Genomic DNA, 288358 nt, shown 5'->3' on the forward strand with positions numbered 1-288358 from the left:
CTCTCCTTCCTCTTCCCCTTCCCTCTCCTCCCTCCCTCCTACTACCCCATCCTCCTCCCCCCTCGCACACCTACCGTGGGTTTTCGTCATCGTTGAATGCGCCCGGCCACCTGGACCTGTCAGCCAATGGGAGGAGCCGCCGAGATACCAATTAATATTTTTATTTATTCGATTTTTTTTATGGAAACGATCGAATGCGTACTTCAGCTGCATTTTAATTGAAGCGTTGTTTTCTTCTCACCGCCTTAGAGTGTGGGCTGTGAAGGTGTTAGTTGAAAGAGTGTGTTTAGATGATAAAAAGTGCGTTTGTTTGCACATGGTGTTAGCTATGTGTATGGGAAGCATTTGTGTACGTGATTATACGTGTTTGTGAGTAAGTGTACTTGTTTTGGTATATACGTATGCATGTTTGTATAGATATGTGTGCGTGCAATATTGACGTTCATGTTTTGTATGAATGTGTGAATTTTATGTGTGCGTGTTTGTGTTGTTTAAGTATACATGTTTTTTGGGGGTGTGTATTTACATGTTCGTGTGTGTAAACACGTGTCCTTGCTGAGCATGTGTGAGTGTATTGTAAAGGAAGATATTTATGTATTCATGTGTGTTCCTTGAAGATGTATGTTTCTGTGTGCACTTATGTACGTTAATGTGTGTACAGGTATGCGTTGATTAGTGTGTGTGTGTGTGTGTGTGTGTGTGTGTGTGTGTGTGTGTGTGTGAAAAACCTAAGGCATAAAAAGTCTATGTCACTAACACACTCTCCTAATGGGTAATAATGGCACCGATAGACTATTTAAAACAGGTGTGGCAGCTCTTACACACACACACACACACACACGTCCTTATTATCTCTACCCCATGTTTGATGATCATTAAAAAACAACTAAATACAAAAACATTTAATAATTTTACTCTTTACTGATATCGTTTGGGTTGGGTTGGGTTGGGTTGGGTTGGGCTGGGTTGGGTTGGGTTGGGTTGGGTTGGGTTAGATTAGGTTCCCCCATTCAGTTAACCATATTAACATTGCTCAAATATACACATAATCAACCTTAATGACTTGTGCATAGACCCATTAAACTTGATGGTACTTATGGCGTTGTAGCTCCAAAATGAACTGACCTGTTGATGTGGGATCCTGGAAAACGGTAGAAAAAGTGGACAAATGTCGTTATTCCACTTAGGTGTTAATGCATTTGCTGGTATTATTATTATTATTATTATTATTATTATTATTATTATTATTATTATTATTTATATTATTATTTGTGGTATTACTGGTATTATTATTATTATTATTATTATTATTATTATTATTATTATTATTACATTATAATTATTTTTTATTATTATTATTATTTTTATTATTATTATTATTACTATTAGCTTTTTATAATTATTATTATTATTATTATTGTTATTATTATTATTATTATTATTATTATTATTATTATTATTAGTTTTTATAATTATTATTATTATTATTAATATTATTTTTTTAATTATTATTATTGATACTATTATTATTTTTGTTATTATTATTATTATTTTTTTTTTATTAGTTTTTATTATAATTATCATCATTATTATTATTAGTATATTATTATTATTATCATTATTATTATTATTATTATTATTATTATTATTATTATCATTATTATTATTATTATTATTATTATTAATATTATTATTATTGAGTTTTATTATTATTATTATTATTATTATTATTATTATTATTATTATTATTTGAGGTATTACCGGTATTATTATTATTACAGCTTCTCGTCTGTGTAAACAATAGGTATTTTGGGCAGAGGAAACCTTTACAAAACCCTCACCTGAAACTTGTGTGTTATCTCTTGTAAACTTCACTGTTGTTCCTTCACAAGATAGAAACAAACTTTTTATAACAGCCTTTTATTTAACCTGAGAACAATCTGTAACTTTTGGCCGAACGAAAATATTTTGTTGTGTGTTCATTATTAGTGATGTAAAGAGAAGGTAATTTTTTATTTTTTATTTTCTTAACTATGAATGTAAGTTGAGGTAATGACCGAGGGTGTGTTTGTGTATTGGTCTTTCTTTGTTTGTCTATGTACTTATATGTGTTTGTGGGGGTGTTTACTTGTTTGTCTTTGTCGCTAGATTATGTTAGATTAGGTTATGTTAGGTTAGCAAGTAAATTTAATTAGAGTTGGTTGTTGAGTTGGTAAGTTAATTATGTTAGATTAGGTTATGTTATGTAAGCCAAGTCAATATTGCTAGATTTCGTTAGGTTGGGTCAGGCTAGACATTCTCAAAGTCCTTAATGTTTCAGTATCTATACTTTCTCTTCTAACTAATTTTATCACTGAAAAAATACTCCATATCTTTCATAAATTTATTCTTAAAACAATATTATCATGTGTGAAATTTTCCCTCGTAAGTTAAGATACACGAACAGCAATTACACATAAGGCTCTTACTTAAATAAAAAAAGACTCTTAATAAAATAAAAAAGACTCTTACTAAAATAAAAAACACTTACTTAAATAAAAAAGGACTTACTAAAATTAAAAAAGACTTACTTAGATAAAAAAGACTCTTACTAAAATAAAAAGGACTCTTATTTATATAAAAAGGACTCTTACTTAAATAAAAACATGTACTCGGCATCAGGTAAGAGAACACATTAACACAGAGAGTCTTAGTGAATTAAAATACTATATCTTTTCATTGGTGTTTTGGTTGTACTAGATTGTTGAAGGGTTAAAGAACAAAAAATATATGTATATATACGGTTGAGTGGCTAAGTCGTCGCTACACACACACACACACACACACACACACACACACTTGTCACTGCCTCAGGATCTGAATCAAGGAAACAAACTTCATTCAAATTAAAATCTAGAATAAGATCCATTTATTTGTTCGACACAATTGAATTTATTTCCACCATAAATTAACATTACTTTTATCATCAAACACTGAAGATTTTAATTACCAAGTTAATTAATATGTCAGGGAAAGATTGAACTGACATAGAAATTAGAATTAAAACTACACTTCAGGTGATGTGTTATAGGAGTGATACAAGGCAGTAGTTGAAGGCCTGAAACACAAGGGGAAGATATACCTTGTAAGATAACACCTGGAGTTAACTTTGGTCAGTATATACCTATGCATAAATCTCAAATTTGCTTAACATCACGAGGAGTTGTTTTTTACCTGTGTGTGTGTGTGTGTGTGCGCGTGTACGTGTGTGTGTGTGTGTGTGTGTGTGGTACAAAACTGGATTAATAGTACAGCAAATTCTACCTTAACGTTTCTGCGTGCTAACCTAACCGAACAGAACCTTATCTAACCTAACCTAACAAACTACCCTACCCTACCTTTACCTTACCCTACCCTACCCTACCTTACCTTACCCTACCCTACCCTACCCTACCCTACCCTACCTTACCCTACCCTACCCTACCCTACCCTACCCTACCCTACCTTACCCTACCCTACCCTACCTATACCCTACCTACCTTACCCTAACTGCTACCCTACCCTAACCCCCCACCCTACCCTCCTATACCCCTGCCCTACCCTATACTCCTACCTTACCCTTACCCTACCCTACCTACCCTACCCTACCCCTACCCGAATTCACAAAAGTCACTACCGTAAATATTCCTCATGTGAGAAGATGAAAAGAGTTGTACCTAACTTGAGCTGACCCACAAAAATTACTTACAAAAATTAGCTTCAACTTTACCCGAACTGAGTCTTACCTTAATTAGATACCTGTACCTCCCTATAGCACCTGTCCGGAGAGAACATTACATAGTACAGTCATTTTTTGTAAGATATCCTGTTTTTTGTAATTTTGTCTCTGTACGAATATTGGCCCCGTGTGTATGGGTTCCCCTCTGAGCTGAATAAAATCGTCCAGGTATTTAAATCATGAGCTAGAATTTATGTCTATCATGGTTTAGGATTTGTCAATATCATGGTTTAGGATTTGGATATTTATATCATGGTTTAGAGTTGACGTCTATATCATGGGTTAGAATTTATGCCTATTTATATCATGGGTTAGAATTTATGTCTATTAATGTCATGATTTAGAATTTATGTATATATTAAGATTTAGAATTTACAAATATAACAAAAAAAATGTTCAACAAAATCTGGTCTAATATTAAAAAGAAAATGCTAAGGTGGTGAAGTTCTCTCGTTTATAAGTTCACCGTAAAATGAAAACAGCATTAAGTTAACAGTAGCTTATAGAGTCAATGGTAATGGGGTTATTGGAAATGTGTCTCAAGGTGGTAACAATGGTATGGCTTAGTCCTGCCTTATATTTTGGAATGTTTGTTTGTTGTTAGGTGCTAAACGAACACTTGCTTGGTGCTTCTTAACCTTAGTAGTTGAAGTAGTTATTGTTGTAGAATTATAAATGATTTGTGTGCTTCATTATAAACGTGGTAGTTGAAGCACTTATTATTGTTGTAAAATACTAAGTGAATCGTGTTTGTTGCTTCATAACCCTGACAGTTGAAGCATTTGTCCTGTTATAAAATACGATATGAATCGTCCTCGGTGCTTCATAATCTAAGGAGTTGAAGCACCTGACTCTATTGCAAGATACTGAAAGACTTGTGTTGCTTCTTACTGTTTAAATATCTTCATTACTTAGCGTTAACGAGAAGCACTTTTTTTTATCACGCGTCAACATCTGCAGTTAAAGCGGTAAGCCAGAACTCTCAATGGCTCGTGCGTTTAATATTTTCTTTACCTGGAGATAAGAGAACGAGGCTGAGTGTGACAGAGCAACAATGAAAGTTCAATGAAACTTTGGTCTCGGACTTGGCGCTGTAACTTAAATGGTTCTGTTAGATACGTTCTCCCAACTCCCGAAGACAAATCTTTAAGATACGAGCTTTTGAGATATTATTATTATTATTATTATTATTATTATTATTATTATTATTATTATTATTATTATTATTATTATTATTATTATTATTATTATTATTACTATTATTATTACTATTATTATTACTATTATTATTATTATTATTATTACTATTATTTTTATTATTATTTTTATTATTATTATTATTATTATTATTATTGTTATTATTATTATTATTTTTATTATGCGTCACAGCGCTTCAACAACTAAGGTCTGGCGAGTAATGTAGGTTAGTCATCAACGATAAATACTGTGCTGGCAATTAAGAGTGTGGGCGTGACTCTTTAATATAGTTTCGCTACTGACCACCAGGTATGGGCGGCGGTGTTTACTTGAGCAGATACGAGCCTAGCATTATTTTGGTTAGGTTAGGTTAGTGTTAGAGTGATTAATGTTCAGGTGATCTGATATTATGAACAAATTAGGAATAAATTGTTTGAAATAAAGAATTAACGCAGCGGTATAAAACTGTAAATATTGTAAATTGATGAAAATTAAACCAAATGCACTAAAAAATAAACCACATCGTGAATTATTAATAATATGGATAAACTCTTAAAACTACAAATGAATAGATATAAAAGAATTAAACTTAGTTACGTTCAAGTTGATAAAGAGAAAACTATTAAATAAATAAAACATGACTAAAAAAACACAGGTGATTAAACTAACTTAAGTATTGAAAAGAATAAATAGATGAAATGACTTAAAAAAAAGCTGGAATATTTTATACTTTGGAAAATATAACTTTTCAATCCAGTGAACTTTTTTATCCTAGACAAATTCGTCAACAATAATCCAGTGAAGTCTTGACACTAAACTTTTGCCCTTTCTTCAAAACTTTTCAATATGGCATAAAAATATTCCCGGAAAAGTATTGTTTGTTTGTTGTCATAACGCTACACAAAATTACTACCTCGGCCTGACACATTGTTCTCAAACTTTCGTAGGTGTTGGGAAAGTATAATTAATTTGCTAGTGTTGATTATTGTAGAATGAGTAATTAATTGTTATGGTAATTGAAAGATTTAAGTATTATTCATTAGGGTTTTTTATAGGTGAAAGTATTATATATATTACGTAATGAAAAGTCACAAGAATGCTACAATTATCGAGCTTCAACTAAGAAAAAAATACAAGGATTTGTTTTTAATAAATACCTTGATGCCCAGGTGAGGACGGAGTAACAGGAGGCGAGGAATAATATCACGGTTAATTAATGCAAACCTCCCACCTGTATTATCCCGGCTAAAGTGTATTGGTAAGTCTATTCTTAAAAATTGGGAAGCGAGTGCATTATCAAGGGGAGGAGGGAAAGAGTCCAGCGCGGGATAGCTGGCAACTGTGGGTGGCGGGATAACCCAACTGATTCGCTCCACCAAACAGCTCAGCTTCAGTCGAGTGCGAGACCTCATAGCGAGTGGTCTGTGCCGCTCTTCACCAGTGCATCCCTGAGATAGCTCCTTCCCTCCCTTTATACGCTCGCGTTTGGTGATCATGACAGCTTTTCATTAGAAACTGAAAAGTGATTTTGTGAGTGAATGGAGTTGTATTAGTGTTTTTTTTTTCATTTACACACTTGGCCTATATTTTTTTTTTAGTTTGAAAAATATATAAGTTAAATTGAAGAGTAACGATGGCTTGTGTGTATCGAGGATGATGGATACAAGGACTATTGTTTATGTCGCGTTTGAGGAGTAAGGTAAGGATATTTTAAATGTGTTTTTCTCTGTTTTTAATAATCTAGTTAATGTTAGATATTAAACTTATTATATTATTAGTAAAAAAAAATACCTAGTGATTGTTATGGTTTCAGTTATTGTGGAAATTCAGAAATATATGTGCAGTGTATTTCAAATCAGGTTCGATATTGTCATGTTCATTGTCGCGCTGCGTATCAGTTCAATGGCCTTTAACTTCACTTAACACAGGGTACACGAGACTCGGGTAAAACCAGTATATCCGAGTCTTATTTAACAGGTATGGCCATTAAGGCATCACCAGGTATTATTACTCTTGATCTTTAATGCAAATAAACCCACAGCCTTATTACAAGTTGGTACACGATACAGTATATGAGTTACTGTACTTACCTGTAATTAGTGTTTAAGAATGAAGGTATGGGTTTAATTATCAATACGTCGAATAGAATTGTTTATTTTTGTTCCTTGGTAATTGAAGAGTGGTGTTGGAAGCTGTAGTGTGTGTTCGAGTCAGGATTCACCAAATTATTCTGTGTTAATATTTTGTCTTCAAATTAATGTTAGGGGGAACGTATCTATTCATAGTAGACTCTTGTGATTTCAATGTCTTTTTTTTTTTAAGTCATTCAAGTAGAATAGTTGTGATCCTACGTTTACATTTAAGAGGAAAATTTAACTTACGCTTTTTGTGAGTCTTTGTAAATCTTAGTTCATGTTGTTGACTTTAGCCAGATGCTTCGTGTGCTATAGTTTATGCTTGGAATTTTCTCTATACAAGCTGGCGTTGTGATGTTAAAGCGTATATGCTGTTATGCTGTTGTGTTGTGAAGATGTGTTTTGTGTTGTAGGTGTTGTGGAGGCGTTAATTGTGCCTTTGTGATCTCTAATGAATGTCTTGTGTGGGAAGCATTTGTTTGTTTGTTTGTTGTTTGTTTAACTTGCACGTTGTAAATAGACGACTGAGGTGTAGACAGAACGTAAACAAGAGCTTTAATGTATTCTTGTTATGATAATGAAAAAAAATAAAGAAAATACATTAACTATTACATTAGACCATTTTATTCACCGGTAAAGTCGATTATCCACCATTAAACAAAACAAATTGACCCAAACTACCGTAATTATCTCTTCGACTCGTTTCAATGTCTACCACTCCTGAACAGAAAGTAAACATATACAATCCTTTTATATCTGTATGTGGGGAGATAAAAATGCAACGCAGAATAATATTACGCGGGTACACAAGTTTCCCCAGGTTAATTGATTCCAAGGTATGATAAGCCGTCGTAATGGAATCTCTACTGTAATGATTTGGTTTTCGTATTTGTCGTTTGTGATGTTAATATTATCATTAAAAACAAAGGGTAAACTCGCTATTAATGTGGATGTTATTGAGTCTTGTGTTTGAGGTCTGAGTATAATGTGTTGTTGATAAATAGGATGATGAAATTTTTAATCTGGGTGTCAAAACTATTCGGCTCTACAGGGTAAAAGTATAATTAGTTTGATGGTATTACTTTTTAACAGTGATGACCTTTAGTTAAATATCATCGTTGAAAGTTGTTGTTCAGTGAAATCTCTATTTAACGGATTATATGGAGATGGAAAGTTCGTTATATCGAGGGTCCCTTAGATGTGAACCCCCTATCTCACGGATTATATCTAGATGGAAAGTTCGTTATATCGAGAATTCGTTATATTTGAAAACTCCATCTTACTGATTATATGGGGAGAGGAAAATCCGCCATATGGAGATTTCACTGTATTTTCCCGATATTAAACTTGCTATCGTGAATGTCGTAACCACATACTCTTACGATAACGACCTGGGTATCTAAGTCCCTGTGTATGTTTAACTAATAAGTAATGTAAGAATATTTTCAGCCAAGGATGAGGGTGATGAGTGGAGTCACCTTTTCCCCGTGTTTATATAGTTAGACAAGACATCTGAGAGAAAGAAGTTGTGTAGTGGGGCTTAAACACGAGAGAAACGTGTATATATACCTTGATATGTAACAGTATAGAGTGATGCTGAGGGGGGAGGGAGGGGCTGTATTTGTTTTTGTCAGCGTGGCTTGATTGTTTGTTTGGTGGGGGAGAGAGATAGAGTAGCGTAGAGTGGGGGAAGTAAAGCTGGCTCGCTCTCTCTCTCACATACGCTGGATAGCTTAAAACATGGGTTGGATGGATATATGAGCAATAGGGGTTGGGTGTAAATGGGACTGCTCAGTATGGGTCAATAGGCCCGGCCCGCTGCAGTTTCCCCCATTCTTATGTTCTTACGTTCCTCATACCAGCCTCTACAAAGACACAAGAACCACGTGCCACAAACCTACACCAATAAGAACCACTTGTCAAGAAGCCCGTACTTCATATCCACAAAAACCACTTATCTCGTACCCAAGAACCTCATACCCACTCCCTCAAGAACCTTATACCCGATACCCACACCCTTAAGAACCTCATACCCACTCCCTCATGAACCTTATACCTGATACCCACACCCTTAAGAACCTCATACCCACTCCCTCAAGAACCTGATACCTTATACCCGATACCCACACCCTTAAGAACCTCATACCCACTCCCTCATGAACCTTATACCCGATACCCACACCCTTAAGAACCTTATACCCACACCCTTAAGAACCTCATACCTCATACCCACAGCCGTCACTTGGCAGCTGAGTGTGTTTAGTGACATACCAGTGTACATCTCCCCTCCCTCTCCCCCTGCTTGTTAACATAAGCTGTCCTCTTACGCCATGAAGGAGACATTAATTTGCATTGCAGAATTTTATTATAAAAATAAAACTTTCATGAGAAGGGAAACTCTGCTTTGGAATGTATTTGCATAATGTGAGACTCGGAACTGTGCGAAAAAGAGGTTGGGTGAAGTGGTAGAAACAGCACAAAGATTTTCTCGGGCTGGTCTTTCTCTCTGGAGTGTCGCAGCGTTGATCAGGCGTTCGGAAGGCGATTCATATAGATTCGGCTAATTTATGTACGGTAGGTTGTCCTGAAGCCTTGAAGTAACTGTGGGCTGTCTGGTGTGTGATTTAGTACAGTATTGGGGGGGGATCACCTGGAGATTAGTTCCCTGCTTATTTCACCTTAAGATTAACTACCCTAATGTTGACCTTTGTACCCCACCCCCCCCTCCCCTCACCAGGTAGTGTTCGAGTGTTTAATTATCAGGTGAAATAAGCTGGGATGTGCTATGCTTCATGTTAGATAAGCTGAGGTGTGCTATTCTTCAGGTGATATAAGCTGAGGTGTGCTATTCTTCATGTTAGATAAGCTGGGATGTGCTATTCTTCAGGTTATATAAGCTGGGATGTGCTATTCTTCAGGTGATATAAGCTGGGATGTGCTATTCTTCAGGTGAAATAAACTGGGATGTGCTATTCTTCATGTGATCTGTATTGGGAGCTGTCTCATCACTGCTAATTCGTGTGGGTTGGTCTGAATCTCTCCTGAATTGACTAGTGTGTGTGTGTGTGTGTGTGTGTGTGTGTGTTAGTATCAGCACCCTACTCGTTGTCTGGCTGCCAGTTGACATATTATTATTTTTTAAAGTCAGACGCGAGTTCCATAAATATAAGATGTGAAACTAGTGACCCTTAATAACCCTGACAGTAAAAGCACCTAAATCTAAAACAACAACAACAACAATATACTACAATAACAACAAACAACAACAACGTTCCTATAATGCAGAATTTATACTCTTCGGAAAACATCGTATTTCCCGCCACCAGCAAAAGGTTATTTATAACCTAAGCTCTTTACTCTCTGATGTGTGTATTCATATATGTTTATTTACGATTAAATTTACACCCAGGGAAACATAACAAATAAATTCTCTCTTGCAGGGTTTTTTTTATATATATACACAACTTATTCTCAGCTCCATCGACACGAGATCGATAAAAGATTTTACGTTTGGTCGTTAAAGGTTAGCTGGAGTGCGTGTATTGTGTGTGTGTGTGTGTGCGTGTATTGTGTGTGTGTGTGTGTGCGTGTATTGTGTGTGTGTGTGTGTGTGTGTGTGTGTGTGTGTGTGTGTGTGTGTGTGTGTGTGTGTGTGTGTGTGCGCGTGTGTGTCACTTCTAAAACACTTTCTTCTGGCTGTAGACACACTTAATGCACACAGCTGAAGAGAAATAAAGGACCAGATATATATATTGACTTCTTAATGCAGAGTAAAGAAGAAAGTGAGGGAAGTTAAAATGTATTCTTTTTTTTTTGGGGGGGGATGTATATATACAGTATATGTACGTATGTATATGAGTGTATGTATGTATGTCTCTCGATAGCCTCTGTTAGTTGTTCCTCTCTCAGGGAAATTCCTCGACGCTGAAATACTAGAGAGAGATGTATTCAACATTACAACCCAGGAGTAATGGACGATAAATTCAACAACTCCAAAAAGGAATTGGCAATAACATACGTAACGCTATTGTATTTGTGTTATCATCGTGTGTTTAAACTCCTGACATCTCGTGGCGGATCTAATCACACTAAAATGTCTCAGAATTGGTCTAAACTACAAAACAAAAATTCAATAAACTAAGAAAAAACTTAGAATTGAGATTATTATTTGGTTTGTGTTACGTCTCTTGTAAATTATTCCATATATCCGTTGTGTGTATATTCGTATTCTAGTATATATATCCCGTGTCATCATATACAGTAATAACCATATATTGTACTTTATATATGCCTGGTATATAGTTCATGGTAAGTACTAATGCACGAGGACGCCATAAACTTCAGGAGCTGGGCTAAAAAAAAAAGTTGTATTTTTTTTATATACGAGGATAAAGTAAACAACTACATGAACATCCGTGATAGATAGATAGATAGATTGATAGATAGATAGATAGATAGATAGACAAAGGTAAACAGTAAGTAGATTCAACCAAGAATATCCCAAGAAGCAGTTAAACATGTGTCCCGAATTGCTTAGTGTAAATTAAGCATTAGCGCGTGGTCCAGTAAGGGGCTTCCATTAAGCTACGCGTATCAATAATTCACTGTATGATCGTGCTTAATCCAGGGCGTAAGGTGGTCGTCACGTTTTTCGCTGGGAGCCAACACACACACACACACACACACACACACACACACACACACACACACACACCGGAGTGCGCCGTAATGGTGACACAAGCTCACCTACGCCATATTTCATGGGGTTTAGTTCACTTCTTCGTGTGGGCTTTGCACTTTAAGCGTAGCTCTTAAGGGCCCCTGGAAGTGGGTGAGTCTTAGGGAGCGTCGCGAGTTTGTCTTCCGTGTTTTTATTTATTTATTTATTTTTTAATGTTTGGGTAATGGAGGTGTGTGTGTGTGTGTGTGTGTGTGTGTAAGTAAGTAAGTAAGTAAGTAAGTAAGTAAGTAGCTGAGGGAGAGGACTAAGAGTACCTGCTACATCACTAGAAATGTGACTCACTGACTGAAGGAAATTCTCACTGACTGACTCATTCGGTGACGGAGAAACAACTACGTTATTCATGCTTAAGTTGTACACTCACCAACCTAACCCAGATTCAGATTTACCCTCGTACGGTACCTTATTACTGTAATGTTCTAATGTCATAGTTCAAGGTCACAATTTTGAAGATGGCGCCTACCGAGTGGAGGTGGCAGGTCGCTCGCGTGCAGGTCTAAGTTTTATGTCTGTGATGTTTGTTAAGTGGAGTGTGAGCCATTACTCGCTGGTGTTGGCGGTACAGTACGGTACATCTAGATGGGTCGTAACTCGTAGCTAAACAAGGGCTTCGTCGCACCGAGTGTGTTAACGTAGTTGTCTTATCCCAGCCTGATGTTATCTAGCCTTGTCTAACCACTATATGATGCGGTCAATGTATTAATCTTATAGCTCGTTGTAACTTAGTCAAGCCTGGCTACTCTATGTGCTACAATATATTAATTTTGTTAAGTAAGAAAAATGTATTTGAAGCTTTTGTTTAAGTTCAGCGCCTCATTCCTGCTGAGAAAAATGAACAGATCAAAGCTGTCTGGGACTGAATGCGATTTTGGAACGGGGAATAAGAGTTATTGCCATGAGAGCTGAAGCGAGGTAAACTGCATACGAATTTGAGTCTTGGGGTCGGTGTGTGTGTGCGACTCGAGAAATTGGGGTGGAATTTTGTTTGCTCTTAAAGCAGCAAGTGGAACCATGTGTCACTCGACATTCCAGAAGAAACCGAAAAGCGTATTCTTACTATTGCGATTACTCTTTGACGTCACACGCGCAGTGGACGTACAGTATATAAAAACGGCGCACTAAATATTGGCGAGTTTTGATTGGGCGTAAGAGGAATGTGGTGTTTGCTGCGGGGTTAAAAGAATACCTGTTTGTGCTCATGTGTTGGGGCGTCGCATACGAACACAGGTAAGTGGCGAGAACACAACAGGTATATTTATGACCTTGTTAAGCTGGGTAAAATATGGCCTTCACTCTCTGCCTCAGTAAGCTTAGCGAAAGAAACTACATGACTTATTTTCTTAATGTATTTTCCTTTTCATTTGGCTTTAATGATACGTGAGTTCTGATGCCTTTTAATGTCCTCCTTCTCCTCACTCGACTTTTATGAATGCGATTCCTAATGCCTCTTTTGATCGGTAATGCCTCTCATGCCCTCACACCGGAGAGTCTTGCACGCTTATTAAGTACTGTATATATTAAGCTGATGCGTTTTTTATCCATGCCGAAGCTTCCACCATTTCCGAGTATCGTTGTAACAAATGTTGAGACTATCCCCTTTAAAGATCTTTTTGTATTGTGTTTATTTCAACCACAACTGACACTTGAAGAGGGACTCAACCCCCCTTCCCTCCCCCTCCCTCCACAGTAGACATAGGTAGACTGTAGACCTCCACCGTGGACTCCCCCTCCCCCTCCTCTTTCACTTAATCATTCACAGTAGTACTTCTGTTTGTTTTTATCACTGGGTATACAGAGACCATTTTGTGTATTGAATATGACAGTATACCGAATAGATTTTTACTAATGAATTACACATAGTGGTGTGTTACGGAGATTGATTGCTGCTATGTAATGTGTGTGTGGGTGTATGTATATGTGTGTATGTATGTTTATGTGTGTAGGTATGTACAGTATATGTGTGCATGTATGTCCGTTGTGTGTGTGTGTGTGTTTTATGCTTTTATCCGTTTGGAGGTGACCCGTGTAATTGCTTATATCCTGTGTGAGTATTGGAAGCTTGTGCGTACATCTTGACTGTGGTGTGTGTGTGTGTGTGTGTGTGTGTGTGTGTGAGAGAGAGAGAGAGCTCAGTCCATCAGGTGATATATTTTAGAAGTAAATAATAAACTAGTGTTGGGTCTTGGTCTCTCTCTCTCTCTCTCTCTCTCTCTCTCTCAAACGCCCCAAGGTCAATACACATAGCCCAGACTTTTCCTCAGCTATGATAGAACTATATCTTCAAGAACTTCAGGAGTGGTCTAAGGAGCTCAGTACTGACCCGCCTAATCAGTCCACCAGAACTTGCTCACCAATGCCGCATAAACAGAGAGTTAGTGCAGGCGGCCATAACAAACTCCTCGGGGACCTCCCAACTAGACGCTCGGTACACCAGAACGGATCCAACTGCTAGAATGAGTCTTTGAACTGGTGATACGAGTCTTCTAACTGCTGGGATGAGTCTGAACTGTTGGAATGAGTAAGAACTGCTGGAATAAGTCTAAGAATTGCTGGAATGAGTATTAACTGTTGGAATGAATATCTGAACTGTTGGAATGAGTCTTAAGAATTGTTTAGGTCTGGCTAAAGTATCTCGTATGGGGATTCGTACAGTAGTAAAGGAAATTTCGTTCATGGATTAGATATTGTCGCTTACTGTGGGGAGGGGCGGGGGTAAAGGTACTAATTATATACAATGACTAATAATGGGGCGCTAGTGAATAATGGATGTCATTCAAGAATACTCCATCTGATTTGTATTTAAAGTGAATACTATATAGGGTAAGAGGTCACCTACATTGTACCGGGAATCGATTCTGTGGAGTCCTTTGTGCTTTTCTCACCCCACCAGCCGTCCACTCCACTTCCCCACTAGGATCGACCAGCGACCAAAACGTACCCCTCCCTACATCACCCTCCCCCCGGTGTTGACCTGACCTGACCCCCCCATGGTTGTACCTCTTGGGTCCTTACTTCTCCCTCGGGTTATTTTACATATTTAATCGTCTTTCTCGTTCCAGTAAGGAATTATTTTCGTATGCAAATGAGGGGGCCAAACCGTCCGATATATTCCATGTATATATTATGATATTTATCTCGTGTGAGCACAGTGTTAAGTGCTCTCAGGCGTTCCCAATTGGTGCAAACACTAATAGCCCGGTTGATCATGCAGGCTGTTTACAAAATCCCTTGATGTTGGTGTTTGCAAGAGTCTCTGGGTGTTTATTTTTGTAGAGTTCTTTGATGTGTTTGTTTACAGTCCTTTGATACTTGTGTTTACAAAGTCCCTTAATGCTCGGGTTTACAGTGTTCTTTGATGCTTGTGTTTACAGAGTCCCTCGAGGAGATTACACAACACTATCATAGGAATGCACTACGTTATTGTCTCTGCATGATTTAATTCTCCGTCATGTCCGCTCTGACTTACCCTTGCAGGTGTTATTGTAAGGAACGCCACATTGACGGGCCGGATGCATTGTGTACGCCTCCACCTGCAAGTTTGAGGATGGTGTCACAGCGGACATGGCGGAGAATAGATTTGTGTGTAGAAAACAATGGAGTACATTCCTGTGTTCTACATGTGTAATTTCCTTAAGGGTCTTTGTCAACGTAAACATAAAGGGACTCTACCAATCCAAATATCAAGGGACTCTGTAAACACAAACACCAAGGGACTTTATTGACGAAACCATCAAGGGACTACGGCATCGGATATAATGAGAGAGAGAGAGAGAGAGAGAGAGAGAGAGAGAGAGAGTTGCCACGATACGATCACTTGGTTACATTTAAATCGTAGATAGATAAATATTCCTCCCCAGCGACCAACATCATCAGTCATGTCAGTTCGAGCGGGCATCGGGCTGAGTAAACGCAGACAGAAAGCTTATATTGGTACATGTGTAAAGAGCGTTGCAGTAGATCAAGACAGGAAGCACAAGGTTACGTGACGTGAATGGTGATGAGCGCGACCAAGAGGTGGCTGGAGGTTCCTTGGTGATGGTGACAGTGGTGGTGGTGATAGTAGTTGGTGGTGGTAATGACAGTGGTGGTGATGACAGTAGGGGCGGTAGTGGTGACAGTGGTGGTGGTGATGACAGTAGGGGTATTGGTGACAGTAGGGGTGGTGGTAATGGCAGTAGTGGTGGTGATGACAGTAGTGGTGACAGTAGGGGTGGTGATAATGACAGTGGTGGTGGTGATGACAGTAGGGGTGGTAGTGGTGACAGTAGTGGTGGCAGTAGTGACGATCGTTATAACCTAATTTATAATATTTTATTGATCCTAACTTATTTAATCTAATATGACTTGCCTAATCGAATCTAGTCTTGACTTGACCTAACCTGACCAAACCAAATCCAATCGGACTTAAACTAATTGAGTCTAGCCTAACTTGACTTAACCTAACCTAATGTAACCTAATCGTAATCAAACTTAACTAACTTAATCAAACCTAAACTAACTTAATTTTTTCTAAACTAATCCAATTTAACCTAATCGAACCTAACATGTTTAATTTGACCTACTGACCTAACCTAAGAAATTAATCTAACCTGACCTAATCCAACCTACCGAACATAACCTAACCTAACCCGGATAATCTAACGTAAAAGATTTTGTCCAGTTTATGCAAATCGTCGCCACTGAATATTATGTGTTTCTTTTTTATATAAAGCTGTTGATTATTCAGATTAATTGGACGGGGATGTTATTGGATGTGTGTGAGAGAGAGAGAGAGAGAGAGAGAGAGAGAGAGAGAGAGAGAGAGAGGTGTCTGTGATGATACTTTTTTTTTGTAGGGAAAGGAGGAATGAAGGAAGATTAGAGGTGGGAGAAGGAAGTTATAGTTCGGAAATTGAAGAAATTCAGGAGGAGGTAACAGAGGGCTGGCTGACCGCCTAGCTAAGCTAATAGTGTGTTAGGGTTGTGTCATGGGTTAGTTATTGTCTGCCGGTACAGGCACTAGACAGCCTACCCTGTCCCATATATGGGTGCTTTAAGGGCCTTATTTCATATTCCGCCGACCCTACTGGCGGATGCTGGTCTAGGGAGGTTGTCTATTGCCTGGCCGTGTAGATCAGCCATTGTTGACCTCACGTCCGCCAATGCCCCTTCCCCCACACACCCCACCCCCTCACTCCCCCCTCACACCCCCACACCCCCCACACCCCACCCCCCTCACCCCCAACCCCTCACCCCTTCACGAGAGCACCCGGTCAAAAGAAACAGCCGACCTGCGTCCCATAACAGTCTAATGGATCAGCGGCAGCACTTGACCAAACCCCCCGGGCTAGTATAGGAAGGGACTCGGGGCGGGCAGGAGTCTGGGCTGTGTCTGGTGCTGAATTCATGACAAAACTTCAGTCGTATATGTTGCTGTTGGATCCCCGCGTTGTAGAGACAAGAACCCCGGACGATGGACCCTGGGTGTGGGTGGGTGGGTGTAGGAAGAGAGGGTGGGTGTGGATAGGAAGAGAAGATGTGTGTGTGTTTGGATGGGCGGGTAGGGTGTATATGTGGGTGGGAGGGGAGTGTGTGTTTGGGTGGGAGACGCTGGGAGAAGGGAGGTGTAGGTGTAGAAATGGGAGAAGGTGTAGAGGGTCATGTGTATGGGAGGTTATAGTGTAATTTGTAGACGTTGAGAGGAGAGGGCGTATGTGGGTGGAAGGAGAGGGCGTGTGTGGGTGGGAGGAGAGGGCGTGTGTGGGTGTGTGGGTAGGAGAGGGCGTGTGGGGTGGGGAGAGGGCGTGTGGGTGGAGAAGGAGAGGGCGTGGGTGGAAGGAGAGGGTGTGGGTGGGAGAGGGCGTGTGGGTGAAGGAGAGGTGGTGTGGGGTGGAGGAGAGGGCGTGTGGGTGGAAGGAGAGGGGTGGGTGAACTTTTGGGTGTGTGTAGAAAGTGTGTGGATGTGATAGGTTGTTGTTGTGAAAGTGTGTGTGTGTGTGTGTGTGTGTGTGTGTGTGTGTGTGTGTGTGTGTGTAATTAGCTAATGGATGCATTGGAATAAATAGATGTAGTGTGTGATTGCATGTATACTTACGTGTATGCATACATGTGTGCGCGTGTGTCAGTGTATATACAGGTGTTTAAAAGAAAAATATGTATCTTTACACCATTTTAAGTTAGCAAAGTAAAGTAATTTCAGCGTGCAGGTGTGAGCGGTGCACAATTAAACCCCCTGAGTGTTTTTCTTATGTACCTGACGAAAAGTTGCAAGTTCTGAAGTGTTGTTCCTGCCGTGTGTGTGTGTGTGTAGAGGCATTTGTGGACGGACGGTGTTTGAATGTGTTTGTAGAGGAATGGTGTGTTTGGACGTGTTTGTGGAGAAGTATGTGTGTGTGTATGTTCACGCGTTGGCATCTGAAAGCACTTTAAAGATCGTAGAATCGTATGAATATTAATGAACTATTGTTAGGCGAGGATTGCTTTTCATATTTCCATAAGACCTTCTCTTGAAGAGCTTTCCACGGCGGGATTTTTTTTTTAACAGGTGGGTAGATGATGGTTGACCGCCAGTGTTGCCACATAAAGAACATACCTGTAGGGTCATTGTTACCACGCAGTGAAAATACCTGTAGAGTCAGTCTTTGTTGCCACGTACTTAATATAGCTTACCTGTATGATGAGGCCTCTGTTACCACATGCGCATTATATACCTGTAGGACAAGTCATTGTTACCAACTAGTCACTATACCTGTCGAGCCAGCCATCGTTGCCAGACGCTCATGATATCTCGACTCTCTTTTTTGGCTCCGATACCTAACATAAACACAAGAGTCGCTTCGTCATTTCCTTCTTGAGAATGGTCGTGATCTGCGTCTCTCCATCCCCTTATTTATAATTTTTTTATATATATGGTATAAACACTTCTGATACCCCCCCCCCCCTCCTGCCCCCTAGACCACACTAAGGAGACGTTCGGTCAGTCCTGCGTCTGGGGTTGCTGGTTCAGGTGGGGGTCGTAGTAGCCGTAAGGTAGCCCCTCGTCATGAGCTTCGGTGGCTGGCAGGTCTTCGCCAGGTGGCTCGTCTGAGGGAAGTACAGTAAGTGGTGTTTTCCCAGCCAGATACAGAGATTCCCAGAAGTGCGTCATATCCTGAAGTGTAGCAGATGTGGAATTATATGGAGTATCTGGCCAATAATCTTAGATGATGAATATATATATATATATATATATATATATATATATATATATATATATATATATATATATATATATATATATATATATATATATATACACTGAATGTTATACCCCTGCATGTAATGTTGCGGTCTTCACTAATATCAAACGTCGATATCATTCATTCGAGACCAAATCTGTTCCTCGTTCTTCAATAAAAGTTTAATTTTATATTATGTAAACGAGGAAGTCGAGGGCGGGATTCCAGCTGCGAGTCGTGAGGCTCGACACCACCTCTTCAGTAGCTTTAGTGAGGAGAACCTTTGTTGAGGGGGGACGTGGAGAGGTCCTCACCCCAGGCCGTCAGGAGTCGCGGCGGCGGTGAGTTGCGTTTCCCGCCCAGCCCATTGTCACAGAGTAAATGGCGCGTGAATTACTGTTTATTTTGGCCAGGCGACTCTACTGTGGGGGTCTACGCTTAATAAAGACCCGTAATAGTCCCGGACTAAAAGCGGGGGACGTTAATGGCAACTCAACACTTGTCAAAAAATGCCGCCTCTGTCCTCCCAACCCTAAATTCTGAGACGTTCCAGATTGTTGGTTTGTTGTAGTCTTGTGTGTTTTGGCCGAGTCCCCGCCACGGTCCACTCACCCTGGGAAAATAACTCCCCCTCCATTACGTCTCCCAGCTTCTTTTTCGGTGCTGAAAATCAACACCTGCTGAATTTTTGGGTAAACTCAAGAATTTTAGCCCACTCGAGAGTTCTCCGACCCGATGGGGGGAAATTGGAAAGGATGCTCTGGGCCCCTTGCTCCTGTTTGGCTCTGTCAACGTGTTTACCTCGGCTCTGGTTCAGTGGATTGGTTTCAGACTTTGTAGCAGCAACAACACTCATCATCATCACTCACCATCATCATCTGGGCAGTAGGCTAAGCACGGCTCTCGAGTTTTTCAGCAAACATAAGAATGGGTTAAAAGGTGATTGAAATAGTCCTCCCAAAAGCCTTTTTTCAACTGTTTCAAGTATTGTTTAGCGGCTAATATTAACTTTGTGTGTGTGTGTGTGTGTGTGTTTAAGGTTACCAAAAGACTTATAACGTCCAGAGACCCAACGTGGACTAATATATCAAGGTAAGTTTGACTGGCCAATCTCTAGACAATAAACAAAAGATAATTGGAGTTATTGTGTATTAAACGACGAGAATAAATAACACTCATATAGTCAGGATCATTTTACAGTAGTTAACTTACATACAGTAGTTAACTTACATACAGTAGTTATAGAACAGTGGACGAGCGAAGTCACTCTGTGTATGTATTAAAGACAAGTGGTATGAGAGCATTGTGGAGTGGGGAGTAGTTTTACACAGCCTATTATACCCAAGTGGCGTAGCCTTAAATGAGTCTTGTTACCTGTGTACATGTTTCCCTACCTCAGTAAAGGGAGTGGGATCCTTTTAACATACGAGTCTTTGTGAATCTATTGAACTTGAACATGCACAAAGAGGTTAGTTACTCTTGTTCGGGAAATTTGCATGTGCACAGGAGCTAACTCACAGTTGAGGAGGTCACGACGGGAGGAGGAGGGAAAAATGTGTAGGGCTCGGGAGGAGGCACGACGATGATGGGGATGGGAGGGACACTTAAAGAGGCGTGACGATAAAGGCGAGAGATAAGTGATGGCGGGAATAAGAGAGGGAGAGAGTAAAAAAAAAGAAGAGAAGATCGTGGAAAATCTTCTTCTGATAAGATTTTCACGACACTTGGAGAATACTGACAGAGATCCTTGTGTCCCACGCGGGCGCACACATACGCCTACCATTACACACAAACATACATATACGTGTATTAACCTGAGCCAGCTTTTATACACAAATTTGTATACATGCACGCTAGCCCTTACACACATTATATATATATATATATATATATATATATATATATATATATATATATATATATATATATATATATATATATATATATATATATATATATATATATATATATATATATAAATACGTTATCACGTTTTCATTGTGGATCTACATATATATATATATATATATATATATATATATATATATATATATATATATATATATATATATATATACGACGGGGAAGGTAATATCTGTGCGGTGTTGTAACAAAGAGATTATGAATTAGTGTAGAGCAGTTATAACCAGTTCGTGCCCCATTAAGTCTCCATTATCATTACATCTCGACATGTGACTCAAATTTGTATTTTAAACGTGACAGTGCACAGTGCGGCATGACTAGGGTAATGCCTTTGTTGTTGAGGTGGGCGCGGACTCTCAAAGGCCCCACGTGAAAATTTACCCCTAACACGAGATATGAGAACGTACCTAACTGGCTCACTTCACTTTATCGCTGACACAACACTGGAGTCTCAAAGGTTTCCCGTTAAAAAAACGTCCCCCTTCCAACTGGAGATGAGAGAACGCATCCCACTAACCCACTTAATCTACGGTTGAAAAGATACCAATTAAAATGGCGTCGATGTTGCACTGAGACTCTCTGAACAAGGAGAACATCACGGCACGAACCTTAACATCCGGGAGGTGAGATGTTTGAATAAGCTAAGTGTTCTGGTCTCTTCTCAGAGGTGTGTATGAGGCTTCGTTGTTCTTCCCAGCCCAGGGTCGGGAGGCTCTTGAATTTTTACGTTGATTTTTTCTCGTAACTTGAGACGTAAGAACACACTGAATATCTTACGGTAATGAGGAGCTAAAGCACAAAAATTACGTACAAAATGGTGTACTAATTACACTGAGACTATCTTAATTAGGAGACCAAATTACACTAAGACTCTACCTTTAACTACACACTGAGGCTCTAACCTTAACTAGATACGATCACTTAACTAAATTATATCGATAAGGTCTTGTTAACTTGATATTTTAACTTAGTAGCTATCAGTTAAGGGACAAAATTAACTCAGTAGCTATCAGTAAATGGACAAAATTAACTTAATAGCTATCAGTTAGTGGACAAAATTAATCAGCAGCTATCAGTTAAGAGACAAATTAATATACCATACATTTTTGTGAATCTACATATTAATTGCGTTAAAAATGGCCATAAATACGATACTGTAGTTAAGAATAGCCACAAATTAATTAGGGATGAACTAAACAGGCTATCTCAAGTGCTTGTTGTGGTCAGCCAAGGCACAGTTGCGGTAACCCACACACAACGGGACAAGGGAATCAATGACACTGGAAAATAGGAGAGACTGTTTTTGGTTGAGTCATCTATCCATCTGTCTCTGAATCTGTCTTTCTCTCTACCGTATATCTGAATCTATTTTACTTAATTTGTATGTCTATCTATCTGTCTATCTATCTATCTATCTATCTATCTATCTATCTATCTATCTATCTATCATACCAGGAACCAAACCTTCATGTAAGGGATGTACTCGTCTTGCCAACTCTCCCAGTAATTGTAGTTCTTCTTCGTCGTTTCTGAGTAAAAATCAAAATATCTTCGTGTGTATTGCTAGCTATTGTTCCCATCTAGAACCTGTCTCGAGAAGATAAATACTGTACTGTCTTTTTGTTCTCTGTTTTTTTGCCGCCGACTAATGTGGAGGTAGTGTCCCAAGTCTGCATGCTGAGGTCCGGTGGCCAAAGGGGTGGGCGGTGTGTCTCTATATCAGACCCCGTCACAGTGGCTAGGTTCGTGATCTTTATATTATCTGTGTATCTGTGGTTAATTTGTGTTTATTATGATGTACTTGGCTGTTTGTTTATGGTTGGGTTAGAGGAATGGATCTCTAGAGTTTAAAGATAAGGGAAATATCGAGAAGGTTAGAGGAATAGATCACGGAATTGAATTAATGTGGTGTAGTGTGTGCAAGTAGTGGTCTACATAGTCCTAAGCTGTTATTGGCGACTCCTGAGGGCACGGGGCGGGTGGCAGAGCTGACCAGGAAGCTACCGGGTGCTCCCTCTGGCTTTCTTTAACTGGTCTTTTTGTCTATAGTGTTCGTGGTATCTCGACCTTCTCTTTCCCCAGTCTGGTAAAGCTGCAATCAAGGAAATGGGATTTTGCTTGTCTAATGCCTCCGTTTACGAACTTTCATGTGATTTTCTGGTCTAGCGGTGCTTTCGTCTGTACCCGGACTCGTGGGGGCACAGGGTACGAGTGTCGTTGCGAGTCAGTTTGTCGTCGGCTGGGCGCAGTGTGAGGTTGGCGGTTTTCTGGAGGTAAACTTGATACGCGCGTTGTTGCATTGTCGACAAGACTGACGTAAACTAACTCCAGGATAACAACAATACCATCTGTGTAGAGTGAGACCAGTGCATCACTCTCTATTTACTCCCTGTTGTGGTAAGTCGACTCAATTACTTTACTGTATCTATCTATAAGGCCCTCTTGATCGCAGTACAAGGTTAAGTACAGTATATCGATTTTGTTCAGCTTACAAGTACAGACACTGATACAGGCATAGAGAATAACAAAATGCCATTTCATAATCAGTGTGAATTGTTGTCATCACATCAAGTTGTAGACAAATGAAGGTTCACTACACCCAGACACAGTGCTAGATGAGGCGTTACACTCAGGCTGCCGGAGGATCATTGAACATGGTATTTGGCCTCTATTAATACTCGTTAAGTTCAGGGCCACGTTCCTATTGATTACACACTCTTTAAAGGTCAAGTCTGCAGCAAATGTTTTCCTCTAACCGACCCTCACACCTTTCAAGCCTAATACTGAAGATGTTTTTAAGCCCAGACGTAACAAATGACGTTTTTAAGCCCAGACATAACACCTGACTTTTCAAACCCAGAAGACGTAAAACATCAATTTTTTGTATTGAGAAATTATCACTACAGATGTGATTGAAACGCCTGGCATTATACCATTGACTGCTGACGCCACGCGAGACCTTAGCGCCGAAGCAGCAGCCAAGACAGAAGGTGTAAACTGCTCTCTGGCGTCAGTGAGTTTGTTTTCAAGGTGGTAATTAAGGTTTAATTTACCGACACGTATTATCACCTGCACGGAATGGCAAATGGTTATGATGGGCCTCGTCGCTTCTAGGCTGTTGTGGACGGAGACTTTTTTTTTTTTTAATGCTGCCTTGGACGAAGAACTTTTTTTTTTAATTCTGTATTGTTTTATTTTTATCATTAAGTAGATAATAATATAGATGATGATAGCATAAATAGACATGATATTGATATGTTCTTTTCTTCATTGTAATTTTAGCAACTCTGATACATTAAAAATATTCTACTAATTATACAAACTTTTTTTTATGTACGGTTGATTCTAAAGTGACCTGTTAATTAACTCAACACTGACTATTATCGGTAATGATTTTGAGTACAGGTGAGAGAGGAATGTTTTTGTAGCGGGATGTTGATGATAAAGAGTAAACATTATGTAAACATCTGTAGTTCCACCTTAGGAAATCAAAGATGAATCAACGAGGAATTTAAAAGCTTCATGGAGACAATTACCACTGAGGAAATATTTGTGTGTATTTGATGGCAAGAGTAACCCAAGATGGCCGCCGTCACATTTTTTTTTCTTCAACTGATTCGAAACTTTTGACTCGGTATTATTGAAGCATTACATGAATCTCTGAGTTATTCCTTATCATGAGTGTATGCGGGGTGAAGTTTGTCGCTCTAGATGGACTTTTAAGGCCTCGTGGGGGAGATAATAGTCTCAGATTATCTTGATGTCACGCCTGAACCCCCCCGCTTGACGCCCAACCAGGGGGATCTATTCCTTACGTGTCGTGTTTATGAAAAATGAGTTGACATAAAATCCATATCTTGATTTTATACATCGAATTTCTTATTATTTGAATATACTACAGTAAGAATGAGTTAGGAGTTGTATTTTGAGATGTAATTCGATTTTTTTTATAGTGTTGATGAGATTAGTTATAAGTGTATCGTGTCAACATTCTGTAAACATTCTCCTGGAGGTATATCACGTAAACACAACACGGGGAAAAGAGTCAGTACTAAAACCCATAACTTTAGTGGATCTGAACAAGTGACTGGGATATGACACGACCTTCCTTCCCCAGTAGGTCTTGGTGGGTAGGAAGGGGGGACCATGGCGCCTCCACTTAGTCTAGTTGGATATATTTTATGGGATCTGTTTTACGGGGTAGGGTGCCCTTGTGATTGCTGTTTTATCTTGATTTATTCTCGAGCTCGGTGATGCTGGGATGATTGGGCTCCCGCTAGCTGGGTGTGCAGGAGGGAGGGAGTGGTAGTCTTAGTACTGACGGGGTGGTGATGGTAGTGGTGTTGGTTGTTGTGATGGTGGTTGGTTGTGATGGTAGTGGTGTTGGTTGTTGTGATGGTAGTGGTGTTGGTTGTTGTGATGGTAGTAGTGGTGTTGGTTGTTGTGATGGTGGTGTTTCGTGTGAGTCTAGTGGTGTCGTATGACTGGAGTGATGACGTGTGAGTGTAGTGGTGTCGTATGGTTGCAGTGATGACGTGTGAGTGTAGTGGTGACTTGTGGCTGAAGTGGTGAAAGGGGTACTGATGATGTGTGGCTGCAGTGGTGACTTGTGAGTGTAGTGGTGACGTGTGGCTGTAGTGGTGACGGAGGTACTGGTGACGGCGGTACTTGTGACGTGTAAAGTGTTAATGGTGACAAGGTAAGGTAATGATGGTGACATGTAAAGGAGGTAATGGTGAAGGAGTATACTGCTTCTCCCATTGTGTTAAAACTAATGACATCCATAAACACAACTCACCAAGTCCTTAAAAACTCAGAGACAGTTGGCACCCTCATTTACGGTGTTGCCACGTTGCGTAATGAATATCAATTATCTTCTCCCTTAAAAATAATCTCATTAAATTACTCATAAACCTTCATAATCTCTCAGTAGGTAAAACAGTTCAACATCGATCAAATTATCGTATGAAGGCCGACACACCTGACTTCCGTGACAAAAAAAGGAGAGAAAAAATGGATATTTTTCGGACAATATCCAGTCCAGTTGCCGAATGGCCAATTTTTCCGGAGTTACGCATCGATGACCAGGGTAATAGTCATTGTGGACTGGCATTTGGACCCCTTTTACGCGGACTTGCTCGACGGGACGGTAGAAACTCCGTCAGGCAGATCATAAGGTTGACTTAGACTGGGGTGGACGGCGGAGAGGGCTGGTGATGGCTCGGTCGGGTTAGTGGAGCTCGGAGGGCGGGTCCCAGGGTGGCCACAAGGGGGGTTACCCAGCGACAGTTGCGAGAGGAAACGGCCGTTCAGTCGCGGCTGTATCTTACGTTCATGATCGTGCGTGCTCGGTCCTGCTGCTCGTTGCTGACCCGTTCCTCCCTCGTTACTGTCCCCCGTCGGGTTATTCCACTTTATTGTTTGGCGCTTTATTCCTACTGGCCAGGTTCTCTCTCTCTCTCTCTCTCTCTCTCTCTCTCTCTCTCTCTCTTGAGATGCTGTACTCTGACTGGCCCTTGTGTGTGCATGTGTGTGTATTTAGAGAGAGAGAGAGAGAGTGTGTGTGTGTGTGTGTAGAGAGAGATGGATGGAACTTTCAAGTGAGACACGGAAACGCATTTAAAGGCTACAAGGATGAGGAAAATGGGAGAGGAAGATAAATGGGAAGAAGGGGAGAGGTGAAGGTGAGGGTCAATGAGAAGTAAAGGGGAAGTTGAGGTGGGTAAGGTGTAGAAGGGAGGGAATGGGAAGTGGGTGTGGGAGAGAGGAGGAGGAGATGGGAAAGGAGATGAGGGGAGAGGAAGCAGAGAACAAGAGATACTTTAGGTTTAGAAGATGTCCTCTCTCTCTCTCTCTCTCTCTCTCTCTCTCTCTCTCTCTCTCTCAAAGCTTTAATACTATCACACTATGTGGCTGTCCTGTTTCCCTACCCCTCCCCCTCCCACCCACCCGCCCGCCCGCCCGCCCGCCCACACTTTGATGCTGGTCGCTCAAACACGTCGTCCCCTGGCTGTCCAAAACCCAACACTATTTATTATATCCGTTGTTTCCTACTTTTTTTATAATATCTTTTTTGTTACATTTTTCTTATCTTCGCCTTACTTTTTTACTTTTATTTTATACTTTTATTTTTTTTTTTTTCTTATTTATTGTTTTTTATATGTTTATTGGAATTATTTAGTTGCTTCTGTAAACAAAAAATATTGATTCAGTTATGAGAGAGAGAGAGAGAGAGTGTGTGTGTGTGTGTGTGGAAAAAGGAGAGGGAAGAGGCCGATAATGGCAGTGTCATAGATTGATGGAGGGGGAAAGCACAGGGTGATGAGAGGCGAGAGAAAATTAAAGATAATGAAAAGGATAAATCAACGATAGGAAGAATAGGCAAGAGAATAAATGAGGGAAGTGTGAAAATAATGAATAATAACGAAGGGAAGAAAGATAATGGAATAAACGGAAGAGACAGGCATAATGTCGCTAGGGCCAGATAAATCAAGGAATTAATGAGATTATGGATAAATTAGGGGAGGTAAGAGAGAAATAGGATTAGATAAGAGGGAAAATTTGAGCTTAAAAAAACCCCATTGTGTACTTGTAACACACACACACACACACACACACACACACACACACACACACACACACACACACACACACACACACACACACACACACACACACACACAGTACATAAATAAATTCCAAATAACTAAACACAATTACTGTATAAATGAGAATAAGAAAATATTGAAATAAACACAAATAACAATAACATACTATCAATAATATTTAAACAATATAACACTGAAATAAACCTCGAGTTAATACACAAAGAGATGGGAGAAAAAAATAACACGAGAGATAATGTATGTCATAAATACTCATAAGGGTGATAAAAGAGAGGAACAGGGGAGACACAGATTGTTAAAGATGGCGACATAAGGGAGGAGTGAATTAGCGAAGGGGGTGTGTAGTAATATTAGCTAAATTGAGACAGGGAGAGAGAGAGTGATGACGAGAGAGGAGGGACTGACGGAGAATATATAGTTAGTGATGAACTATGAGAGAGAAGATGAAAGGGTGGTTTTATGAGTACACAGGGAGGGTATCTAAGGGTGGTTTATGAGTGCACAGGGAGATGGGGAGTGTATCTAAGGGTGGTTTATGAGTACAGGAGATGGGGAGGGTATCTAAGGGTGGTTTATGAGTGCACAGGGAGATAGGGAGGGTATCTAAGGGTGGTTTATGAGTGCACAGGGAGATGGGGAGTGTATCTAAGGGTGGTTTATGAGTACAGGGAGTTAGGGGGTGGTTTATGAGTGCACAGGGAGATGGAGAGAGTATCTAAGGGTGGTTTATGAGTACATGGAGTCAGGGAGGAGATAAAAGGGTGGTTTTTATGAGTACAGGGAGTTAGGGAGGGGATCTAAGGGTGTTTTATGAGTACACAGGGAGTTAGGGGGTTTGTAAGGGTGGTTTATGAGTACGGAGGGTTTGTAAGGGTGGTTTATGAGTACAGAGAGTTTGGGAGGGTATCTGAGAGGGTGTTTTATGAGTAAAGGGGTGGAAGGTTGAGGGAGACTGGGGTGGGAGGGTGGTGGGTGGGTGGGGGTCGGAGGGTGGGCGGGTGGTTGGCAGTACAGTGGTAAGAGCTATTTCCAAACGCTACCGCCCATGTGATTTCCGTTTTATTATGGCAGGGGGATGTAAGGGGAGGGGGTGGGGGTGTCTATTGACCATCCCTATACAACCTTTTGTGTTTGTCTGCTTCCCACCCGCTGCCACTCGTCAAAGAACGGAACTTCTCTTTTTTATATATTCGGTTAATCGAGATAAAGAAATTTTTAAATCGATTATCTACTTTACTAGAATTTGATCCGAGTTAATCTGGGTAGCTGCTGTTTGTGGGGTGGGGGGGTGGAGGGGGCTAGAGTAGGGGTCTGGGTTCAAGCTTTGTACCTGTATATTGTGTACTAGTCCTTACCCACTCACGAGTACTGTACCATGAATGCTTTACCCTTTATTTACTTATATATTGAAAGACAACCCATTACAACAGCTAATTTTTTTTAATATAAAACTATTTTTTCCCCCAGATCAAACAATTATTTTTCATTGTGTGTATAAGATTTGCTTGTTTAGTTGTCTTGATTGGCATTGATTATCTTATTAACGTAGATTATGCCTTGTTTATCTTTTGTTATCGTGTTGTGTGATGCTTGATATCTTGTAAGGGATTTGTGAATGTTAATTGGACTTGAGGTATCATCAATATATGCATTGTTGTTCGATGCTTTTCACGATGTTTTCAGCGATGGTGGCAGCGTCTCGTAAGGCGTTTAACTCTATATGATTGTCATTTGGTATTCAAGCTGTACTGAATGGCCCAATCAGATCTGTTAACCCTCCCCGTCCCTCCTTCCCCCTTGTTGGTATGTCCGCGCGTCAGGATTGGTTGGGTTATCGGTCAATGTTAATCTTATATTAGCAAACAATACCGCCAGCGACGATCCTTAAACCCATGCTATTCTGCAGCTTCACCCTGTGTCCCGATCTGTGCTTTGGGCCGCGGCTTATGTTTCATACATATCTCTTGGAATATAAACTACCTTAAACATTCATCGTTAAATTCGTGCACTGTCTTGATGGATGAAAGTAATTATGTAATACAAATATAAACTTCAGGACGTATTATGGATCTGTTATGTAGGAGGAGATATTTGAAGTCTTAAGTTGAGGGTGAAGGGTTGAGACGCGGGCCACCCCTGACAATATGGAATGATGAATATGAGTCGGTCAGCTCAAATGTCATCCTTGCTTGTTTAGCATGAGAAGGTCTCGTCATTTATATCGGGAGGAAGGTAGGGGAGAGTGGGGGTTATGTTGGGGAGGAGGATGAGGGCGACTATGTACCGTAGTTTAATGTGCTCGGCGACCTTAGGAACGAGTGTCACTGTGGTCGGATGTGTGTGCAACAGGCTCTCGAGTACCAGGTGATGGCAGACGTCGATATGATGCATAAGTATTTTTTTTTAAGTTTTTGTAGCTGCACCCAGGAATATTTTTAACGTGTAGTAAGTGTGGTGTGTGGTCGTTGTGTGGGTTGCAGGAAGACGTAATTTAAAGATTCAAGTAGAGAAGTTTGGGTTGAGGTGAGGCGGACGAGCATTGCCAGCCTCAGCATAAAGGGATGAACCCGTCTCACATTGCTATCATTAATCACCGACAAAAAAAAGAGGAAAGAAAAAGATCCTAGCCACCGATATCGTTGTCTGCGCCATCACTCAATATTATGCACCATCAGACTACCCATGTGCCACACTCGCTGTCTGGCTGGCTGCGTGACTCTTCGCCTCAATCCCTTCCTTTTGAAATTAATTATATGTTACCTGAAGGATGATCGAGAGACGCGACGTCACACCACCAACTACCATCATCCATCTTCGTCATCCCAACCTTATATTGTCACCTTCTTTTGTCCGAGACTTTCCGGACGTGGCAGTTAAAGGGTGTTGGAACCCGCTGTGGATGCCACCTCGACCCCCATACACGACGAGCGTGACTTGTTGGTGGGGGATCCGAATCTCTCGATCCTTCTTGCCTTTTATTCCCTTCGTCCTTGAGTTAGACTGGCGTTGAGGGGTTCCGCCGTCTATAGACTCGACTATTATTGTAGCCAGTTTGGAGCCTCGATTTCTAATGTCCCTTTTTCCCGTTTTCTATAGACTATGACTGAGGGAATTCTCGTCTCCAGAGTCTATTGACAGTAAAAGGTGTGGATAACGGCGGATTTATGAACGTTCTTGTGGACGATTAATCTTCAAATATATACGATAATTAGTGACATTGAGACCCGGATATGTGGTTGGTAAGATAGAGGATTACGGAATGATTGCCTAATGATCTCCTAACCTGCTGTAACCTCTCGCCCGGTTTAACTCATGCATTTCAACACCACACGATCACGATACAACGCTCCCCCAACAAACGAATGGTATTTGATCCTCGATAAAGGGGATTCAATCCGCTTAGTCTCCAAGCATCTATTAATGTCATGGCGTCTATAGTCGACTTTCATTTATGGGATCAGATGCCATTGAAAGTTTCTCTTAAGAGGTGTCAGTCCCCATGGAAATTTCAACTCTAAAAGTAGGTATCCCGAGAGGTGGTATTCCCTTGTGTGATTGGGTACCACCAGCCATACCGTACCATATCCGTATTTCCAATCATGATTCGCATGTTAGAGTCGATGAGATCCCTGCCCAATGCTGATTAGCTGTTCCTTGACCTCCGATCATATATGTTGTTGATTGGTTTCGCTATTTGTTGTGATTGAATTTTTTGCGAAATGGTTATTCAGATTCAGTTGTGTTATTTTTGGTGATTGGGTTTTAGTTAGAGGTGTTAATTTATTTGGTTTTAGGTGTGTGTGTGTGGTCATGGGACTGAACTATCTACTCAAGTTACTGTTGGCCATCCCATGACAATTCCCAACCCCACACCACACCCCCACCACACCACACCCCACACCCTCACCCACACTATGAACTGACTGGGGATTAAATCATGAGGTGGGCGGCACATGTTAGAGAGCGGGATGAGCGCCCATTAGCGATAGGGGCAACCCATTGTATGTTGATCACGGCGGGGTGGTGGGTGTCGGCGGCCTGTGTGGGTTACTACTGTACGCTGTCGGGTTGGGTAGTTAGAGAGGGGTTAAGGGGAAGGGGGGGAGATTATTATTATTGTTATCGTTGTCAACTTGTCATCATTATCGTTAGTATCAATTTATGTTATTATTGTTGGTGTTATTATTATTATTATATTATTTATTTATTTATTTTTTATTGTCATTATTGGTAATATTATCATCATCATCATTATATGTCATTTTTGTTATCGTCATTATTATCGTTATCATTGATATTACAGCACTTGGTTGTAGTGTGGTGGTGTTGTAAGGAGAGAACACTACGTCGTCGTGTTGTGTCGTGAGCGTACAGCACTGGAGGGTAGTAGTGAGTGGCAGCGTTCAGTACCATCAGGGATAATTGCTGCTATATTGCCTTGTGCTGTGCCCCGGCGGCCATTAATCACTGGTAATGATACGCTTGATGGTACGACTAATTGACTTGCCACGTTAGCCTGTTGCCTACACACACAGACATAGGCTCTTCCTTCATTATTATTATAACGTATATAGTCATTTTAAGTCAACAACAGCTACACAAAATTTATTCGTGAAAATTTTGGTATTTAATATAAATCAGAATAACTCAGAGGTTCTTGATGTGTGTGTGTGTGTGTCTGAGTGTGTGTGTGTGTGTGTTATACTATTCACTCGTTCTTGATTCCGCCTACCTTCCCCTCCCCTCCCCTCCCTCCCCCCTCCTCCGCCATTGGTATGAGAAATGGGTTGACAATATGACAAAAAACGCCGATAACATCAATAGCCACAGCAGCATCAATAACAGTAGCTGCAATAACATCAATAACAAATAACAATAACTACGGCGAAAAGAATCTTAACAACGAGCCGATCTAAAATTATTGTGACTGATCGTGTTTTTTTGTGTTGGGGGAATTAGTATTCTCAATTCATATGCAAAATGCGTTGATTCGACAGGTGGAAATGTGAGGTGTTGGATTGTGTCAATATTATGTATCGGGTCAGAGGAGTAGAGAGAGAGAGAGAGAGAGAGAGAGAGAGAGAGAGAGAGAGAGAGAGACTCGCCTATATATATTTCGATTATCCACCATGACCTTGTTGAGATGGTACGCATTAACGTTGGTTAGCCCCCTTGAAGAAAATAATAATCCCAAAATTGTCTTCCTTATATATACATACTAAAAAATAAAAAGACAAAAAGTACAGAAAGTAAAAAAAAAAAATCCCTCCCGATTCTTACGTCCAAAAAAATCTCCAAAATATCTCTCCCAACTTTTACGTACACAATCACAACACACAAACACATTTCCTCTTGCCTTACACATACTGAAACCATCCTCCAAATGATCGTCCCTATTCTTACGTAGAGGAAAGCGAAGCACCATAGTACATTCTGGTGCTTTTTAAAAATGTTCACCACAACACGCATAAGTCGTGAAGAAGGAGGCGATGCTTTTAGAAGATCATGGCATTACTTCCTTAGGTACTGAGTGAGCGACCCTTTCTTTGTGCGTTCCAACAACACGTCCAGCTGGCATTATGGGGGGATCCTGGGGTGGTGGTGGTGGTGGTTGGGAGTCTTGATGATTCGTACGTTGAATTATTATTTTTTTCTCGTAAGTAAAGGACGTAAGAGGGTAAGTCACTGAGCTATCTTTAAGGTCATAATCCGAAAGTAATATCCAAAATGGCGTTACAATTATACTTGAGACTCGCTAGTTTTTTGCTACTTCAGTTAGGACAAAATTAACTCGAGGAAATTTCTCTCTTTGAATCCGAGTAAATCCGAAAACGGGGCGTTGAAATATTTATCCTATTTGGAAAAGTTTAAACGCATTGGACATAACACTTATAATCCACAACGACGCAAATGATACCGGCGTTGAAATCCCCCCCCCTCCCCAGAGAGATTTGTCTCTCTCTCTCATGTTCCTTGTTCCTTCTCATTATCTCTCATTCATTAAGGGGGAGAAGGAGGAGAGAAAGAACATAGAATTAACCTATGAAACATTATAGAGAGTTCGTGGTAGCGATTGTGACTATAACTATTAAAGAGTGGCAGGTGCTTATAAATGAAGAAATTATACGGTCTAGGGGTAGGGGGTCGGGGTACTGACTGACACTTCTCTGGTCTTTGTGCCGTGGTTGTGATCAAAGAGCGGCAATATGTAACCACGGTGCCTAGACTTACTTACCTGTTTGAAAATTACCAGGTGGTGGGGGTATTACATACATACATACATACATTATCTCTCTCTCTCTCTCTCTCTCTGTAGGGTCGTGGTAGTAGTTGATGGTGGTGGCTGCTGCTGGTGGATGCTGGTAAAAAACGAGCTTGTTGTGGTTAGCAGTGGTGGTAGATGCTAGTTGTGGTTAGTAGTGGTGGTTTTGGTTAGTGATGATGGTAGGTGCTGTAGGTGGAGGTGGTGATAGGTGGCGTCATTGTTGTTGTGGTGGTGTCTGGGTAGCGTAAGAGCCCCTCATTAGCATGTCCATTCCTCGGCTGCAGCCTACTTTACACACTCACCCACTGCTCGGTCTGTTTGTCTGTCTGTCTCTCCGTGAAGTGTGCAAAGGGTCCCTGGAATCCACCTTTTAACACGAAAACTGGTTGGTGTTGTTAGTGAGGACGCGAGTGACTGGGTTTTTTTTTTTTTACATTTTAATTGGCAAGAGACTGGAATAGGTGAAATATATTGCTTTAAGATAAGACTGGCCAACACGGTCTTAGCTCGCAAAGACTCAAGACAGCTGTAGACACTTGTAGGTTTAATGATTGTCCCGAACACTTGTAGATTTAATAACTGGATCAAAGTGCTTATGAGATACTGTATACTGAGGCCATCCAAAACACGTGTATTTCTAAGTAATTCTATAGGCAAGTTGGGGACTATTGTAGTGTTGTAGACTATATGCCCGAGTATGGTGTTTATCTTCGTTGTTAAAAACTGTGCTCACCTGATGCTTACCTGAAGATGTGTGTTAATCTCTCTCTCTCTCTCTCTCTCTCTCATACATCCTAAGGCCTTATTATCTTCAAAATGCGCTCAAAGACAGCGTATGAGCGTACCCATGGGGATGCTGGTGATGGTGGCGAGTGCTGGGAGCGTCTTGTCAGGCGGGGCTGCGCAAGACGCTCTCTATAAGGCATATTACGCAGGTCCCGGGTACTGAGGCTGGCGTAGAGCGTCATCTGTGAGGCAAAGAGGATGTTGTTAAAGCTCGGGGTGATACAGGAAGATCGTGGGGTGAAGGACAGGTGTGTGGGAAGACCACGGGGTGAGGGACAGGTCTGTGGGAAGATCAAGGGTTGAGGAACAGGTGTGTGGGAAGACCATAGGGTAAGGGACAGGTATGTGGGAAGATCAAGGGTTGAGGAACAGGTGTGTGGGAAGACCATGGGGTAAGGGACAGGTATGTGGGAAGATCAAGGGTTGAGGAACAGGTGTGTGGGAAGACCATGGGGTAAGGGACAGGTATGTGGGAAGATCAAGGGTTGAGTGTGTGGGAAGACCATGGGGTAAGGGACAGGTATGTGGGAAGATCAAGGGTTGAGGAACAGGTGTGTGAGAAGACCATGGGGTAAGGGACAGGTATGTGGGAAGATCATGGAGGTGAGGGACAGGTGTGTGGGAGGAGGACCTGAGCTTCACGGTACAGTGGTGTCAACACAACAACTTACCGTATCATTCGTCAACGTGAGGCCATCCTAGGTAATGTTTACATCCGACTAACTAACCCACATTCCCTTCCCCCCCCTTTTCCTCCTCCTCGTACCATCTTCTGCATCCCTCTTTCTCTACTATCCTTTACCTCCCTCAATCTCCTACGCCCCTCCTCCTCCCACTACCGTCCTCCTCTTCACCCCCCCCCCTACTACTACTACCCCCCAGACCTTGTTCAAGCCCTCACGCCACCAACCACACGCTCGGTCCAGGATCCAGTGCCCCTCCCATCCCTTCCCCTCCCACCTCCCCTGCTCCTCTCCCACGACTCCTCCTCCTTCTCACTCATTCCTCGCCCCCTCCCTCCTTCCCTCAGGATATCCTAGTCACCACTGCCCACCGACGCTGAGGAGCCGCCTGAATGCTGAGTGGCGTAGCTAACTTGTATGCATTTTCCTTCTCCTTCTCACACAGACTCTCTCTCTCTCAAACCCATTTTCATAAAAAGCCAATAAGCAATATATCTACCCTAAGCCGCCCTGCACTAACCCGGTTCACTCTTGATTGGACTAGATCGTCTTGTTATCTATTATGAAGGTGCCTTGCGGAATTAAAAACCCTACATGGGAACGAAAAGCTTTGGGCCCGTCAGAAAATATAAAATCCATGACAGCGAATCCATTAAGTATCTGAGCGATTAATGTAGACGATCAACAACCCTTTACTTGCCTCCTCGACCCCTTTAGCGCGATGCGTTTTTGTTTTTCAGCGCCACCGAGAGTCGTATACATTTCCTCCATTTATAAATTTCCCTTTTTTATTTATTTCATATTTTCGTGGCTTTTATCCATATCTTTACTACCGATTGGGGAAATTGGGAAAGGAATTGCCCCTCGTCTCCCCAATTTTGGCTGGAAGTAAGGCCAAAGGAGGTGTGAAATAGGGAGGTCGTGATCCCATTGCCGTAGGGAGCAGGTTGTAAACGTGGGATCCGTCTCTCCATTCTCACTTGATAAACTCTGATCGACTCTCATCTTCCCTTGAAATTTCCAAACGTCGAATGAGAGGCACCAGAGTGTGTGTGTGATGGTGTGTGTGTGTGTGTGTGTGTGTGTGTGTGTGTGTGATGGTGTGTTTTTGCTGCTTGCCGTGCCCGACTGTTGTAAGTAGTGGTAGTTATGTTGGTTGTATTTTTTCCTGTTTGAAGTTGTGGTAGTACTGTGGTGGTTGTTAGATGTTTGTGAGTGTGGTTGTTGTTGTTTGTGATTGTGGTTGTTGTTGTTGGTAATTGTGGTTGTAAGTGTTATTGTGGTTATTATTTATATGAAACTCTGAAATTAAATTAAGTTTGTTATACATTTGATAAAGAATGAAGAGTACAGTAAAGTCTTCAGTTATAAGTAGCTATCCTATCTGTGTTAAATTAGTTGAGCCGCAGATCTATGCGGCATTCAGTGACTGTAGCCTCATAGTCAATATCTGCAGCAGTTGTCGGAGTTGGGGCAGAAGCTCTCGTTCCCCTGAGGCAGAGCAAAGCCGACCGAAGGAGAGAGAAAGACAGTCGACATCTCATCCAGGCTGTAACATAACTTCTGGGCTGCTGCTTCTGTTCCTGGCGTAGAAACATCTTGCACTTGGTCCCATCCCACCAGAGGTTGTGAACACTAGAGGAGTGAAGTAGTATTTTATAATTATTATTTTTATTTTTATAGCCTAACTATTACCATCCGTTTAAAGTAATTAAGAACGTTTTCGTGTTTATAGGAAGGATTTTGGTCAGTATTATCTTGGTCACTATATCTCTAATTGCCATCATACCACTGAGAGTCCATACAGTGACACAAACCTTAACCATAGAGACTTAATGACCGCCATTGACAACCTGCTTGTTAGTGTCAAGTTGGTCAGTAGAGGTCAAGATCAGACAGTCCACTAGGTCGGCTTTAAGCACTCTCAGATTAGACTTATGTGGGTAGTTGAAAAGTCAGTGTGTGTGTGTGTGTGTGTGTGTGTGTGTGTGTGTGTGTGTGTGTGTGTGTGTGTGTGTGTGTGTGTAAGACGAGGAAGGAATTGTATACTTTTTAATTCAGGAAGCCAGTTTGTGTTAAGAAAGACTCTTTTGTTTATATGAATGAAGATATTGTTCTTGTTTTTGTTTATGTCTCTTAGGAAAGTATTTCAAAAGATACAATGAATGAATACCTGACTAAATGTAAGATGAATGAATAATGTGGCTGAATTTTAAAAGAGTGGAATTGTCGACTGTCTTAATAATAATAATAATAATAATAATAATAATAATAATAATAAGAAGAAGAAGAAGAAGAAGACACAAATACTAGAAAAAATATTGAAAACACATTAAGTGAGAGAGAGAGAGAGAGAGAGAGAGAGAGAGAGAGAGAGAGAGCTGACTGGTAATTCATACATGTTCCGGACAAGTTGTGGATGCTCTCCTCTCCTCATCTCTCGCACACACACACACACACACACACACACACACACATGTAATTCAAGCGCAACACTCAGTTGGAATCTTTGCACTGGGATTCATATTTCATTTCCTCCTTGTGTACTGAAGACTAAACTACTATATATACTGTGGTGTATCAAATGGTCTGTGTGGCTTATGAGACCAGTTCTCTCTCCCTGTAAGATGTAGTTGATATAACGAAGACGTGTTGTATATTTACTCCATTTATTTATCTATCTATTTATTTATTTATTTGCTTATTTACTGTATTTATTTAATTTATTTGTTTATTTATTTATTTACTGTATTTTTTATTTTTTTTATTTTTTTTTATTTGTATAACGAACGGATCCTACTACAAATATTCCTATAACGAACGGTTTTACCTATAAAATTGAGAATGCTATAACGAACGAAACTCCTACAATGAACATTATTTAATTTTTTTTTACTAATTTATTGTTTTTTATTACAAGTATTAATGATATTCTTTATTTCAGGGGTTTAGATGCATATTTATGCACTTTTTTACAATTTTTACAATTTTATATTATATTTTTCAGTGTTAAGTGGTTGTATTTGGGGGGTTCTGGAACGGATTAATCCTATAACGAACGAATGCTATAACGAACAAGGTTCTAGAACCGATTAGATTCGTTATAACATACCCCACGTATTTGTTTGTTTGTATATAAGTAATTTTCATTCCACCACAAATACTTTTTTTGGCCCAAGATAACGAGAAATAATATAATAATAACTGGTATAAATTTAGCTTTGTTTAGTCAGCTCAAATGGCTTTCCTGATTTGACTGGTGGATATGTTTTACTCCGTTCATGAGGATGTATATTTAAGTACAGGTGAACCCAACCAAGGACCAGATCCCCTTCATCCACGTGTTGGTACTTGGTGAGTGGAGGAAGTGGTAAGGGCGGGGGTGGTAAGCGTGGAGACAGTGGAATTAGCGCTGCTCCTATGCACCGCTAAACCGCTAATATGGTTTTCCTCGAGGGTCGTAGCACTGAGATACCCCCTGCTGCCCCTGCCCTTGGTCATGTAAGGTACCCTTCCCCTGGTCATGTAAGGTACCCTTCCCCTGACCATGAAAGATACCTCTCTGGCCATGAAAGATACACCTCTGGCCATGAAAAATATCCCTTTCCTGGCCATACAAGATACCCCCTGGCCTTTCAAGATACTCTCTGGCCATGCAAAATACCCCTCCCGTGGCCATGCAAAATACCTCTCCCTGGCCATGCAAAATACCCCTCCCGTGGCCATGCAAACCCCAGAGCCTGCAGACGTCCACGAAGATAGGAACAGAAGAAAGAGAAGAAGAGGAAGATGACTACATCAGCAACTACTCGTGACGGCGGTCGACACTGGACGATCTTTTCGACCCTTGAGTATAAAATTCTTAAACGTTCGTACGATAAATTTCCCCTCGTAACTGGAACGGTTAGAATTCTCGTTACTGATTCGCTCAAGTTAAACCATTAAATTAACGTAATTAGCATCAGAATTGCACTTAAGGCGGCCATTGTACCTTAACTTGGGTACGTTCAGTGAGTACAAACTTCAGGACTCAAGATTAACTTATAAACAGGATCCTTCCCAGTGTAGTCTGCATGTTAATTTTGTTGTTTTGTTTTTGTGTGTGAACTTGTCAGGGGTTATTCTTACTTCTATAGGAGGCGTATTGATCAAGTGACGCTTTTGATAATGTGGACACTGGGAGCTGACTGACTGTCTGGGATCTAAATGAATTGCTACATGGCTGAGACATGGCTGGCTGGATGGTTGGTTGATTGGCTGGCTGGCTGGTTAGTTGGCTGGTTAGTTGGCGGGCTGGCTGGATGGTTGGTTGATTGGCTGGTTAGTTGGCTGGTTAGTTGGCTGGTTAGTTGGCTGGCTGGCTGGTTAGTTAGTTAGTTAGTTAGTTAGTTGGCTGGCTGGTTAGTTAGTTAGTTAGTTAGCTGGCTGGTTAGTTAGTTAGTTGCGTTTTTGGCTGGAATCTAGATAGCATCTCCTTGACTGGGTGACTGATGGGTCTCGCAGACAGGCAGCACGTAAGCATGGAGAGTGGCTAGCTGTCTGACTGGTTGGATGACAGGATATCAGGCAGTCAAGTTAGCTGACATGGGCAGACAGTCGATCAAGGAGGCAGACAGTCGATCAAGGAAGCAGACACGGGAAACAGGCAGGTAGGCAGGCAGGGGAAGTAGGGATGGCCAGCAGGTAGTCCGTCAGTAGGAGCTCTGGCACCGCGCCAGGTACTCCCCCTCCGTCAGGCGACGTAAGAAAAATCGAGGCCTCGTCTTCATATTTGTCACGTAGGCCGAGGCGACGACGGGGAGATGGTGCATCTCTTAGTAGCTCTCTCCATGTTGTTGGTGGTGGTGGTGGTAGCTGTAAATGGTGGTGGTTGTAGATGGTGGTGAATTTAGGTGATAGTGTAGAACTTTAGATGGTGGAAATAGTAGTGGTCGCTGTAGGAGTAGGGGTGGTAGTGGTTGTTGTAGGTTCTGATCGTGGTAGGTTGTGGTGCTTCGACTGTCAGTGCTAGTTAGCAAGTCCTTCCATCTTTTACAGCAGTCAACAGACACTTTTTAACTTGAGTAAACAAGAATTGGTCAGTAGCTGCCGTTAACAGCACACAATGTTCATAACAGGATTCATGTTTCAGTGACACAGTTCAAGGTCACTGGGAGGTCAAAGGTCAAAACTCTTCATCCACTGTAGATATTTAATTGAAACTAAACATCATTATGCATCATTATCGAAATATTTCCTCAACACCAAATTATAAGTCAAAATAATTACTGAACGTCGAGGAACAAAAATTTAACAAGAATATAACTCTTTCTGTCTCTGTAAAATATTGTATTGAAATTTTATATGAATATGTATCATCACTAGACAAAGTTTATACCGGTAAATTCATGGGTTTTGTCCGAGTTGTGTCCCTTTGACAAATTGGCTGTTGAGCGAGGGGAGATCCCTGTCAACACGCCCATATATGTATTGTATATTTATCTAGTTATTTGTACTTTACTCATGAAAAACTTTTGTGTGTGTATGAATGTCAAAGTGAGCAACTATTACCTTTACCTGGAATTTACCTGAAGTTGTTACCTGGGAGTCTTAATTGAATCGACGCTTCACATTATACACAACATTAACCTCTCACAATACTTACTAAACATCGTCATCTGATACGAATATTTTTTCCTGATTGCTTTTAAGTAAATTGAACTTGAATGTACCAGGGTTTTTTTTTTTTCCGAGAATTTAGCAGCATATGATTAATCTGTTGACGCTTGAATATCATTGGAAAAAGCAATTACCTGAAGTTGTCTGATGATAAACTTGTGCGTGTTTTTGTCGTGCGGGTCCCTGGCAAAACAATAGTCACGTCGGGGGGGTTATGAGAGATTAATAGTCACTGCAGTACGAAGCTTCCCCCTCTCTCACTCATCCTTTCCGGTGTTGTCAACAGAAATTGTTTTTGATTTATTGATTCATACATTTTATTAATTATGAAACGGGTACAGATACGGTGTGACTCAGTGCAGGTACAGAAATTTCAGAATGATAACTACACAAACACGATAAAGCATCACTGGAAATTAGTTTTCTGTATTTTTATTTAATTAATCTAGAAACAATACAGGTGCAGAAAACGTACGAATAAAACGCGTACAAAAACACGTACAGAATACATACACGTAAAGAAGAAGTACAGACACAGACCAAAAAGTACAGATACAGACAAAAAGGACAGAATAAGTACACGGACACGTAGAGAGACTTCAAAAGAGAGCAGATCAGAGACACTTCTCACTCCTCGTCCTATTACGCCACACTGTCTGGTATACATAAGATTTTCTTCAATAAGTGGTGGAGGGGAGAGACCAGAGGAGTGTCATTATTAGGGCTATTCACTGAGGCTCGTCCCCTGGATCTTTCTTTCTCTCGTTTCTTCTCTCTCTCTCTCTCGTGTTTCCCTGTCTGTCTTGAGTAAGTCGAGTTGTTTATCGGATCACCCTAATGTTACCTGAAGGGGTTAGGTTAGGTTTAGAATGATTAATCTTCAGGTGTAATAAGCTGGGTAGGGGTCAAGCCAAATTGCAGGTAATCCCCCTTTTTTTCCCATATCTTACCTGAGGTTTACTGTGAGTTTAGTCGGCCTGTTGGAGGGAGGAGGAGGAGGATCGACCTTGTCTTCATATAAGTTTCTAGATATTGGAAATATTGATCGTCTTTTTTTTTTAATATCTGGACTAAAAAAAAAAATATTTGCCTTGACATGAAATCAATATTATTATGGTTCTGAATATATTAGTAGTATGGACACCACGGTAAGGATCTTTGAGGGCTGTGGGCCACGATCACCACTAGGAGGGCAGGGGACGGGAGAGGAGGGGACGGGGAAGGGAGAGGAGGGGGACGGGGAAGATAGAGGAGGGGGAAGCGAGGGCAGGGGACGGGAGGGAAAGGGTTGGGGTGGGGGGGGGGAGAAACATCGTGCTTTCCACAGTCACATCAGCCTTGGTAATTCCCTTTGATTATCTCTTTCTATTTTCTTTTCCCTGGGATATTACAGAGTCGCTCACCCTGTTCTCACTAACGCTGGTTCACATCCACGAAGGAGGTTTCCCATCTTTGTGGTTCCTTAGGTCAGTGGTAGAGAGTATTCGCCGTTCACCTGTTTTGTCTTGTTTTGTTTCTCCTATCTTTATCTTCTTCTCTTATTACCTCTTTTTACTTGACTCCCGTTGTCTTGTTTATCTACTCTTTTCCTTCCTTCTCCTTTCTTCCTTCCTCCACTCCTTTCCGTCTTTTCCTTTTCCTTTCTTCCTCCTCTCCATCCCCTCTCCTCCCTACTCTCACCTCCTCTCCTTGCTACTCTCACTTCCTCTCCCTGCAGGTGAGAGGAACTCAAGAGGAGGGACAAGCGGCTGTGTGACCTCACGACTCTGTGTGTGAACAGTCCTTGTAAATGATGACGTGAGAGTCTTCCGTAAGGTCGATATTACAGAAAACTTATCACCTGAAGAATAGGCACTTCAGCTTATTAGACGTGATCAGGCACCCCAGCTTATTTCACTTGATAGACACCCCAGCTTATTTCCTATAATTGGGTACCACAGCTTGTTTCACATAATAAAACACCCTAACGCTAATTTCTCCTAATCTAATCCCACCAGGTAGTGTTGAAGTGTTTAATCACGTGAAGTAAGCTAGGATGTTGAATTTTCCGATGATGTCCCCCCCAAAAATAATTGAAAATAGTCAAAATTACACTAGAACTGAACTTTGCATCAGTTACGGGATATTATTAAGTTCTTACGATGACACTTCCTGGTAATCAAAGTCTTCCCAAAATGGCATCAGAATTAAACTGAGACTCGACCTTAAACCAGGTACGGTCATTCCCCCGGCTGAAAATGAAGGGATTTGGGGGGGGGGGGGGGCCTAATTACCAATGGTTTCAGCTCGTACCAGGAAAATACAACGTAGCTTACGAACGTTTAAGAATTGGGTCCTTGTACGTTTAATTTTGACCTTTTAACATCTGCTGCTAAGTTTGTACGAAGGAAAAATACAACGTAATGACGAATTTCCTACAATTTGGAAGCAAGTCACTTACGTCTCCTCTCCTCGTCTTCCTCCCCCTGCTCTCCTCTCCTTCCCCTGTCCTCTCCTCCCCCCCCTTAGCCTCGTATTTCCACAAGTGACATCTTGTCGCTCTCTGTCTGTCATGCTCAACAATGAGAGAAAAAAGAAAGTAAAAATTGAAATTGAAAGAATAAGGAACAGAAGAAATTATGATGGAAGGAGATTGAAAGAAGAAGCGAAGAAGAATAAAAATGTTGAAGAAAAAGAATAAAAACACATCCGGTATGTATGTATGGTTAGGTGAGGTTAGGTTAGGTTAGGTGAGGTGAGGTTAGGTTAGGTTAGGTTAGGTGAGGTTAGGTTAGGTTAGGTTAGGTTAATGTATGTTTGTTAAATACTTGTTCCGGTACACTATGCTTCAGTTGACCGGAATAAAGTGCACTGAAGCAGAAACGCTTTGGGTACTGGTCAACGCTGTCCTCCAAAAGGTCAATGGTTAGGTCAGCCGGTGGGAGTACCTGAGATAATCCGCCCGGATGTAGTTCCCAAGTTGGTAATATTTTCGGTTAATATTAGCTGTGTACTGTATGGGGTGCTGGCTGTGTGTGTGTGTGTGTGTGTGTGTGTGTGTGTGTGTGTGTGTGTGTGTGTGTGTGTGTTTGTTTGTTTTGAAGTCTAGCCTGTTTATTATTATTATTACTATTATTATTATCATAGTAAACTGTGCTCTATAAATACATGGCGTTCTCCACCTTGGTGACCAGAGAGAGAGAGAGAAAGAGAGAGAGAACGTCATTTACCAAAATATTATTTCTATGCCAGGTCACGTTCTTCATATCATTCCCCTTGTTTCATTCCATCTTTCTTTCTTTCTTTCTTCTTCTTTCTCGTTCTCTCTTGTCATTGCTCTTAACCTCGAGTCTGCACTTGGTAATTCAGCCTCCCAGAAAAATTGACAAGACGTAATCAGCCCTTCAGCCCCCCGCCCCTCATTACCACCCAACTCAACCTTCCCAGGCTACGATTTCACTTGCTGTCAATCAGTACTTGGGGATGGTCTCCCCACGGAAGGCCAGACTATCATAGGCGAGGGCGGGTCAGGAGTGTCAATACTGCCTTAGGTGACGGCGCGCCCCTTAGTCCTTAGGTGTGGGACACAAAAATACCCTTGACCTCTGGGGAAGGAGCCCTGGGGGAGCACTCGAGAAGCTCCCCAGCCCCAGTGAGTGTTGGCTTAGGCTAACACTGGATCAACACCCGCCCGCCCACCCTTCCATATTTTGGTCCGAATTATAGTCGACTTCGGGTAAAGTTGATCTGTGGGAGAGAATGACGGGTGGAGATTATTGATGAGGGGTGGGATGGTAGTTACGGCTCCCCCACCCCATAAAGGGAGGGAGGAGGAAGATTACTGGGGAGGAGATGTACCAGTGACGGTAGTTAGTCTCCCCATCTCATCAAGGAAGGAGGGAGAGGAAGAGGGGATGGGGGTGACTTATTTTTTTTTCCTTGTACTGGCTTTATTTAGTCCATCGTCCGTCACACTATGAAGTTGTAAGCGCAATATCCCGACAAGCATAGGAGGGAAAAATGACCCAACTTTATTCATAAATGACTTTGGAGGGATGTCGTGACCTGATTAATTCTCGGTGACCTCGACTAGATCTTCCAAAGGTCACGGGGTACATTCTGTGGTGTGTGCTGTAGGTATTTTGAGGCAACCATCATCACTATAATCACTTGAAGATGAGCCACCCTAATGCTAACCTAACCCACACAGATAGCGTTAGGATGGTTAATCTTTAGGTGAAATAAGCTGGGGTGTTTAAGCTTCATGTCACTTGTATCGTTGGTCAAAGTAAACGTTATAAGGGGATCTAAGTGTTGATTTGTTTTATATGTGATACCTCTTCAAGTGGGATCCTAGGGCCTTCCTTTTAGTTGGGATTCAATGCTTTATAGTGGGGTCTAAATAATCGAATTATATAGAATCCTCGTGTCAAATTATATAGAATCCTCGTGTCAAATTATATAGAATCCTCGTCAAATTATATAGAATCCTCGTGTCAAATTATATAGAATCCTCGTGTCAAATTATATAGAATCCTCGTGTCAAATTATATAGAATCCTCTTGTCAAATTATATAGAATCCTCGTGTCAAATTATATAGAATCCTCGTGTCAAATTATATAGAATCCTCGTGTCAAATTATATAGAATCCTCGTGTCAAATTATATAGAATCCTCGTGTCAAATTATATAGAATCCTCGTGTCAAATTATATAGAATCCTACGAATTTCCACAAACAATGCTCTTGGGTCCTCCTGTTGAATGATATAGAATAAACCATTAAAACAAATCAGTACAAAACAAAACACTGATCTGGGTTTATACTTCATCCAACAGTTTTGGGTTTGTAGCGTGTAATAATGCAGGGAGGCAAAGATGGTGAGGAACAAGGAAGGTGGGGGGACGTTCGCTTGTTTTATGTACCTTGTTACCTGAGAGAGAGAGAGAGAGAGAGAGAGTTACTTTCTTGTGTTTGTGTGTGTGTGTGTGTTCTTGATAGATACGCTCAGGTTCTACTCTCTGTTCTTGCTGGGTTCAATTGTCGTTTGTTATTGAGTGTTGGTAAAGCGTCTCAGGTTCTCTGTTCTTCTGGTTGCGGGTTTTTGGTTGGTCTCTGTTGCGGTTATTCGTGTTTTGGTTGCGGTTTTTGGTGGTCGTCTTTGTGGTTTTTGTTTGGTGGTTGTTGGTGCAGTAAATAGGTAGTAGTGGTGGTTAGGTTGTGACGTGGTACTACCTGGACTGTGACGTGTTAGTTGGGTTGTGACGTGGTAATGGTGGTTGTGACTTGGTAATAGTGGTTGTGACGTGGTAATGGTGGTTGTGACGTGGTAATAGTGGTTGTGACGTGGTATACTTGGGTTGTGACGTGGTAATAGTGGTTGTGACGTGGTATACTTGGGTTGTGACGTGGTATACTTGGGTTGTGACGTGGTAATAGTGGTTGTGACGTGGTATACTTGGGTTGTAACGTGGTAATGGTGGTTGTGTTTAGGTGGAGTGTTTATGGTAGTAGGTGCATTGGTCGTGGTTGTTGGGGGAAGTAGCACTGGTGACGAAAGAGATGCTAGTAGTAATAGTGGTTAAAAGGGAGGGATAGTGGTTGTTGTGGTTGTGGGTACCGACTGTAAATCCTGTTTCCTGGGGGAGTTGCGGTTATGACTTGCACACACACACACACGCACACACACACACACACACACACATACACACACACACACACACACACACCTGGAGGACACAGACAGTAACTGGAGTGTGCTTCGAGAGCCTCTTACAATAATCCTCCAGAGACCATGAGAGAGGGGAAACAACCACTGAAAGTATACATGAAAGTTGGCCTTGTGGGTTGTTATTCTTGTTTACTAAATTGTTATTGTTGTTGTTTGTGTTGTGTATTATTGTTATTATTATTGTTATTATTATTGTTATTATTATTATTTTATTATTATTTTCATTTTTTTTTTATTATTATTATTATTATTGTTATTATTATTATTTTCATTATTTTTATTATTATTATTATTATTGTTTTTATTATTATTATTATTATTGTTTTTATTATTATTATTATTATTAGTAGTAGTATAGTAGTAGTATTTTATTTTTATTGTTATATTTTTCATTTATCCGTTTTTTAACTGATCGATTCAGTAATTTACTTTTAGAAGCGTCACACACACACACACACACACACACACACACACACGCACACACACACAGGATCACCAGCGTCACAGAACACACACAACCACCGTCGACAAACACACACACAGGGACGGACGTTGATTTAGGCCTGAATTAGGATTAACAAAAAATTCTGAACCTTAATTTTGTTCCCCTAACTGGTACTAACCTAACCTAACTGCTACTGGACGAACGTGTTTAGTTATGGTAGATTCTCTTTAATTTTCCCCTTAACTGGTAATGGGGAATTTTTAGTTAATGTGGAGTCTGTGTTCTGTAATATCTTGCCCATAACCAAGCCTAACCTAACCTAACCTAACCAAGCCTAACCTAACCTAACCAAGCCTAACCTAACCTAACCTAACCTAACCTGAACTACTAATGAGGACAGTCTAGCTAGTAGAGTCTCATGAAGTTAATGTCCCTAAAATATAGATAAATAAACGTATTCAGTTAATGTTTTTAGAGGAATTTAGTCCTTAACTGATACCTTATGAACGTATCTGGGGCAGGTAAAAATCAACATATTTTTGTCAATTTTACATATTATATTAATTTTCCCTTTAACTTAAGTCTTACGAGGAAAATTTAACTTACGAGCCTTTGAGAAACTAGCATGGTCACCCCCTCTCGTTATATTGTTTAGATCTATCCTGTATAAAGTCTAACACAAATTGCTTCTTTTGTAATTTTTTTTTTATTTGTTTTGTGGTAAATCTTTATGCCATTATGTCCTGTCAGGAGAGAGAGAGAGAGAGAGAGAGAGAGAGAGAGAGAGAGAGAGAGAGAGAGAGAGAGAGATCCCCTAAACTGCGTGGCCTAGGAGTGAGGTTTGGCTCCCCTGTGTGTCACCCACTAAACTAGAATAGTGGTGGGGGAATTAAACTGGCTTAACATCAGCGAGGTGAAATGCTGCTCACTTGGGTACTGTACTGGCTGGTAGAGACGAGGATGCTACCTTTATATTTTAAGTCATGTCATGGTGAAATTAAAACTCGTTTGAAGGATGCTCAAGGGCCCTGCTGTCTCAGATTAATACCGCGAGGGAGTTAAACCATCTTCACGACAGCGTGGTTTAATGTTGATGAACTGGATTAAACTAGAACGGTGTCTTAGGGGAGTTAAACTAACTTAATATCAGCGGGGTTCAAAGTTCCTACTACTGCCAGAGGGTTTAAACTAGCTTACTGTTGGTGAGAGTAAAAGCTACTCGCCCGATGAGTTCATTGCGTAAACAAAAAAGTTGGAGACTGATCGTTTGAGTGTCACACGGTGGAGACGAATGTAGGAAAAAAGTCAGAGGGAAAATAGTCACGGGAAAATAGTCACAGGAAAATAAGTCACTGTATATAAATTTGCTCATTGGTTTTAGTGCAAGTTTACTTTTATTTATTTATCCATCCGAAGTCAACCTAACCTAACCTAACCCAATCTAACCTATGATATTCACAGAGAAAACTCACAGGAAAAATGTGATATTTTTCTTGTGATTTTATTTCCATTTACCGTGTGTAGACAATGGTGCCATGATCGCTGAGAGCAAAGACGACGATGTTGACAACGAGGGTGAAGGAGTGTTGATGGTAAAAACGTAGCGGAAGGGGAAGGGAGTGTTGGTGGAGGTGATGCTGACGACTTCATTAACGGGATCATGGTAAGGGGGAAAGAGATGAAATGGTACACACGATGATGGGTGAAGGACGACCTGTACCGAGGAGGAGGGCCGTAAAGGATGACCTGTACCGAGGAGGAGGGCCGTAAAGGACGACCTGTACCGAGGAGGAGGGTAGTAAAGGACGACCTGTACCGAGGAGGGCAGTAAAGGACGACCTGTACCGAGAAGCAGGGCAGTAAAGGACGACCTGTACCGAGAAGGAGGGCAGTAAAGGTCGTTGCGAAGGAGACGTGCTAAAGGACTAGTATAGCAGATATATCAGGTAGTAGGGGGAGGGTCAAGGGCGGTAAGAGGAAGGAACAAACGTTACCACAGACGTTGGTAGTGGTGGCGGTGCCCTGTCCTTGTTTGTGGACAAATTGTGTGTGTGCTGAGGGTGGTGGGAACAGTGGCCGGTATTGACTCTAGGGGCCTTTGATACCTGACGGTGATAGCGGCGTTGCTGGTCTGCCTGCCTGCCTGCCTGCTGCCGTGATAACAGCTGACATGGGGGTAGCAGGAGGTGGGGAGGAGGTTGTCTCTTGTGTTGGGGAGTGTACGTGAAAATAATCTGGATTGTATTTCATTTCACTAAGCGACGGTAAACATTGACGTCGAAATACACTCGAGTCTCCAGCGTATTTCTTAACCACATGTTGGAAGGGAAAAAAATAAGTCATGAATCTCCAAGAATCCGGAGCCTTAAAGGGTGACTTAAAGGCGGTAGTGGCAGCGGCGGCGGCCATATTGAGTCGTGATGAGCCATAGTGGTCTTCAGCCGCTCTGAGGATGAGGGTGCTCGGCGGGCGAGGCGAGGCTCTCCTGGGAAAAGAAATCTGGTTGAGCTACAGTGTTGATGGCGCCCGCGTGTACCTCCGTTATTCACTTCCACTATTATTTTCCCTTTTTCTGTATTATCTTCTTCTTTGTTTTTATTATATGTAACGCTGGATAGATAATTAGTTTCTCATTTAACATTTTCTTTGTTTTTTATGATATACTTAGAGTTACATTGATGATTATATTAGTTCAGTGCTTCTTGGTTTGGCACGACTATATACGGCACTGTACTCTATAAATACTATGTTGAACCTTCTGGTAGCTTTTGTCAAGTTTGTATTTTTATAAGTGACAAATTAAGTAATGCTTTCCCCAGATTTATATTTTTTAGTTATCTCTGATATTTTGATAATATATACAGTAACTAAATAATCGTAATTAAAGGAATTATAGGAATCTCAAATCACCAAAGAATTACAAGAATCACAAAGAATCGTAAGAATCACAGAGGACGGTCTCTGGTCGGGTTAGCCTTGGGGTCTGTCTACCAGGTCAGCGTGTTGACCGGAAACTTTGGTCGACCTCACATGACCTCACTGATAGAAAGACGCGGCCGGTTGCCAACTTTTGTTTTTGTCGTGGATTTAAGGACCTTTTTTAATGTTTCCTTTCTTGTCGTTTGATGAAAGTTGCTGTTGTCGGGTAAGGACGTTTCTCTTATGTTTTCTCTTTAAGAATTGAGTCTTAAGATTATTTTCTGTCATAAGAGAATTTATTTTTTTACTTGTATTTTTTGTGCGTTTTTCTCTGTGTATTTTTTTTATAATTTGTTATTTTTTTATGATTACTTTGTGATGTAAAATATATTGGATTTTATAAACTTTCAGTGGGTTTAAAATTATTGTAATGGAACTCTTCTTGCCTAACTTCAACATCTATCGTGTTATTTGTCATCTAGAAGTGAAGTTATGAATTGAAAACATGGATCTGTTTATATCACCTGATGTATGAACACACCTGTACACTGATTGAGGGGGTTAGGTTAGGTTTAGCGTTTGGGTGGTTAATCTTAAAGTGGGGGGCTAATCTTCAGGTGATTTTAATTAGTTTGTAAAGAATATTTTGGGGTTTTGTGTGTGTGAGGGTTTGTGGGTGAGCGTGAGAGGGCAAGAGTGAGACTAATTCTTCCTCTGCCTCCTCTACACCCGGCTCTCCTCCTCTCCCCCTCTTCCTTCCCTCCTCCCCCTCCCCTCCCCTCCCCTACACCTGGACCTGACGCTGAGGCTCCCTTCTGCCGCACTCTGACGCACCCTCACCAGCGAATACTCACGCACCCACACGCACCATCAACCAGTGGAGCGAATACTCACACACACACAGCCTCTACTGCCAATACTCACAAGCAAACTCATGACTCTACGCACATACGAATTTAAATGCACACACTCACTTCTATATTAACAGACTTTAATTTATTTGTACGTAGTAATGTATAATAGTGTATAATATATCAGGGGGACTGTATGAATGGGGGTGTGAAGGTGTGGGGGTATGTAAAGGGAGTAAGGGGGGTGGAGTTGATGGACCAATTGACTCAAAGGGAGAGAGTGGGCTGGAGGGGATGGTGAGGGGTTGACTAGATAGACGGGGTTGCATTAGCCCATTTCTGTGTTCCTTGGTAACTATCTCCTCCTCCTGTACCCTGTCTTGACACACACACACACACACACACAAGTCAAACACAGGCCCGGAGACAGCCACTCGATGCTCTAAACACACGTCACCACCACCACAATGTTGTCGTGACCGTGTTTCTAGTTAGTGTGTGTGTGTGTGTGTGTGTGTGTGTGTGTGTGTGTGTGTGTGTGTCTGTGTGTGTGTGTGTGTGTGTGTGTGTGTGTGTGTGTGTGTGTGTGTGTGTGTGTGTGTGTGTGTGTGTGTGTGTGTGTGTGTGTGTGTGTGTGTGTGTGTGTGTGTGTGTGTGTGTCTCCAGTGGGAACCTTTTCTATTGTGGTAATTTGTCCAGTAAGAAACTTTGAGCGACATAATAAAGTCCAGAGGAAAATCATCTGGCGGGAATTTTGTCCTCGTTATCATCACAATAAATCGTCCGACTCCTCACAGTAACGGGAAGACACGGCTCTTACTCCCGGGTAATGGAGTAGGCGCCATTATTACCCCATTGGCCATTACAATTAACGTTACGTGAATTAGCTTACTCGGCTCCTTCATCCGACGAGCGCCATTATGATCCAGAGAGATTCCATTTTTCCATTAAGACGCTACGACCTGTCCATGACCTGTGAGGGGGAGAGGTGAGGGAGGGGATAAGCTCCAGATTCTCCCCCTCCCTACAGGTCTCCCCTCCCCAGGTCCTCCCCCTTCTCTTTGGGTGATCTGCTGATTTTTTAGGTCCCATTCCCTGACTCCTTTAAAGACTGCTGGCATAACGGGTCCCTTCTCCCTTACCAGGTCACTTTCATCCTGACCATCTTTTCCACTGACCTGCAACAACCCCTTCACCAGGTCCCCGTCACCCTGCCTCTCTCCTCACTGACCTGCTACACCCCTTCACCAGGTCCCCGTCACCCTGCCCCTCTCCTCACTGACCTGCTACACCCCTTCACCAGGTCCCCGTCACCCTGCCCCTCTCCTCACTGACCTGCTACACCCCTTCACCAGGTCCCCGTCACCCTGCCCCTCTCCCCACTGACCTGCTACACCCCTTCCTCAGTAACCTGGCGCCTTCTCCTCTTTCCATCCGCTTCCTGTGTCGTCTTCCGGCAGTACGATAACTTGATAGCGATCAGCGGCGCCGTCCATCTGTCTGTCTGGCTGACGTACGATAGTTTAAAGGCTCCCCCAATCGTCTGTTTATCGTATGTAAACAAACACACATGTGTCTCTGTGTCGTATGAAGAACTAACGCGACACGGCTACAGGACACGAAGCACTTAATGTAAACAAAACATCATTTACAAACAAAATAAAGTACATCATTTACAAGAAACAGAAACATCTCATTTACATACAAGCAGTGAGGCACGTAAGGGTGTAAAAGCCCGGCACGAACAAGGGTAAACGGGCAGGCACTCTTTAAAAGCACGGACAGGCGAGTGTAAATAAAGCCGGGTATCGACAACGTTGGCTTATCAGTGAGCTGTTAACAAACAACCTCCGGGAGCCACACTAAACAAACAAACGAAGGCAAACACACTATAACCTTCCTACCTCCCTCCCTCCCTCCCTCCCTCCCTCCCTCCCTCCCTCCTCCCACTTCCCTTCAACCATGATTCTGGCTTTGATAATAATAATAGTAGTAATAATAATAATAATAATAATAATAATAATAATAATAATAATAATAATAATAATGGCACATATTCTAATAATCTTCCTTAATAATGGGTTACATACCGTCTCATTTGAACTACCGAACTGAGTTAATGACCAAAATGGCGTCGAAATTACACAGAGACTGTAATTTCACTGTATTCTTATATCCTCCGTACATGAACGAATGACCAATGACGTTATCACTGAGTTAAATCATAGGAAAAAAAAACACCAGAACAAAATATCCCTCGCTTGATAAACAACTTCCACACGAGAGAAATCATACACTAGTGAGATCAGAAAAACCGGAGATTGTGTAAAAACTGTAAATAAAACCCAAAACGTTAACGCTTCAGTGTCCTGCTCCCTCTCACCTACTTGTCAGCCGGAACAAACAGCAGATTGCCAGGCTGGGAGGAGCGATCTGTGTACGTGTACTGATCCTGACGCACACATGTAGTCTAAAGTTATATGGCCCTGTGTATAGTTGCGCGTTATGTATACGTAACCCCATTGTATGAGTGTAGTTCATGCATATGTATAGCTTATGTATACACTTAGGACGCGTATATGTATCGTTCACGTACACTTAGACACGTACGTATATAGTTCACGTACACTATGAGACACGTGTGTGTATAAGGTCACTTACACTTCGAGGCACGTACATGTATAGCTCACGTTCCCACACTATCCATTCATTTTCCCCTTCTTTTTTTTCGCTCTTTATTCATTTCCTCCCTATTCCCCTCCCTCAGTTACGAAGGAAGGGAGGAGGATGATGGGAGGGTGGGAGAAACGGGGAGAGAGAGAGAGAGAGAGAGAGAGAGAGAGAGAGAGAGAGAGAGAGAGAGAGAGAGAGAGAGAGAGAGAGAGAGAAAGATTCAGGGATGGTACAGGAATAGGAGGTACTGAGACCTTTTGAGAGGAAGGATGGAGGGAGGAGGGTGAGGGTAGAGAAGGATGGATGGAAGGAGGGGGGTGAGAGAAAGAGGGAGGGGGAAGGATGGTCCCTGAGGTACGCGGCTGGTGTTCAAGGGTCCTTCAGTGAGGCTGGGGACTGGAACTGAGGAGTCATTATAAGGAAGGGAGGAGGTGTTGGGGAGAGGGAAGGGGAAGGGGTGTTGGGGAGAGGGGAAGTGGTGTTGTTTGGGAGGGAATGCTGATGATATTTTTTCCAATTATCATCATCATTTTCATGTTCTTCGTCTTTTGTCATCATCATTGTCATTACTGTCATCATCATCATCGTTGTTATTTATCATTACCCGGCATTTTTTTCGTCTTTGTCTTCATCATCATTATTACCGTCAATGCCACCATTCGTTATCATCATTGTCAATATCACCAAATCGTCATCATCATTGTTAATATCATCATCATCATCATTGTGTATGTCATCATCATCATCATCATCATCCCTTACCTCTGAGATCCCCCTTTAGCTACTAAAGGTGACGTATAACTGCAGCCACTAACGTAGAGGAGTACGCCAAGGGGGACACAGTGACCCCATCTGTTCTCCCATAACAGATATTGAACACTGTAGATGAAGTACTCGATCTGTCGAAGTCGATGATAAAGGATTCAATAACACTAAAATGTAGATAATTATCGGTATATCGACTGGTGGGAATTGGTTATCGTGTCGTGAGTATACCGTAGCCATGAGGGTATACAAGTGTGTACCGCAATAAATAAAAATCGGTATATTGTTAAACAAAAAGGTGTTCGGTATATCTACGTGTATTAGGGTGTCAATTATGTTCTTTTTTTTTTGGCTTTGTAGCATGTATTGGTGAGCCAAGACAGTGTTTACCTCTGTACCGGGATATTGGACTTGAGTTCTCTGTTGTTGCAGTACTTTATATATATATATATATATATATATATATATATATATATATATATATATATATATATATATATATATATATATATATATATATATATATATATATATGTGTGTGTGTATGTGTGTGTGTGTGTGTGTGTGTGTGCTGCAAAATATACTGAATGTTTATGAGTCTGTGTGGATGCTAAGATTTATTTTGTGAACTGTGTATGTGAGTTGAGGATATGAACCTGTGTTTGTGGATATTTGTACTTGTTGTCTTGGCTCTCACTTGTAACTTTCCACACTTGTCTTGCATCACTCTCCCCATTATTACTCTCCCTTCTTTAAGGTTCCTCTACCCCTTGATCCACCCGACACAACAGTGGGAGAGGAGTAGAGCCAGTGTATAAACAATAGAAGTATAGATTGGTTGCAACACTGGGCAGGGCGTGTCCCTCCTAGCTGCTGGCCGCACTATAACCTACAATGACTAATCCCACTTCCTTTGGCCTTGCAGATGGAGAACCCGGCGTTCCTAGACAGCGATCAGTCCGTCTACGAGAGCGTGCGAGGGACCCCACGCAACATGTCCCAGCGGCGACCACACCACCTTCCCACCATCCACCACGCCCACACACATACCCCTAGGGGCGTGGGCGTCCCCCAGCACGTGGCCCACGTCCACAATGGTCGCGTGCTGGGAGTGACGGGCGTGCCGGGCAACAATGTACTGCCGGGAACGGTGGTGCAGATGTCCGGAGTGCCCACCTCGGCGGGGCACACCACTACCCTCTACCCAGACCCATCCCTGCCGCCCCTCTGTCCAGCACACCTCGCCCACCTGCCCCACGGCGAGCCCATGTACTCCTGCCAGGCGCCCCGCGACCACGACCACGTCTACCAATGCCCCGGCCACCGCGGGGATCACGTCGACCACCGCGACCACCACCTAGAGCACCGCGACCATCGGGACCCCCGCGAACACCATGTGGATCCCCGTGAACATCGTATAGACCCTCGCGAACATCACGTGGACCCGCGCGAACATATGGACCCTCGAGAACATATGGACCCTCGCGAACACCGTCTAGAACCCCGCGAACACCACGTGGACCCTCGGGAACACCACGTAGATCCTCGGGAACACCACGTGGACCCTCGGGAACACCACGTGGACCCTCGGGAACACCACGTGGACCCTCGGGAACACCACATGGACCCTCGGGAACACCACATGGACCCTCACCACTTGGACCCTCGGGAACACCACATGGACCCTCGGGAACACCACATGGACCCCCGGGAACACCACATGGACCCCCGGGAACACCACATGGACCCCCGGGAACACCACATGGACCCCCGGGAACACCACATGGACCCCCGGGAACACCATATGGACCCCCGGGAACACCGCCTAGAGCCACGCGAACACCACCTGGACCAGCGGGAGCACCGTCTGGACCCGGCGCTGGACCACCGGCCGGACTACCACTACGGGGGCAGCGACTACTCTAGCACGGAGCCCATCTACGCCCAGCCGCACCTGTACCCGCGCGAGGGGGGCCCCGGTACGCCCACGCTCGGCTACAACAATTCTAGGGGCTCGCTACGGGCGGCGTCGACGGCCGGCACCCCAGCCAAGTACCTCGTCCGTACCGATTCTTGTGGAAACTCCACCTCCTCCTCGACCCTGCCTACTGTATCCGCCCTGTTAGCTCGAGAGGCCGCCCACATCCCGCCCACGCCTGCTCATACTACCACACCCTCCCTCCGCTCCTCCTCACGTCACGGGAAAGGGGGAGCGACGCCCACGCCGGCGAAGCTGAAGAGGCAAGGACTGTTCCGGGCGTGGAAGGTTAAGTTCATGCGTGGGGAGAGAGGTGGTCGACGGGCGTGTGTGGTGCTGACGGCCGTGGTGCTGCTGCTTCTGCTAGTCCTGGGTGCCCTGGCTGCCGTCCTCTACCTCACACGTGAGTACCCTCTTAACTTGTTTACACCATAACGTGTTTTCATACCTTGTTCACCTGTTTACACTTTGTTGTTAATTTGTTTGTACTTGTTAACTTTTCAACATTTTGCAGTTAACATAATATCATGTTGTCGCTGTTAAGTTGTTTACATTTCACCTGTTGTTAATATATTTAAAAGACGGTAACTTGTATCAAAATAAAAATCTCCATTCATCAATACACAGGACCCCGGAACACGAGTCTTTCTGTGTAGTTTTCGCGTCTTGGGTTTAATCTGCGTCAATAAGACCTTTGAACTTGCTGCCATCTGTGAATGAATTATGTTACGTGTGTGTGTGTGCGTGTGGATATCGCTGCGTGTTATCGTGAAGTGGATATAGTACGTGTATGATTGGATATCTTGTTATTGCATGTGGATATCGTTCGTATGTAAGATGCCATGACTGTACTTGGATATCGCGTGTGTACGTGGATAGAGTATATAAGGGATAATAGTGCGTGTGTATTCAGCTATCGTGATTGTGTGTGTACGTGTACTTATGGGTCTGTGTGGACGTGAATATGGCGTTTATATACGTGGGTACCATGCGTGTGTACGTAAATACCGTGTGTATGTGTGTGTGTGTGTGTGTTAGTGGATATCGTGCGTGTGTGTGTTAGTGTGTGTGTGTGCGTGCGTGCGTGCGTGCGTGTGGGTTGCCGTGATAGCATCGTGGCTGCGGGCGCGGACAAGAGACCCGCCATCTTCACCAACCTGCAATAAAACACACCCGACCACCACCGACCTTCTCCCCCGACTTCTTACTCCCGACTCCTCTCCCTCCTCATCCCTCCCTATTCCCCTCCTTTATCCTTATTCCCTACTCCTCTCCCTTATCCTTTCTCCCAACTCCCTTCATCCCGATTCCTTTATTCTCTCTTCCTTCATCCATCCTGACTCTTTCCCTCCCCCTTCCTTCATCCTGACTCTCTCCTTCCCTCCTCCTTCATCCTGACTCTCTCCTTCCTCTTCCTTCACCTTGACTCTCTCCTTCCCTCCTCCTTCATCCTGACTCTCTCCTTCCTCTTCCTTCACCTTGACTCTCTCCTTCTCTCCTCCTTCATCCTGACTCTCTTCTCCCTCTTCCTTCACCTTGACTCTCTCCTTCCTACTTATTTTTTTATCCCAACTTTTTGCTCCTGGACTTAACTCCCCAAAAAACACACATCCCAGACAACTTAAGAACTCCTCGCCTCATTGCCTAGAGACAGCAACAGCGATAGACAGCAGGAAGAACAGCAGGAGATGCAGCAGCCAGTAACAGCAGTAGTAGACCAGCAACAGTAGCAGCAGGATGGCGAAGCTGCCTCTTGCTACGTAACCCTGACCATCAACAGCTTATCACGTCAGTTTCGTAATTATTCCCTTGTTAATTTTGGTCTCGTATTCACACCTGGGGTATTATGTTCTCTGCTACACACCTGGGGTATCATGTACCCTCCTACACACCTGGAGTATTATGTTCTCTCCTACACACCTGGGGTATTATGTTCTCTGCTACACACCTGGGGTATCATGTTCTCTCCTACACACCTGGGGTATTATGTTCTCTGCTACACACCTGGGATATCATGTACTCTGCCACACTTGGGGTATCATACAGATAGGAGACTCATTCCAGCAATTCCGAGACTCATTCCAGTAATTCAGACTCATTTCAGTCATTACGAGACTCCTTCCAGCCATTCCGAGACTCATTCTAGCAATTCCGAGACTCTTCCCAGCATTTCCAAGGCTCTTCCCAGCAGTTTGGCGATTTGTTCTAGTATTTTGGAGTCTCGAGCGTGTATGGAGACTCCTGTTCCCTTCTGTACAGTGTATGATAGAAGGAAGGCGAAGGGATGGGCAGGTTGTTACTAAGGAGGCCGCTGGTGGGATGGAGATGGGTGTCGTGGGATGGGAGAGAGAGAGAGAGAGAGAGAGAGAGAGAGAGAGAGGGATAGTTTGACTTGCTAATGAGAGGCCGTAGGGTCGTCGAGGGTGGCTGGCTGGTTCAGGTGTTACATGACAGTATTGTTTGTGGCTTTTAACAAGTTCTCTGGTCGGCGGGGATGCCATTTCTAAATTTATCGCGCGGTGTTATGTAATCCCAATCTAACCTAACCCAAACCATTCTAGCCTAACCTAACTTAACCATTTTCCCAGTGGATTTTCATTTAATAGGATTTTTTTTCTTCAATGGGATTTCCTGAGTTAGGATTTTTCACCAATGGAATTTTATCAAGGGATTTTTCACCAATGGAATTTTATCATGGGATTTTTCACCAATGGAATTTAATGAGAGAGGATTTCGCTTCAATGGAATTTTATCAAGGGATTTTTCTCCTGGGGTTTATCGTCCATGCACCCTGCTGCTCGCTGTGCCTGGACTAAATCTCCCGACTTTAATCGCTCTCATACTTTTCGGTCAACTGCCTCTTAGCTCGTGCCAATGGCCTCATCAGGTTAATGTAGCTTTGACCCCCACTACGTGTTGGAGTTTATGTTATTTGCTGTACTTTCACGGTGTGTGTGTGTGTGTGTGTGTGTGTGTGTGTGTGTGTGTTTGTTTGTTTGTTTTCGTTTTATGTCTGAGGTGGTTATTTTTTTAATAATAATAATAACCTCGATTGCGATGACAACCCAGGGTACTATAAGATGGTACTCAAGGAAATAATTATTATCGTACTCAAGGGGTTAAATCATCGTATCAAAAGGAATGATCTATCTTACTTAATGGCCAAATTTATTACACTTCTTAGGCCTGGGCATCAGACTCAAGAAGTTAGACCTCTCTTGGGGGAAAAAAAAACAATCCCTCGTGCGAAAAAAAAACATCCATCAGTCAGCTCAGGAAAGGCAGGTAAGTTAGTTTTGGCTCCACGCAGCACCAAAAACTCGGGTGTGTGCGGAAGACATGGGCATAAAACTTATATACCACTTGGGAGTAACGTGGGAGCTTACTTGGGTGTGAATTACATTACTGGGAGAGAAAGATGCATGAGTTGTGGGGAGGATAACTGGACTGGGGTGAGGGGGGGAAGTGGGGAGATGCTTTTTTAATGTCTTCCTTGCCTCTTATTGTCTTCCCTTGTATCTCCTTGCCACCCCTACTTCCCCCTGCCACCTCCTTTCCTCCCATCTCCCCCTGCACCTTCCCTTACCTCCCCTTACATCCTCCCCATCCCCTACGTCCTCCCCTCCCCCTATCACTTCCACTTCTCCCTATCTCTCCCTGCTTCCCTCTACCACTTCCCGCACTCCCCTACCACCCTCTGCCACCTTCTCTCTCCGTACCTCCCCCAGCCACTCCCCTCCCCAGCCACTCCCCAGCCACCTCTCAGCCTTTCCCCCCCGACACACTTCCTCTCAGCACCAAGGAGGAGTAGTTCACCAGGCATCAGTGTACAAATTGTGTATAAAACGTGGTGTGGGGACTGTCTGGTGTCTAATCAGGCGGGTCGCAGCGCTGGCCTCTTGTACCTGTCTTTCCGCGGCCCGTACCTGCCAGTCACCGCCGCCCTCCACGTGTTGCTCGGGTTTACGGCGGCGGTGGAGGGCGAGGGAGGTGGTGTGGTTAGGTAGGGGTGAGGGGTGCGGGTAAAGTTGGGGTGTGGGGGTGTGTAGAGGGTAGGGAGAAGGAGAGTGGGTGAGGGTGAGGGTGCAGGAGGAGGGAGGCAAGGTAAAAGGATGGTGAAGGGTAGGGAGGGATGAGGGAGGGCTTGTGGATAGGGTGGGAGGCGCGAAAATATAGAGAAAGGCTGACAGGAAGGGATGAGAAGAAGAGAAGGGGTTGAAGAGAAAAGACAAAGAAGAGGAGATGCTGGGAAGAAGGCTGGTGGGAGGGGAGAGGAGAGTGTTGTGCAGGTATGAGGGTGATGGGTAATATGTTGTGTCGGAGGCAGGAAGGGGAGGACAAGGAGTAGGGAGAGCTAAGTGCTAAGAAGAGGAGAGGGGAAGAAAAAAGGAGAAAACAGAGGAGGAGGAGAATGGTGTGAAGAAGAGAGGAAGAGGAAGGAGATGAGAAGGAGTAAGAATAAAGAAGAAGAAGAAAGAGCCCGTTTAAGGAGGTGCCAAGGAGACTTTAAGAGGAGGTGCAGGAAGTAGGTAGTGAATGTCTTCATTATTGCAGGATCTGAATGTGCTGGGAGGAGGAGGGAGTGTGGAGGTGTATTTTGGAGTGGGTGGGTGGAGAGAGGTAGTGGGTGGGTGGAGAGATGGAGTGGGTGGGTTGAGAGAGGGAGTGCGTGGGTGGAGAGAGGGAGTGAGGGCGAGTTTAAGAGGTGGAAAAGTGACTTGAACTTGACAACCAGACTTGAGTGACAATGTCGACTTATTGCAAGATGGTCACAGAAACAACCTGGCTTCTTAATCACGCTGGATTTACTGTTGCTCACATGGTAGGAGGAAGGTGTAAGAGGTGTAGGGGAAGGGAAGAGTGGTGAGGAGGAAGGGTAGGGTAAGAGGGGCGAGGAGGAGGACCCGGTAGAGTCGTCAGTTTCCCCTAGAAGGTGGAGAAAGGAGGCAGGTCTTACACAGGCGATGACTCCCTAACGCTGCTGTGGGTGGCTGACGAGGGGGTGGTGAAGGTGGAGGAGCTCGAGGAATATACTTTGATCCTATTGGTCATCTCCCTTACGGTGATAAGTTGGGTTCAGGTACACTTCTCTCGTATCTACACCATTTTAGTTAGTTACGGGCTTAAGTCAATTTTAGGTACGTTTTCCACATACTAAGGTTAAAGGTATAGAAATAAATGTTTTTTCGTGTGATAAAATAAGCTGTGTGTCATAACCATTAGAGACGTATAGTGTATATGACTTGGAGATGAGAAACGGAAAGGATTAAGAAAATGAATAGTGATGAAGTTTGACTAGAGGGAACTTGTGTGGGATGGGGGATAGTGTAGGCCAAAATTACCTCAGACAAAAACTCCTTTGGACAAAAAATAACCTAGGACAAAATTCCCCTTGGACAAAATCCCCCTTGGACAAAATCCCCCTTGGACAAAATCCCCTTAGGACATAAACCTGATCTAACCTCACCTAAATTTGATAAACATTAATGTAGAAAATGGGGGAGGGAGGGGGGGGAATTTTGCCCTGTTTTTCACTTAAACTGATGGGGTTTTGTCCAGGGCAATTTTGTCCGGGACAGTAAGGGGCATTGCTTGATAAGGAGACAGATAATAAACTCACGTATCTCTTTAAGTTTTAGGAAAGAGAACGTGGAAGGGTTAGATAGTGTTCTTTAATGTTATGTATGGCGTGTTTGGTGGTCATTAATTTTACTTGTAATTGTTGATACGATCTGTTGTGTTTCATTACTAGACTCCCGCAACTGCTCCAACACACTACCACTATCACCTTCATTCCTCCTTCACCCCCACCACAACCCTCACTCCTCCTCCTCTTCCTCCACCATCACCCCCACTACCTCCATCATCACCTTTCATTCCTCCTCTTTCTCCACCATTACATCCACCACCATTATCATCACCCCTCCTCCTCCTCCTCCTCCTTTTCCCCCCTTCCTCCTCCCCAGTAGACAATATTCCAGGATGGTGGGGAGATGGTATCAGGTTTACGCCCCAGAAAGGGTAATCGCTAACATAAGTACAGCTCTGGACCTGCCCAAAATCTCCCCAGTTCCTTATTGGGAAGTATGGATGGGGGGGGGAGTTGTCGACGGGGCGTGAGTGGGGAGGGGCGGGTGTTGTTGGCGGGCATGGGTGGGGAGGGGGGAGGGGAGTTGTCGACGGGGTGAGGGGGAGGGAGGGGAGTTGTGGTCGACGGGGCGTGAGGGGAGGGGAGGGGTGTTGTTGGCGGGGCATGGGTGGGGAGGAAGGGAGGGAGAAGAGGATGGAATAGAGAAGGAAGATGGGGGAGGGTATGAAAGGGAAGAAACGAGACAGGAGGAGGAGGAATGAAAGAAGAGGATAGAAAGGAAAGGAAAGTTAAGGAAAAAGAAGAAAAATAGTAGGAGTATGAAGAAAGGTGGAGTGGCTGGTTGACATACGAGTTAAGTGTCCAGTGTCTTGTGTGTGTGTGTGTGTGTGTGTGTGTGTGTGTGTGTGTGTGTGTGTGTGTGTGTGTGTGTGTGTGTGTGTGTGTGTGGCTTTTGTTGTATTTCTCTGCGTGTTTCTGTTTTGTTTTTCGTGTGGTGGTGGTGGTGATGGTGGTGGTGATGGTGGTGGTGGTAGTGATGGTGGTGGTGATGGTGGTGATGGTGGTGGTAGTGATGGTGGTGGTAATGGTGGTGGTGGTAATGGTGGTGGTGGTGGTGATGGTGGTGGTAATGATGATGGTAGACAGTGGGAGCAGGAGGGGAGTAATGTTCAAGGTTACAGCCTGACCAGAGACCAGTGTTTCTGAAGATAATCTAATAATCTGGTAGAATTTTCAAGCGTGTCGGGAGAAAATTTTAGCGTGTTGGTGCAAGTTAAAGCGCAAAGAAGCTGACACGCTAGAGGGAGAAATACTGACATATGTAAGCGGAATATTATTGGTATTCTCTGTAATTACACTTGTACACCTGTAGAACTAATTCTGTTTTATATTTATTTTTAATGGAGAGAGAGAGATGGGGAGGTGCAGGGAAGGGAAGTTTAGGAAGGTATAATAATAATAAAAATGGTTCCGACACTGGCCAAGAGGGATCGGTTATAAACCCAAACAGCGGGAGGCCTTACCCAGTAGATCGCTTATACTCCCGTGACCGCTCCTGCTGCTCTTCTGGGACTTCTGTTGGTGTTATTTTTGCTGGTGTTGTTGGTGTTTCTGTTGGTGTTATTTTGTTGGGGCTGTGTTTCCGTTGCTTCTGTTGCTGTTATTTTTTGTTGGTGCTGTGCTGTATCCGTTGCTTCTGTTGTTGCTGCTGATCGCCTCCACCATCACCACTGTTGTTCAAAACTTCAACTATTTCCTTCAAACCACAGAAAAAAAAACCTTGGTGACGTAACTTATATTCACACACATCTTCTCGTCCCCTCCCCACCTCCTGTCCACCTCCGCTCCTCCCGTCCCTCCCTCCTCTGTCCTTCCTCCTTCCCTTCCTTCCTTTTCCCCCTCCCTTTCCCACCCACTACGGAACACAAGACACACAGCCTGAGTGGAGAACCTGAATTGAGAGGAAGGGAGGAGGTGTTAGGGGAGTAAATACCTCATTGTTGGGGGATGGGAGTGTAAGGGCTGGGGGTGTGGGAAGGTGTGGGTGTTTGGGTGGGTTAGGGGTTGGGGGTGGGTGGTTTGCGGTAAGATATATATAGGTGTTGTAAAAGGAGGAAACCATCTATATAAGGCGAGGTGGTTGTGTTGAGCTGGAGACACACAGGGATTATTGGGTCGAGTTCGGGAGTTTCGTGGTGGACGTTTCCTTTTTTAAGGAGGGAGGGAGAGAAGGGGGAGAGGGTGAGAGGATTATACTACGCCCATAATTCCTAACGGGAGATGAAGGGAAAGGTCTTATGAGAAAAGAATTTATTGGTCCCGTGGAAAGGTTCTCATGTATAACCAGGACGATATCTGTATTGTACTTACGGTTCGTATAGTGACGATACATAAAGCACGATCATATAGTTCACGAATTGGTTAACACTACGATATGGAAACGATAACCGCCTGGTGATTAAAGTTAAGTTTGTTATTGTCGAAAGTCGTTGATTTCTTGATTTTCTTACGTTACGATATCGGTACATTATGACGATAAGGTTGAAACCCCAATAACTAACACTTGAAATATTATCTCAAGCTTCATGCCGTAAATAATCAGGTATCGTAACTTTAGCCTTTAGTTTATATACCCAAAATATACTACCATTTTTTTTTCAATGTAAGGATAACATGGGAGAAATATTCAAGGTAGGATAGCGCGCACCTAGACATCACCTTCAGTGTACATAAGACTTCTGGCGTTACTGAGCGCACGGATGCATGACTCGTACAAAAAAAAAAGACGCATGGACTGTGAGACGTGTGATTTACTCAAGAAGAAGAAGACGAACTATTCACAAGGAGAACATGATAACATCTAGTGCGGGAGGAAACGACTGTGAGACTGGGATCATGGTACACAGACACGTAAAGGCTGTAAGTGTGGTGGTGTTCTTATAGAGGTTTGGGTTGTACTGTACCATCGACCAGCTGTTATGGTGGACACACACACACACACACACACACACCACTGACACAGATCACAGCTCCTACATGACAGTGGATTTTCGAACATAACGATCCCATATTCGGATCCCAATAGAGGTAAGGGTTTTAGCTGCTCACTTGGGCTGTCCTTGGTTGAATCGATATACTCTTTGTCGTTGTTTGTCTACCTGTTCTGTCTTTATACGTGCTGAATGAATGTGACCTTGTATAAAGATTTTTACTTAATATCTATTTATTTATCTGTATCTATCCAGTTGTCTATATGTCTATCTCTGTATTTATGCATGTATGTCTATCTAGACTCGTCAGTGAAAGAGACAGCACACCGTTAACGCCTCACACCACACAGCTTGACACAGTATTGCCTCCCTCACCTGTAGTACACAAGATGTGGAGGAGGAGGAAGGGGCGATTAGTATGCGCTTAAAGAGATTCACTTTGGAAATTATTATCTCAGGGAGACTCTGCAGGGAGGGGACGCTCACTTTGCGATTCGCCACGGGCCACAGCATTTTTTATGGTCGAGATGGGAATTGCCAGTGCCTCGCGCGGTGTGTTTATAGCATGTCCTCCCTTCCCCTACCCTTACAATTACTGCATGCGTTCAGGTGCTCTTGAGTGAGGTCGCGTCGCCTGGGGTAGTGTTGCCTCTCTGGAAGGTTTGGGGTGGTCGCATGTTACCTGTGGCTAGAAGTGCGGTCGCTTCCCGTCGTGTCGTGTAGGATGTCACGGGTCTTGTAGTCTTTTGTGTCATCTGTAGGGATAGATTGTGGGATCCTTCAATCACTTGGTGGTCGTAGACGTCCAGTTGTTCCCCAAAAGTAATCATGTTGCGTTGCGTCGGCACTCTTAAGGTCGTGGTGGTGGCGCCTGGAGGGTGGGTCGGGACATTACTTCTCTCTGGGTGAGGTTTGTGCTCCTACACGTCGATCTAACTTGTTTATAATTTGTAACTTAACCCAATTTAAGCAAGGTCAGTCACTACCTTGCTTAAATTGGTTTTATTTGCGATTTAGTTAGTAATTAACCCAACCGAACATGGACGGTTGTTAACATTCTGGGTGGAGACGCATGCGCACATACCTCGCCCAGGAGGTATGTCCCCGAGGAACTATATCTCGTGACGCCGACCCGCCTCCGTTACGCCAGTTATAGGCTCCCGGGACTCATTAGCGTCTGTGAAGAGATGGTCTAAACTTCTTGAGGGATCTTTGGGCTTTTCAAGGCGTCCTGGGCAGTACTAACATGTCATGAGGGGTCGTGAGGATTCATGTATGTCTTGGTGGTGAAAGTTTTAACCCCTGGGATGTTCTGCAAGGTCATGGGCGCCCTGAAGGAACCTGTGATGTGATGTCTTGGACGATACTGGTTTGTTCTGGAGAATTTTAGGTTATCCTTCAAAATCCTGGGGCGTCCTGGAGAATCCAAGGTTGTCCTTGAGGATCCTGGGGTGTCCTGAATATTTACAATGATCTGGAGGTATCCTGAAGTGATATTACAGGAAGGATACTGTCAAGGTCTGGGTCCACCTGCTAGGGTTTTTGACGAGGTTGCGAATCCCGCCCTGAAGCTGTTGTTGATGATTATTTTCCTGACCAGGACTGTCAGTCCAATTTTCAAGAAAATTACAGGTCGAATCATCTCAAGGTCCAATTGTTCAGCCCCAAACAAGGCCATTTTGGATGTTGGGCCATAATCTCGTAAACAGCGAGATAATGGTCAGCATCCAAAGTGGCCGCCACCTTGAAAATATTGTGTTCGCTTATGCTTCAGATCATGGTAGTGGCCATATCAGATCATGACACTGGTCCTGGCAGAGTGAAGGAGTGACTCATTCTCCTCTCACGATAATCGACAACACGAACCCCCCCCCCCAACCTTTCCTCCCTCTCCCTCCCTCTATCACCCCACCCCCACACAACATGTCAGTCAGACCAATAAGGTTGACATTTAGGGCTGACAAGAATGAAATATCGCCTCCACGAGATTTTGTAGTTACCTCATTATTGTCCCCTCCGTCTTGGTCGGCTTGGTCCGGGTTACGTTAGGACTTTGCTTTCTTTGCGATGTCCTGATTACCATTTTATTGCTAGTTATGCTATTGGGTTACGGGACCGCATGTCTGGTTTCCCCCGTTATAAAACAATTGGTCTATCGATTGCTGGCGAGTTTATGGTTTAGTCTTTTATTGCCCCGTAACCTGATATGGAGGGAAGGTCGTCTGTCGCTTAAGTCAGTGAGGGTCCGGGGGAGGTGTGTTAGTGTTAGTGAAGATGGTGGTGGTGGTGGTGGTGGAGTAAGGATAAATGGTAATTGGAGTAGGGATGGTGGTGATAGTGGTGTCGATGGAGGTGAAGGGAAGGTGTCGTGAAGGGTAGTTGTAGTGAAGGGTATTTGAAGTGCTGAAATAATTTATGTGGAAAATGCTTACCTCTCTCTCTCTCTCTCTCTCTCTCTCTCTCTCTCTCTCTCAGCACCAGTTTATCGGACTTTTTGATGACATCCTCTTCCTCATTTTGCTCTTTCTGCTCCTGTTCCTCCTTCATTCTCCTCCTCCTCCTCTTCTTTCTGCACCTCCTCTTCCTTCTCTGTCTTACTCCTCCTTCTCTGTCTGCTCTTCTTCCAGTTCTCTTCCTCCTTCTCCTCTGCCTGTTCCTCTCCTATTTCTCTTCCTGTTCTCTTTCTTCTACATCTCCCCAGTCATATCCCATCTTCCTGTTATTCCCTTCTTTCATCTTTTCCTCTTCCTTCTCCTCCTTTTACACCACACCTCATTTTCTATCATCCTCTCATTTTCTTCACCTCTCTTCTCTCTTCCTCTTTCTTCTCTTGACTTCTTCTCTTATCCCCCCTCCTCCTCCCTTTTTTTAAAACCCTGACGTAATCATAATTAATATTTGGAAACTAAAATACTCACTTTCTTACCTCAATTATTCTCAAGCCAATAATTATCTCCCTTTGCTGCTTCTACCCCTCACCTTCACAACCCCTTACCTTCACAACCCCTCACTTTCACAACCCCTCACCTTCATAACCCCTCACCTTCACAACCCTTCACCTTCACAACCTCACCTCCACAACCCTCCACCTTCACAACCCTCACCCCTTCACAACCCCTCACCTTCACAACACCTCACCTTCTGACAACCTCTCACCCCTTCACAACCTCTCACCATCCCAACCCCTCACCACTCCACACAACCCCTCACCCCACAACCCCTCTTCCACAACCCCTCACCTTCTAGCCCCCTCACCCTTCGCCCCTCCCCACAGCCCCCTCACCTCCCCAACCCCCTCCTTCAACCCTACCTCCCACAACCCCTCCTGTGCAACCCCACCATCCACAACCTCACCATCTGCCCCTCCCCATCACAACCCCTCACCTCCTGACCCTCACCTCCTGACCTCACCCACAACCTCCACAACCCCTACCTCCCCAGCCCTCCTCCCCCAGCCCCCTCCCCCTGCCAACCCCTCCCTCCCAGCCCCCACCTCCCCAGCCTCACCTTCAAACCCCTCACCTTCACAACCCCTCCTCCACAACCCCTCACCTCCCACAGCCCCCCCACCTCCCCAACCCCCCACCTCCCACAACCCCTCCTCCCCAGCCCCTCTGCAACCCCACCTTCCCCTTCCCCCTTTACCTTCCCAACTTTGCTTTGCTGGCCCCCTTTAGCAAAATTAGTACCTCTTATCCTTAACCCTTTGTTGACATTACGTACTAAAACCCCTCCCCCACCCACCTATCTGCCTATACACACTCTACCACCACCCCCTTTACCCTTAGAATTTACCCCTTAATAGGTTTTTTAGTCCCCTTTAACCCCTCCTTTGTCCTCTCCCATAATTGTTGCACTCACTCTTTCTTCTACATTCTTCCTCTTTCGTTCCTTTCCCCTCCCTTTCCTTCCCTTCCTCTGTTCTCTCTCTTTCTCCCCTTTTTCCCCTCGTTTACTTCTCACTCTTTCTCCCTCTCTCCTCTTCCCTACTGCCCTGTACCTACCACCTCCCCGCTTACTCATCCCTCCTCCTCCTTATACTCTCTCTTCCTCCTGTCTCCCCCTCCCTTTCCTCCTCCTGTCTCCCCCTTCTCCACCTCTTACTACTACTCCAAATCCTTCTTTCTCCTCCTCCTACTACTCCTCCTTGCAACGATAGTGCACCATGGTCGGGGGCCTCCTGGCTACCCTATTATTAAGTGAAGGTAATGAGATGTGTCCCGCGATGGATGATCCTACACCGGTAATAATGCTGGTATGTTCAACTACCCTCCCTCCCTCTCTCCATCCCTCCATCCCTCCAATTATCCTTTCTTCCTTCCATTCATCCCCCCATCTCTCATTTCTTCCTTTCCTCCCTCCATCCATCATAACTCCCTCTCCCTCCCTCCATCTATATCCCTCTCTCCCTCCTATCCCTCTCTCCCTCCTATCTCTCTCTCTCTCGCCCTCCATTCACCATCCTATTTCATCCCTTCCTGCCCTCTGTGTGTTCGTTCTCCTTTCCATATCCTCTTCCATCCCATTCTCCTCCTTCCCCTCCATTCTCTCCCCTTCAGATAGGCCTCATTTCCCTTCCTCTCCTGTGCAAAGCCTCAGTTCCCTCTCTCCTTCCTCCCCTCCTTCCTCCCCTCCCTCCCCTCTCTCTCCTTCCTCTCCCTCACTTCATCTCCCTCCTTCCTCTCTCCTCTTCCTTCCTCTCCCCTCCGTCCTCCCCTCCCTTCCTCTCTCTCCTCCCTTCCTTCCTCTCCCTTTCTCCTCATCCCTTCCTCCCACACACACACACACACACACACACACACACACACTACACTACACTCTCGCTGCGATGGTCGCGCGATAGTTGTACAGACAATTGGTGCTCGGTACGGTAATTCCCGCGTGCGCTGAGTGAAGGTCAGGTTGTGGTGGGTGCGTCAGGCTTTGTTTACGTGTGGTGGCGTACGATATTATGCAAGTGATTTCCGCTCGAATATACGTTTTTTACTTGTATTAAATTGAACGTAATATAAAAGTTAATTACTCTTTGTTACCTTTAATATTAGACGGTGTTATATTTCAAGATTTATTTTTAATTGAAAAGAACACGTTATTGATGTGTTATAGGATGCTATATTTAAGTGTGTGTGTGTGTGTGTGTGTGTGTGTGTGTGACTGATTGCCATCTTGCATTATGGTTGTCTAACTTATGAGATCTTGATGTACTTGCATTTACCCTTGTTACTAAATGAGTTATTAAGTGAAATATAGTGGAATGTACAGTAGTGGCTATTATATTTTGAGCATACGGGGACTTATTTTGAGCATACGGGGACTGCAACGTATTTTCTTAGCTAACTATATGAAAACGACAAGATATAATAGGATAAATTTTATGTTAATTTATATTCTTATCCAAATGAAACCGTCGTTCGTCTCTTACTATGACCAACGTGACGATAATTACTTTACCTGTACGCCTTACCTGGTCTAATTAGTTTGACTTATTATATACTTTAAACCACCACCTGTATGATACTATAGGGAATAACTACAACGTGATAGACCTAAATAATAGATGTTTGTCTATTATTTTTTTATTATACTTGATCTCTATAATTCTGATCCCTGTAAAATTATAGAGGTTAAGATCCCGGATATAGTGATAGGAGTAATGCGTGTCTATTATAGGACAATACAAGGTGAGGTATTGTTCAGCACAGCTTGGGTCAATTACACAGACGGCTTCGCGCATACTGGCCGGACTATCCATGCAAATTGGTCATGATGTATTGCAAAAATTGGCAGGCACCTAATTGGCACATTGAAGGTTGATGCATTTGTAATTATAAGACTGGTGAGGGTGCGATCTGTGTTAGGTGGAAGGGGGGTATTTTTCCCTCCCTCCTTTCCTCCCTCCCTCCTTTCCTCCCTCCCTCCCTCCCTCCCTCCTTCCTTCTACTCCTTGTCCCTTCTCTTTCCTCTTCCCCTTTCCTTTAATCTTCACTTTCTCTGCTACATTCTTCCTCCTCCGGCCTCCCTTCCCCCCCCTTCCTTACTTACTTACCTCCTTCCTCCTTCCCTTTCCCCTCTCTCATGACCCTTTTCACTGCTCCACTCTTCCTTTTTTTTCCCTCCTTCCGTCCACCACCCCTTTCTTCCATCTCATCACCTCTCCCCTTTTCCTCCCTTTCATTCCTACATTAGCTTCCTTCTCCAATATTTCTCTTCTCTCCTCCACCTCTCCCCCCTCCCTCCCTTCTCCTTTCAATTCCTCCTCTCCTTTCATCCCTACTTCTCCATTGCTCCTATTCCTTCTATCTTCCTCCTTCCACATCCCCTCACGGTTCTTTCTATCACCCCACTCTCTCCATCCCTCCCATCCTTTCTTTCCTCTCTCTCCCTCTCTACCTTCCCCTCTCCTTCCTCCCTCCGTCCTGCCTCTCTCCCCTCCTCCAACACCAACTTACTTTTCTCCCTCCCTCCGTCCCTCCTCCTCCCAGCATCCTTACCTCCCTCCCCACCACCCTCCCCTCCCTCCACTCCCTCTCCCTCCCCTCCCCCCCCTCCTCCACTCCCCTCCCTCCCTAGCTTGATGTACTAGCTCGGGGATGATAGTGCGTGGCCACCATATACGTCATAACCAGATCATTACTATACACACCCGCATGGTCAGCCCCTTCCCCCCACCAGCCCCCCAGCCCCTGTCTCCTAGTCCCCAGTCCCCCAGTGCCCACACACCTGATACCTGCTCAGCTATTTCATTATTGAACCTGGGTGTATGTTTGGTATTTGGCGAGAGAGAAGTGGTGAGAGGAAATGATATATATGAGGGGAGGAAGGATAAAAAGATGAAGGATGGGGAGGAAATAAGGGGTTGGGGAGGTGTGGTTTAGGGGAGGTCAGGTGATGCTTGAGGTGAGGCCAAAGGTGAGAGAGAGAGAGAGAGAGAGAGAGAGAGAGAGAGAGAGAGAGGAGTAATGACTTTTCGGTACACATTTTGGTACATAAGTTAAGACATAATTCTAAACATGTCTTCTCAGGTGACTATTTATGGCTATTAAAAGACACAGCCATGTTAATTCATATACCTGAACCATGTTACCTGTTAATTGTGTTAAATTATATACCTCAAACTTTAACAACTACTAAGGTCTTTAATTAACACGTCATCAAGGTTAATACATACTATATTTATCAAGTTAAAATTATCTCTGTAACAAAAGTCTTCCTAAGTAAACATTGTTATTATGATGTTAATGTTAAAATGACCTCATATTGTGCAAGAGGACGAGCGAGTTGTGTTGTTCTCTTTAATGTAAATACAAAAAAAAATAATAAGTTTCGAAATGCTTATGTCAGGTGCAGACGGGGGAGAGAGAGAGAGAGTTACTGGATTAGAGTGGGAGATATCGAGAAGCTTGGAAAGACGTAAGAAAGATGATGAGAGGGAAACAGAATTGGAGTGGGAGATGAAGAAGTGAGAGAGGGATCTACATCATTACCACTCTAACGAAGCGAGTGTGTGTGTGGCCAGAGAGGGAGAGTGTGGGATGGGAGGGGAAAGGGTAGGAGGGGGAGGTAGTACTGAGGGAGGCTTTGGCTAAATACTTGAAGAGGACGTTTTTAGTACCGCGTCAGGAAGAACAGGTGGCGTGCTCGTGGTTCCTACCCTGACCTTAATGACGCTGACGATGTGGTGGGAGGAGGAGGAAGAGGAAGAAGAAGAAAGTACCTGAGAAAGAACTGAAGAAAGAAGAAGAAGAATGGGAGGAAGAAAGGAAGGATCTTAAGTACAGAGAGAGAGTTAGAGAGAGTGAGTAAGTATGTCGTCAATGATGGAACGAGAATTCAACAACAACAATATATTACACTTCGGTGAATTCAATCTTTCCAAGTCGCGCTCCACGATATCGGACAGTTGCTGTTGATAACCTATTATTGATATCTTCCTCCTCCTCCTCCTCCTCCTCCTCCTCCTCCTCCTCTCCTCTCCCCAATACTTAGTCATTTATAATTGCATGTCTTGCCACCTCCACCCTCGCCAAGGCCGTGTTGTGCTTCCCCCGGCTATAAGGTTGATAATCATAGCTCTTAGCGCCGTCAGCGTCTTCCTTCAGGAGTCCTGGGGGAGGAGGAGATGAAGAGAGGGAAGGGGTGGAGTGGGCTGTCTCCTACCAAGGGGATCCTTCTGTCGAAAATGTTCTCGTCTAACGCGAAATGGGTCTATACGCGAATTTGGTCTATGCGCGAATTGGGTCTATGTGCGAAGTGGGTCTATCTGCGAAATGGGTCTATACGCTAATTGGGTCTATCTGCGAATTGGGTATACGTGAATTGGGTCTTTACGCGAAATGGGTCTATACGCGAAACCCTATTTTAATATTCACGGATTTTCTTTTTTCGTTTCGTCTCTCCTTAAATAGGGGGAAATTTAGGTTTATTTTATCGTCCTGTTTTATTTGCTTTGTTTTTGGAATAAATTTAATTGGATTTCGAATGACAAGAAAAAAAATAAGTGATTTTTTCTTTCAATTCTGAGAAAAGCCGGATTTGATTAGTGATTGGTGATTAGACTGAAGTTAATTATTCCCTGATGATTACCTGAACTAGTATGAATGATTGGAAATGTATTGGATTGTTTGGTATCAGGATGGTTGAGATTCGAGATAATTCGGTAAGATTAGATGTTGCTGGGATGATAAACAGTAGCTAGGATGATGAACAGTTCCTGGGATGCTAAGCAGATGTTGGGATGCTTGGATGGTAAACAGACGCTGGGATGATTAGCAGTAGTTAGGAAGATTGGGTGGTGCTGGGTTGATTGGCCCACTTCCTTGCATTATCCGGTCTCGTGTCCCGGGTGCACGCAAGCAGCCAGAGGACGCACGCAAATAAGCACATTACTCACCACACGCTGCACGCAAGTCTGTGGGAAAGGGCAGGGACAGGGGTATCCGAGGTCTGGGTTAGGAATGTGATGAGAGAGAGAGAGAGAGAGAGAGAGAGAGAGAGAGAGAGGAGGAGGGGGAGGAGGATAGGCAGTACAAATGGATCGCCAGCCAGTTTTTGTTGAAGTCATGATGGCCACCTACCCCATTTTCTACCTACCCCTTCCACTTCTACCTACCTCTTCCACTTCTACCTACCCCTTCCACTTCCACCTACCTCTTCCACTTCCACCTACCCTTCCACTTCTACCTACCCTTCCACTTCTACCTACCCTTCCACTTCTACCTACCTCTTCCTTCCTACCTCTTCCACTTCTACCTACCCTTTCCACTTCTACCTACCCCTTCCCTTCTACCTACCTCTTCCACTTCTACCTACCCCCTTCCACTTCTCTCTACCCCTTCCACTTCTACCTACCCATCCACCTCCACCCCACTTCCTCCATCTACACCTTACCCCTTTTACTCCCTCCACCCACTCTCTCCACCACACCCCTTTCCCTCCACCTACCCCTTCCACCCTTCCAGCTCCACCCACTCCTATAAGCCCTGGCATTTAACGGAGACCTTTAACTAAACCCTAACAATGTGTGTCTTCTTTACTGCTGAGTGCCTATAAATTTATCATCGTTATTTGAACAGTAAACAAGGGTGCGTACGTGCTGTGTGAACTACGGCATCGCTGTTACATAGGAGGTTACAGCGTTGTTTTGTAGTTAGGAATGCGTATAAGTGTTTATTTTTATTACTGAGAGCAATGCGTACCAATATATATGTATATATAGAAAATAAATGCATATTTATTAGAACTAACATGAATGCGTATGTACATTAAGACTAACGGAAATGCGTATGTCCAGTAGTAATCGTAACAAGCATGCGTATACATTATATTCGTATGACCAGGAATGTGTATTTATCAGTAATAGGAATGCGTATGTGTATATACTGTATATCAAACATATATTCTCTGTTGCCGCAGCTGATGGCCAGGTTCGATTACATCCCTTTTGATAACACACTGGAGAGAGAGAGAGAGAGAGAGAGAGAGAGAGAGAGGAAGTTGTACAGTATGTGGGAATGAGCATAGTACTCCATTACCACCACCATTACCACTACCGCAATTATCACTACCAGCATACCACCACCACCACCATCTGCCCAGTATCCGTATTCTCTCCCACCTCCTCTTCTCACTCCTCTTCCTCTCTCCATCCTCTCCCACGACCCCTACTATCTATTCTCCTCTCCACACTCGATCTCATCCTCTTCTATCCCCCCAACCCATTCTCTATCTCCCCATTCAATTCCCCATCTCCCCAACCCATCTCCCATCTCCCCCAACCCATCCCCCATCTCCCCATCCCATTCCCCATCTCCCCATCCCATTCCCCCTACCCCCCATCTCCCCAACCCATCCCCCATCTCCCCATAGCTGTCTCTCATCTCCGCCAATACAACCTTACCTCTCTTAGCATTGTCTCGTTGACTGTGGGCTGCCGAGTTGTACCCACACGTCTTATTGATGCAAATTGTGAGGTAGTGAACCCCGGGTATCAGTTACTTGAAAGATAATTAAAGATAGAGAAATGCTTGAATGAATTGCAAGAGTCGATGAAATGTGGCAATTTTAAACGTAGACTCTTCCCCTTCCCAGAGAAATGCTTGAATGAATTGCAAGAGTCGATGAAATGTGGCAATTTTAAACGTAGACTCTTCCCTTTCCCTCCCCTTCCCACCCCTTCCCTCCCCTTCCCTCCCCTTCCCACCCCCTCCCCTCTCAAGCATTTCTACAGTAAGGGAAACCATCTTCGTCAAGTAACATCCGTGGTAAGTTGAGTCAAATATGGTTTCAGAATTCCACAGAGACTTTAGTTTGTGTTATTGTTTTGAGTCTTTAAGTTACGAGGCACGGGAAGACCGACGTGAGGAGGGAACATTTTGAGACTCCGGGTTCCTGTGGGGTTAGTTCATCATCAAGAGGGCAAGTCGACCTTTATCTTACACCCTGGTATTATGATGGTGCCTACAGCTCTCTCTCTCTCTCTCTCTCTCTCTCTCTCTCTCTCTCTCTCTCTCGTGCCAGCATCTGGGTATTGGGAGTGTATTGTCATTGGTTGCTCGTGGCTACAGTTCGGAGGTATCATTACTACCACCACAACCACCATTATTACCACTACCACCATTGATGTCACCACCACCACCACTACAACCACCACTATTACTATTGATGTCACCACCACCGCCACGAATCACCACTATCATCTCTAGCACCATTGATATCACCACAAGTAATATTATCACCATCACATACCATCTTAAATTTCACTACCACCATCGTCACTTGCTACTACCATTACCACCACTACCACCAAGCCCACTACCATCATTACCACGCCCATTACCCCCACCACCACCACCATGCTAATCACTACCACCACTACTACCACTACCCTCACTACGCCCACCACCACAACTACCACCACCATTAACATTCCGTTTTTGCATGCTCTGCCTCCTTGTATCAGAGACTGTGTTTATCGCAACCGTCACACAATTAAGTTTTTGTGTGTTTTGTGTCGCAGTTAGTGAGCTGCCCTTTTGTGTAGCGTCACTCTCTCTCTCTCTCTCTCTCTCTCTCTCTCTCTCTCTCTCTCTCTCTCTCTCTCTCTCTCTTTCTCTCTCTCTTACCTCCGGGGGCAGCTTAGGTGGGGAGTGTGATTCCATAAGTGGCGTAAAATAACCCACTAGACCTTGATGTATTGTTTATTGAATCTGGTTGTCTGTCGCTCTAATGTTAACGTGGTAATGGTGTGTGTTATTTACCAGCGAGGAGACGACTTACCCTGAGCAAGATGTGATGTGAGGTAGGTTGGAGATTTTGGGAGGTTGTAATTGTTGTTATGAGGTAGATTTTGGGGTTGTAATTGTTGTTATGAGGTAGATTTGGGGTTGTAATTGTTGTTATGAGGTAGATTTGGGGTTGTAATTGTTATGTTGTAGATTTGGGAGGTTGTAATTGTTATGTGGTAGATTTTGGGAGGTTGTAATTGTTGCCATGAGATAGATTTGGGGGTTGTAATTGTTTTGAGGTAGATGTGAGGTTGTAATTGTTGTTGTTGTGGTTGAATACTTACTGTTCTTAATTGAATTGTATAGTTGTAATGGGAACGAGTTAATTAGGATCTGTATTTATTTGCCTGGGAGGGTAGTTATAGTCTTAACAAGGTTATTGGGTGATTGTAAACTAGGGTATGTGGTTATGATTAATTCACCCACAGTAGTTAGTGATCACCGAGAACAAGTCAACAAGTCATCTGTTTAATCTACAAGAGACAATATTCTGAGGACTTAGAACACAGAGTCACTTCCCTCCTGGTGTGTGTGTGTGTGTGTGTGTGTGTGTGTGTGTGTGTGTGTGTGTGTGTGTCACCCCCTTCCTACCTGTTAAGAAGTAATATCATTAATGAGTTTTGTTTCCTTTTGTATTAAATATTTCTCTTGGTGTTCTTTGATGTTTATTATGAGTGAGTGATGTTATTTCTGTCATTAATTTATCTGTCAATTGTGTTTTGCTGTTATTACTGTTTATTCTTATTATTGTTATTATTTTGTTGTTATAGTTATTGTTGTTGTTGTTGTTGTTTCTTTATGATGTTGATGATGGTGAAGATTACAGTTTAATTATCACCCAAAAATGACACTGAAGTCTTGGTCTATCTATAGATTTACCTCAGTACTGAAACTTAACTACCGAAACGTTCCTTGTCTTATAAAAACTATTCCCGGAAGACTGAAACAGCTCCGGCACCAGACACGAGCAGTATCGAATTGTCGAGAATATGACAAAAGCACCCAGACACTCACTCGAGCTCTTAAATATTGATGAAACATATCCGGGATCAGACCGAAACAGCTCCGGTACAAGAACTCGAGCAATATTGAAAAAAAAAATCACCTAAAAATATCACCAACTCGGACATTGTATCGAGACAGTATCATTCGGGTAGTCGGACACTCAGACGAATACGACCTTCCCTAGGAGCGGCCAAGACAAGAGGTTGGACAGTCGCCAGCGGATTCGTCCTACACTTAAACCTATTCGCGTCTCAGGAATGGATTTACTGATGAAGACCTCGGTGTGTGTGTTAGTGTGTGTGTGGGATGTGCTTACTCCTGAGAGACGTTTGAAAACTTCAGCGAAAGAAGGACGGTGGTGAGAGGAGAACTCGTTTGTGGTTAAGGTAAGGAAATGGGATAGGGAGTGTTGAAGGGTCATGTGGGTGTAGGGTAAGAAGGGAGGGAGGGTATGTGGGTGTAGGGTAAGGAGGGAGGGAGGGTATGTGGGTGTCGGTAAGGAGGAGGAGGGGAGGGAGGGAGGGAGGGTATGTGGGTGTCGGTGGGGAGGGAGGGAGGGGTGTAGGGTGGTGTGCAGGGTATGGGGTGAGGGAGGAGGGAGGGTATGTGGGTGTAGGGTAAGGAGGGAGGGAGGGAGGGTATGTGGGTGTCGGTAAGGAAGGAGGGGGAGGTTATGCGAGTTGTGAGTGTATGGTTAGGAAAGTTGTCATGTTATTCTGCACTTCAACAAACGAAGGCCTTTAAACGTGTAGCAAAGGATAGAGATACACTAGTCAACTCTCAGTAAAGGAGGGAGGGCAGGTTAAGGGTGTGGAACTTGCGTTTTCTTGTAGTATGCCGAGGAGAGATGGAGAAAATAGCAGTAAACTATTAGGAAGTTATTTGGCTATTTGAGCAGCCTGCACTGACGTACCTTCCTATTATTTTTTGTCTTTGGTATTCTGAATATATTTTCTTGGCAGTTTTTGTAATCATTGATCATTTTTTTTAACTAATTATGGTCTGAAAATGAGTTTATCCGCCATCTTAACGAGGGTTGCGTCCGAACCTAAGTTCATCAACTCTTCTCGACCCGTGTACACCAGTCAGCCGGCCAGTCATCTGTGAAACTCTCCCACACGAGGAGGAATTTCCTGGGTAACCTTGAAGGTGTATTATTCCGTCCTGGTGTCCATTACTCGTAGCTCCGCCGTCATCAGTTACCCGTTGCCTTCACCTGCCTTAATGAGAACAAGTGCGGCAATTAATGTCAGGAGGGCTGTCGTGTTCCTCTACCTGCCCGACTCCCCCTCTCTTTCACGGGCCGACTAAGGGGGTGGGGGTAGGGGGGGGGGGGTTGGTGGGTTCATTCCTTTACCGAAAAAGAGTTACTATGGAGGCTCATCACACCTTAAAAAATACTTGAAAGTTTGGAATAGTTGGATTATAATCTACACAGAGTACTAATGATTTATTGATGTAGGTGAGGGCACAGAAAGCCTTTATTTACAAGTAGAGTCGTCATCTGTATAGTCAAAACTTGTGTTAGTCCCTGAGGAGTTAGATTTTTTTAGTTTGTTACATTTAATAGCTATAGAAAACATCACTCCAGTAACCATCTCCAGGACAGAACCTCACTTGTTATGTACCAAAGGTGTCTATTCACTCCCAGGTTGTTGTGGTTATGGTACACCTTATACAAGCGACTGGTAGCAATAGTCTAGTTGATCAGGTTTTAACTTGGGGGGGAGGGGGGGGTTATCTTACCCTCAGTTAAACCTGATGAACCCGACTCTTGCTGCCAGTAAACCGCAAGACAACATGACCACTATTATCTTAGTTGATCAGAAAATGTTGGAAAATAACACAGGTTTTTTGTTCATTTGACGTCACTGTGGTCCCGGTGATGTTTCCTTTATAAATATATACCGTACAGGTCTCAGGTAGATTAGTGGGTGAGGTTGAATCCTCTTCTCCTTGGACAGGTGAGAGAGGGGTAGGGGAGGGAGGTAAGAGTGACGTATCTTGGTCGTCGTCTTCCCTAATGACACAGGTTCGACTCCCTCATATTTCACGCCCAGACGCAAAGATCTGTCAATTGTGGCTCGTTTTGGGTCCCTTAATGGTCCTGCCTGTCAGCTTGGCGATCCGGGCCCCTGCTTTGTGCTTCCATCTTGTACACGCCCCGGATTTTCAAAGGTTCCAACGCTAATTTTGTTTCCTTTAGCGTCGTCATCTTACAGAAGACTTTCATTCTTAAAAGGTTCATAAGATTATTTTATTTTCCCATCCAAATTGTCTCAATCTATTTTTCTGTTCGTTCGTCTAGATGTCTCGGTTGTCCATCCATCCATCCATCCATCCAGATAATTTGTGTATATATAATGTATGCTCGTGAAGATATGGACAATTGGACACCCTTTTTGTTATTATTAATCTGTCTCTTGGTGGGAGTAGGAGTGAGGGGAGGGGCAGCGTGAGTCGAGGTGGAGCTGGACGAAGTATGGGCGTGTTTTTCCAGTCCCTATGGAGACATAAACTTGAGGTGTTTTTTATCATTCTTTAGTTTTTAGTGTGTGTGTGTGTGTGCGTGTGTGTGTGTGTGTGTGTGTGTGTGTGTGTGTGTGTGTGTGTGTGTGTGTGTGTGTGTGCGCGTGTGCCTCATCTATAGTAGCATATGCATTATGTAGTGATGAGAGAGAGAGTCTTCATCGTTAGTAGCAACTTGAGGAGATGATGAAGGTCAAGTTAAGAAATTAAATGACCAGTTAAGGGTGTGTGTGTGTGCACTTATCTCCAGCGTGGCCAAGTGACTAATAGGTTACCCACACTGCCCACTCCCTCTTCCCGTCACTACTCCCACTCATCACCCTCTCACTTTCTTAGGTTTGCCCTCTTCTTCTCTTTCTCTCATTCTCTCCCCATCTTCACTCCCCCCCACCCTCTTATCATCATCACTGCCCATTACTTATCCTCTCACTCGTACTTCCTCCCCTCTCTCTTCTTCTCTTTCCTCCCTCTCCTTACCACCCATCCCTCTCTTCTCTTCTTATCCATTTCGTATTCTCCTCCTTCTCTCCTCCCATAATCTCTCCCTCTGTGTCTTTCCTTCTCACCCCATGGCAAACTCCCATTTCTCCTTCTCCCCATCAACCTCTCTCCCCCACCCCTCCTCCCCCACCCTTCCCTCTCCCCACCCCCTCCCCTCCCCACCTTCCCTCTCCCCACCCCTCCCCTCCCCCTCCCCTCCCACCCCTCCCCTCCCCACCCTTCCCTCTCCCCTACCCCTCCCTCCCTCCCCTATGCATAATGCAACCATCTCCACCACTGGATGGACGGACGTGTTAGAGGAGAGGTGGTGCAGGAGGGGGAGGGAGGAAGGAAGGAAGGAGGGAGGGATGGAGGGATGGCCAGTTCCCTCTCCCTCATTTACATTGTAAATATCCTCCATTATGTTAGATTTACATAGAGTTAGTTTGTGTTACTTTCACAGGGAGATGTGGCTGGGATGTTGAAAGGGTGGGGGGAGGTGTGGGATAGGAGTGAGAGGATGAGTGGGATAGAGTGGAGGGGAGGTATAGTGGATAGAGGAAGTGGTAGAGGTGATGGTGAAGTGGTGGTGAAGATGAGGCCGAAGGGGGAGGGGGGATTGTGGGATGGGAGATATGTGTGGATGGAATAGGATGGAAGGGAGAATTGTTTTATGATTTTGTGAATGTGAGAGTACGTGGAAGGAATGATAATAATAATAATAATAATAATAGTAATAATAATAATAATAATAATAATAATAATAATATAATAATACAAATCAATAATAAAAAAAGTACAGTAATATTAATAACTAGAAAGTAATATCAATATGTCAGCCATCATCATCTTCTACTTCAACTTTCTTCGTCTCTATTCAGTTCGATTTCAATCTGGGAAGACGAGTATTTCCTCATAGAAAAAGTTTAGATTTTGGGTAGAGTTACGAGAGAGTTGTCAGTGACTAATCAGAAAATTCTGCTGAAGTTTATTGGTTGAGGACGGTTGTGCAGTTTGGTAAGTCGTGCTGTGATTGGTGGTTGACATTGTGGGGTTTTATGAGTCGTGGTGTGATTGGTGGATGAGATTGTGTGGTTTTATGAGTCGTGGTGTGATTGGTGGATGAGATTGTGTGGTTTTATGAGTCGTGGTGTGATTGGTGGATGAGATTGTGGGGGTTTTGTAAGTTGTGCTGTGATTGGTGGATGAGATTGTGTGGTTTTATGAGTCGTGGTGTGATTGGTGGATGAGATTGTGGGGGTTTTGTAAGTCGTGATGTGATTGGTGGATTAAATTGTTTGGGTTATGAAGTCTTGTCTACATTCTACACTAATCAAGCAGTTTTGAGGTAACATACATCTTCCTCTTCTTCCTCCTCCTCATTCTCCTCATTCTCCTTCTCCTCATTCTCCTCTTCACTCCTCCTCCTTACCTCAGGAGTGCATACATTAAGCATCATCATCCAACATGCCTCCCTCTACCGCCACCTCTTGCAACATTTTCATTTGCTAGCACTTTGCAACACGAGTCCAAATGACCAACACTTCCTTATCGTCTCCCCCACACACACACACACACACATCTCTTATGCGCACACACAACACTGACCAGACGTATTCACACAACACACACACGACCATAATGGACTCGTAATCAACTCTTTCAATCTCTCGTGTATTTGATCTTGTGGGGGTGTAATGCCTTGCTGGCTGGCTACCCATTATGAAGCTTCCAATGTTTTTGTTTTTGTTTTATATCATCCGTCTTTCTGTGTCCGTCAGTCCGTCCGTTTCCTGTGTCCGTCCGTCAGTCCGTCCGTTTCCTGTGTCCGTCCGTGAGTGCGTCTGTCTTATTGGGTTCGTCCGTCTATCGGTCCGTCCGTTCATGAAGTAGTTTTATATGATTCGGATATTTATTTGCGTGACTCTCTCTCTCTCTCTCTCTCTCTCTCTCTCTCTCTCACAGACAGCCACAGTGTCTTTCTCTTGATACAACACACACACACACACACACACACACACACAGACAGACAGTCATAAGGTCACTCTCCTGGTGACTTAATAGATCAAATATCGCCCACCTCCTCGTCGGCTGGCGGCGGAATGTTTAAACAGTTGAGTTTATTTTGTCCGGCCACTCGTGTATAAGTAATGAGCGGCGGCAGGCAGAGACGATTTATGTAATTAATAATAATGGCAAATGTCCACCCAACTTTTCCGCCTATTTACAGTTTTTATATTATTTATTTGTTGTTTTTTGTGGGGGCGAAAGCTGATGTTTTTCTTGTTATTTGATTTATTTGGGCTGTTTTAGTATTGATTGTATTTTAAATTATCTATTTTTTTATAATATTTATTGAGAAAGTGAATACAGAGCTGAGTTTTGTTATAGTTTAAATTGCTGTATTTATTATGTATTACACTATAAGAATTGTTCTATTACATTATATATGAAGTGTTGTTGTCGTCGAGAGTATCCATTACACATATAAACGATTGCACCTGGTTCATCGTGCCGTGAAGTGGACGCCATGAGTTTTGTGGCCAATTAAAATTTATCAAAGAAACGTTTTTAAGCCAATTGGAACATCGGATGCACGAGTAAAATTCCACCCGAGAAATTTTCACCAGACAGTTTGGTGCAGGAAATAAAAAAAAAATCTCACCAGTTCAAGTATTTTTTTAAATTTATATTTCCGTGTTAGGTCACGTTAGATTTGGTTAGCTGAAATTTAAATAGAATTTTAACGTTACTTGTTTTGGGTTTGGTTAGGATTGGTCAGGTATGATATTTTGCTTTGTGTTAGGGAATTTTATCATTTAACAATAACAATGGACAGCATCAGTGTGTGTGTGTGCCGGTTGGAGTACATTGTTAGGTAATACTGAACATATATGTATCGTAAATGTTTATGTTGATGTTTTAAATCACTTTCATTGCATTGGTGTGTGTGTGTGTGTGTGTGTGTGTGTGTGTGTGTGTGTGTGTGTGTGTGTCCTGACAATAATGATCATAATTTCAATACCCCCAACACGGCTTATCGATGTTAATACCCACATATGCCACAGGATCAAGGATTACAGTGCACAGGACAAGTTTAATAAGAGTTATATAGCTGTAAAAGAGAATTACCACTTAATACCTGAAATAATCCTTTGCCACATAAGCCTTAGTGGTCAGGATATTCCAGTCCCGGATTCTGACTAAAGAAGACTTAATGGAACTTTGTGAATCTTTGTACAAATAAATAAGTAAGGATTAGCCACTAAATAGGGACCGGACCGTGATGTGATAAAGACGTGGTTATAGTATAATTTGATGATAAGGAAGAAGTGAAGTAGAATAATATAGTTGAGTGTTAAGTGAGGTTGGTATGTAAGGGTTTGTTGATTTTTTGTGGTATTTGGAGTGGGTCAACTGTCGTGTATGGAGTGAATTGCACCAATGAGTGGAGTAGACAGCTGGTATAGGAGGAAGAGCCTATGTGTACTGTAGGGCTAGCTAATACTACCCGACCAAGCCTGAGACATAGCAGGTCTTGGCATCCTATGACTCCCATTGGTTACCTACATGATCGCCTCCTAGATTATCTTTACAGTTTCTATATTCTTGTGTTTTACTGTGGTCGTGTGTCAGGCCTGGGTGGCACACGGGGGACTACAGCTGATTCACCTCGTATGGATGTGTGTCTCCTGGGAACCTAATTTGTGTACCTCAATCTTGTCTTGCTGATGTATTTTTAAGATGATTAGTCTTGTTAATTGTTGAGTCTCTGGTAACTTAATGTTGTTAACAGGGGAGTATTATATAGGGGTGAGAGGAGCAGGCTTTCTGGTGTCTCTTAGCCAGGTTAACAAATTCTTGTTTTTTGGCGAATTTGGATCGATTTTACTGATTCGGCAACATCCATGAGTTCCTCAACGGGTTACTGAATATATGCATTAAGTTTGGAAGAGCTCTGTTGATAGCAGCAGTAGTAAAATGATCCTCAAATATTATGGAGATGGACGCAATTCTGGGGAGGCCATTAATCATAGCCACACAAATAACTGGGCCCAGCCAGGTGCCTTGTGGCATTCCACAAGTAATGGCGTCCCAGTCTGATCAAACATCTCGATACTTGACCCTCAGGCGGCGACCTGAGAGGAAGTCTTGAATGATAGGGAGTCTTTCTGGCCAACACCCCATCTGGTAGAGTTCCTGGAGGGCGGTAGTCTGAGGGCGGTAGTCTCTTGCACAAACTTCAGTATTTTATTTAAATCAGTGAGGAACAGAATGATAGCGAGGTCACCTTCATATATACCTTTACAGAATTAGGCTTAAAATGTAGACCAAGACAATGTACTTGTGTGTGTGTGTGTGTGTGTGTGTTGAGAGAGAGAGAGAGGCGGGAGTCATCTTGCTCAGGAGATTAATGGACAATTGACAGCTGGGGAGATAATTGTGTTTATCTTAAGTGGTCATCTGATGTAGGTTGTGGAGGGCATTGTGGTCTTGATCTGTTTTTGTCTCGTAACAAACCGTTTTATTGTTTGTGGTTTGTGGTCGTAACGTTTGTCTTGGTTGGTGTTTGTTTTATCTGAGTTTGTTATGGTTTTGTCCTCATAAACTGTGTAGCTATTGGTTGAGGATTTGAGCTTTCAGTGATATTTAATCAATGAGAACGTGAGGGATTTGTTCATCAGTATCAGAATATAAGGAAATTAATGCGTATAATGCGTATTAGTTTAAAGTATTAGAATATAATTAAATGTATTAATATACTTTAATATACACTGAAATATATTAGAATGTATTACTCAGTGTTTCAGAGGCTGGCCGTTTCTCTGTTACAGTCTTGCCTCTGTTATCTGACACTCCTGTTGCCCCCATTAACAGTGACGATACCCAGGGTAATAGTTTCCAATTGGTGCGGCTACTGTTACCCCCCTATAACGGTAACCTGATACCCGTCAACCGTTAGTCTTCCGTTTGAATGTGAGGGTTTGGGTGTATTTTTGTTCTTGCTGTTGCTGCCGTTGTTCACACACACACAGATATAGATAGATAGATAGATAGATAGATAGATAGAAACAAAAATGGAAAAAACTTCTTCCTTTTTTCGTCGTGAGGTTAGAAGACGAATTTTTGGAGGAACTACAGGACGAAAATACGAAAAGACCATTATTTTTTTGTTTTTTTACAACATTATGGCAAATATCTCAGACAAAATGTTGGGTGTTCGACAGACTTACAGTATAGAACCACCTTCTGAAAACCTAACCTAACCTAACGACCTCAATCTTACCTCACATACTCTGGTGTTGCAGCCAAAGCAAAGTTTTATGCCTCCCTTGCAGTTACTGATGGTTTTACTAAAGGCAGTTTGCTGGGTCATTAAGCAAGCGAAGATATTGATGACCAAACGCCTATTATTATTATTTTTTTTCGCTTGTGTGTTTTTTTCCTCTTAACAAGGGACGGGTGTGTGTGTGTGTGTGTGTGTGTGTGTGTGTGTGTGTGTGTGTGTGTGTGTGTGTTTTGATTAACCCATTTTATTTATGGTTAACTGAAGGAAGAAATCTGCCAATAGCTAGGGAGGTGAGGGAAGGAGGAAGAAGGAGAGAAGGAAGAGGAAGAAGGGAGAGGGGGCATTAGTTTTCAATCATCAGGGTTAGAGGGTTATCCAAAAGGTGGGGGAGGGGGGGGGCTTGTGAGAAGAGGGGAGGTAACGGAGGAAGAGGGGGAGGAGGGGAGGTAACTGGGGTTAAGGAGAAGAGGTGAGAGGAGGAGAAGAGTGCAGTGAGAGCATCATGAAGGGCGTCTTTGTGTGGGTAGTTGAGGGGGGGGGGGTTATAGAAGGGGGTGAAATATGAAGTACTAGAGGTACTAGGACTCGTATCTTTTGCTGCGACTTGCAAAAGACCTGGTTTGGCCTAGGACCGTGCAATAAATCATGGCTACGATTAAACCATAGCTAGGTCTAGGAACCATGGCTAGGACTATGTATCACAACTGGGACTAGGAATCATGGCTAGAACTAGGAATCATGGCTAGGACTAGAAATTATGGCTAGGACTAATAATTCCTCAGGACCAGTATTGCTAGCAGCCCGATAGTTCTAGGAGATAAGGATCACAGCCGGAACTATTGTGACTAGGTGGCTGGGACGAAGAGAGGCTAGGCTAGGAGCGGGTGTTACCTGATGCCTGGAGGCCACTTGAGGGAGAGAGAGGTTACGGCGGTGTTTGTGGAGGTCGAGCGTTAGTTGTGAGTGTGGTGGTGATTTATGTGAAGGCGGAGGTAAGCAGCCACTCGCGGGAAGATGAAGGACTCTTGGTCTATTGAGAGAGAGAGAGAGAGAGAGAGAGAGAGAGAGAGAGAGAGAGAGAGAGAGAGAGAGAGAGAGACTTGAACCCTGAATGAACTGAATTGAAACGGAGATTTTGCACGTTGTTATTCCTCATAATTAGAGGGGGGAGGGAGATTTAGAGACCTCAGTATTTCTCTTTAATTGGTGAGATTAACTCATTAATATTTCCTTTAATGGGAGAAAGATTCGTATGTTGACATTTCCCTTAATTAGAGAGATTCATACGTTCATATTTCCTCTAATTACAGGTGTCTGTGTGTGTGAGATACATGTTTATATGAAAAGACTCGTAAATTATTCTCTCAAAAGGTATTAAAAGGTATTTCTATTGTACGTCGTATACCTGTAATTGGAAACGTTTAAAGCATGTGTGGGGTTAGGTTAGGTTAGGTTAGGTTAGGTTAGGTTAGGTTATATCCCCTAACTGGAGGTGTGAGAACGCATTTAATTGATGAAACTACACGACACAAACATTAACTTTTAACTCTTCATCAGGTTAAGTGTATCCCTTTAACTGGAGTGAATACGTGTCTGATTGACTCACCTAAAGTCTGATGCAAAGTTAATGAACCAAGATGGCGTTGAAAATACTAATTGACTCGAATATAATCAGGTGTTGTTTTTGATACAATGAGAAAAGAATACTAACGAGGTAATTAGAATTCGGACTACGGTTCCTTGTGTGTCTACCTGTGGTCATGGGAGAGAGAGAGAGAGAGAGAGAGAGAGAGAGAGAGTATAACAAGTATTAATACTGTCTGATTTAAAAGAGTGAGTGAGGGGGGGGGGAGGGTGCAGGAGCCGTTGCCTGGGTAAGAATCAGTCTTTTTCAACATTGTGGCTCTGTGTTCTTAATGACGCCCCAGGTGTCCGATGTCATGCGCCATTACCACCACCACCTGCATCACCACCACCACCACCTGTACTACCACCACCTGTACTACTACTACTACTACCACCACCACCTGTACTAGTACTACCACCACCACCTGTACCACCACCACCTGTACTACCGCCACCACCACCACCCGTACTACCACCACCACCACTGCCTGTACTACCACCACCGCCATCACCTGCAGTAGTGGCAGTATCAGGAAGGATTACAGCCCCCCAAACATTGTAACATTTGGACTCGACGCTGGATCTTGCCCAAAGCTGTCTCAAACAATTACCACGCCAGCAGGATTTCTGGTTTTGGCGTGTATATTTTGTTTCATACGATTATACTTTGGGGAGGCTGTGTCCAGGGTTTGGTGGGTGTAGTTATACATGAGTTCTGGCGTTTATACTTGGGTTTTGGCCTCTATACTTCTGCACCTTGTTTATATTTCGGTTTAGTTGCTCTTGCTCCTAGTGTGGTGTTATAGTCGTTTGTGGTGTTTATAGTTTAGTTTGTGGTGTTTATAGTCTAGGTTGTGGTGTTTATAGTCTAGGTTGTGGTGTTTATAGTCTAGGTTGTGGTGTTTATTGTCTAGGTTGTGGTGTTTATTGTCTAGGTTGTGGTGCTTATAGTTTGGGTTGTGGTGTTTATACTTTGTTTCAGGTGTCTATACTTGTGTTGTTTCGAGTTCCATTGTTTTGTTGTGTTTATATTTAGCTTGTATTGTTTATAGTTTTGTTGTGGTTATAAATACATAGTTTTCTTTTCTCACTTTATTTCTATCGTTTATACATATATTGTTGTGTTTATAATTGCCTTGTTTACACTTTGAATGTGTAATATATATTGTGTGTTACCTGTGGTCGCTCGGTGCATGATATATAGTGTATGGCCAGGCCCAGCGGCAAGCCTGGATAAGACAGCAGTGTGTGTGTGTTGACCGCCAGTGAGGGAGGGATATACTGTACTCCTCCTCCTCCCTTGCCACCCGGAACACCACCTGACTGCAATCGACAACTGAAACTGCAGCTCAAACACTAGAAACTGTACCGTCACCACCTGTACCTCACCCTTACCAGCAGGTTAGGTTTAGTTAGGTTTTGCCCTAAAGCCGGGAACCTACTGTACCTGATCACCTCTCACCAACGCCTGTTACGTGATACTTGCCTGGCCATCTTTGTTTCACACTCTTGTACTGTGTGTGGGTGTTGGGTGTTGGAGGCTGTGTATGGGTGGGCAAGTGGGCGTGTGGGTAGGCGTTTGGATGGGTATGTTCATGTGGGTGGGTAGGTGTTTGAGAGAGAGAATGCTGGGTGTCTGGGATGATCGTGTTACCTTCTACCTGGCTAGTCGCTCTCTGCTTTGATCACACACACACACACACACACACACACACACACACACTCGCGGGAAGATGAAGGACTCTTTGGTTCGACACCACAACCGCATCCAGCCCATACGTGCACGAACTGATCGCTATAAGAACAGCCCAGTCCCAACCATTGTAAAAATTATCAATAACATGTAATAAATCAGTGTATCCACTCCCAGTAAACACTGCTCCCTACACTGTCACTATGTTGAAATGAACTGTATTTTGAGCTGATCCCCATCTAAGTTACTATATGTCTTATTTGTGTCACTTATGTCACTTGTATATTATTTGTAATTCGTAACCCATTTCCCAAATATGTAACTGTATATTTTCAGCCTTCTGGCTGCCAAGCTCTTTCAATAAACCGTTAATTATTATTATTATTATTATTACACATCATGGTTCGTCTCCCACCTGACTTAACAGCAGCATCAGCTGATTCGCTCGTCGGTCGACATTAGCTGACCCAGATGTTTAGCTGACCTCTCGGGGATCGACTGACCCCAGGTTAAGTAAACTTGGTTCTCACATGACCAATGTTTATCTAATCCTTGACCCCAAGTTTAGTTAAGCTTTGACTCCGCATGCTTCCCAGTTGGGCACTGTAAACGCTTCTTCGCTTCACCTTGCACAGGATGTAAGGGGGTGCCCAATAAACTAGCCCCTCGTGGGCAATCTGTAAAAAAAATCTGGTAATGTTTAGGTAAGCTTTCATTCCAAGTGTAACTAACTCTTGTAACTTGAACCCACGTTCCACTAACCATTGACCCCAATTTAGCTAACCAATCTCTGTTACCTCACTACTTGCTGACCCAACCATAATAGTGCAGTACTGCAGTAGTACATTGATGAGGTGGTGGTGGCAGGACATGGGTGGTGGTAGTGGTTTGGCCGAGGAAGTGGCAGTGATTTTAGTAGTGGCAGAATTTAGATAGTGGTGTTGATATCTGCTGAAATTGTTGGGGCTTGGGGTAGCGGTGGTGGCAGGGCTGGGGTAGTGGTGGTAGCAGGGCTGGGGTAGTGGTGGTGGCAGGGCAGGGCTGGGGTAGTGGTGGTGGCAGGGCAGGGCTGGGGTAGTGGGGCGGTGAAGGGGAGGGAACCGAACCCACCCACTGAAGAACTGTGTGGCCAAACCGCTTACCGGAGGACCTCGAGATGGTCTCAAGTTTCGTCCCCCAAGACCTGAGGACCTACGCTACTGGAGAGTACACACCTGACTGCTGCTGCTGTTCCTCCTCCTCCTGGTAGTTCTGCTTTTGCTCCACATCCTGCTGCTGTTCTTGATTGAGAATTATGATATGTCTGCTGCTGCTGTTGTTGTTGTTACTGTTGATTATGATTATAAAAAGACGCTGCTGATGATCTCGCTGTTCATACGGTATTCCTACTGACGCTCCTGTTGGTTTTGGTGTCCCTGCTCCTCCAGCTGATACTACCGTCAGTGTTGCTGCTAATTATAAGACCTTGATGGTCCTACGTCTGTCACTCCTTCAATGACTTCTGCTGCCTGATGCCTTGTTGCTTCTGTTGTCTGCTGCATGCCTGACTCCATTTCATCGTGCTAGTTGCTGCCTGACGCCCTGTTCCTCCTCTCAGCTGCTTCCTTACGCCTTCTACTACTAGCTACTGTCTGCCACCTTTCCCTTCTGCTAGCTCCTACCTGCCCAACCTGTACGTAATACGGTACCACATGACCTATCCCCCCTCTCCTCCCCTGCCCCTCCTCCTACCCCAGAAAAAACGAACCATTAGACAAAAAAAAAAACACTGGAGGTATTTTAACGCCTCGCCGAGTATTAGTGAATGATGTGTTATTTGTTACAGGTGTTGAAATTAATTCTTTGCGCTTGAGTGATTTATTGCAGGTTCTGCCAGTGAACTATGTGCACACACACACGACAAGGGACGCCAAATTGCTCAGGGGAGGCACACGCCCGAGGGAAGTGGGAGGGGAAATTGGCAACAGTTGGATATAGCTGGGAAATTGAAGAGGGAATGGTTGGTTAATACGACGAGTGGAATGATAGTGGAATAGGTGTGTGTGTGTGTGTGTGTGTTGAGATGCAGTAAAGAAATAAGTGAAATACGAATAATTAATGATAGGCATGGAGGTAAAATAGCAAAACGTGGATATTGGAAGAATGGGGAATTGATGACTGCAAATACGAAGAAGTGAAAACGCAAGTGTGATATACAGAAAGAGGTAATAGGTACAGTGAGAAAAATTAACAAGAGTTAGTAATAGGAAGAATGAAATGACGGTGAAATAGACGAATGTTAAAATGGAAAAGATGTTTAAATATAATAAAAAACAAATATGGAAATTAAACGAAATTTGAACAATTTTAAAGATATATTTGTCGATGTATGAAGACTTAATTATAAGAAAAAACTGAAAACCGGACATTGGTGAAAGACAAGTTTTAACTCTAACCGTGTAATTCAACCTAACCTAACCTAACCTATCTCATATGTAAACAGGTTACCGAAAACTCACTATATTGTAAACTAGTGTAAATTTGGTTAACCTTTCAACCTCCACCAAGACCGCTGTAAACTGTGAATATCAGAGCTAGTCAAATTACCATTTTAATTCCGGCTACACTGTGGATGTGCATACCATTTTAATTCCGGCTACACTGTGGATGTGCATATGTACTGGCGAGCGAATGTTGCGGTTGTATTTTTTAAAGGCTGGTTGGAGGGGGGGGGGTAGGGGGAGGGAAGGGGAGGAGGAGGAAGTAAGGGGGATGTGGAAGGAATGGGGGAGGAGGAGAGGGAAGGGGAATGAGGGCGGAGGAGGGAGGAGGAGGAGAGGGAAGGGGTTGGTAGGGAGGGAGGAAGGAGAGGACCGTTAGTATTTATTATCAAGTATAGATTTTAACGTTGAAAACCCGGGTACGGATTTTCAAAGGATCGTACGTTAATTTTTTATATATATTTTTATCTCTCTAAATGCCTTACTAAACCCCACCTGACCAAAGACTAGAGATTAAAATGGCTTACAATATACACCTGAGAATCGATGTGTAATTAGATAAGATAAAAGACATTGAATTTTACCTGTGTTTGTAATGGGCCTTGGTCTTCGGGTAGTGGTACAGGTGTGTGTGTGTGGGGGGTAGTAGGAGAGGGCGATAATGGATAGGTCATTGGAGGGATAGATGAGATAGGGTTGTTGTGGCGTCGAGATTAATGGGTTAGATTAGATAGCTAGAGTGGGTAATGGGATGAAGTGGAAATGTTGGTGGACGAGTAGAGTCGATGAAAGGGAGTCTGGCGGGTGAGTATGGTTGATGAAACGGATGTGTGCCTCTGGTGGGTGACTAGTTGGATGAAGGGGGATGTGTGGGGATAAAGATGGATGAAATATGGAGAGGTGGGTTGGTTGATGGGTTCAGTAAAGAGTAGTGTGTGTATGTGTGTGTATGTGTGGACGGAAACCCTGTACTATATACATGTCTGTGTAGTTAATTCAACCTTGGGACGATAATCTCACCCGTAAATAATCTCCCAGCGCGTATAATTCGATCTCCGGACGATAATCTTACATACGTATAATTCCCGGTGCGTCTAATTCGACCCCTTGATCTGAGGAATCGTAATATAACAAGGAGCTCCCCCTCCCTCACCCCCCCTGCCTCACCCCCTCCCTCACCCCCTGCCTCACCCCTTCCTTCACCCCTACCTCACCCTGACAGATATTACGCTGGACTTGCAATTTGCTCTGTTGAAACTGGTCCCTCTATGGCTCCTTTGCATACGAGTGTTGCAGGTTGAAGGGATAATGGTCAGTAGTGTTGGGGATAGTAGTGGCGAGAGTGGTGAAAGATGACTTGAAAACCCCCCCTCTCCCCCTCCTCCCCTCCTCCTCCCCCTCCCCCCCCTCCTAGTTCTTTGTCAGGTGTGTGATAGCGCCTCTATCATGTGTGGTTGCAGGGGTAGAGAATGTTGCCCAGGTGTTGTTGTGTTTAGCTAATGACTGGTTGGTAGTGGTAGTGTTGTGATGGTTGGTTGGTTGATTGTGGTGGGTGGTTGATAATCTTGATGGTGATGTTGTGTTGGTGGTACTAGTGGTTGATTATACGTATTGATGTTTGACGATGGTGGTTGTGGTGGTAGTGATGTTGGTTGCTGTTATTGGTGGTCATGATTGTTTTGGTGTTGTGTTGATGAAGTGTAGTGATGATGTTGGTGGTGATGTTAGTAGTAGTTTTGGTGGTGATGTTGGCTGTATTGGTGGTGATGTTGATGTTGTAGTTGTGATCAATAATAATGGTCAGTTCCTACGTATACATAATAACGCTGAGGTTGTTATAGCTGCTGCTGTAGTTGGCGGTGACGATGCTGCAGCTGTTGACGTCGGCTACGTGGCATTGATAGTGCTGCAGCTGTTGATGACGTCATTGCATTGGCGGTGACGATGCTGCAGCTGTTAATGACGTCATTGCATTGGTGAGTGACGATGCTGCAGCTGTTGATGACGTCATTGCTGTTGTTGTTATTTACCTGGCGTTGTTCATGTCTGCTGTTCGGGTTGGCGGTTATGGTTATCCTTAACGACCCTCGTTGAGGTGATTAATGGGTGGCAGTACAGCAACCTGATCACCTGTTAGGGCTGTGTATTATTTCAGTTGGTTTGGCTGTATGTATTTCGGAGTGTCATTGTGTTTTGTACCGTGGTGAACCTGTGGTATTATATGAGCACAATATGAACATACCACCATCACCATTATTTCCTCCAGAAATACACCGCTATCTTCACTACCACCACCATCCATCTTCACTACCACCACCACCATCTTCACTACTACCACCACCATCTTCACTACCACCAACATCTTCACTACCACCATCTTCACTACTACCACCATCTTCACCACCACCACCATCTTCACTACCACCACCACCATCTTCACTACCACCACCACCATCTTCGCTACTACCCACCTACACCACTTCACCACCCATCTTCACCTCTTAACCTTTCTTCTACCACCATCTTCTTTCACTAACATCTTCACTACCACCACCATCTTCACTACTACCACCACCATCTTCACTACCCACCACCACCATCTTCACTACCACCACCACCATCTTCACTACCACCACCACCATCTTCACTACTACCACCACCATCTTCACCACCACCAACATCTTCACTACCACCAACCTCTTCACCACCACCACCATCTTCTACTTACCCACCATCTTCACTACCACCACCATCTTCTACCACCACCACCATCTTCACCACCAACATCTTCACTACCCACCACCATCTTTCCCACTACTGCACCACCACCATCTTCACTACCCACCATCTCCACTACCACCACCATCTTCACTACCACCACCACCATCTTCACTACCACCACCATCTTCACTACCACTACCACCATCTTCACTACCACCACCACCATCTTCACCACCACCACCACCACCATCTTCACCACCACTACTTCACCTACCAACCTCTTCACTACACCACCATCTTCACTACCACCACCATCTCACCACCACTACCACCATCTTCACCACCACCATCTTGCACCACTTCCACTACCACCACCACCATCTTCTCACCATCTTCACCACTTCACTACCGCCATCTTCACCACCACTACTGCCATCTTCACCACCACTACCATCTTCACCACCACTACCACCACCATCTTCACCACCACTACCACAATCTTCACCTACCACCATCTTCACCACCACCACCATCTTCACTACCACCACCATCTTCACTACCACCACCATCTTCACTACCACCACCATCTTCACCCACCACTACCACCATCTTCACTACCACCACCACCATCTTCACTACCACCACCATCTTCACTACCACCATAATCTTCTACCACCACATCTTCACTACCACCACCATCCTTCACTACCACCATCTTCCACTACCACCACCTCCTCCACCCACCACCCACCATCTTCACTACCACATCTACACTACTACACCATCGCTACCACCATCTTCACTACCACCACCATCAGCCACTACCACCACCTCCTCACTTCCCCCACCCATCCTTTGCACCTGCACCATCTCCACTACCACCACCACCATCTTCACTACCACCACCATCTTCACTACCCATCTCACTACCACTACCATCTTCTTCCACCCACCACCACCATCTTCTACCACCACCATCTTCTTTTCTACCATCTTCACTACCTGCCTATCTTCTACCACCAAAATCTTCACTACCACACCATCTTCACTACCACCACTAACCACCATCTTCACCACCACCATCTTCACTACCACCACCACCATCTTCACTACCACCACCATCTTCACTACCTCCTCTAACTCTACAACCCTCCTCCCCGACACCACCTGCACTTCCCTCCCCTCCGCTACTATCCTCCCCTCCACCACCTTCACCACCACTACCTCGTTCCCACTGAGAGATTAATCTGCCCTTTTCATCCTGCAGTCTGTTTCTTGTCCCTTTCTGACTGTTGCCTTTCAGTTCGTTCTCTGGCAAGACGCAATAAACGGTGCTCCGGTGATTTATGAAGAGGACTTGTAATTACCTGTGATTCCCAGCCATTCCCAGCCAATTCCAGGCCTCTGGGATTTCTTCTTTTACTTCCGTTTTCGTTTTATTTTTTTTTATTTTTTTTTCTCTTTTGCTTCCTTCCTGATCTTCTTTCTCACCATTTTTGTTATTTCTTTGCTATTTCTTTTTTTTCATTTTCCTTTTCTTCCTTTCCTTTCTCTCCCCTTCACTTCCAGTTGTCTCTTCTTCTACGATTAATTTCTCTTCCACTTTTTCCTTCTCTAGCTTTCACCTTCATTCTTCTCCTCTTCCCTTGCCTTTGCGTCAACGTCTGCGTCCTCCTTTCTCACCCTTGCTTCCTCCCTTCTTCTTTCTCAGTGCTTCTCACTTCCTCTCCTTCTTTACGTCACTGCTACTCCCCATCCTTTCTGTTCCCTCCTCTTTTCCTTCCCTTCCTTCCTTTTTCTTCTTCCTCCTTCCCTTCTTGTCTTTTCCTTCTGTTCATACCCTCCTTTTTCTTTCTCCTTCCCATTTCCTTCCTTCTTCTTAATCCCCTTCTTTATCAACTCTCCTTTCCTCTCTCTCTCTCTCTCCCCCTTTCCTTCCTCACCTTCTCCCCTCCCCCTTTCTTGCACTCCTCCCTTCCCTTTCACTACTTCCCCCTTTCTCCTTCATTCCCCCTCCCTACTCTCTTTCCCTAATCTCTCTTCCTTCTCCCATTCCTCTCCTTCCTCACCTCTCCCTCCCCTTCTACACCTCTCCCTCCCTCACCTCTCCCAGGGCAGGGGGAGGGGGGGTGGGGTCAGGTAAGCCAGGAGGGTCTTGATGTATGTTCCACTATTGTTTGCAAATCACCAGCGTTCCGGAGCGTCCACTGTCACTTGACCGTCCTTATTATCCGGCCACCTGTCACTTATTCGGCCACCTGTCACTTATACGGTCCGGTGTCGTCACTTATCCGGCTAGCTGTCACTTCTTTGGCCGAGTGTTGTCACTTATCCGGCCTAGTGTCACTTATCCGGCCAAGTGTTATTGTACCATCATCTTGTTCTAATGTCTGCAGTTGGCCAGGTGGGTAAATAAACAGTGTCACGAGTATAATGAGTAGGCAGCTGTATACCTGTACTTTACCTGACTGAGACGAGCTTTTATAACATATCCTTGTGAATATACCTGTGGGGAGGACTCTTAATTAATCCCAGGTGTGTTAAATGATGATGGTTAAAAAAAAATACAGTTGATCAGGTGATTGACTTGTGATGTAGTGGAGGGAATAAATAACTATGGTGGTGTTGAAGGTTGATCACTGAGCCGCCAGGGGGGATGAAGGTGGAGCTTGGTTACAGTTTAATGTGTGAAATGAAGGGAAAAAAACCCACCCGAAGCTAGTCCCTCTTCCCTTCCCTATTACCCTTCTCCCTATTACCCTTCTCATCCTTACTTCATCCCCCTTTACCCCCTCCCTCCCTCCCTCTCCTATACCCTCCCTATTCCCCCTTCCCACCACCCACCAGGCTATACAAACATATACATTACTCTGACAAGCTGGTGATGGGTGTTGCTGGGGGTGTACGGAGCGATGGGGAGTTGAACCGGATTGGAACCTCAGGGACTCGGGTGTTGTGTAGGGGACGGGGATCTCTAACTACAAGCTGAGGAGATTGAATGATGGGTGAGAGTCATGTTGAATCTCTTTCTGGTCACCCTGTGTTATCCTGGAAGGGAGTTTGTGTAGTGTGTTAACGAAGGATGACTAGTGGTGGGTGGGTGGGTGGGTGGCTGTGTAATAATAATAATAATAATTAACGGTTTATTGAAAGAGCTTGGCAGCCAGAAGGCTGAAAATATACAGTTACATATTTGGGGAATGGGTTACGAATTACAAATAATATACAAGTGACATAAGTGACACAAATAAGACATATAGTAACTTAGATGGGGATCAGCTCAAACTACAGTTCATTTCAACATAGTGACAGTGTAGGGAGCAGTGTTTACTGGGAGTGAATACACTGATTTATTACATGTTATTGATAATTTTTACAATGGTTGGGACTGGGCTGTTCTTATAGCGATCAGTTCGTGCACGTATGGGCTGGATGCGGTTGTGGTGTCGAACAGCAATTCTCGGACAGGGGATCTCAGGTGGTAGTAGGGGCCGGTGTCGGGGGTGGTGTAGAAGCTTCTTACCAAATTTGCAGATGAGGCCGTGGTGATGGTCAGTGAGAGTCGAAAGGGTCAGTGTGTTGAGCGCTTCTTGATATGTGGAGTAGGAAGGGGCGAGAATAATCTTGCATGCCCTCTTTTGCACTTTTTCTAGGTGTTTACGTTGTGTGGCATTTAGGGAGGAAGACCAGGTGGGGGAGGCATAGGTGAGCTTGGGAAGTATGAATGTTGTGTATACACTGAGGAGCTCGTGTGCGGGAACTCCGAGGGACTTGAGTCGGCGGAGGAGGTGGAGACGGAAACTGGAGGATTTGACAACTTCACTGACGTGTGGTTTCCAATTTAGTTTGTTGTCTATGGTGACGCCGAGGAGCTTCGTGGAATCTACAACCTGGAGTGTGTTCGGACCTAGGGTAATGGAAGGAGGTGGGACAATGTCGGAGGAGAGGTTGATGTGCATAACCATGGTCTTGGTATGGTTGATGGTGACATGGTTGTTGGTGGCCCAGTTTTGGAGACTGTTCAATAAATCCTGGAGGGCGGTATAGTTGGGAGCAGAATTGTTGACGCTGATCCCAATGGTGGAGTCGTCGACATATTTCCAGCGAGCAGGGGTTTCTCTTAGGGCATCATTGATGAGCATAAGGAAGCAGAGTGGTCCCATCTTGGTGCCTTGGGGTACGCCACAGGTGAGTGACTGAAAGGTGGAGACAGCCCCTCGGAAGCGTACAGCTTGGCGTCGGTCACTGAGGAAGTCTGTAAGCCATGGTATGAGACTTCTCCGAAGCCCGAGGTCAATAGCTTTGTTTATGATTATATTGTGGTCGACTAGGTGTGTGTGTGTGTGTGTGTGTGTGTGTGTGTGTGTGGGGCTAGGGGTGTGGGTGTGGGGTGGCTGGGTGTGGGGTGTGGCTGGGTGTGTGTGTGTGGCTGGGTGTGTGTGTGTGTGTGTGTGTGTGTGTGGCTGGGTGTGTGTGTGTGGCTGGGTGTGTGTGTGTGTGTGTGTGGCTGGTGTGTGTGTGTGTGTGGTTGGGTGTGTGTGTGTGTGGCTGGGTGTGTGTGTGGTGGCTGGGTGTGTGTGTGGCTGGTGTGTGTGTGTGTGCTGGGTGTGTGTGTGTGTGTGCTGGGTGTGTGTGTGTGGGTGTGTGTGTGGGTGGCTGGGTGTGTGTGTGTGGCTGGGTGTGTGTGGGTGGCTGGGTGTGTGTGGGTGGCTGGGTGTGTTAAGAGGAAGTATCGTAGGATGAACACACATTAGAAGAAATAACTCCTTCATTAATCACTGTGAAGGAGCGTTTACCTGACTGTTCCCTCTCACTCACTCACTTCCTCCTTCCTTCTCACCCCCCTCTCCTTCTCTCTATCTCCCTCTGCGTCCCTCACTCACTCCACCTCCTTTCCCACCACCTTTCTACTTCCGATCTGACTCCCTCTCCCTCCCTCCCTGATGCCACCCCTCCCTCGATCATTTCCTCCCTCTTAACATCTCTCACTCCCTCCCTCTTCTGGTGTACTCCCTGGGCTTAATGGCGCCACAAACTACCCCCGGACACCATTACCCTCTCTGCTATTAACTAGTTGTGTGTGCTAACTACCCAGATATCCTGTACTAGGTCTGCTGTGAGGGTGATGACGTCTCTCCACTGTATGTATGTATGTGTGTGTGCGTGTGTATGTGTGTGTGTGTGTGTGTACAGGAGGAAGTGCGGGCCTTTGAAGGGGCTGTGTCTTGAATATCGCCAGGCAGGACGCAGCATAACCCGTATATGGTATAGAATTGAACATCAGGGCAGCGCCGTGTCACATGTGTTGCTATGTTGTTAAATAACCCCGACCATCTCTCTCTTACGTACCGGTGGACCACTGCACCACTATAATGACATCAAGATCAGTACCGCTCTGGCATGAAATTTAACACAAAACATCTGCTGTATTCGACGGTACAGGTGGATCGTGGGGCCGCTGTATCATGTTAACGTGCAGTACAGGACCCATCTGGCCGCCTCTGTGTTGAATCTCAAGCAGCAGCAGCAGGAGCCGTTGACCATCATGAACTGGTGGCGGTCGGGTGCTGGTTTGCTCGCCACGCTTGTTTGTCACACTAGTTAGTTTAGTTACTTAGTCTGTCGTAAGTAGCATCCCTCACCCCCCTCCCTTGACCCACCATCCACCACTGTTCCGGGGTCGTTACCACTTGTTACCGTTACAGACCCCAAGTCCATCCTAGCAACTTGAAGTATAAACCATTTGCGGTTACTTGCTGCTGTGGTAATTGTCTTGTTTACGCTCTCGTGTGGTTGTTACTTTCCATCGTTACTTAAGGATTTTGTCATTTCTTAATATTTGTTGTGGTTGTTACTTTCCGGAGTTACTTTTTACCTTAGTTCCTTTTTACCTTAGTTCCTTTTTACCTTAGTTACTTTTACCTTAGTTACTTTTTCCTTAGTTACTTTTTCCGGAGTTATTTTTTTCCGAAATTTCTTTTTACCGTTGTTACTTTTTCCGGAGTTACTTTTCCAGAATTAACTACATCCGGCGTTACTTTTCTTCCGGTGTTACATACGGGGGAGAGGGGGGGGGGGTGGTAAGAAGGAGCACACGTCAACGCTCAAGATTCATCAGTCATAAGCCTCTACCCGTGTGCTCGCCAAACATCCCCACTCAGACGGTATTGCCTCTTAACGAAGATAGATAGTCCACCGCCAGCACCACTGCAAACAGCTGCTGCACCGTCTAGAACAGCACCAACAACAGCAGGATAGGAAACCGTGTCAGCAGAAGCAAAGCAGAAACAACAGGACCTGAAAATAACAGTAGAAACAGCTTAAGGATTTGGATTAGCAGTTGGAGGGACAAAACAGTACAGTTTTACATACAAACCGTAAGAGAAACAGCTGAACTGGAAACTTCAGCAGCAGTAGGTTCAAAACAGCAGCTGCAGCAACAAGACCAGAAGCATCATTGTTGGGAGGAGTAAAAAAAACAGCAGTAGTAGGTCTAGAAGAGCGACAGGTGTACAGCAGCAGGATCATGAACAGCAGGTATAGAAACAGCAGTAAGAGCAGTAGCAGTAAGGGGAGGGAGGGTGGGAGAGGAGGGTCTGATGGTGGTCACTCAGTACAGGAGAACCTATGGAGAGGTTAAGGCACTCTCGACCTCCAGGACACAAGATACAACCCTGGCGTGACCTCTCTTTCACCCTCCCAGCCCTCCTACCTCTATCACCTTCCTTCTCTTCTCCGTACCTTCTCATCTTCCCTCTTTTAACCCCTTCTCTCCCTCCACCATGACCCCTTCATCTCACTCTCACTTACCCCTCTCTCCTCCTCCCCCTTCTCTCTCTCTACCTTCCTCTCCTCACCCTTTCCTCATCAACTGCTTACCTTCTCTCCCTCTGCCTCACCCACCTCCCTCCCTCCCACCCTAAGGCTTAGCCGGCCACCGTGCCTGACCTACCTGATGAATTCTTACCTATTGTTTGCAAATGACAACTCCGCCTCCTCATCTTCCTCTCCCTCCCTCCCCTTCCCTCCCGTCCTCCTTCTCTCCCTCCATCTTTTCTTCCTTCTCCATGTCCCTCTTTAATCCCCCTCTTTCTCTGGTCTTTGTATCTTTAATCTGTTTTTCCTTCATATCTTTCTTTATCCTTCATTATCTCTTCCTCTTCCTTCGTATTTCCCTTTGTGTTTGTCGCCATCCTTCCAGTGTCGTGGTATACGCTGTCCCTTGAGGTTCCTCTTGGTGTCTTGACTTGACACAAAAGCCTGCAGTGGATGACCTCCTTACACCCTAGAGCCTAGAGGAATAATGGGGCTGTCTCAAGGTTCAAAAGTGGTGAGGTACTGTGTGTGTGTGGGTGTGTGGGTGTGTGTGGATGAATGGTAATGTACAGTGGTGGATGGGATGGGTGGATGGGATGGGTGGTTAGCGCTAAAAGGCATGACATTGGGTAGATAAAGTAGTCATGATTACAAGGAAAAGGGATGGTGGTGATAACATGAGCTTGAAATAGTGGTTAGTGGATACTGTTAGAGAGTAGATGGAAGGAAGGATAGAGAATAGGAGGAATATTGAGAGATAGTAGATGGGGAATGGAGGATTATGATAACTTTTTAGATTCAGGAATAAGCAACTGAAGATTAATGATTGAAATAAGTGAATAAATAATAAATGTGGTGAATGGAGAGACGCAAACGTGAATGAATACCAATGCAGAATAATTTATAAGTAAAAGAGGGGATTGGGGGAGGAAGAAGGGAGAGAAGTGAAGATGGAATTAGGAAGAGGAGTAAGGGACGATAAAGGGAAGAGGAGTCGGAGTCGGGGGAAGAAGGGGAAAAGAAGGAGTAAGGGGAGGAAGCAGGAGGAGAGGAGGAAGCAGGGGGAGAGGAGGAAGCAGCAGGAGAGGAGGTAACAGGGGGAAAGAAGGAAGCAGGAGGAGAGAAGGAAGCAGGAGGAGAGAAGGGCACTGAAGCGTTCAGATCTCTGGGTAGATAATGGTCAATTGTTAATGCTGTGGAGATATGGTGTCTTAAGGGCATTAGCATTTTATCTCCAAGATTCGTCTGGCTGGCGGCTCAGGAGTACACGTGGAGGAGGAGTGTGGTGGAGTATGTGGAACAGGAAGTGGAGTGTGGTGGAGTTTGTTGAATAGTAAGTAGGGTGTAAGTGGTGGGTGTTAGTGGATTTGAAGTATGGGAGTATTCTTATGGCCTCTTGAAACCTTAAGTGCGCTTAGCGATTGTCATCTGTTGACGTCGTCCAGGCAAACTGTTCCCATGTTTACGTCTTACATCCTTAGTGATTAATCCATTTTGTTTTATCGTTCAGTTAAAACCTCCTGCATTGGTTTAATTGTGTTTTCTCAGAGTTTCTATTTTAAACTGTTAATCTTATACCGTGTCATGGGTTAGATAAAATGAGGAGGAGTGAAGACGCAAGGTTGATATTTAAGCGTCATCTGGTAACAGTGTTTTCGACTACCGGGCGCCCGAGGAAACCAGGCAGGACCGCCACTGACTTATCTCTGATCGAATTTCATAAGTTAATGCTGTTCTGATGGATACCGATGGTATCTTGGGACGTGCCGCGAGTCGGTAACCTGTGTAGGGGTCCCAAGTGCACGGCGGACGGGGGCTAGGGGCGGATTTTTTTCTGATTCACGACCCGAATATATTTTACAAGTTGCTGAAGGTTGACAGGTGAAGTAGCGGACCCGGTCACCACCTGTTCTGAGAGGCCTCGAGGCAATGGTGTTATTATTATTATTTGTTTATTGTTTGTTAGTGTTAGTTGCAGTAGCGTTATATACCGTATTTGATGATGTAATTCAATACACAGTCGCAAACCAATTAACTAATATTAATTTTCTTTCACAGGTAAGTGTCAACATCCAGCGTGGCAGTATCTGTGTGAGTACGAGTATTACACACACACACACACACACACACACACACACACACACACACACACACGTATCTCCAGTTAAAATAGACTCAATGAACTGTAATTTTGACTCTATTTTTAGGCGTAATTCATATACTTTAGCCTAAGTGAGCCAGGTAGGGACATTCTTACTTCTCCAGTTACGGGAAAATCCGACTCACGAACCTTTGTGAATCTGGACACAGGAACCTGATATTTTTTTAGGGCCTCCCGTGCCTCGCCGCGTCTCTTCTAATTTTGCTTCCCCCTCCTGGTTTAATCCTCCCTCCCTCCCTCCGTGTTTCCCTCCCTCGGTGCGTCACTCCCTCTCACTCTTTCCCTCCCGCTGTTCATAGGTCATTTCCTCCTATCGTTCGTGTGTCCCTTCCTTCTCCCCCTTTCCATTTGCGTTACTCCCTCTTATTCGTCTAAATCTTCATCCCTCCCTCCCTCCCTCCCTCCCTATCTATCTTCGTTTGTGTGTTATTCTCTCCCTGTATCCGTCTGGCGCTCCCTCCTTCCTATTTTGGAATTCCTCTCCCTTTTATCGTCCTCCTTGCCTTTCCCCTCTTATCCCATTCCCCCCTCTCCCCTCTGCTCGTCTTGTTCAGCACAGAGACGGCATTGAAGATAGAGAGAGAGAGAGAGGGAAAGAGAGGGTGAGGGGGTAAGAGGGGAAAACTGAGGGATGGCACTGCCCCTCAGGTAGACAGTTTTGTGAGGGCGTGACGTTTTGTGATCTACTTCTTCCCCTCCTGCCGTCTACTCCCCTCCTGCCGTATACTTCCCTCGTGTCACCTCAGATTTAAGCAGAGTCTTTATCCTGGCCCGTGTTGGAAATCTACATGAAAATAGATTTTGATTACAAACTTGAAGGTTAAAAAAATAAAGGAAAATCAATCGCTTGTCATATCTCGAGCCAGAGGTAGTTTTAATCAATGCCACCGAACACTTGACACTTCCCGTAATGCCTCGTACAACTCTCCACTGGGATGGTAATTCCGCCCGAACGAAAGATTTGGAAACGCTTGGTGAATTCGGCCTCTGGACCTCACGTTAAACACTGCCGTCACTCGCTAATCCAGACACATTAAGGAGCGATCATTATCCTGCCGGGAGGGAACCGTAGGAGCCAGTCAATGATTATAGATTAATAGCCCAGGCAGAAAGCACATCAACGGACGTAATTTGGAGCGTGTTAAAGGCCGGTCAGATGTGAAAAGGGTCGAGGAATGGCTCGAGACGATTATTCGAGTCCAACCATTGGAAAAGAGATGACAATGGTGGACGGGAAGGGTTCATTCATGTACTGGTGGTGGCATGAGGCCTCGCTCGTGGGGCCTTGTGGGTCACCTGGTGCTGGCCGGTAGCTGTAGGACTACCGCTTTACCCCCTTCAGTAATTATCCTCAAGGTGTGTGTGTGTGTGTGTGTGTGTGTGTGTGTGTGTGTGTGTGTCACTTTTTATTAGATATACGACGCCTTTAAGTGCTATTTGGAGATGTTTACCATTAACTGACATCACAACTATTTCTGACGTTAATTGTGGTGATATTAAGTGTTTTTGGGGGGAGTTGGACTTTTATCATTATCCTTCCTTGTTACTGTCGCCTGCTGGTCTGTTCTCTTTTTTCTATTTTTTTTTCTTTCCATGTGCATGACTCTTTACGTCTGCCATGCCCTTTTTTATCATGCCTTCCTCCTGCCACTGTCCTCATCTCTCTTCTTTCCCATTATACTTTTCCTCAGGTCTGTCTCGACCACCTCTCCCATCAGCCATCTTTACCTCCCCATCCCAATGCTTCTTCTTACCACCCCACCTCGCATTATTCTCCCCACCCACCCACCCAACACCTCTGCCACCCACCCACCCACACCCACTGTCCCAGCTCCTTTACTCCCTCTCCCACTACTCTTCCAAACTTTCCGTGTTCTCTTCCATCACCCACCACCTCCACCTATCACCATCGTTCTTCCCCTCTCCCCCCTCCATCAATTACCCACCCACGCCACCTAAACCTACCACCCATAAACCTTACTACACCCACTCTACACTTCCTCCTCCACCCACCCAGCTACCTACTCCATCTACTCGAAGACTTTCCAGTGTGTGTGTGTGTGTGTGTGTGTGTGTGTTCAGGTAAAATCTGTTTGTAAGAGTCTTGGTGGAAGAGGAAGGGAGCATTAACATGGATTATTCTGACCCTCTGACAACCACCCCACTCATCTCTTTCTCCTCTTCCCTCCACAGCTCACCTCTTTGCTCACTCCTCTTCCTCCTCTTTACAAATGCTCCTTTTAGTTCATTGTCTTTTCACTCCTTATAACCCCGCCTCCTGCCCCCCCTCCCTCCCTATACACATTCAACCTTCGCGTCACCTTACTACTTTATTTCCCCACCACCTCCTCATACCTCATTATCTCCCCTAACATCTCCCCGCACCCAACTATCCCATTCCACTACCTTCCCAGCCACCTCTCCTCACCCCACCACCTTTACTCCTTATCTCCCTCATTCCACCTCCACATTCTCATCTCCCTTTCTCCCATCATTTCCACCCTCACCTCTTAACCCCCCCCTCCCCTTCTCCCTCCAACACCACTTACATCTCCCTTACTCCACCTCTATCTCTCACGTATTAACCCCTCCTCTTCCACCTCCCTCACTCCACCTCACACTCTCACGTCCACAGTACATATGACCCGGCGATCCACCCAGCCACTCGCCAGGGTGTTACGACATAATTACATGGATGTTATTTAGCGACAAGAAGACACCCCAAGTTGTATCTCTCTGTTTCAAGCGACGACCGACATTTCTTCACGCTGTTGGGGAAACTTTTGTCTTGACCCGTGAAGACTTGGGGTGATAGATACGTCATTGAGGGAGGAACAGCAGTCACCTTCAATATTGTCTTCTTCCTCATTGTCTTCTTTACCCCAGCTTCGATATGTTTGTTTTTCTTCGTGTTTTTTGCCTTTTTCTTATTCCTGTCTTTATCATCGTCGCTGTCTTGTTATTGTTTCCATATTTACTTCTCTCTTCGTTTCTTTCCCTCCTTATTTACTGCCTTTTCTCTCCTCCTTTTCCTCGCATTCCTTTTCTTTCCTCCTCTTCTGATACCTTCTTACTCCTCATTCTCCACCTTATTTCTCATTTATTACCTCTGCTCCTCCTCCTCATCCCTCTTCCCTCTTCCTGCTCCATGTGTAATGATGTCTGTTGTATTCTGTGATTGGGTTTTTAATGACTTAGTCCTCAGAGGTGTTAGGTCGGTGTCGTTCTGTGACTGTCTGTGGAGTGGCATGTGACAGTCTGTGGCGTGTGACAGTCTGTGGCGTGTGACTGTCTGTGGCATGTGACAGTCTGTGGCGTGTGACAGTCTGTGGCGTGTGACAGTCTGTGTGGTTCCTTCGTGATAAGTGTCACTGATATGATCCACAGCTCTCGTGGGTGGTGATGGCGGTGGCTGTAGCGAGGATGACGGTATGTGAAGAAAATGATGGTGGTAATTGGGTGTCAGACTGTCATTGGGTGTCAGATATCAGCGGTAGTGGCAGGCGCTTGGGTGGAGTTGGTGGCAGTCCTGAAGGAAAAAAGGAACAACATGTCAATTTGATATCGCTAACCTTGACAGATCAACACAGTCACTCAGAGGAAGACGTGGACATTCTTTTTTTTAATGCTTCTGTTGTTACAGCTTCCGTTGCCATGACTACTGTTTACCTCTTGTCAGTGTCGTTGTTGCCGTTGACGGATAGTGACTCTTCCCTTTGCTTTTGTTGTTACCGCTTCCGTTGCCATGACTACTGTTGCCATTGTAGGATAGTGACTTCCCTTCGCCTTTGTTGTTACCGCTTCCGTTGCCATGACTACTGTTTACCTCTTGTCAGTGCCGTTGTTGCCGTTGTCGGATAGTGACGATTCCCTTCCCCTCTTTCTCTCTCCCCTCACTCTCCGGCCCATTAGTGGACTAACTTACCTCTCCTAGACTCAGGAGTTGTGACGAGGCGAGCAGCGCGAGGTTAAGTGCCCGTCTACCGCCATATGGCACACAAGTTTACTTGGGGAAATATGTATAAAAGCCCCATCCTAAGGCCCCGTCCCCCCCCCTCCAAATATTTTCCAACCAATTACCTTCTCTGGTTCTTGACGAGTGTGTCCTTCCCTTCTGCAGGAGACTGTGTAAGAGACCCACGACGCTGTGTATCAGAAAATAAACGAGACAGTGGGGAGAGGAACGGTGGAAGATGGAAGAGTATAGAGTGAGATGGAAATGTTTCAGGGTGAGGGATGGTATGGGAGGTGGGAGATGGAGATGGGAAGGTATGGGAGGTTGGAGATGGTATGGGAGATGGAGATGGGAGTGATAGTGTACTGTGGGTAAGTGGAGTCTCACCAGTACTCCATACCTAGGCTTTTACCTCCCCCTCCTCCTCACCTTCCTCCTCCTTCATTACAATTACCTCTCCTCATCTCCTCTACTCCTCCTTCGTGACATTTACCTCTTCTCTCATCCTCTCCTTATTCCTCCTCCTTCATGACAGTTACCTCTTCTTTCCTCCCTTCCTCCTCCATCACCCAGCGACCAATCAACCTCGATGACCACCAACTTCCAGTCCACAAAATCCATAAATAAACAGAGTCGACACGTGAACGTCTCTGGTGTGGCGATAGAGATACTGACTACAGGTCGTCGCCTTCTCTCATTCTCCTTCTCATCTTGTCTCTTCCTGCTTTTCTTCCGCTTGTTTCGCCTCTCTCCCTCCTCCTCCATCATTTTCCCCATCCCTTGTCTCTTCTTATTCTCCCTCCTCTCCTTCATATCCCTCCACCTCTTGTCTCTTCCTACTACTTCTCTAGCCTCTTACTCCACCTCCGTCTTTTTTCCCTTCTTTTCCCAGCCTGCTCTTGTCTCATCCTCCCCCTCCACCCCCCCCCCTCTCCTCTTGTCTTTCCCTACTCCTCCTGTCCCTCCCACCTCTCCCTCTTCCCGTCATTTACAAAGGTCGTTGTTTTAATGATTTCCGAATGATATAAAGGAAGTTTTTTCTACTCTGAGTACAAAGTAAAGGGTCTTGTTGGCTCCAGGGATATTGGTTCCAGGGGCGATTGGTTCCAGGGGCGATTGGTTCCAGGGGCGATTGGTTCCAGGGGTGATTGGTTCCATGGAAGTTGGCTCCAGGGATATTGGTTCCAGGGGTGATGGTTCTGGGGGTGAGTGGTTCCAGGGGCGATGATTCCAGGGGCTATGGTTCCTGGAATATTGGTACTTGGGGGCGATTGTGCTAAGGATGTTAGTCATTGGAGTTTGGTTCCAGGGGCTGTGGTTCCAGGGGTGATGGTTTCCAGAGGTCATGGTTCCAGGGTCGATGGTTCCAGGGACGATTCGTTCCAGAGGCGATGATTCCAGGGGTGATGATTCCAGGGGTGATGAATCCAGGGGTGATGGTTCCAGGGGTGATGGTTCCAGGGGCTATGGTTCCAGGAATATTGGTACTTGGGGACGATTGTGCTAAGGATGTTAGTCACTGGAGTTTGGGGTTGAGGGGCGATTGGTTCCAGGGGCTGTAGTTCCAGGGGTGATGGTTCCAGGGGCTGTAGTTCCAGGGGTGATGGTTCCAGGGGCTGTAGTTCCAGGGGTGATGGTTCCAAAGGTTATGATTCCAGGGGCGGTGGTTCCAGGGTGGTGGTTCCAGGGATGATGGTTTTAAGAGCAGGCGTCAAGGAAAATCCAACATTCTGGGCGGGATTGCCGGTGAGATGCAAAGTTCACTAGACGCATTCAGAATGATGCTGGCCATCGCTGCTGGCTAAGTCCGCGATCAAAACTTTTCCTGAAGGTAAGAATTGCCGCCAAATCTCCTGGAAATAGAAACCACGTGTGCGTTCGTTCGTTCGTTCGTTCGTCATAAAGAACTCGGTGACGTAGCCTTTTCCCTGTTCGTAACTTTTAAAAGCCTTCACATATTGCATTAAACAACAACCGGCAAACATTGTCCTAATTAGTTTGTCTCGGCTTAAGTTTGATAATTTAATCATACCAATTTCCTTCATATTTACCAGAATTATCGATTATGTTTTCTTGGAGACAACAAATACTAAACGCGGAGTTGTAGGAAAATGACTTTTAAGGAACTGTAGATATTTTTGTATTAAGTTCATCATCCTTTAATCGGTGTAGTTTGTTATGTGTGTTTAGTGATTTACAGCAACAGCGCCTTAGTGTTGGGCTCCTTCCTCACCAGCCTCCTTACATCTACGTAGTTGTTGTTGTTGTTGTTTCTGTTGTTTTTGTTTTATTTCAACAGTAAGGGACAACATAGGCCTAACCATCACCCTTCAATATTTAAAAAAAATCTACCCCTGTTTTATAAATATCAAATATTAATTTCAACTAATTAACCAAACATTAATATGACAATTAATAACTAATTTCAGCGCCCATCTGCATATTATTAACCACCGAGGTCAATAATGATGATTTTTTTTTCCATTCGTTTACTCCAGCAGTTCCGAGTTAGGCCATCTCTTTGTCTCAAGCAAGTCTCGTGTCTGTTCAGTAAACTTGAAATTTACTTGGGATGGTGATGAGATTGGTCTTGTCTAACACTGCTCGTGTCTTGTACCTAGGAGGGGGTTTTGTTGGTTCTGACAGCTTCGAATGAGAGAGAGCAAGAGAGGGGATGATTCGACTCTGGAAGTATCAGGTTGGTTGTGGAGGAAGGATTGTCACGAAATCTCATGAAAATAGATAAAAGAAAATATCTCTTATCTGTCTATTGTTAACTTTTCCCCCTCTTCTTGTTTTGTCTGGGGTGAGTCGAGAGGAAATGACGAAGGAGAACCATCCAATAACTAGTGTAGACCGTAACTAGACTATATTAACAACACCTGAAGATTAGCCCCAGATTACTTCACCTTAAGGTTAACCTCCCTAACTCTAACCTAACCTCCCCCCCCCCTCAGGTAGCTTTAGGGTGTGTTATCATCAGGTGAAATAAGCTGGGATTAATCTTCAAGTGATCCAGTAAAAATATCAACACACACACACACACACACACACACACACACACACACACACACACACACACACGCACGCACGCACACGCACGCACGCACACGCACACCAAGTGAATCTCATCTTCAACATTGGGTCTTACCATCTCGTATCAGCTCAATGTGCATACCAAGTCGAGTCGTCGGAGCAAAGAAAAAAAGAAATTATGACAAAAATAAGAGGAACTTAAAAGGACTTGGAATTCTTGTACTGGGATGGTTTAGGTGGTTAGTCTTTAGAGCGGTGAGTGAGAGAGGGAGGGCAGGAGGAGGTCTCGTTCTAGGAGTCTCGGGATTTGAGAGACGGTCGAGGGTCTCTGGCTGGGAAAAGTTGAAGAAGTGTAGGAGAGGAAGGTAGTGGTGGTGTTCCTCCTCCCTCTCTATCCCCCACCCACACCCCGATGAAAGAGAGGGAGGAAGGAAGGGAGAGAAATCGTGGAGCAAAGAGAGCCAGCCAAGTCAGAGAGAGAGAGAGAGAGAGAGAGCGAGAGAGATGGTGAATGAGTAACAGCGGCAGCCCCAGAAGAACCAGCCCGTCTGAGCCAGGGTGAGGATAAGCCCTTCAGATGAGCCGGCAGGTCCCGGGTGGCGAGGTGGGATCATACACATAAATACAGATCATGAGCTTTGCCGGTGACGCGTGCATTGGGGCCGCTATTAAAACAGTTGATGGGCGCCTCTCCTAATAGTTACAGATGGAATGTGTTAAAGAAAGGGTGGAAGGTCGCGGCGGGATGTTGCTGGCCAGGTTAGTGTAGTTGAAGGTTGCAACAAGACCCCAAGGTGCGGCAGGCACTTACGCTTGAGAGACGACACGACCCACTCAGTCAAGGAAGTGGGGATCCCGGCTCTAAGAACGGAGGAAAAATGAATAAGAAATAGAGGTGTAGTGGATAATGTGTGGAGGAATAATCTGTAGCCTAATATTAAAGGCTTTGGGTTGTTTGTATGCGTTCAGCTCTTGCATTAGTCAAGCACTACATAGTTTGTGTTATTTTCATCCCTTGGTTTTCTTCTCGGTGAGGTGTTGTACAGCCACTATGATATAACACGTATATAAAATTTATTTGCTGTCTTTAGAACTGAACATAAGGATCACACTAATTCACTGCCATCCCCCACCCCTCCCCCCACAGACCCCCTGGCTCGAAAAATGCCGAGTAGGTAAAAACTCGACTAACTAGGCTTCTTGAAATTCTAAACCCTTCAGCTTCCTTTTGCGGGCGAGGCTTTTCATCCTCTTGTTACACGAGAATACCACTCATTCTCCCTCTCATTCTCCCTGCCTCATTCTGCCCCTCGTGCTAACGCTAACCAATTCATATACGACAAAGAGGAACACGACACTTTGTATGTCCCCAACGAGCCGCTCTTTACAGCTTGGTTTTGTTACACGAGATCCCTAAACCCTCCAAGGCATCCAGGTTCGCAGATGGCCTGAGTGACGGTCTGAGAGGTGTCGTCGCTTCGTTACAGCGTTAAGAGGCGTAGAAACTGTGTTGGGAAATATGTCTACCTTCAGAGAGTTACTTTTAAGGCTTCTCTCTAACGTTCTGGTTCGCTTCTTCGGGCTTTTTAGAAGTTCCATTACAGCTTAGAGTCTTAGTTCCAGTCTAGGGTCTTAGTTCAGTCAAGGGTCTTAGTTCCAGTCTAGGGTCTTAGTTCCAGTCTAGGGTATTAGACCCAGCCCAAGTTTTTAGTTTAAGCCCGGGGTCTTAGTTCCAATCAAGGGTATTAGTCCCAGCCCAGGATATTAGTCTCAGCCCAAGGTCTTAGTTTAAGCCCAGATCTTAGTTCCAGCACAGGGTCTTAGTCCAAGGTCTTAGGGATTAACTCGAACGCCTCGGCTGCTTCATACAGAGCAAGTTTTTCTTTGGGTACCAGAGCTTCCAGATGTGTCAGGGTCGTTGAAGGCCCAGTGACTTCGTTCCAGTCCCTCCGTGTTCGTTGATTAAATTAACTCTACGGCCTCTCTCTAAAGTAGACCTTAGGCTTCACAAACTCCCAGAGGCATTATTCTTTCCTTTTATTTCATCCCTTATTTATCCAGTTTCCCATCCTTAACCTCTCTGTGTTGTACATTTTCACATTATTATGTTTTGCTTCCCATAGTTATTTCTACATCCACTAATCCCTATGTTTGTATGTGCCTTCTTTATTCTCTGCCTTTCTTTTTTGTATTGTTGAATGTTTGAGAGTTGGCGGGAGGAGGGGGGGGGCAGACGGACGTACAGACGGAGGAACCGGCAGCTGAGGTTGTGTAACTGCGGCCATTGAGTGTGAGCTGCGGGTAACCTGATACCTGTGGCCGGAGGTATTGTGGCAACACTGTGGCCTGCGTTATCCTGCTGAGGGTAGTGATGTGTGGAGCTTATGTCCTTCTCCCCGGGGCCCTGGGTACTGGGGGTGAGGTGAGGTGCGAAGTGCTGTATCCTGTACCCATTGGTGAGGGTACTGATGGGGGGCTGTTGTGTAGGGGTTTCTGTTCTGTGCTGCAAGACCTGGGTAGTGGGAGAGAAGGGGGAGGAGGAGGAGGAGGAGAAGGGGGAGGTAGGAGGAGAAGGAGGAGAAAAGGAAAAGAAGAAGAAGAAGAAGAGAGGGGGGAGGTGAGGTATTGTCTAGAACTTGTGTATTGCTCTCTGGGAGGTAAACATCAGGAGAGAAGAAGAGGGAGTTGGATGATATATTTTAACCTTCTCGCCAGAACTCCCTACGCCGAGTTGAAACCCATCTCTCTGTAGTAAGTCAACAACAACATTCACTTACCACCAAAGAAAACAGATGAGATCGAAGAATAAAGGTTTGTTTTGTCTATTTGTCTATGTCTGTCTGTTCGTCTGTTCGCGGTGTAAACTTTGCGAGCGTTGTCGACTACTGCCACTCAAACTCCTTCAGATTAAGTGTCCTACGGGCTCACGACTGAGACCTTATTGTTGTTCTGAGAGAGAGAGAGAGAGAGAGAGAGAGAGAGAGAGAGAGAGAGAGAGAGAGAGAGAGCTCACAAGTATACCTAGCCAAAGAACTTACATGCAAAAAAATTGTACCATAAAGGGAGATATTTTATACGTGGCCGACCCTTTTAGAAGCGACTGGTCTATTTATAAAGTTGTCTGGCCTAAAGTAACTATGATTATGTATTAATGTTCCACCTTTTATCCCACTCCCATTGACTACTCACTGCGGCCTTTAGTGATTAACTGATACAACATAAACTGAGCGCTGTGATTTTTTTTCCCTTTTTTTATATTTTTTCGTTTTTTGTTTCGTTTTTTCTCTACTTTTTTGTTATTTTCTTTTCACAGGATATAAATAATGAATGGGATTTTATGAGATTTTTTTTCTATTTAAAGTTTATAGAAAGTACAGTAGATTGTTGTTAAGTTGTTGTAGTTGTAATTTATGGTGAATAATTTTAGGTAGTTGATGGTTATGGTGGTTGATGTGTATGGTGGGTTTTTGGGTTGATGATTTCTTGGGGTTTTTTTGTTGACTGTTCTCATAGGTTTTGCTAGATCTTGATAGGGATTTTAGGTCTAGTTGTAACGAGGGTTTCATCAGCACGTCACGGTTTTTAGTTTAGCATGTTACGGTTTTTTTTAGTATGTCATGGATTATTGATACTGTCACGGGTTTTTTTTTGTCATGTCACGGGTTATTGGCTTGTCACGGTTTTTAGGTAGCATGTCGTGGTTTTTAGTGTAGTTGTGTCATTTTTTTTTGACTGCTCGTGCCCGTGTGTGTGATCGAGTGGGTGGGACAACAAAGGCTTATCGGAATTCCACACTGAATCAATTATTCCCTCGCCACTTTTAACTGATGATGACAAAAATACCTGAAAGGTTTTAAGCTGTCCAGAACAACACTACATTCTGATGGGTCAGTGTGTTGTAAAGAGAGAGGGAGGAGAAGGAGGGAGGAAGGGAAGGAGGGAGGAAGGGAAGGAGGAGAGAGGAAGGGAAGGAAGGAGAGAGGAAGGAAGGAGAGAGGAAGGAAGGAAGGAAGGAAGGGAGAGAGAGATTGAGGAAGAAAGGAAGAGAAAAAAAGAGGGGAGGGAATGAATAAAGAGAGGAGGAGGAACGGAAGCAGAGAGAGAGAAGAGAGAGGAACGGAAGCAGAGAGAGAGAGTGAGGGAGGGAGGGTGGGAGGGATGGAGGGGGGAGGAAAAAGGAAGAGGGAGAGGGGGGTTAGGTAAAGTTGAACACTAATTGAGAGGAGAATGGAGAGAGGGAGAGTGGTTTATAAAGCATAGAATGAGAGGACTAAAGGGCGTGTGAAGTTGAATAGGGTGAGAGGAGGAGGAGGGAGTGGATGGACGGAAGAATAAGGACAGTGTGGAAGGGAGGGGCTTTGGGAGAAGAGGAGGAGGAAAGGGAAGACGAGATCGGATACGGGAAGTCGAGGAATAAGAGAATAATGAAGAGAAAGAAAAAGGAGGTGAAAAGAGGAAGGGGGAGTGAAAGAAGAAGAAGAAGAAAAGGAAAAAGAAGGAAGAGTGGAAGGAGGAGGAGGAAGGAAGGAAGGTACGGTGATGACTCCTCCAGTTTGTCACTCAACGCACCCCCACCACCCGCCTCCTCCTCCACCTATTAAGAAAAGGATTATGAGCTTATGAGTCTCAGTTGGTTTCTTTAAGTATGCCAGATTGTGGGGTGGGGGAGGGACAGCCTGTTGAACCTTTGGAGGGAGGAGGGCTGGCCTGTTGAACATTTGGAGGGAGGAGAGCTGCCCTGTTGGACGTTTGGAGGGAGGAGAGCTGCCCTGTTGGACGTTTGGAGGGAGGAGAGCTGCCCTGTTGAACGTTTGGAGGGAGGAGAGCTGCCCTGTTGAACCTTTGGAGGGAGGAGGGCTGGCCTGTTGAACATTTGGAGGGAGGAGAGCTGCCCTGTTGGACGTTTGGAGGGAGGAGAGCTGCCCTGTTGAACCTTTGGAGGAGGAGAGCTGCCCTGTTGAACATTTGGAGGGAGGAGAGCTGCCCTGTTGAACGTTTGCAGGGAGGAGGGCTGCCCTGTTGAACATTTGGAGGGAGGAGAGCTGCCCTGTTGAACGTTTGGAGGGAGGAGAGCTGCCCTGTTGAACATTTGGAGGAGGAGGAGGGCTGCCTGTTGTGAACATTTGGAGGGAGGAGATGGAGGGAGTGAGGAGGAGTATCAGGATCTTGGGTGATGTGATGGAAGAGGCAGATCACCCGGTGGGATGGGAGGAAGGGAGAGGCGAACGGTGTGGAAGGGGTATTTTCAGAGCCGTGGGAGAGAAAAGATTTAAAACCAGCCCGTGTGATTTCTCTCTCTCTCTCTCTCTCTCTCTCTCTCTCTCTGTTCCCTGCGATTAGGACTGATTAGCGGAGGATTAAGAGAACTCGGCAACTTCAAGACACTGATTAAGATTGGCTAATGGTATAAAGAGTTTGGATTGGGTAAAGGATTAGGACCAACAGAGAGAGAGAATTAGGATGGGTAAACAGTGAGTAGTGATCGACTCTAGTGAGATAAGGGTGAGGAGATACAAGAAGAATTCCTATGATAATGAAGGTAAATGAAATAATTTGGTTGTATTAAGAAATGAATAAATAATCGTATATAATCTTACATCACCTGAGATTATATACTTGATATATAATCCTGTAACCTGCTCTTACCGCTATAATTCAAATTATGATATTCTAAATGTACCCAAAAATATAGAAACCTTGAGTATTAATATTTCTAAACCAAGATATAACGTCTATAGTTGTATGTTAAGCAGCTCGATTAAAGAAAAAATATATATTCAGTTAAAAGGGATTTTTTTTCCTTTTATCAACTCTGACAAGGACTCTTAAAACTGTCTTTTCAAAACAGATTCGGGAGATTTATTCACATATTCCTGTTTATGGTATGTAATGTCTCTGTCTGTCTAGATTTTCTGGTAAAATAAACAGTTTCACTTTCAAAGAAGGACGAAGAAAATTGATCCCGTAAGTATAGAGGATTGAACCCCATATAATTTGGTATACACAGGTTAAGGGGTGGGGGGTGGTGACCAGGTGCATATACAAGCCGGCTCCAAAGAGATCCGATTTCGGGTGTGGAATCTCTTAAGGATCGTATATTAGAAGTCGTTTTCTTTCAAGATTTGCGGCTAGGGAGCGACCGTCAGCCAGGCCAAAAAGAAGGGTGTCAATATTGCCCCGTAAGAGTTCTGCCGTAACTGTATGATGTGTCTCATCTCCAGTTACTAAGAGAAATGTCTCCCCCCGACTAACTGGAGATATGAGAAGGTATGTAACTGGGTAACTTAAGCCCATATTTAGAAATAATGAACAAAATGGCGTCAGAATTTTTCTCGATGACGCTACCGTAACTTAACCCTCATTCTCTCATTCTCAAAGGATCGTAAGAGAAGTTCTCCCCTGGAACTAACTCAACGTGAAGGCATATAACTTGGCCACCTGAGGCTCTTAACAAAGACTGGAACCCCCTTAACTTAATCCTCTTTACATCTCTTCCATCATTCTCTAAATATCGTCAAAGAACTTCTCCCTCACTTAACTGGAACACCAAGAATACATAAAAAACAAAAGCTACTAATTTTTTTGAACACAACCAAAATTGCACGAGAACTGTAACTTAATCTCCTTATTTTTCCTTCTCTTTGATCTCCAGTTACGAGGAAAAAGTTAACGTACGGATGTTTTTTGAGAATCCGTAATTCTGTTTGGAGGATCATCTTGGATCTCACAGAATCCCACCGAGCCTCGTATTTTTCACTCGTTGAAACAGCTGTTGGTCTGGGAGCTTCTTCACACGTCACCTCTCTCCTGACACCCTGAAGGAGGAGGAGAGGTGGGGTGGTAGGAGGAGGAGGAGGAGGAAGGGTGGTAGGAGGAGGAGGGGTAGGAGGAGAAGGTGTGGGAGGGGTAGGAGGAGGAGGAGGGGTAGGAGGAGGAAGGGTGGTAGGAGGACGAGGAGAGGGGTAGGAGGAGGAGGAAGGGAGGCGTAGGAGGAGGAGGAGGAGATGAATAAGTAGGAGGAGGAATTGGAAATGGAGAGGGAGGCTAGGAACAGAAAAAAGGAGGAGGCGGCGGAGGAGGAGGAGGAGGAAGGGGAAAAGGAGGGAGAGAAGAAGAAAAACCCGAAAATAAAGTGGGGGAGAGGAAGAGATGTAAACTAGGGAGGGAATTGGAATAAGGGAAGAGGGGGGGGGAAAGAGAAGGAAGATAATGAGGAAGAAGAGTGAAGACGTGAAATGAAAAGAAAAACAGGAAGGGTTAAGGTAGAAAGAAAGAGAGGGGAATGGGCTAGGTAAACATACTATAAAAAACTCCCTATTTTTTGAGAGTGGCGGGGACAAAAAAGAGATTACCTGAATATTAATCTCGTCCAGGGAAAAAATCTTCAATGTAAACTTTTTTTCCCCCTCCCTCCTACCGTGTTCTTTGTCTCAACATGATAGGACGTGTTAATTTGTTCCTTCAGTGAGAGTTAAGGAGGGAGAGAGCGAGAGAGGGGAGAGGCGAAAGAGAGGGTGAGGAAGGGAGAGAGGTGAGGAAGAGAGGGTGAGGAAGGGAGAGAGGTGAGAAAGAGAGGGTGAGGAAGGGAGAGAGAGGTGAGAAAGAGAGGGTGAGGAAGGGAGAGAGGTGAGAAAGAGAGGGTGAGGAAGTAAGAGAGAGGTGAGAAAGAGAGAGAGAGTTAATTTTTTACATAGCACACCATAGCAAGGTATACATAGCACAAATTCACGCATTATATTATTCACATCCATATACATAGCAGTCTCTTCCAGATAACCGAGACCCACTCATATAGCAGGATGAGAACGTATAGCAAAGGGTGTAGAGCACTGAATGGGAGGGAGGGAGGAAGGAAGGGATGGAGCGATTCTTATTGAGCAGTCTTTTGTCTATGGGATGAACACAGGCAGGCCTATTGTGGTCTTGTACCCCCCCCCTCTCCCCCTCCCTCCCTCTCTCCTCTCTCTCTCTCTCTCTCTCTCTCTCACACACACACACACACACACTACTACCACCACCTACCTACCATAACTTACCACCCCCCTTCCCCAATTACCATCTCCCTATCTATCACTTTCCACCTATACCACCAAGGCCCCAACCACCATCACCTAGCACCACCACCACTAGCATCTACCACCCACACCACCACGTACCACCACCACCACTTCCCGCCACCACTTACTCTTACCACTTACCACAACTATCAACTAACACTTACCACCATGCCTACCAGCACCTACCACCACTATCAACCAACACTTACCACCATGCCTACCAGCACCTACCACCACTATCAACCAACACTTACCACCATGCCTACCACCACCTACCACCACCCTTTATATCTCACCAAATTAGTAACATTAAGCAGCAGTAGTGAGGATGTCCAAATGTTTATAAGACACGAAGACCTCTTAATGGGACGTGGCAAAGGGGTGTAGTGGGACGTGGCAAAGGGGTGTAGTGGGACGTGGCAAAGGGGTGTAGTGGGACGTGGCAAAGGGGTGCAAGAGGAGGGTTTTCTTTGTGCCGTGGTCGTGGAGGTTTTATTTGATGTTTGTTTCTTTTGTCATATTTGGAGGTGTTTTTGTGTGTATTTTGGGGTTTTGTTTTGGAGGTTTTATTTTGTAGGTATTTTGTAGTTTTTGGGGTTGGAGTTATTTATCTACTTTAATATATTTCCTCATCCCAATTGCCTTCTTCCTCCTTTACCCCTCTCTCTCTTTTTCTCCACCCATTATCTCTCTCCCCTCTCCACCCACACTCTCTTTCCTCCTCCTCCCTCTCCACCCACTCTCCCTCTTTCTTTCCTCCTCCTTACCTCATCTTTACCCCCTTCTCCGGATCTTAGTGATGTGTGTACGGGAATCGAGACGAGGGGTTGAACGGCTTTTGGTCCACCTTCAGAGGCTCTACACAGGCCAAGGAAGGTCCCTCTGTGGCCTCTCGTGTTGTGTGAAGGACCCTACTGCTGGGGGTGAGGGTGTGAAGGGACGTGGGGATTGGACCAAGGAGGAGGAGGAGGAGGAGGAGGAGGAGGAAGATGATGTGTTAGTTGGTAGATGGATGTCAACAAGAATGACGAGAGATTCACCTGTTAACATTACGTGGTGTTTTTGTCTATCGCTAGCATCACCTACCTCCACCACTCCCAGTTATAACCGTTACTGTAAGCTACAATCATCACATCACCACTACTTGTTATCATCACCACCTGCCATCACTATACTACTACTTGCCACTACTACTACTACCACCATCACTACTTGACCCTTTCTCTCCACTCATTGTATCACCATCACCTTACAACAACACGCACCACCACGACCACCATCCGTGCACCTGCCAACAACAGTCCAGGTCCCAGCCGCCTACTTTCCCCCGAAACAAATTTTCGCCCAAATTATTAAGTTAGCGGCGTCGTGATTGCTCCCTCGACCCTCGCTACATTTTCCTCCCTACTTACTCTCACTAATTTGACCCTAGATTATTGTACGTCACAACAACATGGTGGGCTACCGTCATATTGACTGTCCTGCTGCGCTGATACGAGAAGGGTACCAATATGGCGGATGCTTTGTAGAGACGTCTTAGAAGAGGGTTCCAATATGGCTGACGTTTGATGTACGTGTTTGTCAGGAAGGTCTCATTATGGCTGACGCCTCGTAGTGATGATGGCTGGTAGGAATCGATAATATAGTCCTCAGACAGGTGCCAGTGCCAATATATCTCACGAGTGGCACCTCTTGGAACCTCCAGGATGACCAGATTCCAGAACTGTACAAATTATCATAAATTGTTATCTGTTATTGAGCCGAGTTAGTACAGTAGCAGATGTGACATGTATAATAAAATAGTTTTTAACGATATTAATTGATGCTGATGACATAATTATATTCGATTCGTATAAAGTAATATAAGGCCCAATAAAATAAGTATTGAAAGATATTGATCGAGTTAGAGGAAATGCTGTATTTTATAAGTCAAAATTGTATATTATAAAGTGATATTTAAGTCAAAATCGAATAATTTGCTGCGATAGTGACTGATGGTGAGGAAGTGTTGTACCTTATTGGAGTTGATATTACGTAATATAATATTCTAGGGGCGGTGGAGGGTGGGGGGCTGGGGTGACACCACACAGCTGCTTCCACACAACACAATAGCCGTTCTTCTCCGCCAGCTCTCCCTCACCGTGGGGATTGGAAAGGCTCCGCAGATAAATAATATCCTGGAAGGTATTTGAGGAGCACGCACGTGTGTGTTATTGGCGAAACAAATTGCTTTATGGAATTTTGTAGCGTTTATGAAGGATGAACAATAACGGTGGAAGCGCTGGCTGGCTGCCTCACCTCCCGGGGTCACTGAGGAGGAGGAGGGGCTCTATGTGTTACTGGATTAGGATTCACAAAAGTTTGGTACGTTAGTTTTATCCCTAAATGGGGTTTAATGAACGTATGGGGTTAAAACAGTAACGATGGTGTAATTTTGTTGCCATTACGAGCGTTGTTAGTTTTGTGTTGTAGGTCAAGGCAGTTAGTTATGTAGGTGCGTTTTTACTTAACCACTTACAAGGAAAATTCTACGTTTGAATCCTTTAAGAATCCTGGTCCTTCGTAATTTTCCACTTGTGTCATTATCACCACCACCAGCAGCTTACATCAGTCCACATCACCACACCTCTGTGCTATAAGCGGACATATAACAGGGCACACGACTTGGTGATACATACACTTTTAAACACCCATTAAAATTAAGGACTTACAGTACTTGGTTAAAGCCGATTAAGTCTTGTTTTAATATATAATGACAAAATTAATGATGTAGAATAAATCTCATTAAGTTGAATATTGACGATAAAAGCGACTGGAGGTTAAAGCAGCAGTTTCGGAGTTAAAACTGAAGAGGAAATGAATAAAAAAATACTTCCATTCTTCTTCCCATTCACTCCCTCCGCCCTTCAATCCTCTCACACCATCCCTCTTCCCCATCCTCTTCCTCCCTTCCTTTCTTCTTCCCTTCCTTCCCTCCTCCTTCCTTTACCCCCTTCCTTCCCTCCCTTCCCCTCCCTTCCTTCCCCTCCCCCCTCCTTCCCTCCTCTCTCTCCTCCCACCTCCTTCTTTCCTCTTCCCTCCCTCCCATCCTCTCCCTCTCTCCCCCCCTCCGTGCATCACAGTATAGTGTAGTGTGGCCAAGGTAGACAGTATTAATCACACTCTTAATTAGATTCATCAGTGCCGCCGGCCAGGTAATGAGGAGTGACAGTGTGGATGGTTGTGTCCTTCGCCAGGTGAGTCCTCCGTCAGGTTACGTATGGATCGTCTCGTATAGTGATCGTCTCGTATGTGGATCATCTCGTATGTGGATCGTCTCGTATGTGGATCGTCTCGTATGTGGATCGTCTCATTATGTGGATCGTCTCGTATGTGGATCGTCTCGTATGTGGATCGTCTCGTATGTGGATCATCTCGTATAGGAGATCATCTCGTTTGTGGATCATCTAGTATTGTGGATCATCTGGTATGTGGATCGTCTCGTATAGGGATCGTCTCGTATAGGGATCGTCTCGTACATGGATCGTCTCGTACAGGGATCGTCTCGTACATGGATCGTCTCGTAAAACGGTTATCTGATATAGGGGTCACAATCTTTACCCGCGATGATGTCACGTTATAACGCTCGCTGACGTCACCATCCCCAACAGTAGTTGGCGTCAGGGCTTCTTGCCTCGCTGATTGGTTGTTTACTCTCCACACTGGATGATGTCACTCCTTCTTGCCTTGCTGATTGGTTGTTTACTCTCCCCGTTGCTTGTTGCCATGGTGATTGGTTGTTTACTCTCCCCGTTGCTTGTTGCCATGGTGATTGATTGTTTACACCGTGTCTTGGATGTAAACAATGTATGTGGTGTATTAGTCTCCCAGCTTCACCATTTCTGGCCTTTTCACTCCTTTATTCTCTTTCCCCTTTTCGTACAATCTTCTTCCTCTTCCTTTCCTCTTCCTTTCGTGTTCCTCTCCTTCTTTTGTTACCCAATAGGCCTTATAGGTTAATACCAACGATGACGTCACGGGGGAGGGGGTAGAGGGGGGTGTTCCTTTCTTTCCAATTTTCCACTTGTGCTTTTTATTAACTGTTTCCCTCCCACCTACTTTATTTTGGTTATTATTATTATTGTTTTTGTTTTTATTATTATCGTTGTTGTTAGTATTGTTATTATTATTTTTAGTTTCTTCTTTACGTCTCTCTCTCTCTCTCTCTCTCTCTCTCTCTCTCTCTCTCTCTCTCTCTCTCTCCACGTTAATATGCTCTCATCTCCCTCTCCACCTCTCACCTTCGTTATCTTTCCCCCCTACCAATATCGTTCTCTCCCCTTAGTCCTCCTCTTCGTCCCTCCGTCTCTCTCCCTCTTCCTTCATTATTTCTCTTCTTTCAATATTCTTCCCTCTCTTTTTTCCCCTCTTCCTCATCTACAACTTCAGAAGAAAACATATATTTTTTTTCTCTCTCTCTCTCTCTCTCTCTCTCTCTCTCTCTCTCTCTCTCTCTCTCTCTCTCTCTCTCTCTCTCTCGTGAACCCCGAAAACATAACAACTCGTCTATTTTGAATTGAATATTGAAACTTCACAAAAATTATTAAAGTTCCCCAATAAACCAGGGCGTAAATGTTAATAACTCATAGATGGAAAAAATTTCTTAGAAAATTTTTCGAGATAAAATACTACTATATCAACCGAAATAAATTAAATATATCTTTTTTTGTTGGGGGAGGGGGGAGGAGGATGTTGGAGTAATAATTATTTAATTCCTTTGTAATTAATTTTCCGTCCCTCCCTCCCTCCCTCCCTTCCTTCTCTCTCTTCGTATCATCTTACAGTGTTGTTCTCAGTAATTATATATATTAATCCTCTCTATGTCTCTCCGCCCTGGTTCTGGGGGGAGGAGGGGGGTGGGGGTGGGGGAGGAAGGGGTGGGGAGGGGGAAGTCTTAATGTTTTTGTCTTGTCGTGTCTGTCTGTCTGGTTCTCTCTTATTGTGATTTTTTCTTTTGTCTTAGTTTTTGTCTTTTTCGTCTTGTTCTCATCTTCGTAAATTTGAAACTCTGCTTCTTTGTTTCTTCTTCTTATTCTTCTCTGCTCCACCTTTTCTTCTTCCTCCGCCCCCCCCTTCTGCCTCCTCATCCTCCCCCTCTACCTCCCGCTCTCCCTCTACCTCCCCCCCTCCTCCTGAATTTCACCTTAGGACGTGAAGTAGTTGTAATGGTAAGGCATTTTTTCCCAGAACCTGCATTTAAGTCTTAGGTTAGACGGGCTGCTTTGAGAATATGCCGAGGTGGGGAGGGGTAGGGGGTGCAGTTGGGGAAGGTAGGGTGGTGGGGAGAAAGATGGGTAGGTAAGGGGTGGGGAATGGGTGTAGGGAGGAGGGGAGGGTGACGTCTCTTTGTTCTGAGATTCTGAAAGATGTGTCAAGATGGTGTGGTAGATATCCGCTCAACTCTGTCCTCTTTACTGCTGATGTAAGAACACGCCTAAATAGCTTATGTTAAGTGAAGCATAAAAAACTACATCCAAAATGGCATCAGGACTAATCTGAGACTCTACCTTCACTTTATACTTTAACTTAGCATTAGTTAGGTTAGAAAACTACACTGGGAGTCTACCTTTATTTGATACTTTAGCAGAGAATCAGTTAAGGGCAACGTAAAAGTAGAGAATCTTTGTGAATCAGTTACTACGAGTCAGTTAGGGTGAGGGAGAGGTGAAAGGGGTAGGGGATGGGGGAGTTGGACACATGGGTGGCGGTGGGATGAATATTTTAGGACATCCGGAATGGAAGTTTATGTCCAGTAACCCATGACCCGAATTCACAAAAGTTCGTATGGTAATTTGTTGCCGTTACTACCATAAAAACAAAGTATAAATACATTGATGAAGATGGCGTCAAATCTTTCATTTCCACTTATGCGTAAAATTCAACGTATAAACTTTTAGAGAATCCTAAATTGGGATACCTTGAGTGCTGGGGGGGGGCTTACGCTCAGGAATTCTTTATGTTGAGGGGGGTCCTATAGAGCTCCTAAGGAAATCTGAGAGATGGTCGGTGAAAGTACTTTAGGGCCCAGGGTAGAGGATGGGAGGCGGTGGGACGTCCAGGTCGTACCCTGAGTATTGAGGGTGGTGGGGAGTACTGTTCCATAGGGGGTCACAGGACGGGGGGGGGGAGAGGAGGGCATTAGGATTGGCAAGGTCAGGGCGGTACTCCCCTTCTTTGTTGGGCCTCGTCTCCATCCTTGATAAATAATTCCTGCCCGTCTGGAATAATTATCAATTGTGAGGAATAATTTACCATCATTTGGGGGTAATTAGAGGCCTGGTCTGGTAATTATCCAGGCGGGGCAATAAGGCAGCATCTCGAGACGTAATTATCCAGCAGGTCGTCATCATCCGCCGGCGTTTGCAATAATTAGCCATCGTGGCCAGTGATAAAGTGATGGCAGCCCAGTCCGCCTCCACCCCCGGCCGCGCCCTGCCTTTTCTAGCCCAACCTCTTCCAGCCCAGTTTCTTCCATCTCTGCTTCTCCCAGTTCAATTTCTACCCCAATCCTTTCCACCCCTGCCTCTTTCACCCCTGCCTCTTTCACCCCTGCCTCTTACACCCCTGCCTCTTCCACCCCTGCCTCTTCCTCCCCTGCCTCTTCCACCCCTGCCTCCTTTGGTTTACTCACTTCCAGTCCTTCTCAGTCTAACTCTTGTTCTTGCACTTGAACAGTTTGCACCCTAAGCTCCACTAGGCTCGCATCTTCCAGCCCCTCATCCAGGCCAAACTCTGCCAGTACAACTTCAGCCAAATCAGACTCCTTCAGCCCGTTTATCCAGCACAATAAGTCCTTCCCAACCTCTTCTTATCTAACCCGTTTCGGCCCAACTCCTTTCAGCTTTGCCTTTTCCAGTCACAAGCGCTTTCTGTCCAGACTCCTTCAGCTACATCGCTTCCAGGACAGCCTCTTCCAGCACAGCCTCTTCCAGCTCTCTTTTGGAGTACTCTCTGAACCCAGCAGTTACCATGATGAAAGTCCAGAGTTCGCAATAGGAAAAGCAGGATTTTGTATTTTTTTTTCTTTTATAGCTGGGACGGATTTCAAAACAGTTTAGATTTCATTACACAACAAAAACTCGATTTATTATTTGATTGTTAATTATTTTAGTAGTTCATGTTATTTTCCTCCCATAAATGAATTGTCATCGCTGTGGAACTAAAAATGATATGAAAAAAACAAAGACGGTAAAAATGGTATATCAACATCCTCTAAAACTTAGCATAAATAAATTGAATCTTTCTCGTGAGACTCGATGGTTTACGTTACCCAAGTGATTTTTATCTTTACAGCCAGGTGTAAAGTTCGGCTCAAAAGTGGAATTTTGATGGGTCAATTTTCTGGTCTCGGGCAGCTACTTACCTGACCCCGGAGCACAAACTTCTGTATACGATTTTTTTCCCCGAGTTAAGATTGAGAGAGTTTTCTTGTTTAAGTATAGTCTTGGTGTAAATCTGATACCATTTTGGATATAATATTTATGTTGCAGCTTTATGACTTGGATGCCTTTATACATTATCCATTTACGAGAGAACCTTTTAAATACGACCACTGTAGACACCCCCCCCCCTCCTACACACACACACACACACACACACACACGTACCCTTCATAAGTATCAATATACGGGGAGTTACGACAGTGTTTACCCGAGCCGTGTTGTGATAAGTGGTGCCGGAGACGGGCGGTGGCTGACTGTGTTGACATTCTATCAGTGCTCGGAGTGTAAGCGACCTCCTCCTCCAGTATCGCCCTCACCCTACCCACACCACAACTGTCACTATATATGATGGCCAGGTGTCTACGAAATGACAGGTAGTGCAGAGGTGTTAATTAGACGTTAGTTGGTAGTTTACATTCCTCTTAATAGTGTTTGTTATGTGCGTACCTACTAATTAGGCATAATAGCAACAGGAAATTACACAGCATAAGTACTTTTAACGGCTTGAATTAATTACTGACAAGACACACTCGGGAGACAGAGAGCATATGTAGTTAACGTAGAGTCTGTGTGTAATTTTGATTCCATTTTTTATTGTTTTTTTCAGTTTAATTGAGAAGTTAGTTGTGTTCTTATATGATCAGATGCGGTAAAAAAAATATATACGACTCTTTGAGAATCCGAACCAGTGTTAGTTTTGTGTTTAATAAGACCCTCACCTCCCCTCCCCTTCCCTCTTACTCCTCCCCCCTCCCCCTCAACTCTACCCTCCTCCCTTCCTCTTCTCCTCGGACCACTCCCCTCTGACTCCTTTCCTCCCCTTCTCTCCGACCTTTTCCTTCACCTCCCCTCCTGCTCCTCTTTTCCCTTCCCCCTACTCCTTTCCCCCTCCCCTCCTACTTCTCTCCTCCTCTCCTACCCTCCAACCCATTTCTTCCCTTCCCCCTCTCTCCATTCTTCTCCCCTCCTCCTACCCTCCAACCCATCTCCTCCCTCCCCTCCCCTTCTGCTCCCCTCTCCATCTCCCCTCTCCATCTCCCCCCTCTCCATCTTCCCCCCCTCTCCCTACCCTACCCGTATGCCACAGGTTCATGACAGTTCAGATGACAAAAATGACTATTGTTAGTTTATTGTAGTTGTTGTCGTGTTTATGGCCGTAGAAAACTGACCATCACAGTGGAAGTTTTTAATGAACTTTGAGTAAATTGATATTGAAGCTTTTTTTTTCCCCCTGAAATATCCGTACAGGTATAGTGAATCCTTGATGGTAACCAATATATCCTATCCAATCCAATCCTATTCTATCCTCTAAACTCACCCAATCTCACCTAATGTAACCAAACCTAACCTATTCTACTAACCTAACCTAACCTATACAACCTATTCTACTAACCTAACCTAATTTTTTACCCTCAGTATAAGGGTGTCTCAGTCATTCAATGAATCCCCTTTAATTGTAAATATCACAAAAAACAAGGGAATAAATCTCCACCAGTCAGATCAGGAAGGACTTGACAACTATACCAGAAACGGAGACAGAGGGGGAGAGAGAGAGAGAGAGACGTAAACTTAGTTTAACAAATTTATTGACAAAGCTTGTAGTACAGTTTGCCTATTCTGAGTAATTCAGTCAGGTCTTGACACTGAGGGTGGTATCACTTCTCACTGCCACGCAGGACAGAGGTTCATACACAAAGAAATAGATCATATTCATTAACAGTATATATAGGTCAGATTCATGTGGGTTGATGTCACTGTTCACTGCCATGCAGGACAGGTTCGTACACAAAGATGTATTTCTTTGCAGATGTAAACAAAGTGAGGGAGAAAGGAGTAAAGAGAATGGGAAAAAGTGAGAGTAATTTGCTAAGTAATAGAAGAAAAAGTAAAGAGTTTAAACTAAGTTACAGAAGACCGAAGAAGAGTTAAAATGCGAAGGGAGAGGAGTGGGGAGTAAGAGGTCAACAAAGAAGTGAGAGGTCAACAAATAAGTGAGAGGAGTAAAGAGTAAGAGGGATAAGGAGTGAGAGGTCAACAAACAAGTGAGAGTAGAGAGAGAGGGGAGGGAACAGCAGCGGTAGGAGGAGGAGGAGGTTGCCAGCGTGCTGATATAATTTTATCCTTCACTGAGTCGGGAAATTGGTGTTTTGTGAGTTCCATTTAGCACCAAGTGACACATACCCGTCCCTGTCCACCCACCCGAAGCTGCTCCTGAATATGACTGTAACTGAGTGGTACCGGGTCTTTCTAACTGGTTGGGCCTGGTGAGTGAATGGTACTGGGTCTTTCTAACTTGTTGGGACTGGTGAGTGAATGGTACCGGGTCTTTGTGGCTGGCCTGGACTGTTAACCGAGTGGTACCGGGTATTTGTGACTGGTTAGGACTGGTGAGTGAGTGGTTATATAACTGTAATAAGTGACCACCACAACGACCACTATCACTACAAACATTAGATGCTACCACCACGTACCACCGTCATCTACCACCACCACCACAATCTCCTATTACCACCACCTATCACCACCACAACAACAATTAACAGCAATAAATACTACCACCACTCACTACCACATCAATAAGTCTTGAACTGTCTACCACCACCACAACAACCACTACCAGCACCAGATACTACCACCACCACTCACTACCGCCACTAACCACCACCACTACCACCGCCACCCATAAGTCTCGTACCATTAACCTTGGCTCGTTTCAATAAATATTATAGTCAGGCAAGTGTTTATTTCCCCTAAGACAAATGGGCGGTTAATCTTCATATCTTAGCTGATGTAACTATTGCTGTGTGGTGTAGTGGTGCTGTGTGGTGTAGTGGTGCTGTGTGGTGTAGTGGTGCTGTGTGGTGTAGTGGTGCTGTGTGGTGTAGTGGTGCTGTGGTATGAAGTGGTGCTGTGCTGGTGCTTAGTGGTGCTGTGGTGCTTTGGTGTAGTGGTGCTGTGTGGTGTAGTGGTGCTGTGTGGTGTAGTGGTGCTGTGCTGGTGTGTTGGTGCTGTGTGTAGTGGTGCTGTGTGGTGTAGTGGTGCTGTGGTGCTTTGGTGTAGTGGTGCTGTGTGGTGTAGTGGTGCTGTGTGTGGTGTGTGTTGCGCTGTGTGGTGTGGTGGTGCTGTGTGGTGTAGTGGTGCTGTGTGGTGTAGTGGTGCTGTGGTGTAGTGGTGCTGTGGTGCGTGGTGTTGTGTGGTGTAGTAGTGTTTTGTTGTGTGTGTGGTGTGGTATGGTGCCTTGTGTGGTGTAGTGGTGCTGTGTTGTGTAGTGTGGTGCTGTGATAATGGTGTTATAATTTGTGATGTTTGTGTTGTGGTGCTAGTGTTATTTTGCTGTGTGTGTGTGTGTGTGTGTGTGTGTGTGTGTGTGTGTGTGTGTGTGTGTGTGTGGTTCTTGCCGTTGTCTCCTTATAAAACACCTGGATGTATCGTCATGGTGTTTATGTAATAACTAATATGAACACTTTTGGTGGGGAGTGTTTTTTGAGGGTGATGACGAGAGGAGGTTGTAGTGGTGAGGAGGTGGTGGGAGGGGTTGGTGGTGAGGAGGTGGTGAGGAGAGGGAGGTTGTAGTGAGGAGGTGGTGATGATGAGGTGGGGAGGAGGTGGTGATGATGGGGGTGAGGAGGTGTTGGCAGGTGGTGATGGTGGTGAAGGAGGTGGCATGAGTGGATACTGGATTTGGTGTGCTGGCATCTGTCTGGCACATGATGAACATACGCCGTGTTATCCTGGTGTGTCCCTCTTGAAGCACTAGAGCGGAAATATGTGTAATTGTAAAGGGTAGTGTGTGTCTCTCTCTCTCTCTCTCTCTCTCTCTCTCTCTCTCTCTCTCTCTCTCTCTCTCTCTCTCTCTCTCTCTCTCTCTCGTGACTGTAAAAAGCCTCACTCAAGATAGCGTCACACTGTTTACATTCACCGGCTTCCCTCCCTCTCCCTTTTTTTTTCAGGCCGATAAATTGATGTCTCGTTTTGCATTCATTGGAAATGTGTCGATATTGTTGAACGACAAAAGGTAGAATCTACTATTTTTTTCCCCCTTTGGCATTTGGTCATCTGTTTCGAAGGCTAACAGAAGTGAGAGAGATTAATCGGTCTGTAACGAAAGGTGTGTGAGAGAGAGGTGTCGAAAGCTAAGTGGGGAGTGACGAGCATCACCTACACAAAACCCAAACTTTATCTGCCGCCATTATCATCTGATTGTTTACCTGTGGTTGCTATGGTTGCAGTGGCCTGCTCAGGTTCCTGTACTTGAACCTAACAACATTACCCCGCAACCCCCTCCCCCCTTCCTCGAGCTACCTACCACCCTGTCCCTTCATCCCTGCCCCTGGTCTACCCTTTTGGTAGCGAATTACTAAAAGGAGATGGGATGGGGGTGATTTGAGTGGGGAGGATGGGAAGGGGGTTCAATTGCTTTTAGTGGGGGGGATAAGTTGGGGTAGTAGAGAGAGAGATAGAGAAAAAAAGTGGTTGGATTACTTTAGGGAGGAGGGGGTGGGTTGTTGGGGGCGTTTAAGGGGGGGAGAAAAAATGCTGGGGTGCTTTAGGAGGAGGAGGCAGAGGGAGAGAGATTATTAGTCATCTACAGGGGAGGAGATGGATGTTTTTAGGGGAGAGAAGGGAAGGGGAGAGAAGGGAAGGGGAGTGGGGAGGAGATGAGGACGTGTACATGAGGATAAATACATCAAAAGAGAAAAGAAAAATCGATGGCGTCGATACTAGGGACGTCGTGTTTGGCCGCCCAACATGCTACTGTATACCTCGTCAGTACTCGAGTTCATGGAAGAAGACGATGAAGACGATGACGAGGAAGACGATAATGATCATCCTCCTCCTCGTCCTCTGACGTACGTAATAGAGCTTTGTTATGAGTCTCTTGAGGCTCTGTTAAACAAGTCATTATGCTTGTTATCTCAGAGTTAGGAGAGCCCCAGTGTTATATATTGTACAACACGCTAGGGGGAGGAAGAAACGACTACTACTACTGCTTACTACTACTACTACAACCTGTACGACTAACTACTTCACACAGTCCGCCCTCTGGTACAACACGAGAGGCAACAGTGGGCGAGGTGAGGCTGCTACCCATGTTACCATAGCAACGGAGGTAAGCGTCATCAGCTCGCTTCCTGTCTGCTTTTATTAGTTAGCGACCGTCACCTAGCGACCTGGTGCGCCCCCGAGACAAGGTTAGCTACCCCGCCGTAATGAACTTGCTCGAGGTGGAGGAGGAAGAGGAGATAAGGGCGTGTGTGTGTGTGTGTGTGTGTGTGTGTGTGTGTGTGTGTGCGCGCGCCACCATTCCCTCCCTTACCGTTGTTGTTTTGCACCATTAGGTTTGTGTTTTGTGCTATTACCACCGTGTGTTGTGCCTCACGCACTACCTTCCGTCTCCAAGGTAACGTCAATGACTGTATATACCGTGTTGACACACTCTCTCTCTCTCTCTCTCTCTCTCTCTCTCTCTCTCTCTCTCTCTCTCTCTCTCTCTCTCTCTCTCTCTCTCTCTCGTATTTGTTGATCTCATTAGGGATATCACTTCGCATCTCCTCAGAGTAGAGTCTGTGCAATTTTTAAGCCATTTAGTGATCCGCCGTAGGCCTTAGCTTGATAGAGCCATTGCGATTCTTTAATACATAAAATTTCAGGTTGTTTAGGGAGAGGCTTTGTGTGTTTTGACCGCCATCTTGTACCGTAGCCCGAGTAAGCTGGCAGGATGCGTTTTACTTATCCTTCGAGAAAATATAACTCGAAGCCTTTCAGAATCCTGGACGGTTTCTTAACCACCACACCAGCCACAATCCACAGCTGTTAAGCTTCCACTTCCTTCTTTATCCTCCCCCTCTATCCTCCCCTCTTTTCTCCTCATATTCCTTCTCCCCATCTTCCTTCGCCTCCTCTTCCCCTCCTCCTCCTCTTCTTCCCTCTCCTCCTCCTCTTCTTCCCTCTCCTCCTCCTGGTGTCGTGGAAGCATCTCATTTTTCCTCCCAGTTGGTCCAATAACGCTGGTGGTAGATTCTGCAATATTCCCCCAATGTAAATTCCCAGCGTCTTGCTAATTCCAGATTCCAGTGTGCTGCTGCTAATTCCACATTACGCTCGTGGCTCACTCCACGTGTGACACTCAGCTACTTACGGAGCATCTGTGCCGCCGCCAACAGTGTGGGGAGGGAAAACGCTCTTATTGTTTCCTTCTTTAAGAAATAAAATCACGTTTTTTTGTCGAGGTCCTCCAGACACCTTGGGGTGACTAGCGATCTTGTTACTCGACAGCGTAAGAAATAAGGTCTTGTGTCAGCAGAGGCGGCCGTAATGTCAGGAGGAGGAACACTCTTAAAGCTCTCCAGAACTAAAGGGAAAAGCTGTATCAACAGAGGGTGGACACCTGGCCCACGAGGAACGAGCACTCCTCTGCCCCTTTACTTTAGAATTAAACTCGTGTATCAAGATCGGCTAACACTTGAACATCGAGGAATAAGGACCTTTTATTCCCTCTGGTCTAGAACCCCAAGTCGCATTTCACCAAATGCTGTCCAAGAAACGACAGTGGAATAACGTCTTTGTTACACCCACGCGTAAGACCTAGAGTCACATGTCAGCCACGGGCGACCATCAGACCCCTGAAGAAAAGCTTCTGCTGCTCACCGACTCAAGAATTAAAATCGTCGTGTATCAGCAAACGTGGAGCCCCTTATGAGGCATCTGTGCCAAACCCCTCCTGGGAAAACACTCTTACTGCTCCCTTCTCCTAAGAATTAGAGTCGTGTGTCAGCCAAGGAACGCACCAACCCACAAGGGAAAAACGTTTTTACTTCCCAATGGCATAAAGATAAAAATTGAGTATTAACCGTGGCGGCGTCATGGCTGGCGATGTATCTCATCGCGGGAATCAGACCCTTGTGGCTTACTTATCAAAGGGTTTATATTTCTTTAAACGGGTCTCATTGTGGTTAGAGCCCACCTCGTTTTCTTTTACTCGGGGAATACTATACTACTATTTCATGGATATATTGCGTTGAGGTGATAGCTATGTGTTGTGGGATGGAGGCTAAATCTTGGCTCGTTTACCTAATATATATTCCAATATTGTATATAGACGATAGCTGGGTATTTGGGCTGACAATTCTCATCTCTCCTTTTATTCAGTTTTACATAGATGATAGTTGTAATTCTGGGGGGTGAAAATTTAATTCCGGGGAATTTAGAGGTGAAAAATACTGGCCATTTCGTAAATCGAGAATTCTTTTACCCTGGGATATTGGCGACCATCTTGATCAGGATGCTAATGGTGGAGGCAGTTATATATCCACCAACTCTGCCTCTATGGTTTAAGTCTGTGTCTTATGTCTTTACCGGTTTACAATATGGCGCTTTCGGTTTACAATATGGCGTCTTCGGGTTCACTATATGGCGTCTTCGGGTTCACTATATAGGCGTCTTCGGGTTCACTATATGGCGTCTTCTGGTTACACTATATGGCGTCTTCGGTTCACTATATGGCGTCTTCGGGCACTATATGGCGGCTTCGGGTTCACTATATGGCGTCTTCGGGTTCACTATATGGCGTCTTCGGGTTCACTATATGGCGTCTTCGGGTTCACTATATGGCGTCTTCGGGTTCACAATATGGCGGCTTCGGGTTCACAATATGGCGTCCTCGGGTTAACACTATAGCGGCTTTAGTAAACTTCATGTTGATGTTGTCTAGATTCTCAAAGGTACATAGAGTAAATAATTCCTCATTCTCAAAAATCTAGAAATGAACTTAAATTTTAACTTACAGTAAATCACAAAAATTAGGCACAAATTAACCTTAGAATTTATACCTGATTCCACCTTAACTTAACTCGATCATTTTACACTTGATAAGGTTAATGTATTAAATATTTATTAACTTTTACCCTAACTGGAGTTAAGTGGACGTGTCTAATTAAGGTCGAATCTCAAGTGTATTTTTTTAACTTATTTTTTTTACGGTATTTTTTTGTAATTTATTTTTAAGTATTGTGTCTTTTTCTTCATCAACTTCTAATTTGATTCTAATTTTTAATCAAATTTCTCGTTGGTTTCTATTTTCATCAACTAAAATCTCTCTTGCTCTTTGTTGTTTCAGTTTATGGTCTATTTTCCCCCTCTGTATCCCTGTTCTTTGCTGGTTTCCCCCCAAAAGTGGTGCTGCTCTCAAAAGGCTCAGCCGTGTCAATATTATTGTTGTTGTGGACTTTGTGTATCTGTAAAACTCTGGCTAAATAAAATGTTTCAATTCAGTTTAATAGTGTTAGTGGTAGCAAGACTGTGTGTGTGTGTGTGTGTGTGTGTGTGTGTGTGTGTGTGTGTGTGTGTCAGAGGTTATTAGTATTATTAATAGTAGTAGTAGTGGTAGTAATGGTGGTAGTAGTAGTCTTCATATTACTAGTCAGCTTCAGGTAGTAAAAAAAACTCAATCTTGGCCAGGTAATATCCTCACCTGTGTCGCACCTCACCACCCTCAACACCGCGGAGGTCGTCAGGACGTGTTTACATTACTGCTAAGATGTCGTCATTATTTTTTTTTTTTGCAGGAGGGAAATTTATCTTATACTTGATATATAGAACAAAACTTACGTGAGATTATTGGTTCTTTATATTTATGAAAAAAAATGGAATTATTAGTGTGTGTTTTTCAGAAAGTTCGTGTATCAGGAAATTATAGAATGTTGAAATGTAGATAGTCAGAGAAGTTTATTTTTGACAAGTGTATTAAAGTAGATTACTCAGGTGGAAAGATCATTGGTGGATAACAGGTATATTAATTACGCAAATATACCGTACTGTGTGTAAGAGTGGTGCATCAACACAGGTAACAAGAGCCCCCTGCACCTCCCACCGCCATACATACAGGCGTGGTACTTGATTAGGGATGTACCGTGTTGTGTTGCCACCAGATGAAACAAACTGGGAGTGGTGTAGCTGTGGCCTCGTTTGACCCCAGTAACAGCCTCGGTCAAGGTGTCGACATCAAAGGTTAGGGATACTCTGAGCCGCGGGGGAACGAGACTCGACCCTGAGCCAACCTGCGCCTGTAAATTAAAGAGTGCCGCTTGGAATACGTGTCCGGGAAGCAGTACTGCCTGAAATGCTGGGATACTAGAAACAGTGTCGTCTGAATGTGGTTGATCAGGTGGTGGGGTGGATCAGGTGGTGGGGTGGATCAGGTGGTTGGGTGGATCAGGTGGTGGATGGGGTGGGTGGATCAGGTGGTTGGGTGGATCAGGTGGTGGGATGGATGTGGTGGGGTGGATCAGGTGGTGGGTGGATCAGGTGTGGATCGTGCAGGTGACCAGTGGTGGGTGGATCAGGTGGTTGGGTGAGGTGGTGGATGACCAGGTGGTTGGGTGGATCAGGTGGTGGGGTGGATCAGGTGGTTGGGTGGATCAGGTGGTGGGATGGACCAGGTGGTTGGGGACCAGGTGATTGCGGGCAGTTTCGGGTTCTGATGAGTCCATTAAAACTTAGTCAAGTCTTTGTTCAAGCTCCGCACCTGCCTCCTCCTCTTCCTCTCTCTCTGTCTCCTCCTCCTCTTCCTCCTCATCTTCTCCATCCTCTTCCTTTTCCTCTACCTCCTCCTAATTTTCACTTTATCTCTCTCCCCCACTGATTACTATGCCCCCATTTCACCCCCTGACCCATCACTGCAAATCATCTTCCCACCCTACCTCTTTCCTTATCCTTCCTTCCCATTATCCCCTTCTCTCCACCACCCTTCTCCACCACTCTTTCCCTCCACCACCCCCATTGTCACCACCCTCCACCCTCCCTTCACCTTCCTCTCCCTTCACCTCCTCACACCGTCCTCTCCTCTTCCTCCGTCCCTTTCCCTACCCTCCTCTCCACTTCTTTTCCTCTCCCCTTCCTCCTCTCTCCTTCCTCCTCTCTCTCCTTCCTCCTCCTCTCCTAAAGCTCCTCCAATACGGGTTGACAGTCGCCTCTCATCATAAACACCCAGGGCTACAATCACCCTTCCCACTCCTTCCCACTCAGAGGAAAAAAATAGGGAACCCCAATTTGGTGCTTCAAAGAGGGGTATATTGGGGCATCTGGCAGAGGACTACAACACACTCCCCTTCCTCCCCTGCTCCCTCACCCCTCTCCCGCTCCCCCCTCTCCCTCACCCCTATTATATGAAGGCCAGGCAAGTTTGTCTCGTATTGGAAATGTGTTCACGTCTCGGCTCTCTGTCGGACGAACACACACACACACACACACACACACACACATACATTGTACCATATGCAGTCTCTCTCTCTCTCTCTCTCTTCTCTCAACACAGCATTAGAGTTTAATACAGTAGTCGCACTGAAGCTTCCCTTATGCAGGTAATTTTGGCCAGTGCTTACGGCGCCACCAGGTAAATGTATGGGCCATTAAGGCTGTATTGGCCAGGTAAGAGAGAGAGAGAGAGAGAGAGAGAGAGAGAGAGGAGAGAGAGAGAGAGGAGAGATAGAAGTAGAGACCTGGTAAGGAGGGGAAAACTTTATTCCATCTATATTAATCGTGTTATCTCAGCCATATTGTTCCATCCATATTAACAACATGGCCCCAGCCATATTGTGTGTGTCATTACCTGCTATTGTGTGTGCCATATTACCTCAGCCATATTGTATGAGCCATATTATGATAGCCATATACTAACAGTTATGTCATCTCTTCCACAGTGGGCGGCGAACTCGGGGCGTTGGTGGGCGAGTCTCCGAAACTTATAGAAATTGCTGAAGCGGTGAGTTTACATTCAGGGGCTGCTGGGGTAGTGTGCCCATCCTGACCTGATTGATGGATAGTTTTCTCCGTGTTATGTTTTTTTTTCTGTAGCTATGTGTGTGTGAGGGGGGGGTAAGTGGTTAGTTTCTGTGTGTGTGTTATGGGTAAGTGGTGGTATGGCAGGTAATTAGTGGTGACTTGTCAGGTAGTTGTGGTGGGATGCCAGGTAGGGTGGTGGTGGTGGTCTGCCAGGTAGGATGGTGGTGATCTGCCAGGTAGGATGGTGGTGGTGATCTGCCAGGTAGGATGGTGGTGGTGATCTGCTAGGTAGGATGGTGGTGGTGATCTGCCAGGTAGGATGGTGGATCTGCCAGGTAGATGGTGATCTGCCAGATAGGGATGGTGGTGGTGATCTGCCAGGTAGGATGGTGGTGGTCTGCCAGGTAGATGGTGATCTGCCAGGATAGGATGGTGGTGATCTGCCAGGTAGGATGGTGGTGTGATCTGCCAGGTAGGATGGTGATCTGCCAGGTAGGATGGTGGTGGTGGTGGTGATCTGCCAGGTAGGATGGTGGTGGTGGTGATCTCAGGGATGGTGGTGGTGGTCTGCCAGGTAAGATGGTGGTGGTGGTGATCTGCTAGGTAGGATGGTGGTGATCTGCCAGGCTAGGTTGGTGGTGGTGATCTGCCAGGTAAGATGGTGGTGGTGATCTGCCAGTGTGGATGGTGGTGATGGTGGTGGTGATCTGCCAGGTAGAATGGTGGTGATGGTGGTGGGATCTGTCAGGGGATGGTGGTGGTGGTGGATCTGGTGGTGGATGGTGGTGATGGTGATCTGCCAGGTAGGATGGTGATGGTGTGTGATCTGCCAGGTAGGATGGATGGTGGTGGTACTGCCAGGTAGGGATGGTAGTGGTGGTGATCTGCCAGGTAGGGATGGTGGTGGTGATCTGCCAGTAGGATGGTGGTAGTGGTGGTGATCTGCCAGGGATTGTGATGGTGATCTGCCAGGTAGGATGGTGGTGGTGATCTGCCAGGTAGGATGGTGGTAGTGGTGGTGATCTGCCAGGTAGGATGGTGGTGGTGGTGATCTGCCAGGTATGATTGTGATGGTATCTGCCAGGTAGGATGGTGAGTGGTGGTGATCTGCCAGGTAGGGGATGGTGGTGGTGATCTGCCAGGTGTGATGGTGTGGTGGTGATTGCCAGGTATGATTGTGATGGTGATCTGCCAGGTAGGATGGTGGTGGTGATCTGCCAGGTAGGATGGGATGGTGGTGGTGATCTGCCAGGTAGGATGGTGGTAGTGGTGGGATCTGCCAGGTATGATTGTGGTGGTGATCTGCCAGGTAGGATGGTGGTGGTGATCTGCCAGGTAGGATGGTGATGGTGGTGGTGATCTGCCAGGTAGGATGGTGGTAGTGGTGGTGATCTGCCAGGTAGGATGGTGGTGGGATCTGCCAGGTAGGATGGTGGTAGTGGTGGTGATCTGCCAGGTAGGATGGTGGTGGTGATCTGCCAGGTAGGATGGTGATGGTGATCTGCCAGGTAGGATGGTGGTAGTGGTGGTGATCTGCCAGGTAGGATTGTGATGGTGATGGTGATCTGCCAGGTAGGATGGTGGTGGTGATGGTGATCTGCCAGGTAGGATGGTGGTGGTGATCTGCCAGGTAGGATGGTGGTGAGTTTGGTGACCGTCAACACTTGTGACCTTCACCTTGTCAATAAATTTCATCTTATAGTGAGCGAAGCGTCGTGTGCCTTAGAGTGGACGACTTGACCCAGATTGGCTGGCTGGGAAGGAGGAGGGAAGGAGAGACAGACAGAGGAGGGAGGAAGAAGGAGGAAAGAGTGACAGAGAGAGAGGTAGTAAGAAGCAAGAAAGGAGAAACAGAGAGAGAGGAAGATACAGAGAGGAGGAAGAAGGGGAAGGAGACGCAGAGATGAAGGAAGGAAGGAAGGAAGGAAGGAGAAATTTTATTAATGATTATCTTTCTTCTTTTTTAAATGAGTATATGACGTCCAGATATTTACTATTGTTTATATACATTTTTATATATACCTTAAAAGTGTGACCTGGTTGTCATTTCTCTTGTCAACAATGTAGGAAAATATGTCGAGAATTTTTACTTTGACGGAGGGAAAATATATATATATATATATATATATATATATATATATATATATATATATATATATATATTTTTTTTTATTATTTATATATATATATATTTTATTAATTGTGTATTTTAGTGTATTAGTGTATTAAAAAATGCCATCATGATAACACTATTTTTGAGTATTTATACATTTAAGTTATTGTATTGTATCGTAATTCTGATGTAATTCTAATAGGTAGTGAGAATTAAACTAGACAAGAGTTTTATGGTAATTCTTATTTAGAGAAAGAAAATAAATATATGAACATTTTCTAATTATAAGCGAATTCTTGGGAACACACAACACACACACACACACACACACACACACACACACACACACCACACACACACACACACACACACACACACACACACACACACACACACACACCTTGTAAAATAAACCGAAAACATAGATATAATACAGTATTTTTTTCTCCCATTTATTTCTGTGTTGTGTGACCTCTGACTTTATTAAAATATTTAAGAAAAAATACAAAACCAAATTCACCCTTTGATAGAGAACTCCTTTGGTTGTGATGATTTAAACTTCAGGTCTCAAAGGGTTAAATGATCTGTACTAGGGATTAAAATCATTGTACTCGGGGTTTAATCAATGAACTCAAGGGGTTTAAGTCATTGTACTCGGGGTTAAGTTTGAGAAGCGGAGTGGTTGGCGGAGGGGTCTGAACTCTGCCTGCCTCGGTGTCGGGTGACTGAGCCCTTGGGGTCAGCTTATGGCAGTCTCTCTCTCTCCAACCTCCATCCAACCTATCTCTCTCCAACCCTCCATCTATCCACCCATTCTCCTTCCAACCTCTCACCCTCCATCTCTCCAGCCCATTCTCCCTCCAACCTCTCACCCTCCATCTCTCCAGCCCATTCTCCTTCCAACCTCTCACCCTCCATCTCACCAACCCATTCTACCTCCAACCTCTCACCCTCCATCTCACCAACCCATTCTCCCTCCAACCTCTCACCCTCCATCTCTCCAGCCCATTCTCCCTCCAACCTCTCACCCTCCATCTCTCCAGCCCATTCTCCCTCCAACCTCTCACCCTCCATGTTTCTTTTCCTCCTTCCCTTCCTCCCACCTGACCTCCTGCTGTTAACATAATCAGGGATGAACCTCACTTTCTGACAGCTGAAGACTCGTGGGGCAGCGCTGGCAGCCCTTTTCCGATCACAGCGTCCCATTGTTGATTGTGGTTGTGTGGTGGTGTGGTGGTGGTGATGGTGGTGTGTAAGAGAAAGATGGTGGATGGTGATATGTTATTGCTGTTCTATAAATTGCCTACTGCTGTCTTCCTGCTTACTCACTTCTGTTGTGGCCTCCTCTCTACCTCCGCTGTTGTGACCTCCTGCTCTAACCCTCGCTTGTCTCAGCTTATGTTCCCCAGTGTCCTACCAAACCCCGGATTATGTCGACGCTCTCAATGGGGTCTTCACTATTGTCAATATGAAGACATCAGTGACTCCATCCCACACACCCTCTGTTGATATCTCTGAGATCTGGGGACTAGTGGTGGCTTCTCGACACTGCCCTGAGTCATTACTGTACAGTGTTGGTGGGACGGTCATGTTATTCTTGGAGGGAGGGTCCGTTCCAGGTGCTGAGTGACAGTCACGGCTTCTCTTGACAGGCTGGGGCGTGACGGTGGGAATATGACATGACAGGAGAGGGACGTGACTGCAGAGAGGGAGGAGGAGGGGGTGCTTGACGTGACGGGGAGAGTGTGAGACGTGATGGGAGGCGGACCGGGAAGAGGAGGGGCGTGACGAGAAGAGGAGGAGGATGAGTGAGGACATACACGTTAGGGAGGGTTTGATGTGGGGAGAGGAGCGTGACGGGAGGGGTTGTGTGACGGGAAGAGGAGGTGGAGGTGTGTCGACATGTGACGGAGGGAGGGAGGGAGGAGGGGGGTGACGGGGAAGGTATTGTAACGAGGTGGAGAAGGAGGGGAGGACAGTGTAACGAAGGGGGGGTGGGGTTAACGAGATGAAAAATAAAATGACGGAAAACTTGGGAGATGGATTTTAATTTTTATTTTTTGGTTAATATTATTAGCCGTAGAGGGAGGAGGCTGGGGTGACAGAGGGGGTGAAGGAGGAGGATGAGGGAGAGCTGGGGGGAGTTTGAGGGTGTGTGTTGGTGGTAACATGTTGGGCTGGATCAGTTTTTAACTTGAGGTCTCTACACGGATGTGCACCTGATTGTTAGCTACATGAACCCACACACCACCGAGAGACTGCGTATATGTTCAGGGCATGCGAGCCGACATGTCAGAACTTGTTGTCGTACCAAGCGGCTGTGTGTGTGTGTGTGTGTGTGTGTGTGTGTGTGTGTGTGTGTGTGTGTGTGTGTGTGTGTGTGTGTGTGTGTGTGTGTGTCGCACTAGAGGAGGATATAGGTTGAATTGGAACGATAGATGGATGGAGAGAGCAGGAGAGAGAGAGAGAGAGAGAGAATTAGAAAGATGAATGGCTAGACGACAGAGAGGGAGGGAGTAGGGTGACTTAGGAAGTGTTTTGATTGGAGAGGACATAACTCTTAAGGGTCTTCATGAGAAGCCTCCACGGTGCAGCCAGTTTGGTCGTGTTCATCATCTCTTCTTCCTCTCCCGCCCTCCCTTCCTCCCGTCCTCCCTCCTTGTCATATACTTCCCCACTTCCTTGCACCCCTCCCCCCGGTGTTATGTTCCCCTACCATTCCTTCCCCTGATATCCCCTACCCCTTTCCCTGTGTTATACCCTTCCTTCCCCTGTGTTATATCCCCTACCTCCCTTTCCCCTTTGATACCCCCTGCCTTTTGATGCCCCTTCCTCTCCCTGCCTTTAAACTTCCCACAGCTGCGGGAGGTTGTGGCCAGGTGTTTGACTTGTTACGTCACACTGTGTAAGGAACCAACATTAGGTAATACTGAAGCGGTTTCCTTCTTTACCTCCTCCTCCTCTTCTTTTCGTCATCGTTGTTCTTCTTCTTGTTCCTCTCGTCGTTTTTATATTATTATCATCATCAATAATAGAACAGAATCCCGAGTCACCAAAGGTTCCTACGTTATATTTCCCCATAACTGGAGACGTAGGAATCCACCGAAATGGCTGAGCTCAGATAGTAGTACACACACACACACAAAAAAAAGATACAAAAGTAACGTCCAAACTGACTCCAAAATTACACTGAGACTCTACCTTAATTAGATACGTTCCCTTAGCACTAGTTAGGGAGCAAAATTTACTTTGGGAGTCTCTGTAAATCGCGACCCTGGGTATTTGAAACCCCATTTGTGTGTGTGTGTGTGTGTGTGTGTGTGTGTGTGTGTGTGTGTGTGTGTGCGTTCGCATTCCTTGTTGTAAGGAGGCTTGGCACTTGAGGCAGGAGGGAAGGGCAGAGGAGAGAGAGAGAGAGAGAGAGAGAGAGAGAGAGAGAGAGAGAGAGAGAGAGAGAGAGAGAGAGAGAGAGAGAGAGAGAGAGAGAGAGAGAGAGGATTTGTGTGCACGTATGCATATGTGTGTTCGTGTGCATATGTGTGTCCGTGTGTGTGTGTGTGTGCACGGCGCGCCAGGGGAGAGGGACTCCCACTGCTTGAGGGTGTCAGGACCTCGACACATGGGGATTGATCCTTACATCTCCCCAACACCTCCACGGCCACGCGACCCCTTGATGGCCTCACCATATACACACATCCTCCCCTTCCTTCACCTCCGTCTAAAGTCTTTTCCCTCTCATCCCTCCTTTCCTACCTCCCCATCTTCTCTCCTTACACTACCCTCTCCACTTCCCTCTTATTTTATTAAACTATCTTAAACAGATTTAGAAATACACAATAACACACTATATCGAAACACACACCCTAACCACTCCATCCACTCCTGCCCACCGCAGCCGTGCCCTCGTGGTCCTGAACGGTAACACAAAACGATGAAAAACCGACAGGTAACGACCATGTGAACGGAGTGAGACCGCAAGAGCTGATCAGATTTGAAGAGACACTGCTGCCTTCCGTCATCCTAGTTGTTTGCCTGTGTGTGTCTCATGACCTGAGGGGTACCTGTGTCTCGTGATCTGGGGTACTTGTGTTTCATCGTGACCTGCAAAGGAGAGAGAGAGAGAGAGGAGGAAGAACGGCAATAGAAGTGGTATTGCGAAACAGGGAAGAGCGAGAAGAGAGAAGAATAAAAAAGAGGAAATAGCTACACTCCCAATAAACAAGAAAGAGTTAACTGACGATATTGCACGGTAGAGATAACAGGGGAGAGAGGAGGTTGGGTGAGAGGGGGAGAGGGGGAGAGGTTATGAGAGGGGGAGAGTGTTGGGTGAGAGGGGGGAGAGTGTTGGGTGAGAGGGGGAGAGGTTGGGTGAGAGGGGAGAGGTTGGGTGAGAGGGAGAGAGAGGCTAGAGGGGGAGAGGTTAAGAGAGGGAGAGGTTGGGTGAGAGGAGAGAGTGTTGGGTGAGAGGGGAGAGGGGTTGGTGAGAGGGAGAGAGGAGTGGTGAGAGAGTGGGGAGAGTGTTGGGTGAGAGGGGGAGAGTTGGGTGAGAGGGAGAGAGGAGTGGTGAGAGTGGGGAAGAGTGTTGGGTGAGAGGGAGAGGTTGGGTGAGAGGGGGAGAGTGGTTGGGGAGAGGGAGAGAGTGTTGGGTGAGAGGGGAGAGTGAGTGGGGAGAGTGTTGGGTGGAGAGGGGAGAGAGTGTTGGGTGAGGGGAGAGGTTGGGTGAGAGAGAGAGAGAGTGGGGAGAGGGGTGAGAGGGGGAGAGTTGGGGGAGAGGGAGAGAGTGAGGGTGAGAGAGTGGGGGAGAGTGTTGGGTGAGAGGGAGAGAGGAGAGAGGGGGGGAGAGGTTGGGGAGAGGGGAGAGTGTTGGGGAGAGGGAGAGAGTGTTGGGTGAGAGGGGGGGGAGGAGGTTGGGTGAGAGGGGGAGAGTGTTGGGTGAGAGGGAGAGAGGTTGGAGAGGGGGGAGAGTGTTGGGGTGAGAGGGAGAGAGTGGGTTGGGGTGAGAGGGAGAGAGGTTGGGTGAGAGGGAGAGAGTGTTGGGTGAGAGGGGGGAGAGGTAGGAGAGGGAGAGGTTGGGTGGAGAGGGGGAGAGTGTTGGGTGAGAGGGAGAGGTGTTGGGTGAGGGGAGAGTGTTGGGTGAGAGGGGAGAGGAGAGAGGGAGAGGTTGGGTGAGAGGGGGAGAGTTGGGTGAGAGGGAGAGAGTGTTGGGTGAGAGGGGAGAGTGTGTTGGGTGAGAGGGAGAGAGTGTTGGGTGAGATGAAAGTTAAGAGCGAGTGAGAGTTAGGAGGAGAGGGAATGAAAGGTGACAGGCTACCACCCCCTCAGTTGTTATAGGAGCCCCTGAATCCTTCCCTAGGGTCGTGTGTGTGTGTGTGTGTGTGTGTGTGTGTGTGTGTGTGTGTGTGTGTGTGTGTGTTTCTCTCGGAAGGAAAGGAAGACTAAATATACACACGCACGCAAACAGGTTCAACCACTCACGCAATAGGCACACACACACACACACACACACACACACACACACACACACAACACACACACACACACACACACACACACACACACACACACACACACACACACACAAATAAGGTTTAATGATTTTGTAAATAATATTAATAATGGGAAGGAAAAAGAGGATTATTGGTGATTTTATTCGTATTTCCCATCATTTATGGATTTTTATTCGTATTTTCCATCATTTGGGGATTTTTATTCATATTTCCCATCATTTAGCGATTTTTATTAATATTTCCCATCATTTTAGCATAAGTTTGTCATCATTTAGGGATTTTTATTCATATTTCCCCTCATTTAGGGATTTAACTTTATTTCCCACCATTTAGGGGAAAAAATAACATGATCAGGTTACCCGGCCTCAATATTTCAGACCTTACTGCCGACAACACGCTGTATATACAAGTTAGGGAAATTTATGGCGCCTGGGGATAAAAGTGTCCATTTTATGTACCGCACCGGAGGTCTCTTAATTACTCTACCTTAACTTTTGTCGTAAAATTATTTTTATTTTTGTTAATTATTGTCTTCTTAATTGTATTTTTAATTGTCTTTTATTAATATCTCGAATTATTTTTGTTTTGTTCATGTATGTCTAGAATTATATGTCTTTAGTTTATGTCTGGAATTAATTATTTTTTGTTTGTCTCCAATTATTGTGAATTAATTAATTATCGATTACGATGGTGTTGGGATGTGTCGGGTGGTGCTAAGTGGTGTTAGGGGGGGTCTGTTCCCTCCTCCTTCCCCTCTCCTCCCTTCCCCCCTCTTCGTCCATCCTCTCCCTCCCCTTCCCATCCCTTCCCTCCTCCTCCATCCCTCCCCCAACCCCATCCTTCCTCCATCCCTCCCCTACCCCGTCCTCTTTACCAATTATGGACACAAATAAAAGCTGTGTTAACGCCAATTATTATTTTTTTCAACAGATGATTGTGTGTAGTGGGTGAGGGGTTGGATCACACGTGGAGGGAGGGGTGGGAGGGAGGGAGGAGGATGGAGAAGGGGGGTAGGAGGGAGGGAGGAGGGAGGGATAGTTAGTAGCCTTGTTCTGTGTACTGTTAAGAGAGAAGTGGGGAGGAGGGTAATAGTTTCAAATTTTTCACCTCTCTTCCTTGTCTTATATGTTTTACTTCCTCTTCTTCCTCTCTCCACCCTCCCCATTCACTCCTCTACTATCCATTTTATCTCCTTCTTTCCCTCCTCCTCCTCCTCTCTCTCTCCTTTCTCCTTCCTCCACCATCACCCCCACCTCTTCTCCATTTACCCCCACCTTTCACCCCCACATCTTTCCACCCCCCACCCTTGTCCCCCTCCTTCCTCCTCTGACACCTCACTTTATATTACGTTCAGCTTCCCAATTGTCAAGAGTGTCAACGCTGTTTAGTCCCTTCCCGACCACATGCTGTTTTGGGTTCATTTAATATGTAGTGTTGGTGAGCCTTCTTATGCCAGCTGGACCAGGAAGTGATGAGTGTCATGGGTGTTAGTGTGTCATGTGGTGTTGGTGTGTCATGTGGTGTTAGTGTGTCATGTGGTGTTAGTGTGTCATGTGGTGTTAGTGTGTCATGTGGTGTTAGTGTGTTCTGGTGTTAGTGTGTCATGTGGTGTTAGTGTGTCTTGTGGTGTTAGTGTGCATGTGGTGTTAGTGTGTTTTGTGGTGTTAGTGTGTCATGTGGGTGTTAGTGTCATGTGGTGTTAGTGTGTCATGGTGTTAGTGTGTCATGTGGTGTTAGTGTGTCATGTGGTGTTAGTGTGTCATGTGGTGTTAGTGTGTCATGTGGTGTTAGTGTGTCTTGTGGTGTTAGTGTGTCATGTGGTGTTAGTGTGTCATGTGGTGTTAGTGTGTCATGTGGTGTTAGTGTGTCATGTGGTGTTAGTGTGTCTTTGTGGTGTTAGTGTGTCATGTGGTGTTAGTGTGTCATGTGGTGTTAGTGTGTCATGTGGTGTTAGTGTGTCTTGTGGTGTTAGTGTCATGTGGTGTTAGTGTGTCATGTGGTGTTAGTGTGTCATGTGGTGTTAGTGTGTCATGTGGTGTTAGTGTGTCATGTGGTGTTAGTGTGTCATGTGGTGTTAGTGTGTCATGTGGTGTTAGTGTGTCATGTGGTGTTATGTGTCATGTGGTGTTAGTGTGTCATGTGGTGTTAGTGTGTCATGTGGTGTTAGGTGTGTCATGTGGTGTTAGTGTGTCATGTGGTGTTAGTGTGTCATGTGGTGTTAGTGTGTCATGTGGTGTTAGTGTGTCATGTGGTGTTAGGTGTGATGGTGGTGTTAGTGTGTCATGTGGTGTTAGTGTGTCATGGTGTTAGTGTGTCTGTGGTGTTAGTGTGTCTTGTGGTGTTAGTGTGTCATGTGGTGTTAGTGTGTCATGTGGTGTTAGTGTGTCATGTGGTGTTAGTGTGTCATGTGGTGTTAGTGTGTCATGTGGTGTTAGTGTGTCATGTGGTGTTAGTGTGTCATGTGGTGTTAGTGTGTCATGTGGTGTTAGTGTGTCATGTGGTGTTAGTGTGTCATGTGGTGTTAGTGTGTCATGGTGTTAGTGTGTCTTGTGGTGTTAGTGTGTATGTGGTGTTAGTGTATGGGGGGTGTGTCGTGTGGTGTTAGTGTGTCATGTGGTATTGTTGTTAATTCACTTGCGATTAAAAATTTAATTTACATTCGCCCGACAAATAAAAATAATGTACATGTTTTGCTACACACACACACACACACACACACACACACACACACACACACACACACTAAGAGGAGTTGCTCATCATAGAGAGAAAGAGAGAGAAACAGTCGAAGGATCTTACGATTATTAGACAGGCGAATTGAAGGGAGAAGAGAAAACTAAGTGGAGAGAGAGAGAGAGAGAGAGAGAGAGAGAGAGAGAGAGAGAGAGAGAGAGAGAGAGAGCAACTATGGAAAAGAGACCTGAACACATCTCCTCCCCCCTACTCTCTCCTTAGTAAGGCATTGGTATACAAATATAGAACAAGAGAGGGGGGGGGATATAGAAGGAAACTGAAAAGAGGAAGGGGGGTGGACCATGGTCGACCCTTCTGAGCTTACCATTGGGGACCCGGGGTTAAGGTGCCGTCAGACTGGAGGTAAGCCGCTCTCTTGTTTATGTGTTGAGCACTTTGCAGTAAATATCTAGGCCGGACACTTTTATGTGATTATTGGTGGTGATCGAGCGAGGCGGGTGAGGCGCTGCAACCCTTCATTATATGTGGCACTTTTATAATTACTGATGTTGGTTATGGTTGAGGATCTGAATGTGTTATGTTTTGATGCCCCCGCGCCTGTCTCGGGAGGAAAGAGGGTAGGAGAGGAGAGGGGTAAGGAGTAGATGGAAGAGGGGAGGAGGGGGTAGAAGGGGAGGAGGAGGAGAGGGGAGAGGGAGGAGGGGAGGGGGTGAAGGGAGGGGAGGAGAAGAAGGGGTAGAGGGAGGAGAAGTGGAAGGGGGTAAAGGGAGGAGGAAAAGGAGAAGGGGGAAGGGTAGAGGAGAGGAAGAAGAGGGAAAGGGAGCCGGTGGTAGACAAAGACGGGAAAGATAAAGGGGGAGAAGGAGGAAAAGAAGAAAAAGAAACAAGGTGGTGGTTAGGGAGAGTGGTAAGAGAAAGGGAGGAGGAGAGAAGAACAGGAAGTAGGGAGATGAATTATAAGGACAGGAAAACGTAGGAGAGGGGCATGACTTACCACGTCTTGGTATGGGTGTGGAAGGTGGCTTACGTTACCTAAGCTATCGTCTTAGGATTCACGGAGGTTTTCTCTGCGTTGCCATGACGATAGACTTGTAAAGAAAGATGAAACTGTGTAGGAAAAATAAGGGGGGGGGGGGCTTCAGTGGTAATCGTATGTGTAATTTTTTTAAAAGCTTCAATAAGGCTTCGGTAAAATAAAGTTTCATTATTATTATTATTATTATTATTATTATTATTATTATTATTATTATTATTATTTTATTATTATTTTTAGTGTTTTCTCCAAGCACTTACGAGATATTAACGAAAACAATGAAAGGACAAACATTCATACAACCTCCACGAATAACAAAAAAATCTAAGAGCAGTGTGTGTATACATTTTTCTGACACACCCTGTCCAAACCACGACCTTTAAAAATAAGGAAAAAAAGTAGATGAAATAGTTAAAGAAATGACAACTAAAATAGACAAGTTTCAATTTTAGATAAAGTGTTATGAATGAGATTGAACTCCCTCTAACCAGACTGTCCGGAGGTTTAGTGTGTCCCTCTTGATGTGAGTGTTGAGATGTGTGGTACTTTTCACCCGAGATAACATTTTAAACTATTTAAATGATTAAGAAATGTAAATTAGTGAAGCCATGAATTCTCTCTCTCTCTCTCTCTCTCTCTCTCTCTCTCTCTCTCTCTCTCTCTCTCTCTCTCTCTCTCTCTCTCTCTTATTAACCACCATTTACCTTGTTGTTGAATCTAACCAACATGAACAGTGAACGACTTGTCAGCTTCTCAACGAGGTGATAACGAGCCAACTACCACCACCACTAACGAATGTCAGGTAGTTACAGCCTAGACACCTGCCATGTAAATCAGTAACAACCTCGCCCACAAGTAGATGAGCTTTACCTGGTCGGTGCTCCGGGGTTTCTTTATTAACTTGCCAAGATGTTCGATTTATCTCTCCCGATGAGGTCGACTGTATTGGTCTTAACGGGTCGTGTTGCAAATTGGGTTGATATGGGCGGTAAACTCTCTTCCCCTCCCCCTCTCCTCCCCTCCCCCCTCTCCTCCCCTCCCCCAGGTAAGAGATTTGGGTGATGGTCAGGTTGATTAGAGGTAGATTTCATGGTAGAGTATAGAGGAAGTTTGCAAGGTTGAGTTGAGGTAGATTTCTAGGTAGAGTAGAGGTAAATTCCAAGGAAAACTGGGTAAGATTTCACGTGAGGATAAGGTAAACTAAAGGTAATTTTATGAGGTAGTATTTAAGTAAGATTTACGTAATATTGAAGGGAAACTAAAAGAAATTCCCGCTTCCTTATTATTATTATTATTTTACGTAACAAAAACTTAAAACACGCTACCACCCCCACGTGTGTCTGACCAGAGTGTGTGTGTGTGTGTGTGTGTGTGTGTGTGTGTGTAAAACTCTTAGGTTGAAGTCTTGACATAAAGAGCAAAAAGTCAATATTTTTACCCACTAGTTTGTTAAAGGATAATATTTGTACTCACCGCCTTGTGTTGACCGTCATGGTACACAACGGTCAATATTCTTCGTGATTTTGGTCTTATTTATACTCTGAAAATATAAGAGTGATTTTTTGTATAAGATGTAATTTATCACTCATGGATGTTGGGTTTGTTGTGAAGAAGTGTTTTCGTTCTCAGCACCTTCAATAAGTCTTCACGTGACTCCCTGGCCTGTTCACTACCACCTTCCCCCTGACCTTCCTACACCCCACACCTCCCTATCTCATATCCCCCCACCCTTCATCTTCCCACACCCCAGCCTATTCTCCCTCACCTCTCAACACACCCCCTCTTCCCGCACTTTACTTTCACTCCTGGGAATTTAAAATCTCTTGTGGACAGTGTTGAGTCTGCTGTATTTGCCTGAGAGATATAATGGTAAATATTGGTGTGTGAGGGAGTGTTGTCCAAATAGTTAGTGTAGGTCGTAGAGGGCTGCTGTTGACACCTTCCCCACCTCTCCTGCCGTCCCACACACACACACACACACACACACACACACACACACACACACACACATCTTATTTTAGCTATACATTATATTTTACTTAAACTTTAGGAGAAAAAATAAAATTACACTAAATATTGGAATTACTATTGATCCTATTATTAATTACTGCTGCTAACACTGCTATTACCGCTACTGATGTCGTTGCTATGGTAATTCCACCTCTTGGCATGGGTTGTATTGGTGGGAGTTTGGTTGTTGGCAGGCATCTGAGGGGAACACGAGGGGGAAGAGAGGGAACAGCGGTAGTGGTGGCAGTAAGGCGCGACAGAAGGCGACACTACCAGGGAGGTCGAGCAGATACTCCACCTCCTACTCCTCTACCCTCCTCCTACCCTCCACCCCTCCTCCCTCCTATCCTCCCCCTCCTGATCCCTCCCACTACCTCCTCCCACTCCCCTCCTCACCTCCTGCCTCCTACCTCCACCCCCCATACCCTCCCCACCTCACTCCCACCTCACATTCCCACCACACAACTCAACACGTGGTGGTAATAAGATTCATGTATGCTTTTCAGGCGCGTTCGAGTACAGGCGGCGTTTGGCAGTTGAGGATAGGGGGGCGTGCTGGAGTGAATGTTGTGTGGATGGAGAGGAGTTGGAGGGAGCGGTGTGTGGGATAGGGAGGAGATGGAGGGAGTGGTGGGGATAGGGAGGAGATGGAGGAGCGGTGTGTGGGATAGGGAGGAGATGGAGGGAGCGGTGTGTGTGGGATAGGGAGGAGATGGAGGGAGTGGTGTGTGTGGGATAGGGAGGAGATGAGGGAGGGTGTGTGGGGATAGGGAGGAGATGGAGGGAGTGGTGTGTGGATGGGAGGAATGGAGGAAGTGGTGTGGGGATAGGGAGGTTGGAGAGTGGTGTGGGATAGGAGGAGATGGAGGGAGTGGTGTGTGGGATAGGGAGGAGATGGAGGGGAGGGTGTGTGGGGATAGGGAGGAGGATGAAGGGAGGGTGTGGGATAGGGAGGAGATGGAGGGAAGTGGTGTGTGGATAGGGGAGGAGTTGGAGGGAGTGGTGTGGGATAGGGAGGAGATGAAGGGAGGGTGTGGTGGGATAGGGAGGAGTTGGAGAGTGGTGTGGGGATAGGGGAGGAGATGAAGGGGAGGGGTGTGTGGGATAGGGAGGAGATGGAGTAAGAGGGGTGTGGGGATAGGGAGGAGATGGAGGGAGGGTGTGTGGGATAGGGAGGAGTTGGAGAGAGGGTGTGTGGGATAGGGAGGAGATGGAGGGAGGGGTGGTGGGGATAGGGAGGAGATGGGAGTAGAGTGTGTGGGATAGGGAGGAGATGGAGGAGGGTGTGTGGGATAGGAGATGGAGGGGAGGGGTGGTGGGATAGGGAGGAGATGGAGGAGTGGTGTGTGGATAGGAGGAGATGGAGGAAGTGGTGTGTGGATATAGGGAGGAGTTGGAGGGAGTGGTGTGTGGGATAGGGAGGAGATGAAGGAGTGGTGGGATAGGGAGGAGTTGGAGAGAGGGGTGGGATAGGAGGAGATGGAGGGAGGGTGTGTGTGGGATAGGAGAGATGGAGGAAGGTGGTGTGTGTGTGTGTGGGATAGGGAGGAGATGGAGGGAGTGGTGTGGGATAGAGGAGATGGAGGAAGTGGTGGATAGGGAGGAGATGGAGGGAGGGCGTGGGGATGGGAAGGAGTTGAGGAGTGGTGTGTGGATAGGAGGAGATGGAGGAGTGGTGTGTGGGATAGGGAGGAGATGGAGTAAGAGTGTGATAGGGAGGAGATGGAGGAAGGGTGGGGGTGTGTGTGTGTGGGATAGGGGCGGGATGGAGGATGAGGAGAGAACAGAGTGGACCTGAGGACACCTGGCGCGAGGGACTTCAAATGAAGCCTCCCAGTCATTGCCGGTGAACACACACACACACACTGTTGCCAGACCCCGTCCCACCCCTTGGCCACCACGATTGTACCCTGAGTGGTTTGACGTATACCCACACAGGATCGACTTTACCCGCGGTGGACCATACATACCCACAATGATCCGACATATCCACACTGCGGTTACTTGGTACAGTATACTTCCACTTATCTCCGTCCATCGATTGGGTATATCTCTGGGTATATCTTGCCAGGGAGAGAGTGTTGTAGAGGAAGGGAGGGAATGAGTTTAGTGAGTAAGGGAGGGAATGAGTTTAGTGAGTAAGGGAGGGAATGAGTTTAGTGAGTAAGGGAGGGAATAGGTTTAGTGAGTAAGGGAGGGAATGAGTTTAGTGGTAAAGGAGGGAATGAGTTTAGTGGGTAAGGAGGGAATGGTTTAGTGAGTAAGGGAGGGAATGAGTTTAGTGAGTAAGGGAGGGAATGAGTTTAGTGAGTAAGGGGAATGAGTTTAGTGAGTAAGGGAGGAATGAATTTAGTGAGTAAGGAGGGAATGAGTTTGGTGAGTAGGGAGGAATGAGTTTAGTGGTAAGGGAGGAATGAGTTTAGTGAGTAAGGGGAGGGAATGAATTTAGTGATGAGGGAGGAATGAGTTTAGTAGTAAGGGAGGGAATGAGTTTAGTGAGTGAGTGAGGGAGGGAGGAGGGTGAATGTGTGTGCGGAGGGAAGGCCAGTCCAGCAGGAGGGAGGGAGGGAGGAGGCAGGCTAACATGCCAAGTAGGTAACCTATATTATTTATTATCGCCTAAAGTCGCATTGCCCTTAGCTCCTCCTCCTCCCTCCCTCTCTCTGCTCCTCCTCCTCCCTCTCTCTGCTCCTCCTCCTCCTCCTCCTCCTCCCTCTCTCTGCTCCTCCTCCTCCTCCTCTCCTCCTCCTCCTCCTCTCCTCCTCCTCCTCCTCCTCCCTCTCTCTGCTCTCCTCCTCCCTCCTCCTCCTCCTCCTCCTCCTCCTCCTCCTCCTCCTCCTCCTCTCTGCTCCTCCCTCCTCCTCCTCCCTCCTCCTCCTCCTCCTCCCCTCTCTCTGCTCCTCGTCCTCCTCCTCATCCTCCTCCTCCTCCTCCTCCTCCTCCCTCCTCCTCCTCCTCCTCCTCCTCCTCCTCCTCCTCCAAAGCCTCTATTTCACTGTTGATCACTTCGCTTGAATAGACTGAACTAATTATTCCACTGCTTTACGTGAATTAATCACTAACGTAAATTGGTTGACTAGTCATCAACACGAATTGGTTGAATTAATTACTTGCCCAAATGGGTTGTTTGTATCGCCCAAATCATCGACATTAATTGTTTGAATTGGTTGGGTGAATAATTAACAGTTGAATGGTTGAATTAAAGATTTACCAGAATGAGTTGTATATTTGAGTTGGTTGATGGGAATTGATTGACTCAGCCTAAAGTTGATTGACGTCATATGGACTATTAGTGAGGACTTTTCTATCTATAATTGAGATTGAAGGTAATGATTGAAGTAGTCTATTTGGGAAAGCAGTTCCTAAACGTCGTCTTCAAGATATGTTAAGGTAAGGGGGGCGGAAATTGAGGTAAGCGAGGGAGATACAGTAGAAGGAAGGTAAGGGAGCGAGGCAGGTAGATAAACGAGAGGGAAGGGTAAGGTAACGAGATGGTTTAACGAGGGATATACTTGCCAAATATTAAGGCAAGCGAAATAGCAACTTTGGTAAGCGAGACTGATATTAAGGTAAGCAAAGCAGTAAGTGAAAGCGAAGGTGAAATATATCCCACAGGAAGCTTCATAAAGGAGGATATGTGACCCCGTTTGAGACCTGGTGCTTGGAGCGGTGGCGTTCATAAAGCCTCCTCGATTGCACAGGCGCTGGCTGAGTCAAGGCAGGCAAGTCTGGGCCAGCCAATGAATGACTTGGTTTACGAGACGGCGGCCCCTCCAGCAACCCTCACACTCCGCTTGTTTGGGTATAAGCTCGACCTTTTTATGGATTACCTTGTGATTAGAAGTACTTGGCGGGTTATATACGAAGACCTGTAAGACTTCTACTCTTATCAGGACCACGAAGCGCATGGGATACATATATTATATGTATATACTGGGTGTATATATGTAGAAGAGAGGTTTCCGCGACGTTGATTGGGAAGGAGTGAAGGTGAGGCTCAGCCAGTCATCACTAGCTGTGGTTTCGGCGGGATGAAGAGGTGTCTGTATAATAAAAGGAGTTTCCGCGCCGCTGATTGCACTAGACGGGGATGAGAGTTAACCAGTCCCTGCTGACGACGGTGTTCTGGGGAGATGATCGAAGCTTTGAAGTCTCTCCGTGTTGGAAGGTAAGAAATGTGTTTGTAGGTTAGATTTCACCCATAGCTGGAGGTAGGAGACGAGTCGACTCTGTGTCTTGTTTAGTTTAAGACACAAAACTGATGACTAACTTAACCTCTCGCTTAAACTACGACACCAAGCTGACGGCACATCGAAAGTACATTAAAACTCAACCCGAATCTATGACAAGTAGATACGATGAAGTGAGGGGGGGGGGGGATCTGAAGAAAGATTCACCTAAGGAATTCTGAAAAATCCGTAGCTGACCTTCTACAGAATAGGGTTCGGCTTCTCCACGGACGCTCGCTATAAATTCTGCAAGTGATTACCTGCACGATTGGTCAATTATCCGACTGCCCCGGTGCGTTAGATAAAATTATGGAATACCGACCACCGCCCAATTATGTTCGCCGTATAGTGTAAACCGCCATGTTGTTGTTGTTGGTATCCGGTGTCCTAGCTGCTGTGTGTGTATGTGCCTGGATATACTGTTGTTGCTATGGACGTGTCTTGGTGTTATGTAGTGTGCTGTGTACTTGTTTGTGTGCCAAGTAGTGTGTCGTTGTTGTTTACTTGTATGTGGGTCTATAAAGCTGTGCTATGCTGTGGTGTTTTAGTTGTGCTCTCCAAGGATGATTGAACGTGATACACTGCCATACACAGACCTTGTTGGGTTAACGAGGGGAACCTGCTGCTGTGGTTTCAGATCTGTGTTACCTGTACATGAACTTAGGATTACGAATATGTGTCCTTGATAATTCACTAATGTCAAAGTGAATGAGAATTTGACGGATAAAAGTTAGCTAAGATAAACTAAATAATTAAAAAGATGTAAATTGGTCGTATAGGAATAAGATCATCATCACAAACTAAAATTAGAAATCGTGAAATGTCCAGAAGTAACATAAAATTAATGTGTTTATAATGTACTAGACGTATGAACCACCCAGGAGGTCGTTACGGGGTGAATAAGTGGACAGCGATCGTTGTGTGCGTTGAGCTTGGGCTTCGTTCCCGCGATGGACAACAACTCAAGAGCTGACATGGTTGAGGCTGTTGCTACCTTGAGATAATCCCCACGAGAGAGAGGGAGGGAGGGAGGGAGGGAAGGGGGTCTATTTTTAATTAATTTACCCATGTGTTATAACCAACCCAGTGTAAACATGAGGTTACTACACATGTATCACTCATTACAACGCCAAGAAGTGAAAAAAAAATACAACTCTGTAATTCATATGAGACCAAAGACATTCCTTAGAACTGAACCATTAAGTGAAGCGGTTCCGAAACGTTTTCTAATCTTAATATACCTGTTGAGTAATTGATATCTCAGGTATGATATATTTTAATATATTTCACCTCTTAAGAAACAATCAAAACTTAGTTGTAATTAATATTTATCATTAATGAAGTCTATGGAAATTTTGAATATGAAAACGCCAACCATTTTCGAAGCGGTTCAGTCGGTGATTCATTTCTTCCCCAACAGTTCAAAGTTCGACCATATATATTACGTGTGGTTGACTAATGGTTTTGACGCTGTTAATCTTGCATAAGCTGAAGAGTAAAGCTAAGTTATGAGTTAAAAGCTATGCAGTAATTTGGTTTATGGTGTTCAGTAATTTCGGTAATTTGGTTAGCGCTATACATTAATTTGGGTATTTTGGTGAGTGCTATACATTTACAGTAACTTGATTAGAGCTATGCATTAATTTTGGTATTTTGGTGAGTGCTATACTGTATTTTGGATAGTGCTATACAGTGCTTTCAGGTTTGCGCTATACATTATTTTGGTTATCGTTATACATTAATTTGGGTATTTTGGTGAGTGCTATACAAGTCTTTGGTGAGTGCTATACAGTGCTCTCAGGTTGGTGCTATACAGTGACGAGAGATGAGTCAGCTTTAGGTTATGGGAAGTAAAGGGATGTAGAGCCGAGTTAGTGGAGGTATTTTATCAGTTTAAAAAAGTTAAGAGCGAGGCGAGGATTAAGTCACTAACGACCCAAGTTGAGGAGACTAAGAGTTTCCGGGGGGTTGACTTTACCTGCCGGAGAGAGAGAGAGAGAGAGAGAGAGAGAGAGAGAGAGAGAGAGAGGTAAGATACTTGAGAGACGAGACAGTAAGGAGAGTCTTAAATGTAATACTTCTTTAAATATGTATAATAACGATTATTAAGAATTACTTTTGAAATTATTAAGTATAAGTCGAGGTAAAAATCTGTAAAATACTGGACAGTAAATACTTCAATTACATTTACACAAGGTAATTTTGAGTACATTTGAATGTAATTGTTACATGGTATTACTTTATAGTTGTGGTACAAGCGTGACCATTACTAGAGTTGTACACTTTATTGCAAGACGACGTGTAATTATTGCATGATGTACGCTTATTGAAAGTCAGTCGTTGTACACAGTACATTTATCCTTGCTTGCTGGTGTATACGTGTTGCAGGACGGTGTACTCTTATTGCAAGGTGGTGTTCACTTATTGCAATGGATGTAAATCAATTGCAAGTTTGTACATTAATTTTACAAGACGGTGAACACTTGTAGCACGATGTTCACTTACTGCAAGGTAGTGCACACTTATTACTGCACGACGTTTGCCTATTGCTATATAATGTCACTTAACGCAAGTTAATGTACACTTATTGCGAGACGATGTACACTTACTGCCAGATAATGTACATTCATTGCAAGATAATGCAAAATAACGGCAAGATTGCACATTTATTGCAAGACAATGTACACTTATTGCAACAGGATGCACACTTATTGCCCAGTACTAGTCGGCTCCTAATGTACAGGTGGGTGGCCCAGGGCTTTGAGCCGTGAAATTTACACCGACCATGAGTTTTCTAGTTTTATTCTCGGCCTTGTCTTGTGTTGCTGTGTACTAACTCCCTTGGTGGTTCCTGCTAGCAGATGGTGGTTGGTGGGGTGGTGGTTGATAGTGTGCTGGTTGTTAATAGTGGGTGATAGTGTTAATTGGGGGTGGTGGTGAGATGGTGATTGTTGTTGGAGGTTCCTGATAGTGGTTGGTGAAGGTGGTAGATACTGGTTGGTTGTGGTGATGGTTGATGGTGGTTGGTGTTGTTTTGGCTGCAGAGTTAGTTCTCACGTCATGTTTTTTTCCCACACTACACAGCCAAGTTATTAGCGTTACCCTTGAAGGTAAGAAAGGTCCCCTCTCCCTCCATCACCTCCAACTCTCACCTTTCCCCCTTTTCCCTCCCTTCCCCCCCTTTTCCCTCTCTTCCCCTTCCCTTATCGTTTCTCCACCCCTTCTCCTCTTTTAGCCCCCTCCCTCCTCCACCCTTCCCCTTCTCCACCCCTTTTGTTCCTCCATCTCTCCCCATCCTACCCCTCTTCCCACCCTACCCCCCTTGCCATCCTACACCCCAACCCCATCCTGCACCCTGCCATCCACCCCTCTTCCCCTCACCCTTGCCATCCTACACCCCGTGCCATCCTACCCCCCTTGCCATTCTACACCTCATCCTACCCCTACCCTTCACCCTGTGCCATCCTACCCTCTCTTGCCATCTGCACTTACCATCCTACTCCCCTTTCCATCCTCCACTCATCTCATTCCTTCATCTCCCCTTGTTCCATCTCCCCCCTCCTCCAACCCTCTTCCTCCTCCACACCCCTCCCATCCCCACCCTTCCTGTATCTCAACCCTTCACCCCCTCCCCCTCACACCCCCACCCCACCCCCACAGAATGGTCTCACGTGTTACAAACAGCCGTCCATCACCACGTTCTAAATTACAAGTCAGGTGTGTACAAGAGGTCAATAGATTTAGCGGGCCTTCGTGTTATCGTGTGATAATTCATAGCATTTACCTTCCTAAAGTCACAAGTGTGTACAAGAGGGTGGTCGATCTTAACCCACCCACTGTGTTATTTTGTGATTATTGAGCTCGTTGTGTTTAAAAAATCATCAGGAAATTGACGATTGAAGAGATTTTGAGATGAGGTAAGATGGCTGGTGATTTCAAGCTGGGTGAGATGGTTGGGGGGTGTTTTCAAGCTGGGTGAGGTGGTTGGGGGGTGTTTTCAAGCTGGGTGGGTGGTGGTATTTGAGAGCAGACGGGCCCCAAGTTTCGTCGACCTTTTATAACACCAGCTTAGTAGATGTAACCTTTCCACCTTGTTATTTCGCGTGGATTTATATCGATAATCTCCAAAATCTCAAGGAAAATTGATGGTTGATGAAGGATTTTGAGAAAGAGTTGAAGGATTGAGAGTCATGGCCATCAGAATTAACTATCTATCTCAACCGCCTCATAATAACACAGTCCTAAACCTATATCATGTATTTTTTCTTTGTCAAATCACATCAATTACCTCACCCAAAAAAAAAAAGCCACACAACCCATGAAATTTAGTGATTGATATTTTTTTTCGAGGCTGGTGATAGGATTTGGTGTACCGTCGAGAGAGTAAACTGGGGTCAAGCGTCTATCCTGGCCAGCGTCTACCTTGGCCAGCGTCTATCCTAGCCAACGTCTATTCTGGCCAGCTGTTACGATCAATAAGGAAAAACAGCACCAATGGCCTGCGTGTGTTATTGCTCCGTTATTATCTCGTTATATCAAGTGGCTTATCATTATCGTAATGGCGCCCGCTCAAGCGTTTACCAGATCCGAGGTTTGGATTAGTGGTGGTACACACTAGGTCAGAGCCAGACCCGGCCAGACCAGATTAGACCAGAACAGAATAACTCATCCACTAGACCAAACCAGACCAACTCATCCGCTATCCCATACCAACTCATCCGCTATCCCAGACCAGCTCATCCGCTATCCCAGACCAACTCATCCGCTATCCCAGACCAACTCATCCGCTATCCCAGACCAACTCATCCGCTATCCCAGACCAACTCATCCGCTATCCCAGACCAACTCATCCGCTATCCCAGACAACTCATCCGCTATCCCAGACCAACTCATCCGCTATCCCAGACCAACTCATCCACTATCCCCAGACCAACTCATCCGCTATCCCAGACCAACTCCATCCGCCTATCCCAGACCAACTCATCCTCTATCCCAGACCAACACCAACTCATCCGCTATCCCAGACCAGCTCATCCGCTCATCCGCTATCCCAGACCAACTCATCCGCTATCCCAGACCAACTCATCCGCTATCCCAGACCAGCTCATCCGCTATCCCAGACCAACTCATCCGCTATCCCAGACCAACTCATCCGCTATCTCAGTCCAACTCATCTACACAGACCATACCAACTCATCCGCCCGACCAGACCAACTCATCCACTATCCCAGACCATGGAAGACCAGAGCTACGGACCAAAACAGATCCAGATAGACTTAATTGAATAACCTAGAGTCTCAACTTACATTTGATGCCATTTTTTGACGTGATTTTTGTGTAATAGTTTTAAGACTCACATTTGAGTCTCCAGTTACGAGATATTTTTTTAACTTTAAGAGCCTTTTTGTGAATCCTGATCTTGGTGCGTTGAGGTAAAGCTAAGACACGTGATTGGTTAGTGATTGAAGCCTTAGTTCGTGATTGGTTGGCTTGGTTAAGGCATTAGTTCGTGATTTGTTGGCTTGATTGAGGCCTTAGTTCGTGATAGGTTGGCTTGAATAAGGCCTTAGTTCGTGATTTGTTGGCTTCAAAACGCTCTTAACTCGTGATTGGTTGATCTGAATGGAGGTTTAGTTCGTGATTGGTTGGCTTGATTGAGGCTTTAGTTCGTGATTGGTTGGCTTGAATAAGGTCTTAAATCGTTATTGGTCGATGTGCAGAGAGGCCTAAGCTGACGAATGGTTGATTAGAATAGAGGATTTGAAAGTATTAAGGAGATTGAAAAAAAAACTGTTCTGATTTGTATATTAATTTTTATGCTCGGAACATCTCGGGGGAGGAAGGGCGGTGTTACGTTCACTGTGCCTTTGTTTGCTACTGTTTACGTTCACCACTCACGTTCTTTCAGCTTTTGTCCACTTGTCTACATTCACTTTACCTGTATTTATCTCTTACGTACATTCTCACTTTGTTTACACTCTCCACGTTCATTCTCACTTTGTTTACACCCTCCACGTTCATTCTCACTTTGTTTACACGTCACGTTCACAAAGGTTAGTTTCGTTCGCTTTGTTTGTTGACGCCTTGGCCATGAATCCCCGCGGCTTCACGAGCGCTAGGACAAAGTGGTTTTACACACCTTGTCGTGAAAATTAATGCTGAACACTTAATTTCAGATCAAATAAAAGTAGAAGCAATTGTCACGTCGCGTTTGTGAGAGGTGGGGTAGGGAGGTGTATACTGGGTGTTAGGGGGTTTATGTGCTGGGGAGGAAGGAAAGGTTGAGGTGGGTGAGGTGTGGAAGGAGGGGAAAAGGTTGGAGGTGCTGGAAATGAGAGGGAAGGAGGGGAGGGGAGTCAGAGGGAAGGAGAGTTCCGAGAAGATTTGTTTTTGGGGTGAGGGAAAGGAGAGGATGATTTCAAGCGTGAGAATCGGAGGGGAAGATTTGTTCTGGGATGGTTGGGGAAGGGAGGGGAGTGGGTAGGATCTGGGATGGCGAGAGGAGTTGAAGTGTAGGAAGAGGAGGGGTATTTTTTAGGGATAAGGAGGGTTAGGGGGTAAGGGAGAGCAGGGAGTAGGGTAAAGGAGAGGGGCTAGGAAGGGTGAGAGACATTTATCCTGCAAGGTTGGGAGGGGGGGTATTGGGGAAGACATCAAGTAGGCAAAATATATTCCAAACTATAAATTGCTAAAGAAAAAAATCCCTAGCTTTTAGCGGCTATGGAAATATACCCCAAGATTTCAGTGGCCTTAAGTTGCTCGGGAAAAAATATACCCCAAGCTGGGAGAGGTATATTCAAAGCTTTTAGTGGCTGGAAATATATGTCCCAAGCTTGTAATTATACCATGCTTTTAGCGGGCCAGGAGGGATATATTCCAAGACTTAGTGACGGGGAGATAGGCTGTATATTCCATGTATACGTTTGTAAAGCTTAAGAACCAAGTTAGACAGAGATAAACACACGCGTGACTGAGGTTAGGTGTGTCGGGGGAAATAGAGTGTAAAGGTGTAATGTAATTTCCTTTAAATGTGTACAGGGAATGAAGAAATTGCTAAGGAAAAAATGTATACATGAAACGTCTTATGGTTGTCAATGTAAACAGTAAATATTAATGGTAAAAAAATGTATACATGAAACGTCTTATGGTTGTCATGGAAACAGTAAATAATAATGGTAAAAAAATGTATACCTGAAACGTCTTATGATTGTCATGGAAACAGTAAACATGAAATGAGGTCGACACACTGTCTTCCTTGCCTTATAATGCTAGACGGTCGCCTCCGTTCCTGAGTGTAAGAAGTTTAATAATTCTAAAGCGTGAGAAATGTTTAATTCCTGGAGGTGTTCTGTTCGTGTTGAAGGTGAGGGAAGGTGATGACAGTGAGTTATATGAATCATGCTCGCTCCTTTTACCACTCTACACGAATTAATCACCTTCACCCACCCATTCTCCTACTCACTCACCTGCTTACCCATCCACCTTACCTCCCCACCCACCCACCCACCGACCTACACATCTCCACCCACCTACCTACCTCCCCATCCTGGATTGAAATTGGCGTTCCTTGCAACATCTGCGCGCGCGCTCTCTCTCTCTCTCTCTCTCTCTCTCTCTCTCTCTCTCTCTCTCTCTCTCTCTTTGTTTTCCATTTTCTTTCCTTTCCTATTACCTTCATCCATCCCTTATGTAACCAATCCCCTCCCCTCTTTTTTTTCTTCCTGTGTGTGTGTGTGTGTGTGTGTGTGTGTGTGTGTGTGTGTGTGTGTGTGTGTGAGAGAGAGGATCACGTTGTAATGCTTTAGATTACACAGATGTTGTGGTCGGCTGGGAATTCCTGTTATCACTTTTGCATTTTTTTTATTCTGGAAACCCCCGAAAAATTATATTGCTATTGGAAGCCTTCTTCATGTCTCCACCAGCTATTGGAAACCTTCTTGTTGCCTCTACCAGCTATTGGAAACCTTCTTGTTGCCTCTACCAGCTATTGGAAACCTTCTTGTTGCCTCTTCCAGCTATTGGAAACCTTCTTGTTGCCTCTTCCAGCTATTGGAAACCTTCTTGTTGCCTCTTCCAGCTATTGGAAACCTCCTTGTTGCCTCTACCAGCTATTGGAAACCTCCTTGTTGCCTCCACCAGCTATTGGAAACCTTCTTGTTGCCTCTTCCAGCTATTGGAAACCTTCTTGTTGCCCCTTCCAGCTATTGGAAACCTTCTTGTTGCCTCTTCCAGCTATTGGAAACCTTCTTGTTGCCTCTTCCAGCTATTGGAAACCTTCTTGTTGCCTCTTCCAGCTATTGGAAACCTTCTTCATACCTCTACCAATATCTAGCTCTCTTTTTCTTGTCTTTCCCAGCTTCTCTCTCTCTCTCTCTCTCTCTCTCTCTCTCTCTCTCTCTCTCGACCGTCACTTGCTCCCACCAGTTCCCAGGCTCGTCTCCACCTCCAACTTCCTCCACACAAACTTCGGGAACGTCCTGGAGAGAAAAAATAAGAAAGTCGCAAGAACTCTCCTCCTCTCTCCCCCTTCACTTGGTCATACCCGCAGGTCTTTCCTTCTCCTCCTCCTCCTTCTTCTTCTCCTTCCGCCAACCCCTCCTCCTTTTTATTCTTCGTGTCTTCTTTTTAATTCGACAGCTCCTCTTCCTCTTCTTCTTAACTTGCCAATTCTCCCTCCTCTTCTTCTTAACTCGCCAATTCCTCTTCCTCCTCCTCCTTATTTCGCCAACTCCTCCTCTTCCTCTCTGACCATGTCTGCTATTTATCAACTTCTCTTCTTCTAATTGTTTCTCTTTTTGTCTTCTATATTTTTAGTGTCCTGATTGCTCTCTCTTCACTAGCCATCGTATTGGTCTGATTGGGTCTTTTTTTCAAACCTTAATGATTCCTCATTGGTCAATTTGTCACTAACTGCATTATGATTGCCGATTGGTCAGTTTCTTCCACTAACTCCCAAAGGGTTCCTGATTGGTTAGTTTGTTTCACTGACTCTCACTTGGTTCCTGATTGGTCATTATTGCGTTTCCCTCCTTTATTAACCTGATTGATAATTCGTTTTAGTTTTGAGACTTTTAATTAACTTTCTGATTAATTTTGTTTACGTTTCAAATGTTCATGGTTCTGACTGGCCCTCAGTTTCTTTAACTTAAGGCTCTGATTGGCCCTTTATTGCACGTCACCAACTAGGGGCTATGATTGGCCCTTTATTACATGTGACCGACTTCTCCTGGCAGTGATTGGTTCTTGTTCGTGTGTTTGATCTCCTGTGATTGGCCCGTTATTGAGCTGGGATCTTTTGTGATGGTTCCTGTAATTGGTTGGCTGTCACCCTCGTCGTTAGCTTATTTATCTTCGTTATCTTTGCCCTTATCTTCGTTAGGCTGTTTCAAGGTTTATTTTTCTATGATACTTTTAATTGAGGATAAATCTTTCCTCATGGCTATTTTTTTTAATTTGTCTATTTTTTATATATTTCAGGTGGGTATATTTTTTCTAAGTGTTTGTAAAGGTAGAAGGCTTTTTTTTTTCAGGGTGGAAACTTTGCTAAATGGACATTTTTTTTTTCTCGTCCTTACAATAGATTTTTGGGGAACTTTTTTTATATATTTGTTTTGTGTTTATTATTATTATTATTATTATTATTATTATTATTATTATTATTATTATTATTATTATTATTATTATTATTATTATTATGAGCATTGTACCCTGGTAACTTGTGGCACCCAGGTAATGTATGGCACCTGGGTAATGAGGATGGCACCTATGTTAATTAGGTTGGCAATCAGGTCATGTTTGGCACCTTGGTAATCCTAATGTATCGATTATAATTATACACATTTCACTATAAGATATTAATTACATTTCTCTCTCTCCTCAGGTAAGGCCTTGAACCAGAGTGACCGTGGGAAAAAGTAAGTGTGTGTGTGTGTGTGTGTGTGTGTGTGTGTGTGTGTGTGTGTGTGTGTGTGTGTGTGTGTGTGTGTGTGTGTGTGTGTGTGTGTGTGTGTGTGTGTGTGTGTGTGTGATTCTCCCTTCTGTTCCCCTCATCTTTATCTTCAGTTTTCTTTCTACTCTTTGACTCTCCCCCTTTCCTCTCTCTAGTATTTCCTCTCCTTCCTTCTTTCGTCCTTCGTTCTTCAGCTTTTATGTCTCTCTCTCTCTCTCTCTCTCGTTATTTACCTCACCTCCTTTTGTTTCTATATCTAACCAATCTGAACCCTTTCTTCACCTCTTCTCTCTTTAATCTTTGTCCTTTGTCTCTGATTCTCCTCCGTTCATTTGTTTCCCCCCCCCCTCTCTCTCTCTCTCATATTGATCTTCCCCAAGACCAAGTTCTCTAAGTTAGATTTCTCCCCTAAGCTGGAAACGTGAGAACTTCTCAAAACAAACTCGTCTGAAGCAACATTACAAAGGAGGCGTCAATATTACAATAAGGTGGCTGTAATGTGAGGCGTTCTCTCGCCCTCCGCTTGCGGGGAAAAATTTAAGCCGTCGAACTTCTGTGAATCCGTCCTTGTGCTGTAACGTAAGTTAGTTTGTTAGATACTTTCTCACATTACTAGAGATAAAATTTACCATACGATTTTCTGGGAATTTTTCTTTTTGCCATGATTTAAGTGATTCTGTTAGATATGTTGTGCTTTTTTTTTGGTCGTGGGACATCTAACGTGAGACCTTTTCGTAATCTTTCTTTGATTCGTTCTTATATCACCAGTTCGAGAAGGAATTAAACTTACGAATATTTGATAATCAAACTTCGTGACGTTGCTTAACTGAGACACTTCAGTGCCGTTTTATCATCTTGACGAGGAAAAATTTACCATACGAAACTTTTAAGATTCTCAGCACAAGTCTCCCCCCTCCCCATACGTGCCCTTATATGCCTCCACACGTTGTACCACGGAGCCGTGACCCCCTGCCTGACTTAACCCAACCCCCTGGGCGGCCCATCAGGTGAGGGCCCACCACCTGACAAATTAGGTTTCTGACCAAACATGGCCGGAGGACCATGACGCCGGCCACCGACCAGGCGGCGAGGTCGACACAACCAGTGATGCCAGGTCAGTGACTCCTCCTCTACCTCCCACGACACTGGAATCTCCACCTAACACCTCTGCCAGGCACTTGGTAACAGTGGTGAGTCTCTGGCGTCTTGTTGTTCCATCCACCAACGTTCATTATTGATTATTATAGCCCTACAAAACTGAGTGTATTGTGGCATGGCGCCGTCTGTCTCAATTTTCACTCCGTCGTCCGTGCTGTGTATTTCAAAGACTTTACTGTGGTGTTTTGCATCTTTCACTAGAGGTTTTATTTTATTTTATCATTACTATTAAATCATATCTGTGAATACTATTGAATATTAGCGCTTTACATCTCATACCAAAGATGTGTACACTGTTTAGGTTAGGTTGGGTTAGGTTGGGCTAGATTAGGTTAGGTTGGGCTAGATTAGGTTAGGTTGGGCTAGATTAGGTTAGGGTGGGCTAGATTAGGTTAGGGTGGGCTAGATTAGGTTTGGTTGAGCTAGATTCGGGTAGGCTTGGCTAGGCTATGAGGTCCTTCTCCCCTTGATCCAACCTCACACAACAAGTAGGAGAGTATAGTGAAGATAAATAAACAGCATTAGAGAATAGTAAAACATATTATAGTTTAATAAAATATGAAAGACTCGTACAGTAAAGGATGTGGAGGGTAAAACGCCCAACGAGGAGCTACAGAAGGATGATTATGGCGCGTTAAGAGGCGCTGGTCAACTCGTTCACCTAAAATTACGAGCTCTCAGAAATCCTTCATGCCTCCCACGGCGCTGTTAAGGTCGCCGGTGTCAAGTTGTGGTTGTCAGTGGTCGTGTTTTGTTCGTGGCGGTGTGGTTTGTTAGGTTAGTGGTTGTTTGGTTGTGGTTGGTGGTTATTTTTGGCGGTGGTGATTGTTGTAATATTATCTTGGAGGTGTTATGGTTATATTTGTGGTAAGTGAGGATAGTGGTAGTAGTTGTGGTAAGGGAGGATAGTGGTAATAGTTGTGGTAAGGGAGGATTGTGGTGGTAGTAGTAGTAGTAGTAGTAGTAGTAGTAGTAGTGGTGGTGATGGTGGTGATTTTTTTGGTCTGGTGGTTGTGGCGTTTGATCATTGTGTTTTAGCGAAGGTTATTGATGTTATTGATAGTGGTGGTTGTGGTGTTGGCATTGTGTGATGGTGGTGGTAGACTGAGGAGGGATGTGGGAGAGAGAGAGAGGGGGTAGAAAGAGGGTAAGGGAAGGGGGAGGTGGAGAGACAGAGCCAGGTAGGTAGGAGGGGGTAGAGGGTTGGGTGGGGGGGGGAGGTAGCGGTGGCCTATACATCAACTCAGGTATAATTGACCGCACATATGTAAATGCCAGCCGGAGAAATACACGAAGAGATAAAGTATCCCTCAATCGCTCTTGTTGTTGTTGTTAAGGCGGCCTTTGTTTTGTGGTCCAGGTCTATGCCACCTCCGTACAGGGGTTTATGGAGGGAAGGGGAGGAGAGAGACGGGGACACAGACAGACACACAGACACTGACAGAGACACAGACAGTAGACAGAAAGACATAGACAAAGATGTATCCGCTGTAGTGCTTAGGTTATCATGTCTTCAAATATATACATACGTAGAGTTATTTTTCCCCCATTATAGCAGGGTTTTTTTTTTTGCTCGCTATGTGACTGTTGTTGGAAGCAAATGTATAAATTACTCGACAGTTTCTTCATTTGTGGTCATGTGGTGTTTGTCTTGACTGCTGTATTATCTCACATTAATCACTAGACGTCAAGTTCTTCACGTACAGTCCACCACCACTGCTTCTTCCTGGGTGTTCGTTCATGTCAGTTTGTCAGGTGTAGATTAAAGAAATTCTTGTGTATTTTGTTATTGTGTAGTTTATGAATTTAGACGTGATTTTTAAATGTCGTCTAGTGTATAAAAAGAAACACACACACTAACGCACACACACACTTACACACACACTTGCACACACACACACACACACTAACGCACACTAACACACACACAATATAAATAATGAAATAAAACAAAAATAATGTTGATATTGTCAGTAATGGTCTCGGAACACAACACCATAACAGACAGATAATAAAGACAAAAGTATCCTGAGTGTTACAGGGTCGTGTTGGTCATCTCTCTCTCTCTCTCTCTCTCTCTCTCTCTCTCTCTCTCTCTCTCTCTCTCTCTCTAAGCTTACCATCACCATCCTGAAGTAATTTATTAGTAAGACCATCAATCTCAAAATACTGGGCCTTGTTTGTGATTTTTTTTTCTTTTTCATTTTAATTTGCGCAACAGTGTGACGCAGCTGTTGGGAGGAGACACAGCAGTTGGTCGTGATGGATGGAGTGTGGCTCTGGGTAAAGGCAGCAGGTGTGTGGGGTGTTTTTCTAAGTCCACATTAGAATTACATTGGCGACACGAGTATCAGATGGCCGGGCTGCGAAAAAGCAATATCCCACTCGTTTCCGGGCAAGACATGTGCTGATTGGTTTAAACAGAGTATGGCTTGTGTACTGGCATGTGCTGATTGGCTTATTTACCTCGGTATATGCTATGGTTCGTATATGGTCAAGGCGTGTACTGATTGGCTTAGAGCACGCTGTGACTTATATACATGTGTGTTGATTGGCTAATGCTCTCTATGACGTCAAATACAGTATGCTCTCCCTTCCATTACGTCAATTTGAGCTCTGGATTGGCTGGATTAGAACGAAACTTCATATTAAAGTGAAGTAGGGATGTTAGCTGGGGCAGGGTGGGGGAGAAACACGGAGATGGTAAGACGGTTAGCTGAGGGAGAAACACGGAGATGGTAAGACGGAATGATAGCTGAGGGGGGGAGAAACGTTGAGATGGTAAGACTGAATGTTAGCTGAGGGAGAAACACGGAGATGGTAAGTCGGAATGATAGCTGAGGGAGGGAGGGGGGAGAAACACGGAGATGGTAAGACGGAATGTTAGCTGAGGGAGAAACACGGAGATGGTAAGACGGAATATTAGCTGAGGGAGAAACACTGATATGATAAGACGCCAAGATACGCCAGCTATAACGCTCGCCTCACCACCAACTTGTGCCTCGTGTCATGCAAATCGCGGCTTGGCTTCTGCTGGATACCTGACAGTCTTCTCTTGACCACTAATTGTTGTCGTGTCCGTCCGCTGAACTACTGTGGCGAGGCTCGTGTTGACTGCTTCTTGAAGGGGGTTGGTGACCGCCGCTTCTAGGAGGGATTGTTGACCGCCGCTTCTTGGAGGGATTGGTGACCGCAGCTTCTAGGAGGGATTGGTGACCGCAGCTTCTAGGAGGGATTGGAGACCGCCGCTTCTTGGAGGGATTGGTGACCGCCGCTTCTTGGAGGGATTGGTGACCGCAGCTTCTTGGAAGGATTGGTAACCGGATCTTGGATAACTCTCATAAGGCCACACAACATTGAGAAGAAATCCTGTCTGTCTGTTTGTAGTTAAATCGAGCTCAAACTCCTCGTGTGTGATGTATATTTCAGAATCGTGAATTTCATAATAAAATCGTCTGTCTGTACCAAATAAAACATTGTATATATGATAATTCTAAAACTACCCCTTGTATCAGTTTTGTTTATATTCGAAATACACCTCCAGGTTTACAATAATAAATCGTCAAACAAATGTAAAAGTGAAGGAAAATAGATATATTCTGTGTGTATATATTATTCAAGGGCTTAGAGTTCGAGTTGTATGTAGAATAGAAAGTTTGTTTTATGATTTGGTATTATTATTGTTATTAATGTTGTTATTATTATTGTTTGTTATTGTTGTTATTAATGTTATTATTATTGTTTGTTATTGTTGTTATTATTGTTATTAATGTTGTTATTATTATTGTTTGTTATTGTTGTTATTAATGTTATTATTATTGTTTGTTATTGTTGTTATTATTGTTATTGTTGTTGTTATTATTATTGTTTATTATTGTTATTGTTGTTATTATTGTTATTGTTATTATTGTTATTATTATTTATAATTATTATTATATTTGTATTTTACGGTTCAGAGGTTTACTTATTAACTAGAGATGATTCATAATTAAGTAATGTTCTAGCTTGTCTCGTGTGTGTGTGTGTGTGTGTGTGTGTGTGTGTGTGTGTGTGTGTGTGTGTGTGTGTGTGTGTGTGTGTGTGTGTGTGTGTGTGTGTGTGTGTGTGTGTGTGTGTGCATTTCTTCGCCCTGAGTCTGCTAATTTCTCCCTGAAGCTGTTGATTGCTAAAATTACCCTGAATATGGTCATTCTCTCCCCCTCCCTCCTTTCTCCTATCCTCCCCTCCTCCCTACCCTTCCCTCCTCCCTCCTACCCCCTTCCCTTTCTCCCTCCTACTTTCCCCTTCCACTTTTCTCATATCTTTCCTCCTCCCTCCCTTAATCGTCACCCTTTTTCTCCCCTCCCCTCTCCTCTCCTTTCTTTCTCCCTCATCCGGAAAAGAAATAGTAGTAGTTTCCCGTCACAATATCCACCAAGGCCTTACAGGACCCAAGGGGAAAAAATAGGAAATGGGGAAGCTGTAGAGGCAGGAAATAGGGAAGATAATTAAATAGGAAATAAGGAAGCGGTAAAAATAGGAAGTAGTGATGAAATTGAAGACAAGAAAATAGAGAAGGAGTTGAAAATAGGAAATAGGAAAATAGTAAAGATAGGGATTAATGAAGGTGCTAGAAATAGGAAATAAAGAAGAGAGGAAAATAAATATGCTTTGGCGTCCAGAGTGAATTGCCAGCGATCACTTCTGAATCACGACGCTTTCAGTATTAGAGACCTGGGGGGAGTCAGTCTCTCTCTCTCTCTCTCTCTCTCTCTCTCTTTCCATTTTTTTAGGGGTCCTTCTACTTTCTTCTTCTTCTCTATCATCTCTTTTGCTTCTTTGCTTCTTCATTTTCTTCTTTATTCTGTATTCGTTATTATTATTATTTTTAATTTGTTTTTTTTTTTCGTTTCGTCTTCATTAAAAAAAATATTTCCTTCCATTATTTACTACCGTCACAGATCGAGTGTAGCACCAGTCTTAATATTTTAGGTACAGTCTTAATATTTTAGGTACAGTCTTAATATTTTAGGTACAGTCTTAATATTTTAGGTACAGTCTTTAATATTTTAGGTACAGTCTTAACATTTCAGGTACAGTCTTTAATATTTTAGGTGCGTTCTTTAATATTTTAGGTACAGTCTTAAAAATTTAGGTTCAGTCTTAGAAATTTAGGTTCAGTCTTAAAAATTTAGGTACAGTCTTAAAAATTTCAGTAGTCTTAAAGAATTTAGAATTTGATCTTAGAATTTGGGTACAGTCTGCTTAAGAATTTGCAAATTACAGTCTTAATATTTTTGGTACAGTCTTTAATATTTTTACTACAGTCTTAATATTTTAGATAGTCTTAATATTTTTGGTACAGTCTTAAAGTAGAAACGAGGAACGTGAAATTTTCTGAGATTTCCAGTTGGTGAATTTTTCTCCATGCCGGCACCTCCATTTTTAACTTTTAATGAAAGTTTTGGCGAAGTTTCCCTCGACTTTATCCTGGCAGTGTTAAACAGTGTGTGTGTGTGTGTGTGTGTGTGTGTGTGTGTGTGTGTGTGTGTGTGTGTGTCCCTTCCCTCCCTCCTTTTCTTCGTTCAATCAGGTCCCTCCCTCCCTCCCTCCCTCCCTCGTTCAATCATATCCTTCCCTCCCTCTGGTTCCCTCCCTCCCTGCCATAACCAACTCTTTCCCTTCTTGTGTATTCGTCTTCCCCCTCTTCATCTTCCCTCCTTTCTCTCCCTCCCTTTGATGGGCCAAGCATATCTGCGTATAGATTGGAGTCGGGGTGTTGTTTTATGGATAGAAGGACGGGGAGGGGGCCAAGAACGGGGAGGGGGCCAAGAACGGGGAGGGGGGGCAGATCATCTCACTCTCCCCCTCCCCCACCCCCCCCCCTCACCCTCCCCCAACATGGAAAGAAAATAATCAGATATTTTTTGCTATATTTTTTTTAGCGTCGCTCTTGTGTGTGTGAAATGTTCCTGCAAATCCAATTTTGACCAAGTGTGCCTGCAAGAAGTGTTTATTTCTCCGATCACGATCTTATCACGCACACACACACACACACACACCACCTAAGAGAGAGAGAGAGAGAGCACCACATTCACTATACTGTGTGATATTACCTGAAGATATCCTCTCTCAAAAAAAAAAAAGTGAAGTGGATCATTTCTCACTTTTAAAGTCACGACGGAACTTTTTACTCACATAAAACATGGCTGCAAGTTCTCTATTTTTCGCCTCAACTTAGATATTTTTCACAGCTATTTAACTATTCTGTTTCGTAACTTGGCCTTTTTTTGTAGTCACAATTTGGCTATTTTTTCGGCGTTTTGCCTTACGTGGTTTTTTTTATTAATTGTCTGGGTATATTTTTCCACCACAAACTTGGCTTCATATTTTTTTCAACAATTATTTTAGTAGTAATTTGATATTTCTCAGCAACGTGGCAATTTTACCTCAGCAACTTGGCAATATTTCTCAGCAACTCCTCAATATTTCTCAGCAACTTGAAATTTTTTTTCAGCAACATGTCAATATTTTTCAGCAACTTGGCAATATTTCTCACCACTTTGACAATATTTCTCAGCAACTTGACAATATTTCTCAGTAACTTGACAATATTTCTCAGCACCTTGGCAATATTTCTCAGCATCTCAGCAATATTTCTCATCATCTTGGCAATATTTCTCAGCAACTTGGCAATCTTACACCTCAATTTGGCAATATCTTACGGCAAGTTTCTCGAATCGGCTGAACCCCTTAGCTCGCTGCCGTAAACACAGCCTAACCTTCACCATCACCCCTTGTTAAATTAAATTATCTGGTAATTGACCTCCCCCACCCCTCCACGCTTCCCCCTACCACCCTCCCTCCCTACCACCCCCTACCTCCATACCACCCCTCCACACCCTCCCACCACCCTCCCTACCCTCCCACTCCCCACTTCCCCCACCCCCCACCTCCCCACCCCTACCATCCCCCCCACCACCCCCCTTAGTACGCTTCGTAAATTGACCCATCCAAAAAGGTCCTATATATATAAATGTCCACATTTAATCAGATTCGATCCAATACAGATGAGGCTTAAGGATTATTTTTTTTTGTCAAACTCTTGGTCTTTATTTTTTGCCCGAGTTTATTTTAATTTTTTTTCCTGTGAGGGTAAATTGGAAATTTTATTAAGGGTGAAGTTTTTGCCTTTGGTCGATTTTTTTTCCCTGATGGACTTCTTTTCCCTGGTAGATATTTTTGTACTTGTGGGCTTTTGTACCATAGTGGAATTTTTTTCCCAAGATGGAGTTTGTGCTTCTATAGTTCCCCCCCCCCATGGAAGGCATAGTCTTTTTTATCAAAAAATTTACGAATTTTACCACCAAGGATTTTTTTTAACCCGTGGAGTTTTTGCCGTCAATGAGTTTTTTCCTGGAAGTTTTTTATAGAGAATTTTAGTTCCTGGTGAACAATTTGGTCCCGTTCTCAAATGGATGAATGACTGGAGGTGGGGGAGAAAGGGCAAGAGGTGGTGATATAAAGGGCAAGAGGTGGTGATAGAAAGGGCAAGAGGTGGTGTTAGAAAGGGCAAGAGTAGGTAGAAAGAGTAATTTAGGGTAAGAGTTTACATTGGTCAGAGAGCTAGAAAGTGAGAACAAGGGTAAGACGTGACGTTAAGGGGCAAGAGTTAGGGTAAACAGGGCAAGAGGTGCTAGTAAAACACGGGCTAAGAAGAAAAGAGAGGAAGAGGGAGGAAGGAAGAGAATGAGGAAGAAGGTTGGGGGGGGGGGATGAATGGGAGGAAAAGGAGGAGGAGGAGGAAGCAGGTCAGTAGAAGGTAGGGAAGGATGAATGAGAGGAGAAGGAGGAAGCAGAGGGGAGGAAGAAGAGAAGACGAGGGTTGAAAGGGGAGTGAGTGGACGCTCGTTGTTAAATGGGTCGAACTGTTACGGTGTCTCCCTGCGGTACTCCACACATGGTAAATAACGCCAGGTGGGGGAGTGATGGTGGTGATTGTGGTAGTGATGGTGGTGATTGTGGTAGTGATGGTGGTGATATGGTAGTAGTGGTGACTATTGGTGGTGGTGGTTGTGGTAGTAGTGGTGACTTGGTGATGGTGGTGGTTGTGGTAGTAGTGGTGATTGTGGGAGTGATGGTGGTGATTGTGGTAGTAGTGGTGACTGTAAGTGGTGGTTCTGGTAGTAGTGGTGGTGGTGGTGGTGATTGTGGTAGTGATGGTGGTGATTGTGGTAGTAGTGGTGACTGTTGGTGGTGGTGATTGTGGTAGTGATGATGGTGGTGGTTGTGGTAGTAGTGGTGGTGGTCATTGTGGTAGTGATGGTGGTGATTGTGGTAGTAGTGGTGACTGCGGTGATTAGTGGCAGTGGTGATTGTGGTACGGTGGTTAGTGGGTGGTGGTGTGATTGTAGTGATTGGTATTGTGGTAGTGAACTGTGGTGGTGGTGGTGATTGTGTTAGTGATGGTGGTGATGTGGTGGTGGTGGTGACTTAGTGGTGGTGGTGATTGTGTTAGTGATGGTGGTGATGTGGTGGTGGTGGTGACTGTTAGGTGGTGGTGATTGTGTTAGTGATGGTGGTGATTGTGGTAGTGGTGGTAGTGGTGGTGGTAAGTGATGTGGTGGTTGAGTAGTGTGGTAGGGTGGTGAATGGTGGTGATTGTGGTAGTGGTGGTGATTGTGGTAGTGGTGGTGGTAGTGGTGGTGGTTGGTTGTGGTAGTGGTGGTGGTGGTAGTTGGAGATTGTGGAGAGAGGTGAGTGGTGAGAGAGAGAGAGAGAGAGAGAGAGAGAGAGAGAGACTCTAGAGAGAGAGGCTAAGCCACGGGAGAAATTAATTATAACTTAGGGAAAAGAAAGTAATTGGTGGCTGGTGGAGGAACCTTGTGTTAATCCTCGACTTCCCCTCCCTCTCTCTCACTCTCTCCCTGCCAAGTGTCAAGGTGGTTCCCTCTCTTCCAACCCTCCATCCTCTCTTCCCAACCTTCCCCTCCTTCTTCCAACCCTATCCCCATCCTCCCTTCCAACCTCCTCCTCTTCCAACCCTCCAACCCTCCTTCTCTTCCAACCCTCCATCCTCTCCTTCTTCTCCAACCCTCCTCTCCTCCTCCTCCCTTATCCTAACCTCCAAATGGTAAGATAGACCTCTGTGAGTTTGTTCCTCCATCCCTCCCATATTCCCTCCCTGTCATTCCCCCCAACAAGTTTTTTTCTTGATAGGTGGGTCCTCCTCCCTCCCAGCAGCTGCAGGTGGTGCTGATCGTGCAGACAGTAACAGTCCAGTGGGTCAGTGGATGGCTGAGGCTGCTTGTGTTAGAGGTCACGCCGGGCACCACCCATGAGCCTTGCCTGGTGGGTGTGGCTCAACTCCCGGAGGTGGAGAGGTGGAAGACAAACCCGGAGATAAGAGGGTGGAAGACAAACCCGGAGATAAAGAGGTGGAAGACAAACCCGGAGATAAAGAGGGTGGAAGGGAGATAAAGAGGGTGGAAGAAGACAAACCCCCGGAGATAATGAGGGTGAAGGGGAGATAATAGGTGGAAGAAAAACCCGGAGATAAAGGGTGGGAAGACAAACCCGGAGATAAAGAGGGTGGAAGACAAACCCGGAGATAAAGAGGGTGGAAGACAAACCCGGAGATAAAGAGGGTGGAAGACAAACCCGGAGATAAAGAGGGTGGAAGACAAACCCGGAGATAAAGAGGGTGGAAGACAAACCCGGAGATAAAGAGGGTGGAAGTGAACTCAGAAATAAAGAGGGTGGAAGTGAACTCAGAAATAAAGGAGGTAGGAAAGAAACTATGTTGACCAATAAGGCAAGTTGTTCTCCTGCTTACTGTCCAATTAGAACAGAGTGCACCTCGAATGACGACCAATAGAAAGCGACGTACTCTCTGTGGTGACCAATAGAAAGCGACTTACTCTCTGTGGTGACCAATAGCAGAAGGACTTAATATACAGAAAACAAAAATATATTGATGTCTTTGTGTCTAATCCGCCCGGACGACTAGTTAGGAAAAAGTATACATATTTTCATTAATTTCTTCATATAGTGCTGTGTTGAGAAAAGCGTTCGGGAGTCCTTTATCATTTTGGTTTTTTTAATTAGTTGCAAATTGTGTTAGTAAATTCAAGTGCTGGTTTTTATGGGTGTTGTGTTCAATGTTATGATTGGACCTCACCTTACACTTCCTTCCTCCTCCTCCTCCTCCTCCTCCTCTCCTTCTTTCTTCTTCCGTATAGACACCTTCTCCTCTGTTTATCTCTCCCCTCTTCTTCCTCTTTCCTTCTTCCTCTTCCTCCTGTACTTTACCACTTTATCATGCTCCCCACTACCTCCTCACTCTCCCTCCTCATACTCCCTATCTCCTCACTCTCCCTCCTCATACTCCCTACCTCCTCTGCCGCCTCACACCGACACTATCAAGAATACCTTACCCCAGGATGTTTTATCAAAGATATTCCAGGTGGTCAGGTCCCGGTGACCGTGGGACCCTACCTGCACACACACACACACACCTACCTACACACACACACCTGTTATGACTCCTTGCACACCTGTATCGTTCGTTTTTTATGTTACTATCGGCAATTGTACGTACTCTTATCAGTCATCTACACACCTGTCACTTCCACAAACCTGTACCTCCAACACACCTGTACCTCCACACCTGTCACACGCCCCAAACCAGTGACCGTAACCCTATATCTTAAATCACCGTCGAGGAAGTAACGTTATCACACCTGTTAGATTACCTCGTGAGATTACAAGAATATGGGGACGACGATGGCAGGTTCTGTATTCTGAAACTGTCGGAAGTGTTCGTCGTAAGTGTGGATAAAGGAACCACTCGGTCGTAAGTCAGATTATGCTATTTTTTACCCGTTTCATTTAATTTTTCCGGATAGCTTAGGTGTGTCCTTACATATCCGGTTAAAACGAAGACTTGAGCTACTTCTTCGGTATATTAAAAAGTAGTGTAATTGGCACTGTACTCGACCGCCTTCACTTCCCCATCGGTAAAGTTAGGTACAGCTGGGTGAACTGAGGTGGGAGCTAGTAACCATTAATACAGTATCCTCTCCACCGCCACACACATTGAACCTTTTTCATGACTTCTGAGCAACGTGCAACTATTTACCTGCGTTAAAGGCATGTGTAATTGTGTATATCCATAGCTTAGGTGATTTTTTTTTTTAACAGAAGTCGCTCATAGCTGTTATGGCATTAGTGTTTTTTTGTTGTTGCTGCCATAGACACACTGCCAATGTCTGGTGTACACAAATGACTCCAAAACATACTACGGTGCCACCTATGAACCCCTGATATGACCCCTTAAATAAGTCGCTTCGATGCGTCGGCACATCTGTAGTCGGGGAAAGTTGAACTTACGAACCCTTGTGAATACTAACTCGCGAATTGGATTCTCAATGATTCAAACGTTGATATATCCTCTGTATCTGCTACTTCTAGAACACTTGTACCTGCGACCTCTAGAACACTTATACCTGCGACCTCTAGAACACCTGTATCTGCTACCTCTAGAACACTTGTACCTGCGACCTCTAGAACACCTGTATCTGCAACCTCTAAAACACCTGTACCTGCTACCTCTTGAACACCTGTACCTGCTACCTCTAGAACACCTGTACCTGCTACCTCTAGAACACATGTACCTGCGACCTCTAGAACACCTGTACCTGCGACCTCTAAAACACCTGTACCTGCTACCTCTGAACACCTGTACCTGCGGCCTCCTGGAACACCTGTGCCTGCGACCTCCTAAAACCTTACCTGTACCTGGGCCTCCTAGAACACATGTCACTGTAAGGTTAAAAGATGCGACGCAAGACAAAGGACTTTAGGAGGACAGTACAATTATAACCTATCTTCAGTCGCTCCTTTTTACCCCGGAATAAGAAAAGCAGCAATATACAGACCTTAAAGAATCCACTGGAGCCGTCAACCAGATTTCTCACCTGGGTTCAGAACACCTCCAATTACGAGCTAAAATTTGACTTACGAACCTTAAAGAATCCACTGGAGCGTCAACCAATTCCCACCTCAGTTCGAACACCTCCAATTACGACTAAAATTTGACTTACGAACATTTAAGAATACACGGGAGCGTCAACCAATTCCCACCTGAGTTCGAACACCTCCAATTTCGACGAAAATTTGACTTACGAACATTTAAGAATACACAGGAGCGTCAACCAATTCCCACCTGAGTTCGAACACCTCTAATTGTGACGAAAATTTGACTTACGAACCAATAAGAATCACGCCCCAGGAGGAACATTCGTATTCTCAAATTGTCGGGGCGGGGAAGTTGGATCGTAACCCGGAGTTAATATGTTGGTCGCTCCTCATGGTTGGCTGCCTCTCCCCCTCCTGTTTATTTTTGTGGCCGTATTTTTTTGTAGGGATTTTGTCTTCGTGGTTGAGGATAATACTCTCTCAAGGTTATATAGCCGAGTCCTGTCGTGTAGGACTCTCTGTACGTGTTAGTTGTCATGTCTGGCTGTGTACGTGTTAGTTGTCGTGTCTGTGTACTCGTGAGTCGTGTAGGGAACCCTGTACGTGTGGGTTGTCGGGTCTGACTGTGTAAGTTTGAGTCGTATCATATCTAACTATGTCAGTGTTAGTCGTATCGTGTATAACTGTGTACGTGTGAGTCGCCCCGTGTTTGACTCTGTACCCCTGAGTCATGCAGCACTAGTCGTTACACCTGTTGTCTCAATCATAATTAGTGTCATGTACTTCTGCTTCCTCTTACCTGTACCTGTTATTGTACCTGTTACCGTTTATAATGTATCTTGACCTTTATATCTACCTGTACGTATATCTAATTGTACCTTTATATAAACCTTACCTGTACCTATACTTTAATCAGTACCTGTAATGTTTGACGCGACCTGCCTGTACCTACACCTTTAAATACCTATGTTTACATCTGGCCCTAGTACCGACTCTGCAATACTTACCCGCCTGGTATCGTAGTCACTAGAACGGAAAATTTGGTAATGTGGCCGTCCTGATTAAACGTGGAAATTGACAAGCTAATGGGAACCTGTAATTGGCAGAGGGGAATGTTGGGTAATGGGGTTAATGGCAATTGAGGGGGGGGGATATTTAGGGTGTTGTGTGGTGTTTTTTTTTTAGGTTGGTTTTAAGGGGTAGGGAAGATGTTTGTTTGTTTAATCTGTTTCTGGGCATATCCAGTATGTTTAAAAGGTCTGACATATTGGGTTTGTGATGGTTTGGGTATTTTAAGAGAGAGAGAGCCCTCGGGCCTAGACAATGAAACAAGTGAGGCGTGACGCTCACTTCCAGGCTATAGTCCAACCTCGACCTGTACACTCACTCACACTCACTCACTCTCTCTCCCACTCTCTCTCTCTCTCTGTCTCTCTCTCTCTCTCTCTCTCTCTCTCTCTCTAACATTAATTATTCCTCATAATTTTAGGCTGGTGGACAATGACACTCTTAACCTTACCTAAAAAACTCCCCAGAGTATATTATCTCCCTTTTCTCCCTCTCCCTCTTCTTCTCCCTCTCCCTCTTCTTATCCCTCTCCTTCTCCCTCTCCCTTTTCTTCTCCCTCTTCCTTTTCTTCTCCCTCTTCGTCTTTGTCTTCCTCTTCATCGTCGAATTATGTCTTTTAAGTTGAATGTCAAATATCCATAGTGAAACCTCTATTTAGCGGACTATTGGGAGATGAATGTCCGTTATTTCGAGGGCCTGTGAGACCTACATCTAACGAACTATGTAGATATTTAAGGTAGGGGGGTGGTGGGGTAGGTAGAATGGAGGGGTAGGTAGAATGGAGGGGTAGGTAGAATGGAGGGGTAGGTAGAATGAGGGCGATAGGAAGGATGAGGGAAGTAGGATGTAAGAGCTTGGTAGGATGGTGGTGGGGAGAAGTTGGTATTGTCAGGATTTTCAACGCTGGACATCGAGAGCAATTTTAGCGATTACCGGATCCTTGCCTGCGAGGACCCGGGGGCCTGTCGTGAATGCTGTTTGAGTGTCACGTTGGCTGTGGTGAGGGTAGTTGTGCTGTGGAGGTAATGGTGGTGATGTGGAGGTAATGGTGGTGCTGTGATAAGATGGATGTAATGGTGGTGATGTGGATGATAGTGGTGCTGTGATATGATAGTGTTGTGGAGGTAATGGTGGGCTGTGATAATGGTGTCTGGATAAGGATGTTGCTGTGGAGGTAATGGTGGTGCTGTGGTAAGAATGTGGGATGTGATAATTGGTGGTGATGTGGAGGTGATGGTGGTGCTGTGAGGTAATGGTGGTGCTGTGGAGGTAGGTGGAGGATTTGGTGGTGATGTGGAGGTAATGGTGGTGATGTGGATAATTGTGATGTGGAGGTAATGGTGTGCTGAGGATGATGGTGGTGATGTGGATAATGGTGGTGATGTGGATAATGGTGGTGCTGTGGATAAAATTGGTGGTGCTGTGTAATGATGGTGATGTGATGGGTGGTGATGTGATAATGGTGGTGATGTGGAGGTAATGGTGGTGCTGTGGAGGTAATGATGGTGATGTGGAGGTAATGGTGGTGATGTGGAGGTAATGGTGGATGTGGAGGTAATGGTGGTGCTGTGGAGGTAATGGTGGTGCTGTGATAATGATGGTGATGTGGAGGTAATGGTGGTGCTGTGGAGGTGGTGGTGATGTGGAGTGAATGGTGGTGATGTGGAGGTAATGGTGGTGATGTGGAGGTAATAGTGGTGCTGTGGAGGTAATGGTGGTGCTGTAGGTAATGGTGGTAATGGTTGTGGTTTTGCTGGGAATAGTGTCGCTGTGGTTATCGTGTTACGTATCTTGGGTGATGTGGTTGTGGTGATGACGGTTGTAGTGGTGAAGATTGTAATATCACCGTTATTGTGGTGTTACTTTGGTTTATGGTGTGTTACTCTTGTGGTGCCTTTATGGTGGTGGTAGCGTTGTGTTGGTGTTCCGGTGGTCGTGTCAGGGCTGTGTTGTGATGGTGGTAGTGTCAGCGAGTGAGTCATCATGTGTCCCTTCACCCTCTCTACCCCTAGTGTGTCCCTTAGTTCTCCTCTCACCTGTCCCCATGTCCCCCTCCCCGGCTTGTCCCTATGTCCCCCTCCCCGGCTTGTCCCTATGTCCCCCCTCGGTTGTCCCCATGTCCTCCCTCTCCCCGGCTTGTCCTCATGTCCCCCCCCCGGCTTGTCCCCATGTCCCTCCTCCTCTGGTTTGTCCCCATGTCACCCTCCCCGGCTTGTCTCATGTCCTCCGGCTGTCCTCCCATGTCCCCCTCCCTCCCGGTTTGTCCCATGTCCCCCTCCCCGGCTTGTCCCCATGTCCCTCCCTCGGTTTGTCCCCATGTCCCTCCCCGGCTTGTCCCCATGTCCCCATCCTCTCGGTTTGTCCCCATGTCCCCCCTCCCGGCTCTCCCCATGTCCCCCTCGGTTTGTCCCCATGTCCCCCTCCCCCGGCTTGTCCTCATGTCCCCCCTCTGGCTGTCCCATGTCCCCCTCCCGGTTTGTCCCCATGTCCCCCTCCCCGGCTTGTCCCCATGTCCCCCTCCCCCCGGCTTGTCCCCATGTCCCCTCCTCTCGGGTTGTCCCCATGTCCCCCTCCCCCCGGCTTGTCCCCATGTCGCCCCTCCTCTCGGTTTGTCCCCATGTCCCTCCCCGGCTTGTCCCCATGTCCCCCCTCCTCTCGGTTTGTCCCCATGTCCCCCTCCCCCCGGCTTATCCTCATGTCCTCCCCTCCTCTCGGTTTGTCCCCATGTCCCCCTCCCCCCGGCTTGTCCCCATGTCCCCCCCTCCTCCGGTTTGTCCCCATGTCCCCCTCCCCCCCGGCTTGTCCCCATGTCCCCCCTCCTCCCCGGGTTGTCCCCATGTCCCCCTCCCCCGGCTTGTCCCCATGTCCCCCCTCCTCTCGGTTTGTCCCATGTCCCCTCCCCCGGCTTGTCCTATGCCCTCCTCTCGGTTTTGTCCCCATGTCCCCTCCCCAGCTTGTCCCCATGTCCCCCCTCAGCTTGTCCTCATGTCCCCTCCTCTCAGTTTGTCCCCATGTCCCCCCCTCCCCGGCTTGTCCTCATGTCCTCCCTCCTCTCGGTTTGTCCCATGTCCCCTCCCCCGCTTGTCCTCATGTCCCCCCTCCCCCGGCTTGTCCTCATGTCCCCCTCCCCCAGCTTGTCCTCATGTCCTCCCTCCTCTCAGTTTGTCTATCCCCCTCCCCCGGCTTGTCCTCATGTCCTCCTCCTCTCGGTTTGTCCCCATGTCCCCCCTCCCCCGGCTTGTCCTCATGTCCTCCCTCCTCTCGGTTTGTCCCCATCCCCTCCCCGGCTTGTCCTCATGTCCCTCCTCTCGGTTTGTCCCCATGTCCCCCTCCCCGGCGTCCTGCCCCCCTCCCTCTCGGTTTGTCCCATGTCCCCTCCCCCGGCTTGTCCCCATGTCCCCCTCTCGGTTTGTCCCCATGTCCCCCCTCCCCCCGGCTTCCTCTGTCCCCCCCTCTCTCCGGTTTGTCCCCATGTCCCCTCCCCGGCTTGTCCCCATGTCCCCTCCCCGGCTTGTCCTCATGTCCCCCCTCCCCCAGCGTCATGTCCCCTCCCCAGCTTGTCCCCATGTCCCCCTCCCCCCGCTTGTCCTCCTTGTCCCCCTCCTCTCAGTTTTGTCCCCATGTCCCCTCCCCGGCATTGTCCCCATGTCCCCTCCCTCGGTTTGTCCCCATGTCCCCCTCCCCCCCAGCTTGTCCTCATGTCCCCTCCTCTCGGTTTGTCCCCATGTCCCCCCTCCCCAGCTTGTCCCCATGTCCCCTCCTCTCGGTTTGTCCCCATGTCCCCTCCCCCGGCTTCCCCATGTCCCCCTCCTCTCGGTTTGTCCCCATGTCCCCCTCCCCCAGCGTGTCCCATGTCCCTCTCTCTCCCCATGTCCCCTCCCCGCTTGTCCCATGTCCCCCTCCTCTCCGTTTGTTCCATGTCCCCTCCCCAGCTTGTCCCCATGTCCCCCCTCTCTCGGTTTGTCCCCATGTCCCCTCCCCAGCGTGTCCCCATGTCCCCTCCTCTCAGTTTGTCCCCATGTCCCCTCCCCCCCGGCGTGTCCCCATGTCCCCTCCCGGCTTGTCCTCATGTCCCCCTCCCCGGCTTGTCCTCATGTCCCCCTCCTCTCGGTTTGTCCCCATGTCCCCCCTCCCCCAGCTTGTCCCCCTCCCCAGCTTGTCCCCCCTCCCCAGCTTGTCCCCATGTCCCCCTCCCCGGCTTGTCCCCATGTCCCCCCTCCCAGCTTGTCCTCATTGTCCCCCTCCTCTCGGTTTGTCCCATCCCCTCCCCAGCGTGTCCCCATGTCCCCCCCCCGGCGTGTCCCCATGTCCCCCTCCTCTCGGTTTGTCCCCATGTCCTCCCTCCCGACTTGTCCCCGCGTCCATCCCCCAACATGTCCTCGTGCCGGCCGGCTGCTTCACTTGTCAGCGTAACTCGGCCGATAAGTTGCACGAACAAGCCGAGCTTCGGCCTTCTGCCTCCCTTAATTGGCTTGCGGAGTCCTCTTGATTTCAATCTTTTTATTTAGTGTCCGTTTCTCAATTATTGGGTCTTGTCTGGGGGCGAGTCCCTCCACGATATTGTTGGCAGCTGGGCGACGTTGTAACACCAGTACAGAGGGTCCTTCTGCCCGCCCCCTTTGTCTTAACCCCGGGATGCGAACACTCACATATTTGTTGTCCCAGAGTTATGGACACAATCCTCCAGTAATAATGTTGTTTTAACCCATTGTCTGAGCCAGGTATATCCAGGTTTCCAGCAGGTAATTGCATCAACCTCTCCCCACCCCTAGCATCCCGACCTCCATCCCTCCTTCAGTAGTATTCGGGAACAAAGAAAAAATTAGATTTTTTAAACTTCTGTATGAGACGTATCAACACCCAGAACCCCAGTAACATCACAAGGAGGAGATCGAAGTATAAATAATTTTTAGAGTACATAACCACTTCCCTCTTAACACCACGCTTCACCTCCCCTTACAGTATGATAATCACAAGATGCGATAAACATCTTAGCAATACAATATCAGAATACCTAAGTTACCCCTAAGCAGACCTCCTCCCGCCCTCCTAACAGCTACATTTAAGTAACCACTATGTAAACGTCAAGACCTCATCATTCATCCTTTCCTTCAACATGATGGTCATAAGGATGCGACAAAGTATAAAGAAATTTTAAGAATATCTAAGTCTGTCCTCCACGTACGATACCTGGCAGCTACATGGTAAGGGGGCGAGGTGCCTTGAAGAGCTGGCCTCCCTGGGTGCTAGACGCCAAGTATCGGATTTCCTCGGGGAGCTCAGTCGGGGATGTCTTGCATTCCTCGACGCGGACTTGAAAATTGAAATAGAGAAAATCCCCGCACGGAACTGCATGGAGGAGTCGGTGTGAGCGATACAAGAGCGCGACATGCATGTTTGTTGTGCCAATGGCCCCCACTCTGTGTTGACCTGGGCTAGTACACACAGGTGGGCTAGCGGTTGTGGTTGTTATGTAGTGTGGTAGTTGTTGTGTCATGGTTGTGTCAGGAGGTGGGGAAAGGGGTGGCACTTCAGTAATAGTTGGGTCGACACTAAAAGTCCCAGAGAAGTAGATGAAAAACAAACAAACATCAGCTGTACACAGTGATGTATAAATAATTGTAATCATAAACAGTATGACTTGACGACTTGGTAATCCGACTCGACCAGTGTAGTACGTGAGCAGCAAACAGCAGGGTCGAACACACCTTAAAATTATTAATTCTTGCATACTAACCATGAATTATTAATGCAGCTTAAGTATTTCCTAATAATAGGAAATTAATGTAATTCAGAAATTTGTCCCGACTGCCTCCTCCATAACGTGTAAACACGACCCTTGTTGGTACACCCGCACGACAACTTTTTGAAAATGTACGACACGCGTAGGAGAAACACTGTGTTGCCAAACGGCCGGGTGCGCCTTTCACCCTGGCTGCAAAATAACGTTGGCGCGGCCTTAATCCAATCGCCGCTGGCTTGAAAGCCGCCCTCTTGCACTCTAATCCTTTTAAGGGGGGTTTCCGACTCCCTTATAACTCATCGTTGATCTTGATAAGAAGTTGCGGGAGATGACGACCGCGGGATCCTCTTGTTTACAATACTTAGCTGCTAAAGTAACCCGGGGAGAAAGTTATCGTGCTGGAGTGGAGGGAAGTTTTGTTGAATGAAGCTGACCTATGAGGTATTGTATGTAGCTGTACGTGGATAGAAGGCTGTAGTATGAAGCTAATGTAACCTATCCTAACTTCAACTCACCTAACCTCATCCCCTCAAGTAGCGTTAGGGTGGTTATTGTTTAGGTGAAATAAACTAAGGTGGAGATTCTTCAGGTGATCCGACACATTTAAGATAGAATTCTTACTGAACCTTGAAGCTCCTGAGTGATGAAGCATTTTTTTTTCTTAATTGTTAATATGATGTTACGACCAAAGTTTTCGCTTTTGGGTTAATCCCCAGAGGAGTTTTATGGTAATTTTTCTTGGGTGTGGTGGTAAAGACTGAGTTATTATTATTATTATTATTATTATTATTATTATTATTATTATTATTATTATTATTATTATTATTATTATTATTACTACAACAACAACAGGGGGAAAGAGGTGGGATAGTGTTCCTGCAATCCGAGACGTCTGGCGTTGGACACAGTGGGGTGATCAGGCAGGAGGACACGGCGCGAGAGGACATTAGAATAGAATGTCCATTGGGGTCCACGGGGCAGGCTACCAAATCCTTCCAGTTTTCCAATTAGAACATTTTCGCCCCGCGTGGTCTGTATGGAGGTGCGGGGCCCAATTATGTGAGGTATGTCCCGCCCCGCTGCTGCCGCACCTTATACTCCCCAGGACTAACCTTCGGGGTCTGGCTCAACCCCCAGGGGTCTGGATTGTATATTTGGGTCTGACTCGGCCCTGGGGGTCTGCCTGGCTGGGCTGACTTAACCCCATAGTCTATTTGCCTCAAACCGGGGTCTGTTTGTTCACTTCAAGGGGTCTGGTTCAATTTAGGGTCTGGTTCAATCCCGGGGTCTGAGTCGCTTAATCTCAAAGGGTCTGGCTGAACAGATCACAGGGTTGAGCCAATATTGCTGGGATGAACCAGACCTCAGGGTGTGGCTCAGCTGTATTCAGTAACCAACAATAACACGCCACACACAAGGTACACTAATCCAGGGTAAGTCCTTGCTTGTTTTCAAACTTCATACATTTGTCAGCTGTGTGACTTCACTTCTGCTTGGAATCTTAAAAAGTCAGTTTAATTCTGTTTGGTAAATTGTTTCAATATTCGTGTCGGTGATCCTGTTCTGCCAGGCAACATAACACTGACTTTCTTACTTGATGTGGGAACCATCAGGCCAGGTAATATCCTCAGACGCTGGCGTGTACCAATGATTGAAGCCTATTATTCACTGTGACCAGTATGTGGTGTACCTCCCAGGGCCATAAGATGTACCTCCCAGTATCAAGGTGTACCTCTTAGTGTCTCACGGTGTACCTCCCAGTATAACAAGGTGTACCTCCCAGTATAACAAGGTTTACCCAGCATCTCAAGGTGTACCTCCCAGAGTCTCAAGGTGCACTTCCCAGCAGCAAGGTGAGAGCAGTCCACCATGACCAGTGTGTGTTGTATCTCTCAGCAGCTTGGGAAGGTGAGGACCCGACCCGTCCACTTGTCCCTCGAGGCTCACTGTCTTCTCAACCACCGAACCCTTTTTTTCCGCCTCCCGGGCGTGTCTCCAAGCAGGAGGTTTTTTTCCTGGATGACTGTGATAGCGGGAGGGTGGGAGAGGTGCAGACGGAGCTAGCGGCTACGTGCCTGGGATGCCCGCCATACACCACACCTGAGGAGCCTCCTGCTGCCTCCCCCACCTGTCCTCCTCCTCTGCCATGATCCCAGGATGTGCCCCAACCTACTGCAGATGGTGCTGTTAATGTCAGTGCTGTTACTCTGTTTCTTCCTCTCTTTTTCTCCTTTTCCTTCATATTCCTCCATCCTTGGAGCCACTATCACCTCACAGCCTTCCACCACCGCCTCGCATCTCCCCGTCTCCTGATATGTAAACAAACACCACCAGCTGAGAGAGAGTTACTTGCACCGTCTGTATTTTTTCCTCGTTGTTGACAGGGCGACGATGGAACCTGCACGCGTCCAAGCAAAAAGAGTCATTGTGAGGCAAATTAGAGGTTATGTGGAAGGTGTGTAGTAAGTGTTGGGCTGCTGGCTGTAGTGGGAAATAGTTACCAGATCACCTGAAGATTAGCCACCCCAAACTTCACGTGATATCTAAACATCCTAATGCTAACCTTACCTTACCTCCCCATTCCTCCCCAGCTCCCTAACCCCCTCCCCTTTACCTTCATTCTTTCTCACTTTCCCAATCCTCATGATCACCCCTCCCCCCTCTCCTCATTCCTTCCAAACTCCACAATTCCCCGCTTTCCCATTCCAGATGTCTCACCACTTCCCATTCCTCCCCTCACTTGTTTCTTCCCTACCCCCCCTCTCCGGACCTTCTACCTCTCTCCCCTCATCTCCCTTCCCCCCACCTCCCTCCTCTCACCTCCCTCCCCCTCATCTCATTCTTCACCACCTCCTTTCTTCTCCCCACCTACCTCCCTCCCTCCTCCCACCTACCTCCCTCCCCTCCCCACCTTCCCTAGAACACCCACACTCCTACAGGTGACCTCGTGATAAGCAATATAGCCAGCGAGTATAATTATAACGTGGAGGCGAGTCTTCTGGTGGAGTCTTATTTATCAGCCTGTGTGTCCATGCCGGCCGGGGAAGAGAAGGTCGACCCTAACAATAAGTCTCTTGCTCCGGAACTACGATGATTCTTACGTTCAATTTCCCTCGTAAGTTCAGATGAAAGAAAGTTCCCCATTGGCTAATTTAACCTGGTGGGCGATATTGACGTCCAATATGGCTTCATTATTATACTGAGACTCAACTATAACAAGATAGGCTCTTTTAACGCCCTCTAAGGAGATAAAATAACCCCCAATTAAAACCCGGGATCCAAATTAAAATATATTTATTCCCACAAATTGAACCTAAAACAACGCATCTGATTGGCTCGCCTAACCTAACCTACATGAAAACTACACAAGGTGCAATGGCGATGAAATTTACTAAAGGGTTATTTGAGGGATTTTTCTACAGCCAGTTATGTAGGCAGTGAATTTATCGTAAGACTCGTTGGAGAATCTTGACCCTGAATTAAATGTTTATTGCGTCTCCCAAGTCATAATCAGACGGTGAGTTTATTGTTTTTTTTTTGTTGCCGGTATTGACGACCTGAATTAAACACTGTCGAATCTCTCTATTGTTTACGTGATGTAGTATGGGTGGTGGGTGTGTGTGGGTGGGGGGAGAAGGTGGTGGGTGTGTGTGTGGGTGGTGAGGGGGTGTGTTGGTGAGGTGTGGAGTGTGGAGTGTGGTGGTGAGGTGTGGAGTGTGTGGTTGTAGGTGTGAGGTGGTGGAGGGTGGTGAGAATGTGGGTGAAGAGTGGGGAAGTGTAATGAGTGAGAGGTGTAGGTTGAGTGTAGGAGGTAGGTAAGTGTAGTCGTAAATGTCTACATATACCCCACCTACACCCTTCTACACCCCCACTGTGTATACACTACCTAGCGACTCACCAGAGACCATCGTTACTAAGAGGCTGAAGAACATCTAGGACTGAGTTAAGCTAAAGTACAAAAATAACACCCGCAGTGGTATCAGAATTACGTTGAGACTCTAGATTAAATAGATTCCTCTCCTTGCCAAAAGTTAAGGGAAGAATTTAACTTTCAGAATCTTTGGGAATCCTGAGGAACTGTGTCTCCAAGCAGTTTCCAGTTTCAACAGTGATGCGGGATGGTGGAGGGGGAAGGGGGGCCGAGATTGGGGTCGGGCCAGGGTGCGTGGGGGGGGGGGGGTTAAGGGCCACAAGGAACAAAAGAAGTCGTGTGAGGTCAGGGGAGATAAGACATCTGCCCCGTTCCGCCCCGCCTCGCCCCGCCCCGCCCCACCAGGTCAAGGTAGAGGAGGTTAGGGAAGATGGTAGAGAGTTACCGTAGGATTTGAGGGAGAGTGTTTAGGAAGGTCGGGATGTATCGGTAGGTGGTGCATGTTGTGCTATGGACCAGCTGGTGCAGGAGTTGGTCCGTGTGTTGACAGGTGGCGAGTTGGTATAGCGGTGAGAGGCGTAAAGACGGCAGCTGGTGTTGGATTTTGCTTTAATATTAATTGGTGAAAAACATACAGGTGGTGCAAGGGGAAGTTAACGAGACACAAACACAGCATCACACCCATCTACACCCACACCTTCGCAATTGCACCTACACCCCCACTTACCTTCCACCTACTCCCTCACCTTCCACCTACACCCTCACCTTCCACCTACACACATACATATACACACTCGCCCTCCCAATTACACCCACACATTCTCCATCTACCTACACCCACGTACACCCTCAACCTTCCATCTACACTCACACCCTCATCTCCCACACCCTGAATCTTAGCCTAACGTAAGATCCACAAGCCTGACTATTAATCTCTTACTCTTTACGAATTTTCAGAGATTCTTGATGTTAAAATTTTCTTCGTAACCTTTTAAGACACTGTAGTCACCATAACCATTTTCAGGTCCATTTGGGGTTCATTTTAATTCCTTTTGTTTTGGTATCGTAAGTCCGCCATCTTGATAATTATGTCTGATAATCTCAGCTCGGGATTTAACGTACATGGCCTTTGAGAATCCGGTTCCAGAATCCTTTGGCTGGGGTCATGTGTGAAGGTTGATGGTAAAATAGGTTCACCAACAACGTTAAGGAAGTGTTGAGGTGGTCTGGTGGGGTGTTGAGATGGTCTGGTGGGTCTTGAAGTGGTCTGGGGGAGTCTTGAGGTGGTCTGGTGGGTGTTGGGGGGAGTTTTGAGATGGTCTGGGGGGGGGTGTTGAGGTGGTCTGAGGAATTCTTGAGATGGTCTGGGCCCTGGTTGAGTCTTTGAGTTGGTCTGAGGGGAGTCTAGACATGCCTTCACATCGACACCATTACCTATACACACACACCAAACCTTGATACGTCTGCAGTAATGGACTCAGTATATATGTTAATGAACCACCGTGTATCCTTAATCACCCGTGAACACAAAGTACCGTTAACACAAGAGATAAATGTTCACCTTTCCTTAAATTAGAATTCTCAGTAGTTTTTTTTTCTCTCTCCGTGACTGTAATTCTGTAATGACCCCCAACTATACCGATTACAAAGGTTACGATTCACAAAACCTTCTAGGAGTTCATTTTGTCATTAAGTTGATTTCTAAGACGATCTTATGCTGTCAAGGTAGAGTCTCAAGTGTAGCTTTGGTGCCATTTGAAATTGTATTTTTTCCAGTGTGGTGATAAAGGTGTTGGTGATGGAGCTGGTGTGTGTGGTGCGGATGGTGGTAGTAGTGGTGACTGTGTTTGGTGGCTGTCGTGGTAGTGGTAGTAGAGGCCGTTCAGTTATGACTACAGATGGTGGTGGTGGTGGAGGATGCGGCTCGGCGGTAATGACCTGTTCTCGCACTCAACACCACCTGCGGTTCTCCCTGTCTTCTACCGCACTAATACCAACAATTACAGTAATAACAATAACGCCGAGTAAAGATTAATAGGAGCGTTGCTGTCCTGAGTGGAAGGAGTGATAACGAGGTGGTGTAATGGTGGGAGTAGAGGTGGTAGTGCAACCTGCCAGTAGCCACCTGCCCACCCACCCACCCACCCACCCACCCACCTACCTACCTACCTATCTATCTTCCCGTCCACCCACTCACGCACTTTCTTCACCTTCTTCCCACCCATTCCTCCCATCACTTCATCTTATCCTCTCTTCCCCATCACCCCTTTCCCATCACCCTTCCCATCGCTTCTCCTCTTTATACTTCCCTTTACCCTTTCCCCTTCACCTCTATCCTATCCCTCCTCATCCATCCTTCCCACCCCAGCCTGTCCCTTACTCACCTCTTCCTCTTCTTTCACCCATCCTTTTCCTCTCCTTTCACCCATCCTCTCGTCTCCCCTTCCTCTCACCCCCTTCTCCTTCTTCCCACGCCTCCTCCTCCGCCCTCTCTCCTCCCTCCTCCCCTCTCCTCGCCCCTCTCCTCCCCCTCACGCCCCCCTCCAGGCCCCTCATAAAACCTGTTCTGATAAGAGGAACATTTCTCATAGCGGAGTGAAGACAGTGAGCCACCAGGTACTCATTAATGGCCCAGTTTGGAATATGTTGTATGATGTATCAGGTGAGAGAGAGAGAGAGAGAGAGAGAGAGAGAGAGAGAGAGAGGAGAGAGAGACTTTTCAACATGTCACAACTCAAAATAATCTCTCATCCTCCCTCACCACTACAATCGGCTCTCTCTCCTCTCTCTCTGTTTATTACTCCTCATATCCACCATTCGTCTCTTCCTTCTTCTAATCCCTCCCTCTTACTCTCCTTCCTCTTATACTCCTCCCTCCCTATCTCTCCCCTATACCCCCACCCTGTTCTACTCTCATCCCCTCCCTGTCTCCTTCTTTACCCTCCCTTCCTCCTCTTCCCCAATTACAGCCTCTGTTCTTCCTTCTTCCTTTACCTCCCTCCTCCCTCCCTCAGCAGCTGCCAACCCAGTGATTTGCACATAAATATATTTCCTTTAAGCTCTCTTGATCACATCACATCGACTCTGGAAGCAACGACCAGTTTGTTCAACGAGAATTTTTTTTTTAGCTTGGATTTTAAGACTGAGTTTGGTTTATTATGCATCGTAGCGTAGGTAAGTGAGAAGGAGAGAAGAGGAGGTGAGGAGAGAGGTGTGTGTGTGTGTGTGTGTGTGTGTGTGTGTGTGTGTGTGTGTGTGTGTGTGTGTGTGTGTGTGTGTGTGTGTGTGTGTGTGTGTGTGTGTGTGTGTGTGTGTGTGTGTGTGTGTGTGTGTGTGTGTGTGTGTGTGTGTGTGTGTGTGTGTGTGTGTGTGTGTGTGTGTGTGTGTGTGTGTGTGTGTGTGTGTGTGTGTGTGTGTGACCTAGGATCATTCTACTATCATGTTTATAATCTTCATCGTTCTACTTTTCTTGAATGATTCGTCGATGACATGTTAGTTAGAGCCTTACCTGACGCCCCTCTTATATAATGTGATGTGGTCAGCAGGACTCTACTTGGTGATAACTCTACTCGGTGATAACTCTACTCGGTGATAACTCTACTTGATGACAACTCTACTCGGTGATAACTCTACTTGATGACAACTCTACTCGGTGATGATGACAACTCTACTCGGTGATAACTCTACTTGGTGATAACTCTACTCGGTGATAACTCTACTCGGTGATAACTCTACTTGGTCAAATGTAAGCGGACGAGTATCATACAGGGGTTAAGGATCCTTTTTAGTGCCTCACATTAACATAACTTTACATTTTAGGAGTTAAAGGTCGTGTTTATTGATTGGTCTTCTTCTGTAAGTTCAATGAGGGTTTACTGAGAATTATTGCCCAAGTTCGGAGTAGTTCTTGAAGCATTTACACATTTTATTGAGTTGGTGCATTTCCAAAGAGCTCGTTGACCATAGGGCCCCACCCCCCCCCCCTCCCCCTTCACAACTCAGTCCTATAAAACAATTTGATACTTGGTTCTGAAGCGCCGACTCGACACAGTTATTTGTCTGATTCATCCAGGCTTCGATGCTCAGAGGTGCTTAAGTTAAATTTTCTTCTTAACTAGCTATATAAGAATGTATTTAACCTGTTCATTTAGACTAGGTGATCAAAATGACGTCGAAATTACCCCGAGACTCGACTACAATCTGATGTGATCTTTATTTACATCTCTGGCTAGTGTTTTTAGCTGAGATATTCTGAAAATCTGGACTTGGGTGTATCCAGCGCTGGCCTGACAGGTCTCGAGTCTCTCCTGTTCGCATATAAGCCTCCGTAGCTATGATTTAAACCTGAATATGTCAGTTTAAACTATCATTGCAGGCCATATAGTGTGGGTCGGCTCGAGTCTGTGCCATGTTTGGGAGATGTAAACAGTGGTGCTGGCGCGTCTTTATAGCCGTGCTGGCTCTTTCTCGCCACCCGCCCTTTCACTCCCTCCTCCCCACCCTCACTCCCTCCTCCCCACCCTCACTCCCCCCTCCCCACCCTCCCAAATATCCACCTTGCATTCCTCTGTATCTTAGTAATATGTATCTCATCATTGTTGTTCATCTTGACGTATGCAAAGTTGGACGTTGTATCTGTTTGAAATAGTTTATCCACATTTTAGTGTTTATCATTACGTACAGAGGCATGGTCGTCTCTTCCGTTTACAATTATCAAAATACTCTATGTACATAATCTCTTCGCCGTATGTGTGTGTCTTTCTTGTTTAGACTCGACCATTGGTTGTGTATTCGTTGTGTATTGGTTGTCGCATTTTGAAGGTCACAGATGAGACTCTCCTTGGTAATCAGGTCCTTTCCCTATGTGTTTTGGTGTGGGTTTTTTTTGTGTTCGTTTACATCATCCTCTTTTTCACCTCAGTTGTAGGATAATGAAGGATGAATCAATATTATGAGCCACTGAGGGGATGCGGGGGAGAGGGAGGTGTGTGGAGAGGGGAGGTGAGTGGAGTGGAGAGGGAAGGTGTGTGGAGGGGTAGGGGAAGTGAGGGGGGATGGAAGTGTGAGGAAGGTTAGGTGAAGGAGGTGAGGGGGAGGAGTTGAGAAAGGTGAAGGGGAGGGGATTACTCAGGGGGGGGGGTTATTGGCTGTTGAGGTTTATCTTAAAGACTGAAGGTGTAAGACGCTGCCGCAGGAGTGAGTGTCGCTCGGGTTCACGGGACAAAATCTCCTCGAAGGTAATCCCTGCAGACAGTTTCTCGCTCGACAAAATCCCATTACCAAAATCCCGCCAGCTCAGGTCTCTTGAGATTCCTTACCTTGTTATAGTAGCTTACGTCTGGCTAAAAGTTGGCCTTGGTTAGGTTAGGTTATGTGAGGTTAGTGGTTAGGTTAGGTTTGGTAAATATTGTTTGGATTAGGTTAACCTTCGAGTAGATGTGCTAGATAAGTGTTGGATTAGTTCAGATTGGGATTAGGTTAAGTTAGGTTAGCGTGTATTGCTAAGTTAGTGAGGGATCGACTTTACGTCTCTAAAACAAGACTACATAAACCAGCCAAACTTAAAACAATCAATAAACCGTAACTAGACCTATCGTGGGGTCGTTAGGTTTAGGTTTAAGTTATTCGTCTCGTCTGGTTTAGAAACTATGACGTCATGAGCTCCATCCAAATACAGCCTGGCTGACGTTCGCTGTCCAGTCGCAGGTATACAATATGACGCGGGTCTGTTGCCCTGGGCTGTTTGCTTGACAAGTTAAGCGCGCGGTGTTGGTAAGGTGGGAAGCTCTGCCCTCTCATACTAGGAGTCTGGGAACCTGATGTACTGAAATGGTACTCTCCACCAATGCTCCTCTCCACCAATGCTCCTCTCCATCAATGCTCCTGTCAACCATTGCTCCTCTCCACTAATGGTCCTCTCCACCAATGCTCCTCTCCACCAATGCTCCTCTCCACCAATGCTCCTCTCCACCAATGCTCCTCTCCATCAATGCTCCTGTCAACCATTGCTCCTCTCCACTAATGATCCTTCTCGAACCTGCAGTATTAAGATCTGGGTATTCTCTCTCGATGGATATATAACTTCGTGGTATAATCATATAGGCATTACAAGTTAGAGAAATTACCAAGCTTTAAATGTAAGTTCAGAAAGAGAATGGGTTTTATTGTTGTGAAAATACGCTCGTAAAGTTTCTTGCGGTGTGTAATTGGGTATTCAAGCACCAGAACAGAACCCCTGGTGGAGAGTAAACGGAGAACATTGGCAGATTAAGTGTTTTTCAGGGTCTCTTGTGACTTCGTGTGTCTCAAGCTGTAGTGTGTGTGTGGCTGAGAGGACGATGTGGTTGGATGGAGAGAAGAAAAAGGTCACTTAACCTAACCTAACCCATTCTAACCTAACCCAAACCAACCCAACCTAACCTAACCTAACCTAACCTAACCTAACCTAATCTAATCTAATCTAATCTAATGTAACTTAACCCCAAAAAACGTTCGAATGATTTTTATTTTCGAAGAGGTTAATGTTACGTTAATTAGGTTAAGTTATAGATATCCTCCAAGTCGTTAATTTTCCCAATATGGTAACGTTATCCCATTAATCATACGAAGTGGTTAATGATAATATGTACCGGGGAGTTATTTTTCATCTGTTGGTCATATTGGACGAAAATAACCATAATTTATGACACCTGGTGGTTGAGGACCTCGCCAGCACCTCTTACCATGTTGGCGTCGTTCTGGTCAGGGAGACGACTAGAAGTGACGGGGTTATGATATGTCTGCTGGCCAACCACCTCGTTACCGCTTACCTAACAACCCTGGGACGATCGTTAACGACTTCACACGACCAGCTTCTTGTTACTCACGTGTAAGGGTAATTTATGTCTTGTTATTTAACCGACCAATTATAATTTTATTCTTCACACCGCCTTCTGTCGAGGGGTCGTGCAGGGCGAGGTGTAGTGGCCCAGCCTGTTTTTGTGGGTCAGGATGGTTCACATTATTCATAGGAGGGAAATTAGTGAATGAACCTGATGCAAGAATCACATTACAATGACCATTAATTACTGAGAGCCATAGCACCATGTTTTTTTAATTCGCCGTAAAACATTTTAAGTACCATATTAATGATGTTTTTATCGTGAGAGAGAATGTACTTGTCCTTGTACCTGTTCTTGTACCTGTATTTTCACCTGTACTAGTGGTTGTTTTTATTTGTAGCTGCCGTAAAGAGTTTGAGTTCCGGCTATTTTTGGTTAAAAGTTTATGACATTACCAATGGTTCTTGTGATAATTTATTGGGAGTTAGATGATATTGACAGATAAATTAATGTTTGAAGGATGCTGTGTTAAGTAGTACCAAACCTCGTATATGCGTTGTGTCGTATTATGCCGTGTTGTGTTTAATTGGGCTTAACACTATGAGAGTACTGAAGAGGGATGTGTCAAGCGTCATCCAGGTGTCTGAGTCAGGTGGTCCCAGTGTACACATAAATCTTGAAGGCATTATGAGTCTTGTGTTTAAAAAGTCAGTTCGGATGTGATGGCAGTGAGTAATTGGTGATCTTGTTGGAGATTTATGTAGTGACCAGAATAAGAAAAATAAAAATCTTGGTTAATATTAAAACGATAAAAAAAAGTGTTGTCGGAATTTGTATTTTAGTTTGAGAGTTTGTGAATATTGAAATGCTGGCTATTTTATCGAAGTCTTTGAACCTCTTACTTCAACTTGTACTGATTTTTTTCTCATTGTTTAAAATTCAACATTAAGAGATTGGGTTGTGATAGGAGAAAGCTTGTACCTATATATCGACTTGTAAGTTTAACCTGAATGTGTACAGTGTAATTCCTTCTGAGGATTAGGAAATACAAGAGAAGGGCAGAGTAAAAATTTGTGAGCGCAGCACGACTGGTGAAGATAAAGAGGTCGTTGAGAGTTGGCGGGGTATTAATGATGGCTGGCTGCACCTCCCTACGGTTTCTCCGCCGTGCTGGCTATCAGGGCCAGGTCAAAAATAACACTAAATCCTTAAGTGAGAGAGAAGAAGAAAAAAGGAAGCTGTGAACGGGCTCGGTGACCCAAGAAGTCGGGGCCCCAAGCCTGAAGGAGCAGCAGCGGCAGCGTGAGGGGCGAGGCAGGCGGGGGTCCACCGTCGCGGGAGATTCCTACGTTAAAACTTTTCAGGCTAACTGGAGATGTAGCCACTGACTCTTAAATCTCTCACCTCAAGCTACAACTCAGTCACTCGCACTGCAGTACCTCAAAACCGGCCTGAGAATGTGATCGTAACTTTGATGTGTTCTTGTATCAGTTTACGAGTTAAAAATTAAACGTATGAATCTTTTAAAGAATCCAGAGCCTCAGGTCGATGTGGTGTGTCCGGGGGTGTCGGAGGAGCTGTGTTGGCGGGCCTGCACGCCTTGAGGGTAGCCAAGCATAGCGAGATGAAAGACGGAGGGTGGGGGGGGGGGTTAAGGGAAGGGCAGGTGGATGGGCAGGGCAGGTGGGTAGGGAGGACTGACCCTCCCACCATAACCTCCTTTCACCGGGCCACCAAGATCCCTGGACCGTGGTATGTTGACGTTTTTCTGTGTTATGCCGTGAGGATAGTGGCTGCTGCCTACAACATTGCCTGCCGGTGGTGGTGGTGGTGGTAAAGAGGAATGGGGCGCTCTCATTGGTCAACATTCAGGGCAACACTTGACACCTCCAACGACCAGTAATCAGAGTCTTTTTCCAACCAGTACGAGGCAGCCAATGGCACCCTCCCAACCAGTACGAGGCAGCCAATGGCACCCCTCCCAACAGTACAGAGGCAGCCAATGGCACCTCCCACCAGTACGGGCAGCCAATGGCACCTCCCAACCAGCACGAGGCAGCCAATGGCACCCCTCCCACCAGTGCAGCCAATGGCACCCCTCCCAACCAGTGCCCCACCCCTCCCAACCAGTGCAACCAATGGCACCTCCCAGCCAGCAGGGCAGCCAATGGCACCCCTCCCAACCAGGACGAGGCAGCCAATGGCACCCCTCCCAACCAGACAGGCAGCCAATGGCACCCTCCCAACCAGGACGAGGCAGCCAATGGCACCCCTCCCAACCAGTACGAGGCAACCAATGGCACCCCTCCCAACCAGGACGAGGCAGCCAATGGCACCCCTCCCAACATGGTGAAGGCAGCCAGTTGACAGACAGACATGAATTAAAAAAAAATATATAAAAAATGAACTTAATAACAAGAGCACAACCCTTTGAACACAGAGTCTCAAAGGGTTAAACCACCATCCTTAAAGGGTTAAACCACCATCCTTAAAGAGTTAAACCACCATCCTTAAAGGGTTAAACCACCATCCTTAAAGGGTTAAACCACCATCCTTAAAGGGTTAAACCACCATCCTTAAAGGGTTAAACCACCATCCTTAAAGGTTTAAATACACTGTTGTTGTCTTCACTATATTTGAATGACATATTTTTCTCTTATTAATAATTATGTATTTATGTATATTACCTGATAATGATTAAGTGGGTGATTAATGAAGTGGATAATTAATGAAGTGGATGTTTAGTTAAGTGGATGATTAATTAATGTGGATGTTTTTTTCTCTATTACAGGTAAGAGCCAGAGAGATGAGGTGTTGTCCTTGGTGATTGAGAAGTGCTGTGGGTATGTTAATTTATTGTGTGTGTATTAATTAATATTTAAGTTTATATGTCTGTATTTTTCTTTGTCCGTTTATCTATGTCTATCTCTGTCTACAGGTATCTATTATCTATCTATCTATCTATCTATTTTATTTGTTCTGTGTTTATCTATTTACTAACTGCTGCCCTAACTAACTCTCTAACCACATCCTAGTTAGGGCTTTTCATCCTTCACCACCAGGTTAATCCCCCCAGGTCATTCCCCCCAGGTCATGCCCCCAGGTCATTCCCCCAAGTCTAAACCATCCTCCATGAACCAGGTCATCTTCTCTGGCCCAGAACATTCACCATGACTTGGGTCGCCCTGATATGTTATCATTCATGACTCAGGTCACCGTGACACAGGTAATGCTCCTGGTCGTTGCACTGTTATCTCGTGACCTGGTTGACCCCCGCTTTGACCTTTATGGACGGAGGATGAAGCCGCTGCTCCTGACACTGCACGGTCCTTGCTCCTGCCTGCCGGGGAGGGACGTGGCCAGGCCCTACTGATCACAGGATCCCCAAGGAGGTGGCTGAGGGTAGTTGGAGAGGAGGGATGATGACGGGTAAGGATGGGCAGTAGGAGGGAGGGGAGTATGAGGGTAAGAATGGATGAGGGGATAGTTAGGGTAGGCGAGGGATAGTAGTAATTGTAATAGGAAGCGGAAGAAAGTAGGGGGATTCTGATTGTAGGAGACCAGTGGTGGGGAAGGGGAGAGGGAGCACGTCGTGACAGTAGTGGGGGAGGAGGGGAGAGGCGGGTAACCTACATGTTCAGAGGGCCGTGGTGGTACGCTTCACGGGTCCACTACTCCACGCCGTTCACACACCCCCCTCCCTCCCTCGACACGCTTGCTTGCTTGCTTGGTACGCTTGCCCAGCTTTCTTGGCTAATCTGAAAGCTGGGCTTGATGGTCAGCTTGGCTTGTTGGAATGTTTGTCTGTGTGTGTGCGAGGGGAGACTTCAGCAGATTGTAATGTGGGAGAGGAGAGGGAGATTTCATGAGGATTGTGAAGGAGGGGGAGATGAGGGGAGGTCTTGAAAATGGGAGGGAACAGAAGGAGGGAGGGGAGGAGGGAGTCTTAAGTTTATCAAGAGGGAAGGGAATATTTTAGGTGATAATGAAGGGGAAGGGAATCATAAAGAAGTGGAGAGGAGAAGGAGGAAGAAGACTTGAAAGAATCGTGAAAGAGGAAGAGTGGAAAGGAAGGAAGACATAAGACATAGAGTATCGTAAAGAGAGACGAGGAGAGGAGAGAGACAGAAAAGAGAGAGAGAGAGAGGAGTGGAGTGCCAGAAGCAGCATGACGGAGACTTCATATAAAAGCCAGGTACAACATCGTCTAGGTAGAGTCGTTCATACATACAGGTACCTTGGATGACCTGAATGGCGACTCAAAAAAAAAAAAAAATCATCCCATAAATCAACATTATTTGTATTTTATTATTATGGCTATTATTTTTTACTATTGTTATTGTTCTATTACCTGTATTATTGTTGTTGTTGTTTGAATATTTTTGTGATTATTTGTACACGACTTTATTCTCCCTGAGGTATATTGCCGGGTATAAAAGAGCGCCATTAAATCCAAGCAAGTTGCCGGATGCCATTAGACAGCGGACCGGGTTTTAAGTGTTCTTTGGAAAACGGATCGAACGTGTCAGTTTTTTTAATGAAAATAGGTAGATGACCGCCCTCCCCACCCCTCCCCTCGCCCACAGCCTCGCCACCCCACCCCCCCACCCCCACCCACCGACTCTGCTTCGCCCACCCGAATCTCTACCCCTTCCCACCCGACTTTCTGCTCGGCGGATTCAGAGATTCACAATGATAAATCCCCACATTCCTCTTCCCTCCCCAACTACTATCCCTCCTTTCCCTTCCCCAAATACCCTTCCTTACCTCCCATTTCATCCCCTACCATTCTCTTTAACTTCCCTTTCCCTCATCCACCCTCCCATACCAACCCCTCCCTTCCTTACCACCCCCCTCCCCCAGAAGGTATTTAACTGTTTCACTGAAGCTACGACACTTAAGATAAAAGCCTTTCGGGGCATCAATTTTTAAGAGATCCTGCCCTAAATGGTCTGGTTCTCCGGTCTCTTAGTTACGTGAGAAAGGAAGAAAAATTTTACTTGCGATAACTTTGAGAATCCGGGTTCTAGTGCCCCCCCCCCCCTCCTGGCCTCACCTGTCCCCCCGCCCCCCCTGGCCTCACCTGTCCCCCGCCCCCCCAATTTCCCCCGTTTCTCATGGCTGGCCTGCCCCATTTTGCTTGTTCTTGTCCACCTTCCTTGTCTCTCTTCCTCCTTTCCTTTTCCCCTCCCCTTTCCTCCTCCATTTCTCTCCCATCATTTCCCCCCTCACCCTCCCTCCCTCGTGATTGACAGTGTGTTGACTTTTCCAGCTTCAAGTTCATTTCCTTGTTATTTCAGCGTCGGTTTTTTGTATATGCCTGGAAGGTGTGTGTGTGTGTGTGTGTGTGCGTGTGCGTGTGCGTGTGTGTGTGTCACTTTTGTCGAGGTTCGGGAGATATCGTAGTTAAATAATGCTTCGGGGTTTATATGTGAGACTGCTGTCATACTTTGCATTAGTTAGGTCTAATATCTTCTCCCCTACCCGTTCTTACTCCGACAGCAAGGACTTGTAGATTTTAATACCCACACCACGTCGCCCTCCTCCTCCTCCTTCCTACCCCCATGATAGCGAGGACTTGTGCTAAAGCTACGACACTGTGTAAACTAGGCCGCTTGAGTGCAATTTGGAGAGTGCACTTTCCTGATTATTGTCATGGCTCCTCTACCACTCTCCCCGACACGGCATCCTGGCCCAGCTGCCGCGCCGTTACGCTTGCTGAGTACAATGTTTTTTTGTTGACGACGTTTTCTGTATAATCTTTTGGCCAGGTTTGAAGTTCATCAGCTGAGTGACCTCATTTTTGTAGTGTTTTTTTGTGTTATTATTACTGGAGTTGTTTAATTGCTGCTGTCGGGGGTATTTTTAGTTCTTGGTGTGGTCAAGATCTCGCCACTTGAGGAAAAATATTGCAACTCACTCGGCAAACATTGAGTTTCCGCGAAAAAGATTTTATTTTTGTAAATCAACAATGTAATCACGAGAAAGGAAGTGTTTTACGTCCATAAATTTTCAACTGGAAAAAGAAAGACGGACTGGTGTGTGAGTTAGCAAAGCGTAGTGCTGGTCTTAGCAGCCGGAGGTGTCCCAACACACGTCGAGCTCTGGGTAAATATTGGTGTCCTGGTCCCCTTACATAAAGCTCCACAAACACCATGCTTCTCAACCTGTTAGTTAATAATGCTGGCTGGCCCTCTGGATTAAACCCTCCCAGCGCTTGTCAACACAGGTAAACAATAAGACAATAATACAGACTTCACCTTTCTAACACTAAGCTAAGTCTCGCCGGATCATAATATGGACTTACCCTCATTCCTTCCCTCACACAGAGAGAGAGGCCTCTGGGTGGCTTTCTCATTCCTGTGAGGTGCTCGACGCGAGAAACAAGAGTCGCTTTGCATCCTAAGTAGCCGTGGGTGGCTGTAGGGCTGCTTCTTCACCTCACAGCGCTCCTTCCTGCCTCCCTTCCTGCCGGCCCGGGACGAATTTTTACACTCCGTGAAATCTTGGCTGAAGCAAGACGCATAGGAATGTAGGACGCGTACTGTTGCGCTGGTAACGGGCGTGTTAAGTAATTTTGTTCTTTTTAGGGGGAAATTATTCGTTATTAATTTGGTAATTTTCCCACCCCTGACCCCCATTGCTCCTGCTTGGGGGTGCACTAGTGACGGAGGTGTGAGAGTGATGTGTCGTCAGTAAATGAGACGTTGATAATGGGTGGGTGTGGTGGGAGGGCGTCAGTGTGAGCAATATGGTGAATATAAGTACCATCTTCTTTGTCTCGGGGCGTTGATTTGTGGTTCGCCCCTGGGAGTTTGTAGTTCTATAATGAAACTAAAAAAAATTCCAACTCGTTAATGTGTGTGTGAAAACCACGGATTGATTATGTTTTATTGTCATTTTACTTAATGCGAGCCGAACAAGTCATTGTTGTGGGGAAAATGCGCACCGGTGATACAGAGTGCATCAGAACTGCTTTGTGCACACTCTGAAAGGGAACCAACCAGCCTCTGAGAACACAAGTCTTTTTGAAGACGCCTTTGTCGCAGTTATTACAACGAGACGCTGGAGGGAAGAGAGTTATTATTATTTTTTGGCCAGTCAGCTGTTGGTATGAATATATTTTATAAAGAACGCGTGGAGAAAGGAACATTTCGTTTACTCTTCACAGGAAGAGGCGAATAACAATTGGATTTCGAATGATTTACGTCAAGTTGAATAATAATAAAAGTCTAGAGTATAGTTTTGTAGTTGTCAACACACTGTGTCCCTCGCATGTTTTGACGCTGTTGATTATCCTTTGAGGAGGAGAACAAGTGGTCGTCGGCAGTTCCCGAGCTGATGAGCACTAGAGGCCCTCGGCGGGAGGCCGATGGCGCACGCGGGAAAAATTCCCTTTAATGGACATGGATTTGCGGTCGGGTCTTCTTAATGGCTGCTCACGCTATTGTCTGCTCCAGTTTTTCCTGTCCTTTTTTTAAATTTATTTTGGGTGTTTTAACTTTTATGGTGTCGTTTGGTTTATTATTGTGTTCAGCTGGTCGTTATTTTATTTTTGTTTGTTCTAGTTGGCCGGCGGCAGCAAGCGACGACAACCAGCGTGTGCCTCAACTCCCGCGTCCTTGTTGTTGTCGGCCAGTTGGTGGTGGTAGAAAAATAAAATAAAATTCCATTAATACTTTTTATTTATTTACTGTTTTCCTTTTTATATTATTCATATATTCATTGCGTTCTTTATTTATTTACCAGTACTATTCTTTGTCTATTCCTCTAATCATTCATATATCAATACCCAGAACACCTAACCCCCAAAAAAAAATAATACAATAGTTACTTACCACTACTACATCATCGTACACTGCAGGCGACTCACGTTACCTGCTGACCAATCTTGCTATTTTTTTTTTCACTCACAATTTAACTCCCATTCACTTGTGTATATTTTCTGCTTGTAGATTTATTTTAATGAAAAGTGCTGGACACTCTCGGTAAAGGCGGGTTAAAACTTTATTTTTTTCATGTGCTTTTACCCCGTTACATTTTCCAGGCAGTTCCCTTAACGGCTAGACGAATGAACATGACAGTGGTTGTTGACGGCCTCTGGGGTCCAACTGGGGTGCCAATATTGGAACGTAGTGGTGAGGCAGGGGAAGTGATGGTGATGGTGGAGTGATGGGGAAGTAATGGTGACTGTGGGGGAGGTGATAGTGCAGTGATGTTGGAGAGGTGATGGTGGAAGTGGAGCGATGGTGATGGGAGTGGCAGGGGGAAGAGAAGAGAAGCAGTAGATGGGAAGAAATTGCGAGGAGGAGAAGAAACGGAAGATTATATGAGACAGAGAAAAGACAATAAAGGGGTGGATGGTGGAAGGAGTGTGAGGATGAAAGGAAGTGGGGAGAGATTATTAAGTAAGAAGGGAGAGGAGGAGGAGGAGGAGGAAGATGAAGCAGTGAGTGGCAAGAGAGGTGAGAGAAGAAGCAATAAAGGGTATGAGAAGCAATGTGTCGTGATACTCAGAAGCTGATAGAGAATACCCGATAAATGAGGGGGAGAAGGACATTAAAGTGATGATAATGAAACGTCACTCAGAGACAGATGTTGACGTAATACCGATTTGGTCATTGGGGTAAGGTTGTCAGTGCCTGGAGTAAGGTGACCTCTTAAAGTTAGGTGACCGCAAGAATAAGTCAGTCTCTGGTATAATGTGTTCAGTGGAGTAAGGTGGTCCATCGAGTAGGTTGGTCAATGGAGTAAGGTGGTCGGTAGAGTAAGGTGGATAATACCAGGTGTGAATTTTTTTTCTCAATATTGGCTCATAATTATAGCCGCCAGACGTGGAACAAACAAACACACCTCTGAACGAGACACTTGAGAGCTCCGATCCCACCAAGAGAAGAGAGAGAAAAAAAACAGGCAATAAAAGAGACTAGAGCCACGAGAGAAATCAAACTGAAAGTCAGATTCCCCGGAGGCATAAAAATCAACGCCAATGCTCGAGAAAACCTCCGGCAGGAACCCCTTACAAAAATTTCTCAACATTAAACGAGTGAACGGTTCGTGAGCGAGGGCTGAGAAAAGTGGAGCCGATCTTTCAGATGTATGCAAACACAGGTGATAAGACGTGGCGTCTTGTGTTCCCCCGGCGGGAGAAATGACCTCTTCCTCTCTCGCCGTTATGCTGGGGGCGCTGCTGGCGGTGTTGGGGTCTTGTTTCTGCTTCTTACACCGTCTCTTCTCTCCTCTTTTTTTTCTGATTCCCGGACTTAACTCCCCATCTGTTTCGCTTGGAAAATTTCTCTCGTTTTTCCTTCTTCATCTTGGTGCTTTATATTCTGCCATCGAGTCTTTTTTCCGTATTCAAGATATATCATGATTTGTGTTCCTGGTTATTCACGTCCGCCAGAGTCCGCTAAAGTCGGCCAGAGTCCGCTAAAGTCCGCCAGAGTCCGCTAAAGTCCGCCCTGGGTGTGCTGTACTGAGCTCCATAGTGTGTTGGGCCGTGATTCCTCTTCCACTCCGCCTTGGCCATGTTGTTTACATTTTACACTTGGTGAAATTCCCGGGAGCATTTCATCTTAAGTCTCTGTGTCTGTTACGCCCCAGTGACTCTTTTACTTCCTGCTCTGACCATTTTATTTTAAAGGGTCGTATGAGAGGCTCTGGCTTGGCAAGATATTTTTTTTTTCGAAACTTTTGTCTTTACATGGGTGTAAAGAAGACGTTTATAGAGTGTGTGCGCGCGCGTGTGTGTGCTTGCGTGTGCATGTGCATTCAAATGCTTAGGGGCAGATAAACCTTTCCCCTCAAAAAAAAAATTCAAGACAAATTGAAGATTAACATGAGGAGTTAACACCCAATCTTATTACTTTGACGATTAATTAACCTAATCGCATCTAACCTCACTTCACCTAACCTAATCCACGCAGAAAGCTTTTAGGGTGTTAAAACATCAATTAAAATTAAAGCTTAGGGTGGTTTAAGCTTCACGTAAACCTAAATGTATATTCCACCTTGATTATGTTACCTTAAAACCATCTCTCGTCATATGTCAAGACTCCTTCCAGCTCCTGTTTACCTAATTGGCTCTTATCGTCAACAGGAACAAGTAAATTAACTCTCAGTGTATCAAAGCATTTCTGTACCCAACATTTACCTCCAGGTTTCGTTATATTTTTCGTAGATAAGTTAGTGGTTTGACGTGATGATAAAAATACACACTGCTCTACTCTACTCTTCATGATAATCGATATATATATATATATATATATATATATATATATATATATATATATATATATATATATATATATATATATATATATATATATATATATAATGTATTCTGGTTCATATTCAATTATATTCCTCTTCCTCTTGATTTTCTTCTTCCTCTCTCTCTCTCTCTCTCTCTCTCTCTCTCTCTCTCTCTCTCTCTCTCTCTCTCTCTCTCTCTCTCTCTCTCTCTCTCTCTCTCTCATTAACTACGTCTTTCCATCTTGTTCTTTTTCACCTTCCACATCTTCCTCCCTCTACTGGTCTTCTGTCTAAACTTTTTTCTCCATTCCTCACTACGTCTCTTAAGCTCCTCAGTCTAGATCCCCAATCAGTCTCGTCCCTTCAATCTTGCTCTCCCTTAGTCATGAACCCACTCAGTTTAGACCTCCTCAGTCTTGACCCCTCCTCAGTCTTGATCCCTCCTCAGCCTTGAACCCCTCTCAGTCTTGCTCTCCCTTAGTCTTGAACCCACTCAGTTTAGACCCCCTCAGTCTCGACCCCTCCTCAGTCTTGATCCCTCCTCAGCCTTGAACCCCTCTCAGTCTTGCTCTCCCTTAGTCTTGAACCCACTCAGTTTAGACCCCCTCAGTCTTGACCCCTCCTCAGTCTTGATCCCTCCTCAGTCTTGAACCCCTCTCAGTCTTGATCCCACCCAGTCTTGCCCCCCCTTCAGTCTTGACATCTCTTGTATTAGGGTAGGTCGTTGAGTAGGTCCCGTGGGGGAGAGGCAGAGAAAATTAAATAATTCTTGACCTCAAAGAACTAATCGGTAATAGTTTTCTGCATAATTCACATTTTAATTTTAAGGTAATTCTTATGGTATTATTTTTCTCCTCGTTTCTTGAGACATTATTCAGCATTGTTCCTTTTTAGAAATAACCTATTGTAATATTTTTTCTTCAGCCGTTTGTGTCTTGTTAAATCTGTATAAGTTATTAATGTATTACTGTGCTTCAACAACTGAAGTCTATAGGCGTGTATTTTAGTTTATTAAATACACTAATTATTAAACTATAAATCTGTTATTTTCTTGATAATTTGTAAGTTCTTAACAATCATAAACCTCCTGACGCTGTGGTATCAGGAACTTTGATTTACTTAAGGTCGTCTGTGTTCCATTCTCAACACAGATAGTTTCTACACTTATTAAATCAGAGGTCGATGTTAGCATTCGGTGTCATGTCTTCATTAATTCCCGTAACACAATGAAAGTGTAATATTAGTCCTCCTTCACCGTCTCCAGCAGCGTGTACCTTGCTGTGTCGAAGCTCAGGTGTTCCCAACTAATGGCGGGTACCTGGCGACATACAACACCTTCTCTCCGCGTGTAGCCTTTGTAATGAACCAGTTCTCCTTAAATGATTAGAACATCCAACAAGCTTCCATAAGGTTGATCATTTGGCTTTGACGGAGAAGGTAATCCGCTTTACGGCCAGTTAACGTATAGCTCTGTATTACCCCTATTTGGTGACTTTCCTCAAAGGCTTCAAAGTCACGTTGAGTGCCTTTGACAATGGTAGTGGCAGTGCTGCAGTTGACACCTGCCTGGCCCACAAGCCTCGCCTAAATCAACACATTGGCTCAGTGCCGCTCGAGATGAAAGGCTTAGAGAACTCGCTTCAGAACTTGGCCCGACAGACTTCCTTCAAGTTTGAGGATAATTCAAATGGAAGTCACTCACTAAATGAAGGCAATTAAAAGTTTGTGTCTTAGAGATGAGGCTACATCGTGTTTCAAAGTGAACGTAACGGGTTTGCCTGCCTCCGCAATTATTGACTTGATGTGGGAACTTGCCAGAGTCGTTCAGTGAAGTCGTTCAGAGGAAAAAAAAAACCGCTTTCTGGTGATTTGGTTTGTCCTGAACTCCAGCACACGAGAGACAAACTCCAGTGAATGTTCAATTAGTTTCCATTTAAATATAATATTATCCTTTGGAAACAAATTAATAGTCAATGGTTCAGTCAAGCATTAGGTAGTGGGTGAATGTTTCTCGTTATATAGATAAAATCCCACCATATAGATACATGTTGAGACTCCCACAAGGTAAAGTCTGAGATTAATTTAGGTGAAATAGCAAAATCCCTCCAGTTCAAGTTTCCTCCAAGTTCTAATCCTCTTTGGTTAGGTTAGTTAAGGCGGAATCGTGACCTAAAACCTTGAGTGTTACTATCCTGTAGAACCTTTAGATCAATAACTACATTACAGTCCACAGTCGATGAGGTAATTGTCCTGAGCCCTTCCACGCCGCCTGTAACGAATGACTCCCAGTTGTCACATTAGGGCATTAGAATCTTAATTGGTGATTAATAAAAATGGTTGAACATATGGGAGTGCGTGTTGGCAGGGCGACCCAGAGATACATACAAAAACGTTTCGTCATCCTCCATGCCCTTCTGATAGCGGGATACAAGACTAGCACTAAATACAGGGTGGTGCAGGAGTCGCTTTACCCAGTCCATTTACAGTATGCTAGGAAAACGTTTATGTGTCATCCTGTATGAGAATCGGATGACCAGCGATGGGTCGGGTCGGTTACAGAAGTGTCCCTGTAGTGTGGCTGCTGGTGGACCTCGGCAGGGTATATAATAGTTGTAGAGACGCCGCCTGTAATTTCAACCCTATAATCAGTTTCTTCTCAACTTGGGCAAGAGGAGGAGGAGGAGGAGGACCAGTGTTTTAGCGCCTCCACTTAGTCATTTTCCCCCATAAGACGTTGATTGGCAAAGGTTTAGTGAGAGAACTTTATTTATATATATTGGTTTACAGTTTCCTCCAATTTCTCTATAAAGAATTGGGAGTATTTTACAGTTGGAGTTGTGTTGCAGTTAGTCCGGTTTCCCTTCATCCTGGTACAACACAGAAGGCCTCCGAACTACCCAACAAAATCCGTGTTTTTGATTTTATGCTTTGCTGGAACGAGACGAGCGTTCCTCTAAAACATTCTCAACCAAAAGGAAGTTGAACAGTGCAAGAATAACACACACACACACACACACACACACACACACACACACACACACACACACACAATATCTGCGCCGTGTTTCATCTGTTAAGTAAAATGTGCAGCGTTTCAAGCCGGTGAACAAAGGCCAAACACAAACAACACTGCCTCAAAACAAAAGAGAAGCGCTTCTCCCGTGCTCGCCACCTCCCGAACTCTAGTTGATAAGACCTTAATATTCCCGGGACACGCAAGGCGCTGCTCCTTATGGTGTTCGCGATCATCTGCGCTGTACATCTTCGCCTTTTGACCCGAGGGTAATCCTGATTTATTGGCCTGTGATTACGATGGATGGAACTAATTATAAAACCCGCCAATTCTCTCCTCTTCTACACTATCCACGTGCCTGTACTTTGCGGGAGTTTATTTTCGCGTGTGTTCTGTTTTGACTATACTAATCGAGGAATTAAACCATGATGAATTTATCCAAAGACCATTTTATAAATTATATTACAAATGTCATACTGATGCTAAACAGTCTGCTTGGTGTTTGTGAGCGATTTTACGTTGCTTGTTAAAACTGATAAGTATTTATGTTTGGTGAAGAGGCATTTTTCACCTTTATTAATACCTATTTCTTTTTTTTTTCACAGGTAAGAAACGTCTTGAGAGATCCTAGGGGGAGGTGTTCTCGGTGTTAGTGACGGGTGAGTCCTGCTTGTGTCTGTTTATGTTGTCAGGACACACACACACACACACACTCTCTCTCTCTCTCTCTCTCTCTCTCTCTCTCTCCTTCTTTAAATCCTCAATTTTTCTGTGACAAGAATACCAAGTTTCTTCTGTTCCTTTCTTCTCTCCTCCCCCTCACTCACTCCCTCTCCTCGTCTTTTCCTATCCTCTTTCTTTTCCCGTTTCCTCATTTTCTCTTCCTCCCTCATCTAAAACTAGCTTAGTCTTCAAGAAACTCCTAACACACGTAAAGGTGTCTGTGTGGGCACGTAAAGGGGCCTGTGGGCACGTAAAGGAGTCTGTGTGGGCACGTAAAGGGGCCTGTGTGGGTACGTAAAAGGGTCTGTGTGGGCACGTAAAGGGGCTTGTCTGGGTACGTAAAGGGGCCTGTTTGGGCACGTAAAGGGGCCTGTTTGGGCACGTAAAGGGGCCTGTTTGGGCACGTAAAGGGGCCTGTGTGGGCACGTAAAGGAATCTGAATAATTTAAGCCTTAGTAAAGGATTAAAAAAAACACTACTAGGTTTCAGAATTATGTATTGAAACTATGTATATTTATGTATTGTTAATGTGTATTTATGTATAGGCAAAGACACCGCCACCATGTTAACAAATGAATAAACACGAAATCCTATAATTTGTAATGTTTTTGTTGTGTGAATAAAAGGATTTTCAGTGTCTGTTTAATCTCCGTTGGGTAAAGCTTTTGTTTATACGGCATATGTACGGTTTGTTTATTTGTTTTTGTTATTTTGTTGTTGTTTCCTCAGTTGGGAATCTTTCCGCTATGACCTTTTGTTTCAGAGTCAATAAAATGCGTTACTTTCAAAATGTGAAATGAAAATATATTCAATCAAAAACCGTAAACCAGATTTGTTGTCTGTGAGTGGTGGGACGGCCAGCTGCTGCACTGTCCAAGCTCGGTTTTATTTATGGGTGATGCTGGTAGTTGTGGTGGTGGTGGTTGTGGTTGTAGGGTAGTGGTGGGTGGAATTGTGATGTTAGTTGATGGGGTGGTTTGGTTGTGGGAGGGGTGGGTGTTATTAGGGGTAGTGGTGGTTGTAGGTTTGGTTGATAGTTGGGGTTGTGGTGGTAGTGGTTGGTTTGGTTGTGGTAGGGTTAAGGATTGTGGTGGTTGAGGGAGTGATGAGAATGATGGTGGTAATGATGAGTCCTTTAGCCACTTCACCCCCTTCACAGCCAATTCATCACCCCCTTCACAGCCAATTCATCACCCCCCTCCTCCTCACCCCGTCACCCACCAACTCATCACTACCTTCCCCCCCTCACCCACCAACTGCTCATCCCCCCTCCACCCCCCTTCCTCCATCACCCTCCTTCAACAACTCCTCACCCTTGTCACCCATTAACCCCCCTTGTCACCCATTAACCCCCCCTTGTCACCCATTAACCTCCCCCATTCACCCCGTGATAGCCAGACACCTCGGTCACTAGCAATAGACAAACGTGGGTAAAGAGAGAGGTAAGGTATTTAACCCAGGGTGGCCGGTCGGTGTGGGTCCTTACCTCAGGGTCGTGACCAAGCGTCCTCTCCACGGATTCTCAAAACCTTCGAACTTCTGACTTATTCTTCACCGTAACAGAAGAGAAACTAATGGTGGATTAATCTTATGCGTAAGTTAATATCGACGTTATTTTATGTAATCTTGGTTATTTAAAGGTGCCTCAGGAGTCTATGTTTATCCCAAGTCAGTTATGGGGAAGTTTACTCTACGGAACTGTTGATAATACGGACGCTGGGTTGTGAGGTTAGTGCAAAGCCGCTTAGATAACAATGGCAGGTTCATGAGGGAGGTTGGTGCTGTGAGTGTGGGAAGATACTTACCTATTGCTCCATGACAACTGACCCATCCAGCCATTTCCAGCCAACATGCAAATTATATCAATTGGGAATTTTTTTTATATAGTCTGTGTCGTTGCTGTCGTTATATAGAGAGAGCCAATGACACACACACACACACACCATGATGGGTCTGGCTGGGTCGTCCCGATGGGGGAATGTTAAGGAATGTCTTTTATTGAATGACTGAAATGGCTTAAAATAAATGTGGTCACTCCGGTTGAATGTTTGAAAGATGTAAAAATAGATAGACTCCCTCGGGTTGAATTATTGATAGGTGTAGTGGGAAATCTTGTTCGCTTCCTTGTTTGAATGATAGAGAGATAGACAGAGGTCGTTTCCCTCGCTTGAATGGCTGAGAGGCTAAAAGAGATACCTGTCTGGATTGACGATGGTAAAAATAGATGGATTCCTCTTTGAAGGGGTCGACGTTAATTGGTTTCTCTTACGTGAACGTTTGACAGGGGCTCAGGTGAAGTCGGCGTGTGAGACAGGAGGTGTAGGTGTGTGAGACGACAAACCCAGGTGTGTGTGTGAGACAGTAAACGCAGGTATGTGTGTGTGAGACATAGGAGACCTCTAGTATGTAAGAGATAAGAACAGACCCGAGTATGTAAGAGATACGAGGAGACCCTAGTATGTGAGAGAGACAGAATCGGATAGGATACCCACACAAGCGACGCCCCTGGAACCCTATATGGCAGATGTCACCAAATATTGCAGGAGGAAACCGACTTCCGTAATGGTGGCGGCATGTCTGAGAGAGAGGAGGGTAGGGGGAGGAGGGGGGCGATGGGGAGGGGCGATGATTGGGGACTGTAGGTAAAAGTGATGGGGAAGAGCGATGGGGGAGGGAATTATTAGAAGAGATGGGAAAGACGATGGGAAGGATTGGAGAGAGAGGGTAGGGGGTGGGGGGAGACGGAACAGGGGTCAAGAGAAAGAGGGAATGTGGATTGATGTTCCGAGATTGTCACTTTGGTAACTGAACGTGTTAGGAAAGATTGGAAGGGAGGTGGTGGTGATTGGAAGGGTAATAATAGTAGTGGTGGTGATGATGTAAGGGGTGATCTAAGGAGTGGGTGGTGTCCTAGATGGTGGTTGTGGTGATTTCGGATTGGCAAGATGATGGTGATTGGAGGGTGAAAATTAAATAAACGGAGGAAATAGATGAATGCAGGAGGTGATTGGGAGAGAGAGGGGAGGAGGGGAGGACTGGTGGGTTCTTGAGGTGATTCGGGAAGCGAGTGGTATGGATCTGGGGGGAGGGGGAGGAAGCCGTGGTGTGGTGGTTACCGTATATATGCAACTGATGCATACACCTGGTGGACACGGGAAGTATCACATGGTAGAGTTGGCAACGATGATTTGGCTGATTCTTCTTCTACTACTTTTCTCCTCCTCCTCTACTCCTCCTCCATCTCCTCTACTCATCCTCCTCCTCCTCCTTCCTCTACGCCTCTACCTGGTGGTGGCTGGCGTTAACACACACTCGACTGACCACCTCCGCGTATTCGGATCACAGTGAGGTTGCATTGTGGTGATGGCTCAGGGGGAAGCCACAGACCCATACACTAAAGAGAGAGAGAGAGAGAGAGAGAGAGTGTGTAATCGTGAATTGGTCATAGTTGCATTAGTGAGGCAACTTGGTTAGTGAGGCTTTGTTAAAATTAGGTTAGGTTAGGTTAGGTAGCGGACTCTGAAATAATTTTTATACTATTTTTGAAGTTATTTTTTTGTTTTAACTTGACTCAACCAGTTAAGTACTTTCTCACATCGTCACTTACAAGAAACATTCATCATAAAGGTCATTAAGAATCTGGCCACTGGAACACGAGGGGAAACTAATGTAGATGTACAGGTCATTGTGTTTCCGCTACTCCCACGTGTTTCCAGGCGTGGCAGAGGGGCGTGAGGCGGAAACTTAGGATGTGGGATAACAGAGGAAGGGTTAATGTGGGAGAGGAAGGAAGGGGCAGGTCAGGATGTGGTGGAGGGAAGAGGAGGGACAGGTTGGTAACGAGTGAAGGGAAGGAAGGAAGGAAGGAAGGACGGAAAGAAGGAAGGAAGGAAGGAAGGAAGGAAGGAAGGAAGAGGTGGGAGGGAGGTAAGGTAAGGTCAGTGATAGGTGAGTAGAGGGAGGGACAGATTAGGAATTGGTGGAGGGAGGAGGGAGGGAACAGGTAGGTAGTGTTGCTTGGAGGAGGAGGGGGCAGAGTAGGTGGTGTTGGAGGGACGGAGGGAGTAGTAGTGTTGAGGGAGGGAGGGGCAGAGTAGGTAGTGTTGGAGGAGGAGGAGGGCAGAATAAGTAGTGTTAGAGGGAGGAGTAGTAAGTGTTTGAGGGGAGGAGGGGGCAAGTAGAGTAGTGTTGGAGGGAGGGAGGCGAGAAGTAGTGTTGGAGGGAAGGAGTAGTAGAGTGTTTGAGGGAGGAGCAGAGTAAGTAGTGTTGGAGGGAGGGAGGGGCAGAGTGGTAGTGTTGGAGGGAGGAGTAGTGAGAGGGAGGAGGGAAGAGGGAAAGTAGTGTTGGAGGAGGGAGGGAGGAGGCTGGTGTAGGGAGGGGGCAGAGTTGGTAGTGTTGGAGGGAGGGAGGGGCAGAGTAACAAATGTTGAAGGTAAAAGATGGATAAATCTGTAAGTGGTGGAAGGAGAGGGAGGTAGGTGAGGAAGGTGCATAGGAGGGGAAGGAGGGAGGGAGGGAGGGAAGGAGGGAGGGACTGATCAGTAACAAGAGGGAGGGAAGGAAGGAGGGAGGGAGGGTAGTAGTACACTCCGGCATATATAAATACTCCAGGCACAGCGTGACCTCCGCCTCCTCCGACTGTTCCCGATTGACTAATGGCATCATTGTGTGACTGGCAAACCGCTGTGGCTCTCTCCTGGGACGCCGTGAGAACACTTCACCCGTTCAGCTCTCTCAAAATTAACGAGGAGCTCCACAATGACTCGACCAGCAGCAGCCTAACGGGAAGTCCATGGTTGTAGATTATCCAAGTCCTGCACAGTATACTGTTTATGTCCCATAGTTCGGTTATGTGAGGAACGCATCCAACTGTCTCACTTAAGGAACAACAACAATGGGTAGTTCAGTGAGGTGGACCAGGGACCTAGATTCTCAAAGGGTCGTGTGTTAAAGATGTCCCTTTACTGGACATGTTATGAGGGCATTTAACTGCCTCGCTTGACCTATGTTAAGAGGAAGGATTTTTTTAACTGCGACGTGAAATGAGGATATTATTATTTATTATTTTTATTATTATTATTATTATTATTATTATTATTATTATTATTATTATTATTATTATTAAAAACTGTGAAAATTTCAATGATCGTAGTAACTCGTTTTGATCTTCAGTTACGGGAGCAAATCACTTTACGAACCTTGGAGTGTCCGGGCACAGACTGAGGGCGGAAGTGGTGTATTGAGGGGTGAGGGGCAGGGGGAGGGTGAAAGGGGCAGGTGATCATGGGAGCGCGGGCTGGACAGTGGGATTCGCCTGGCCACGGGAGATCGGGCGCTCGCTCACTCACGGTCACATCACAATTTGCAAATCGTGGATGTACCGTTGTGGTGGTGCGGGAGGCAGCGTGAGCGTGGGGGTGCTGGTCTCTCCGTTCTCTTTTGCTTGTTGTAATGCTCTCCACTACCTCTCTGCATCCCCCCCATCCCTGACAGTGACAGTATGCAAAGTGGCCTGGCTGGGAGGTGTATCTGCTTCGTAAATATAAATTTCTCTGCCAGCGTGAATCAAGGTGTGGTACCTGACTCCAGCTTTGTTTGACCTTCTGCCTTGTATCTTACTCAACAATGGTGACCTCCCTTAATGTGGATGAACTCTTTGAGGGTTGACTTTTCTCTCACGTGTAACCTCAGTTCGTACTGGTGACCTGGTTTCTGTAACACTCCAGTGAGAACACGGCAAGAGGTGTGAAAATTTCTACCATCGAGTGTTGTTGTCGACGTCACCACTGGAGCTCCGAGTACTGCTCCCTCCCTCCACTGTTTGTTGGTGTCCGGCTGTCGTGGACATAGTCGTACATGGAAAAGGTAGTCTACTTGATCAATGATTGCCGCATATATTATCTCTTTAAGGTCACCGTGAGAAGTGTCCGTCCTTCTGTACCAGTACGTGGCACGACGGTGCAACGGTTGACCCACACCTCTTGGCAGTTTTTGTCACGGATTCTTACACGGCTAGCGGAGCGCTCGACCATGCGTGCACACGGTTTGAATAGTCGACTCTCCCCCATTCGACGTTAAGCTTCGCCACTCAGTCGACTCTGCTGATCGACGATGCTCGTGGATGATGACGACAGTCATCAACTATGACAATCAATGACACCCTGTCGGCGTTAAGAGTTCGATGACACGTTTCCACGCCGACGCTGAATGTCGCGCTTCGATGCTACGTATCAACGCCACGCCTCTCGTTTTCCGGTCCCTTCAGGATCGGAAGTTGTGAACAAGGCTCTCTTTGTACTTCCGGTCGTTCATGTAGCCAGGTGGAGTGGGACGGTAGTAGGAGGAGTGGAAGATGCTAGACGAGTGGGAGGTGGTAGCTGGAGTGGGAGGTGGTAGATGGAGTAGCAGGTATTAAATAACATGATAATCCTCGAGATAGAATACAACAACATAACCTTTGAATCTGAAGTCAAATTTTGGGCTTTGGATGGCATCAACAACATGTCACGTATTATACAAGTTCCAAGTTTATATAAATTTCGAATATAACCAACAGAATATATGAAGTATACTAAAAAGACGTAACAAACCGTAATATATATGTATTATTTATATGAAAGAACAGCGAAAGACTAATTAATATTTAGAAGATGATGTTTATTCCACGTTCAATTATTTGGTCTGATGTTTACCTTAGTTGCGTTGACAGTCATGGCGGAATCAGCTGACGCACTCCAGGACTCTAAGGTGACGCCTGAGCTCACATTCTCTTGACACTGAACTCAGGGGGGCGAGAGTCACGTGTGGTGTTGCATGTTGCGTTCTTGATGCTAACTGGCAGCTGAGGATACGTGTGGCGGAACATTACGGTGCGTGAAATGTTGAAATGTTGCAAATTAGGGAGTTGGAAGTCTGTTTATGCCTGGGCGGAGCAGAAGGCAAGAAGAGGAGGAGGAGGTGGGTGTGTCATGGAGAGTAGTGTTAGAGGAAGGGGTGAGGGAATAATGGAGGAATAATTGACGGAAGGGCGATAAAAGGAAGGGTTGGAGGATGAAAGAAGGACTGAAAGATAAATTACAATTGGCAGAAAAAAGGTGAAGGTAGTATCAAAGCACAACACAGCGGGGTTACACAAGACTTAGTTAGGGATGAACACAAAGGATGAACACATGACTCGGATAAACACCACCACGAATAAAGGTCAGAGCGGCAAGTGCAGAGGTACAGGCGGTGTGGGGCGGTGACGGCTCCTGGGCCCCAGAGTCTTGGAGGTTCATACGTTAAAATTCCTTGTAAAGAGATATGTGAGACTTAAACTAAAACTAAAATTACGTCCTAAATTATGTCAACAGTGTAGTGAGATTATTTATACAAGTCCACTTTACTGTACGTTCGGGAACAAAATTAACACAGAGAATCATAGTGTCTCGGGACCTACCGGCAGGAGGAGACGCTAACCCCAGAACGGAAGGAAGCAGTGCGCTTGTCCGCTGTGACCTTAAAACCCCCCAAATGATCACACTTTCTGCTGTGCCGTCTTCATGACTCTGTGTCGTAATGCTTCGTTTCCCGCGAATGAGCTCTGGGGAAGCCAAGCGTGAGCGAAGAATTTTGTATCCTTCGCGTGGGAGGAAATGAAGGAGGAACCAGCATTGCACCCACAGAACACCGTGTTCATATTTTCGTGAGTGTGCCCTACTCTCTCTCGTATCGTGCTTTTGTGCTCCAGTATTGTACGACCAAAAGCCTTACAGAAAGATCATGACATAGTTACATATGGAATAACTGAAATAACTACTGGATAAACCTGGTATGATAAGGGAACGGTTTTTCGCTGCGCTTCTCACGATCCCCATAAATTACCAACTCCTGATGTACGGACCGCAAGCCAGCCTTTCCAGATACTCGGGGCATTTTACAGTGTACTACGCCACGGTAAACGTCAGACTAACGGCGATAGAGGCGTCATGCTGGGTCCCACGTCAAACAACTCTACCCATATTGTCCTTACAGTCCTTACCACACACTCCTGTAGAAATAGTGGTGGTAGTGAGTGGTAGGCTGTGGCTTTTACTTTGTTGTTACCACAGTCAGTCACAAGTATATATGTAGAGGCGGTGTTAAAGTGGGATGACTGTTGCGTACTGCAGAACGGAAGTATCATCCGGTCGACCTCATTGCTTTCGTCCGTAACTGTCTGTCTGTTTCTCTTTTTTATTTCTTCTATCACTGTTTTACTCTTCCTTCCTGTATGTATTCCTTCCTATTATCCTCCAATCTTTTCCTCATTACTCTTTATTATAGTATTTCCCTTACCTCTCTTTCCAGCTCCTGTTCCTCTCTCTACCTCGCCTCGTATATTTTTCCACCCCTTTCTTTCTAGTGTCTTCCATTGCCCTTCTCCCCTCTCACCCTCCCTCTCACTCTCCCCCCCTCTCTTTCCTTAACTTTCTCTCGTCCTCTTCTTCCCTGTCTTTCCCTCTCATTTTCTCTCCCTCTCTCAATGTCACTCCCCTTTCTCTTTCCTTTTCCCACTTTTTTCCTTCTCAATTTCTTCTCTCCTCTCACCTCTTTCTCTCTCCTTTTCACCTCTCACTTACATTTTCTCCCTGTTCTCCTTTCTCTCCCTCTCACCTCTTCTCCCTTTCTCTCTCCCTCTCACTCCTCTCACTCTTTTCTCTCCCTTTCTTTCACCCTTTTTCTCCCTCTCACCCTTCTCGTCCCTCAATTCTCTCCCTCACTCCCTTCTCTCCCCCTCCCTTCTCTCCCTCTCACTCCCTTTCTCTCCCTCTCACCCTTTTCTACCTTCCTCTCACTCCTTCTCTCCCCTCTCAATTTCTCTCCCCCTCTCCACCCCCTTCTCTCTCCCTCACTCCCTTTTCTTTCCCCTTTCTCTCTCCTCTCACTCCCTTTTCTCCCTCTCACTCCCTTCTCTCCCTCTCACTCCCTTCTCTCCCTCTCACTCCCTGTTCTCTCCCTCTCACAGCCTCCAAACAGTCATCGTCACCACCAGCTAACAATGATCTCAATTATCGACTTCAGAGACACACCTGCTCCTCACCCTTCGCCTTGTGATGGTAACTGGTGACATTATCCTCGAGTGGTAAGTGGTGACTGGTGATGGATAAACACACACACACACACACACACACACACACACACACACACACACACTTCTTAAAACCAACACTGCCAGCAATACAAACACACACACACACACGCGACATTGACTCCGGAGCACAAAAGTGAGTGATAAGTGTGTGAAACAGTCATAATAGCTCATTGTTTTGGGAGTAATTTTGAGCTATAAATTATTAACTCCTTCCCCTTGGTTTTGACCCTAGTTGTACGTGTTGTTCCGTGACCTTGTGGTAGTGGTGTTAGTAGTGGTGGTGGTGGTAGTGTTCAGTTTCTTCAACTTCCCTGTTTTTTTTTCATCTGTTGTTCTCTGTTTAGTTTTGTTTCCATATCTCTTCATATTTAGTATTGTTTCTTCTTCTTCTTCTTCTTCTTCTTCTTTTTCTTCTTCTTCTTCTCTGACTTTCAAACTCTTCGATTCCCCCTTCACTTTTTATCTCTCTTCACCCCCCCTATTCTTTTCCTTCTCTCCTTTGTCTCCCTCAACCTCCCTACTATTCTCCCCTCCCTTTCTGTGTCCCTCAACCTCCCTACTATTCTCCCTTCTCTTTCTGTGTCCCTCAATCTCCCTACTGTTCTCCCCTCCCCCCACCACATCAGTACATCTGTTAACTCACCTCAACTTTCCACCCACTACTTCCGCTGGCCTCTGTCGTATAATAACGGGGGTATATTACAATAACGGCAGGTAATAGCCAGTGTGGTCACCTGTTGGTCCTGTGCGTGTGTGTTAAGTAAACGTACACAGTTATGATACAAGTTTGTTCTTTATCCTCAGTATATCGTCCTTGAACACATCACGAACGCTACGGGGAATAAAGTTATGTAGAAAATGATAGAGTACTCATTGTTGTCTTAGATGTACAACTTTCGTCTCAAGATTCTGTAGAGTGTGGCATCATTATATTTCATTTCCACTTTATGATTACCTGAAGATTTGGTACCTCAGTTTATTTTATCCTGATGATTAAACACCTTGAATTAATCTAACCTAACACAATTTACTCTAACCACCACTAACCCCCCCCGTCGCCTCCGTGTGACTGTAGGGCTGTAGGTGGTGGTAACTGTGTTGTGGTAGTGACAGTGAATGGTGGTAACTGTATTGTGGTAGTGACTATAGATGGTGGTAACTAGGAACTATGTTGTGATAGTGACTAGGTGGTGGTAACTGTGTTGTGGTAGTGACTGTGTTGTGGTAGTGACTGTAGATGGTGGTATTAGGGAGACGTGTTGGTAGTGACTGTAGATGGTGGTAGGGGGAGAAACAAGGGTGTGAAGGTAGTGACTTTTCAGTATTGTTGTCATGGATATAAAGTGTGAAACGGTGAGTGTTTAATAGAGGCACTCGGAGCTGCTTCTTCTGGCGGTGGTGTCGGTAATATGAGTGAGATGAGGCCGTCGACCACCTCCTCCACCTGGTTGTCCTAATTAAACTGGCTCTTCGCCCCGTGCGTCCTGATGGCTGGCCCGGAGATGGGATAAATTACTTAATATAGCGAGCGGCTGGCTCTCCTCCGCCGGGATCCACAACTTGAACCATTGGCCTAATGGCTTGTTAGAGGCGCGTTATGAATCGTAAACAAGGGAATGGGGGTCGTTAGGAAAGTCTGCGTTGTTGATGGGGATGAATGAGGGAGTAAGAGCAGTGGTGTGATGCAGGACCTGGTGGTACAGCGGTGTTTCCATGGTGTACTCAGTCGCCTGCGTCAGTCTGGCTCTTGAGTTCTTAGATATGTTATATTTGAGAGTTATAATCATATTTAACTCAGGGTATGAGGCAGCATCTAGTTACCTGCAGACTCGCAACGCCCCCGATTTATATTTCACCAGCGTAGTTTTGTCGTAGATCAAGTGAGCCAGTTAGGTGCGTCTCACATCACCTGACCCTGTGTTTAGGCGGAGCGAGATGCTTGTTAACACCTTTATAAGTCATCCCCACAAGCTACTCCCCAGGTGCGCAAATTATACACAGTAAATATTGTCCTACATATTGAGTAATGGACGAAGAGGGACAGCTGCTGGTGGGAGGGGAAACTGGCTGGCATAATAATGTTGAGACACGTGGTCATGTAATAACATGTTGTCCTGAATTGCTCGCTGAGTAGCTTATGGCGTCTATAGTGTCGAGTTGATGCCATTTAGAGTAAAGGAGGAGACGTTGCTTGATTTCTATTGTACTTGTTTGTGGCCTTTAGTTTCTCTGGTTATATTCCCTTGTGTCACAGAACAATGTGGAGTAGAGGTGTGCAGAAGGGTCGCTGGGTCCTGACGCAGAAGCATGGGAGGATGAGGAAGCCGTGAGCAGGAAGCAGGTGCTCGCTCCTCCGTCTGTGCACGAGTGAGTCCGTCGCACCTCCTCTGACGCGCCACCTGGAGGAGCACAAGGGTAGGGGAGCGAAGGAGGGGAGGGGAGAGAGGGAGGGAAGGGGATATCACCCGATGAAGGGGGTGTTAACTTGTGTTCGCTGACGGGCTGACTAGTGCAACAGGCAGCTTCCGGCAGCTGGACCTAAGTATATGGTAGATTCGTGAGGTTTACATGACGCCCCGACCACCACAATCCTCCTCCGCTCTAGCACCTACCACGACCACTATCATCACCCTCTACTGCCTAACATCTACTACAACCACCACCAACATCTCTACTACCTAATACATACTACAACCACCATTACCACCACTCGCAAGCACCTACGACAACCACCACCCACTACGAGCTCAGAGTGTGCACCCGGCGTGTGTGTTCTGGTGATCAGCGAATGATGGGAGGTATTGGTGGGAGGCAGGGAGGGATGGTAGAGAGGTGGATGGCGATGAGTAGGCAGGGGAGGATTGGACGGTAGCGTGACGGCGAAGGGAACTCCCACGCCGCGTAATGCGTATAGGAAATTGGTGTTGGCGTGGGTGAGGGTGGAGGTAAGGCGGCGTGTGGTATACCGAGACAAACTGGTGACTATTTATCTTTTTTTCCCTGCTAGTGACTGACATTTCCTAGTCCTCGTAGCTTTGTAATTTTAATAGCGGTTATACTAGTAAAATGAACCTTGCTATTGACTGATTATATTGCTACTTCTGGCGGCCGTATAAAATGCACTGTTAATAGCTACTCATAGGACAGTAGACACTAGTGTGGACGCCAGGAGTTGAGGTCCCATTTCACGCCAGCTCGAAACTGTACCAAACCCAAATGAGATGTGACAGCATCATCTATAGTTAGGCGAGCGACTCGGAGTCTCGTTGCAGCAGTTTGGAGTCTCTGGATGTTGAATTTTGTTGCCCAAACTTTATAAGAGCGTCTTGTAGTTGAGGTAGAGTCTCAGCACAACACTTGCGCCATTTTAGATGTTGTTTGTTGTTATAGCTTAAGTTTGTTAGTTAGATCCGTTCGATATGCGAACCTTTGATACTTTAGAGTCTGTTGTTTTACTGTTAGTTATTATCGATCTCTGTTGAGTGACTAATATACCCGTAGTTGTTTTACTGTTGTTATACATTAGTAGCGACCGACTTTTGCTATTGTTTGGTATTATTGGCTATCGACTTTTCCTATTGTTATCTGTTATTTGCCACTAGCAACTATTGATTCCTGGAAGCGAGAAGGGCCACGAGGTCCTGAATAGAAAGCTAAACGCACCTCCTCCGTCCCTTGCCCCGTCTCCTCCCTCCACCTCGCCCCATGCCCCTCCCCGTCTCCCAACTCCGCCCTTTGGCTTGCAGTTCCACAATAGAGACCATTAATACCTAATGGCGTGTCTGCCTCTTGAGAGTGAGCTTCGTATTCCCAGTCGTTACTTCAGGGGTTCTCTCTCTCTCTCAGCCTTGGAGGACGACCCTGTCTTATATATATATATATATATATATATATATATATATATATATATATATATATATATATATATATATATATATATATGTAATAATAATAATGATCATAATAATTAACGGTTTATTGAAAGAGCATATCAGCCAGAAGGCTGAAAATATACAGTTACATAATTAGGGAATGGGTTTCGAGTTACAAATAATATACAAGTAACATAAGTGATACAAATAAGATATATAATAACTAGATGGGGAGAAGCTCAAACTACAGGGCATTTCAACATATGTATGTATGTATACCATGAGTCTTCCTCCACCTGTTACCTGTTGCCACCCCTTGTTGAGTCTGTTGTTTCTCTTGTCCTGTTGATGTTTTCTGTTGTCTCTTGATGTTATACTTTATCTCTGTTGTCCTGTTGATTCTTTCTCTTCCCTCTTTTGCCCTATTTTTTCCTTCTGTTGTCTCTCTCTATACCCCCGATACAGTGAACAAACGATCAGCTGACCCCCAGGACATGAGCTGACTTTTTCATGGGATCATTGGCCAGAAGGGTCAGGTGTATCTCTCTTTAGCCAGGTGTGTCGTCTATAGCTAGGTGTGTCGTCTTGTCAGGTGTGTCGTCTATAGCCAGGTGTGTTATCTGCTGCCCTCTCATACCTACATATACCTTCTCTTGCCCTTCACCAGCGCCCGGGTGGACTAATTCCCGTAAAAAAAAAAATAATAAATAAATAAATAAATAAATAAAATAAAATAAATAATAATATTGCCCTTTACTACCCATATTGCCCTTCACTACTCTTCTTGCCCTTCACTACGACTCCTACTACTTACTATTACCTCCTCACCCTACCACTTGGCCGGCCACAGTGGCGGACCGTGAGAAAGTTAGCTTAAACTCATTGCCCCGAGAGAAGCCAGGTGACGTGGTGTTTACATACTACTCCTTTCCCTTCCTCCGCACCCACCTATCCTCTTCCCGTCTTCCCCCTGCGCCCTCCTTTTTCCGTTTTTCCTAGCTCCCTCCTTCCCGTCTTCCCCCAGATCCCTCCCCCCGTCTTCCCCCAGCTTCCCCCCCAGCTTCCTCTTTCCCCTCGTCTTCCCCCAACTTTGAATTGTTGAATTGAATTGAAACAGTTTATTTAGCCAGAAAAACACAGATACAGAGTGGATAATAATAACAATATTAACATGGCTGAGCCAGTTGAGAACCTGAGCTCTCTTTGAGGCACCTGATATATACTATACATTTATCTCAAGGAAGTATTATGTAACATTTAGTATCATCTGGAATAGTACAATAGCATGGTAGTAATAAGTACATCTCTTACAGTACACCACCACAGGGTCAACAGGTGTCCTACCATTGCCGTGATTCACATCCCTTCTTCACAGATTCATGTTACATTCTGACTGGTGTGTGTATGACAGACCTCGTGTTCCTCAGTACCAGCAAAGATCATGTCAGTGAAGATGTACAGCTCGGCCGAGGTGATTGGGAAAAAAAAAGCTCGTGATGGCGTCATTTCAGAGGGCATCGTCTGCACAGTGCCATGTTTACAAGATGATGGGATACTCGCATTTTATGGCATATATCAGTATAATATAACAATATCTCGCAATGGCTCCAGACATGCTTTAAAGCCGTATGTTGTTAGAACTCTTAAATTAACATTTGGGTCTGGAAAACATTTTGTAGATATAAAAGAAAAGCATAATACAATATTCAGATACGAGCGACATCAACATCTGTATATGACTTTCTGATTGGTCTGCAGAAAGCCTTTACTAATTGGTTGGACGGTGATGACGTCAAGAATGTTATTGTATTGTTTAACTGCTTATTGGCTACTCCACCTTACGTCATCTATAACTACATCTAGCCACTTGTACACATGTGAATATATATATATGGTGTTTGGTAGTAGTAAGGTTGGTTGTCCGTGTAGCGGGGGTGAGCCAGACGTAGAGGGCAGCGTGACTTAACCCTTACAGTGTGGATCACCAACGTAAAGTCAAGGAATCAGAGCGGATTTGAGGCCTCTGGGGTGATGGAGAGACACAATACTGTTCTGTTGCTACTGTGTCATGCCTTCCGGTGTGTGTGTGTGTGTGTGTGTGTGTGTGTGTGTGTGTGTGTGTGTGTGTGTGTGTGTGTGTGTGTGTGTGTGTGTGTGTGTGTGTGTGTGTGTTTTATATTCTAGTATAGTGTGTTTGGCGTCAAAAACAGTGTCCTCAATTCGAAAATTTAACAGAATCTGAAATAATAAAACACACACAGGAATGATAGGTGTACACATTTTAAGACGTGAGCTGTTGGTAGAGTGAGTATTAAAGGAAATCCGAAAGTCTAATAAATCTTTAAAAAAAAAATTGCATAGTGACTAAGGTGTGTCAGGGAGTGTGACGCTGGGCTTACCTATGTGACGCTGGGTTTACCTTTGTGACGCTGGGTTTACCTGTGTGACGCCGCCCGTGCCTCATCCACTCATGCGGACATCCTCTTCATCCAACATACCGACGGACTAAACCCTCAGTGCGGAACCTATTAAACGGGTGGTGTCTTGTGGTAATGCTCATAGGGCGAAGACTGTGTAGTTCTATCCAGCTGAAGAAGTCATGACAGCATTCCCCGACACCCCTAAGAACCAAAAAGGTTTAAAACACACACACACACACACACACACACACACACACACACACACACACACACACATCTACTCTTCCATCACAACATAACAGCACAACTCTCTCTCTCTCTCTCTCTCTCTCTCTCTCTCTCTCTCTCTCTCTCTCTCTCATCTATATACAAGACCCGGTAATCGTCCTCTTCCTGGCTCACACTCGACGCTGGAGGACGAACTTAAAAGCATTCCTCAGGCTTCATCCATCATTAATGAACACAGTTATCGAGAACGTATGTCTGAGGGGAATTTTTGCATCATTAACTAGTGACGCGGGAGATAATTTTTTTCGTGTATAAAAGAATGAAGGGAAGAGTTGGACGAATGAATGAAGTGTTGTTATTGAACTTTCGCGAATGAAATAGAAGAAAGAATGAAAGAACGATTGAAGTGATATTCCTCAACTTGGCAGAATTGACCTCGATGATAAAGAATCTATGAATACTCTTTTAAATGGGGTTAGGTTAGGTTAGGTTAGTATAATCGTAATTCCTAAATGACTATGGAGATTTAAATATATCCATAATCCCTAAATATAAATAAGATTATATTTATTATATTTTTTTTAATCACAATAATATTCTTACGTATTATTCCTGATTAAAAGAGTTTTTTTTATATATTACTAATCCCAACTTTTAAATGTGTAAGTTTTTTTTTCTTCATATTTCATAATTGACAAATGGATTATTTTTTTTCGTAATTCATAACTTTAGATACAAAGGAATTTTTTCATAGTTCTAATTCCTAATTCACAGATGGATTTTATAATCTTTTGAAAAATAAGCAAAATTTTGTATTATGTTATTTACATTAATATATAGTGTATAATCTTTACCGTGAAGTTGGGTGGAGAGTGTGTGGAGAGTTGGGTGAGTGTGTGGAGAGTTGGGTGAGTGTAGAGTGTGTGGAAGTGTTGGGTGTGGTGTGTGTGGGAGTGTGGTGGAAGCGTGGTTCGTGTGGGAGCGTGGGGGAGAGTGTAGTGAGTGTGGTGTGTGTGGAAGTGTAGTGAGTGTGGTGTGTGTGGAAGTGTAGTGAGTGTGGTGTGTGTGGAAGTGTAGTGAGTGTGGTGTGTGTGGGAGTGTGAAGTGTAGTGAGTGTGGTGTGTGTGGGAGTGGTGAGAATGTAGAGAGTGTTTGAGTGGAGGTTTCTAAGTGAGTGTGGGATTAATTTATCTTATCACACAGGTGTTCTCCACAGGTGTGATTCACAGGCCTGACACACTTGTACACTCCAGCTGTTACCTGGAGGGAGGGGTAGGCGGGAGGGGAAGGGTGGGGAGGGGGGATTTATGCTGCGCGTGTCAAAGGGATGGTGGTGGTGAATATTATAATGGTGATAATGATAAGGTGATGATGGTGATAATGCTGAGGTAGGTAATAGGAAAAAGAAGGAGGGAGGAGGAAAAGATGATGATGATGAGAGGAATATACAGTAGAAGTATATTAAAATGGTGGATGACGAATAGTGATAAGTTTTATGATGAGGGAATAGGGTGTGTGTGTGTGTGTGTGTGTGTGTGTGTGTGGGTGTGTGTGGTGAGGAAATTCAGGGAGAGAGAAGGGAGGAGAAATTTTTGGGGGAGAGGGAGGCTGAGGGTGGTTTATCTGTGGCTGGCGCACATAACCGCAGGTATTGCCTGGAGAAGTCCCCTCCCCACTCTCTTCTTCCCCTACCCCACCCTCACCCCTACCCCACCCCCCACCCCCACCCTCACCCTACCCCACCCCACCCCCCAACCCTACCCCACCCCCAACCCCACCCCACCCGCACCCCAACCCTGCCCCCACCCCAACCCCACCCCAACCCTACTCTCCCCTTCCTGCAGGTGTTTCCCTCCCCAGCTCTCCAGTACAACACCCCAGATCATGTTTACGTGCCGCTAAACCCTCGCCTCGTGCTGCCGCTGGTGGGTCGTGTTCACAGCTCGTGGGTACTACAGGCTGTCGTTATCTCAGTGTTACTTGACCTCAGTGACAGAGTGACACCACCACGTCTTATCTTAGCTCTTGTGGGATCTTTACTGAGGTTGTCGATGCTTACTGTCTTTTAAGTCAATATTGATATGACCTTTATATACTGTATATATAAAGGAGAGATTTAACACTCCTGGATATTATGAAGTAGGAGATATACTACGCCATCCTTTCCTCTCTCCTCTCCTCCCTTCCCCTCGCCCTGTCCTCCCTTTTCTCCGGCCTTGTCCTCCATCCCCCTCCCGCCCCCGTCCTACAGGTAAGCCGAGACAATCTGTGAGTGTGGCTAATTTGTAACAAGCTTAAAAGGCAGGTGGGCACGACGTGGCCAGCAGGAAGGTCTCCATTACCTGAGGTAGAGAGAGGGGGGCCGAGCACCACCTCCCGAGAACACCCTCATTATCTGGGTGGAGTCTCGCCCTCACTTCCTGTAGGCCTACCACACCGCTACCGCCCGCCGCCCTCCGTTTTACGTTTTATTTTGGGATTTCCGAGTTTTAATGGTCATATCCTGTTTACGGGAGCCTTCAGGAGTGGGTTATCCCCTGCGTGAGAGGACAGGATGGCCGCCGGTGCATCACTCCACCCTCCTCCAGAAGGTGTCGTTGCTTAATATATCACACGTGAAGTTTACACCTAGGGAAGTCACAGTGCCCCGAGATATTAACACCTGTTTGCCGTTGTTAAGTAGGCCGCAGGTGTTGTACTTGTGACCCACCCTAATGATGTATGACTCAGGGCAAGAACACCTGTTATTTACTGCTCTGTGATGGTGGTGGCCTTGAAGATTACGCGCGCGCGCGCACACACACACACACACACACACATCAACCTCTCCTCCGACATTGTCCCACCTCCTTCCATTACTCTAGGTCCGAACACACTCCAGGTTGTAGATTCCACGAAGCTCCTTGGCGTCACCATAGACAACAAACTAAATTGGAAACCACACGTCAGTGAAGTTGTCAAATCCTCCAGTTTCCGTCTCCACCTCCTCCATAAAACCGAGTTATAGGGTTTCCGTACGAAATATAATTTGTTTGCATGATTTCCGTACTTCCCAGAAGCTCACCTATGCCTCCCCGCGCAAGTGCACATACCTAAATGCCGCACAACGCGTAAACACCTAGAAAAGGGTGAGGGCGCGGTTAATTTCTATACTTTACCGCCCACATATCAGGAAGCGCTCAACACACACTGACCCTTTCGACTCTCACTGACCATCACCACGACCTCATCTGCAAATTTGGTAGAAGCTTCTACATCCCCGACACCGGCTCCTACTACCACCTGGGATCCTTGTCCGAGAATTGCTGTTCGACACCACAACCGCATCCAGCCCATACGTGCACAAACTGATCGCTATAAGAACAGCCCAGTCCCAACCATTGTAAAAATTATCAATAACTTGTAATAAATCAGTGTACTCACTCCCAGTAACCACTGCTCCTTACACTGTCACTATGTTGAAATGAACTGTAGTTTGAGCCTTTCCCCATCTAGTTATTATATGTCTTATTTGTGTCACTTATGTTACTTGTATATTATTTGTAATTCGTAACCCATTCTCCAAATATGTAACTGTATATTTTCAGCCTTCTGGCTGCCAAGCTTTTTCAATAAACCGTTAATTATTATTATTATTATTACACACACACACACACACACACACACACACACACACACACACACACACTATTACCGATGTTAATTACGACAATGTGGTCATCATATTTTTTCCTCCTACTTTTATTTCTCGTGATAGTTCGTCTTACCCTGTTGGTGGGTTTGTGGGAGAAGGGAGAGTAAGAGAGAGGTGGGGAGTGAGAGGGACGGTGGGAGGTGGGGAATGAATGGGAGGGAGAGGAGGGAGTGAGAGGGGATAATCAATACCTTCACGTGTACTGATGATCACATTGTGTCCTGTCCGTGATCATGAGGACGTCCTACCCCACCCCACCCTGTCCCGTCCCATCACGTCCAGTCCCATCCCACTACGTCCCGTCCCGTCCCACCACATTACGTCCCACCACGTCCCGTCCCGTCCCGTCCCGTCCCATCACAACACACCACGTCCTTCCCCACCACACCATATCCTGCCCCACCACACCACGTCCCGCCACACCACACCACCTCATCCCGCCACACCACACCACCCCATCCCGCTACACACCCAATCGCTTCGCACGCCCCATCCGCTACACCACACCACCTCATCCCGCCACACCACACCACCCTATCCCGCCACACACGCCCTATCCGCCACACCACACCATCCCGTTTCCCACCTCGTAATTGCTTCCACCACCCTCACTTCCACCACCCTCACTTCCACCACCCTCCGCTTCCACCACCCTCCACTTCCCACCACCCTCACTTACCACCCTCGCTTCCACCACCCTCGCTTCCACCACCTCCTTCCACCACCCCCTCACTTCCCACCGCCCTCACTTCCCACCACCCTCACTTCCACCACCCTCACTTCCCTCTCACTTCACCTCCCTCACTTCCACCTCCCTCACTTCCATCACCCTCCTTCCCCATGCCCCTCCACCTTCCCTCCACCTTCCACCACCCTCACTTCCATCACCCTCACTTCCATCACCCTCCCTTCCATCACCCTCACTTCCATCACCCTCGGCCCATCACCCTCCCACTTCCATCACCCTCCTTCCACCACCCTCACTTCCATCACCCTCACTTCCAGTCTCCCTCAGCTTCATCACCTCAGCTTCCATCACCCTCCTTCCATCACCCTCATCCACCACCCTCCTTCCATCACCCTCCTTCCATCCACCCTCACTTCCATCACCCTCCGCCCATCACCCTCCTTCCATCACACCTCCTTCCATCACCCTCACTTCCATCACCCTCCTTCCATCACCCTCGCCATCACCCTCAGCCCATCACCTCGGCCCCATCACCCTCCCACTTCCATCACCCTCGCTTCCATCACCCTCCACTTCCATCACCCTCACTTTCATCACCCTCCCACTTCCATCACCCTCACTTCCATCACCCTCATCACCCTCACTTCCATCACCCTCACTTCCATCACCCTCACTTCCATCACCCTCACTTCCATCACCCTCACTTCCATCACCCTTACCTCCCTCCGTCCGTAAACACGATAGCAAGAAACAATAACAGTGAATTATAACCAAACTTGGTCCGGTATATACGTCACTACAGCCTTCTAGACGATATCAATAATCAGTATTTTGCCTCATTATTGTTCAGAGTTATGGCGTCTGGGAACTTTATTATGGCGTACGTTGTTTGTTGATGTTTCTTAATGAGAGAGAGATTGTTTTAGTGATGGAAATGCAAACTCTGAGATGTGATGTTATTGTGTGTGTGTGTGTGTGTGTGTGTGTGTGTGTGTGTGTGTGTTGTCAGATGAGTCACGGAGGCACTGGCTGGCCGCTACCTGTGGCTTACCGCTCAGGTAACCACGGACAGATGGCCGCCACTTCCGGTCCGTCTCTTGCCTCCTCCGCCGTGCTGCTTCTCCGTTTAAATGTCTCCAAACTTCTCCACAAAATCTCCTTCATTATTTAAATGTCTCCAAACTTCTCCACAAAATCTCCTTGATTATTTAAAGGTCTCCAAACTTCTCCACCACCCAACCATGGTATTTAAATGTCAGTCAGGCACCTGTGTTGTCAGCTGATAGATAGTAAATGCAATCACATTTAATTGATATAGAAATTCAGTCGACCTTTTGAAGTTGTCGCGAGTTGGAGTCACTAAATGTTGACATGCTTACAGCGTAGATTGTAATTGTAAATTGTTTTAGTGTGTAGATGATAATTTACAGGGTAGACGATGATTTACGGATTATATTACGTTGGTAGATTATTTGACATAGTTGGTATTGATAGATTATGTTTGCTTAAAGGTGTTTTATGAGGTAGTATTGATATTGAAACAGTTTATCTAGCCAGAAGAACACAGTGGTTAATGTCTTAGGTTTAATAGAGGTAGTTTTATTTACCATATACTGTAGAAATAAAGGTTGACTAGTGATTGGTTATTGGCACTTGGAAAAAGGTCATTTGCTGGACTGTCTAAACACAGCCAAATATATGACGTATTGAAGATTCGTTCTAGCACTTCGAAGTCCCAGGTGTCTCGGGGTCTTTTGACGGTGATTAGACTTTTGGTGGTGATTAGACTTGTGGTGGTAATTAGACTTGAGGTGGTGATTAAGAATTTTTGTGGTGATTAGATTTTTGGTGGTGATTAGACTTTGGGTGGTGATTAGACTTGTGGTGGTGATTAAGAATTTTTGTGGTGATTAGACTTTTGGTGGTGATTAGATTTTGGGTGGGGATTAGACTTTGGGTGGTGATTAGACTTTGGGTGGTGATTAGACTTCTGTAGTGAGGATTTTCTACTCTGTTTTATCTCCTACCACTTCCCCCAACTCCTTTACCTCACCCTTCCTACTGTACCATCCCATCTCTACCATCATCCTTCTCTCCTTCCCTTCCTTCCCTGTCGTTCCTCTCGTTCTAGCACCTCTTCCCTTCCACACACTCTATCTTCCTCTTCCATTGAGAGGATGGTGGCCGAGGGTGGAGGTGGAGACCGGAAGTTGTGGTGGAGGAGCTGCTCACCGGTGCGTGCCCATCCTCCCTCACCCTCCCTCCTTCCCTCCCTCAACTCGTCTTGCCTTCCCATGATTCTACGGCAGTGATGATTATGGAGTGCTCCCCCTTCCCCTCCCCCACTTTCCTCCTCCCTTCCTCCACTTCCCCTTCCATAACACACCCTTTCCCTCCCCTAACAACCCCCTCCCATAACACCCCCACGTCGTCGCTCCCGTGGTGGTCGTTCAGTCGTTAGTGTGGTCGCTGCTGAAGTCGTTTAATTACGACTCACTCAGGCATGAACACTGACGTCATTGTGGCCTGAATTATTGATCAGGTAATAATAAATTTATGTTCACAATCTGCCGCAGGTGTGAGACCATGTTTACTATCTGCCGCAGGTGTGAGACCATGTTCACTATCTGCCGCAGGTGTGAGACCATGTTCACTATCTGCCGCAGGTGTGAGACCATGTTCACTATCTGCCGCAGGTGTGAGACCATGTTCACTATCTGCCGCAGGTGTGAGACCATGTTCACCTACTATCACGGAATTATGAGACCACATGTTCTTGCTATATCTGCAGGTGAGAGACCATATTCACTATCTGCTGCAGGTGGCAGACCATGTTCACTATCTGCCGCAAGGTGTGAAACCATAACACTATCTGCCTGCAGAGTGTGAGACCATGTTCACTATCTGCCGCAGGTGTGAGACCATGTTCACTATCTGCCCACTGAGTGTGAGACCATGTTCTTATCTGCCGCAGGTGTGAGACCATGTTCACTATCTGCCGCAGGTGTGAGACCATGTTCACTATCTGCCGCAGGTGTGAGACCATTTTCACTATCTGCCGCAGGTGTGAGACCATTTTCACTCTCTGCCGCAGGTGTGAGACCGTGTTCACTATGTGCCGCAGGTGTGAGACGCAGGCCTGGCCCCGCAGTCAACCGGGAAATAAAAGTTTGGCTACAGGATTAATTATTTTTTGGGTGATATCTAAATATTAACTACTGGAGGATGCCTAAAAAAATGGATTAACTGACAAAGCAATTTAACCTAACCTAACCTAACCTAACCTAACTAGCAATTTCAAACCTGGGCTGATTTAGCTTATCTAAGCATTCTAATGTAATCTAACTTAACCAAACCTGACCTGACTTGACCTGATCTGACCTAACAATTTAACTTAACCTAAGATGAGAGAGAGAGATTCTACATATGATTGTTCGGAACTCTCAAGTCTAGTTGATGATGTGCGCTAACCACAAACCGCAGGCTAGTCTGAATCACCAGCTGACCCCCCATCTCCTCCGTCTCTCCTTCCTCACCTCCCCTTTCTCTCCCTTCTCCTTCTCCTCTCCCCTCTTCTCCCTCTCCTCCTCCCCTCTCCACTTCTCCTTCCATTACATTCTCCTTCTCTACCCTCCTCTTCCCTCCTCTTCTTCTTTATTCCTACCTCTTCCTTGTTCCTGTTTTCCTTCCATTTACCTCCACACTCTTATCTCCTCTTCTCCCTCCCTTCTTCTTCCCTCTTCTTATCCCCTCTACAAGCCTTTCCCTTCTTTCCTCCTCCTCTTTACTTCATTCTCCTCCTCTTCATCTCCCCCTTGTCTCTTGATGTATCTCTTTGTTCTTTATCTCCTTCTCTCTCCCTATCACATTATTTTCTTCTTATTGTATATTTCACTTTCTCTCCCCCTGTTCCTTCTTCTTTCTCTCATCATTTATCTCTCCCCCTCTCTCCTTGCTTCTCCCTCACCGACTGGATCTCTCTCTCTCTCTCTTTCTCTCTCTCTCTCTCTCTCTCTCTCTCTCTCTCCACCCACGGCGCTAAAGTAACCTTCTGTTTAACGTCAGATTTCTAAAATATGGAAGTGATATCCTGAAAGGTTCTTGGAGGAGGAGGAGGAAGAAGAAGATGATGATGAAGAAGAAGAAGAAGAAGAAGAGGAGAAGAGGAGGAGGAAGAAGAGGGGGGGTGAAAAATGGTGCTACTAGCGGGAAGAGAGAAGAGGAGGAGGGTGAGAGGTGGTGTAACTCGTGGGAAGGGAGAAGAGTACAATTAAGAGGAAGAGGAGGAGATATTGTTGATGAAGAGGAGAGAGGAAGAGGAGGAGACGATAATGAAGCAAATGGGGAAAAAATGATGGTGTATGTTATTGAAGAAGAAGGGGAAGTAAGAAGAAGAAGAAGAAGAAGAAGAAGAAGAAGGAGGGAGAGGAGGAGGAGGCAGAAAAATAAGACAAGGAGCAAGGCGAGTGGAAATTGATAGCTCGCAGGAGAGAGAGAGCAGAATTATCGTCATAGGCCTTAAGAAGGATCTTAGAATATATTAAAGACTGAAAAAAAATTCACTCCACCATTCTTCAAGTGGTCCTCGAAATATAGCGTCAAGGCGTCTTAGATCTCAAGGAACAACTGTCTTTAGTCGTCCTTCAGATATCCCAATTGATACTCTTAAGACCCCAAGGATTAACTTTGAGGAATAAGTTAAAATTAAGAATATTATAACTACAGATTCTTAATATTTGAACTTTGGGGTAATTTTTATATATAATAAGTAACAATAAAAAACTCCCCTTAAAAGCTACGAGGAACTTCATGAAAATTTAAGATAGAAATTAAAATTTGGAGAAATTTTGAGATAGTTTAAGAAAAAGTTTGAAAAAAGTTTAAAAGCCAAAGAAGAAATGTCCATATACTGTCGAGTCCAATGAAGTCCGCCAGAGTAGAACAGAGTTAAAATTAAAGTCTATTTAAGTCCATCAACTAAGAACAAAGTCCGATAAACTCCACCTGATAAGACTAAAGTCCACCCAAAATGAGGAAACTCCAACTAAAGTCCACCTGATCAGAAGAAAAGTCCGATAAAGACCAAAGAACTCGACATTCACTCAGTAGAAGACGAAAACAAAAAACTTGAAGAGAAACACATTGGGAAATACTGAAGACGTAGACGGAACTCGGTTAAAAAGAGCAGAAAGCCGAGGTGAATGCAGGAGACGAGGCGCCTAACACCCCCCAGCCTGGAAGGAAATGAGAACCTAAGGGAGACGGCGAGGTGGCGAGGCTGCTGGAATACCAACTGAACATCCAGCCTCCCCACCCACACCCCCCACCCACCCACCCATGCTTGCTGGTTCCGGTGGGAGAGTGGTGGTGGGAGGAGGGGGGGGTGAAGTGATGGAAGATAGGTGAGGGAATGAAGAGGTGGGAGAGAGGGGTGGGGGGGTGGTGGAAGAAGGGGTGAGGAGGAATGAGAGGTGGAAGAGAAGGAGAGAGGGGGTGATGGAGTTAATGGAGGAAGGAGAGTTGTTAGTTCCTAAGCAAGATTGTGTGGTCATGGTGGCCATCACCCACCACCACCACCTACCACGCTCTCCTCTCATCCTGCCACCTGCTTCTGGTCGCCTCCTGGTCACCTCCTGGTCCTCCTGGTCACCTCCTGTCCTCCTAATCACCTCCTGGTCCTCCTGGTCACCTCCTGGTCCTCCTAATCACCTCCTGGTCCTCCTGGTCACCTCCTGGTCACCTCCTGGTCCTCCTAATCACCTCCTGGTCCTCCTGGTCCTCCTGGTCCTGGTCCTCCTGGTCCTCCTGGTCTCCTGGTCCTCCCAATCACCTCCTGGTCCTCCTGTCCCCTCCTGGTCACCCTCCTGGTCTCCTAATCCCTCCTGGTCCTCCTAGCCATCTCCTGGTCACCTCCTGGTCCTCCTGGTCACCTCCTGGTCCTCCTAGCCATCTCCTGGTCACCTCCTGGTCCTCCTAATCACCTCCTGGTCCTCCTGGTCACCTCCTGGTCACCTCCTGGTCCTCCTAATCACCTCCTGGTCCTCCTACCTCTCCTTCACCTCCTGGTCCTCCTAATCACCTCCTGGTCCTCCTGGTCACCTCCTGGTCCTCCTGGTCACCTCCTGGTCCTCCTAATCACCTCCTGGTCCTCCTAATCACCTCCTGGTCCTCCTAATCACCTCTGGTCCTCCTAGCCATCTCCTGGTCATCTCCTGGTCCTCCCAGTCACCTCCTAGTCATCTCTGGTCACCTCCTGGTCTCCTAATTAGCTCCTGGTCCTCCTAGTCACCTCCTGGTCACCTCCTGGTCCTCCTAGCCATCTCCTGGTCACCTCCTGGTCCTCCTAGTCCTCCTGGTCACCTCCTGGTCCTCCTAGTCACCTCCTGGTCCTCCTAGCCATCTCCTGGTCACCTCCTGGTCCCTCCTGGTCACCTCCTGGTCACCTCCTGGTCCTCCTAATCACCTCCTGGTCCTCCTGGTCCTCCTAGTCACCTCCTGGTCCTCCTGGTCTCCTGGTCCTCCTGGTCACCTCCTGGTCCTCCTAATCACCTGGTCCTCCTGGTCACCTCCTGGTCCTCCTGGTCCTCCTAGTCCCTCCTGGTCCTCCTAGTCACCTCCTAGTCACCTAGTCACCTCCTGGTCCTCCTAGTCACCTCCTGGTCCTCCTGGTCACCTCCTGGTCCTCCTGGTCCTCCTGGTCCTCTAATCACCTTGTCCTCCTGGTCCCTCCTGGTCACCTCCTGGTCCTCCTAGTCACCTCCTGGTCCTCCTAGTCACCTCCTAGTCACCTCCTGGTCCTCCTAGTCCTCCTGGTCCTCCTAGTCACCTCCTGGTCCTCCTGGTCACCTCCTCCTGGTCCTCCTAGTCACCTCCTAGTCACCTCCTGGTCCTCCTAGTCACTCCTGGTCTCCTAGTCACCCTCCTAGTCACCTCCTGGTCCTCCTAGTCACCTCCTGGTCTCCTGGTCACCTCCTGGTCACCTCCTGGTCCTCTAGTCACCTCCTGGTCCTCCTAGTCACCTCTGGTCCTCCTGGTCACCTCCTGGTCCTCCTAGTCACCTCCTAGTCACCTCCTAGTCACCTCCTGGTCCTCCTAGCCATCTCTGGTCACCTCCTGGTCCTCCTAGCCATCTCCTGGTCCTCCTAGCCATCTCCTGGTCACCTCCTCGTCCCTCCTAGTCACCTCCTGGTCCTCCTAGCCTCTCCTGGTCACCTCCTGGTCCTCCTGTCACCTCCTGGTCCTCCCTAGCCATCTCCTGGTCACCTCCTCGTCCTCCTAGTCACCTCCTGGTCTCCCAGTCACCTCCTCGTCCCTCCCAGTCACCTAGTCACCTCCTGGTCCTCTCGTCACCTCCTCGTCCCTCATAGTCACCTCCTCGTCCTCCTAGTCACCTCCTGATCATCTCCCTAGTCACCTCCTAGTCACCTCCTGGTCCTCCTAGTCACCTCCTGATCATCTCCTGGTCCTCCTAGTCTCCTCCTGGTTCTGCTAGTCACCTCCTCGTCCCTCCTAGTCACCTCCTGGTCATCTCCTGGTCCTCCTAGTCACCTCCTGGTCTCCTAGTCACCTCTGGTTCTCCTGGTCTCTGGCCTCCTGGTCCTCCTGTCACCTCCTGGTCTCCTAGTCACCTCCTGGTCATCTCCTGTCCTGTCCCTCCTGGTCCTCTAGTCACCTCCTGGTCCTCCTAGTCCTCTGGTTCTCCTGGTCCTCCTAGTCACCTCCTGGTCCTCCTAGTCACCTCCTGGTCATCTCTGGTCCTCCTAGTCTCCTCCTGGTTCTGTAGTCACCTCCTGGTCATCTCCTGGTCCTCCCTAGTCGCCTCCTGGTCCTCCTAGTCACCTCCTAGTCACCTCCTGGTCCTCCTAGTCACCTCCTGGTCCTCCTAGTCACCTCCTGGTCCTCCTAGTCACCTCCTGGTCCTCCTAGTCACCTCCTGGTCCTCTAGTCCTCCTAGTCACCTCCTGGTCATCTCCTGGTCATCCTAGTCACCTCCTGGTTCTGCTAGTCACCTCCTCGTCCCTCCTAGTTACCTCCCAATCCTCTTACGCCTGATTACTTTGGTAGGGGTAGGCTAGGCTGGAGGCTAGGCTAGGCAGGCAGGCTAGGCTATAGGTAGAAGGGATGGAGAGCAGGAGACAGAAGATAAGGTAGATGATGGTAGGAGAGGAGATCTAGATAAAAGGGGGACGAGAGAGAGAGAGTTGAAGGAAGTGATAGTTTCTCTGGTGTGTCCTCCACCCTTGTGTGTCGTGTGTTCCTCCCATGTGTGTCGTGTTCCTCCTGTGTGTCGTGTTCCTCCCACCCTCTGGTTGTCTCCATGTGTCGTGTTCCTCCCCCGTGTGTCGTGTTCCTCACCCCATGTGTGTCGTGTTCCTCCATGTGTGTCGTTCTTCCCCCTTGTGTGTCGGTTCTCCTCCATGTGTGTCGTGTTCCTCACCCCATGTGCGTCGTGTTCTCCTCCATGTGTGTCGTTCTCACCCATGTGTTTCGTGTTCCTCCCACCCCTTGTGTCGTTCCTCCCCTTGTGTCGGGTTCCCCCCATGTGTGTCGTGTCTCTCCCCCATGTGTGTGTCAGTTCCTCCCCATGTGTCATGTTCCTCCCCCCATGTGTGTCGGTTCCCTGTGCGTCGTGCCCCCTTGTTTATCGTGTTCCACCCTTTGTTTATCGACAATGCTTGCTGATTCGTTATGCTATGTCGAGGCCAATGTTTGTGTGCGTGAACAGAGTGTGTGTGTGTGTGTGTGTGTGTGTGTGTGTGTGTGTGTGTCCAACATTTTGACTCAGCTCAGATGATTGCACCTGAGTCCCCATCGTCACCACACCTGAGTCACTATCCTCACTACACCTGACTCACCATCCTCACCACGCCTGACTCACCATCCTCACCACGCCTGACTCACCTGTTCTACTCAGACCTGACAGGACACTTAACGTTACTCATCAGCACAGCACCACCATCATTTGTTCACTATACTCACCACTACACCGTCACCATCACTCCTTACTGTACCCGTCGACACCACTATTTCCGGTCACCACACACACACACACACACACACACACTCCAGCTGGTGCAGTCTGCCAAACTCCTGGGTGTAACTATAGACAACAAACTTGACTGGAAGGCCCATGTAAATAACACAGTCAAGGCAGCCTCGTACCGTCTCTACATGCTACGAAGACTTAAGGTCACTTGGGACACCCACGCCAGAGCTGAGGACCATCTACAACGCCTTTATTCTCCCCAACTAACGTATGCGTCACCAGCCTGTCGCTCCTTCAACTCCACCCAACAACGTCAGCTAGAGAAGGTACAGAAAAGGGCCTGCAGAATCATGCTCGCGCAGAATACCCAGCCACACCAACTCTCTCTCCAACCCTGAAATGCCATCCCTCAGTGACCTCCACCACCAAGCACTGGAGGTTTGGTCGGACTACTGCACCACCTCGCCATCGCCACCTCCTGCCACCTGCAGCCCCCCACCCAACTCGCGCAGTCCGCCACTTCAACAAAATTCAGCCCACAAGAGCCCGCACCGATAGATATAAGAACGGCACCATCCCATCTATTGTTAAAATAATAAACAACTCTGATTTATGTACTGTACAGCCCTGTAAATGTATTCAATGCACATTATATCATTATGTCTAAATCAAATGTAAGTCAGTATATTTTCAGCCACCGGCTGCAACTCTATTAATAACCGTTTACATACATATTACACACACACACACACACACACACACACACACACACACACACACACACACACACCACGACGCAGCACGCACGCACGCACGCACGCAACTTTTCACTTCACACAAACAATACGCTCTGTATATCACTGAGGCACCTCTACACAATGGTCCCTGCATTACGCCTCACATGCTCTGCTCTCCCTCACTCTCACCTCCCCACTCACCCACTCCCCCTCACACTCACCTACTCCCCCACCACCTCCCCCCTCCACTCACCCACTCCCCACACCTCACCAACTCACCCTGCACCTCACCAACCCCCCCTCACCAACTTCCCCACACTCCACCCACCCCCTCACACTCCACCTCCCCACCCCCCACTTTCACCCACTCCCCCCACACCACCCACTCCCCCCCACACCACCCACTGCCCCTCACCTCCACCCACCCCTCACACTCACCAACTCCTCACCTCCTCCCCCACACTCACCAACTCCCTCACACTCACCAACTCCTCACACTCACCCACTCCCCCACCTCACCCACTCCCTCACTCACCCACTCCCCTCACACTCACCAACTCCCCTCACACTCACCCACTCCCCTCACACCACCCACTCCCCACACTCCACCCACTCCCCCACACTCACCCACTCCCCCTCACCTCCCCCCCCCCACACTCACCAACTCCCCCCCCACCTACTCCCTCACACTCACCAACTCCCCCCACCTCACCAACCCCCTCACACCACCCACTCCCCCACACTCACCCACTCCCCTCACACCTCACCCACTCCCCCACTCACCCACTCCCCACCCACTCCCTCACACTCCACCTACTCCCCCTCACACTCACCCACCTCACACTCACCTCCATCCCTCACCTACTCCCTCACACTCACTCTACTCCCTCACTCTCACTCACTCCCCTCACCTACTCCCTCACACTCACCTACTCCCTCACACTCACCTACCTCACTCCCCACTTATTTTTCTTAACATCCTATTTATTTTTTCATTTATTCTCACTCTTAAAATATTTTCTTCCTGGTATTTTCTCCAAAGGAGTTTCAACACTTAACTCTCTAACTAGCTAACGAACTAATTAACAACAGTAAGAGAAGGCAGCGTGGTTTAGGCTATTGTAACCACGTCAACAGGAATTAGAAAGTTTATTTATGTGTAAGGGAGAAGACTCGCTCTACCCCCGCGGTCTCTTCTTAATTGTCGAGGTCCTGTTGTTGTTTGGCCAGATCTTCAGCAGTGTTTTGTGTCGACGCCTGGTGGGTAGATCCGGCGTTGGGGCGGACGACTTGACTAACACAACACAAGAACCGGCTATACCGCGTCTGACCTAACCTAACCTTAACCTAACCTATACTCAACCTAATCCAACCTAACCCAACTTAAACCCAATCAATAACCTAACGAGTTATGACACACACATACCCCCCCACCCATTTATCTCCTTCCACCATCCCCCTATCTCCCTCCTTCCACCCATCTCCCCTCTTCCATCCCTTTACCTATTCCCCCACCCCCCTCACGACACTCATTTGTTTAAACTTCAAGATAAATTTGAAACAAGTCTATACATTATTATAGACATCTGATTTATATGACGATTTTTGCCTTAATGTTTTTGAAGATAAAATGAGATTTATTGTAGTGTATTAATGATATACATTCGAAATAGATTATAAATTTTGTTGTTGTTTCAAATGAATTATTATTCAGAATTCATATATTTTTGCTCTTCTTTTTGAAGACTTTTTAGACAATTTTAATTTGTATCCTGAATTTACTTTTTGCTGTGATTATTGTTCCAGTAATAATAATGTTGTTGTTGTTGTTGTTGTTGTTGTTGTATTGTTTGTTTTTTTAGTTGCAGTGATAGTGGTGGTTGTTGTATTTGTTGGGTTGCTGTTGTGTTGTTGTTTGTTTCTTTCTTTGTTTTAGCTACAGTGATAGTGGTTGTAGTTGGTTGTTGTCAGTGGTGGTGGTTGATGCTGTCATGGTTGTCACCGAATATCGTGTTGGTGTTGGCAGTTCTGTTCCACACTTTCCAGTATGTGATGGTAAGTATTGATGGATACTAGTTGTGGTAGGTGTTGGTTGTAGGTTAGTGGTGGTTAAAGATTGTGGTGGTTTTTTGTGGAGGTGATGGTGGTAGGGTCGTGGTAGGTATTGGTGATGGTAGGGAATGATGATCGGTAGATATAGTTGGTAGGGTGATGGTGGTCCCTGCTGGATTGTAGCAGAGCAGCAAACCTTGCAGTTCGCCTCTCAAATACTGATTTATGACAAATACAGGTCCCAGTTGGGTCTCCGAGGGGTCGTGTAGCGCCCCGAACGTCGCCCCGCCCCGCCGTGTAGTCGTACAACCTCAGCATTAGTTGAAATAGTTTACGGTTGAGAGAGAGAGAGGCTGGCTGGCTTTCACTAGTATAGGTCAAACTGCTAAGGTTTATTCTGGTATTAAAAGTTGCCCCTTCCTCCAGTGACTGCCCAGAGTCCTTATCGAGCCAATAGTGCCTCTTGAGGTTGTCACAGCACCCCTTAAAGTGGCTTAATAGCCACTTAGATAACCAAAACCTCCACTTTAAGAGTTAATAAAGAATTATCGTGCTTAAAATGACCTTGGCACTTAGGAAACTATGTGTGTTAAGAGCAGTATGTGCATCTGCCCCATAAGTGGTTCAATAGCCCCTTAGAGTGATCACAACCCTTGAGTACAGCTTCCCTATAAGTGCTGCAACAATCTAATAAGTGGTCATGTTCCAGTACACAACCAGGGTACAACACTTTCGATCTACCAGTACCAGATGAAGCAGACAGAGGTGGTGGTTGTTGTGGTTGGCGGCGTCTGGTCCTCGACAAAGAGCGAGGAGGTGGAGACGTGGACAAGCACACAGTATATAACACGTTCCTGGTGTTGTGTTAATGAACGCCTTATGTGCCGCTCCTCCTGCCGCCGCCGCCACCACACTGTGATTGCTGTTGGCGTCATCATCACCTGCTCTTTACGTATCTGGTGGTGGGCGTGTGGTCGTGGGCGTGGGATGTGGGCGTAGGGCTGGTAGCCGCTGAAGAGATGACAGGATTATGTTTGCGACTATTAGTATCTGCCTTCATGTGATTGCTTCCATCTCTGGTTTGGACGTCTTCCAGGACTTATATCTGTGATGCATGATGTTACCAGCGCTGTAAGACGCGGGATAAAACTGTACCATACTGTAACCCTACGTAACAATAATGTACCATACAGTGCCTTACTCAAGACCCGATGACCCCCAGCAGCTGGTGCCATCAAAGAATGCCAGAATGAGAAGCGAATCAGGAGTGGACTGGTACTTATCTTCTAGCCTTCGTAAATCGCTAGAACGCAGGTGATGGACAAGAGAAAGCGAAGAGTAGCTTAGGTTAGGTTTAAATGGTATATGTTAAGCGTATCCAAGAACGTGCAAGTGATTAGAAAGTAATGAGAGTCTTTCGATTGAATTAAAAATAGATTAGTCATACTTAAAGAGGCGAGGCTTCTCCATTAAAAAGTAAATCGGTGAAAGTATAGAACAAATCGACCGAATACTTTTAAAATAATCTGCCGCTTAACGAATAAATCAGACGAAGCAAACAAATTTACTGGTTAATGAATGAATCCGACAGTTTACCCGCGAATACGAGCAAGGACCTCCCTAATCGCCTAATTGTCAACTAGCCAACTAATCGAAATCAATAAATCCCCAAAGTAAACGACGAATACCACAATCAAGTAACTAATCCTACAACTAGCTAACGAATCCTTCAAGCAGCAGCCAACGAATCCACGAAGGTGTTGTCGAATCATGAATCCGATTGGCCCTGAGTAAACCCAACCGGTAGCGAAACCATCTCCAGACAGCGAGCAAAACTGTAAGGAACTTGATGTATTCGCAAAGCATAAGGCGGTAAATACAATAGCTGGGCAGAAGAAAGAAGGTCTTGACGAGGCAACATACACGGGGAGATTCTTGTAAGTAGTGACTGCAAAGGCAATGTTATCTTGTATTGGCGCTGGTTCACATCCATCCAGGGTGCTTATCTGGCGACAGCATAAGCAACACAAAGACACAATTTGCAGGAGATTGTTGCTGCGAGAACTAGAGAGAGATAGAGAGAACCAGAGAACGAGAGGGAAAGAGACGTAGGAGGAATCTCTACCACATGCTCACCACTTCTTTCTCTGCTGTCTTTGTTGCTGGCGATGTGATGCTTTAGAATGGTCACGCTCCTTCCCTCCACCATAACCATCACGCCTACCACTATCACTGATACTACCGCCATGACCACTATCACTACAACACCTACCACTATCACTGATACTACCGCCATGACCACTATCACTACCACACCTACCACTACCACTGATACTACCGCCAAAACCATCATTACGCATTTACCCTCGGCGCGACACTACAGTAAAACACCATCACCATCACCACAACGAGTACTACCCATCACTGCTACCACTATTACCAGCAATTCTACCACCACCGTAACACAACAACCAACACTACTAATAAACTAGTACCACTACTTTCACCACCACCACCACCACGCTACCTCGAGCCTACTGATTTGAGACCATCTTCCCGTGGGTGGGGGCTGAGGAGGGGTGGGTTGGTGGGTGGATCAGGTAGTAGTAATAGTAGTAGCCTAGATAGCTTGTTAGCCCCTGCCTCTACACCGCCGGACTATCAATGGCGGAGATCTTTCTTTTGTAGTTGTATTTATGTGTCCCAACGCTGCGGATATGTTGTTCTTCGGGATGCTGTAGTACGGTGGCTGAGTGGTTACAGCGCTCGCCTTCTGTTCTTGAGGGTCTCTGGTTCTCTCTCTCTTTCCATCTAGTTGTGGAGGTGGTGGAGCTCACTGCCGGGCACTCTGCTTCCTTGTGTACCGGAGGTTTAATATTCATCCTCAGTGCCCCTATTGGTTCGTCAAGCCTACAGGATCCACTTTCATTTTTCTTGATGCTGTGGCAAGATATTCATGTCATTATCTCCCGTAACTAAGGTGGCGATACCTCTGCTTATTGTGTAGTCTGTGTGAAATTTTGACGCCTTTTCAGGCTCCGGGAATTCGTTCTTTCCCATGGGTGTTGGCACAATATGTCTCACTAGACGCACTAACACAGCTAATTAGGGTCAAGTCTCAGTGAAAATGCTACGCCATTTTGGCCGCCATTTTTGTCTGCATGATTAAGTTAACCAGTTAGACACGTTCTCTCGCCTCTTGGAGACCTCTGAGAATCCTGCCTCTGACTCGTCCCTGTGATGGAAGGACAAAAGAGATCATAACGAAGCCTCATTGGCGTGAGGCATAAGCTAGGAGATCCGTCTTGACCAATCAGGTGGTAGAAACTAGTTATCTTTCACTGGTCACATACTCGGCAGCTCAACTCAGCCAGAGCGCCACTGACGGCAGCCCTCCTCTTTGTGTTATCAATTTCCGTGAATATGTTGTTGGCTGCCCGCTGTTATATGTTAAGATTGTCTGATTGTCCGATGTTGAGGCGTGGCGTGCTGCTAGGTGGACATGGCGGGCGTGAGTGAGCTATGCAGTCGAGTTCTTTAAGGGCGTTTCCCTCTTTGCAAGATGAAGGCGGAGTGGTACTTATGACCTCCTTGTCGAACCTGCCCGCGTCGCCCTGGTCTGTCTGGCATGGCAAACAGAGTGGAGACGGGGAGGGGAAGGAGGATAGAAGGGGGGGGGGCACGGACGGTAAAAGATGGACGCCCGCCAGAATAGGGTCTTGATGGATGTAGAGGGTGATGTTATGCCTATTAAATGATGATGGCCCAAGATTTGTTGTGTCAGGTTGAAGGAGAGTCTCGAGATGGTGTGTGTGTTGTGTTCCTACGCCTGGAGACCTTAGGTTATATGGGAGTTTTTACAGATATATATTATGGAGTTTTATATTTATTTTAAGGTTGGTCTTGGTTGATGTCTAAGGTGATTTAGGATATAAAAAATGTGTCTCGGTAGGTTGAGGTCATGCAGGACCTAGTGACCTGCAGCGCGCCTGGCCTGTAATGTATTGATTTGTAGGTTTGTGTTTTATTTAGTCTCGAAAGAATGGAGTGGATGGTTTGGTTCCTGCTTGGTGTATTCTTTTATGGAGTGGTAAGTTTTCGGATGGTTGTTGGTTTCCACGTTACACAGTCACCTGAAGGGCCTGTAAGACTCCTGATGGTACAACCTTTCTATAACAGATGGCGGCAGTAGGTTCACCTAAGAGAAAATATCCCAGAATGTCACATCATATATTTGACATATGACGTGATGCACTGTGATTAATATTGTTGGTGAGAGAAGGAAAAGGAAATAATAGTAGGAATCGTAAGACTAATGCGTAAAAATTAAGAGGCACTTGATCAAAGAGAGAGAGAAGAAGGCAGAACAAAACAGGAGGAGGAGAAGGAGTTGGGGGGAGGGGGTGGAGATGGCGGGCCTGAGTGAGAAAGTCTGTTTGATATTCCACGCCGAGGCCCTGTACCTGTGCAATGACATGAGAGATTAGACGTGTCCATGACGGCGAGCATAAGGAACACCGCGGGATTATGTTCTGCCGTGTTAGATCCTGTGTTCCTATCACCTGATAATTTTATGGTGCCACTAAACACTCCTTGCTTGTTGCGAGCGGACATACGTTTGCTTTGATTAGATGTATCGCCTGGCCAATCAGCGTTAAACAAATGCTCACCAAAATGCATCGTCTTTTTCTTTCGCCGTTTACATGCTGCGGTTAACCAATGACAGCTCTGTTTATGCCTGAAACGCCAATGCATCGCTTGATATGCATAGCAGACGAGGAATAAAGAGGTAATAAGAATGGGATGATATGTGGTAGCCCGTGACAATATTGGGGTGAGCCTGGGTACGGGGCCTGGCGGGAGGTGGTGTAGGAGTGGCGGGAGCCTGTTTGTTTACCAGCACGTTGCCACACCACAACATTGTCGTGTCGCTCCTGGCCTCCACTCAGCTTGGTTTCCTCCACATTATTTTAAGAATTCTTGCACAGCGGATTATGTTTAGGTAAGGTCTTAAGAAATATATAGGATTCAATGTACTGTACCTATTGAGTCGGGAAGTACGACGGACGTGATGGGAACCCAAAGATCATCTCTGTTTATTGATTTTCTCTTATGTTAAACAAGATTTTTAGATGCTCAGCGTTTAAAAAAAAGGTAGAGAATCGCCCGCATGCAACTACAAGGATAACAAGTTCACGTGCAAGAAGAGGTCTTAAGTAGGTCTGAAAGGAGGACACTCAAGTGACAGTGTTGAGAGACCCCACTTGAGCGGTAGCAGTGGAAAGAGTGCCTGAGTTCAAGTCATTGAGAAAGCGGTGTGGGCTGTCAGTGGTCGTCAGGCTCTCGGTACTACATAAATAACGCAGCCGTTCGTCATTACTAAAAAAAAAATGAATAACGACGGTTGCTACGGGGAGCCTGGCCACGGGGATGATTGGCTGGACGAAAACCAATCAGCGGTCTGCATATGGTCGCCGATCAAAACAAGCTGTCGGGTGATGTTTTAAATCTGTCGAGCCATCAAGTGCATGATTTATGCTGGTAGTTAGGTGATCAGGACTTACACACGAGGAGAACTTGTGTGAGAGTAATATTGATGCAGCTCCACCGCCATGACAGCTCCCCCCACAAGTCAAGGCGCCGCGGCTGTTTTCTCGTTTGTGAGCGAAAGATTTATGTTGAAGAAGCGAAGGATTTCAGATTAAGTATAATGAGGAAAACGGTGTCTTGGTCTGGTGTTTCGTCTCGGTGTTTCGCTGTTTCTGCTCAATGTTTCAGATAGTACTGCTTTTTCACTGTTGAGGTTGAGTAGCGCGGTACAGTTGTTTTGGGGTTAAATTACCTTTTTTAAACTGTTTTTGGGGAAATATTAGTGGAGTTTAATGATGTGTACTGGAGTTTTGTTGTGTAGGTGAATGAGTGTTTTATATGTATGTAAAAATAAGGCGCAAGGAAGTTATCACATCCAGATTCTACCCCCCCCCTCCCACCCCCCCCACCCCACCCCCACCCCCCTAAGTCTTGCCTTATAAACGTCATGAGAATAAAACTTATTTGAAATCTCTCCATAAAGTTTAGTTTGAGATTGTTTCGTTGATCCCTGAGAGCTGTGGTCAAAAAAGGAAGTTGAACCAAGGTATGCAACTCGTGGTTCACTGAGCTGTTTACATCTCGGTAAGGGAACCTGTATCGTATCTTGAATCATAAGTGACGTCTTCAAGGTCTTAGCAACTCTCGAAAAGGTTTTATTGGCGATGTTTCTTGGGTACGTGATAATAGAACTTAGAAAATATAAAAAAACGGATTCGGTCCTCATATAGTCTGATCAGGAACTGTAGTTTGACCTCAAGGAAGACAGTATTGGTATGAATCGCGGATCACACTCGATTGGGATTTCGATTCCACATAAGGGGGTAGAATTCTACGATAAAGGGTTCGATTCTACGATAAGAAGTTCGATTCTACAATTAGAAATTTGATATTATGACAAGGAGTTTATTACTCTGAATATCGACTTATTATAGGGAGTTTGATCCCATGAACATCGACATAAGGTAAGGAGTTTGGTCTCTCAGAAGGTTATGAGAGTCTCTTATTAGTGTTGTGGCCGCAGTAAACGCAGTAAAGTCTCTCCTGGCAGCCCAGGTGCCGGCCGCGGTAATTCTCATGACTTATGCAGAAGTTCTTGCGTGCTGAAATGCCGTAAGAGCCTCGCGAGAGTTTAATTGACGCCAGCTCCTTGCCGAAGATTGATGATGGACGACGCCTGCATTTATTAGAATTCATGAATTTCTAGAGCGATGACGTTTGCATATAGATGGCTTTTCCATAATTGATATAATCAGATAAATCTCGGTAGAAGAGCCGGCCGGTCTCGTTTCAATGCTGTGGACATTAATTGTCGTCATATTGGCCTTGCCTGATGACGGATCTCTCCCCAACAGCACCTCGGCATCCATTACCCCTGGCGCTTCCATAATAACCCAAACACACCATCATTTTATTACCCGTCGCGTGGTATATAAACAGTGGTGTGCGGGGTGAGGTTTTAGTAGGACAGTTACTGATGGTCTGGGCCAGATACCTGATAACTTTGGGAATTAATCATGAGTGCTTCGGAGGCGTCGCTCAGAACGCCGACCTATTTTCTCCTCTATCGCCACTTCCTCGAGTTATGGATGGCGTCGCTTTTTCTTGCACGCTTTCGGGCTTCGACGTGGAGAACTACCGGATTATCAACCATCCTTCCTAATTTCGTTCCCAACCCGTCTTGTTATATCAGGGCCGAGATCTGCAACCCTCTAGCCCTCTATAGCGAAGCCCACAACACCGCCTGTATACAAATGTAAATTTAAACAAATGCAAACATTTCGCCGTGTGACAGCAGCTGCGACAGGGCCCTGTGTGCGACAGATCAAACATGTCACACCGGCGCTCGACCGCCCGCTACGGTACATAGCTTTGTCTCCCGCCTCTAGTTGTCCACTCCATGCCCCCCTACATCCTCTCCCTCCCTCAGTGCCTGGTACCTGAGTGCGTCCTGGCTCTACGTTCTTGGTACTTTTAATTCTTTATTTCTTAAACCTCCCACATTCTATATCTCATCCTCAAGTCATCCTTCAACTCCCGTCATTCATATGGTATCTTCCAGTCATCTTTCATCTCCTGCCGAACGCTTCACCCCTTCCTCTCCCCTCCGTCATCTCTCTCTTCTCCTCTCCCAGCCTTCCCTCCCCGCCTCCTCTCCCAGCCTCCCCACCCGTACTCTCCCCAGGGCCGGCGAGGAGAGCCAAGAGACCCTACAAGGGCCGGTGTAGGACAAATCAAACGCGTCAAAGGTGTGCTCGACCACCCGCTATGAAACACACGTCGTCCGCCACTTGACAAACGACCACCTCAGCCAGCGGAGTCAGGAGTCCCTCACCTTCTCCTTCCTCCAACACGACGTTTTCCTCAGTTCCCCCCCCCCACCTCCTCCTCTTTTTCTCCTTTTCCTCTTTCCTACTTCTTCTCCCTTCACCCCTTCTTATTCTTTCCTCCATTTTTCCATTACCTCCATTTTCTTCTTTCCTCCATTCCTCCTCATTTTCCTGAATTCCTTCTCCATCCTCCTCCCTCATTTTTTACTTCTTACTACTCTTCCTCTTCCTTAAACCTCCTCTTCCCTCCATCCATCCCTCCTCCTCCTCCTCCTCCTACCCTTTCCTCCCCCCAGCTGGCGTGTTGTACCTCCTCCACCTGTACACTTGGCGCCTCTCGTTGTAGGATGATGTATGAAGATCATTAGTGGGAATAAAAATAGGAAACCCAAAGAAAATAAATACAAAGCAAGATTTGAATACAAGTCGCCATATTTGTTTACAGATGTGTTAACCTGTTGGGCGGTGATGTATCGTGGTGGTGATTCCGGCCTTCACCTCTTATCCAGATGTTGCTCCCTTATCCGGACACCTCTCATATCCGGACATCTCTCATATCCAGACATCTCGTTTATCCGGATACCTCCTTTATTCGGATATGTTTTATATCATATGCAGACTATGCTCTTTATTCGTTATCCAGTCGGGTTTCTTTTATCCGGACACCTCATATCACAGCACACACACACACACACACACACACACACACACAAAGAAAAAAGGGAAAAGGAGAGAAACAAGAAAGAGAGAAAGAAAATGATAAAGACAGACAGAGAGACAGAGAGATATGCTGGTTGGTTATAAAGCCCAGAACGACCTGTTGAAGCACGACCTCTTAAAGACAGCTTGTAAACCCTTGACCTCTCACAACCTACTGGTACTTGACCCCGCACGGCACCCAACACCATTTTCTTGTCGTGTGTGTGTGTGTGTGTGTCTATGTGTGTATTCCTTTGTGTGTGGTGTGTATCAATGTGTATGTGTATATATGTGTGTGTGTTTGTCTGTATCTATATATATGTGTGTGTGTGTGTAAGTAAGATTTCTTTACATCTTTCAAATTTCTTATGATTATTTTCTTTCGTAGAGAGAGAAGCAGGAGGTTGCGGAGGATGAATGGGTGGGAAAAATAGGTGGAGTGAAAAAGTGGAGAAGAGGAAGGAGGAGGTGGAGGGAAATGAGAGAGGAAATTGGGATGAGGGAATGTTTTAGGAGAGGGGTTGTATGTATGTATGTATGTATGTATGTATGTATGTATGTATGTATGTATAATTAGGAACACCTGAAGATTAACACCCCAATTTATTTCACCTTAACTGATTTTTTCCTTGTATTATTTTGGTCTTATTGGAGAGAGAGAGAGAGAGAGAGAGAGAGAGAGAGAGAGAGAGAGAGAGAGAGAGAGAGAGAGAGACCTGACATGACCTTGCTTGTTAGAGGCTGTGTCCCGACCTACCAATTTGTGACCACCAAAACACACAGCGGCTTTGTTGCTCGTCGCGGTGAACCCTCGTGTGGAAGCTGTGGTTAGCTGTTACGAGCACTGCTGTGGCAAATAGTGGTTTATATAATAGCCGGTGTGAGTATTGCAAGTGTTGGGGGGGAGGACTGGGAAAGAGGGTGAACTGAGGAGAATGAGGGGGTGGAGAGGAGAATGAGGGGTGGAGAAGAGAATGAGGGGTGGAGAGGAGAATGAGGGTGGAGAGGAGAATGGGGTGGAGAGGAGAATGAGGGGGTGGAGAGAGAGGGGTGGAGAGGAGAATGTGGGGGTGGAGAGCTTAGGGAGAGAGGGGAAGATGGTGAGGAGGTTGCCATTGGCGGGTATAAGAAGTAGAGGAAGACAAAGAATAAGACAAGGAGATATGATTGAGAAGGGTAAGAGGCGGGAGTGATGATACAGGAAGCGTCACTTGGATGAGGAGAGGACCTGGGGAGGAGACGGAGTAGATGGCTTAGAGAGGAAGAGGAGGAGCAAATGGCTGGGAGAGGAGGGGGAAGAGAAGAAGAAGGAGGAGGCGGCGGCGGCTTGGAGAAGACCTTACAAAGAGGAGGAGAAGACAGCTTGGAGAGGTTCTAAGGAGAAAATTAAGGAGGCGGCGAGATGGGTACCAAACGGGAGCATTGAGAGCAACACGGGCCCTGGAGTTGAGAAGTTAAGTTAGTTTAACAACTCTCTTGACAAGATTAGAGTATAATTTTGCCTCATCCGAGTAGTTTAGTCAGTTCTTGGTACTGGGGATGTTGTCATTGTTCACTACTTCGCAGGGCAGTTCATGAGAAGGAAGAGAAGAACACTTAAGAGCAAGGAGGCAAGGAGAAGACCCTGGAAATAAGAAGAGACTAGGACATGGGGAGGTGGAAAAGGAGGCGTGAAACTGGGGAAAAGGAGAAATAGAAGAGAAGCGGCCCAAGAGAATAGGAGGCGACGAAGTGGGAGAACTAGAAAGGAGGAGGCGGAGTGGGGACCTGAGAAGGAGACGGTGAGGAGGGGACCTGGGCAGCAGGAGTCGTGCCCCACCATAAACCTTCCGCCGGTACAGACCCATCGTGTACTATTTGTCCTGACGGAGGTTTATGGCTGGGTCGGGGCTTGTCCACCTCCGAGGAGGGATGTTCCACACTCACCCAATCACCTCCTCCCCTCCCTCCACCCCCAGACGGTCATCGGGGGCGTGGAGGGCGAGGTGAGGCGTGGTGCGGCGAGGTGTGAAGGCGGCCACTTGATGGATCATTATTGACCCCGACTTTAATGTGATCGATTCTTGCGGTGGTCGTGGGGGAGATAAGGCGGTCGTCGTGTGCTGCCGGGGAGTAAGTCATGTAGGGGAGGATGATGTTGATGAGGGGGGGGAGAAGAGACGGTGTGAGGCTGGGAAGAATGTTGTGGGGGGAATGAGAAAAGTATGAGTAATGAGGGAGATTATGGGGCGAGGTGAGAAGACAAGAAACGGTTGGAAGGATGGAGCGACGGACGGGTATTATTGTGGGGGAGACACGAGACTGTAGAAAGCAAGTGAAAACGCAGACGAGGGAAGATGGGAATGGAGGATGAGACAGTAGGAAGCAGGGATGGAATGATTGGGAGGAGATGAGTAGGGGGGGGGGACGAGGTTGGGAGCAGGAGAGAGTGTTGGTATGAGAGGGCGGTGGCCGGTAGTGCGGGAGCCCCTGGCCAAGTTCCGCAACACGCTGTTAGCGAGGTGGTTGAGTCGTGACTACTGAAAGGTCACCCCGAGACCTGCCGAGCCTGACCAGTGGGGCGGCGTCACCTGGTCCTGCAGAAGGTGGCAGCCCAGATGAGGAAGCACCACCTGGGATTCACTGCTGACGGAGCTTCACATTACTCATCAACCAACACCATCTCGTATAATATCTGATAACAAGCTGAAAACTAAAGAGCCTTGGACACCAAAACTATCACCTCTGGTTGTACTCTTGACGCCTCTGCTTCTTACTGAATGTATCTCGCGCCTTTTACCAATATATCTCACTCCAGGAAGTTGATAACTTTATGTACACATTACTGACCCACTATATGTAAATTATGGTGCACCTCTCGTGGTTATATCTGCAGCGAATATGGTACAGTTATTAAAGTGTTCTCAGTAGTCGAGATCTTTGTCAGCGTGAAACTATGAAGAGTAATTGTGAGCTGGTTCGTTGGGAGGCTGCCATACTGCTAAGGGTATGGGCGGGTAGATAAGGGCTGGCTGAGGGTATGGGCAGGCAGATAAGGGCTGGCTGAAGGTTCGAGTTAGCAGTTAATGTGGACTAGATGAGGGCTTGGAGAGACAGATAGGTGCCATGTAAGAGCTTGGACAGGCAATTGAGGTCCAGGTGAGAGCCAAAGATGGTCAGCATCGGGCCGTCGCTCAACTAATGGAAATCTGACTTAGAACCGATAATGATTTACGGAGGATGAAGCGTGGTGGTCTGGGTGGCTACGAACACTGCCACCACCACCATACTAATGAACCATGCTGACGGGAGGGGCGGGAGAGGGAAGACTTGGGGTGGGAGGGGCGAGAGAGGGAGGAGTGGGTGTAGGAAGGGCAAAAGAGGGAAGACTTGGGGTGGGAGGGGCGAGAGAGGGAGGAGTGGGTGTAGGAGGGGCGAAAGAGGGAAGAGTGGGTGTGGGAGGGGCAAGAGAGGGAGGAGTGGGGAGGGGCAAGAGAGAGAGAGAGAGAGAGAGAGAAGGAGGGAGGGGCAAGAGAGAAGGAGGAGTGGGTGTGGGAGGGGCAAAAGAGAGAGAGAGGAGTGGGTTTGGGAGTGGGACAGGCAAATGAGGGAGGAGTGAGAATGGGAGGGGCGGGAGAGGGAGGGTATTGAAGGGATAGTAGTGGGCATAGTGGTTAGCTACAGGGACGGAGGCTGGATATAGGGATAACAAGAGGGATGGGACGGAAGTGATAAAGTGTTAGTGGATAGTTAAAAGGGTAAAGGGAGGAATACACGTTAACAGTCCTCTAACCAATCAGTGAGAGCAGGTGTGTATGGCAGGTATATGTGTTTAACCCTCAGGACAGATATATGTGACCTGTTAGTGAAGGCAGGTATGTATGGCCCTATTCATGGTAATGGCAGGTGTGTGTCTGTGTATGAGGCCCAAGATTGTGAAGACCGATACGAAAGACCTCCTTGTTATGGAGGACAGGTGTGTGACTCCTTGTTAGTGAGGGCAGGTGTGTGACACGCCATAAACCTGTCTGGAGATGTCATGAAGGTGATGGGATCCCGGGGAGGTACAAGATGGCCGCCTCCAGCCTCACTTCACCTAATATATTGGCCTACGTGTTGACATTATTCTTATTTACACCACTGAGGTGAGGTTGGCAAGAGAGCTTGGTGGGTGGGTGGTGGTATTGATGGTGGTTGTTGTACCTCGTGGTGTTGGTTGGGCATGGTGGGTGTGGGTGGCAATTGTAAAGGTACTAGTGGTAGTTGTTGGTAGTTAATGTGACGATAGTAGTGACGGTGGTTAGTGTATGTTGTACCTGATACCAATGGTGGTGGTTGCCTAGTGGTTGATCATGTAAAGTGAGAGATGATAGTAGTGGTGACAAAGGGGTGAAATACAGACCGTGGTGGTTAGGGGGACGATGAGGTTTCCTAGGTTATGTGGGGTGACTGTCAAGGCGTATTGCACCTTTTTCGAGAGGTATTGAAAGTTCTGGTTTATGTAGAAGGATGATTTTGTGTGGTCAAGGGGTTCTGTTGTAGCCGGGATATCAGTAGAGGGATGGCCCTGTTGAAGACATATGAGGACAGGAGAAGGTATGATGCTCGACTGATGCCTGGTACCTTGCTCACGGCCCAATAGTCTAACATGATGTATGTCATTTACGTGAACATAGTCGACTCACCGCTCCTCCTCCATAATAATGAGTTTTAAGGATGAGGTCGTGTAGCAGCTGAGCGTCGTCCCACCAGCACCATTCAACCAGCCAAGGCCAATTTGTTGTGCCTCTCACAGCTGACCCACCAAGTGTGCTCAGTGGCTACACCGTACACCTTGCTAGCTAAGAGTAATGTGCGCTTGGTAGGTTTAGCTGACGTAATATATTATAAGGATAGACTTGAGGAAACACAGCTTATTAATGACAGAAACTGAAGATCCCGGCAATAGCTTATGAAGGACTGGTCAGATGGATAAAATGTTCCAAGATAAACTGCTGTATTCTTGTCAATGAGTCAGAGGGAAAAACATCACTGTTGTCAGATCAGTAGAGACATGGAGTAGTCTACCTGAGTCAGTTGAGTCGGAGAGATCAGTAACGTCACTTGAATCAACACAAGGTAAACAAACCAACCGATAGCCCCGCCCACTTCTATCTCCTGGACCAATGAAACCTCTCGTAAACAAACCAACCGATAGTCCCGCCCATTTCTACCTCCTGGACCAATGAAACCTCTCGTACACGTGAACTATTTAGCTATGAATCTCGACTACTAACACCTGATGACATCTCTCCGCGCTTTGGATCACCATTTCATTTACATTAACAAGGAATTTTATGACAACATATGTCTCTAGTTTGATATTGTTTCTTGTTATAGTTGAAGGAAGATTTTAAAATATTCTTGTACTGTACATTATCCACTTGTTCAGCTTTGACAGATATCTAGAAACAACATTAAAATTAACAACCAGTCAGCTGTCTGTCACGGTTGCTTGGGAGGTATAAGCATGGCCAGAGTATAGCCAGTAGGCCAGGTCTGAGCAAACATGGCCACTACTTCTGGTCACAAACATCCATAGATTGCCATATCCGGTCACGAGCTTTACCAAAGTAACGTGACGGAAAAAAAAAGACGTTCAGCTGACACTTGAGGACTCCGAGAAGACTACAAGTTCAAAGACTATCATGAGGACTCCGAGAAGACTACAAGTTCAAAGACTATCATGGTCACGGAAGAGGAGGACGAGGAGGGTCCCTGAACCAGCCTCTTCTCCTCTTTCCTTTTTTGTAGCATCATGAAGAAAGATGGTCTCTGAGCCAGCCTCCTCCTCCTCCTCTCACAGCACCAGGAAGAGAAGAGAAAGAACCCTTAACCAGCCTCCTCCTCTTCTTCCTCTCATCTTACCAGCAAAGGAGGAGGAGGAGGAGGAGGGGGGTTCTGAACACCAGCAGGAGACGGAGGAGGCCCTGAACCACATCACCACCGCCACACACCCGTAGCCATGGAGAGCGAGCCGCCGCGCCTGGGTCTCGTCTTGCCACTTGTGATGTAAATAGATGCACATCCAAACTGCCACATTATCCCTGGGGCCTCCCTACACAAACCTGCCATGCTCGTGGCCATTTTTTCCTTTCCACGAGTCACCTGCAAAATTACCTTATGAGTGATGTGTCCAAGACTAGGTCCGGCCTGCTTGGTCCTTGTGTGTGCGCGCGTGTAAGGTGAGGGAGGGAATTATATGTGTTTGTGTATATGGGTTTGTGCACACTTGTCTTCTTAAGTACAGTCACCTATCTTGTTTTGTGTCATTTAACGACATTGTGCATTATAGTGGTGATAGTGTAGTGCGGTAATAGTGATACACTGTAATGGAGGCTCGGGAGGATGTAGTTCCGTGGTGATAAAGTATAATGGAGGTTGGGAAGGCTGTAATGTAGTAGTGATGTAGTTAATAATGGTCTGTGAGAGGGTGTATTGTAGTGGGGGTGTAGTGGAGGCTGGGGAGGGTGTAGTATAGTAGTGATACACTGTGGTGGAGGTAGGGAGGGTGTTTGGCCGCCTGGAGAGGGTCGGTAAGGCCACTGTGGAGGTGAACGCAAGGGGGGTTAATGGAACACCTCCTGCCAAGTCCTTTTCATCCCGCCACACACACACACACACCTTACCACATCTCGTGCTTTATCCTCCTCTCTGAAGTGATCGTTATATCACAGTGGGGGAAAACGTATTTTACTGATAAATGAATGACAAGTAACAAGTTCGAACAAGATGGACTGGTCTTATCGAGGGATGGCGTGATGCAGGGCTAATATCCCTCTTCTTTTAGGCCTTTTTGTGTTTTAACATCTTCACGGGAAAAAATATATGATCAGCAAACAAAAAAAAGGATAAACAATGCGGCAAATAGCAGAATAGGATTGCGAGGAACAAAGCGAAAATCTTTTGTTGTAAGGGAAGGTGTGGATGGCGTGACCTAAGGCAGGTATCCCACAGAGTTTAGGCCAGCGTGGCGCGGGGTCTGTATCCCACTGAGTCTTGGCTTGCCAAGCCCTCAGCACCAAACAATTGTACATTTTCTTTATTCTGGTGAACGTTTTGTTTCGGTTTTACGCTAGATACAACTGGACAATTGTTATTCTAAGATCTAAGACATTAAATGAGTTTGTGGTTGGATCAGGTCAGGCATGGCAAGGGTTGGGGGTTGTTTAGAGTGTAAAGTTGGTTAGTAATAGGATAAGTTTAGGATTCTAGTGAGGCTGCGACTTCCTAAACTAGGATTTGGCTGGGACTAGGCTTGGCACAACTGCTGTGGACTCCCCGGGGCGGCAGGGACGTGTTGTGGGAGTGGGAGAGGGTTAGTGGTGGTGATGGGTGAGAGTGATGGAGAGGTGGCGGTGGTGGTGGTGGCGATGGTGATGGGCGAGAGTGATGGAGAGGTGGCGGTGGTGGTGGCGATAGTGATGGGTGAGAGTGGAGATGTGGTAGTGATGATGAGTGAAGGAGAAGAGGGGGGGGGGGTAGACCTAGAAATATAAAGGAGATAGACACAGGCCCCAGCCCCCAATGCACCTCACCTGTACAGAATCAACACTTTAACCCCCACAACACCTGCTATACAGTCACAACACCTGCTATACAATCACAACACCTGCTATACAGTCACAACACCTCAACAACCGTCCATCAGTTATACATCAGTCCAACAACAACAACAACAAATACTCATAAGGAGAGAGTTCGAGGTAGGGATAAATACGTGGGGGGGAAGGGAGGGAGGGTCTCTCCTGAGTTCTGACAGATGGATGGTTCCATCTCGTCACTGATTGATGCCCACCCGCTCTACCGCCCGCAGCAAGGTGTAGGTGTAAGGGCGTGGGTGTAGTGTTAGGTGGTGTAGGTATAAGGGCGTGGGTGTAGTGTTATGTGGTGTAGGTGTCAGGGCGTGGAGTGTAGTGTTAGAATATCTGGGTGTACTATAAGTGTAAGGGCGTGAGTGTACTAATAGGTGGAAGTTTAAGGGAGTTGGCTTAGTGTATAGAAGGTATGAGAGTGTAAAGTGTAGTATTAGGTGTAGAGTGTTAGGAAGAACGAACCTGATAACTGAACTTAATATGCACAGTGAGTTGGGGATGAGGGAGAAGCTTAAGGATTCCTATTGTACACCTGGTATGCAAATTGAAGGTGTCAGGAAGTGCGTGTGTGGAGTGGTATTTTTGGTTCTCGTTTCAAGTGCTTCCTGTCGCGCTCTATCTCCTATCGTCTTGCATCTCTCTCCCCTAACCTCTATCCGATGATCCACCCCACACACAAAGATGATAGATAGATAGATAGATAGATAGATAGATAGATAGATAGATAGATAGACTCTTCTTACTTCAATTTCTAACCACCGTAGGCCATTTCCCATTTGTACAGAACGTGCCCTAAGTCGAATCTAATCACCATCCATCGAGGTCATTCCATAGGTCAATTTTGGGATACGTATGTTAAGAGAGATATGACCACGAACGTACGAGTCTCGATCCGGATTCTCACGAGATTCTCACAATGTCTCCCGCTATGTGGTGTTAAGAGGGTCTCGTCTAGATAGCTTAGTCTTATTGAACTTCTGACGTCATCTTCAGCCCACCTTATTAATCCCCAGTCAAGAAGAAATTTCAATATACGAACGTTTGGGGTGTGTGTGTGTGTGTGTGTGTGTGTGTGTGTGTGTGTGTGTGTGTGTGTGTGTGTGCGGGCGCTGGTGTTTATTGAATCCCTCTCCAGCAGAGGGCGTCCTAGGGTCCTGTAGGATTCGTGCACCTCCCGGGGCGTCCTGCTGACCTGACCACAGTCAGGGGCGTGGCCTGCCTGTGTACGCACGTGCGTGCGTGCGTCTAGGAGTGTGTTCGTGTGTACATAAATGGGCGAGCGTGTATGCGTATGGGCTCGTGTGTGTTTCTATAAATATATGCACATTGTCATGTGATTTGTGAGCGTATCTGTAGATCATCGGAAAAGAGTGAGGTATGAACAGAGGTGGACACACACACACACACGAGAGTCGTCGGCCATTAGTTAGCAGTTACATGTCGGACACAGTGTGTGAGGACCTCTAACCCACAGTTTTTCTTCCTTCTCTCCTACCTACTTTGCTCCCCGTCTTCTTCTTCTCCTCTCCCTTTCCTCTTCTCATTTTCTTCTTTCCCTTCCCTTTCCGAATCCCTCCATCCACTCTCCCTCCTCTCCGCTTCCCTTCTTCCCTGGGTGTTTGCATAGCGCCAGGCAGAGTGTTAGGTGTTTGCATGATGCAGGAGCCGCCGCCACTAACTCCTAAGACTTGTGTTTATGTTTTCAGACCTCTGTGTGTGTGTGTGTGTGTGTGTGTGTGTGTGTGTGTGTGTGTGTGTGTGTGTGTGTACAGGTGTTTTATATGCGTTAGTGAACAGATGTGTATTGTGGGTAAATGTGTATGTGTACAGGTATATTTTGTGCTCATGTATGTACAGGTGTTCTGGTGTGAGTGCAGATGTGTGTAACAAGTGACATAATAACAAAGAAGGATTAATTAAAAAAAACCTTTGAGTTGGTAATCGTTCCTATCAGTATCATCAGGTATGAGGATAAGAAAACAATACGTTAAAAGACTCTAGACTGTGTAAGTAAGTAAGTAAGTAAGTAAGTAAGTAAGTAAATAAACAAGAGGTCTGGGTATTGAATATCACACGATGATTTATTTAGGTGATTAAGGTGTTGATTGTTATTGTTTACTGTTGCTATTTACTGTTGTTGTTTACGTAGACACTGTGGGTCGGGACAGCACCATAGCAAAGAGGGAACATTGCATAGTTCCCTTGTGGGGCGGTGGCCATCAAAGCAAGTGGAATTCCTGACCCAGTGATCATTTGTTTGTGGTTCTCAGGGGCGGTGAGATGATTGGCTCCCGAGGGTTTCACTGTTCCCTCCTACTCCTCCTTCAGTGTTATTCTCTTATTCTCTTCCCTTCCTCTCCTCCCCTATTCTCCTCCTTACTCTCTTGTGTTTTAGTTATTCCACGTTGTTTTATTTGCGAGGAACAGTGAATTATGTTTCTTGGATTAATTGCTGACGTATTATATGGGTGAAGAAGCAGGAGGCGGTAGTGGCTTGTGCGGTGTTTGTCCAGACCACACAAACTCCTGCCGCGTCAGGTTGGTGTTGATGTAGGGCACAAAGATGGCCTGCAGTGTAAACTTCCGAAGGCCGTAAAGATCAACACACACATAAAGGATTCAATCTTATGTGTCTGTTTAGTCGGTTTTAATCGTTTTGAAGTCTAAAGGTCACTGTGTGTGTGTGTATGTGTGTGTGTGTGTGTGTGTGTGTGTGTGTGTGTGTGTGTGTGCTCAAAGTTAGCATGGCACTGATTTTAGGACCCGGACACACACACACACACAATAAATAGTATCGGGTTAACTATGTACCCCTAATATGCTCCTCTAATAATCACCCAGACGCCGCCGAAAGCTTTGTGGTATCAGGAGATTTGTTGTGTGAATGAGAGGCGCGAGGTGAGGAGGAGAAGGTTACAGTCAGTCACACAATGTAAACACCTTCCTGGATTTGTTGTTCTCGCCAGCGTGTTGATTCTTACTCTCCGTCTCAGCTCGAGTCTTACGCACGAATTTGTCGATGTATTAACGCTAATCTTTCCATTTTCAGGTAAGCTGGAGACCCGAGGGGGACTTCAACTCACCCGTAAGTAATAATCTCACCTGACTGGTAGGGAGGTCGACCCAGCCCGGCGCCTCAACGGGTGTGGCGCCAAGATGGTGACAGGGTGGAGTGATATATTGTGATTTTAAGAGAATGTACATATTATTTTAGTGGTCTATAATATTTCAGCTATCGATTTAGAAACAAAGGAAACCGTATAGTGTGGATGTGAGTGTGGGTATTGGGGTTGGGTGGGTGGGGAGGGGGTGCTAGTCTTAGAGTGGGATGGGGATAGACAAAGAGGGATTAGGGTTGATGGTTGAGAAGACAAGGAGGGATTTTGGGGATGAGTTGGGGAGACAAAGGTGAGGATGAGGGAGGTGGGGAGACAAAGGGGTGTTCGTGGGGGGAGATGAGAGAGACTTGAGATGTATTTTGGGGGAGGGAGGTGGCGAGGCAGAAGGGTAGTATATGATGGAAGAAAACAAGATGGGGTAATGGGGAGTTGACAAGATGGTGGGGAGATTACTGTATTTTGATCCGGTGTGTCTCTTATGTGAGGTGAATGCAAATATTCAACCTTTTTCCTTCCATCCTTTCTTCCCCTTTACCTATTCTACTATCCTTGCATCCCCTCTTTCCCCTGTCTCCTTCCATCCCCTCTCTTCATCTCCCCTTTTATTACTATCCTCCCTTCCTCCTGTCCTATAATACCCTTCCATCCCTCTGTTCCTCCCTCCTCCTCCCTTCATCAATCTTTCCCTCCCTTCCTCCACCCTTCCCCCCTCCGGCCCTCCACCCTCCCCCCCTTCCTCCCTAGTCTCCTTCTATCCCCTCCCTCTATTAAAACATCGTGCTGAAGTAGTTAAATCAGCCTCTCAAAAAGGCCCTCCACCCCCCCCACGTACCTCCCCTTTGTCCCAATATTCACCCCCTTTACTCCCCTTAAGTTCACGCTTGTTGTCCCTACTTTGGCTCACCCCTTTGACCATAGACCCCATTTGGTTTGCTTCTACCCCTTTGGCTTAACCTCATTCCCTTTGCCTTACTACTTATCTCCCTTACTCCCTTGATTTACCCCTACCCGTTTGGCTTAGTTCTGGCTTTATTTAGATTCCCTTGCCTTGCCCTTTAGTACCCCCCTTCCTGAATTTCTCATGATCCTCACCTCCTGAATTGCCCTTATCATCTTATTCCTCTGCTTGCCCTTTGCGCCTCACCCCCTCCCCTGGCTTGCCCTCGGAGCCTCATCACCTCCCCTGGTTTGCCCACGGAGCCTCATCACCTCCCCTGGTTTGCCCTCGGAGCCTCCTACCTCCCTAGCTTGCCCTCGGCCCTCACACCTCCCCTGGCTTGCCCTCGGAGCCTCACCACCTCCCCTGGCTTGCCCTTGCCGCCTCACTTCTTGGCGTTCCTTTCCCCCCATTGCCCTCCCTCTGGCTTGCCGCTGACCCCCGTAGTGACACAACCTGATAGTGAATTAGACCACAGAGATCACTCCAGGCGTCGTCTTGCCCCAACCATTGTCCTCCCCGGGTGGGTATAATGAAAGGGAGAGGAGGAGGGGCATGGGTATTAGAGCATGGGTGGGGAAAGGCAACGGGTAGGTAGGGGAAGTGGAGGGGCTAAGGGTAGGGAGTGGGTAAGGGAGGGGTAAGAATGTTTGGACGGGTGGGTATGAGTAGGGAAGGGTGTAGTGACGGAGGTATAGTGACGGAGGTGTAGTGGTATTATAAAGGACACTGTCTCGGCCAACATCACGTCACTGTCTCGGCCAACATCACGTCAGTCTCACCGCACAACTGATTAAGGACAACAGTTCAGTAATTCTCAAAATATTAATGGACTTGTTGTTTATATTCTTCTACGGCCAATGGTTTACCTCGCCATGACTTAACCCGGAGTTATTTCCCAACATAGATATATAATTTGTGTACGAGTGTCATTCATGTCGCTTTAATTAGCCAAACTGCCAGGTGAATGCTAATTAGGCAGGTAGCGATTTATGGGTCAAGCCGGGTGCACCTGATCTAGTCGTCTGATAAAGGTAACGTCTTCCTCATCAGCTGACTTTTGTTTACATTTTCCGTGGGGGTCACATCTTATTGGCCAGTAGGTTAGTGATTAAGCATCAATCAGGGGCTTTAATGATCGTCTTGTGGTAATTTGACTGTGTTTGGATATTGTTGGAGTAATCAGTTAACTGCTAGGTACTCATCTCCTGTTGGCTATTTGATAAGTGTTAGCTGTTTTGTGGAAAGTCTAAACTCGTCGGTGCTGGGCGTTTGGGTTCTCGCGGTTGGTTGGGTTCACACTCGTTCTGCCTTCACCTACGAGAGTGTTCAGAGGAAGAGTCGTCATACATACCTGGATTATCGGGGTTCAGTATAAGTATTCGGATTAGGGGGACGGGTGTGAGGAGATGATGGGGAGGGGGTGGCGAGGAGGGGGGTGTTCTACCGCCTGCTGGTGAGGATTATCCCCGGGTTAACTCAGTGTTGCCAGGTTAGAGGACCCTCGTTACACACTTGGTCGATGGTACCATGCCGGCGGGGCACCCTGCGGTCTCATCACATATTTGGTTGCCAAGTTAGCCTCATGTCCGCCTTTCCTGACTGATTTACTGATAGAAGTTTTCCCCGTGAGTGAACCCGGGCTCGTGCAGCACTGCCAGGAGTATGAGAATATTCTTTTTTCTTGGTTTACAAAGTGCGATTCTGCCAGTCACTCTTGCTTTCATGTGCGTCTGTGGTAGTCTGCTGCCAATCCATCCAGGAGTCCAGATGCCATCCTCATAACCGAGGGTTGGCGACCATGGTCCTCCACTCCATACACTTGCAGTAGTTTAGTCTTTGGTAAATCGTTCCTGCCCGCTCACAAACTCCTACTCAGTTATAACCAATTTGATTAACACACTCGCTGTATTTTTATATTCGTTTAGTGCCAACGTACTTAGTGAGAGACCAGTAGACATACAGAGTTGGTGGTAACTTTATCATTAGTTTAAGCTAACCAGGAACTGCATTTTAATTGCACATAAACATTGCTAAATTTATTTCATTTTCTATATCTTTAATAAAACAATAAACATAGTCTTTCATCTTAATAGTGAGATCTTGTGAAGTAACAAGTGCAGCGCGTCTTCTCCCAGCACAAGAGAATCCAACTCCCCGTAAAGCGCGCCAGACTCCATTGTGGACACAATAAACGCGTTCCCGGGGGAGCCATAGCGGCCGATTTCCTGCCTGATTCACTGTAACCCCATATGGTTTACCGCGCTGTATTTCTTGTTTGTTCTTTTCCTTTATTCTTTCGTGCATAACTTTATAAAAAAAATCCATACGTTTGGATATTTATTTTTTATTGACGAATTAGTTGCGTTTTTGTGTATTTTTTATTGGTTTCCTGAATTCTTTTAAGGAAAATTATACTATTACTTGTGGTCCTGAACACACACACACTACCCTTACCCCGCTCACAGACAAACAAACCCTCACGTCGACTTCTCGCCATCTGTGAGAGGAATCCACAACTCTTACTAAATATCTTAAATTTCCTTTTTCGGCAAGTTGGTGTAATTGTGGCGGCGCTTCGGTATGCATGACGGGAGGTGCGGGTCCGCCTGAGTGTTCGTCGGCAACGTTAAAACTCTGGTTGATTAGGACGAGTCTGGGGACTGATTTACAAAGCTGGTAGATGACCATTAAAGGGTGAAGGAGTTTTGGTCGCTCTCCTGGCGCCGTCTGTGTGTCTGTAGGAGGTAGGGTGGATGTCTGTGTGTGGGAGTGTGGATATATGTCTGTGTGTGGGGATGAATGTCTGTATGTGAGGGAATGTCCTTGTGTGTGGGGTGGATATCTGTCTGTCTGTGTGTGTGGGGGGGGTGGATGTCTGCCTGTGTGGGGGTGGATATTCTTGGTAGTCTCTCGGTGTAATTTTGATTCCATTTTGGACGTTGTATTTATGCCTTGGCTTAAGTTCGCTAGATAGATCCTCCCTTACGCCTTTACTAACGTGAAAAAAATATAATATACGGGTCTTTGAGAATCTGAGCTCAGGCTGGTGGTGGTGGTGGTGAACGCGTGGCCGCTTAAATGGTAAACAAAACAGTGACTCGCTCAAATTGTAGTAACATCAGCTGGTCTTCCCTTGTGATGAGCGTGTTTGGACATGTTGCAGCTGTTGGGTGTCTGGGGACTGGTCGGGGGGGAGGGGAAAGAAGGGTCAGAAACGAGCCTTGGTTAATCGTTCTCTTTCTCTCCCTCTCTCTTAGTCTGACTTGATCATGCCATCGGGAAAGACCTGTACTTAAAGCTTGTTCTTATACACACTTAATTTACCCCCAACTACCTGTGGTCTCAGTACTTTTACCCTCTTGTCCTCCTACTACCTGTGATAGCAGTGCTGGTATACCCACCTCCCTGTCCTACTACCTGTGCTGCATTATCTAGGGGAGGGAGGGGGGGGGGCAGTTACTGGATAATTAGGTCTAATTACTCGGTTACCCACGCTTGTCTGGCCCTCATCCTGCCCGTAATTATCCTTATCCCCCTCCTATTACACCCTCTTCCTCCACCCCCACCTATCCCCATCTCCACCACTTACCCCCAATTTCTTTATTATCTTCTTTGGTTCCCCCTCCATGTTCTAACTCCACCACCACCGTCCATCATCTCAGTCTCCACCACCATCACCTCAATCTCCAACATCACCACCATTACCACCATAGTCTGTCTCCAACTCCTCTACATTTCTTCCATTTCACCAACACTTCCTCCCCTGTCACTATCTTCTATCTCACCATCAACTCCTCTCTCACTACTATCTCCCTCACTATCAATTCCACCACCACCATAACCTCATCTTTCACTACCCCTCCTTCACCCAATCACTACCCCGCCTTCACCCCATCACTACCCCTCCTTCACCCCATCACTACCCCTCCACCCCATCTACCCCTCCTTCACCCCCACTACCCCTCCTTCACCCCCCTCCTACCCCACTTCCCATCACTACCCCTCTCCTCACCCCCATCACCTCTCCTTCACCATCACTACCCCTCCTTCACCCCATCACCACCCCTCCTTCACCCATCACCACCCCTCCTTCACCCATCACCACCCTCCTTCACCCCCATCACCACCCTCCTTCACCCCATCACCACCCTCCTTCACCCCCATCCCCTCCTTCACCCATCACCACCTCCTTCACCCCATCACCACACCCATCACCACCCCTCCCTTCACCCCATCACCACCCCTCCTTCACCCATCACCACCCCTCCTTCACCCCATCACCACCCCTCCTTCACCCCATCACCACCCTCCTTCACCCCATCACCCCTCCTTCACCCATCACCACCCTCCTTCACCCCATCACCACCCCTCCTTCACCCATCACCACCCCTCCTTCACCCCATCACCACCCCTCCTTCACCCCATCACTACCCCTCCTTCAATTCCATCACTACCCCTCCTTCACCCCATCACCACCCCTCCTTCACCCCATCACCCCTCCTTCACCCCATCACCACCTCCTTCACCCCCCATCACCCCTCCTCCTTCACCCCATCACTACCCCTCCTTCACCCCATCACCACCCCTCCTTCACCCCATCACCACCCCTCCCTCTCCCCATCACCAAGGCGTCAGCTACTACTGAGAACGACTCATAAATTAAGCTTTTATTGTCTGCTACAGTTGGATGAGCAAAATTGAATAGTGTGTTTGGGTGTTTGTAATTACCGCCACTATTACTTAGACGTCAGCCACACCTATGATCCTGGCATGGACTTGTGATGGAGGTGAGGACTTTTGAGTTGTGATAAAGGCTGGACTTGAGGGTGGACTTGTGTAGAAGAATGGACTTGTTGTAAAGGTAAGGACTTGAAGCTGGACTCTAGATAAATAGCAATACATCTGGTTGGACTTGTTTCTAAGGACAAAATTCACGTCCAAGTCAAGAATGTGTAGTCAGGGTTGGCCTCTCAGACTCTAGCCCCTCGAGGCCAACATCAGGTAAATTCCTGGTGGCGGGACTTGAGAGAACGTCCATATTTTCGAAAGTTCTCCCCGTGTCATGTCTCAACTTTGTCAATTTTTGTGATGCATGAGTCCCCCTTGTTTCTTTTGCATTCTACGTTTTCTGTGCGTGTTCGTCTTGTTTTCTGGTAGCTCTTCAGTTGTTTTTGCGTTCTTCTTGTTTTATTAGTCTTTGTGTTTTTATTTTTGTGTGTAAGAACAGGTCCCAGTAGTTAAGATTATAGGTTATGTCAGGGGATCAGAGTTAACACAATTCTGAATTTTGAAACTTAACGTATGCGTGCGTGCGCCACCTTTAAACACCTGATATAACCAGTTAAAAGACACATTACCTATTTAACAGCCTGGAGTTACCAAAGGAACGCCTAAAATGGGATCAGAATAACACTGACTCTACCTTAAACACGTTCACTTAGCATTAGTGAGAAGTCGAGAATTATTATTTACAGCGTCTTTGAATTCGGACCCAGACTGACTCCCGACTCCACTTTCTTTTCACCCACACAACAAAGCCTCAACATAACATTATCCTCACAAAGGCAGCCTCTTGCATCATAATCTGTACACTGTAATCTCTATAACATTATATAATATTAGTAATTATTCATTTTGATAATTTACTTGTCCAAACGGGTCATGTTCGTACTGCTCGTTGCTCGTTATACTTTGAAACGACTTGGAGATTCCTTGAGAAAAATCCACCTTAGTTTGTGTAGTTTATAAATAAGTGAAAGGCAAGGTAAACTCGAGGCCACACAGTGAGGAACAAAAATATTGCTGTCGTCTCGTTTAATTTTGTAAGTGTGTCGTGCTGGGCGAGTTGTGTCATTTATAATACAATTTTATGCCTTGCTCTACCTCGCTAAACTTTCGTCCCCGGGTCATCAGTGCGAGTTGACGTTTTCTTTTAGCCACGGAGAATTTTTGCCCCGGAAGCTTGAATTAAAGTGTTTTGTCAGACTGTCATTAGAAAGACTTTAAAAGATTCCCTCGGCTTTTCTTTCGGCTTTACAATGAAGAAAAAAAAAGAATGGTTGTAGTTTCAGAATTAAGGAACTGTGTTGGCCATTTTAAGTGACAAGATTGAAAAATTCTTATATCAAAATTTTGTCAGGAGGTCCTCCCCTTGGCCCAGCTGTTCCCCGCACTGGCTGGGCTGTCTTCATGTCTCCACAAAACTCGTGACCCGTGTTATATTTTCTCAACTTAGTGAATGTACCCTTACAGATTCTTGGATATTTCATCTGGCGCATTCATCCTTTATTGCAAGAGTTAAATTCTTTTCGCAGAGAAATCACGTTGCGATGAGGAGTAGAGTCAGGGAGGATTATATACGGGTGAGCTGAGGAAGGGAGAGCTGAGAAAGGGAGAGCTGAAGAGGGAGAGAGGGAGCTGGAGGAACGTGCTCCAGCGAACATGGTGGAAATTCAATAAAATGAAGTAGACGAGTAAACCGTAACTGGTGATAATATAACAGTGAGAAGGACGGAGAGACAGCTTGGTCTTAGGGTGTTATCCTTGCTGTGTCTCTCTTGTTGCCACCATCATTGTCAACACCACAGTCCCCACAACTCTCACTACACTCACCAATACCACCACTCACCACCACCACCAACACCACCACCACTCAACACCACCAACACCACCACTACCGCCCCCGTCAAGCACCTTGCATGCATAATCAATGGTTGGGCTTCCCTTAATGAAGATAGAGTCTGACCTTCACTCACCAGCCTCGAATTTAAGAATGAATAATGTATAAATTAAAAGTTGATGATAATACTGCTTTTATGTGACCAGGATACGAGGGGAACTATGAACAGCGAGAATAATGGGAAAGAAAGTGATGATGTTGATATAGAAATAACAATAATAATAATAATAATAATAACTACGAAAAATTCCCCACAAAAAAAATGGAGTCAAAATTACACCGAGACTCTACCTTGGCTGGATACGTTCACTTAATACCATTTATGAGAGAATATTACCATAAGAGAATGTTTGTTTGGGAAAATTTTCTGTACGATAAATTTCCCTTCTAACTGGGATTATGAGAATTTGTAAACATACTGGGAACTTGTATCTGTATTGTGAAGCTTGGGTAGAGTCTCAGTGCAATATTGGCAACATATCCACCGCCATTAATGTGTCTATTGACTTTAATGAACCAGGTAGATGCTTTGTTGTTGTTATTATCTTTACTCAGGTGGGAAGTTTAATATGGGGAGGTCGAGAGCTTGAGCCCAGGACCGTGTTGACAGAAGTTCATCTCACTGTCAACTCTTAAGACGGCACGAGGGACGGGTTCATCCACCGTCTCAGAGTGTAATGTTGCTGGTGGGGTGACGGGGGGGGGAGAATGGGGGTTCGGGTGACAGGAAAGACGGGTTACCGGGAAAAGTTTAAAAAGCCATGAGGCTGTATGGTACTCTGTCTTCCTTCCTTCCTTCCTTCCTTCCTTCCTTCTTTCTTTCCTCCCTCCCTCTCTCCCTCCTTTCATCGATTATACTCTCTTCCCCCCTCCCCTTTATCCTACTCTTTCTTTCTCTTCATCTCTTCATCACTCCCTCTCCCTCTCTACATCTCACATAGTCAGGGCAACATTGTGTAATAATCGTTGGTCTATTAATACTCTCGAGATCTGTCTTAGTTGTGTCTGATGTCCATAGATTGATCAGCAGAGTGGCGGTGGTGGTTTAAGTCGTTGTGATGGTGTTAGGGATAGTGTTAGTGAAGGACTGCCCCACCCCACTATGCCCCACCCCACTATGCCTCACATCAATATGGCACTCCTAACCCTTTTGGACCTCACGTACTCTGGACCCCCATGACACCACCTGGAGGCTGGATGGTCCTCCCATAAATTCCACTTCAGTTGGCTGGCTCTCCTGACAGCAGGAATATTGAAAGAGCCAGTGTGTAATGTGTGAGATGGAGAGGTGAGGGGTGGTGGGGATGGTAGGGGGGGGTGGGGTATGGGGAGGTTGAGGGTGGTAGGGAGAGGTGGGGGATGATGATGGGGGTAGTCCTTTGTGTATTGTTAGGGATGGGGGAGCAAATGATGAGGGACAGTGTGAGATGGGGCAATGAGGGATGGGGCAATGTGGTATGGTCTCCAGTGGTCTTGCGGTTAGAGTGGCACCGTCGTGGTCTTTTGGTCTGAACTGCAGGTCTTTGGGTCTCTGTCTGTGTGTCTCAAAAGGCTTTCACGAACCTCTGAACCTCACTAGACGACGACTGGGGTTCAAGGACTCTTCAATGCGATATAATCCGTGATGGTGTTTTCAATGCAATACTTTACTTATGAGTTGGTCTTCAGAGTGCCACTGTACCAAACTTCCTGTACTCACTGAGATTATGTATCACGTGTTATTAAGTACTGTACCACTACCCTGCAATGGCTTAGGTTTTACATGATAGATCGTACAGTTGTCAAAATTCCCTGGGCGTATAAATTAACGATATTAAACACCTATACGAAATATTTAGCGATATGTTACGAAAATAGAAGAATTATTAACCAGTATTTACGATCGATACATTTGATGAATATTAATGAAGGCATATTAAAAAAAGGCATAACTTCTATATACCTGTTAATGCCCCAAGCTATTCTACTCTTGATGCCTAACTCTAATCCATGGATGCTTAAGCGAGAAGTTCTTGCCCGCTAATTAGTTCCGGTTAAACCATGTAACCCAATTAGAGGTTAAATCTGTGTAATTACTGTGATGGTTAGGTCGGAGGGTCGTTCTGATTCAATTGTTATTACCGAGAACAATTATGGTGATTAGTTGTACTGTCCGCCTCAACTGGCTTTAGAGGGGTGGTGGTAGTTGTTGTTGTTGTTGTGGTGGTGTAGTGGTGGTTGTTTGGGGTAGGGTGATGATGGGATGGTAGAGTGGTGTTAGGGTGATGGTGGTTGTTATTGTGGTGGTGGTAGTTGTGGTGGTGGTAGTTGTGGTGGTGGTGTAGTGGTGGTTGTTTGCTAGGTGTCATGGGAATAAGAGGCGCTGCTGGGGGATTAGGATAATTAGGTGATGCTCCTATAGGATGTATCACAGTGGCGGGTGTTGCTGGGATAACACAAACCTACAGACGGACGACACATTAGAACTGACAGGTATAAACAGAAAGACAGACGATCAGGTTAGATAAGTTTGTGTATTAAGTTATGTTTTTTCAATTGAGAGAGAGAGAGAGAGAGAGAGAGAGAGAGAGAGAGAGAGAGAGAGAATTGGTTTTGATGATACACTTAGTCGTTTCATTTCACACTTATACTTACGTTGCTTCACTTGCACTCACTTTACTGACTCTCACGGTACCACCCACCTCTTCCTTCCTCTGTGCCTCTCTTCCCCTTTGCTCTCTCACCACCACTACCCTCTGCATCCCTCCTCCTCCTCCTCCTCCTGCCTCTTCCCTGCCTCACCACCAACCCTTTCTGCTCGTCCCCCTCCTCTTATCCTACCACCTCCTGCATCCTTCCTCCTCCAGTCCCACAAACCATTTCTGTCTCCCTCCTCTCCTCTCACCACCCCCTTCTGTCTTCCTCCTCCTCCTCTCCCACAACCCATTTCTCCCTTCCCCCTCCTCCTCCTCTTCCACCAACCCCTTTTGTCCTCCGCACCACCCCCCTCCCCCTACCCTAACCCCAACAAACAGAGGGGTATATCCATGCGGCTCATAATTGCAGGGGGATCGGCCAGGAGAGTACGGGTGGAGGCTTTGAACAATACAGGGAAGGTTTATCCCCATTGATAAGACAGACACCAGAGGCCATATTGCTTCTGGTAATGGCTGCCCCCGACGCCCGCTGCGCCCCCCCTCCCCCTAGAGACTTCTTGTCCGCCTGGGTTACAGATTCACAAAAGGGTCCCCGTGATGAACATTCTCTCGTGACTAAGAGAATAAGAATGAGATCTTATACTGTTTGAAAAGAATGACATTAGAATTATACTTAGGTCATTATATCTCTTTCTAGATACATTTACCCTTAACAACTATTGGGGGATAAAATAGAGATTTGATTTAGTAATAGTGTGTTGTAAATAATAACTTTGTAAATAGATGGATGTAAGACGTGGCGCCATGTTTAAAGCTCATGAAATATACGGAAACATTTGACTGCACAAAGAAAGTTAGATAGATGTGTGTTGAGCCGAACACTTAGAGACGGGGGATGTAAAAAAAGGAGAAGAATGGTAGAGATCTTAAGCCAATGGGAGAGATATTATTGTACGAGTGAGAGAAATATGTATCTCCCAGACCCACCATCCAGCTGTAAGAGGGAGATAGTAGAGAACCTCATCCCTCGTTAGAGAGAGAGAGAGAGAGAGAGAGAGAGAGAGAGAGAGACACTACACTAAACCACTCCGGTAAATATCAAGTACGGGTCAAGGAAACTACCGCTAAAGTTATCGTTGGTATCGTTTATGATGGCTACCGCGGACGATACCTGCAATACCAAGTTCTCACGATGGAATGTTGACAAGTGTTATCAATCCCCACCATCTCCAGCATGCCAGGTGTACCATAGCAAGAACGTGCTACACTATCTTTGGCAATAAGGTCTCTCTACCTATGACTTTAAACCACAGTAATGAACCGTAGTGCCTCCAGAGTCAAGTGTCGTTCCTACCTCGACATCCGCACGGCCAAGTCACAATGGACGTCAACAAAACATTTAAAGAAAGGTATTTCCTCCTAATTAAAATAAAAAAAACACACAATTAATTAGAATATTCTGTTTGAGAGAACCTTAGTTTATAATTAAGTGAGTTATATTTCCTCTACCACGCGTGTAAGATATAATTAATTGAGAGTAAGATAATTAGAAAAAGGAATTTGTTTGTTTTCGCAGACATGACAGTGACAGCTTGTGTTTGGGGCTTGATTTTGGAGTTTGTCTTGTGTTTGGAGTATATCCGAGACCCTTAGCTTGTGTTTGAAGTATATTAATGACTCTTTAACACAACACGTTATATACACACACCTTGTTTTACCTGTGCAATTTACAGTCTTAAGCAACACCTGTTATTTTCCTGAGCTCATTTTACCTGTGGCTCCTCGTCTTCCCCTTCAAGTCCTCTCTCGCAGCTCACTTTTAATTAAAATGGGAATTAAATTTGCAGTAGAATTTGTTAAGAGCGGAGACTCAGCCTTTTACATGGCAAATCTGGAGGTGTGGAATAGACAGGTTACTCTTTTGAGAATTTACGTTACGTGTTTTCATTTTCGTGGGTTCAGGGCTGTTCCATTTTCATATATATCTTTTCCATTTCGTCTAATCCTTTTTCTGTTCCATCGTAGTGTTTTTTGTATATAAATTTTTTTCATTTTGTTATTATCTCTCTCTCGTTCTTCATTTTCATCCCCTTCCATCCCATCCACTTTCCCTGGGTTATCATGTCCTCCTCTCCCACACCCCTTTCCGGTTTCGTATCCTTCCCTTCTCTTTGTCACTTTCCATCAAATCTTTTTCCCCCTACCTTCCTCTTCTCCTATTCCATTCCCTCTCTTATCCCCTTTTTTTCTATCCCATTATCATTTACTCTTCTTTATTTTCATTATCATCCCTTTCCTACCATGTTCCCCCTTCCATGTTCCCCCTTCCACTCTTCCCCATCTCATTCTTTTCACCCTCCCATCATCTCCCTCTCCCACCATCCCCCCTTCATATCATCTCCCCCATCTGTCATTTTACCCCCATCACCCCCCACCACCACCACCACCACCACCACCACCACCCATTCCTCTCCCACCCTCTTAACCCTCTCCCACACCCATTCCATTCCCTCAATACCTGGGTCCTGACCTTGAGGGCCAGACCACCGAGGATAGATGGTATTTAGGGGCAAAATAATAGTATAATAATATGACAAATGGCGTATTTTTCGTCCCGTACAGCCAGGACGCTCAGCCGCCATCATTGTTTTTGTCACCGGTAAGCTCCTCCCCCTTTGACTATTAGACCTGATAGAAAACGGGGGAATTCATTCTCGTTCATAGAAAATGTGGTGACTATTACGGACCATTTGCTATTAGGTTACCTATTAGAGGACATTTGCTATTAAGTTATGTATTATGGGACTTGGAAATGGGATATTCGTTTGGTGTATAGGAAGTTGTATAGTCATTAATTTTGTTCTGTCATAAAGATTCCGTACGATAATTTGTCTCCTAACTGGAATTAATTAAGAATATCTATTTAATGTTAAGTCTTTTGTGTTAATTTGATGCCATTTTTTTGTTGTTATTGTTATGCTTTATTTAAATGCGTTCTTAGATATCCATTTACGAGGAAATTTCAACTTACGAACTTTTAAGAATCTGGTGTTTACATTTGGGATCTCTGTAAGGATTATAAGAGAAAATGTAGAAAAGTTACGGTAGAATCTTAGGGAAATTTTGACTTTATTTTGTCCGTAGGTTAAGTGAGCCAGTTGGGTAAAAATTTAACCTATGAACCTTTGAGAATCTGGCCTGTGGATGGTGCTTGCTCGTTCTCTCTGTTTAAGGTTCATTAAAGTACGTTTAACAAATTGTTGGCGAAGTTTAACGACTGCCTGTGGTTTAATGGCAATTTTTTTTAGTTATCCTCTGGTTAACGTAGAGCAATATTCTTATTAGTACCAGCCGTAAATTACGACAAGGGGTTTGTTTTAGTCATCCGTTAAATCTTAAAAGCCAACGTGGACGCCCTTAAACTCTTGGTGCTGGAATCTTAAAGAATCCAAGAGTTAATTTTTCCCCAAACTACTAATATAAGAACACGTCCAACTGGCTTACTTAAACAACGACACAGAGGCAGTGTTGGGTGGTACTGAGACTCTACCGTAACCAGATACCTTCTTTTATCTACTTATATGGCGACAAAGATGAGGTACAAATTTTACAGATACAGACGTGGGTCAGTGAAGGTCTGTTAATGTCAGAATTACGACGTCTAACAGCCTCATCTCCAGTGTAAACAAAGACACCGAGTAATTACACAAAACGCGTTCACAGATCACTCCATCTGAATGTGGATTTGGGATTCAAGAACGCGCCTGACATGGTGGGAACAAAGGCCTCCCGTCCTGCCACCGAGGTCTCCCAGCCTCGTCAAAACAAGAGAGACGCGGAGTGCGGCGTTTACTCTCCCTCGTCTTTTGCTTTCCCGCCTTGTAACGTTAATTGTTTTCTGGACGTTTATGCTGTCGTTTTCTACCCTGGCCGTGGTTTCATGCGCATAATACGTTTATTGCAGAGGGCGGGATGTGTGTGTAAATCAAGTAAGTGGTGTAGTAGCAGTAATGTGGAACTGGAAACGTGAAATATGTTTAGGTTTTAGTGAGGGAAGTTATGGCCAATAAACGGCGAACTTTCGGTCTCTCGGCATTCTTTCTGTATATTTAAATGCTTCGATGGCTTTTAGGTCCTCCTGGATGCTATTTATGAATGTAATATTGTTTTCTGGTCCGTAATGCCGAGTTTTTTATATCTCCTGTAAGTAACTTATTCCTAGTTCTTATTGCTTACGTATATTTAGCCTCGACTTAACAACTACCTGTCATGTCGAAGATATATAAACTCTCCCATTAATTATAAAGTCCATTAGTTGAAAGAATTGGTTGAGCTATTTGTACTTGAGGTGGAATAAATCACTCATGATTACGTTAATATAAAGTTACATTACAACAGAGCGCAGCGCCTTGATCACACACCGCGCTGATGCTCGTTTGTTCTTCAGAGCCTTGATAAATATTATAGTTCTGACAGTGCCTGGGAGCCCGCCGGAAATATTATTATTATTATTATTATTATTATTATTATTATTATTATTATTATTATTATTATTATTATTATTATTATTATTATTATTATTATTATTATTATTATACATCTTAAGTTATACCTTCACGTCTAAACACTATAAATTTATTCATACCACCAACATTGTTACTATTTACATCAACAAATATAATGTGTGTGTGTGTGTGTGTGTGTAGTTCAAAACTCACCTCTCTCCCATAAAACTCGTCTCTCTCTCCAACAAAACTCATCTCTCCATCAAGACTCATCCTTCTCCAACAACAGTCATCTCTCTCTGGCCCAGACAGCCACGGACGCCTCTTGATCATGACACATTGCCCTACACCCTCCTCAACCCCTCCCTCTGCCATTCCAACCCCCAATCCCCACACTCCCCACCCGAAAGAAATCCTACGATCCTGAAATATATATGCAAATCCTACTCCTAGCCACAACGCCGTACCAAGCAGTTTTGGTATATAGGAGTCGCGATCAAGCTTTTAGAGTTACGGCCTGTCGTAAAGTCACGATCAGTCTGTATTATCTGGCTGGGAACGAATCGAAGTCACATGAAGGGTTAGGTTTAAAAGGTGTTGGATGATGGGGTGTAGAAGGTGTTGGATGATGGGGTGTAGAAGGTGTTGGATGATGGGGTGTAGAAGGTGTTGGATGATGGGGTGTAGAAGGTGTTGGATGATGGGGTGTAGAAGGTGTTGGATGATGGGGTGTAGAAGGTGTTGGATGATGGGGTGTAGAAGGTGTTGGATGGGGTGTATGGATGATGGGGTGTATGTGTTGGATGAGGGAGGGTGTAGTACGTGTTGGATGAGGGAGGTGGGTGTAGAAGGTAGAAGATGTAGAATGAGAGAAGGGGTGTAGTAGTGGACGGGGGGTATAGAAGGTGCTGGACGAGGGGGGGGGAGGGGTGTCTCAGGGCTGTGAGTTGCAGTGACCTAGGAAGCGTGTAATCTTTATCATTAAGGTACGACACGGGTAATTGACTCCCGAGTAGAACCGAGGTCTTGCTTCAGTCTGTTTCAATCCAATATTTTTATTTTATCTTATTTATCTATTTGATAAGCTAACGCATGTAGTTTCGAGTCTCAATGTGATTTTTACGCCATTTTGGATGTTTTAGTGTGTTGTAGCTTTAGTTAACTGTACAGGTGTGAGTATTTACATAACTGATTACGAAAAAAAATCATCGTACTTATCTTTTGAGAATCTTGGCTCCCTGGGCGACTCTCACAGGTACTCAGTGGATCAGCAGCAGTCAGCCAGTCACCTCAGTTAGAGTCAAGTCGCTAAACCGTGATAGACTGGTTTTAAGCCGTTTAAGATGAGGCGAGAGAAGAAAAAAAAAAGATACCCTGGATGATACACAGTATGTCCAAGCTGACTCTTCTCGTATTAGTTCCCCGACTGACAGTTTCTTTTGGGAGACGGGGAATCGGTGTTCTTAAGGAATAGATTTTGAGATTTGGGGATTTGGGAATTTTCGCGGCAAAGTTGTACTGGCTTGGTAGGAGCTTGTCAGGTTGTTGTATTTTTTTTTTGAGATAAATAATAATAATACTGTTCAGGTAAAGGTTATAAAAAGTAGACACACAAAAACTGACACACGCACACAAAAACGCACGTACACACACATACACACAGGGAAGATCAACAGAGCAGGACGCTTCTTGTCACTCGCCGCTGGCTCCATAGTGAAGAGAATTAAGTCCAGGTTCCCGAATGCACTGCTTTTGATCTTAATTTATGAATTTAAACGGATGATTTCACTCTGTATAGCTTAACGATGCAGGTTTTCAAGAGGACCGAATAGGATTATATAAGGATGAAAGACCAGCCAGGAGTCAATAGGATTTGTCGTCGGAGTTTACGATCTTTGCCTTGACTGACCATCCTCTTGCTCCTCCTCCTCTTCTACGTCTTCTTTTCTTCCTTCTCTTCTCATTCGTCCGGTGTTATCACGTGATGACGATATATCTGTCCTGACCTCCTGCAGTATATCACAGAATATGTTGGATTATGTACATTAGTTGGCGTCCTTTGACTCCACTGAAGCGACCTGTCTTGCCTCACGAGCTCCCGACACCAACTGGGATGGTCTTGGTGTTCTTACGTGGTCGTGTAGCCTTCTGCTGGTACAGGATTTGTGTCGTGGTACCCTCTTGTGGGATTGAGCCCCCCTTCAGTGGTGCTTTAGTGTGACATAATACTTGTCAGTGTTTCGATGTGGTGTACAAAACCTGTACAGTTGAACAAGAGAATATTTTTTCCTGCACAATCCAGTCATTATGCATTTCAATGGTACAAATCTCTGCTGCACTTCTACAGTGGTATAAGACGTTGCCATTGGTATAAAAATTCCCTCGCTGTACCTGACAAATACAGTGGTGCCTCTAGTAGTGACAGGTGTCCACACTGGGGTTGGGTGGAATGTAACAATGGTGATATGGAAAGATAAGCAGAATCGCATGTCCGCCGCTGCTCGGGGTGGCGGTACTGTAGACACTGACCCTAAAACATCGTCTGTATTACACCTCGAGAGAGTCATATCTTCCGGAATGATATCAGGGGTAGCAAGAGTCATTCCCTCTCCTCTCATCTCCTCTCTTTCCCTTCTCTCAGCTCTACTTTCCTTCCTCTCCTCTGTCTTCCTCCCTTCACTTCTCCGCCCCTCCTCTTTTCCTCCCTCCCGCTCTTCTATCAGTTCTACCTGTCTTTGTGTGCATAGCACGAGTCGAAGTGAGGAGGTGGTGGCCTGAACCTCTCCCCGGCATAGCATTCCCTCCCATCCTTACCTTCCCCCTCCCCTGTCTGGCTCTTCCCTCCACCCCCCCTCCTCCTGCCTGCCCCTCTCCCTCTGTGTGTCTCTGTCATTGTGTGTATAGCAGGAGTTCACAACCATCTAGGAGGAGATGGTACAGTCAGCCTCACCCCCAGGCTGGCTACAGTAATCTGCCAGGGTCCGCGGGCCGTGCTCTCCAGCCCACCTAGTGTAAACACGCCCGGTGACGTCACGGTCGCCCCCAGCACTTCACCCTTCGCTCACCAGATGTCAGGCAAATGCAGGTATTCCTTATTTTCTGTACCTGGTGGAATGGAATAACGTGTTGTCCTCCAGAAACTTTTGTGAGCGGGAATATATGCACGCTGATAAGTTAAGGGAAGATTGAATTTATTTGCGAACGCGAGAATTTTTGTTGTAGGTTTCAATTTACGTTCGGGGGAGATTTTTAAGATGGAATGAATGTCCAAGGGGATTCATGCATTCATACGCGCGCGCGTCTGTGTGAGTGATAAATTGAACTTTCGTGTTATTGTGGATATTATATGTACGGATTCTTATATTATTTTAATATTTACATTGTATTTTTGTAGTTAAAAAAACATCATATAAAACGCGATCAGACAATCACATGTATTCAGAAAGAGTGATAGAACAAGTGAGCATCAGATGTACGAGTATAGATGATTGAATTAAGAGAGATAAGGATAAAAACCGGGCTGTGCAACTATTGACGATTAAATACCTAAAGATCAGAGAAACGAAAATAAAAATAGTGACGATTCGTGGTGAGGGGATCAAGGTTCAATTCCCTTCGCGGGTGGGAATATGAGTAATATCTTTTGCACCATTTGCCACAGTCTACCCCCAGCAGTAATGGAGGAGCTGGCTGTCAGTCGATTAGTGGATCGTGTTCCCGGGTAATGGTTAGCTGAAGCGTTTAGCGAATTGTTTGGTCTTCGTTTGTATTTTCCTTGACAATGTTTTACTCAACTCAGGGTGTGGCCAGGGTGTCGGCGGCAGCTACTACACCTTAAACAAATCCCCGTGTAGGTGGTCTGACGGCAGGCTATCCAGGAACACGAAGAGCGGCTATAATTATGCAGTAATTGAGTTTCAGATTATAGTGGATTAGATTCTTCCCCCCCAGAAAAAAAATCACTGCAAAGAGGATACAGCAAATGAACGTCAGATTATAGAGGACTGAATCTCCAGAAATACATTCGAGTCAAGAGGATGTAACAAATGAACGTCAGATTATAGAGGATCGAATCTCTTGAAATACATTCGAGTCAAGGTGATGCTACAAATGAGCATCGGATCATAGAGGATTGAGTCGCGGGCGGGTTGGCGGGTGCGCGGGCGGATGAATAGACAGTATCTAGACAACCATACAGACATAATATAACATGGCTGGCTGTGAGATGCAGCTCCTTTGTCATCAGTTCCAGGCGGCGGAGGGTGTAGCACTGTCCTCCCTCCGCCGCTGTAAGTAGTGGACACGGCTCTCCATTATTGATTCTCTACGCACTGATGCTTGTATATGTTTGTCTGTTTGTATACCTGTGTAAGTGTGTAGGTTAAGTTTATACGTTTATGAATATGTGTAAGTATACGCCAATGATGTATACGTCTGTTTGAATGCCTGTATACATGTGTAGGTGGAGTCTATGAACGTATTTTTTGTGTGTACGCGCGCATGAGAGAATGCTGCACAGGTATACAACTATGTGTGTAGGTGAAGTTTATGTACGCATGATTGTGGGTGTTCGTGTGTGTGTGTGTGTGTATTTGCTTGTGTTGCAGTGTAGTTGTTTAGATGTTGTTGATGGTGGTGATGCAATCAGATAAACGTTTGCAATATTGAGCCGAGGAGAGAGTGTTTATGTTGATAATATTGCAGACTGTGTGCCACCCCCTTCTCTTTATCTCTCGCTCTCTTCCTTCGCCTTACACTTCTCCTTTCTCTCTCTCTCTCTCTCTCTCTCTCTCTCTCTCTCTCTCTCTCTCTCTCTCTCCCCCTGATCTCTTCCATCCCTTCCCTCCTTCCCTTCTTCTCCTCCTCCACTGCCTCTCCTTCAGCCCACATCTCCTCCTCACCCACTCCCACCTCCTTCAGCCCACATCTCCCCCACACTCCGCCACAGGACAAGTGTAACAGTGTATTATTGTCGCTGACTACACCCCGCGGACACCACTATTATTGCCTCAACTCCCTATTAGCGCTTCCTGTTTCATTTATCCTATTTTGTCGTTTTCAATTTGTTAACCCTATGTTTTAGATTTTTGTTCTCTACATTATTATTATTATTATTATTGTTGTTTTTGTTATTATTATTATTATTATTATTATTATTATTATTATTATTATTATTATTATTATTATTATTATTATTGTTTTTTGTTGTTATTGTTGTTATTATTGTTATTATTATTATTATTATTTATTATTATTATTATCATTATTCTTATTGTTTATTATTATTATTGTTGTTGTTGTTGTTGTTTATATTGGTTTATTCGTTTATATTTACAAATTACTTATGTTACCATTTCATTGCAGTGTACCTGTAATATTTACCTGTTTTAATTATTTATTTCTCTGCCCTACAGGTGAGGAAGGTGAGAAAGACAGTCGTGATACAGGTGATAGTACAGGTAAGATAGTGACACTAAAGGTAAGATAATGACGATAGGGGTAAGATAGTGGGACGATATAGGTAAGATAGTGGGACGATACAGGTAAGATAGTGACGATACAGGTAAGATAGTGACGATACAGGTAAGATAGTGATGATACAGGTAAGATAGTGACGATACAGGTAAGATAGTGATGGTAGAGGTAACATACTAATTGAAGGGTTACCTGGCCTGGCTTAACTTCCCTACACTAGGCTGTTCGTACCTGTAGTCTGCAACTCACTATAGCCAAAACAGTCTAGTTGGTCAGGTATCTTGTAGAGGAAGGTGTTAGGCTCTCTCTTTAAGGATTTACATGGTATTTTTTGTTGTTGGTCACAGTTTTTAAATAGAAAATCAATATCGAGGCCCTTGTGTCAAAGGTCATGATGATTGTTGGAGGTCGAGGTCATAGCTTAAGGTAAAGGTCACTGCTGGAGGTTGAGGTCTTAGCTGCAGGTCGAGGTCATAGCTTAAGGTCAAGGGTCAAAAGATAGTCCGGTTCATCCCCTGTATTATAATAGACCCCTCACTGCTACGTCCCGGGGAAGTGAGGGGAGGTAAGAGACCAATTGAGGGAGAGGTAAGGGGAGGTAAGAGGCCATTTGAGAAGTGACGAGTTGTTGAAGGGGAGGTGAGGGAGCCATTTAAGGGGAGGGTAGGGGGGGGTGAGGGAATTTTATCATCATTGTGAAGAGGAGCGAAGCCATTTGAGGGGAATTCTAGAGGCCATATGAGGGGAAATAAAGGGACCAGGTAATGGACCTCTTGAGGAGAGGTGAGGGGATTTACTGGGAGAAGGTGAGGGCAGATGAGAAAAGTGAGAGACCCGGTAAAGAGAAATGAGGATCTCCAACTATGAGAGGGGGAGGTGAGGAGAATAGGAGATATGAGTCCCAGGTGAGATAGAAATGAGAGAACGCGAGAAATTTTTTGGTCTAAAGTGAGAGATTAGAGGTACATAAGTCACCATATGCTAGTAGTGTTATGATGGTGGGAAGTAGTTCTTATGGTGCAATGTTGAAGTTATCTTATAATGCGATGGTTTTATGGTGAGGTTGTAATATGGTGCAATGGTGTTATGTGATACAGTAGTCTTATACCAGTGGTGTTATGGTGAAGTGGTGTCAGTGGTGTTATGGTGAAGCACAATGTCATTACCCAACCACCTTCACCATATCCACTACACACATCTTCATTTTACTACAGTGTGTTCGAGGTAAACCTATCTCCTCCGTGTTGGTCAGGTTTGGTTAGGTTAGGTTAGCTTTGGTCAGGTTTGGTTAGGTTAGCTTAGCTTTGGTCTGGTCAGGTTTGGTTAGGTTAGGTTAGCTTTGGTCAGGTCAGGTTTGGTTAGGTTAGGTCAGGTTAGGTCAGGTCAGGTCAGGTCAGGAACACTCAACTGAATAGGGTACTCTTCTTCATCGTTCCCTGTACTCCACCCCGCTGTTACTCCCTGCTGTTCCCTGCATTGCCCTCCTCACCCTCCCCCTCAACCCTTCGCCTCAGCTTAACGAGCACCTTTAACCAGCAGGAATGGTGGGGGGTGAGGAGAGAGGGAGCAGGGCAGCGTCCGGTCGTTGGGGGGCAATCTGTGGGCAGTGGGGGCATTGCGACGCCACAGCTTACTCTCTCTCTCTCTCTCTCTCTCTCTCTCTCTCTCTCTCTCTCTCTCTCTCTCTCTCTCTCTCTCTCTCCTACCTCTCTCTCCTCTCTCTCTCTCTCTCTCTCTCTCTCTCTCTCTCTCATATTGTGACCGTATTATCTATATCCACCGACATTACCTGGAACAGTTCTCTCTTTGTGTCGTTGTTCAAGGTACAGTTGAGTAAATCCTTGCACAATTTCTTCTTGCTTAAATAGGTTTGAAAGGGGGTCATATCAGGGCTCAGTCTGGTTACGATACTGTTTTATGGAACTAGAGAGAGAGAGTTTACACACACACACACACACACACACACACACACACACAGTATAGTGTCCTACTCATAACCCCTCCTGGATATAACCCTTTAAAGTTGTAGGTTGTAACAGAATCTAGTCGATCCTCTCCTCTCCTTTCCTCCCTCCTTCCCTATTTCTCCTTCCATCCCTCCCTCCTTCCCTCTCTCCCTCCTTCCCTCTCTCTCCCTCCTTCCCTCTCTCTCCCTCCTTCCCTCTCTCTCCCTCCTTCCCTCTCTCCCTTCTTCCCTCTTATGCTTCCCTCTCCCCCCTTCCCTCTCTCCTCCTTCCCTCTCTCCTCCCCTTCCCTCTCTCCTTCTTCCCTCTCTCCCTTCCCTCTCTCCCCTTCCCTCTCTCTCACCAACCCCTCTCCCCCCTTCCCCTCTCTCTCCCTCCTTCCCTCTCTTCCTTCTTCCCTCTCTCCTTCTTCCTCTCCCCTTCCTCTCTCCCTCCTTCCCCTCTCTCCCTCTTTCCTCTCTCCCTCCTTCCCTCTCCCCTTCCCTCTCTCCCTCCTTCCCTCTCTCTCCCTCCTTCCCTCTCTTCCTCCTTCCTCTCCCTCCTTCCCTCTCTCCTTCTTCCCTCTCCCCCCTTCCCTCTCTCTCCCTCCTTCCCTCTCTCTCCCTCCTTCCTCTCTTCACCCTTCCTCTCCCTCCCTTCCCTCCCCCCTTCCCTCCTCTCCCTCCTTCCCCTCTCTCTCCCCTCCTTCCCTCTCTCTTCCTCCTTCCCCTCTCTTCCTCCTTCCCTCTCTCCCTTCTTCCCTCTCCCCCCTTCCCTCTCTCCCTCCTTCCCTCTCTCCCTCCCTTCCCTCTCCCTCCTTCCCTCTCCCCCCTTCCTCCTCTCTCCCTCCTTCCCTCTCTCCCTCCTTCCCTCTCCCTCCTTCCCTCTCCCTCCTTCCCTCTCTCCCTTCTTCCCTCTCCCCCCCTTCCCTCTCTCCCTCCTTCCCTCCCTCATACCCAGGAGGTCAGGACAAGGTAGAGAGTATATTAATAGAAGTCACCTGCGCCGGACTCTAGTGACTTTTAAGATTCTAAAGTACGATGCCTTTAGGAGTACATTATTAGAGTACTATTAAATTAGGGTAAGATTAGATTAACCTGGAGAAGATTAGGTTAAATAAGATGACTTTATTTGAGTGTGGTTAAGTTAGGAAAGATTAGGATTATATAGATTAGGTTAATTTGAATATAGTTAGGTTAAATAAGGTCTTGAGTTATATTATGAGTGAAGTGGAGTTATTTAGGGAGGAATAAAGATGTGTAATAAAAATAGTAAGAGGAGAGAATTGTGGCTTAATTTATTTCTATAGAAGTTACTTAATGGAGGAGATAAACGTTGCTTTTTAGTGTGTGTGTGTGTGTGTGTGTGTGTGTGTGTGTGTGTGTGTGTGTGTGTGTGTGTGTGTGTGTGTGTGTGTGTGTGTGTGTGTGTGTGTGTGTGTGTGTGTGTGTGTGTGTGTGTGTGTGTGTGTGTGTGTGTGTGTGTGTGTGTGTGTGTGTGGGTGTGTGTGTGTGTGTGTGTGTGTGTGTGTGTGTGTGTGTGTGTGTGTGTGTGTGTGTGTGTGTGTGTGTGTGTGTGTGTGTGTGTGTGTGTGTGTGTGTGTGTGTGTGTGTGTGTGTGTGTGTGTGTGTGTGTGTGTGTGTGTGTGTGTGTGTATGTAATAATAAATAATAATAATAATAATTAACGGTTTATTGAAAGAGCTTGGCAGCCAGAAGGCTGAAAATATACAGTTACATATTTGGGGAATGGGTTACGAATTACAAATAATATACAAGTGACATAAGTGACACAAATAAGACATATAGTAACTTAGATGGGGATCAGCTCAAAATACAGTTCATTTCAACATAGTGACAGCGTAGGGAGCAGTGTTTACTGGGAGTGAATACACTGATTTATTACATGTTATTGATAATTTTTACAATGGTTGGGACTGGGCTGTTCTTATAGCGATCAGTTCGTGCACGTATGGGCTGGATGCGGTTGTGGTGTCGAACAGCAATTCTCGGACAGGGGATCTCAGGTGGTAGTAGGGGCCGGTGTCGGGGATGGTGTAGAAGCTTCTTACCAAATTTGCAGATGAGGCCGTGGTGATGGTCAGTGAGAGTCGAAAGGGTCAGTGTGTTGAGCGCTTCTTGATATGTGGAGTAGGAAGGGGAGAGAATAATCTTGCATGCCCTCTTTTGCACTTTTTCTAGGTGTTTACGTTGTGTGGCATTTAGGGAGGAAGACCAGGTGGGGGAGGCATAGGTGAGCTTGGGAAGTATGAATGTTGTGTAAACACTGAGGAGCTCGGTGCAGGAACTCCGAGGGACTTGAGTCGGCGGAGGAGGTGGAGACGGAAACTGGAGGATTTGACAACTTCACTGACGTGTGGTTTCCAATTTAGTTTGTTGTCTATGGTGACGCCGAGGAGCTTCGTGGAATCTACAACCTGGAGTGTGTTCGGACCTAGGGTAATGGAAGGAGGTGGGACAATGTCGGAGGAGAGGTTGATGTGCATAACCATTGTCTTGGTATGGTTGATGGTGACATGGTTGTTGGTGGCCCAGTTTTGGAGACTGTTCAATAAATCCTGAAGGGCGGTATAGTTGGGAGCGGAATTGTTGACGCTGATCCCAATGGTGGAGTCGTCGACATATTTCCAGCGAGCAGGGGTTTCTCTTAGGGCATCATTGATGAGCATAAGGAAGCAGAGTGGTCCCATCTTGGTGCCTTGGGGGACGCCACAGGTGAGTGACTGAAAGGTGGAGACAGCCCCTCGGAAGCGTACAGCTTGGCGTCGGTCACTGAGGAAGTCTGTAAGCCATGGTATGAGACTTCTCCGAAGCCCGAGGTCAATAGCTTTGTTTATGATTATATTGTGGTCGACTAGGTCGAACGCTTTAGTGAAATCAATGAAGGCGACAGCTACAGACGTTTTTCGTTTCTCGAGATGGCGGTATATGTAATCGAGAAAGCTGTGTGTGTGTGTGTGTGTGTGTGTGTGTGTGTGTGTGTGTGTGTGTGTGTGTGTGTGTGTGTGTGTGTGTGTGTGTGTGTGTGTGTGTGTGTGTGTGTGTGTGTGTGTGTGTGTGTGTGTGTGTGTGTGTGTGTGTGTGTGTGTGTGTGTGTGTGTGTGTGTGTGTGTGTGTGTGTGTGTGTGTGTGTGTGTGTGTGTGTGTGTGTGTGTGTGTGTGTGTGTGTGTGTGTGTGTGTGTGTGTGTGTGTGTGTGTGTGTGTGTGTGTGTGTGTGTGTGTGTGTGTGTGTGTGTGTGTGTGTGTGTGTGTGTGTGTGTGTGTGTGTGTGTGTGTGTGTGTGTGTGTGTGTGTGTGTGTGTGTGTGTGTGTGTGTGTGTGTGTGTGTGTGTGTGTGTGTGTGTGTGTGTGTGTGTGTGTGTGTGTGTGTGTGTGTGTGTGTGTGTGTGTGTGTGTGTGTGTGTGTGTGAAGTTAGCTATTTTCAGTTATTCTTGGTTGATCATTTACGAGGAAAATCAACTTAGGAACTTTTCAGAACTGCTTCCATGTAATTCTGTGTCCGCCATTGAAGTGAAGTAAAATGTAAATTGAGGTGATTGTCACTGATGAGTCTCATGATGTCATTAGTTGGTCAATATGCTCCTGATAATAGACTGGTTGAGGTAATAGACTGGTTGTGGTAATAGACTGGTTGTGGTAATAGACTGGTTGTGGTAATGGACTGGTTGTGGTAATAGACTGGTTGTGGTAATAGACTGGTTGTGGTAATAGACTGGTTGTGGTAATAGACTGGTTGTGGTAATAGACTGGTTGTGGTAATAGACTGGTTGTTGTAATAGACTGGTTGTGGTAATAGACTGGTTGTGGTAATAGACTGGTTGTGGTAACTTTCGCTTGTTTGATGGAAGAAGTTTTCAGTTCGAAATCATGTATTAATTTCTCGTTGGTTTTGATACTTAATTTTATATTGCAATTTTTGAAGGATTTTTAAAGGTTTTCAATTCGTTCTTGGTATTTTAGCTGCATATAGGGCGGTGTTGGTGAGGTAAACAAACACCTATGTACACCAGCCTCTAACATTACCTCCCATAATCATGAGTGTTTGTTGACGTTTAACATCATTAAAACTTTGTGTGCCGAACTTGTTGGTGAGACGGTAACTTTTCGTCCGCTCCACATCTGAGTTTGCTAAATTTATGTCCACTTTGTCTTTTATATTGGTGTGTGTGTGTGTGTGTGTGTGTGTGTGTGTGTGTGTGTGTGTGTGTGTGTGTGTGTGTGTGTGTCAATCGGGTATTGGCTAGTGTGTCGGTGAAGTCTGGGTGTTGCGAGTGTCTCAGTGTATTGTGTTTTTATTTAGGGGAAGGATTAAATTAAGATACTTGCCTAAGTCACAAGTTTAGTCCTAACAAGGCACACACAGACCCCACCCTTCTCTCATGGTCAGGTCTGCATGGCTCGGAGGGCGTAGCTTCCTGTATTCCTGCGACAACCAAGAGTCCATGTTTATTATAGGCGCGGCACCTGAACATGTGTAGTCATGGCAACCCACTACCATATTACACTGCTCTGATATTGCTCCTTGGTTGATTGGGATTTTTTTTTTTCATTGACTTCAAGCGCACACAGGTGAGTGGTGCCAAGAAGCCCCAGGTAAGGGTCTTCCCACCAGTGTGTTTAGGGGAGCAAGGAGGCACCTAAACACGGTGCTCAGCTGAGGATTTGATCGGCCAATATAGTGTTTCGAAACAGCGGTGTTTTTAAATCGCCCACAGTGAGTCTTCCAGCTACAGATCCTCTAATCAGGGCGTTGCCTACAAACCACCAACTGCAACTGAAAATTAAGCAGGCCAGGCATAGCTAAGTCAGCAGGGTCGTCGGGTTGAGGCAAGTTCCATCACTGGTGTTGGTGGTTTTTACTCGACTCGGTGAGCTCCAGAAGAGTGGTCCTGCGTCGTGTAGAGTCGTGGACAGGTGTGTGGTCCAGGTGTGTTCAAGGTCGCGAAGGAAAGTAACAAAAAGGGACATGAAGAACACTGATTGGTTGATCCAGGCCAGAAGTCTTGGATCTGCTGCCAGTCAGGCCTCGGGGCGCGCGGGACATTTCTCCCCGTTTATGTATTCTCGACGGCTGACCGCCCGTCACGTAACGTTTTTTTCGCAAGACGCGCTTCGCCGTCCGGTCACCACTACGTGCTCCGGGATGTTGGACCTTGGTACTGGAGTGTTTAGCTGGGAGTCTCATGTGTCTGGGTTAATACTCCTAAAATCATTATCGAGGCTAACTCAACAAATAGTTAGCACAATAGTTACCACAACGATACATGCTAACCACAGCCAAAGAAGTACCAGTCAGCTTTCAGGTTAGGCACCAGTACTTCTACCACAATCAGAAAACTACAGTCAGCTACCAGTCACAACCAGCAATGATACCAGCAGGTTATCAGCCGAGCTAGCAACACGCCAGTCACAGTCAGCAGTGCAGATACTAGTTACCGTTGTCGCTCTGTCTTATAAGCGGAGGACGCGCCGGTAGACGCGGGGTCATCCTCCACGCTCCACTGGCCCACCAGACATGTAGATATGTAGCCAGCGTGAAGCAGCTCAAGTCCACCCGCTCCGGGCATTAGTGATATTTTACCATCTCTGAGTGGACGAATTATTAAGTGTGATGGCAATTACCGTCGATTGGATAAGTGTCAGAGGATCGGACAATTTGACATGTGATTGGACGATTTGATACATGACCGGAAGTGTCGGAAATCATCCATCCACCTGATAAGAGGCAACTGCATATGTGTGTGTTATTTTCTGACTTGATAAATCCAGTTTTGTCTGCCCCTGTACACCTCCACACTCTCTCCCTCCACTCTGTACATCTGATGGCCTCTAGCTGCCTACATCCAGGAGCACTGACACTGCCTACGGGCGAAAAAGCAAGTAAGGTGGCGGGCCGAGTGAAACCGCATAGTCCATGAATGTTGTTTGCTAAAGGATGCCCTCCAGGTCTGCCACTTTTGCTGTCTCTATTATTGCTGTTCTGCTGTTAATTTTGATGGTGGTGGTGTGCTGGTGCAGATGAAGATACTGCTGCTGTTATTTGGCCTGTTTCCCTGCTGTTACTTGTTCTGTTTTTGTTGTTGCTGTTACTTGTTT

At 45.6% G+C, this 288358-nt stretch overlaps 1 protein-coding gene across 1 annotated transcript; it reads left to right on the forward strand.

The window, feature by feature from the left end:
• The first annotated feature begins 6360 nt into the window (after positions 1-6360).
• LOC121880225 lies at positions 6361-159653 on the forward strand. The gene is made up of 4 exons (XM_042387385.1): positions 6361-6653; positions 55255-56710; positions 136698-136759; positions 159042-159653. The coding sequence occupies exons 1-4, from the start codon at positions 6633-6635 to the stop codon at positions 159651-159653; spliced, it is 2151 nt and encodes a 716-aa protein (XP_042243319.1). The 5' UTR covers positions 6361-6632.
• Positions 159654-288358: the final 128705 nt, after the last annotated feature.

Source organism: Homarus americanus, unplaced genomic scaffold, assembly GCF_018991925.1.
Source record: "Homarus americanus isolate GMGI-L3 unplaced genomic scaffold, GMGI_Hamer_2.0 scaffold12662, whole genome shotgun sequence".
Taxonomy (NCBI): domain Eukaryota; kingdom Metazoa; phylum Arthropoda; class Malacostraca; order Decapoda; family Nephropidae; genus Homarus; species Homarus americanus.

What these genes read in the sequence shown, in the direction of transcription:
- LOC121880225 (XM_042387385.1), top strand. Translation starts at nt 6,633, where the DNA reads ATGTCGCGTTTGAGGAGTAAG. An exon ending in TGTCGCGTTTGAGGAGTAAG is followed by an intron (nt 6,654 to 55,254) that starts GTAAGGATATTT and finishes TTGGCCTTGCAG; the next exon opens with ATGGAGAACCCGGCGTTCCT. An exon ending in TGCCGTCCTCTACCTCACAC is followed by an intron (nt 56,711 to 136,697) that starts GTGAGTACCCTC and finishes TCTCTTCCACAG; the next exon opens with TGGGCGGCGAACTCGGGGCG.